The following is a 215,822-nucleotide window of genomic DNA, read 5'->3' on the forward strand; positions in this document are numbered from 1 at the left end:
ATCACCATACAATTTAAAAAAGAGAAACTCCTGAGGTAGATATATATTTGGGGTGATTTTTTTCTACAGAGGTCAGGAGGGTATGCTTGCTGGAAGAGATAGGTTTTCAGCCCTTCTTAAAGTGTCCAGGGTGGGAATGAGGCGAATCTCTTCTGGGAGGTTATTCCAAGCTTGTTATTGCAAGGAAGGAGGAAGGCAGGAGATAGGAGCCATGGCAATGGTGTCCATCTGCAAGCATGTGGATTTTAACATGTGTTAACTTGTAAGCATGTGTACTTCTAAGCACTGTCAACTGTAACATCTGCTCTAAGGATGACAGGGGTAGTTTAGAGCAAAGCAAGTGTGTCCCTCTAGATTGGATTGCAATTCCCTGTCCTCCCCATTGGCTAGAATAATGGGAGTTGCAGTCCAACAACAGTCAAAATCGTGACTTAGAAATTGTTTGAGACACCTGTGGTGTTTCATCTGTTTGTGAATTCTGTCAACCCTAGCAAGCATGGCCCATGTGAAGTCATCAATCCCTCTCCATCTTTATTTATGTACTGCTGTTTGCAAGACTGAGATTCAAGATGGCATACAAAATGACAGAAGACAATAAAACACATAGTTCAAAACAGACCAATCAAGATGAAATAGTATTAAATAACATCAGAATAAAAAAAAAACAATTAATGTCTTTAAAACAGATTAAAACTTTATTTATCATTCACTTTTTAATTTGTGTACCTTCTAGAATTTGTTCAGGATCAGTGTGTGGAAGGGTTCCCTCAAACATTAGAGAATCCACGGACCAAAGGGGGAAAATGAATCTGTTCCAGGGTGGGCCACACCCCCATGCTAGTCCAACTAAAATAGAGCTATGAATTAATGCGAATGTGAAACCAGCTTTATATAAACACCATGGTTTACATGGATCTACTCCGTTGGATTCATAATTGGATTTAGGCATCAGCAACTTCTTCCTCCCCAGATGTTCTGCTCTACAACCTCACAGGACCCTATGATGTGGAAAGATGCATGTGTACTCTGCTGCCCCATGGAGGGTGCTGCAGTGGCCACCCTTTTAGTGGCCATCACCGGATCATGAAGGCACTGCCACCCAGCAACCATCACTACTGAGTGGGGTGGCATTGCAGCCTCCAAAGGATCCATTTAGGGTCTGGTGCAGCTGCTGGGTGAATGGGAAAGGGATGTGACACCCCTTCTCACTCATTCAGTAGCTGTGCCAGTCCCTCCAGGTGTACTGACCCACTAGGTGTCAGCCCCTTTGTAGTGTCACCCAGTGTGGTCCATACCCCCTGCACCCCACTAGTGATGTCCCTGGCTGTAAGTGTGCAGCAGGTCCTATTCTGTGAGGGGGGGGGGGATGCTACCCATAAAGGGCTGGCTTTCTCATTAGGAAGAAAAGTGGCTGACCTAGACAGTAGCTCTTGGGTGTCATGAAAGGATAGCAAGCAAATGGTTAGTTATTTACATCATTGTTAATTTAGCTGGGAGATGGGTTTTTTGTTTTGTTTTGCTTGTTACCACGCAAGCCCTACTCTTGCAGCAATCATGTTTTAAAAATGCAAAGCCTACCACTTCCTGAGCATCCATCATCACACATATTCTCAATCACACAACTGGGCTTCTGCTCCCATCATGCTCTTTTCCTGACTCTCCCTTAACCCCACCTCCCTGCCTTATTTTGTTTTACTCACCTTTTCATGCAATTCTGGAGCACTGCTGCTGTAAGTTAAGTTTTAAAAAAGAAAGAAACATAAAAAATAAGGGCATCATACTGCTTGGGGGAGAGCCAGTGTGGTGTAGTGGTTTGATCATTAGACTATGACTCTGGAGGCTAGGGTTCAAATACTCACTCATCCATGGAACCCAAGTGGGTGATCCTGGGCAAGTCACTCTCTCAGCCTCAGAGGAAGATAATGGCAAAGCCCCTCTGAAAAAACTTGCCAAGAAAACCTGTGATAAGGTCGCCTTAGGGTTGCCATATGTCAGAAATGACTTGAAAGCACAACAAACACAACAAGTCTGTTTGGGGGAGAGGGGGGGGACACTGACACTATGTGACTGCTGTTATTGTAAGTGTCCCAGCAGCAATATTTTGCACCTGGGGACTTGAGCAATTGGGAGGTCATTGACAGGTTTCCCCTATCAATGAAATGGGTCACTGCTGCTACGAATCGAGGACAGAGAAGCTACACGTTGGAGGCATTTTGTCTTGTGATAAGCATTAGCAAAGCTGCTTTTTCTTCCTGGTCAAATCATGGTTTAAAGACTGTGTGTATGAATCTCCCATGAAGCAAAATAATTCATCTCACTTTGGTAGCTAAACACTTTGACTTGGATGTGTGAGAGGCACCATTTGCTGCTCTACCTCAGACAGCAAAAGCTCTTGGGATGGCCCTCTAGCTATGAAAATTTTCAGACTTTACTTGCCCTTCAATAATATCAGGATTCTTAACTAACACTGTGTCGTATGTTTCTTGCCATATTTCTGAAATACTTCTCACCTACTTATATTTGGGAAGCAGAATTAGGTAACCTCTAGGTCTTTTGCAGGCTTATAGCTTTAAGATTTTCTAGTCTCCATGGAGAAAAGAATTGGTAAAGGGCCCTTTCTAAAATATAGTTGGTATCGCCCTGCATTCATTAGAACTGCAGGCCATGTGCAGGGGCAAAGAAAAAGCGGGACTTGAGTGCCTGCAGCAAAATCAAATCTCAGATATGGTCTTTTAAATGGAATCCATTTTTCATAACTGAATCACTTCTCAGCACAAAGCTGGGCCCATCCCTCAAGCCAATGATGAATAAGCCTGAATCAGAATTAAACTATAAATCTCTATCTTCAGATAGGTATACCCTTGGCTCTGCTTCTGAATTGTCTTCTTATTAAAATACTGTCTCCTTATTAAAATACTGTTATGCTCGCAAATATATATATATATATATATATATATATATATATATATATATATATATATATTGGCAATCAGGACTACGCTCCCTCTCCTCTCCCTTTCTCCCCACCACTGTGTGTCTTTCTGGGTGTGTTTACACATGCCTGCATGCATGCTGGCTGGTTTTTTAAAATAAGATTTCTGTTGCTGGTTCTATGGAAGAAAACCATATTATGTATATTGAAAATGATAATAAAATTGGAAAAGTGTAAAACATTTGTAACAGTATAACAGGCAAGGATTTTTACATAGGCCTTTTCATTGTCTCTGCTCTGCCCTGCTGCATCCTATAACTGCCTATGTACCTACCAACCAGTTCACACACTGTGAGTGTGCATCATGCTTTACAGAGTAGCAAAAAAACAACTGGTCTCCTGTGGCTCTTAACAGTTTTAACCAGGTACAGTATTGGATTTGTACAACTCTCCAGTTGTTACTGGACTGCAAGGCCTATCAGTTTTAGCTCCAGCCACCATAGCCAATGATGGGAGTTGTAGTTCAGCAACATCTGGAAGGCAGCAAAATCCCCATTTGTGATTCAAACAATGGAAATTAGCATTCCATGTACTCACACATATTCAGGCTTAGTTTCATTAAGAGGATAGAGCCAAAGTGGCATAGTGGTTTGAGTGTTGGACTACGACTCTCTGGAGACCACGATTTGATTCCCGCTCAGCCATGAAACCCACTGGGTGATCCTGGGCAAGTAACATCTTCTCAGCCTCAGAGGAAGGCAATGGTAAATCTCCTCTGAACAAACCTTGCCAAAAAAAAAAACCCTGCCTGAGCAAATAGCAAGTGATGTCTCACCCCAAGCAAGGTAGACAGTATTCAAAGCCAGACAAGTTGTTTTAGGACATGAGGTTAAAAAAAAATCCCACAAGTGTCTCTCCCCAACACTGACAGTAAATACAGAATAACAGAATAGATTACTAAAAACTTGCTGTCCTTTTATGACATCCACAGTCTACTACCTGAAGTAGCTGCTTGGTTTGGCTGGCCCTGGAGCACTCCTCTTGCTCTTGCTGAAATATTTCAAATCCTGAAAATGTTCAGACTTACATGATTTGTTCCATTGTTGTTTTGTTCTTACAGTTTGGAAGTGTTTCTTGCCATCTACACCAAATCTACTTTGTTGTTCTTTAAGCCCACTGCTTCTCGGGTGCACTAAAACAGGAGTGGACAGATTCCAAGACTGTAGAGCCTACTCTGCTTTACTACTAGATCTGCAAGCTCCACCAATTAAAGCCTGGTACAAAAGACATTAGGGGATGCAGTAATTTAATGGTTAAGAAGCCAGTTCAGACAATCAGAAGATCAGAAGGTTGGCAGTTCAAAGTCCAAATGCTGCATGATGGGGTGACCTCCTATCACTAATCCCAGCTTCTGCCAACCTAGCAGTTCAAAAGCATGCAAATGCAAGTAGATAATTTGAGACCATTTTGGTGTGAACGTAACAGCATTTGGTGCAGTCATGCTGGCTACTTGATCACTGGAGTAGTCTATGGACAGCACTGGTTTTTCGGCTTAGTAACGGAGATGAGCACCACCCCCTACAGTCAGTTATGATGAGACATTCATGGCAAGGGACTACCTTTACCTTTTTACCTACAAAAGACATATACTCAAGAGCCAAGATCTAGTCCATGTCTCTGCGTTGTGCCTGCTGGGGAGTGTCACTGTCTGTCTCAACCACTGACATGTCCCCTTGTCCTTATGTTTGCCTGCCTGTATAATAGTCTAAAGAAGGCATGTCCTCCACTCCTTCTCCTTCACTGTCTGTTTCAGAGTCTGAACCTGGGTTCTGGGAACAAGCCATGACAGGTGCATTGCCCACGGATGTACATTGCCCATGGGTATGTGTTTGTTTGGTGTCTTGGTTCAGTGGCACAACCTTGCCATTCAAGGCAAGTGTGGTGTAGCACAATTAATGTGCAACTCTGCATGTGTAGATTGATGCTATGCAATTCTGATGTAGGAACTCATCAATATTAAATAGCTGACAACTAGCTGCCATGTTATGGCACCCCAACTCTAGTTGCATTTGGCTAATGCAACCTAAAATGACATTTATCTTTAGTACTGCCTTGCCTTGCTAGCTCATGGCCCTAAATCCAACTGCTAATTCCACTGACTAAAATGGTGAAGGGTCTGGAAACTGTGACCTATGGGCAATGGCTTAGGGAGCTGGGTATGTTTAGTCCAGAAAAGAGAAGGTTAAGAGGTGATATGATAGTCCTGTTTAAATATTTGAAGGGATATCATCTTGAGGAGGGAGCAAGCTTGTTTTCTGCTGCTCCAGAGAACAGGACCCAGAACAATGGATGCAAACTACAGGAAAAGAGATTCCACCTCAACATTAGGAGGAACTTCCTGACAGTAAGGGCTGTTTAACAGTGGAACACACTCCCCCGACAATTGGTGGAGTTTCCTTCCCTAGAGGTCTTTAAACAGAGGCTAAATGGCCATCTGTCGGGGATGCTTTGATTGAGAGTTCCTGCATGGCAGGGGGTTGGACTGAATGGGCCTAGTGGTCTCTTCCAACTCTATGATTCTGTGACTCTATGGATCCAGGGGATTTGCAGCATGTGATTCAATGGTTCCACTCTAGTTGAATCCAGACTTAGGCCATGTTTAGTGCTTCTCTTCCCCCCTCCCTCCCCATTATCTTTGGATGCTAGCATGTGTATTGGAATGGAAAATGTTGTCTCAGACTCAGAAGCACTGGGATAGGGAAGGCTGTGCTACCTGATCCTTTTCCTCCATTGGAGATGGCAGGAATTTAACCTGGGATCTTTGGCATGAGAGGCACACACACTTCACTTGGTAACTGTCCTTCCAAATTTTTATAGTGCTGGAATGATTAGTTCTAATGTCTAGGTGTGGTTTATAATTTTACAACTTGCTTTGTTTTGTTTTGTTTTGTTTCTCAGGTAGAGCTAAGGACACCATTAATTCTGTGTGCCAAAAGAACAACACGCACAACAAGTGATAAAATAAATTAACAATTTAATCAAGTTTAATTCTTCCCATCTCCCCTCTCTGATCTTTGGCTCCCCTGAGCTACAGTACAGAGACCATGTGTCAGTTTAATCGAAATGTTCTGTCATTTTGATTACCAAATACATAAAGCTTGATTCTTCACTCTCTTGCTTCAGAGCAGTAGAAAGCTGCAACCTCCCCAAAGACTTTAACGACAAATTGGAGTTAAACATTAGCTGTTGTTGATTGCAGAAGCATGCCTATCCCATTACATCACACATTTCTAACAAACAGAGCAACAAAACTGGATGTGTTTTTTTCTTAATGCAGATGAACTCAGGGTGACCAGACATCCCCCTTTTCCAGGACATGTCCTACATCTCAACCTTCTGTCCAAGAGGAATTCCAAAATGTCCTCTATTTTGAACATAATGAAAAAGTGGGAATATATATTTATATTAGTGTTCATAGCTTTTATTTGGTAATAGCCTATATGTTCCCTGAATGTCCTACATTTTGCAGTGCCTTTGCAGTTAGGACATCTGGTCACCCTGATTGAAATGAATGCCACAGAAGGAGGAAGTGTGGTGTGGTGATTTGAGCATTGGACTATGACTCTGGAGAACAGGGTTTGATTCTCTACTCAGCCATGGAAACCCACTGGGTGATCTTGGGCAAGTCACACACTTTCAGTCCCAGAAAACCGTGATGTTTATCACATGGAGATTTTTAGAGTTTTTGCAGGTCAGTTCCGACGTGACTGCGCTTCCAACAATGCGAATTCAGGTCACAATGTGAATGTGTTATCAGATGCCATTCCTTTCTATGGCAGCTCCTTCCTTGGCACTTCCGCAGTGATTCCAAAGTGACTTGTCATTTTGATGAATTAAGAAAAAAAGTGAATTCACAGAATTCACATTCAAGCTCACTTCGATTTCACTTCAAATTGGTCTGGTGTGGAAAACCACTCTGATGTCACCCCCCTTGGCCCCCTGCATCCTGCTCCGTCATCCCCCTCCTCCTCCTTCATGCCATCTTGCCCCCTCTGCCACCCTACCACCCATCCCATCATCCCCTGCCTTCTCCTGCATCCCGATCCTGGCCCCAGCAACCCCCAGCAACCTATCCCATCATCCCCTGCCTGCATCCCGATCCTGGCCCCTGCAACCCCCCAGAGACCTATCCCATTATCCCCTGCCTTCTCCTGTATCCAAATCCTGGCCCCAGCAACCTATTCCATCATCCTCTGCCTTCTCCTGCATCCCAATCCTGGCCCCAGTGAGCCCCAGCGACCTATCCCATCATCCCCTGACTGCTCTTGCATCCCCATCTCATCCTCTCTGCCAACCTGTCACCTATCCCATCATCCCCTGACTGCTTCTTCACTCCGAAGAAGGATGACAGCTAAGGAGGGGGCAGGGAAGGACGATAGCATCCAGAGCCCCACTGAGCAAATACAAGGGTGCCGATTCCAATCATTGAACCCTCCAGTGTGGTAATACAGTGCGCCCGCGCCATACGCGGGCACGCCATACGCGGCCTTGAGCATACGCGCTCAAGCCGTGGGGCGCATGCAGGGCGGAAGGGGCGGCGCGTCCCATTCAATTGATGGGCGTGTGAGCCCATTGTGCCCCGTGTGCGCCCACGCCGCCGCGCCGCCGCGCACGAGCCCCATTGTTTCCAATGGGGCTCGAGCATAGGCGGAATTCGCCTTACGCAGCGGGATCCGGAACGGATCCCCCGCGTAAGGCGAGGACGCACTGTACAATGTGCACTCACTCCGCTTTGCTGGAATCCGCATCACGTGACTTGCTTCGAACAGAACTGACTTCACTTTCCCCTCAATTCAGAAGGGCAATACAAAGGCAACCAGGTGTGGTAAAACATCACATTTTAACCTTAATTTGCATTGCTAGACAGGAGTGACTCTGGATCTGGTGTGAAAAAACATCACGCTTCGCATTGCTAAAACAGGAGTGACTGCGGATCTGAGCTGCAAACACCCACCCACCCACCCCCCGCGTGTGATAAGGTCCCATATGATAGAGTCTCCTTAGGGTCGACATAAGTCAGAAATCAGTTGAAAGCATGACTTGAAAACAACAACAAAACTATTCTAAACTGAAATTGTTCTATTTCTTCCTATCTAGGTGGATACAATGGCCTGAAGGATGGACCAACCTTATCAACACCCAGATATAAGTGGCAGACCTCTGGTGGCTCACTGTGAGAAGTAGCTGTAGACATAACAAAAGTTTTTCAGCTTTAGCTCCAAGGTCCCTAGGAGAATGGAGTGACCAGTGGAGAGTAATACCAATATTTCTCAGCCAAATTGTCTGATGGAAAATAAAAGAATGATCAGAGGGAAAAGAAGCACAATCAGTGTAGGAGGAGAATCCTTTTTGCACTACAACTCCGAGAATGCCCAGTCAGCATGAGAAGATTTGACACCCCAAAAGGAATCTTTCACACTTTGCAGATGAGCTTGCTTCCATAAAACATACTTTTGGTCATTATGAAATAGGAGTTTTGAACTCCACTCAGAGCAGTTCTTTTGTAACACCAGTAGATTTTAATTGGCATTCATATACATTGTTTATTGGTTATGTTTGTTGCTGTAAACATTTAAATTACAGTATTACTTTTAGAAAAACGATGCATCCCAAAATACTTTGCTTTAGAACAGGGAGTGTTCAAAGAACAATATACAGTATTTTGATGGAAAAATCCACTCCACCAAACACACACACATACACACACACCATTACTGTAAACATTTTGTTGTTGTGGTGGTTAACTGCCCTCAAGTTGATGTCGATCCATGGCAACCCTATGGATGAGACAACTCCGAGATTTCCTGTCCTCCACTGTTCTGCTTAGTTCCTATAAATTCATACCTGTGATCTTTTTAACAGAGTCCACCCATCTAGCATGTGACCTTCCTCTTTTTCCACTTCCACCTTTTTATTTCAAAGATTTATATCCTGGTTTTCTCTCACAATGGGATTTTTCTAGCATTATTGTTTTTTCTGCTCCCAATTTATGGAATGGCCTGCCGGACGAGATCCGTCAAATTACCAATCTAGAGAGCTTCAAAAAAGCCATTAAGACAGATCTCTTCTGGCAGGCCTTCCAGGCATAAAATACTTGGCCACAAATAAGACTTCCCTATTTATTGAACTCTGCCCATGGTTATTGTTTGGATTTTAAAATATTAGTTTTAATTTTATACTGTTTAATCTTGTTTTAAGGGGGGTACTGTGTATATATGGATATATTTTAGTCTGTTGTACACCGCTTTGATTGCTTGGTAAAAAGTGGGATAAAAATTAAAAAAAAATTCCAATGAGTCATGCCTTCTCATGATGTGACCAAAGTACAACAGCTTCAGTTTAGTCATCTTGGCTTCTAGGTGTATTTCAGGCTTGATAAGTTCAAGGACCAATTTGTTTGTCTTTTTGGCTGTCCACAGTATTCTCAGCACTCTTCTTCAGCACCACATCTCAGATGCATTGATTTTCTTCCTATCCACTTTCTTAACTATCCAGCTCTCACATCCATACAAGGTGATGGGAATACAGTGGCTTTCAATTTTTGTCCCAGTTGTATATTTTTATATTTTAGGATATTTTATAGTTCTTTCATAGCTGCATTCCCCATTCTTAGTCTTCTTGTGAACATTAAAAGGGTAAAAAAACCATTGAACATTGCAGGTAAATAAATCTGAACAAGGAAGGCTGACAGGAGTGGCAGATCACGTCATCTTCCCTGCTAATGAAAAGTCCCAGTGCTTCTCTGACCCTGAGAACTCTGGCTCTTCTACAAGACAGGGCATGCACAACCCACAGTGTGCACACTCTACAAATGTCAGCAATTATGTTCCCATGCTTCAAATCTAAATGCCTGAAAAGCCCTCCAAAAGACAAGATGTTCAGAGACTGCAGTGCCAATAAAGCAAGATGGTGATCTATGGGACTTGGGGGCTAATCCTGCCCCATTTTGCTCTTCAGGAGTTTTGCTGCTGACTTTGCAGTTACAGTAGCAGAATGAGCAGCTTTGCTGAATTCATTGAGAGATTTGGTTCTGTTTGCAATCATTCTCCCACACTGCAGAGTACTACTAATGACTGCTGAATCTGGGAGCCACGCTGGCATCCTCCAAGGCCTGGAATAAATATTTAACATCCTCCAGCTGGATGTGTAAATGCAGAACAACGTTGTTTTCTTCTCTCTCTTTCTTAAGAAATTGGGAGTTCAGTGCTGCTTTTTCAAGGTCAGGATTTTCCCCCCCAAGAAGAATACATAGGATGCTTAGGTTGCCTTTATTTTATTTTAAAAAATCTATATATTACTACAGTTACAGGTATGAATGGACTAAATCCTATTATTAGTCCCCCTCACTAGGGTAGGCCCATTGAATCAATGAACTATAACTGTGATACCCTCCAACTGTCCAGATTTGGTAGGAACAGTCCTACTTAATTCCTGCTATCCCACTTTTTCAGATGCTTTTTAAATGTTCTTGTTTCACTCTCTTTTTCCCACTTTCTCTCTTTGCTCTCAGCTTACATCAATTGCTGCAAATTGAAAAGATGGTTGCACCCAATCAACTCACAGAGAGGAGAGAAGAGGAGAGGGCAGAGTATTGCCCTTTCCCAGCAGGCTCAGGCAAATACAAACTGCTGTAGCCTCTCTTAGCATGTGTCTTCTTCCTCATTAAAAACTTTTGCTGTCTTGACCATTTTGGCCACACTATGATGTTGCTTGACCACACGTGTCCTTGTTTCCATCTGTGAAATGTTGGAGAGTATGAAGTGTCAAGTTCCCAGTTGATTCTAGGGTGTGGCCTAGTTGGGACTAATAGGTGTCTTTAGATTGGGATAAATGCCTGTTAACAAGCAGAAATCTTGCACCAGAAATCAAACAAATTCAGAGAAGACCACTACCATCTACCAATGTGGCACCCCCTGAAAGTGTTGGATTACAATCCTCATCATACCTTTAGTCAGGTCATTAGCCATACTGACTAGAAATGTTGGGAGATGTAGTCTAACACTCCTGGGCATTCAGGGAAAGCTGGTCTAAGCGAAAGGTAACCCCCCTCCCAATGATGGACTATCTCACAACTGAGAAAAGTTTCTTTTTTGGATTACAACTCCCACTCACCTTCAGCAAGCATGGTCAAAGACTGTGTTGATCAGGCAGTTCTGGAAGCCAGAAAAATAAACTTTTACGGGCTTAGATTTCAATGCCACCAATGAAATTCCATATTAATAATACTGGATAAGAAATTTCAGTGGTTTACCATTGAAAGCAGACCCAAGACAGCAAATAACACTGTCACTACTGCTGCCTCGTATCGTTCCCAAAGCTGGTCAAGTTAGTTTAACACTGGATGCAGAAAATCCCACAACTACTCCCTGTCTGTAAAACACAATAATAACAAAATAACAAAATAAACAATATCCTATCCTTTCATGACATCAAAGTAATTAAGCTGTTTTCCCAAATACAGAAATCACTCTAAACAGAACTTTGCAGGGAAGAGCAAGTAATCTCTCCCCTCCTACCCAAAAAAATTTTTTGCCTCACTTCCCCTCCAATTATTTTCAGAATAAAACAGACAATTTCATGGTGGGCAAAAAAGCTGAGAACAGGTTCCTGTGAGAAATGAACTGTAATATCTTTGAAATCTTCCCTAGATATTGCTATGATATTCCCATAATTCTGTGCAGTTACAGGAAAGGTGGTGGAGGGCTGTGCTCCCTTTTACAAAACACATTTATAGATCTTTTAACAGGTATGGCAACATCCTATAGATTCCTGGGATCTGCAGTTTAAGGAGGAGTGTTCAGAATTCTCAGCCAGAGAGATCTAGTATCTCATCAAACTGCAAATCCCAGGATTGCATGAGATGTTCCCATGCGAGTTAAAGCAAAATCATAATCCTATAACTGTGCCATGTAAAAGAACTCTTGACTCTGACAACTTCCCATTGTTGGTGTCATGCTTTGAAATAATGTCTGACTTAGGCTGACCCTAAGGGATTTTCTTGGCAAGTTTCTTCAGAGGGGGGTTGCCATTGCCATCCCCTGAGGCTGACAGAGTGTGACTTGCCCAAAGCCATCCAGTGGGTTTATGGCCAAGCAGGAATTTGAGCCCTGTTCTCCAGAGTCATAATCCAACACTCAAACCACTCTGCAAAATAAAAAAAACCCTTGCATTATTAGGACCAGCCCACACGGTGTCTCTCTCACTCTGTTATTGACTTATATAAGCATTGGTTAAGGAGGAGGGAGTATAATAAAGTTTGGGCAAAAACAGTACTGGCCGAACTATTTACATTTTTGCCTTTTAAGGAAAGGCTAGATATTCATGAAATTCCAAATCTCAAAAAAAGAAGAAATTATGCTGCATGCTGCCTTCAGTCTCTGGCAGTATCCAAATTCCAGGCCAACAGTGCCCTCTGCTGTTCAAATCAGCAGTTTTCATCCAGTGTTCTGAGTACCCCTTCCTTAGGATCTGCAAGCATGCTATAGCATGGTCCAATTACTAATTAGTACAATTTTTTGCCCTGACAGGTTGTGATTTTAAATAAATGACTTATTTCCACTTTTTTAAAAACAAATTCTTGGCAGGAAGCAGTATGGACAGGCAGCTGCAGAGAACCAAAAAGGAATGGCAATCACCAAGTTCTCCCCTTAACCTCCTCAAGAAAGGCAACCTAGACCTAATATGGGAAATCCATCAATAGGATGTCTTGCAGTTGTTGTTTTTTCAAAGGGGGCAGTACCACATGGTGGATGGATGGGAACAGATGGAGACAAATCCATTCAGCATTCCTCCATGCTGTTGTTTGCCCAATGGCAATCACATGCCACTTTTCAAAACTGCCAAGATTCCATGGCGAGTTGAGAAGACATTAATGTCAGGGACAGCCCTGCTATTAAGCAAAGTAAGGTAGCCATCTGTGGTGCTGGGTTCTATGGAAGTGAAGCAAATGGTTGCTGTAGTTATTTAATTTGCTGTTGTAGTGTTTTTATTGGAAAGGCAGGGGAAGATATGCTTGAGAGAATTTCTGCCTCATGTCCCAAAATGTGTCTGTCTTTAGATTGCACAAAAAGCTTGGATGAGTTCTGTTGTTGTTGTTGTTGTTGTTGTTGTTGTTGTTGTTCCTACAGTGTTGCCACTGGCTGGGATATTCGGGGAGGTCTTATTTTTTAAAAAAATATTCTTGTTATTCTTAAAGTACCTAAAAATTTCTAAGAACTATAAAGATACTGAAAGATAGTGCCTGGCAGCAGGTTCATAATCTTAATAAACATCATACAAAAGGAAGGCGAATGAGTCCAGGAGAGGAAAGCAAGCACTGGAGAAACAGCTTTTCCTCTGGCTGATGGATGGGGTCAAGGAGTGTGTTCAATATAGCAACAGTTATTAATGGGGAGGGGGGAGGGCACAAGCAAGCAGAGGCTGCAGCAGTTTGCCTTTGCCTGAACCTATTGGGAAGGGAAAGAGTGTGCACTCTCCTCTCCTCTCTTCTCCCCACTTCTGAGTTAATGGAGTGCCAACTAGTTGGACTTTAATTCTGGCTCCATACAAACAAGCCAAAATAAAGCTGCTTCATGTCACTTTGGAGGTATGCTGTTTAAATGATGCATAAGAGTTCGGAAGCCATGCCAAGGTAACGCTCCAGTCCTCATTTAAACAGCATACCTCCAAAGTGACTCGAAGCAGCTTTATTTTGGCCTGTCTGTACAGGCCCTCTGCAGCAACTGAAGTATGCTGAGGACAAAGGGGGAAAGTGGAAGGAGGAGAGAGAAATTGGACATTTTAAAAGTAACTGAAAAAGACGGATGTCAGATGATTAATTGTTCCATCCTTGCCAAACTGTGCCAGTTGGAGGCTATGGTACTTATGTTTTGCCCTTTCTGTTGCTAGTAGTAATGGGGAGAAATGGTGTTGCATTAAAGAGAGGGCGGGATGATGGCCTACATTTGAATTCTAGTTATAAGTTCATTTGAGTGACCTTGGGCCTCTCAGTAAATAAATCAGGGAGTACTTCTTCCTCATCTTCAGCTACTTTACAAGGTCATTTTGAAGTCAAAATAGAGAAAGGGGTGTAACAACAGCTCACGGCTCACAGCACAGATAATAGGAGACAACTGAGTTCAGCTCCATGCAATGCAAAAGTTCCCATGTTGATTTCAGCACTTTAAGTAGGAGTTAAAGTCACACACACAAAAAGGCCCTCCTTTAGTTAGTACCACCCTCTTTCTGTAGATAGAGAGTTCCATAGACAGAATGGCCCATTCTTCTTGGGCCATAAATTACATTTTGTATGGCTTATACTCCAGCATCAACAAGCAGCCACAATACTGTACTCTTTTTTTGTTTCTTACTCCAAAGTAGAGCTTGTATGCCCCGCTTCTCCAGCTTGGTGTTCTCCAGATGTGTTAGACTACAACTCCCATTATTTCCAGCCAGTATAATCATGTAGTTCATACCATACCCACCTAGACATACTAGTGTTGGTAGTGGCAGCTATTCCTCTCCTGTGTTGCAGTTGTTTCTCAGTTCTCCACTTGTCTTCAGAAGCAGAATAGGTCTGTAAACTGACCATAACAATTTGCTGTTGAAAAGATTTTCTTTCATGATGGATCTGACTGTACATCTTCACAGAATACCAATCATTTCAAAAACATTCAGTTCACATTAACTATTGGAAGAGTTGATTTTCATAGAAAAGTTCGTTTTTGTAGATTTGGAAGGGAACACATGGGCCATCTACTCCAACTTCTTGCCATGCAAGAACAGACAACTAAAGCATTCCCAAGAGATGGCCATCCAAATTCTAAAGACGAATGGCTGAACAGTTTTTTGTGGAGATTGCTATGGCACTCCCTTGTGAAAACAATCCAAAACATCCCACTCTTTCAATACCTATTTCTGTGCTCAGTGACAACTTTAATTCATGTTAATATATAACCCACACACAGCCATGGAAATCTACTAGGTAATCTTAAGTGTATCACATACTATCAGCACCCCAAAACCCCATGATAGAATAGTCAACATATGTCAAAAACAACTTGAAGGCACACTTCAGCAAGAACAACAACAATATATCACAAGAGCCAATGTGTTGTAATGGTTGGGGTATTCAACTAGGACCCTGGAGACCAGGGTTCCAATCCTCACTCAGGTATGGAAACCCACTTGGTGACATTGGGCAAGTCACACTCTCTCAGCCTCAGAGGAAAGCAAAGACAAACTCCCTCTGAACAAATCTTGCCAAGAAACTCTGTGACAGTGTTGCCATAAGTTAGAAATAACTTGAAGGTACCAATAACAACAATACAGTCGCTCCTCCAAGTCCACGGACTTGATATGCGCAGACTTCAAAATCCATGGAGGGGTGACTGCCATTAACGCCAATGGGCCACATGTCCTATTCAAACCTTTGGGGCTTGAATATGTGCAGGTTTTGGAACTTGCAGGGGGTCCAGAATGGACCCCCTGTGAATTCCAAGGGCCAGATGTATATCCTGACAATATATAAATATATATTAAGTTATATAGAGACAGTTTTCTATTTGAAGGCATTCTCTTCTGTCTGAACTAGTATTGATGCAAGATCCAGTTGCAAGATAAAGAACCACTAGAAGAGAGGGCCCACAAGGACCTCAAACCTATCCATCAACAGTTATTACTTGGAAAGCAAAGTGAGATTACCTGGACACAATCTTCTCTACTTTCATGTGATGAATTCTTTTTCTGTTTCAGTAATTCTAGATTTGCATCTTGACAGATAAATTAGCATATGCAATCTTTATATGAAATGCTGTCCTCTTCTGCCCTCCTGTTTTGTTGATGTATAACTGGACACATGAGGAAGTAACTACAAGCTCACATGTTAGAAAAAACGAATAGTGGTTATTCAGACAGGTCCTAAGACCTCATTGTTCACTGGGTGGTATTTATGCCCTTCTAATTTCTCCACTACACTACATTCCTGACTATTCTCAGGGCTTCTTATTTTGACGTCCCAAGCCAAACTATTCTCCTCGCTCCCCCACCCTTCTGCAGGCCATCACACACAGATACTAACAGCAGCCAAGGACAGAGACAAGATCACATTCACAAACCAAGACAAACAAAGAAAATCTAGAGACGAAACTAGCTCCAGGCTTATTATTGCAACACCATTTTGCACAGGAACCCTGGAGAGTAAACATCCATTTTATTCACCTCAAGAAGATCTGCATTTATCCCTTGAGATTCTGATCCAGGTTTTGATTTATTTATTTTTTTAGATTTAATAAATAGTAGGATTTGCTTGAGGAAATAAAAAGTCACACAGGTGCATCACGAATCTATGTGACAGCCATTGGTACTCTAGGTGATCTGGCAACTTGCTGAGCGGTGGAATACACATCTCTAAATAAGTGAGGTCAAACTGTCACTCTGAAGGTACCGGTTTCCATCTGATTTTGGAAGGGAAGCAGGATCAGTTCTGGTTAGTACTTGGAAGGGCATATTTCAGAGGAAGAAATTGGCAAAATAACCTCTGAGTATTCCCTGCCAAAGAAAACCCTATGAAATTCATGGGGTTGCCATAAGTTGACAGGGAACTGGAAGGCACATACAGTTGACTCTTCATATCCACTGATTCTTGATCCACAGATTCAAGCATCCATGGGTTGAAATACACACAAGAAAATCTTGATTTTACCATTTTATTTAAGGGACACCATTTTACTATGCCATTGTATCTAATAGGACTCGAACTTCCATGGATTTTGGTATCCTTGGGGAGTCCTGGAACCAAACCCCAATGGATACCAAGGGACCATTGTACACACCTCAGTCCAAGTCCCTGGTTAGTACTTGGATGTGGAACCACCAACAAATACCAGGTGCTATAGGCTATATTTCAGAGAAAGGAACTGCCAAAATCACCTTTGAGGATTCCTTGCCTAAGAAACCTTTATAAAATGTTTGGGGTTTCAATAGGTGAACAGGCAACTTGAAGGCACACAGACACAAGATGCCTTAAATTTCCAGTCTACACAAGTACATTTCTATACTGCTTATCAGTGCATTTAAGCACTCCCTAATCAGTTTACAAAGTGTAAGCTAATTGCCCCCAACAATCTGGGTACTCATTTTAGTGACCTCAAAAAGATGCAAGCCTGAGTTGAGCTTGAGCCCCTGGGCTGGTACTGAACTCGCAACCTTATGATTTGTAAGCAAGTGGTTGCAGTACAGGCATTTAGCCACTGCACCACCAGGGCTCTGAGCATATACAAACTTCTGGTGATTTTTTGGAATATATTTGGGAGGGATAAATTTCTTCCTTTTTCTGTGATTCCCTAACTGCCCTGCCTGTAGACAATAGGAACTTTCGTTGATGTTATCTCCGTTTCTAAGCTGAAGAGCCAGCGTTGTCCAAGAACTACTCTGGTGGTCATGTGACCAGCATGACTGCACTGAATGCTGTTACCTTCCCACTGAGAAGTGGTACCTAACTATCTACTTGCATTTGCATGCTCTCAAACTGCTAGGTTGGCAGAAGCTGGAACTGATGACAGGAGCTCACCCTATCATGTGGCACTCGGGCCTCGAACTGCCAATCTTCCCATCTTCCGATCATCAGAATTGGTGTCTTAGCCACTAGGACTACCCTAGGTAAAAGGGAGAAAGAGAGGACATACGGTATAAAATATGCACATTAAGGAAGTTCCAGCTTGTGTCTTTGGTCCCAGCAACACATTGTGGGGATGATGTAGATTTCCAGAGCCTCTCTGCTGGCCTGAGCCAGGCTGCCATGCTGTCAAAGCAAAATGGATACACACACACACACACACACACACACACACGGCAGCTATTATAACTCTTGGTTAAAAAAACGGGCACCCCCTCCCTCTCCATTCTTGGGGTCTGTGTGTCGCATAAACAGGAAATGCCTGGTCCTCTCCCTCCTCCTTCAATGTTAAAACAAGTCCCTGTGTTCTGTGTGCAGGCAGCCCCCCCAAGGGAGAGACTGCTGGCTGGCCCCTGACCTCCCTGCATTTCCTGTAGCAGTTAAAAAGGCAGCCAAAGACAGATGCTGTAAGCCCCTTTACTCCAGCCAGTGAGAGGGAGAAGTGGAAAAAAATACACAAAAACCCAAATGCATTAAGAACAATACATAAAAATATGGACAGTCTGGGATGGTTGTGTCTGCGATAAGAGACATTCATTATGTTTCATGGCACCAGGATGTTCTGAAACAAGGGCCAGTGCCTTACAATGAGGAACATCCCTTCAAATCCCATTTTAAAAAGCAGCTGAATGAGGGGAAAGGCGTTTGACATACACAGATCCAGAATGGAAGGTGCTTTGCAGCTACGTGTGTGATGACCATCGCCAAGCCTCCCTTTTGTGCAGAGTTTCTCCCTTCCTTGTAAAGAGACAGGGCTGGCTCTTCCATTTAGTGAGGTGAAGCAGCCATCTTGGGCAGCAGCTTAGAGATGCTACTGTACTGTTATACTTTTAGTGTCACAGATGGGAACATCTCAGTATAGAATTTTCTATCACATGTGATCAAATGACCAGATTTGGTTATTAAGCTGCTTGGCTTGGAAAAGATGTGCCATTGGTACTTTGCCTCAGGCAACGATGTGTCCTGGGCTACCCTGCCTGGAAAACAAACAAACAAACAAAAAAAGACAGGATAGGCTCTGAGGCTATCAAACCCATAGAAGCATACTTCAAACTGTCCTGATTTGGCTGGGACAATCTGATCAATCCCCTGAGATCAATCTCATTTTTTCAGCTGCTTTTAAAATATCCCAGATTCTCTCTCCTCCTCCCACTTTCGAACTTTGTCCTCAACTTACTTCTCACTTCGTTAAAAGTGCCAAAGTGGTTTGCACTCCATTCACCAAGCATGGGGGGGACAAGAGATGAGGAGGTCAAATCTTTGACTTCCCAGTGGGCTCAGGCAAAAGCAAACTGTCACAGACTGTCCTAGCTCATGTGTTTTTCCCTGTTGTTAACATTTGCCATCCTGATCACACCGATGTCCCTTGGCCACATGTGTCCCAGTTTTCATCTGTGAAATGTTGGAGGCTATGTGGATGGGGTATTCCAGGAGTGGGCTGCTGTAGAGAGAGTGGGGGAGGGCAATTTTTGCTGCTCACACCCCTGTCCTGGGGTTTCTGGAAAATATGGGGCTCTCCAGGAGCAACACGTCAGGGACCCAAGTGTGGCATGTGGCCCACAACTAACACCTGGGATCTATCCATAATGTATCATTGGAGTTTATCACATTAGGGCTGATTTCAGATTTAAAGAGAGAATAAAGCGCATTTAAAGCATCTCACCAATGAAGCAGAAATGACGAGTAATTGCGTGAATGATTATCATACGCAATTGCACAAATAAAGTGATATCAGAAATGCATTGTCACTAAAATCCCAAAAATAAAAAGCTGTGCATTAATACTTCTTTGTTACCACTTTAATGGTGGGTTTTGTGTGACGTTATGTGAGATTGTTACGCAATTTTTCCGGGATATTCACAGGATAAATTCCCGATTTCCTTCATGTGATAAACTCTATTGAAGGAGAACCAGGTAAATGTTTCATTCGCTTTCCATTGCCCACTCTGATCCATTTTCAAGGCACCTTTAGCAGGAGCAAAGTTTACTTCTATTTTTGCTTGCTTAGAAAATATATATAAATAATTCTGTGGTGTTATGGACACAAACCAAAAGCATACCCTCTTGCTGTCTGGAAGGAGCTATTGCCCTGAAGGGTGTGGTTTTGCAAAGCCTCCAAGTTAAAAAAAAAAACCACCAAAGTGCCCACAAGGGAGGGGCCCACTTCCTTCTCCTGCAAGTCTGGATTGACTGCTTTCACTCCTTCCATCTGTCAAAGGCTAACATATTTTAACCCTTCACTCCTTGTGGAAATATGAAAGAAACAGAGAAGAGAGCCGAAAGCAGAGAGTGAATTTTCTGCAAAGCAAGCTGGCAAAAGCACATTCCCAGGATTTAAAAAGTCCTGCTACTTCTCTCAGCAGCTACCAACCACATTGCTAAAGAGTGAATGACTAAAACAAAGGGAAGAACAGAGGCAAGCTTTCAGTAAAATGATGCAAGGACTGCTAAGAAAGTGGAAATTAAGGAATATTCATCTTTCTGTCCCTTTCCCAGAAAGGCAGATCTGTCTGCTCAAATATAGTTCCCAAAACATGCAGTTATGTTCATCTCAGTGTGTACCTACATCTGTGTGATGATATATTATGAAGCACAGGATCCTCACAGCCATGTGCCAAGCCAGGACACAAGTTTTTCAGCTAATGCATCAACTGCTGCCGCACTGCAGAATTAATGCAGTTTGACACCACTTTAACTGTCATGGCTCCATCCTACAGAATCCTGGAATTTGTATTTGGTATGGCACCAAAGCTCTCTGACAGAGAAGGCTAAATGTCTCATAAAACTGCAGATCTCAGAATTCCATCACATTGAGCCATGGTCGTTAAAGCAGTGTCAAACTGCATTAATTCTGCAGTGCAGATGCAGCCCTAAACCAGATTACTGTTCCTGGTCATAATACGCAGCTGACTGAAGAAGAATAACAACCAGTATTTTGGGAGTGGGAGGGGAGGCCCAAAATGTCTGGCAGAGAGAATGTTCCTTGACCCCCATCAGTCCACCACAGAGTACTCTGAAATCATCATTACACAGAAATGCCATCAGCTAACACAGAATATTTTAATTACATTAAAGCCAAAGAAAATTAAATTGAATAGACCCAGCGTTGTGCTGACATCTGAGGAAGTGATGCAAATCCCAAATGTTTCTTCCAAATTCTGCCCCATATTGGTGCCTTCTGTTTCTCCCACAGTGCCTGACAACCCTGAGGCCTTCTGAGCGTGTCTCATAAACAGGCAGTTCACAACAGGAGCAACATTTGAACCAAGCTTTTCTGTCTCTTACTTGGGACTTCCAGGATCACAGCTGAATCAGCCAGACAGCCTTAGCTTCTGGCTCTTTCAGACTACATAATTATAACATTTTGATTCCACTTTCATTGCCATGATTCTATGTTGTGGACTCCTGGGATATTAAGTTTATAGTACTGTAGAGTAGTTAGAATTCCCTGTTAGAAATTCTAGTGCCTTCTGAAGTGCTGTACTTCAAAAACAACAACAACCCAGATGTTCAGCCAGCATGCCTATTGCTTGTGTTGGCTAGGGCTGATTGGATGTGTAGTTCAACATATCTGTAGATGTGTGTTCAACATATCTGAAATTCAACATATTTGAATATGGGTGCCATAGGAATGGCATCAACACAGCACCAGCTGTTCCTGATTTATGAAACCCCAGCTTCAGCCATTCCTCTTGCTGTGTCAAAAACTGTGACAGCTACACCTAGACAGTTGGCCTGATCTTGTCATGTGCTAGATTGGTGTTGTTGCCCGCTACAGATGCAGAGCCCCCAGAAGGGATATACAAAATAGGTTTCTGTGTGAATAGCCTCATGGGAAATTATTCCGGGAGCAGAGAGTAATCTTTAAAGGAAACTGTGGATCATATCTAAGAAGGCTGTTTTGGCCAAGAGGAATAGATGCAATTACAGTGTAAAAGTCAGGCTGGGTTCAGTTCCAAGAGGATAATGCCAATGGGCAAGGCAAAAGCAAAAGCAAAAAGAAAGCCAAGAAAGTAGGAAATACTCCAGGCTGAAATGGAAGTCTTGGCAGAAAGCAGGAAACAGTTGGTCCAAAATGGAGATCAAATTGTCATGTTGTAACCCAGAGATTCCCTCTGTACTTTTAAGTCTGTCACGGACTTGAAAGTCCAAACAGCAGTTGGCACTTTATGAAGTAGTAACCATATAATGCTAGAATCCATGATCATGGGATAGGCCAAAGAAGGACCCTGGATTTCAGGAAAACTGATTTTATCAAATTCGGGGAAATACTGGGTATAATCCCATGGCTAGAGATGCTAAAGGAGAAGACACCCAGCATGGTTGAGAGTTCATGAAGAAGAAGTTGTTAAAAACACAAACACAATTCCATGGGAAAAAGAAAAATGGGAAGTGTCTGAAAATGTCAATGTGTCTGCACAATAAACTTAAGGAGGAAGTGAGAAGAAAGGAAAAACAGCATGTATAAAGAATGGAAAGAAGGACAAATACCCAAGGAAGAGTACAGATGTGTATCCCAAGTTTGCAGGAACAGTGTAAGGAAAGCTGAAGCTCCAAATGAGCTGGGAAAGACTAGGATAGACTAGGGAAGAAAGAACAAAAAAGAGGTTTTCCAAATATTTTAGAAGCAAGAGAATGATCAAGGAAATGGTGAGGCTACTGCTTAGCAAGGATGATAAACATAACAGATCCCAACAAAAATCATAACTGCTCAACACCTATCTTGTTTCAGTTCCCCACCTCCAAATAGAATGGTGTGCTTCCATGGTGTGGAGAACAAAATATGTGAAGAAAAGTTGAAGGAGCTTGGAATGTTCAGCTTGGGGAAGAGAAGACTGAGAGGTGACGTAATATACACACACACACACACACACGTATAGGTCTAGAAATTTTAGTCAAAAAAATTGACTAAGCTTCTGAGTCAAGAAGCTTCTTAATAGTGAGAGTGTTTCAGTAATGGAACTAATTGCCAAGAGAGGTGGTGCAGTCTCCTTATCTGGATGTCTTCAAAAAAAGACTGCATAGTTACATGCTGAGGTTGCTCTAGCTGGAGAGCCTGCCTGGGACCATTTCCAAACATATGATTCTATGATTCCTCTTTCATTCTTTTTTCCACACTCCAAAAGACCCAGTCAGAATGTTGCATTCAACAGGAACTGCAGCTAGAACATCCCAGCAGGTAGCTGTCCAGCATCTTTTTCAAGATGTCCAGAGAGAGACCTCACCACCTCTCTAGGCAATGGATTCCATGGCCTAACTGCTCTTACCATCAAGAGGTTCCTTGTAATGTTCAGTGAAAATCCACTTTCCTGCAACTTAAAACTATTAGACTTGATCCAACCCTCTGGGGTAGCAAGGAACATACCTCTGCCATTTTCTGTGTGTTGTTGTTGTTGTGTGCCTTCAAGTAGTTTCCAACTTATGCCAACCCTAAAGTGAACCTATCATAGTGTGTTCTTGGCAAGATTTGTTCAGAGGAGGTTTGCCATCGCCTTCCCATGAGGCTGAGAGACTGTGACTTGCCCAAGATCACCCTGTGGGCTTCATGGCCAATGTGAGAATCGAACTCTGGTCTCCAGAGTCATAGTTCAACACTCAGATCACTAAGCCATGCTGGCTCTCTTCTGTAAGACAGCCCTTTCAATATTTAAAGAGTTTAATTATGTAACCCCTCAATCTTTTCTTCAGCAGGTTGAACATAACCAACTTCCTCAACCTCTCCTCATACATTTTGTTCTCCATATCTCTTCTAATTCTGTTTGCTCTTCTCTGAACCTGCTCCAGTTTGTCTATATCCTACTTAAAATGAGGTGCCCATAACTGAACACAGTACTCTAGATGAGCCATACTAGTACAGGATATAGTGGTACTATTACTTCCCTTGACTCAGACAAAGATAACAGCAATGACAACTCTATTCTCCGCACCCAAGCCCCATTATAATGGTGGCACTTAGTCTGGACCCCCCCCCCTTCCTAAAATCCTGGCTACGTCCCTGTCTCCAGGCTGAGATATAGCCACTGTAGATGGAATAAAGCAGCACAAGGAGCATGCTTTGCTTAACAGAGGCTACAGATAGGAAAAGAAAATCGAAATGGGGTATGGGCAACTTTTCACCAGTCCCACAGAAGATGTAAAGGGATAAGTTCAATGATCGGTCACATTGCTTAGCGAATTAGGAGGTCACAGTTTCAGTCCCTGGCATCACCATTTGAAAGGACCAGGTAGGGGGTTAGAGCTTGGAAAAGTTAATCTCCCAGAATCACTCAGTCAGCACAGCCAATAGGCAAGCTAGCAAAAAAATTCTGAGAGTTGCAGTCTAAAAAATATTTTTTCCAACTCTTGAATGATGCACAAGGCCTCTGCCAGAGACTTTAGAGAGCTGTTGTCAAAGGGGACAATACTGGGCTAGCTGGAGATGTAGTTTGATCTGATATGAAATTCAGTGTTCCTGTAGGAAACAGAGAAAGCATACACAATGGAGGATGAGTGAGCAGCTCTCTCCCTTAAAGGTTGATTTAAGACTTCCTTCTGCTTAACAAGAAGTTTTATCAGTCACAGCAACTGATGTAAGCATAACAATGTGTTCAATAAACCTACCATAACAGCTTGCAAATACTTCCAGTGACTGGCTGACACGTAGGTCAGTCTGACCTGTGAAAAGCACTCTCTGTGTTAAACATAAAGGCTTAACAGTAAGGGACTTGACAAATAATAAGCTTTTCATCTGCAGTGCTAACTTTACTGTGGATTTCCAGGTTTATTTCTGGGATGGCAGCAGGGGTAGTCATGTTAGGCTGTTGCAACAAAAACATCCAAAAGTCTTCTGGCACCCAAAAGACTTAATACAGTTATTTGGAAGACACTTTCATGGACTATAACCTACTTCCTCAGATGTATAATGTAAATGATTTTATGGAGATAAAAATGGGCATTTGTGGATATATAATACTCCATAGAGATTAGACTGTGGTTAAAACCACACTACACAGTTGTAGCAATTTGATAGCACTTTAATTCACATGATTCCATCATCTTATGGAATCCCAGGTTTTGTAGTTTGGTCAGTGAGGTACTACCTTTAGTGGATACTAAAGTTAGGATAGTGTATACAGTTGGCCCTCCATATTAATGGGGGTTCAGTTCTAGACACACATACAGAGAGAGATACTAAAAAGCAAGGGACCTCAAGTCCCATTATTGTCAGTGGATGTGTGATGTGAGCATGACCACAATGGCACAGCCATATGCACACACCACTATTGATGATAATGGGGCAGGGCCACCTGCAGATGCTCCAATCCATGGATGGCTAGCCCACCAATATGGAGAGCCAACTGTACCATCATATTTCCCATCACTATGCGTGGGTGTGAGAGCAAGACAGTGAAGAAAGGAGATAAAAAAAAATCTGTGGTGCAAGAGAAGAGTTCTACAGATAGTGTGGGTGGCTAAAAAGATAAATAAATGGGTCCTAGAACCAATCAGGCCTTAACTCTCCCTAGAAACCAAGATGACTAATGGCCAAAACAGACAGCCCTGAAGGGGCAGCTTCAAGCCACCCCACTTGCAGATCAAGGCTGCAGCAACCGCACACTGGAGCCTCGATCCAGCTTTTTGCTGGCCCAAAAAGAGATAGCAAAATGCTGCTCCTTTTTGAGTTAGCAAAAAGCCAGCTTTTCCACTGCTACTGCAGCTTTGCAGCGCTCCTGCAGCATGAGGCGTATCAGCAGAGTTTATCGCACAGCGCCTTGGGACGTGATTGGGGCATGATGAAAGGGAATGGGATGGAAACACAATGGGTGTTATCACACATTTTATCACGCGCCAAAACACTGTGCTTCTGAACAGTTCCTGAAAATTGCCTCCTGTGGGATGGATTGGGAATGGAATGGGAACTTCCGGTGGTGTCGGCGGTGTTCTGGCGTGTGATAAAATGCATGATAGCCCCCATTTTGTTCCCATCCTGCTCCCTTTCATTCTGTGCCGGGAGTGTCCCAAGGGCTGTGTGATAAACTCCAGTGCCACACCAATAGAGCGCTGCAAAGCTGCTCACCGCGTGGTCAGGTGGGTGGAAGCCACATCATGAGATGGCATGATTCACTAGAAAATATAATAATGCTTGGTAAGGTAGAATGTAGTAGGAAAAGAGGAGGCCCACATTGCAAGTGGATAGACTCAGTCAAGGAAGCCATGGCCTGGCACCTACAAGACCTGAGCAAAGCTGATGATGACAGGGTGTCTTGGAGATGTCTTATTTATGAGGTTGCCATGGGTCAAACTCAACTTGATGGCAGCTAGAAACAACAAATCAGTGAGAAACTTAGAATTCTCTGCTGGAGAGCTCTTGCCCTGTAGTTCAGAGAAGTGGACTAGAACTTTCTAGCAAATAATTCTAAGTGTCTCAGCAAGCCACAAATCCTAGGATTTCATGGGACAGAGCCATGGCAATTGAGTGGAATCATACTAGTATAATTTGTTCAGTGTAGACACACCCACAAGCATATGGGAGAAGATAAATATACAACTTATGCTCCTTTACATAAGTTGCTTCATCCCAATCAAATGCTCATTTCCTAGTACAAAGAGTAAGTGGGAGGGGAACTGAGGATTTTTAGAAGTATGATGGGACCAGTTTAAAATTGAACAAGACTGAGAGAACAGAGACAGCCCCTCCCACACAACACAGAAGCCGCTGTTGCCCAAGAATATCATTTGTTGGCCTCCTCTTAGCTATGGAACAGTTTCTCTGAATTCAGCCCCCACAACACTGCTTGTGTGTCATGTGCCCTCCATTTCAGCAGTCTGGTGTAGGATGGATGCAGAATGCCACAGGATGCCTTGACAGAAGCCCCCTCACATTCTTGGCCTCCACTGTGTCCCCTCCACCCAGGAATGCAGTTAACTAGCTGCGTGTGGGAAAGTGGAATCGGCAGAGACCTTGAATGTGTCAGCTCCCGGTTGAGTAAACAAGGCGCTCTCTGGCAGGAATTCAGCCTTATGCTCTGGAGACCTTGAGAGGAGGCTTAGAAAGAGGTCCCCTTGGTGCAAAGTCTAACAACCCTCTCTCTTCCCCACCCCCACTTGCTCTTTGTGGTCAATGGCCAGCAAGTCATCCTTTCAAAGCCATAAAAATGTTGGGTGGCAAAATTCTGTTTGCTCTGTCTCATCAGTCACTGACCGCTTTAGGAGATTGCAGTTGTTTCTGTTTCTTTATTTTTACATTTTTATTCTTTTTTTTAAAAGGCCTCCCAAAATAGGAATGAAAAGAGAGACGTAGTAAACAGATTTTTCCTAAATCTGGAAAAACTTGAATACCAGAAAAGGAGATGCTCTCACACTCTGGAGCAAAACTGGCTGCAAATGCAGCGGTTAACGTCACTCCCCCAAGTCCCCCCACTCCCCAAAAGTCAGCCAAAGATCAGCCAAATTGAAATCCAAAAGTGATGGAAGATCATCAACATGCCAAAATATGACAGTACACTCCTCCAGGGGGTATGGGGGTATTGCTCTAGCCCTCCACAGTTGTCCACCTCTCATTTAACTTATGGTGTGGACTGAACCTGGAGCCTTCCTTCTACATGCAAATTATATGATCTTCCAGTGAGCTGTGACCTATCCCAGTTCCCCCACTTATAGTCAGAGTCATCCTGTGTAATTTTATCTACTTCTTTTAAAGCTACAAGTGATTTCTGCTCTCTCTGTCCCATCTCTGCTCCATCATTGTTTTGTCCTCAATTCCTTGTATAATGTCAGTCAAAACTACAAGCTCCTGAGTTGAATTTTAAAGGGAATAACCAAATGTTACAGGGCTTTAGTGAATTTTTAAAAAAAAATCTGAAGAAGGACGATAGTGGTAAAATCATGTTCTTTTCCCCTTGACTGGATGCAAAGCCTTCTTACTGCAGTTGGAAAGGACTAAAAAGCTTTTGAAGACCAAATTAGATGAAACACCACTCATGCAATTAAACATTATGTGAATGGCTTTTAAAAAGTAAATATTAGGCAAAGAGAGCCCAATCTAGATTCCATGCTCTCTGATGTGGACTTTTGAACTGGCTATTCATTTTTAAAAAGCCATTCACACAAAACATACATCCTAGTTGGTATGTAAGAAGGACGATGCTCTCTGCTATGGGTGTGTGTGGGGGGGGGGGAAGGTTGTGACACAAAAGGCAAGAATAACTATTCTTCCCTTCGCTCTCTGGTACAGCCATGGGGAGGAATGGAGGGAGTTTGAGACCCAATGCCAGCAGACTGGCCACTTGCCCACTTCCCTATCACTGAGCACCAGGCATTGACTCCAGCAGAATAAGGCATTGTTTCTCAGCCTCCAGGCCTTTTCCTGTCCTCATAAGAGTTGGGACACAAACAAAGGCAACGCCAGACAGCTCAGGGTGGAGACCAGTCTTGGTCCCCTCAGCACCACACCCTCCCCATATCACCCCCACAAAACAGATGGATGGACAGTCACTTTGGGGCAGGACGGTGGGGGGGTCCTATTTTTAGCTGCCTTGCGTCTCTGCTTCCGCCAGCCAAAAATACACAAGGAGTGTGGAGAGCCAAAGTACTTAAGATAAAATAATTTGCCAGAAACACCAACCCTTACATTTCTCCACCCTCTCTTTTTTGTCACCCTCTTGTTTATAATTTCAGGGTTTCATATCTATCTGGTAGTGTGGCTGTGTGCCCTGTTTTACAGATGACAGCCTTCTAGTAGAAAATACCTTCCTGTATTTGATCCCAAGTCTGATTTAAAGAAATAAGAATCATAATAAGAACAAGAGTCTTGAAGTTGACCATCAACAATTAGCACCAAGACAACAGACACCCAACAGGTACACAGGTCATCTGCTCACAGTTTTCCCTACTATGGTAATATATACTGTATATATGTGTAAATCAGCCAGCATGGTATAATGGTTTGAGTGTTGGACTAGGCCTCTGGAGACCAGGGTTAGATTCTCAGCTTGGCTGTGAAACCCATGGAGTGACCTTGGGCAAGTCACATACTTTCACCCTCAGAGGAAGGCAATGGCAAACTCCTCTGAACAAACTTTGCCAAGAAACCCCCATGATAGGTTTGCATTAGGGTCACCATAAGTTGGAAACCATTCAAAGGCACACAACAGTACAGTCAGCCCTTCTTATACACTGATTTTTTTATACACAGATTCAAACATCCACGGTTTGAAAATATTCAAAAAAGTATAAATTTCAAATATCAAACCTTGATTTTCCATTTTTTATAAGAGACACCATTTTGCTATGTCATTATATTTAATGGGACTTGACCATACATGGATTTTGTTATACACAGGGGATCTTGGAACCAAACCCCAGCGTATAACAAGGGTCCACTGTAGTAACAATAACAATGTAAATCATATACTCTAACTATGAGAGCAAGTGTGGTGGGGTAGTTTGAGTGTAGGACTAGGACTCTGGAAACAAGTTTGAATTCATTGTAGGCCATGGAAACCAACTGGATGATCTTGGGCAAGTCACACTCTCTTAGGAATGCAAAGGCAAGCCCCCTCTTAAGAAATCTTGCTAAGAAAACATCATGATAGCTTCATCTTAGTGTCACCATATGTCGGAAATAACTTGAAGGCACACAACAACAACTCTAACTTTGCAGCTACAATTATTTCTAAAATCTCATTGTCTGTCTACCACTGAACTATATATGTAACTTTAGATAAATTAATGCACCTGGGACTTTCTAGCTCTTCTCACATTTATATGTCTTCATGTCATATAATCCCATTTCAATTACTGTAACGTTTATATAGAGTTCTACTTAGTTTTGTGGTATTTTGAGATGGCCCACGGGCTAATAAATAAATATTGAATTCAATAAATATTGAATTACTGTAACATTACTTTTGAAAAGTATTTGGAAACTTTCACTAGTCCAAAGAGCTGAAGCCAGTTTGTTAACTGAGGCTGGGTACAGAGAACAGACAACTCCCTGGTTGCAACAGCTCCACTGGCTGCCCATCTGTTTTCAATACAATTCAAAGTGGTTATAAAGATCTAAATAGTCCTATGCAGTTCAGGTCTAGGATATCTGAATGGCTTTCCCATGTGACCCTCCCTGTGTCTTGAGATTTTCAGAGAAGGCCCTAGTCTCTGTTCAGCCACTCTCACAGGAAGATTAGAAAGAACTTCCTGATGGAAAGAGCTGTTCGAAGGTGGAACACTCTACTTTACATTGTGGTGGAGTCTTCTTCTGTAGAGGTTTCAAAACGGAGGCTGGTTAGCCATCTCTCAAGAGTGATTTGATTGTGTATCCCTGCATGGCAGTGGGCTGGAGATCATGTGGCCTCTTCCAACTCTGTGATTCTGTTATTCTAAGTGCTCCAATCTCCAGCACCTCAAAGACATTTCAATTGGGGCACTGCCAGGCTGCAACAGTAGGTGGGGCAGAGAATGTCATCAGTCATTATTAAGGGGTTATTCACACTGTGAAAATAATCCAGGATGAATCTTGGTTGAATCTCCATTGTTCACACACATCCCAAACACACCCAATTAAGATGGGGGGGCTGCCAATAAAGTCACTTAGTCCCAGATAATTGATATCGGGGTTTTCCCCATTTTTTTTTAATCCACATTGTCAGTACTGTGAATAACCAATGTGAATAGACCCAAATAAGACGCATGATGAAATGCTGTATGCCAAAAAAAGGGGTTCCAAATGCATTCATATTGTCAGCTCAATCTTTATTTGAATGCACTGGTCTGTGATCCTCTTTCTTTCTTGTTTGTTTGTTTAGAAATTACATCCTATAACCTCTCTTACTTGTAAAAAAAAATAAGTTTGGTCTGACAGGCCTGCTTGTCCATGCCTTTTGCTACATATGCATTTCCTCCCTCTCTTTCATCCTCCCCCCCGCATATATTTTAAATACAGCTGTACTATTCACACCACACAGAAGTCACATGGACATCTTCTTAATGAACATAAGCCATGGAGAAACAAGAGTAAAGAGACTAAGATGTGCCATCCAGCAGGTATTCCATTGCTGTCACCAAGATTCCTGCAAGAATGAAATCCAATATCTGAAACTCATGTTTCTCAGTATTCCAGGGGTTTATAATCTTGAGAATTAAAAGGGATTTGGGGAAATTAGTCCCAGTGTCTGGAATTCAACTCACATTTCTTTCTCCCTTCCAGCTGTTCTCATTCACATGGAGTACCTCTACTTTACTGTGACCTCAATGTAACACACATATTGCTTTCATTCTTTCCCTTCCTTCTGATGTATCTCAGTTCTGAAAAAAAATCCCAGGCTAAATCCCTTGGAAGAAGAGGTAGAGGTTAGATAATTCCAAATTCTTTCTTTATCAGATCTGTATCTCACTTTTCCTTCGACAAGTTAAGAGCAGTGTTGTAGCTCCAGAACAACAACCTAGTAAAGTTGGTCAGTTGAAAGGCAGTAACTGTACCAAGACTACCCTCTGAGCTTTGTAAGTGAGCTGACATTATAAACTTTGTTGTTGCTGTTTTAGTGTGCCTTTGAGTTGCTTCTGATTTATGGCAAACCTTTAATGGGGTTTTCTTGGCAAGATCTGTTCAGAGGAGGCTTGCCATTGCTTTCCCCTGAGGCTGAGAGCATGTGACTTGCCCAAGGTAACCCAGTGAGTTTCATGGCATAGCTGGGAAGTGGACCCTGGTCTCCAGACTTGTAGTCCAACACTCAAACCACTACATCACACTGGCTCATCCATCTTCCTTAACTGAACACGGAAGTAGCATAGTGGTTAAGAGTTTCATGCCAGGGAGTTCTCATATCATCTCAGCAATGATGTACAAGTTCCCTTAAATGCTTTGCTTGTCTCTTAACACACAAACCACTGTGCCATACTAGTGAAGTGGATTTTACAGAAAACTAGCAAATTAAATTACCAACCTACATGTCATCACTCTTGGTAGAATTCTACTGTAACGTGGTGACCTCACAGTGAGTGTCTCTCTGCCTATCATTAGGTGTTTGTGGCAGGGAAATGTGCCATATGATAGCCTCAGATGGAGCACTATTTGAATTAGATGTTCCATTTGATGGTATATTCTTGGGCTGCTTCTGCAAGCTGCACAAATAGGCTTAACCAATGCCAACTCCATTCTGCACTAAGCATACAAGCTAGAAACCATACAGCTGCACAGACTTTTCCCCTTCTTCCCACTGGGCTTGATGCCCAGCAATCGGGGAACTTTTTGCCTAGAGCCTCAGCTCAAAGTGGTGACGGCAACAGATAATTAAAGTGAAAGGCAGCACTCTTTTAAATCCTTGTTTTGTGGCCAAGAATGAACCTAGGAAAACTGAGTGAGCATCTGCCATTGTCTAGCCCCCAAGTCCTAGCCTGTGATCATTACTTTCTGAGAGGCTGCAACAACCAAATGGATGGAATGATTTCTGAGAAAGGTCTTGGACTAGTGATGTGGGATGAAAGTGAGTGGGGAAAATGGAGCAGGCTCAAGCCAGCCCATGATATCTTGTTGTCCAAGGCAAATAACAATATGGCACACATTCTGAGTCCAAGAGTACTCTTTAGACTCAACTAGACTCCTTGAAAATGACTAGCAGTAGAATTTCTCTTCTATACTGGTGATGGAACAACATCTTCCACCAGTCTAGGGTTGACAGGTCAGGACTATCCCAGGCCCTACCTGAGACTTGGAGATTAATTTTATTAATGAATATAAAAATAACCCTTTGTCCCCTTCTACTCTATATAAGAAAACTGATTGGGCTAGCAGTTTAATTTTACTTCAATAATAACTACATAGTAGTGTACCCCTAGAGCTAGTGTGGTATGGTGGTTTGAGTGTTGAACTATGACTCCAAAGATCAGGGTTCAAATTCCCACTCAGCCATAGAAAACCCACTGAGTGATCTTGGGTAAGTCACATACTCTCAGCCTCAGAAAAACACCACAAGATAGGGTCACCTTAGGGGTGCCATAAGTCAGAATCTACTCCAAGGTACACAATAACAAAGTAATGTCTAACAGTTTTTAATGAAATATTTGATTATTTTTATTTTTCATTCTTTTTTAAAGGACATTGTAGCCAGACAGTTATTTGGGGAGCTTTTAAATTTTTCTATAGCTTTTAAATAAAACAATTTTTATATTAATTTTAAAATATTACACTGCTAAAACATTACTAAGATATCACTCCAACAATGACAACTATAGTATGTGACAGGTAATGGCCACTTTTAATATGTTATTTTTTTAAGAAGGAGGAGGAGGAGAAATAGCAAATGGTGATGTGCTAACAATGGCACGGTACAGACCGCAGAAAAGGGGTGGTCTGCAGCCGCCCCTTTCTGCACCAGCAGCCCAGAGGCCCCAACCCAGCACTTTCCCAGGCCACAGAGAAGCAGCCAAATGCCGTTTCTCCGTGGCCTGGAAAGAGGTGTCCATGGGGCTTCATGCCCCCGGACACCCTGACAGGCGTGGCAAAGAGGAGAAAGGGGCTGCCCAGCCCCCTTCTCCTTTGCATCGCTGGTGCAGCCATGTAGAGGTCACGCAAGCGATGCGCATGTGCAAAAGGAGCTACGTTTCAGAGCTCCTTCCCACAATGGTGAAAGGGCGTCCCAAGCGCCCTGCAGCGTCGTGGTGACATCACACATGCACCGGTCTATGTGGAAGTGGCACATGCATGCATGATGCCATCATTGCACTTGGTGTATGGATGGAGCACCTTCAAAATGGTGCCATCCATACAAACTAGGGCTGGGAAGCGTGCAGTTGCTACGTGCTCCCCAGCCGTAGTTTTGGCCCAAGTTCTGCACTTGCGCACCGTCTGTATCAGGCCAATGTTATTTTCAGTCATCTTTCTAGGCTCCCAACTTGAGTTAGCCGAATATTTTCAGGTCCAAAGCCTGCAACACAGGGCTCACTTGAAATGTTTTACTACTGGCTGGGTTAGGGTTGGAGCTTCTAGGAAACACTTTTTTTTCTTTTCTTTTTACTAGAACCCTAAAATCCACCAACTGAAGGCAGGTACAGAATACTGGCTGGGAGAAGAACAGAACCCAATCCGAAATGGTAAATCAGGAAACAGTTTAATTATCTACTGCTTATGCTGTATGGGGATGCCCTCCATTTATAAATACAAACCTGCACTTGAGAGTCACTACAGAATACAGATTCTTACACAAGTGTGTGGGCATCTTATGGCCTTCTAGATATTTTTTGATTGCAGCTCCTATCAGATTCACCCAATTGTAAGGGATTGTGGGAGCTGTAGTCCAACATGTAGAGGAACCAACATTGCCCACCCATTCCTACAACCTAGTTTAAAAGAAGGTCACCCTTTGCTGTTATTGTTAAGCAGTTCCAAGTCAGAAACTCTTACTGATCTATCAGTAATCCCTGACCTACCTTCTGTATTGTGTTTCACTCTTTATAGCTATCATCACCCTCCACACCTTACCAGTCTTTCTTCCCCTTGCTTCCATTTTTCCTTCTCTCTGTCTTGACCTATCTTTCTCCTTCTCAAAAACAGACAAAAAAGCACCCTTAAATAACAGCATTTTAAAATGTTCAAAATGTCAAGGTGGCTGACAATAATACAAAGAAAACAAAACAGTAAACAATAATGAAAATAACAAAAATATACCCATACAATAGAAAAGACAGAAAGAGAGGAAAAGAGCAAGGATTTGCAAAAATGCAATGACATAAAAAAAAATAAGCAATGAAGGGAGTCGGCATATTTGGGGGGATTTACATTCATATTTATTTCCATCTATTTATTTTTCAGCTCCATAACTGCTCCTTATGGCTTAACTAGGGCCCCTAAGGCAGTTTATAATAACCTCTCCTATTACAAACATAAAACCATCCAGAAGCATAAAAACAAGCACCTAAGTGTCTCTAATATTAAAATGTTTTTAAAAATTACTTATAACAGCAGCACAACAGAGATAAGGAATCATCTGTCGTTCCTTCAGGGGTCTCAACTGTTAGAATTAGAGCAAACCTATTGAATCAATGCAATTTACATAAATACTAACTTTTGCAGTTGGTTCAATGGATCTACTCTAGTTGAAAGTTTTAACCTGCTTTGTGCCTTTCTGTTCCAGATAGGTATGGGAATAAAATGGCCCTCCAGATGTTGATTAACTTCAGCTCCCAGCAGCCCTAGCTAGCACTGTTAATGGTGAGGAATCCTGGGAGTTGCTGTTCAACCACATCTGGCAAAATGAATTATTCCCACCTTTGCTTGAAGGCAGTGGTTCGCAGTCTTTGGTCCTCCAGATGTTTTGGACTTCAGCTCCCATAATTCCTAACTCTTGCCCAAGTTGGCTGGGGGTTCTGGGATCTGAAATCCAGAACAAATGGAAAACCAAAAGTTGAGTACAACTGCTCTAAGGTGACAAAACTTGGTCAGAAGAATACATGAGTGGTCAGTAAGGACTGAGAAAAGTACTTAATACCTGATGCATTGTTTTCTTGAGTAGTAGTTTGTCTTATTTTAGCTTCTACACAAAAAACAATACAGTATGCACAGACATGTATGAACAATAAACTTGTGGAACTCCAGATCATAGAATCATAGTTTATCCTCTTTCTTGGTAATTGTTTGGCCAAATGTAAGCAGACAGCCTAAAGCTGCCTGAAGTTAGATACCGTATATAATCAACTATAAGTTGACCTCATATATAAGTCGAGGGCAAGTTTTGGGGCCAAAATTATGGATTTTGCTATGACCCATAGCTAGGTCGAGGGTAAAACTTAGGGGCATTTAGCAAAGGATCTAAAAGATTAAGCAAAGCAAAACAATGTCAAAGAACTTACAAAATTCCAACAGACATAACTCTTTATGCTTACTCTTAAGGCTAGATGGATGAAAAAGTAGAGGGGGTCAGTGCTTCCACGAGAGATTATACTCTTGCTTTTCACCAGGGGATGATTCCTTCTTTTAAATAAGAGTTAAGATACAGTACTAACATTGACTCATGAATAAGTCTCAAGTTTTTTGGGTCAATTTTTCGACCAAAATTTCTAGACTTATACGTGAGTATATACAGTTTTCCTGTCTCTGAGGTAAGTATGTATAGTGGACCCTTGTTATACGCTGGGGTTTGGTTCCAAGATCCCCCGTGTATAACAAAATCTGTGTATGCTCAAGTCCCATTAAATATAATGACATAGCAAAATGGTGTCCCTAATAAAAAAATGGAACATCAAGGTAAATTTATACTTTTTTGGAACATTTTCAAACCGTGTATGCTTGAATCCGTGTATAAAAAATCAGTGTATAAGAAGGACCGACTGTATTGCATGAGCAAAAAAGGAGTTCTAAAATCTCTGGGTTTACTAAAAAGAAAATGTAAAGTTAAATGAACAGCCTCCTTTGAAATGGAACAACAGGGGCCTAAAATTATGAGCACTGTTGACCGAGAAAAATAATCTTGCCCCCTTATTCACTTCCTAATACCAATGCTGACTACACAATAGCCTAATCCATGGTAGTCTTCTTTTTAAGAAGTGAACAAAACTATGCCTTCGTAACTAAGAAGAAGATAAGGATAGAATCATGAACTCGGGTGGTCTGGTTGAGGAATTGCAAGGGAGACCTCTAGCCAATTGCCTGGAAAAATGAGAGAACGTTTGCTGCCCTGGAGTTCAGAGATGCTGAGTGTGGTGGGCAGGAAAAGGGGGGAGTGAAAAGGGCCTGCAGCCCCTCATAGAAGAGAATCTGATGTCTCCTCCCACACCAGACCCCAATCTGGAAAAGATTTGTTCTGCATTCCCCAAGCTGGGTTGATTACAACTCCTTTGGAATCAGCAATTCCAACCTCCTTCCCCAAAAAACGAGAGAGCTGTCCCCCATAATCCTCCCAGGGATAGAAATAGTCATCTGGCTAAAAACTTAACTTCTGTTGAGTGCTGCCAGCTCAAGCAAAAGATGGATTGAAAATGATGTTCCATGACAGGGGATGGGTTACTCGGCACCCCCTAGGTATGAGGATAATCAAATGAATGAGAGGGTTGGTTCTGTTTTCCTCAAGCCCAAGGGAATGAGCAGCTGCTTTGAGCTAGGAGTAGCTCAAACATCACGCCCTGGTGCACCCAGATCCATGGGTTTTTGGCAGAAAGCACCACCTTCTCAATAAAGGCCAAAAGAATGTAGCACTCCTGCGTGTTAATAATAAATTGGTCTGGCAAGTCGAGCTTCAGAAAGCCCCGCTGTGGGGTAAGTAATTGTTAACCCTGTTTCATAGGCCTCCAAGTCCTCCAGTGTTCCACAGACACCATACTGAGCAAGAGTTAAAAGCAATGTGCTTTACTGAGCATGGAAACCTCATCTTTGTTAATGTTGTTAATGTGTTTTTTTCCTGAAGTGGCCAGCAGTGTGCCTGGCATTATAAAAACAGAGAATTTAAAGCAAAAGCTCGTAGTGTAAACTGGAGTGCCAGTGCTGTTTAGCGGCCAGCAGGTTGGATTAAGTTCTAAAACTTTTGAAATGTAAGAGTCCCAGAATTGTCCCCAAAAATGATGATGCCTACTGGGTGGTTTTAAAGATGTCACTACCTGTGGTCAAGCCATAGTCACTGGCAAGGAGTAAACTGTAGCAACCAGTGGAAATTCCAGATGAGAATGCACATTACATCAGAAGATGTGACCCAAATAGTTTAAGAGCATCACAAAGCTCATCCATTCACAAGAAGAACATGGCTTGAAGTCTGATCATGTCCACAAGTCTTTCTGTTTAGTTGATGTTGGGCATTATTCTAATGTGTGGCTGGACACATGTTGTGCAGTAGGAAAAGCAGACAGTAGGAAATAGTTTTATGTGCAGTTGGCAGTGTGGGCTTTAATTGGGAACAAGGTTATTTCTAGAAGTAAATTGATGAAGAAAAGATAAAGAAATTAAAAATTAAAATAACCATTACTACTTTTCAGTCTTCATATGCTTATATTAAGAGCATATTACTGTGTTGGAATGATAGTGTGGGTGCATTGTACGTGACCTTTCAAAATATCCCATGGTGCCAAGTGGATCAGAGCAAAGCATCTCCTCAATACCAGTCCTCAGACCTCTTGTGAAATAGAGAAAAAAGCTTAGAAAAAAATCTGGTTGCTGTGATTATTGCTCAGCTGAGTCTACCTCTGGGGTTCTTATGGAGATATTATTAGATGATTTCATCTCTCTCATACACACTCTCTTTCTCACTCACACACATGCTGATCTAGAATGGGATTCCCCCCCCCCCCCGTCTCTGGTAGTATACTGAGAGAGAGAGCATGAACAGCAAAGAAGAAAGGAAATGGAGGAAGACTTTTCTATCATGTTTCTCATAATATCAGGGTGCTTGCGTCCATATTTGGCATTAACTCCAGACCTATCACTTATCACCCATTGTTTACATGGCACTTACATGAGGTGGGCAGAAGGTAGATTAGAATCTCTGGTAAATGTTCTCTGCAATAGTTTGACAAGGATTTCTAACTCTCAGTTATTTAACAACAAAAAAAATACATTCCCTCGTTCTAAATTAAGCTGTTGAGGTGGAAGTAAACTCAAGTGTGGGAGAGACCAGGAATGGATTTTTGTAATAAGAAGATTGTGATCTTGGTCCTGAGACTGAAACTAATATATTCCTGGACTGGATATACAGGTGCATAGGAAGCTGTCTTCTCCATCCAATTGCCAAGGTTCCTCAAGGTTTCAAGGCAGGATTCTTTCCCAGACCTACCTAGCAGTGATGGTCTCCCTTTCAAGAAATATTCCCTGGTGGCCTCCCTTCCAATTAATAACAAAGCTCAACTCTCAATAGTTTCCAAAATCTGATGACACTGGAGGTGTTCACGATGGTATGGTGGTCATATCACATGGTTAGAGGCTGCCATGCTCCTTCATTTTAGAACATCAGCCCACTTCTATGTTACATTCTTCATCTTATTCTGGTTGTTGGATTTGAGGACATTACTACATGAGCCCCATTCTTGCTACAATCAGGTTAGTTAATACAAACACAACACATAAACATGATTTGAGAGTAGCCATTATAACACATCTCCACAATAGCACAACTGAGGCTGTTTCTGCCATTGCACTTTCTTCCACATTCCCCCTTAACCCTGCTTCCCTGCCCTATGACCTTAATATACCTTTCAGGAATTTTTAATTTAATTTTTTATTTTTAATGGTAATTCCGGGGTTATGCTAATGCAATTTAAGTTTAAAAGAAAAGAAAATGAATAGGTAAAAAATTAAGGAATTCAGACTGCTCAGGAATAGTGAGGGGGAGGAAGAATGAGGGAGAGGAGAAGACACTGAAACACGTGACTGTTGCTATCAGAACTGCCATGACAGCAACATGTCACTCCTGAAGAGATTAATTGGGAGCTTATTGACAGGTTTCTCCACCAATGAAAAGGGACACCCTAACCACATTTTGCAAACACAGCAGCTGTGGGTCAGAGATGATGTCATGGGATAAGTATCGCCAAAGGGGCTATTTTCCAAATTAAATCATGGTTTAAAAGCTTCATGTGATAATCTCCTTGGAGTAATACAGTGGTACCCCGGGTTACGAATTTAATTCGTTCCGCGGCGCCCTTCGTAACCCGAAAGATTTCGCAACCCGAAAAAGCCATAGCCGCTAGCGCTGAAAGCCGCGATTTCGTGCGAAAAAGCGCCGAAAAGCACCAAAAAAAATTTCGTAAGCCGAAAAAAAAACGTAACCCGAAACAGTTTTTTCCTATTTAATTTTTTTGTATCCCGGAAATTTCGTAACGCGGTGATTTCGTATCCCGGGGTACCACTGTACTAAAAACAAGGCAGATCTTGCAAATTTGGATTCTGTTCACCCTGTCATAGATGATGTTGTCATTAAGTATGGGAAAATCCTTAAAAGCCAGTTCTTTGCACTTGGAATATGAAAGGAATTGGTACATTTCAATACATTCTTAACTAACAACCTAAAAAGAAATAAACCCCCGTTTGGGCAAATTAACTTTAACAGGTTATATATCTGCTTCCAGAATGAAAAGGACTACATTGTATCTCTCTGCTGTACTGAGGTGGCAACTCTGATTTAGCACTAACATAGTTGAATGCACCAGGATTTGAAAACAGACTTGTAAACTCTCTAAAGCCTGGAGTCTTGATGGCTAAACTGGGTTTCTTCCACATACAATTTTTTAAACAGAAACCCCTTGTTCATTCTGTCTTGAATATGAAGAATTGTCAGTATAATACAGTCAGCCCCCCGTGACCAGAGATTCCATATGCACAGATATAACCATCCATGGGTTGAAAATATATTTTAAAAAATATAAATTCCAAAAAGGAAATCTTGATTTTTTGCCATTTAATATAAGGGACACTATTTTACTACCCCATTGTATTTAATAAGACTTGAGCATTCACAGATTTTGGTATCCATGGGGGAATCCTAAAACCAAACTCCATCAGATACCAAGGGCCCACTCTACTTAGAAAAATGAACTGAAAGAAAATTCTCACTAGTTAACCTCACACTGTTGTACTCCCATGTTCCCCCTGTGTCCCATGGCATCTCTGTCCTTAGCTGTTTTTAAATAGGCCCTACTTCTCTTCCTGGGGGAGGAGACCACTGAATGGCCTTGAGGATTTGGCCGCATAGTTCTGTGTGCCCCTTGCATTCCATAATGTCCCATGATCTCTTGCTGCTGCAAATTAGAGCAAGAGGTCAAGCTATGAGCATTCTATACAAATTTATTCCAAAGGCAGAAATGTGAGATTTCTGTCTGCTTCCTTGTCATGGTGTCCATGGGAACAGGAACTTATGTCATTGCTGGCAGAAGGTTGTAGGGCAACCTCATGCAATCCAGACTGCAAGTGCTAACCTCAAGGATGTATGCTCCCTGTTTCTTTCCTAACTACACCAAGGATTCAACTTGTGATACAGCCAAGTATCCCATTTCTCATTAAAACCCTACCAGGAGCCACTCCTCATGTGTGTTTGCATTGGCACTTTATCACAAGGCTTAGCAAACTTTTCCAGCACAGAGAACCTTCTCATACCATGGTAGAAGCTGCATACATTCCAGATAACTATGTTTTTGTGCCAGCCTCTGGGAGATATAGATCTACCTACTCAAAGTGGTGGTCTATGAACAGTGCTGGTCCACAGGGCTTCTAGAAAAGAAAGAAAGAATTGTAGTCCGTGAGCACAAACATGGTGCCTGTCCCTGGCACATCAGGACCCCATTCTCACTGGGGAATTTGCCCTGGGTGGAACTGGGTGGAATTCAGTAAGCTGGTACCGAATCTCCCCGGAAAGAAGTTCCCACTACCCTTTACCTTGATCGATGCAATTTATCTCTCGTAAGTTCACATTTGCAGTAGTAATAATAATAATATAATAATAAATATTTATTTATATCCCGTCTCTTCTAATTAAGGAACAAGGCGGGTAACAACAAAGAAAACACAATATACAACAATAAAAACAACAAGCCTCACAAAACCCCGACCCAGCCCTCCCTCCCAACTATAAAATTAAACAGTTTTTTAAAAATGTTTAAAAAGTACTTAACAATACATCAAAGTTAAAAACAAATCACAAATAAGAAAAATAAGAAAAGGGGGATTGAATTGGTTCTGGACATTATCAATCGGGGAAGGCCTGCCGGAAGAGAAAGTTTTTTTGTCGCCTTTTTAAAAGCCTCGAGTGAGGATAACTGGTGGATCTCTTCCAGCAGATCATTCCAAGTTTTTGGAGAGGTGACAGAGAAGGACCTCCGGGAGGTCACTGCCAGTCTGGTCTTTCTAGATTGTAAAAGGTTTTTCCCAGAGGTTTGGAGAGTACGGGAAGGATTGTATGGGAGGAGTCGTTCCTTCAAGTAGACTGGACCCAGGCCATGTAGGGCTTTATAGGTGATAACCAACACCTTGTACTGTGCCCAGAAGCTAATAGGCAGCCAATGTAGTGATTTTACAATAGGTGTAATATGGTTGAACTTGGATTTTCCGGCGACCAGTCTGGCTGCCATGCTTTGTATCAATTGGAGCTTCCGGACGTGGCACAAAGGTTGCCCCATGTAGAGCGCATTGCAGAAATCAAGGCGAGAGGTTACTAAAGCATGTGCAACCGTTTCTTGGTCCCACTGCTCCAGGTAGGGGCGCAACTGACGTATCAGCCGAAGCTGATAACAGGCACTCCTGGCTGTCGCATCAATCTGAGAAGACAGTTGAAGCGACAAATCCAGGAGCACCCTTAAGCTGCAGACGCAGTCTTTCAGGGGAAGTGTAATCCCCTCTAGAACTGGCGAATTTATCTCCATACCCAGATTAGGGTTACCTATCACGAGTACCTCTGTTTTATTTGAATTCATCTTAAGTCTATTTTCCCTCATCCAATCCATTACCGACTTCAGGCAGTCATTCAGGGGGGAGATGCTCTCCTTGGTCACTGAAACAGCCCAAGACATAGAGAAATAAATTTCAGTGTCATCAGTGTACTGATAACACCCTGCCCCATGTCTCCAGATGATCTCACCCAACGGCTTCATGTAAATGTTAAACAGCATGGGGGACAGAATGGCGCCCTGAGGGACACCAGATATCAGCTCTCTCGTAGAGGAGCAGCTGTCCCCAGCATTACCATCTGGAATCTGCCGGAGAGGTAGGAACGTAGCCACTGCAAGGCAGAGCCAGCGATTCCAAACTCTCTCAGGCGTTCCAGAAGGATACCATGGTCTATGGGTATTGAAGGCTGCTGAGATGTCCAAGAGTACCAACAGGGCCAAACTTCTCCTGTCAACGCTCAGACGGAGATCATCAACCAAGGCGACCAGGGCAGTCTCCACTCCATATCACGACCTGAAGCCAGTTTGAAATGGATCGAGATAATCGGTGTCATCCTAGACTGCTTGGAGCTGGTTTGCAACCACCCTTAAAATGGAGGTAGTGCTTTAAAATGGAGCCTCTCTGCATCCTCTTTCTTTGCTTTCCCTCCGATTGCCACCCCAGAATGCCATCTCTCCTTACATATACATATGTAGCAAAAGCATTCACACATTGTATCAATTTGCCAAATTTAAAAAAGAAACATATGTAGCACAAGCATTCGCATATTCTGTCACACACACACAAAAAATAATTTTTTAAAAATGCCACTTGCAAAGTGACCGGTGCAAGAGGGGAAGCATGTTCTGCCCACTGCCCACCCTCTGACCTTTATCCCTCCCCCTGAACTTGACCCAAACATGACCGAGGCCAAGTTCACATTTGCAGGTACCCTGGAAGAAGCGGGTTTTCTCAAAAGAAACGGGGGGGAAAACCACTTTCAGAAAAACCACTTTGAGGGGGATTTGCCCCAGATCTGGTGTGCAAAACCCCAATCCTGATGTGTAAAAACCAGCGCCATTGGGAACTTCTCACTTTTAATCTGGTTTGGGATTTGGGCTAAAAGGTAGTCTGAATGGCCCCTGGCTAAACAGAATTATCAGTTCCCCACACCAGATATTTTTTAAAAAGCACTGGTCTGGATGAAAGCACCAGTACAGGACTCCAACATAAGGATTAGTGCAAATTAAAACAAGACCATGGAGATCCATGACAGAATTGAACTGAAACCAGAAAGGAATTGAAAAGAAAAGTAACAGGTAAAGAGTGACTACAATTTGCTATCCCATTGTGACAGCTGCATTCTGAAAGGCAACCTCATGACCCTCTGTAGCTCAATATAGTACTTATCTTGAAAGTGAGTAGATTGAGCATTCATGACTGACATCAGGTCTAGTTTCACCAGAAAAGGACAATGCAAGTGAACAAGATAAAAATGGGAAAAGGTTCTCTTAGCCAACACCAACACCGAGGCATCTTAAGACAGGGATGGACCCAATGATATCACCAGACTGTGAATCTCCTCCTTCCGGATGAGGATAATCACCATCCAAGGCACGCTGTACAATTACTCCTACAGTTTGTAACCAGAATTCCAACCAACAGTAGCTCAATTTCAGTTCATTTTCCCATCGATAAAGATAGGGTTATGGGAGCAGGAATAGATTTTCTCTGATTCAAACTGATTTTGGTCCCAGTGAAGAGATGCGCGAATGCTAGCGATGGTCTTTCCATGAGTAAAGCGACGTTATTTAATTTTATGAAACTGAACATATTGAAAGATGGATAATCATATATTGGTTACAAGTTCACTAAGCAGTTAAGAATACTTAATTGATTGACAGTCTGAAGGGGAGAAAGTTAGGAAACTGAGAAAAAGAGGTGCAAAATGGGGAAAGAAGGAAGAAAGGAAGGGGGTCAGTCATACAAACTTAAATATATTTATTAAATATATTGATATTAAGGATTCCAAAAAGGAGGCAGGTAAGGAAGAAATCTGGGGCTCTTTCAGATGGATGTCATGCACACATATGTCTGATAATCCTAATGACTTTTTGTATATTTTATCATTTATTGTGATTTTTCTCAATGTATTTGATATCATGTCTCAGTAATATATGATATATTTGGTCATACACATACAAAACACACATAGATTTGTGTCTGAAAATGAGACACAAACAAACCATGCTAAATAAATTAAAAAATGAATACCTGATGCACAAACATACACTTGCAAACAATACTGATACTACAGTCAGCCCTCTATATACACAGATTCTTTGTCTATGGATTCAAGCATCCATGGCACGAAAATATTTTGATAACTATGTAAATAACAACAAGCAAACTTTGGTTTTGTCATTTTATCTATGGGACACCATTTTAGTGTCTACTGTATTTGATGGGACTTCAACATCCCAGCATTTTGGTATCCAGAGGGGGTCCTGGAAGCAAACCCCAGCAGATGCCAAGAGCTCATTTTATAGGCAATCATACACTTGCAAAATATATCGATACCATGTTGCCTGTTTATTGGTTTTATCTGTTGCATGCTCTCAGCCTCAGGGGAAGGCAATGACAAACCTCCTCTAAACAAATCTTGCCAAGAAAACTCCATGATGGATCACCATAAGTAGGAAACGACTTGAAGGCACACAATGGTGGTTCTCAACCTTTGGGCCTCCGAATAGTTTGGACTTCAATTCCCAGAAGTCCCAGTCAGTATGTTCATTGTTCAGGAATTCTGGAAATTGACGTCTCAAATCTAAAGGACCAAAGGTTGAGAACTGACCCTCATTGGTGCCAATGTAACCAGGGTCCCATTCTCACTACAGAATTAGGATCCTATTATTCCACTTTCATTGCGATGGTTTCATAGTATGGAATCCTGGGACTGGGAGTTTAGGGAAAGGCCTTAGAATTCTCAGCTAGGGTGCTCCAGTGCCTTGCCAGACTACAAGTTCCAGGACGCCATATGACAGACCCAATGGCAATTACAGTGGAGCAATAGTCGGTCAACAACGACAACAATGGTGCTATTACTAGAGCAATAGTAATAGTGCAAAGGGCTTAAACCAGGCTGCATTTTATTGAACTTGTATACAGAAAATACCATATGAAAAGCAGGTTTAGACTCAGAAGAAGGAGTGAAGATAGGAGGAAGGCACATCTACAATCTAAGATATGCAAATGACAGCATAGTACTAGCAGAAAGCATCACAGACTTTGCTCTGGTGCCACAACAAAATTGCAATTCCCAGAATTCCAGAGCCATGAGCCATGGCAGTGCAAGTGATGTCAAACTGGATCATTTCTGACGTGTGGATGCAATCTTTTTGAAATCGATCCTGTCTTCTGAGCACTTCATACCCAGCCGGCTGAGGATTGGTCCCTGAAGTCTGAAAACCTCGCCCCTTTTTCCTTGTGTCCTGCTTTCTGCCTGAGCTGGAAAGGGCTGCCAGAGGAAAGGGACTGACTGGAGGAGAGGCTCTCCAGGGGAACCTCCTTGCCCCGCTTCCTCCTTTGCCTAGACTTAAGAAGGAGCCTTGCAAACAATCCAGAGCCACCTCTTGCTCTTCTCTGCATGCAGCTCCTTCCAGTCCAGCCCTTCTGCCCCGGAGGGAAAAGCCCCAGGCAGACTTCTCAGGAAAGAGGTGCCTTCTCCTCCCCAAAAGGTAAAGAAAGAAAAAAAAAAGGGGGGGGGGAGTCTCCAAAGTTTTCATTTCAGTTCCCTTGGCCTAAATCCAGCTGTTTCGTCCCGATGAGAGGAGACCCACTGACTCCATGGGACTTTTTTCAGGAGGGCTGACTCCTCTCCTCTGTTTGGGGTCAAGATTTGGGAGTTTCTAGCCTGGATGGAAGGCGATCAGGAGAAGGGGGAGACTTTGGGGGGGGGGCACGTGTGGGGAAAGGACCGGAGGGGAGGATGAAGGGCAGGAAAGAGCATTATTAAAGCTATTGATGATGATGATGAGAATCAGGGAATGGAGGCAAAGCTGTTAGAGAGAATTCTTCTTATTGGCCTGTTACAGACTGCCAAAATAAAGCTGCTTCGGGTCTCTTTGGAGGTATGCTATTTAAAAGATGCATGCATCCTGAGAATCCAGAAGCTGCACCAAAGCTGCACCCCAGTGCTTAGGAATGGAGTGTGGCTTTGGCACGACCTCCGGACTCTTAGGACCCATGTATCATTTAAACAGCATACCTCCAAAGAGACCCAAAGCAGCTTTATTTTGGCAGTCTGTAACAGGCCATTATTTTTATTATCAGAATCAGTATGGAGAGGAAGTTATGTGAGGGAATTCATGTTGCTGTTCTTGTTAGAGTCAGGTAATGGAGATGAAGCTATATGGGGAAATTCATATTATTGTTATTATTAGAATCAGGGAATGAAGGTAAAGCTATTGGGGAGAATTCATATTATTATTATTACTAGAATCAGGGAATGGAGGTGAAGCTATTAGGAAGAATTCATATTATTAGACTCAGGGAATGGAGGAAAAACTATTGAGGGAATTCATATTATTATTATTATTATTATTATTATGTATGGGATGAGAATGGAAGTGAAGCTATTAAGGGGAATATATTATTATTATTATTATTATTATTATTATTATTAGAATCAGAGAATGGAAGTGAAGCTATTAGGAATTATTATTATTATTATTATTATTATTATTAGACTCAGGGAATGGAGGCAAAGCTATTGAGGGAATTCATGTTGTTATCATCATCATCATCATCATCATCATTCTTATTATTAGAATCAGGGAATGGAGGTGAAGGTATTAGGGGGAATTCAAAGACAGCCTTGTTAGTCTGGAAAATCAGTACGCATTTAGTTTCAAAGTTGCTACAAGATCCATTTAGGGGGAAGAAGAAATAGAAATAAAGGAAGAATGAAGTGGTGGTATTGCTGGACTTGGGTGCTTTAGTATCCTTGAAAAAGGAGATGTGAAAAGACATAGGGAAGAAAACTAATAAATGGAGGGGTGGGGAGTTAGAAGAAAGAGTCACAGCTGGAAGGGATGAGTAGACGGAGAAGAAGAGACAGGAGCATGAGCTACTCATGACCCAAGAGAAGGGAGAAGAGGGTGCTCAGAAGGGAAGAGGGAGAATAAAGTTTGTTGGGATCTTCTACTGTGCTTTCAAGGGCCAGGGTGGCATAGGGGTTTAGTTTTGTGTGTGTGTTTTCCTTATAAGAGGGAATTACTTTTAGGAAAGGAAAACATGGTATATGGAAGGAAATAAAAAGTATTTTGCCATTAAAAATTCACACCGAGGGAGGAACACCCAATCTGCTGCATGTATCTATATGTATGACTCATTTTTTCTTCTGAGGCTTTCTAACCATGGCAGAGGATAGAGATCGGGGAGGGGGGGTCTGAGGAGGTCCCATCTAGTCTATATTCCACCTTGGGTAAGAGGACTGTGCTGAACATGGGGAGGGACAGGATTGTGTCAAGTATTTGCGTCTTCTGGTTCCAGATGGCACTACTGGCAGAGTTTTAACTACTGACTCGCTAGTAAAAATGGGTAAGGAAAGGACTCTCCAATAAATCACCCAGATTTCCACTCCGAGGTGTGTCTCAACAGTGCTAGAATTCAAAGATATAGTTGTGTTAGTCTGTAGAATCAGTATGTAGATATATCTTGTGGCACTTTTGAGAGTAACTATACTTTTTCTTTCAGTCCCAAAGGTGCTAAGAGATCTCTCTACAACGGTGCTAGATTGTGTTTAGAGATTCCACAGCACTCAGGGCTTTCTCTTTCTCATTTTAGTGTCCTATGGTTTGTTTCAAGCCATTTCACTAACAAAGGAGACTTCTTGATCCTTTCCTTCTATTTCTAGCCATAACTCCTCTTTCAAAGAGAGTAAATTTTAGGCTGCATCAATAGAAGTATAGTGTCTAGATCAAGGGAAGTAATAGTGTCTCTCTATTCTGCTTTGGTCAGCCCCCACCTGGAATATTGTGTCCAGTTCTGGGCACCACAATTTAAAAAGAATATTGAAAAACTGGAGCGTGTCCAAAGGAGGGCGACTAAAATGGTGAGGGGTCTGGAAACCATGCCCTATGAAGAAAGGCTCAGGGAGCTGGGAATGTTTAGCCTGGAGAAGAGACAGTTAAGAGGTGATATGATAGCCCTGTTTAAATATTTGAAGGGATGTCATATTGAGGAGGGAGCAAGCTTGTTTTCTGCTGCTCCAGAGAACAGGACCCGGAACAATGGATGCAAACTACAGGAAAATAGATTCCGCCTCAACATTACGAGGAACTTCCTGACAGTAAGGGCTGTTCAACAGTGGAACAAACTCCCTCAAAGTGTAGCAGAGTCTCCGTCTCTGGAGGTCTTTAAACAGAGGCTGGATGGCCATCTGTCGGGGATGCTTTAATTGAGATTTCCTGCATGGCAGGGGGTTGGACTGGATCTTGCAGTCTCTTCCAGCTCTACAATTCTATGATTTTATGATTATAAGTTGTTTCTCTGTTCAGCAGCCTTTTTGAATTAGTTGTGCCCCAGCCATTTTGGAACCTATGTTAGAATAGGTTCGGGCCTGGATCACTACAAGCCATAAGATTAGTGTAGTGGGCTGGGCTACAATAAGCCAATAGTCTCTGTAGTTAACTACAAAGTTCAGTACAGTAGTTAAATACTGTCCAGCAGTTATATTCATAGTTAACTACAAAGTTAATTACGAGCAATTAAATATGGGCAGCTGAAGCTTGTGGACTGATTGTATAGGTGAGCTATCCCTGAAATGGTCAGGGGAGACATCCCCATTCCACTCAGTCCATGAGTTATCAGTAAATAAATGGCATCATATAATCCGAAAATTGAGGGACAGAAGAAAGTAACGAATGTTGGTTGCTGTCTTCTTTGTTTGAGAGGTGAGGTTTGCTGTAACACAAGCAGGACTGAGGAGCTAGAAAGAAGGCTTTTGGGGGGGGGGGGGATAACATTATACCTTGCATAGAATGGAAGTTATTGTATGTTATGTATTTGTGTTTGTTTTTTAATAAATTAAAAAAAAAGAAGGCATGTTCAAGAGATGCTAGAGAAGTAGGAGAAAGTACCCTCACAGCCTTTTACTAGTCTGGTGGCCTTCCAGATGTGCTGGACTGCAACTCCTATTTTCCCCCAGCTAGCAAAGCTATATTTAATGGAGGCAATGGGAGTTGCAGTCCAAGTACATGCGGAAGGAATTAGTTTGGAGAGTGCTAGTCCAGGCAGATAGCTGTGGTGATAGAAGGGATAAAAAATTACGGGTGCAATCCTATGCACATGTATTTGGGAGTAGGCACAATTAAATTCAGTACCCAATAGACATGCTTAGGATTCCACAGGCATGTGACAGATGAATAGAAAGCAGGCTAGATGCAGGATCAGAATAAACACCATTGTTCATTTGTTGACCAGATAGTCACAGCAGCTTTCCTTAAACAAAGGAATAACTGGACTTGACCTATGAATTCAAGTGAGTGGGAAGGATTTTGTAGTTGTTGTTCCTGGGCAGCACATTTTGGTAGAGCCTTAGTCTCAGCAATAGTGGCTTAAGTTAGTTGGCAAGGGGATGATGGAAAAAAGGAACAGAGCCAAAGATAGAAGATAAGGAGCCTCATGAAGCCTGTGGGCACAATGTGGCTTTGGCAGAAGCTGAAGGCCTACCCCCTGTAAATGAAGGGCAGAGCTTGCTGCTAGCACTAAGGTTTGCAAATACTGAAGAAGTTAACAATGTTGATTTTGAGTGCATTGCATTGTTTAGAGATTTCAGCCACAGAGGGAATTAGTTCCTCTGCAGTGAGTGTACAAAGGGCTCTTGTAGCACCTTTGAGACTGAGTGTAAGGTTTTGTAGACTAGGTTGCATCTGAGGAAGTAGATCACGTCTATGAAAGCTAATGCAACAGTGTCTTTCACTCAGTTCCAAAGGTGCTCCAGGATCCCCTTGCATATTGATATTCCAGACTAAGGACTTTATCACACAGGGGAAATTGGGGGGAAAATTGGGGCTTTAAACAATGATTATCCCATAACAATTGCACAATTGTGATTAAGATTTTTATACACACAATTAAAGAGCTATTATCCTGGGACTAAACAGGCAATAAACAGCAACAAATCATTCATGGGATTTCCCCATGATAGATTTGTTGCTGTTTATTCCTGGGATAATCGCTGTTTAATAATGACATCATGTGAAAATCTTAATTGCAATTGCGTGAATTTCACGGAATAATCATTGTTTAAAGCCCTGATTTTCCCTGTGTGATAAAGTCCTAACACAGCCCTGTCTCTGAATTCTTCAAAGAGTGGTCCAACACAGTGATTGGAAGGAGTATTATTTTTTTCTAACTACGACATCTAGAATCTCTCAACCAAGCATGCTGACCTGGACTTCTGGGAGCTGTGACTCCCTCGAAACTTTGCAAACTCTGGCCAAGCCAAGGAGCAGATCTCAATTCCAGGAATCAGGCTGCATCTACACTGCAGAGTCCACTTTGTCTGCCATGGCTCAATGCTATGGAATTCTGAGATTTGCAGTTCTGTGAGAGATTTAATCTTCTCTTTCAAATATCTCTGGCGCCACAACAAAATACAAATCCTATGATTCCATAGGATGGTGCCATGACAGTTAATACAGTATCAAAGTGCATTAATTCTGCAGTGTGGCAATAGGCTACATCAATTTATTTACTACTATCTTTTCTGTTCTGCTACCTTTCCCTTCTCCTCCGCCTTCCCTCTGTCTTCCTTGGAGGTGTCTGTAAGCCTAGGGCTGGCCCAAGCCATTTTGCTGCCTGAGGTGAAAGACAAGATGGTACGCTTCCTGTACTGTTCTCCATACTAGTAGTTGGATAATTCTTAAGGACTGGTAATGGAACATCATCTTCCAACACACTTGAGGCAGCAGGAGAGTTTAGGGGGCATACAACAGGTTGTGTGGCATACACAGTTCTGGCCTAAAACAGAGAAGAATTTAGGAGAAAAAGCTGTCCTCCTCTCCATCTGCCACGTGAAGCAGTTGCCTTCACAATAGAAGGATCAGCTCTTTACTAACCACCTCAGTGAGAGAAGCTTTGGCAGCTGAATAAAGTAGCTAAGGGGAGAAAGTGGAGAGGAAAACAGTAATTATTGCCTTGCATTGTTTATAAAAGTACCTAAAATATACTGACTATTGTACAAAAATAAATGTAAGTAGTCACCATATTCAAGTTCATAATTTGAAACAAATGAAACAAGCTTATGAGGGAGCTGGAGAGAAAAGAAAGAGGGATATTCATGCTTTTACTTTCTCCTTGATTTTGCAGCTGTAGAAATGCCACACTAATGTGTGTATCTTAGGGTACAAGAAATGACAATCTTTTTCTCAGCCTCCAGCAAAAACTGTTGTGTTGGCAAAAATATTATAAAATGCAACATGTGCAAAATTATATGCTTTCTCCCCTTGAAAACAGCATAAAGAAACAGCTAAATGGGAAGCTCTAGGTACACTATGTCTGGATGTAAGAGAGAACAAGTCTTCTGTACTTAGTAATAGCCTGTGCAAAACTGGATTTCAACAGGTGCTGCTTTTCTCAGTCTTGCCAAATCATGACAGAATAACCCTGGAAATGTGCAGCCCTTCAGAAGTTGTTGGACTGCATCCCTCCACCAACAACTGTGCTAGGAGTTGCAGTCCAAAAACATCTGGAACACAATATCTTCCTTATCCCTGCTGCAAAAACTACCTGTTCTACAAGGTTATCTACATAATGGGTTCTTTGTTCCCTTTTGTGTTTGATCATCCTAGGTATCTATCTTAACCAGAATATCTTTTGCTCTCTCGCTCTCTCTCTCTCTCTTTTAATGGAGTATATGCCAATCCTGCTTCCCAAGAAAGCTCAGCTGCTGAGGGAAGAATCCAAATGAGCCTAGGCTTAAAAAATATATTCCCTTCCTTTCTTTTCAGGCAGTGTGAGCTTCTGGAAACTCCAAACCAAGTGTGGGCAAACTACAGCCTAAGACTATATGCTGCCCTTGGACCAGTTTAAAAAAAAACTTTCTGCAAATGATCACATTTCTTGTGAGAGTGATTTTTTTTTCCCTTGTCCAGCAGCCTGCTGATCAGGGAGGAAATTGAAAAGTATGGGAAAATGAGGTGTCAGAGAGAGGGTGGGGAGAAAAATGTATGCTGACCCTTTTCTTCTGATCAAACCCAGCACTTCCTTCTGCCCCACTCACCAATAGCATAAGGCTTCCAACGGATTCCAAGCAGAGTTCAAGAGGGAAATACTTTTTTTGGACCTACAGTTCTCAAAAAATCCCAACCAATTAGACTCCCTAATATTAAGGTCCTAACTTTGCAAACAATCACATTTGTGCTTATTTTATCCACCATTTCCTTGCAGGTATCACAAAGAAGGGGAAATAATTTCAGACCAGACTTACTAGGATCTGTGACATAGTTAGTTGGCAAGAGACACAAGTCACTCCCCTGATCTTAGTCATTTTACAATAGATCTATTTTCTTTCTCCCGAGAAGTATTTACTTTTCCACACAAAAAGCGTTCCTCAGTTATATCACCTAACTGCACTGAGCTACATGACCCATGGGGTATCTTCCAGCCCTGTCTCTCTCAAGCAAAGAATAGCAAAAGCAGGGGTGGAAAACCAGCAGGTCCTTCTGCTCCTCACAGCTCATGAAGGATTCTTCACTCTGAAATGTTGAACCAATGATCACCCATTAGTGTTTCTAGTTAAAGGTAATCAAGATCTTTTCAGTACAGATGCCACACCATAACTTAGTGGTGGTATATATGCTCACATAAGGATTCCAACTCCATTCTTGATAGCAGAGCTTCCAAAGAGCTTCCAAGTGACCTCAGAAGACCACTGGGCAGAGTGAGGCAGTTGCCTCATGTGGCAGATGCTCAGTGACAGCTGTGACAGTTCCTTGGCTATTCCTCTCAAATCCTGTCCAACACTTCATGGGTAGACAGAACTATGTGTTTTCCACAAAGCCCAGTTTGATTCCTTAAAAACAGGTGTGTTAATCTCAGGTGTAGTGGAGGAGCAGTATAAACGTAAGCTTCAACTCGGAGTCTGATCTGCTTCTCCATATAGAATGGGAAAGAGGGGCGCCATCTCATTATTTGTCTCAGGCATGTCTTCAGTTATCACAGGGGCAGGGAACATGTGGATATCCAGATATCTGTGGACTCCAACTCCCATCACTCTCATTCACCTGGCTGACCTGGGCTGATGGGAATTGGAGTCCAATAACATTGGGATGGTTCCTTAGATTTGTTCTCTGTAGATTCTATGAATGGTTTGTTGCTGGACCATTCCTGATTCTTCCTGGCATAAGTCCTGGATCAGCGCAACATCATCCAAAACTCTTCAGCGCAATCACATGACTTTGCCGGGACTATGTCGTTTACTCCCAGCTTTTTTCCCCCATATGAAAATCTCCATAGATTTGTGATGCCCTTGTATGATTAAGGCAAGGAATAATCAGAGGTAGCTTTTCCAGTTCCTTATTCTGAAATATAGCCTATAGCACTTGGTATTCCTTGACAGTCTCCCATCCAAGTACTAACCAGGGCTGACCCTGCTTAGCTTCCAAGATCAGATGGAATCTGGTGTCTTTGTGGTATTTAGATATACCTATACATACTAGACTAGGGCCAGCATGACATAGTGGTTTGAGTGTTGGACTATAACTCTGGAAGCAACTCCCAGCTTGTCCATGAAACCCACTGGTGGATCTTGGGCAAGTCACACACTCTCAGCCTCAGGGAAGGCAATGTCAAACCTCCTCTGAACCAGTCTTGCCAAGAAAACCCCTTGATAGAGTCACCTTAGGGTCATGATAAATCGGAAATGATTTGAAGGCACATAACAACAACAACAACAACAACAACAACCATCTATAGTTAGATGTAATGGGCCCCGAGGGAGCAAACATAACCAGGACTGGCAGTGGTGAGGTAGGAAAGAGACATATGGCACTGGTAGAGAACACACAGTGACTAAGGGCTAGTCTTATAGAGCCATTCTAGTTTGCCCTGGCAGCAGCTCTGTCCAAGATAGTGCTTGATGGAGAATAAACCCAGAGAAGAATATGAAAAGGTTCCTTTTTACAGTACAGAACCCAGAACCATGATGGCTGGACCCAGTGGATTCTGGAAATTGTAATGAAATGCTAAAGAAATTTTTGAAGACTGGCTGAAAAGATAGGAGTAGATCTCTTGAGATCCTGAGCGAGGCATCAGAGCAGTGTCTGGGTGAGGAAAAAATGTGTTCAAGACAGTTTCTCGGGGCCAGTTCACCAAAACGACATTTTGTACTGAAATCTGACAACACTTCAAATCTTTTGCTTTTTGTCATTTGAAATATTGAGCAAACTAGAAGTATATTTGTAAAACCTGCACATTGTTGGATAGAGCAGGAATAGACAGAGTGCAGCCCTCCAGATATGATTGGACTACAACTAATCTGAACCCTACACAGCCTAAGCAATGAAGAAGAATGCTGGGAGTTGCAGTCCAACATCATCTGAATTGCTGTAGCTCAACCAATCTAATATAGAGCTTCCACCACAGAAACACAATTCAGATAGGACTTTGTCATGTTTGAAAGGTCGGCTTAGGCATTTCCCAAATGGTGCTCTCCAGATGCTAGGGATAACAACTCCTATCATCCTTTATCATTCTGGCTGGGGAAAGTGGACACTGTAGTATCAGAAAAGTGCCAGACTAGGGAAAGGCTGCTATAGATCATCCTGGTAATGCAGGTAAACCATAAAGCCCTGCTTCAACTTTCATTTTTCATGGAGGTGTATTTTGAATTGAATAAGAGTTGTAGGAACCACTGACACCGCCAGACCCATGCAAGCTGAAACAAAGTGGAAAAGTTCTGTAATCTTTCTCCTCATTGTCAGCCTTGCCTCTCCTTTAATAGAGATCTCTCCCTTTACCTTATTTAGCTATTCCTTTCCCTTGATCTTTGTCTGGCATCATGTATGTCATGGGTCAAGAAAATGAGTGGTTAAAAAAAAGAGAGGAATGGAAACCCTTGCAAGAGGTATTGTCCTGTTTCGACTCTCATTGGTTTAGCTCTACTGCGGGACATGTCAACTGTAGAGTCTGGTATATACATGAGTCTGGTATAGCGGTTAGAATACTGGCCAATTCAGGTGCTACACCTCTTTGAAGACTCACTGGTTAATTTTTGGCCAGTCACACTTTCTCACCCTGAGCTACCTCACAAAGTTGTTGTGAAGATAAAACTGGCAAAAAGGAAAGCCATGTAAACCTTGTGCTCATTGGAGGAAAGGCAGGATATAAATGTAACTAATTAATTGTGCAGGTACAAAGAAATAAAACAGATTGATAGTTTTTTGTGGGTTTTTCGGGCTATGTGGCCATATTCTAGCAGAGTTTCTTTCTGACATTTCGCCAGCATTTGTCTCTGAAGATGCCAGCCACAGATGCTGGCAAAACGTCAGGAAGAAACTCTGCTAGAACATGGCCACATAGCCCGAAAAACCCACAAAAAACTATGGATGCCGACCATGAAAGCCTTCGACTTTACATTAAAATACTGTAGATTCAAATTACAAGAATTAGGAAGAACTCCCTAATGGTAACAGCTGCTTTACAGTGGAACAGACTGCTTCAGAACATGGTGGACTTGTCTTCAGCTGGAGATTTTTAAACAAAGGTTGGGTGGCCTTCTCTCAGGGGTTTTTTAGCTGTGAATTTCTACACTGCTAGATACTTTCAAGTTCTACTAACCTATAGTTTTTTGTGGGTTTTTCAGGCTATGAGGCTGTGTTCTAGAAGAGTTTATTCCTGATGTTTCGCCAGCCACAGCTGCTTGCGAAACGTCAGGAATAAACTCTTCTAGAATACAGCCTCATAACCCAAAAAAATCACAAAAAAACTATAGGTTAGCAGAACTTGAAAGCCTTCAACCTCACACTAGGCTAACCTGTCTGCCTTTAAATTGTCTCTCGTTTTATCTGTTCCTGTCCTTACACAAGAGGTGGAAAGTGGGAGAAAGTAATGGAAGGGCGTAAAGTCGAAGGCTTTCGTGGCTGGCATCCATAGTTTTTTTGGGGGGGGGGGGTTGAGCTATGTGGAAGGGCTTTTATTTTTTCCAGAGCACAGCTTGACTCTCAGACATGCACCCCCAATCAGTGTGACAAGTAGTCTTGGTGGCCTGGGGGATTTGGGAAGTTGCAGTCCAAAAATGCACTGCAAGCTCTGCTGCAGAGCTAGTTGGCCAATAGCTTTGCATCAAATATAAATCAGAATGGCATCTATAATACAAAAGAAATCCTCATGCTCCTCTCTGCCACCTGATGTGGGGACCCAAGGTTAAGCAGTGTGTGTGTGTGTGCGTGCATGTGCGTGTGCCTTCAAGTTACTTGTCAGCTTATACTAAAGGGTCTTCTTAGGCACGGAATACTCAAGATAGTTTTGCTAGTCCCTTCCTTTGAAATATAGCCTACAGTACCTGATATTCATTGGCAGTCTCCCATCCACGTAATAACCAGGGCTCACCCTGTCTAGCATCCAAGATTGGATGACATCTGGTGCCTTTAGGGTATACTGTATAGGCAGATCAGAAGAAGTCCAGACCTAGCAATTTGTAGCTTTGCTTGAGTATATAGCAAGAGATTCATTGTGCTTTTTCCTACAGGTTGACAACAAACAGAACTTGTTAGCAGCTGTCTCACTACTGAAGTCTCAGTAGCTTTCAGACTGTCTCAGCTTCAAAGCCTCACATTTTCTCCTCTCTGTCTTTTCCAGCGTATCTTATGGCAGGAATCCAGGATCAAGGTGTTTGACCTGAGTTTCCCACTCTGGCTCCTGTGACCTGCTGCCCCATCTGTTAGCCAGCTCCCACACTTGTGGGAGGTAGAACAAGAGAGAGGGAAAGAAAGAGAGAGAGGGACAGGCGGAAGAAGAGTCAGTGGGATTAACATTAATCCTACAGCTTTGCTCACTTCCAGCCAGACAAGAACAGCTACCGGTTTAGCAACAGACTCCTTGGTCACTCCTTTAACCTCTACCTAGAAGGGAGACTGGGATCCCCATCTACATCTTTCTTTTTTTCCCTGGGAGACCAGACAGCTAAGAACCAAATCAGCTTGTTGGCTTCATGAAAGCTACAGAAGGGAAATACCAAGGAGTATCAGGAAGACAGATGAAAATTAAGAGTCCCCCTCTCTTCAGGAAACCCAGAAGTTTCTTGACAGGTGAGTCTTGATTCTTAGTAACCCAGAAGATAAAGGGCCAAAGAGAAAGACCAGCAATGGGGACATTCTGGAGCACAACCACTCACTGACATCTGTACATACAGGAAGACAAATCCAGAGAGGAGTTCCCTTCTTCAGAAAGACATATTGTTAAATTTCTGTGACGGGTTTCCACAAAGGGGCCAGAAGATGAGTCTTGGGAAGCTACCAGTGATAGGTTGGGTGTCAGGCTCCCACAGCAAGCGCCGCCTCAAAACAGAGCTGACGCCAGACATGATCAGCCCACCACTGGGGGACTTCCGCCACACCATGCATGTGGGCCGTGGCGGGGATGCCTTTGGGGACACTTCCTTCCTGAGGAATCATGGTGGTGAGGATGCCAAGCCCAACAACTTCTTTGCTCGGACCCTGCGACATGTGCGGAGGAGCCCACTAAGGAACCGGGGAAACCAAAGCAAGGATGAGGCCTCTTCTATGCCTCCTGCCATCTCACCCATCATCAAAAATGCTGTGTCATTGCCTCAGCTCAATGAGGGGAGCTACCACAGTGATGGTCTCGGGGTAAAGTTTGCCTTCAAGAGCACCCCCAACAGCTTTTCTGACTATGGTAGGTGGCTTCTGGGTGTGGAGATTGGGGCCAGATGGGGTACCTTGCTTCAGACTCTGTATGAGATTTAGTTTTCTTTGGTAGAAACACTCACAGACAGTCATCCACAATTGCCTCTTTGCTGTATTTTTTTTATTTTATTTTATTTTTATTTTTTTGTATATTTAAGACTGACAAGAGCTGTGAATATTTAAAGGTAGCACTCTGAGCTTGACCTCCTCCAACCCTCAACTGCATTAATTCTGCGGATTAATGCTCGACTAATCCCTTTCTCTTGATATTCACTTATTTTACCCATATGACACAGTCCTACAACCTGTTATGATACCAAACTGGTACTTTAAAATAGGAAGGACAGGCTATTGAGTCACTGCAGTGTCCTATTAAACCAGGATTGGGTTGAAAGTAGAGCTGGATCTCTAGCCCTTAGAGCTCTGGGAGATTTGCAGTCGGTCAGAAAGGATTTCTGACTCCCAGGTCATTTGACAATAACAAAAGCCAGCTGCAACAAAGTCACTCCTCTCTGAAGATCAGTTATGTTGCTGAAATGAGAAAGGGGTGGGATAACCAGGAGTGGATTTTTGTGGGGAAGGATTGTGAGCTTGGTTCAATCTTGACATTCAGAAAAAAAAACCCAGGCTCAGAATTCTTTCATTGTCCCTTGTGCCAGGATCTGGTTGGTGGGTCATGGGATTCTAGTGTTTAAAAATAAAAGGCAATCCCACAAGTCTAAAATCTGTCCACACCCTTGCTATATAACCAATGTCAAATTACAGCCTTGCAAAGTTATTCCAGGAGCATCGCAGGCAAATATGAGTTTGCAAGTGTTTAGATCTAAAACTCCTTTAAGAGAAGGAAACAAAAGACTGCATAGAATGAGAATTTATTCCCAGGACGGAACTCTCCTGGAGAGCCAGCATGGTGTAGTGGTTGAGTATTGACCTAGGACTCTGGGGCCTCATTCCCACTTACAGATAAATCGGTGTGCGATCCAAATCGATGAATGGATTCAACATTGGATCATGGTTTACACTATACTTGCCCTGTCATTTTCGTGCATCAAAATAACTCACTTGTGGTTCGCATTCATGAATGAATCGATTCAAAATGATTCGGCTCCAGCCAGCCAAAAAGTAAATTTGAATCAATTCCTATTCTGGTTCACACTTGCATTGAATCGATTTGGTGAAAAGGACACAGAAAAAAATAGTGTTAAAAAGACGTGGGTTAAACGGGTCTGGTGCATGGCCCTCCTCACTGAATCACTTCAGCGAATTGATTTAAGTGGTAGCCAGGGTTCAAACCGAATTGTGATCTGGTTTAAAAGATAGTGGGAATGAGGCCTGGGAGATCAGGATTCAAATCCCTGCTCAGCCAAGAAAGCCCACTGAGGGACTTTGGGTATGTCACACACTCTCAGCCTTAAGCCAATCTTGCAGAGCAAAAAAACATTTTAGGTTCATTTTAGGATTACAATAAACTGAAAATGACTTGAAGGTGCACAATTGTAGTAACAGAACTCTCCAAGGCTTTCAGATAAACAGTTTGGGAGTCCCAGAATCCCCCAGCCAGCATGGAAGTGGCAAACTATCTGCATGATTCTAGGAGTTGTAGTCCAAGCATAGTAACTATTCCAGGCTCTGCTCAGATACCTTTTCTTTGTCTCTTAGCCAAGTGGTAGTGAAAAATATAAGGGCACTCTGTGGATCTCATCCACTTCTTTGTGATTGTTCTTCCACTAGCCTTCTCTGGTTTACAACAAAATGATGTTTCTTCCAAGGCATAAAAGTCCAAAATGTACTTGGCATTCTCCTGCTAATCTCTAAAAAAACCAAAAGAGGTCAGAAATAGCTACATCCATTTTCTGGTCCACCCAATTCTCCACAGAAGGTTTGAAAGATGGGTAATGGGAAGCATGATTTGAAAAGGCAGAGAGAGGGAGAGGAAGGGGCAGGGTAAATCGTCCTTTGCTAAATATGTTTGTTATTGGTGAGTACAACTGGATGGAAGAAAGTCTTGTAAAGAAAAGAGATATTTCAAAAATCAATATAATACCAGAGACATCTTCCCTTCTGTAGATCAAGCATGGTGTTAGTCAGGGACGTCACTAGAGGGATGCAGGGTGTGCAGCTGCATCAGGTGACACCCAAAGGTGGTGGTGGGGGAGGTGACACCACTACTATACAAACATTTGCCATTTGGCAGAAATGGGCTGTGGCGTTTGCCCGCATCCCTTTAAAATGCTGAAGAGATTACGTGAGTGAGACAAGGCTCAGTGGAAAAATTAATTGAAATTTGTTTTATTTTTAAAAATTTAAAATTTAAATATTCTATTCTTTTAAAACTTTCTTTAAAGACATCACATCTTACCAAATTTTCACGTTAACCACATGAAATAATGTACGTGAAAATACATTGAGGCTGTGCGTATGATATTGTATTATTATTATTATTATTATTATATTTTCTTATATCCCGCCTTTCTCCCAACATAGGGACTCAAAATGGGACTCAATATAGAGGTATAATTTTAATTTTGCTATGTGGAGAGATCTTGTAGCACCTTTGAGATTAACTGAAAGAAAAAAATTGGCAGCGTGAGCTTTCGTAGACTTCAGCCTACTTCCTCAGATGCATTTTCCTAGTTGTTCATGTCACAACTATTGCCATTACATTCAGTGATATATGGGAATTATAATTTATAAATAACATTTATAAGGATTCTGTATGGTGTGGGAAGGGGTCAATGAGAGGCGGGGGGATATTCATAAGTTATCGCACTGGGTGATGCCAACCTTAGTAATGCCACTGGTGTCAGTGCATCATATAGAGTCTCATATATGACCCTTACAGGTTCTCTTTCATTACATAGTATAAATCCAGTGACCTAGCTTGGCCAGTTGCCTAGTTTCCCCCTTATCTATTGCCTAATTCTTTGCTTTAGAACATAGTGCTACCATTTGTTGTTCTGCACTGGAATCTCTTAAGCCATGTTACTGGGGGAAAGCAAGATAAGCTTTGCAAGAGGCAGAAATGAGAGCAAAACAAAGAGCATCAAGATGAGCCTTGCAAAGCCTTGAGCAAATGAGATAAGATTAATGTTTAAAATCAGAGCCTGACAAAGAAAAAGGGGGAGGGGGGAATAATAAGCCTGCTGCTTAACTTGACATAAGAATGGGCAGACTGCAGTTCTGGTAGTTGGACTGCTACTCTGAGCATTCCTCATCATTGACTCTGCCACCTAGGGTTGCTGAGAGTTGTAGTCCAGCAGCATTTGTAGAGCCATAGTTTCTCTATCCTTGCTTTATATGTTAGAGATACACTCTGTCCCATCTAGCCAGCCTCACTTTAAACAGAGAATATGAGTAAACAGCAAAAGAGGATCATACCACTGCTGTCATGTCCTTGTTCTCAGTAACATGGTGAAAAACTTACAGATGTGCAAAGTTAGGACCCAGGATAGGACAGAGTTCCTCTGTTAACATGCTGTATACTCACACAGTTTATGCGCCTCATAGCCTGTTCACATTATGCTGAACGCAAGTAGAGATTGGGAAGAAGAGCAGTGGATATGATCACACTCCCTCCATCAGAGCTCATTGTCTATGAAGAGGGCCCTTGGGTGTTTGCTTCCACAAGGTGTTTCATTTGACTAAAGATCTCAAACAAGATGTCTTGTTTGTTACTAAGTAATGCAAGGGTTTGTTACTAATTAATGCAATTAGCTTGTTACTACAGTAGTTAATGAAATGGTAATCCTCCAGACGTTTTGGATTGCAGCTCCCATCATCCTTCACCACTGGCTGTGTTGGCTAAGGATGCTGGAAGGTGAAGGGACATCTGGAGGACTACATGTCCCTCTATCTTATAATCACTCTGGGAGATTTTCAGTCTGAGAAAAACAGTAAGTATGACTTAAATAAATACATAATGCCCTGGATCCAGATGTACGCAACATACTTAGGATGGGCCGTCCTGTGCTGTCCTTCTGACAGCAGGCAAAAAAAATTTCTATTCACACAAGCCTTCAGCAATTCACTGCCTGTTACGGTCAGAAGTTTTTAAATGGACATGCTGGATTTCTTCAAATTTCATTGTATCTTTATTAATAATGTGTTTTAAAACGGTTTTGACAAGTTTTTTGACATATTTTAATATGTATTATTTGTTGTTGTTTTTCTTGGAACCTTTTTGTTTATTTGTTTTATTTATATCCCACCTTGCTCTCTCAGCAATGGACCCAAGGTGACTTACAAGATATATTGAGTGCTGCCTTGCATCCCAGTTCTGGGAGAAAGGCAGAATATAAATCAAACAAGTAAAGAAACTGGATAACTAAATCTGGATCCAGCTCAATATGTACAATCAAAAGCAGCCCAGATTTTATGGGCATTTCTTTCTAGATGGATTAGTTATTGCAAAGTGCAGCAAGAGAGGAATTATAGGACTGAACAGGAGGTCTAAGGGTAGAGTCCTAGTCATACTGGCAACAGCCAGAATTATTTCTGAGGTTTTGGGTGGTTTATTTTTGGATTTGCTTGTTTTTTAAAGACTCAGTAGGATCAGTTGGTAAATCTATCTGCTGGTTTGTCAAAGTTCAATAGCTATGCATGCATGCAAACAGTGAAATTTAATAGTTTAGGAGCAGTCTTTCCAAAGGTATTACAAATGTCTGTTTCTGCAGAGCTGGGATGTATGCCTGGGGTACCGAATGCCAAAAAAGCAGCTGTTGGGGAAGAGGATTATTTTTATTGCTCATGGAATTTTGAGCATGTCAGAGAGGAAAGGAGGCAAGGGTAATGTGGGTGTAACTTGGGGGAAAGGGTGATAGTAATGTGGGCTGTTGAGTAAAAGGTGGACCTATGGATGAAGATGCAGGAGACCAACCTGCTGCAGGATGTATGTAGGCTTAAACCTAGCAACCAGTTGAGTATATCACTTGATCTTCCTCAAGTGGGTAGTTGAGACTGTCCTTTCTACTTCCCACAATCAATACAATAGGAGAGTCCAGACCAGGACCATCTCAAAATACTTTGTAGCCTGAGGCAGAGATGGCAAAACAACCACCTTTCAATTCTATGTACAGTCAGTCCTCTGTATCCAAGGATTTTTGATCCATGGATTCAAGCATCCATGGCTTGAAAATATTATATATATATTTTCATTCATTCTAAAACCAAACCTTAATTTTGCTATTTTATATATGGGACACCATTTTACTATGCCATTATATTTAATGGGACTTGAGCATCCATGGAGTTTGATATCCAATGGAGGGTGGGGGTGGGGCGTGATTTCCTGGAACCAAACTCTAGTAGATTCCAAGGGCCCACTGTATTATATTTACAACTGAATACAATTGTCCAGAGGAGGGTGACCAAAAATGGTGAAAGGCCTGGAAACCATGCCCTATGAGGAGTGACTTAGGGAGCTGGTTACATTTAGCCTGGAGAAGAGGTTAAGAGGTGATATGATAGCCCTGTTTAAATATTTGAAGGGGTGTCATTGATGATGGAGCAAGGTTGTCTTTTGCTGCTCCAGAGACTAGGAGACAGGGCAATGGATTCAAACTACAGGAAAAGATATTCCAACTCAACATTAGGAAGATCTTCCTGACAGTTTTGAGCTGTCTGACAGAGAAACATGCTTTCTCGGCATGAGATGGAGTCTCCTTCTTTGGAGGGTTTTAAACAGAGGCTGGATGGCCATCTCTCAGGGGTGCTTTGACTGTGTGTTCCTGCATGGCAGGAGGTTGGACTGGATGGCTCTTGGGGTCTCTTCCAACTCTATGATTCCATTAATCTTGCTTCAGTGTTTCTGACAGTGACAGCAAGTTAGTTTAGAGGATGCAGGAAAAGCCCAGACGAGGAAGGTAGCTTAGTAGGAATGCCTAGGAGGGTGCCACCATTGCCCCATTCCCAGCACTGGCTGCCAGAGGCAATTGCTTCATTCTGCCTTTTTGGTGGGATCAGCCAATTCTGATTCAAGTTCCAAATTTTGGAGAGCGTTCTGGCTTTGATTGCACAGAGTCTGCTTTCTTTACTACTTACAGAGCCTGCATCTGCAATGTAAAATGTCCACACTGCAGCATTTGCAGTGTGAGGTGGGGGGCTAGGAGGGAGGTGAATAAGGGCCTCTGTTCTGAGCTCCTGTTGCTGCAAAAGTGTTTCTTTCCCAGCTGGGAAGCCTGTTTAGCATTGCCAATGCCAACCTGCAAGATAGACGTGGGGCAATGCTGCCCTCTGTTGAGCATTGGCACTCATGCAGCAGTTGCACTAGACACAATTCAACCGCTCCTCTGTGCTTTTATAATTCCTTATCTTTCCTTGTTCCTCCCCCCGTGCCACCCCCAGGAGGATTCTAATATCATGAGCTAAGCCTAGAGAATGATAAGGTTGACCGTTCTTTTAAATATAAACCTAGTTCCCTATTCTATCAATTTTGTACAGTCAGTATTGCAGTGTAATCAAGCCTGCAGTCCCATCACTCACTATATATTTGCAGTCTAACCAACCCTATTATTTAATTGTTCAGAGCAGGTGTCTGGTGCTTAATTCATTTCATTCTAAGTGTAATGGGCACTGCAAAGAACCAGAGGATAGTCAGAGGGACAGATGGCTAAGGTACCCTTTCCTAGCATTTTAACTGTGGATGGGTTGGACTGCACCTCCCATAATTCCTGGACAGCATGACAATACTGGCTGGGAGGAAGTTCAGAGAGGCTGTTAGCTAAAGAGAATATAATATTGTTGAAAAAATGTAACTTACCTCTCCCTTTTTGTAGTCTCATTTGGGATGCAGACAGGTATTATTGCATGGACTTTGCTGCCATTGCCACCTCCCGACTGCATCCAGGCAAAGATCCTGCTAAAATCCGCTCTCAGCTGGCCAATCTGCAAGGCTGGGAAGCTCCCAAAAGTGAAAAGAGGCCAGCTGAGGGTGGATTTTAGCTGGAATTTTGACTGAATGCAGTCAGGAGGCAGCAACGGCAGCAAAGTCCATGCAATAATACCTGTCTGCATCCCAAATGAGACTACAAAATGGGAGAGGTAAGTCGCATTTTATAACAATGCGATAATCTCCTAAAACAGCATCCCCTAAACTGAGACCCTCAGCATGGTTTGCACTGCAACTTCCATCAGTTACATGCTGGATGGGAATGATGGGAGCTGCAGTTCAACCCACCCAGCAAGCATCAACTCAGGGAACGCCGGCCGGGACCTAGCCAGGATTTTGGAAAGGGGGGGGGGTCCAGAGTAAGGAGCCCTGGTGGCGCAGTGGTTAAATGCCTGTACTGCAGCCATTCACTCAAAACCACAAGGTTGCGAGTTCAAGACCAGCAAAAGGGCCCAAGCTCGATTCAGGCTTGCATCCTTCCGAGGTCGCTAAAATGAGTACCCAGACTGTTGGGGGCAAATTAGCTTACTTGCTAATTAGCTTACTTGCTGTTCACCGCTATGATCTTTGGAATAGCGGTATATAAATAAAACTAATTATTATTAATTATTATTATTAATTAAGTGCCACCATTATAATGGGGCTTGGGTGCGGCGGTGCGGCAGCATGAACCATTCATTTTATCTAACGGAAGGGGGGGTCCGGACCTCAAGAAACCCCCCCCCCGGCTACGTCCCTGCGCCGGCCATGATTAAAGTGATTAATATTTTCATGAAAATATCCTTAAATTAATTATTCCCAAACTGCAGACCAATGATTCCTTTAACAAAATAACAAAACAATCCTTTTGGTTTATCCATCATTTGCTGCCTAATGAAGCAAGCATTCAGCATCAACCACCTTCTTTCTGCCATTATGTGGACAGTGGCATTATGCTATTAGATGGAATAAGGAGGATACACAGGGATACCCTGGTTTACCTTGTGCTATAGCTGATAGGGGTGAGAAGCATTTCCATTGCTCAAGAATTATGTTGGCCCCATCCTGCCTGGGAAAAGCAGGAGGTGGAATGTCAGGGGAGGCCATCTATGTACCCTGTGGTTCATAGGGAAGAGAGTCTATGAACATCCCTTGGATAGATCCAAGGGATATCAGGCTAATTTCACGGGTGCTGACTGAGGAAATAAATGCCCCCACTCTTGACTATTAGGATATTTTAGGAGCCAAGATTCAATTTGACAGAAGGAAATCAGCAAAGACTTACATATAAGATTAATTTCTGGGTGTTTCCAGGCTGAACATAAGAGTTCATGACAGCAAACATCTAGGGCAGAAACAAGGAACATATGGACCTCCAGATGTTGTTGTACTGTAACTCCCAATATTACTTAGAATCATAGAATCATAGAGTTGGAAGAGACCACAAGGCCCATCCAGTCCAACCCACTGCCATACAGGAAATCCATATCATAAGCATCTCCGACAGATGGCCATCCAGCCTCTGTTTAAAGACCTCCAAGGAAGGAGATTCCACTTCACTCCTAGGGAGTTTGTTCCACTGTCGGACAGCCCTTACTGTCAGGAAGTTCTTCCTAATGTTGAGGTGGAATCTCTTTTGCTGTAGCTTGCATCCATTGTTCCGGGTCCTGTTCTCTGGAGCAGCAGAAAACAAGCTTGCTCCCTCTTCAATATGACATCCCTTCAAATATTTAAACAGGGCTATCATATCACCTCTTAACTTTCTCTTCTCCAGGCTAAACATCCCCAGCTCCCTGAGTCGTTCCTCATAGGGCAAGGTTTCCAGACCTTTCACCATTTTAGTCGCCCTCCTTTGGACACGCTCCAGTTTCTCCACATCCTTTTTAAACTGTGGTGCCCAGAACTGGACACAATATTCCAGGTGGGGCCTGACCAGAGCAGAATACAGTGGCACTATTACTTCTCTTGATCTAGACACTATACTTTTATTGATGCAGCCTAGAATTGCATTGGCCTTTTTAGCTGCCGCATCATACTGTTGACTCATGTTCAACTTATGGTCTACTTGGACTCCTAGATCTCTTTCACATGTACTTTCATTCAGCAATGTGTCTCCCATCCTATACCTGTGCATTTCATTTTTCTGCCCTAAGTGCAGTACCTTACATTTCTCTGTGTTGAATTTCATTTTGTTAGCTTTGGCCCAGCTTTCTAGTCTATTCAGATCATTTTGAATGTTGGTCCTGTCCTCTGGAGTATTAACTATTTCTCCTAATTTGGTGTCATCTGCAAATTTGATAAGTGTGCTCCCAATTCTGTCATCCAGGTCATTGATAAAGATGTTGAATAACACTGGGCCCAGGACAGAGCCCTGTGGGACCCCACTGGTCACTTCCCTCCTGCTGCGTCACACTGTTGACTCATGTTCAACATGTGGTCTACTTGGACTCCCAGATCCCTTTCACATGTAGTTTCATTCAGCCAGGTGTCACCCATCCTATATCTGTGCATTTCATTTTTCCGCCCTAAGTGCAGTACCTTTCATTTCTCCTTACTGTGGACTGTGCTGCCTAGGGCTGCTGGGAGTTTCAGTCTAACATGTTCTTGAGAGTCACACATTTCCCAGTTCTGGTTTAGGGGAAGCCATTGTTGTATACAGAGAGCAAAGCTATTTCACTGCATCCTTTTTGTATCCAGTTCATAGTATACATGGAATACATAGAATAGTACACATGGAGACCTCACACACCTCTCCCCTTTTTCTAGGGCGAAGAAGCAAAAATGAGTAAGTTGAGTCATCTCTGTTCATTACAGATGCCTTCTTGTGTTAGTTAAGCTCCTATTGAAGCATATTAGCAGAACATTACAGACCATTTGCCATCAGGTCCTAAGAAGAGTCAATTCTATATGGATAGTTATATATTAATGTAATCTTAGTCAAGAATTAGATAATTGGGAGAGATCCTGTGGTGTCATTTGGGCTCACCCATATCAGTATTTTTCTGAGTTTAGAATACAGTACTCAGAAAAAATGCTTCTGGTATTAATTTGGAGGGAGCAGCATATCTGAGTTATCAGGTGCTAATTCTGCTGATATGTCTTATTGCAAAAAATAAATAAATGGGAAAGTCAGACAACAAATGCAGTATACCATGATCTTACTCAGATTGTGTACATTTCCCCTACTGCATCTGGTACTCATACTGTTGGACGAAGGATGGGCACTAGGTTAGCTCAGGGATGAAAAATGTGCTCTCAGCACTGAGAACTGCTCATTGGAAATCACTCATAAGCCACTGAGCTGTGGCTGATTTGCATATTTTAGTTGCATGCCATTAACATAACGTGCATCAGCATGGCAAATGTGAATCAACATTAGCTTGACATAATGCCCTCAATCTACAATAGCTTCATCGTGAAATTGTTATCCTCTGATGCAGGGAATTCTTGACTAAGCACTTGGAAAACTTTGAAATCTTGCAGGAGAAATTGCATCACTTGTCAGATATAATCAATTTATTCTACATTGTTTCCTTGTTTAACATTTTGCTATCGCAGCTATCAACATCTCTCCGACCACGAGGTTGTAAGGTTGGAAATAACTATCCATGCGATTTCTTAATGGAAAGAATTTTCCTAATGTCCAGTCTTAGGGAAGCAGATAACAAAGTAGTATAACTAAGCAGAAAGTAATTATGAAGAAGTCTTTCTCCCTCTCTGATATTGCTGGAATTCAAGGTTAAAAAATTCTACTAAATATTGAGAGATCCAGGACACAGTTGCACTATGAAATTTGCTATTAGAAGATATAGTGATGGCTGCCAACTTGGATAGCTTTGAAACTTTATTGGGCTAATTTATGAAGGACAAGAACATTGGTATCTACTAATCATGATGGCTATAGGTATTTTCTCCAGTACCAGAGGTGGCATGCCTTTGTATAGCCGTTGCTCAGAAATATGAGTAGGAAGGTATGTCTTGCTCAGGGGTGACTGGGTGGCTTCTGTGTGAGCAGCATACAGTACTGAGGTAGAAGGACATTTAATTTGATCCGGTATGGCTCTTCTGATGTTCTTAATTCAATAGGCATACAAATATCCATTTCCCCTTTGACCCCACTGTAGATAACATGTGAAGTCAAATAGGTGATCTTTCATGCTGAGGTGAAAAATTAGAATGCGGATAGAAAGAGAACTGTCCTCCACAGTGCAAAGGCTTTTTTTTTTAATTGCCAGAATCAGGTTAGTTCCTGTTTATCCCCAAGTGAGCCCAGCTTAGTGTGGGCTATGTGCAGCCAAATCTCAAAAGGAATAGTAAAGCTTTGTGTTTCTATCAGCTTATTGACCACCCAGATCTGAGGAATCCTTTTTTCTCAGGATTTTTTTGCTGAGAAAGAGTAGACGCAGGAGCTTATCGCATGAACTTTAAAACCAACTCAAGCCTCCCAGGCTGCAGCCGGGACACGGGATGGAGGCAGGGATTATTGCATGCTAAATCACCACCTAATCACCGGTGGCCATCAGCCCGGGTCCAAGCTGGGTCCCAGGCATGCTCCACCAGCACTTTTTTGTACTCAGAAGCTTTCCAGCTTCTAGAAAGTGCTGGCAGAATACGGCTTGGACCCAGGCTGATGGCACCCGGCAATTAGGCAGCGGTTTAGCATGCGATAATCCCTGCCTCCATCCTGTGTCCTGGCTGCAGCCCTGGAAGCTTGAGCCGGTTTTAAAATTCATGCAATAATCTCCACAGACTAACTTTACTGATTCCTGAGACAGGTAGCAGCTAATGTAGATCCATTTACATGGTGTGCATCATAGAAATATAGGAGGATGTTCGTGCTCTGCCTGGTACAGAAAAAGTGCATCCCTCCAGGCTGTTATTTGACCAGCCTTCCTCCCCACTAGTTCTTCTACTTAGGGCTAATGAAAGATGCAGGCTAGGAGGGACAAATTTTCCTCACTCCTCTTGTGCTCTTACACTCACCTGAATGGGTTGGTTCTACCACAGTGACACATACTTTTAACTCTCTATTGATTTTATGGCCTTTTCAGGATTGGAATCCGGATTTTGTACCATCCCTCGTGTCCCTCGCTCAGAGAAGTGTCAGGAGAGTTCCCACCTGGCTGAATCAGCATTGACGCGTTCAGACTCTCTGCTGTCTTTTCGCCTCGACCTCGGTCCATCCCTCATGAGTGAGCTCCTCCACGTCATCAGTTCCACAGGTGACAGCAACCAGGCCAACAGGGAGGATGAGGAAAAAGATGGAAGCCAAACGTCAACCAGCAGTGGCACTGTCTCTCCTCTTCCTCTCAAGAGTACCTGGGTGGAAGACTCTGTGTCTTGGAGATCAGGGTCTCTGCGTGCTAACTGTGAAGAAAGCAGAGCTGGATCGAGTTTGTGGGGTCAGTCCGGAGCCAGTTCTCCACTGGGCCGTTCACTGTGTACTAATGGAGATTCTCAATCCATAGAGCTTTCTCAGGAAGGATCACCCTGTTCTAGAGGGAAGATCCTAAACTCTGAACTGGGAGCAATGCCAAAAACGACCCCTTGGCAAGAATGCCAGGATGACTGCAACTTGGAAGCAAGAGAATTCAAGCAGACTTCACAGGCCTTAGCTTGCCATTATGGCATAACAAGCACCTACCAGGTTGGCCAGCAAGAGCAAGAAGAGTCAAGGAGCCAAGCCTCATGGGAAAGCCCAGATGCCAACACATGGCACATTAAGGAAAGGGTAGCAGAGTGGCAGGAGCACAAAGCTGGGTGGCACCAGAGAAAAGAAGAAGAGGAGGAAGAAGAAGAGGAGGAGGAATTCTACAGACATGGGGCAACTGTTGATAGAGAGGGACTTAGTGATTCCTTTGAATATGTTGATGAGGAAGAAGAAGATGAAATTAAGGTCTGAAAAGCCATGTGTAACCTCTTGTGTAACCACCCATGACACTCCCAGTTTTAAAGGGAATGGTGCAGCTTGCAGACATTTTGATGGCTGTGTAAACTTAGAGGGTTCACCTTTTTTGGAAATGATAAAGATGGTAGTAGGCAGGTGAATGAAGGAGCTATTTTCTCCCGTTTGCTCCCCCTACCCCTCCTTGTGTTGGGGGTTAAAAGAATCAGCTGGAAGAAAAAGAGACCCCATACAAAGCAGCCATCCAAGGTTCTGGAGATTCTTTGCAATACAGCCAGCTCTTATTGCTTCCTCCTATACCCCCCATTGGTTGACTGAGATTGTCCCTGCAGGTAGTCCCATGTGTTCCCTAAAAAGCCCATGAAACTGTCCACATCTCTATCAAACAGTTCTAGGAAGGAAAGTACTATTTTTATTTTTAAAGGCAGAGCTGGAAGTCTAGGGAGTACAGGAAAAATAATTAAAGTATGAGAAGTGTGTTACTTTCCTAAAGTGACATTATCCAGTCAGTTTCCAGGGTGTAATTCTGTCTTCTGCTTAATGTTCAGATCACTAGGGCCATTCTTTCAGTCAGATGTCCTTTCACCAAATGATCCAAGATGTACTCTCTCCTCTGCTTACAAGGAATAGGGGATTAGGGTTGGATCTGGCACTGATCTTTAGGTGCTCCATCTTTTTTCTCCATTTGCTGAAATTATGAGTTAGGCCAAGATTGTTCCTTCAGTTTGCACTGCAGTGAAGGAATTAAATCTTGATCTGTTCAAGGGGAGTCTGTTCTGGTCATTTGGAGATAATTCTGGGAAAACTGTCTGCAGAATTTAGAAAACTGACTATGTGGTCAACAACTCCCCAAATCTTCTCACCAGTACATCCAGCAGCTGTGCTGGCTGGCGTATTCTGGGAGCTGTAGTCAACAACAAGAACATTCAAAGTGTTGAGGCTATTTTGTCTTTCAATGTGCTTCCAGGAAGCACTCCAGTCACAATCCTCCCTCTTATCTTGAAAGTATAGGAATCCAGTTCATTAAAATAGGAGGCAGAGGGGACTTTTTTCCACTCTTCCCTCTGGAGTTCAAGAGTTGGTAACACAAGCCATAAGATGGTCCTCATATTCTTGTGTTATTTCCAGCATTCACAGCCTTATGCTACCACTATGGTACTCATCCATTGCCTGCTTGTTCTGGAAGGAAAATGAGAGGAAAGTTTTTGTTTTTAGGGTAAAGCACGTTATATTCCAAGGGCTTGTCTTTCTTGTCCTAACACCTACCTACATGGGCACTCAGCAGACTTCCACATGGCTCTTACAGGTGCCAAAACCACTGCCAACTTGACGGCTACCATTAAATCCATTACCCACTTGTGTGGGGAACTTTATGGAATACAAGCATAAAGGGGGAGGGACATGTGGAGCTTACTCTCCCTATGTGCTACCTTCTCCTTTATACACACAACCTGCCAAAAAAGATCAAAATAGGAAGGCTGGTACTTGGAGAGAACCATCTTCATCTGCCTCCCCCTCCCCAGAATTTAAGTACTACTTTTCTTAACCAGAATGCCTCAGCCATGCTGGGGATTGTATTACAGTCGGCCCTCCTTATTCATGGATTTTTTATTCACAAATTCAAACATCCACGGCTTGAAAATATTCAAAAAAAGTATAAATTCCAAATAGCAAACCTTAATTTCCCATTTTATATAAGGGACATCATTTTGCTCTGCCATTATATTTAATAGGACATGAGCATCCATGGTTTTTGTCATCCATGAGGAATCCTGGACCCAAATCCCAGCGGATAACAAGATCCCACTGTACAAGTTTTACAATTCTGTTCCTCTCTTACACATGACGTAACTTTCTAACCCGCTGCCATGCTGAGGAGTGGATAGAAATGTGAACAGACCTCAGTGCAGAGAGAGGTGAGGTTTAAACCTATCCCTTTCCCTGCACAGGGGGGAAAGGAGAGTGTCTGTGTAGGTGTAGTACCAACTCTTTGCCCTTGGAGAGAAAACCTTTGTCCACCCTCTGTTCTAAAGGATATTGGTCATGGAAACAAATGTATGAAGTGTTGTAGGCTATATTTCAGAGTAAGGACCCCCTCTGAGTATTTCCTGCCTAAGAAAATCCTATGAAAGTCATGGGGTCACCATAAGTCAACAGGCAACTTGAAGGCACATACTGTCTATACTGTACATATGGAGTCCTGACAGAAATCCAGTTCCCCTTAGGTTTTCTTCCTATTGGAAGGAGAGGGAAGAACTTCTTTTGAAAATGCCACTATGAGTCTTATCACACTAGATTAATCCTGCTCAGAAATAGAATTTTAAAAGTAGAAAAAAACGGCAAATGCAGGAAGTTTTGCAGATGCTTTTGCACCAAACACCAATAACGTGAAAATAAAGCAAATGGAAAGTGGACAAAAATGACACCTTTTTACTTTTGGAAAGTTCCTGAAAGTAAAAAGGTGTCAATTTTGTCCACTTTCTGTTTGCTTTATTTTCATGTTATTGCTGTTTGGAAGAAATGTCTGAAAAACCTCCCTCATTTATGGGGGTTTTCTACTTTTAAATCCTGTTTCTGAGCAGGATTCATCTAGTGTGATAAAATCCTATGCAAAATGTGCTCCCACAGCAACAATGTACAACCAGTTTGGACAGCAAGGAGAGCCAGGTCATCTCTTCTCCTTGAGGTGGTCAAATTACTGTTCTCTGTTTTCACATAGTGGATGCTTTCAAAGAAATGCTGTGTGAAGCATGATGTAGATCAGGTCTAAATCACTACATTACTGTACACACATTTTTGAAGAGGTCTTCAAACAAAGGAAGGATTGGTGTGGAAGGGGCAGTCACGTTCTCCTAGCACAGCAAAAACATGAGACTCAGGCTCCTAATCCAGCTTCCTTCCCACCAACCCATGCCCCTGCATACTTTGGGAGATACTCATACATAACCTTCTTCTAACCTCCTGTCTGCATTTTTCTGTGGTCAAATCATTTTGTTCTCAAGAAACTATTTATACAAGAAACAAAAGGGATGAGGTGGAAGCCAGACAGCCAATTCTTGGTATTCAGAGGGCATACCAGGCATAAGGAAGAAATAATTTCCCATCTAATATGGCTGCCAGTAAGAATCAGAATACGATCATTCTGTAGGAATCACATTTTGAAGGGCCAGAAGTATGCATTTTGTCCATTCTCCATGTTGCTGCAAAATGGTTCCCTACAGTTGATTCACTTGGGCCTCTGTGTCTAGCACCACTTACCAAATCAATCCCTTCCCATGTACTCTGTAATAAATAGATTCACAGAACTTTGGGGGGGGGGTATCTCGTTTGTGAACAGCTCTCCCAGTTCTTCCAGCTAGTGATCATGCTGGATGTGGATTCTGGGAGTTTTTGTCTTAAAAAGGAGCTTTTTCCAGATCTGTATATAGATCTCTGGGAGCTCCTCTCACCACTCTTTTGTCCAGTATGGTGCAATATGTATAACTTTCCGATTATTGCCATATGTGTTTGCAAATATTAATGAATAAAGAGCACATTCACATACACATTTATACTGGAAGGCTCAGAAAGCAGGGGAGCCCTTGCCTGGCTTCCCTTTTCTTCCTGGTGTCGTGGATCACAGTGCTTTGAGTGTCCCCACATTGGATGCCTTTGGGCACTGCGGTCTCTCTGGAATGAGCCAGTTCTCCCCAAAGCTCACACAGAGAGGGTTTTGTGACAAGGCAGAGATTGTTGGGAGATGAGGTCACAGAGATGTTCCACACAGCACTCTGATTGTTCACAGTCTGGCAGCGGCTGGAGCACGCCAGTTGCTACCAGTGAGAGCTATGTGGCAGGAATGGGAAGAGGAAACCAAGAAATAAGAGGAGGAATATAATAAAGAAGCACTATGGAGGAAGGCCTAGCCATCTGCTGTTCTCTGTGTCTTGGGTTATTATAATTCACTGACCTCAACTCACTGCCTGAACTGCAGATACCTTTAAATGACACATCTTGGAAAACTGTCGTGATCACAGAAATGCTAGGTTAAGGGCCCAACTAAACATGGCACTTCTTGCATATTTCCATTTAACATCCATACTGTTTAAAATAGGAAGCTTCTTTAAAGCCAGGTTAGACTATTAGTTTATCTAAACTTGAGTATGAAACCAATGCCTTTCAGATTCTTTTCCCACCTCCCAGCAGTGCCAATAATCCTTCACCACTAGCTATGATAGCAAGAGCTAATGGAGTTACAAAACCCCAAACATCTGAAGCATTCCAGTTGTCTGCCTTAGTCTATCTCAATATTGAGCAAGAAGTGATCTGGCTTCCATATGTTGTGGGACTGCAGTTCCCATCTTCATTTACCATCAATTATGTTTATTAGAGCAGATGGAAGTGTGGCCAATATCTGAAGAGCCACATTGTCATCCCCCTGCCCTCTCCCACACATGCACACACACGCATGCGCCCACACACACACACACACACTCTATAAACTAAACATCAGTGGTTCTCCAGGGTTTCAAACAGGAGTTTCTTCTCACCTCTGTCTAAAAGTAGATGGGACCTTTTGTATACAAAGTTAGTGCTTGCCATAGAACTATGGCTCTTGGCACCAGTGGGAGCTTTTGTTCCAAATACAAATATCTATTTAGAGAAGTAATTTTTGCCATGAGAGCAACACAAGGGAAAAGAAGTAAACTACTTTCTTTCCTTGCTGCGTCCTATAAATGGATATTTGCATTTTTAATAGGTGCACGAAATGAAAAGGCACACATAGCAGCATGTCTAGTTTGTACCCCCCAAATCTGAAAGATTGATCATCTGAAAAACTGGACTCTCATCGCTGGCTCTACACAACTTGTCTTCAATTTCTCTGTAGATTTAAGAAGAAGAAGAGGGATCTTCTTGACAAACAGCTCTGCCACCTCTTTCTGGATTGTCGGATAAACTTCAAAACAAAGACCCCACATTTCTGTGTAACCCTTGCACTTATTACTATTCTCATTATTGCAATTTTTGTACATATCTATATCTCTATATATACTCATGGGTGATGTGGTCATTCTTTTCTGTGGATTTCAGCCTTCTCGACACACATTTCAATGATACCTCTGGCTTGTTATGTTTCCTCCTCCCCACCCACCTAATGTGCCCATATATTAGGCCATTTCCCAGTTGCCTAGCAACTCAATTTCCTTTTTTCCTAAGTGAGTAAAATGGTGTTTGGGATGAGGATGAAAGCATGATTAATCTCTCTACCACGCTGTCTAGCAAGAGGCCCATCTGACTGGGCAGCAGTGCTTTTGTTCTGACTAATCGTTGGTACACCAGAGGTTAGCCCAAATCATCAAATCAAAAGAAAGCAAAGCATTTTTGCAGTCCGTCAGCAACAAAGGTTGAAGAGTTCCACCTTTCTCTTTTCTAGCCAATCTAGTTTCCAAATGTTAATATCCCCCTGAAAACCATTCCGCTCTTTCTGATTCTCAGCCTTTGCACTTGTTACCTAGAGTTGCTGCATACATAAGTTACAAACAGAAGCTGTGCATTAAAAAATAACGATCTGGAAGTTCGCAAGATTCATTATCCCCCTCTCAAGTACACCACTGTTTGGGCCCATCTGTATTGTTCAGGGGCACACATTTTCTTTTGCTTTTATGAGATGAAGAAAAACAGGAATAATGGCAAGTGTTTCAGAGGAACAAGTATGTTAACATGCACTGATACACGAAGAGGAAAATGAAAATGAATAAATCGAGGAGGCACACTGTAATACAGAGCATGAAAATGTTACTTTTTGACTAGTTCCTACTAGCTGGCTAGAGATGTCAAGTAGCTGTACTCTTTAAAAAGTAATGTGCCACGCTCTTTCTAGTAGTGAGGCTCTTGAAACCCAATGCAGTTCTCTTGTGAGTAGTCATAAAGGGGCTGAAGGTGCCACTATATAGCAGTATATGATATAGCTGGCAATGTGCTGAGAATGTATTTATTATATTAGAGCTCAGAGGAGGTCTTTTGGGATGGGGACTAATGTTCTCACAATTTCACAAGTGTCCATGCTGGCCAAGGGATTTGGGGAGTTATGGTTCAAAAAAGTAATTTTTCTCCCTCCTGTAAGTTCTAACTATGCATTATGCTTGAGTGCTGAGAAATCCTCTCAGGTTTGGTTCATCAGATGCTAATTAAATGATTGTGGCAAAAAAAAGTGAGCAAAGTGAGGACCCTGAATGTGTGGTTGGATTGCAGCCACCAGCACTCCTCACCATTGCCATGGCTGACTAAGACTGCTGGGAGCTGCTGTCCAAGAACATGTGGCAGGCTGCACTTTGCCCACTCTTCTTGTGGCAGACAGATGATTGTGTGAAGGACACAATCTCTCAGAGGTTTTACTTTGTAGCAATTCCACTGCTTTCCCCTAAGTTTGAGTAAGATAAGATATGGCAAGGTCTAGTTAATGGCTAACTTGGCTGGAATTTCCCTGGAGATAAAGGGAAGCCAAAGAAAAATGTAAAAAGAAGATTCCTTCCCTTGATGTGTTGCAAAGCACTTAACACCTGGCTGATTATTTCCCCAGACTGTAGCGCTTGGTACCAAGATGAGGTTGCTGTTGCACCAAACAACCAGACATACAATGACTGATGAAAAATATGGTAGGATGTCATCTGCTGGCAGCAGGCTGAACTGTTGCTCTGTAAAACAGTCTTCCCTAATATGGCTCCTTCCAAATGAGTTCTACTATAGCCTCCATCATTGTCAGCCACTGGGGGTGATGAAGATTGTAGTCCGACACATCTGGAAGGCACAAGTTTAGGGAAGCCACATGGACCACCAATGGCAACCCACCAGTGCTTATTTCCTGGGGTTGCCTTCTGCTCTGGTGCTTTCCAGATATATTAGAATATTCATAATTTCCTTATGTATACTGGCTGAAGATGATAGGAGCTGTAACCAAATACTTTTGTTAAGGACCAGGCTGGGGAATGGTGCTCCATTACAAACAGCATGTGTGCTACTCTCATGACCTCACTTGTCATTATACACAGTGAGAGAATCTCTTCTTCTCATGTCACAGGATGCAGACCCAATTTATACAAGCAATGGACTGCAGTGATAGAATAAACTGTTAGCATTCTAGCAGCAGGTAGAGTTACACTTTATGAATGGACCCACCCATGATGGGGAAGAATCAATGCAATGCAGGCACCTACAAACAGGCAAAAATCAGAATTTGGAAAGGTTATTTTTTGGCCTAAAAGCCCTAAAAATCCCTCTGCCAAAACAGGCACTACCCATGCTGGGCGGGAAATTCTGGGACTTGTAGTCCAAAGGAAAAAATAATTTTCTTCACCTCTGCAGAAAATATCACTTTTGAGAAGAAAATTGCACTCATTTTCTCCTTGTGAGAAGGGTGTTTGGTTGATTTATATAGGCAAGACTTTGAAAACACAGTGATTTCATCTGTAGTTTGCAATGGTGTATTCCATTCTACCAACATCCCATTCCCTAAGATCTGAGATAAAAAGCAAGCTTGTTTTCTGCTGCTCCAGAGACTAGAACACAGAACAATGGATGTGAACTCCAGGAACAGAGATTCCACCTCAACATTAGGAGGAACTTTTTGACAGTAAGTGTTGTTCAACAGTGGAATACACTCCCTCAGAGCGTGGTGGAATCTCCTTCTTTGGAGGTCTTTAAACAGAGGCTGGATGGCTACCTGTCAGGGATGCTTTGATTGTGATTTCTGCATGGCAGTGGATTGGACTGGTTGGCCCTTGTGGTCTCTTCCAACAATACAATTCTATAATCCTATGAAAGCTACACAGAACTGGGGTGGGGGAGCATACTTTGGCTGGCAGGCAGGCAAGCAACAAAATGTGCCCAGTAGCTGCAGCAGTTGCAGTCATTTCCACCATGGCTAGTATCACATGTGGCACTCATGATACGTTGCGAGTTTTTCAAGGCTCTCTTCAATTTTCAGTTTTCAACACCATACTTTGTTGGTCCCTGCTCCCTCTGCCACACTGCTTGAGCTCATCCAACACAAAGACTCACAAGTGAAAACACTGGCACTCTATTATTCACCTGGTTCAAAATGCCATCATTTCCCCCAACCCTCTCCCTATAATCCTGACATTTTAGTGCATTAATGCTGCACAGTTACAACACACATACTTCTTTGCACAAAGCCTGAAAGCCCTGACCCTGCTGAGAATGGATGAAGAAAGGTATCCAAACTTTAAAACCACCTCACATACAAAGATCAAATAACTTCTTTCCTCAGTGCAGTGCTTTGCCTTGAGATTGGCTTGGAGACCCAGTACTACAATTCCCTGAAAGCAGGGAATTCCACTCTTTTTGCCCTATGTTTCTCCCCCACTACCACCATGATCCCAACAGACAGACACACAGTGCAACTTGCTTGCTTCTGACAAAATGAGCCAGATAAATGAATGGCAAAAGAACATGGCAAAGAGAAACTCTGGCCAGTTATTAGAGCTGAATGAGCTTGCACTACAGACAGAAAACAGATGTCTGCATCAAAGTAATTCAGATTCTCTCCCTGCTATGAAAATGTTATCACTAGAAATCCTGCTCAGTTTCTTCTTGGCCTCTTGAGATTTCATCTTACATGACCCACATATTAAAATACTTCTTTGTAGCTGTATAGCACTTTTAATATGTGCATGTTGAAATGAAAGTTAAAATCAGAGTTCAGTCACAACTCAGACTTTGTGCATAGAATACGCAAAACCTAGATCATTTCCACAGCTGGCATGCAGCCTAGAGTTGTGATATTTCATTTTCTCACTTTTTACAGGGCTTTTTACAGGGCTTCCACACAATGACATCAATTAATGTTTTCACTTTGGATCTTGGGTGCTTCCAGGTGGAGGGCCCCTACCACTACCTATTGAGATGTTGCCATGTTAGCACTAACACAAATGTTTGCAGGTCCTGCCTCAACCTTCCCCATCTGCCACCTGAGACAACTGTTCCACTCTGTCTAATGAGAAATAGGGGTTTGGGTTGGAAAACTGGGAAAGGCTTTAATGGTCATGTATAAGAGGAAAATTCAGCAAGTGTTGCTTCTATTGCAATCAAGTAACAACACCCGCTGGAATTCCCTTTTCTATGGTGGCCTGCACCCACCCCTTTCCCCAACGGATCGGGGCCTCAGCTGCCACAGCAGCAGCCCCAGAGGCCCCGATCCGCTGCTTTTTCTGGCCTTGGGGAAGCGGCAAAATGCCACTTCCCCGCAGCCTGGAAAGGGGTATCCTTGGGGCTTCATGCCCCAAGGACACCCCGACAGCGGTGGGGAAAGGGAGAAAGGGGCCGCTCAGGTCCTTTCTCTTTGTATTACTGGTGCAGCCATTTAAAGGCTGCACTAGCGATACGCACAGCCGAAGGAACTCCGAAACTGAGCTCCTTCTGGCGCCACTGAAAGGGTGCCACAAGCGCCCTCCAGTGGTGCCAGGACGTCATGTCCGCACCACGCTGTTTGGCTGCAGCACGGCCATGATGTCATAATGGCGGTGCCCATGTAGAAAGGGCGTTCCCATTACAACAACATCTCTTTCTTAAACTACAGCTTCTAGAATTTCCCCAGAGATCATGGTCATCGCCTAGGAGTTGTAGTCCTAAAAGGTAACTTTTCTAGTCAGGTTGTCCGCCATAATTTGTTCTCCAGTCTTCACAATGTTTTTTTAACTTTGCAGCCAAGTTGAAGATGTTCAGTGTCTCTTGTGGGGATGGGGGAGGAAGAAATGTAATATATTTATCAGAGAATAACTGTCATGGAACATATAAAAATAGCCTCCTTTAAGTTAAGTTTGGGGAATAAAATGAATGAATCCATTCTCCATTGGGAAGCAGTATGGAAACCCCACTGGGAGCAAAAAGAAAAAGCTTGACATTCAGAGAAGCAGAAGAAAGAACTACCAGTTATTTCATGTTTTTCAGAAACAGAAGTAAGTACTTTGGCAGAATTGCCAGCATTCATGTCTCAAAAAGAGTCTAGCGCTGGGGTGGGCAACTTTTTGTACTGAAAAACTGCATGGGGTGATAGGTTAATGGGTCAGTCTCTGTTTCATGGTGGCCAGCATGACCAAAGGTAGTGGTGACGGCCAGGTCTTGGGTTGGTGATGACTATAGCGAAGTCTACTTTTATGGATGTTGTTGGACTCCAACTCTGAGCATCCTTCACTTCTTCTGGCTAGAGATAATGTGAATTGTAGTACAACAGCCATTAGAGGGTTGCACCTTATTTACCCTTGGTAATGTCTCTCCATTCATTCTTTTCCGCTCACACAAATACATTAAATAAAAAACATTTTTAATTATATTAGAAAGTTATGTAAGAAAAAACATGTTAAAAAAGAGATATGGCCCAGACATTTTGAAAAATGGAAATCGGGTATTATATATTAACAGTGACTCTGTTTATTTAGAAAAGGATGTACTGTACATATCATTTTATTTTTTCCATTTTATTGATTTTCTGTTTAACTTTTGTCAAACAACTTCATTGTCTTCTTATATGACCTATATATACTCAATAAAAATATAAATAAAGTAATAAAGTAATGTCAGAAAAAAGACATTTCATCAAAATGCTTGAAACTAAAGCACGCCTCACAACTGCCCAGACATCAGAATAAGATAGAGCTGAAAGCCACTTTACATTTAAGGAAACCATGTTACTTTGGCTGAATTCCCACTATGATTTAAAGTGAATTGCTGATCAGGTTATATGACCATTATTCTCATTTGAAACCAGCTCATAGTGAGGCAAGTAGTTGCAATGCCAGTGAATCAAATCTTCTATCAATTTATGATATATATATATATATATATATATATATGTTCCCAAGCAGAGCTGCCCAGGCTGTCGCTTATGTCACTGATGACACACAGATGATTTACATGCATTTGAAGGAGTGCAAATTAGTGGGGACGACAATCATGCCAAAAAAGAAGTGATTACAAGGAGCTAATGAAAAGATCCGCTTTCATAGTGGGAACGACAGACCTTTGGGAATCGATTTACCAACACAGAACAAAAGTGAATCGCAAACTGGTTTAAATGTAAGTGGGAACGAGCTCTTCAACGCTCTTCTTTATCAGGACACCAATAAAACCACAAGGGGTTAGAGTGCACTGAGTGTTAAATTCAATTTTCCCTCCCCTCTAATATTCACAGGAAAGAAGTCCACAACTAGTCAACATGACTATCTGGGGAAACCTTCCTTCACATAACTCTGCTCAATAATGATCCATTTCTAATTCTCAATTTGCATCTGTTAGAGAAGTCCAGATTGAACCTCAGAACTGGGAAGCTGGTATGGTACAATTCACCAGAGCTGTGAAGGTTACTTTTAAAAAATAACTAGTAAGAGTTGAAAGACAGAGCTAGACCCTGTTTCCATTCAAAGGAGATTTTAAAAAGTAACAGTTTACTGTACTCATTGTTCAAAAGTAACTAAAGGCACACAACAACAACAAAAAGTAACTAAAGACTCTGCTTAGCTTCCAAGGTCAGAGGGGATCTGGTGCTTGATATGGTCCCTTAATTTTGCCCTATGAGAAGTTAAAAACTCAATGCTTTATATAAATTCCACATACAGCACTGAGCTTTTAGCTTCTCATTGAGCAATTAAGAGAGCCAATGTGGTATAGTGGGGGACTCTCTACTGCTAACACAAAGAACACATTTCCCATGCAAGAATTCATAAAGGAAAGGTACGGTCCTCCCTTTGAACTGCAGGTGGCATACATGGCTCTTTTCCTTTCCATAAGAAGGTAAAGGAGTTTAATATGTTTTAGCAAACATTTTATTCAAAACTAGCAGTATTTACCAGTAAAATGAAACAAGCAGATCAGGTAAGCCTCACATAAGTAGACAAAATCATGTTGAACCTTCTAAAGATATTTTGGAGGCTTCTTCCAAAATGTATCCAGGAAGGACTTTTTCCCCCACCAGCTTTCACTTGTTAATGTGGCCAAAATGGAATCTAGTTTTTTTATTTAAAAAACATGCAAATGATTTTTTTAAAAAAACATGCAGAGTGAGGGGCCTTATCTGCTGTTCCTTTTTCTCTTTGTTTTGGAGTTCATCCATCAAAATGATCTAGTAGGATCATCTAGAGTAGAATCCCATGTGTCCCCAGCATGAGTTTTTATTGCATTGTTTACTGAAGGTAAACTGCTGCAATCTGAAGCTGAAAGGTTGTGTTTTTCTCATCTTCAGACACTTCCCCCAATGATGCTGCTGCTAAAAAACATCCAGCTAAGCAGAAGTCAAGGAATAAATGAGGTCTGGGCAGAGATATAAAAAGGATTTGTCAAAAGGTGCTTCTCTGTTAGACACTTTGTTAACTCAGGTATGCCTGTAAATTTATCTGTGACACTGAACATTGCAATAAGCAGAAACTGAGCTATTTGCAACTGTGTACAACAAAACTCTGGGGATATCTTATTGAAGAACACTGAAATGTTTCCAGTTAGAAATAATACATTTAGAAGAACCAGAAGAGTTTGCCCAGTGGGAGCAAAAGGGAGCAAGGTGAAAGAAAAAGAACAAGGAGTAGAGAAAATATATTTGTCCCTGTTTCATCCTACATCTGTGTTCAAGGGCTAGGTCTTTTGAGGTGCTGCAAATCTCTGGAAACGACCATGGATCTCTAACCTCCAGTCACTTCAGTGAAAGTGTGCAGCACTCAGCACCACACAAGATCAAAGCCTTAAAATAATGGCGTCACCTGCATGATGAAACATCAAGCTGAAATCCATACATTGCTATGAAATTAAACAGAACAGATTCTCTTTGATTGTCTTCAAAATGAAACGGGGAAAGCTGGAGTTAGATGGCAGAGACTGAAATGAAAAAGCTGTTAAGGGGCGGAGGTGGAGGAAGAGAATCCACTGGAAAAAGAAAAATTGAAATTCCCAAATGAATGGCTTGCTGCAGGGAAATGGGCTTCTAAAAAGGGACCTACATACAGCTGAGGGAGAACTAAGAAAAGCCTGAGAGAACAAAATGAAATCAGCCAGTGGGGCACGCTAAAAATAAATGAATGGATGGACTCAGATGGGGGCGAGAACTAAATCTAGGTTATGCAATGAGTATGGGGGAACAGAAAAATAAATCCTGCCCAGTTATAAATGTGGTCTTTAATTTTCTGAGTTAACTGCAAACTAGCCTACTATATTTTGCATCTAGGAAAATTATGCTTCTCTGATGATTCATTACTCAATTTTTCTTTGTCTTAGATGTTAGTAGTAGACAGTCCCCCAGCCAAGCACAGTTGCATAAGAAAAGCAGTCAAACTACCAGGGTGCCAATCTCCTTTCATTACCAGAAAGTAGCGTAATATGCAATAATACCTCTACAGGTCAAATTAGATGATATGTTAATCACCTCTTTCTTTTTCCCCCCTTTCTTTTTGGCAGAGGTACTCCCCAAGTGGTGAAAGATATCTGTTTGTCATAGCATTGGATCTTTCTCATGTATACATTTTGCATTTAATGTGCTTTACTTTGTAACTGGTCATTTGAAGGTAAATATGGATTTAAATACAAGACTGACTGCTGAGGAATATATATTTGAGAAAATCCCATTCTGGGAGGAAGATACCACATCCTGAGTCAGACTATTTGTCTATCCAGTACAGAACCAGTTCAGACAACACTTACTATGGATGGAAACAGAGGATACAGTCATGTGTCATTCCATAATCACTGTCAGCACAGAATGATGCACCTAAGGGAGTTTATTTCCCGCACAAAGAAGCCATGATGGCACAATGGTTAAATGCCAGTATTGCTATCACAGCGTTGTGAGTTTGATCCCAGAGCTCCAAATTTGGCTCAGCCTTCCATCCTTTTGTAGGTCAGTAAAATGAGTACCCAGCTTGTTGGGGGCAATTGGCTTACAAACTGTAAACTGCTTAGAGAGTGATGAGTTCAGTGATAAGCTGTATAGAAATGTAATTTCTATAGAAGTAGAAATGCTACTATTTTCCTATTGCTAAGAGTAGGCCCTGCACACCACCCCTCCGATTTGGATTGGTACTGTGGCAATCCAAAGAGAAGTCACAGTCTTGATCTGATTTGCCTCCCTCTCGTGCCCATTATTTATTAAGAGAACAGCTACCACATTTCAGTCTTAAATGTTACATACAAAAAATAGACTTCTCCACTCCCAGTCAACCCAATCTAGTATAATTAGCTGATAAGTCATCCCTAGAAATAGCATGATACATTTTTCACTGTGCACTCCCTTACTTCACCACAGAGAATTATAAAAATATACTGTCATGGAAAGTTTTTTGTGGGTTTGTCAGACTATGTGGCCATGTTCTAGAAGACTTTCTTCCTGACGTTTCACCAGCATCTGTGGCTGGCATCTTCAGGGAAGTACTTCCATGTCATGGAAAGTATTATCATACAGAGAAGAACAAATTGTGTTTTCAGTTTCCGCAGTTGGTGAGGTGACTTTTCATAATTATTTTTGTTTAAGTCAGGAGGGGCCAAAGTGTAGGCCATGCACAGGACTGTTTTTGTTGCCTTCGAGGACCAACACTACCTTGAGTTCTAAAATTGCCCTCAAATACCCACCAAGGAGCATAGGGGGCATTTGCCCATCCAGACTATTTTAAGATACAGAGAGTGCTTTTTTAAAAAAAAATACCAAGAAATTCTGTTGTTGACAACAGCCTTTCTTCCGCCTAAAATGATCCACAAGAGGGACATGGTAAAATGTCCCCCTAGAGAGGAGGATTTGGTGGTATTTGGAAATAAGTTTTTTGCTGTGGATGGCCTTCCAACATCTGTTGGGGGCTACAGTTGCCCACTTCTGGTTTAACTGATGGGATAAAACTAGAAAGCACAGCCAGGGACAGCATGATCCTGAGACATCACATACTCAGAGTTACATTTTTGGACTACAGTGTTCCAGAATTAGTAGCCTAAGTAGCCAACTGGCATGCTGATTGGGACTCTGGTAGTCCAAAAAATTTATTTTCCTAAGCTTTTCCATGCAGACAGCAAATGTAATCTTCTAAATGAAAATATCCATATTCTGAACCAATATCACACTCAAGACTGCTTGAGTGGGAATTTCTCTCTTGTTCCACCTTTGCCATAAGGAGGTTAAAGTAATTCAAAATCAACCCAAACATGTTTCATTGCATTCTTCAGCAGTATAAAATATTTCACAATCTACTCAGACACATAGATTCACAACTAGGTAGACAGAGATTTGATTTTAAAAAAAACATCAGAAAGCTGGCAAGATTAGCTACAAGACAGTTCTCATCAGAAAAAGATAGTTTTATCTCCAGCATTGTCACAATGGAGCATGTGCTGTGATTAAAGACAGTAGAGCTGGTGGGTGCAGACAATGATGGATTCTTCTCTGTTCCAGCCTGTGCCTGCAAAACTAAATGTTACCAGAGCAGCATGGAGGCCTAACAATCATTTCAGCTTTTTAATGCTAATGTGGGAGAGCAAGAGCAAAAGATCCACCTTGCAAATAAATTCAGAAATCGACCAACCCACAAAATATGTTACCATGCTTGGATATAGCTCTGAGGTGACAAAATGGTAATTCTGCAGAGTAATTTTTTTATTTATTTATTTAGGTATTTATATCCCGCCCTTCAGCCCTAATGGCGCTCAGGGCGGCTTACAATATTATTTTTAATCAGACAGTTTCCTGCCCTCAGGCTTACAATCTAAAAGACACGAAACAAAAGGAGAAGGGAATGATGGAGGGAAAGGGGATGAGGTCCAGTGGTTCTTCTCTCCCTCTAAGGCCTGGACCAAGGCAGATGGATTGGAGGGAGGGCTCTTCCTTCTTCCAGGCTGGCCCTGATGGAGCTGGACTTGCCTGGTGAACTCCCTCTCAGGCCGGCAGATGGCAGTTGTGGAGGGCACAACTTGTCAGGATTGTTTTCATGGCTATGTTACCAAGGTAAGTGCACAAATGTACACAGCTGTGTGCATTTGTGTCAACAAGCCACTTCTAACCATTTTAATCTCTATCAGGGGCAATAGCATCCTCTTGCTCAGCTTCTCCAGCAATTAACATAAAAAGGCATGATGCTTCTGGTAAAGGAGGGTATCCATCATAATTACTAGCCAATTCTGTAATAGTTTTATTCCTCTTGAAATTCTTCAACCTCCTTTTAAAACTCTCCAAGCTGGCAGTCATCAGTGAGTCTTATGGTAGCAAAATTTAGCTACTAGGGCCAACTCATTGCATGTGATGTATATGCAACCATTCCAAAAGCCTCATTTTTCATTTTGGGATATTTGTCACATCTACTGCAATTTAGCAGAGAGTCCCTTTTACCAGAAATCCAGAAAGTAAGTTTCCCAAATTCTAAGTTCTTTGCTAGCACAAACATTTTGGGGGCTTTCCTTACATTTTGGCGGTCCAAAAGAAATATATGACCTGGATCTGAAAAAGTGAATTAATATCCACAAAAGCTCATGCTGGAAAAAAAACCCAGTTAGAATGCATCTACACTGTAGAAAAAATTCAGTTTGACACTAATAGCCATGGCTTTATCCTACAGAATCCTGTGATTTGTAATTTTGTGAGGAACCAGCACTCTTTGGCAGAGAAGACCTTGTAAAACTACAAATCCCAGGATCCCATAGGATGCAGCTACAGCACTTAGAGTGGTGTCAAACTGCATTACAGTAGGCCCTTGGTATCTGCTGGAGTTTGGTTCCAGGAAACCCCCATCCCATCCCATGGATGCCAAAATCCGTGGATGCTCAAGTCCAGTTAAACACCATGGCATAGTGATATGATGTCCCATATATAAAATGGCAAAATCATGGTTTGCTTTTGGAATTTACATTATTTTTGAATATTTTCAAGCCATGGATGACTGAATCTGTGGATAAAAAAATCTGTGGATACAGAGGGCCAACTGTATTTGTACCATGTCTCAAAGATCATAGATCCTTCCTCCCACCAACCACATTTCTTTTTTTATGATGTGACAGACTAAGACAGCTCTCTCTTTAAAAACAGTACAAGGAAGGGCAGACTGAGGCAAGGACCAATTCCATTATGACAATGGCTTTTTGATTTGCACCACTTATGCCACTAGATTGGCAACCAGGAAGCCAAGCATCACACTTGGTCCACCTACCTGCTGTTGCTAATCCCTGCCTACATGTTCAGATTTGTAAATACAACACTGAAATAAATATATTTCTGTGTTTTGCTGCTGTACCAGAGAGGATTTTTTCTGCCTCTGTTACAACTGTAAATCTTTTGTTTAATATATATATATCAAGAAAGACTGGGAATGTTAGATAATGTTACATTTCTATCTGGCCTTTCCCCTAGGGATCTCAAGGTCACATACACAGATACGTCCAGCCAGGCATTGACCAAATGCAGATTTGCATAACTTCAGTGAGTTTGCTACATCATGTGCATTCAAACCAAAAACCATTGTCTCAGATGAACGTGAATGGATTATTGCTTTGTGACTGAAGAGGCCTTAGAGATGTCAATGCTTTGGTCCCAGATCTGCATTCTGCTCCATTGCATCTAAATAATGAGATACTGTCAGCCCTCCTCGACACATTAGAATGTGTCAGTCCTCAAGCAGAGGACTCTGCGGCTGTCAGACTGGCACATTTTCCAAGCATTAAATTAAAAAGCAACACACAGAGTTAACTTGCAGTGTTCCTCCAAGACTGCTAGAGCAGAGAAAAGGCAAGCAATTATTATCAAGGGTAATAATTACAGCCAGAGTAGATTATTGATGCAGCAAGGAGAAAAAGGACAAATGATATTTAAATATCTAAAAGACTTGTTTCATCCTACCAGGACAGCTCAGTTCATCCTACTTCCAATAAGGAGGAGCAAGAATGCCAAAATGGAAGATCATAAGTAATGCTGACAGCCATATATATGAGCCAGAAATTAGGGAAACAACACATTTCAGGATGTAAATGGCAGAAACACACATCCTGTTATCAAGATGGGACTCTACTGAGCTAGTAAAATATAAGAAAACCAATATCAGTATCTGGCAAGCTACATATAATTTTAGTTATTAGAAAAGCTGGATAGAAAAATGCTTGTTTAATACTAAGGGATGTTGAATAAAATCAGTATTCACAGTTAATATTGTTACCTGCAACCCAGGTAATAGGTTTTGTGGGTTCATCACTTCCCTAGATTGGGTTTCTTTTAGAAGGGAGTCACTACAGGTTGTGGAGTTTTGTATCTACAAATATATACGATGAGCATTAAACACTGAGGCAAGTCCCAAAGTTCATCATTTCCCCCATCAGATTGAAATTTGGGGGGGAAAACACTCAGACAATATCAAAAAGTTACAAAATTGTAGGACTCTTAATCTGGGTGTTAAGCAAAATTAGTAAATACGGTAGTGTTTCAGGTAGGTAGAATATTTATTTGTTATTTCAGAAGTAAATCAAATGTTTCCATGGCTCATGAGAATATATGTATGGGAAAAGGGATTCTGGTATCCGAGTAGGGAAAAGGCCCATACACTGTATATTCCAAGTTTATATCAGTTGTTGTTAGCTGCCTTTGAGTCGCTTTCTACTCATGGCGACCTGTGAATGATCAGGTGCCCCCAAAATGATACGTGAGTCTGCTTATAGCACAGTGCAGCATGCCTAAACTAAAGAATCCAGTAAGTTCTGAACACGTTTAATGAGGAGAAGGACCATAGATAATTCATAGGGCATACACTTTGTATGCAGAAAGCTCCAAATTCAATTCCTGGTGCCTCTAGATTTTAAAATACAAGAAAGGGGAGCAGAAAATTGGTACTGTAAAAGACCTCAGCTTGGAAAATTTCTGCTAGGCAGAGTAGATAACACTTAGATAGACCAGAAGTCCAGTTCAGAATACAACAGCTTATTAAGTTTCTAATGGTTACAGCTTTCAACAAGAAATTAGAAACTGGAAATAGCTTCAGTTTCTGTGAAGGCTTTTGGGAGATGCAAAATTTCAGTTCACTGAAAAATTGCTTAGATTCATATTCTCTCTCCCTCTTTACTCCCCACTCTACGCACAATTGCTTCACTTACAATAGATTGGTCATCAGTACTTATGCCATGCTTTTTTCTTTCCTTCATTTTAACCTTGTGATGGCACTCTCTTCTACACTGAACAAGAAAGTGCCCATTTTGAAAAGCAGGCAAACTTCTTAAAAGCAATTTCCTGGGGAGTGGGGACAAGCTCAGTGCCTGAAACTGTTATAGACTCATTTGGCTCAACTGATAGGGTCAGCATCCCTTTAAGTCTGCACCAGCATCTGTGACACCGTCCTCTGCACTTCTATTACAGGAGGCGTCATTTTATAGCCTTGCAGCAGATAGTTTGAATGTTTCAATGCATAAACTCCAAGTAGCCAAACTGGCACAGCTGCCACACTAACTTTCCTATTTCCACCTTCTGGTTCATTTAAGGTCTTAGCCACATCATTTTCAATTACTGCAATAAATAACACCAGCAGCATCACTGTACTCAAAAGGAAAAGAGATGCATTAGATATAATCTTGGCTGCTTGAGCTCTCAGATACAGAACAGTGAAGAAAGCTATGTAATTATAGTACAGAATCAGACCTTTACAACCCCTGCATTCCTCCATCAAGGTAGTATACAGTATTTCAGCAAGAGGTATTGCATCCTGGAGCTGGAATTGCTTCATAATCCTAATTAAACCCAGTTGATAAGACGCAAACAAAAAATGACAAAGAACCATCATAACATATGTGTATATACGTGTGTGTGTGTGTGTGTGTATGCATATGTATATGTGTGTGTGTGTGTGTGTATATATATATATATATATATATATGCATATGTGTGTGTGTGTGTGTGTGTGTATATATACATACATACATACATACATACAGTGGGCCCTTGCCTTACGTGGGGGATCTGTTCTGGACCCCCCCCCCCACATAAGGCGAATTCCGCCTATGCTCAAGCCCATTTATTTGAATGGGGCTGGTGTGCAGCAGCACGGCGGCAGCGTGGCGCAGGAGCGTGCTGGGTGCCATGGGTGCGCGCCCCATTCATTTGAATGGAACGCACCACCCCTTGCGCCCCACGCACTCAGCGGGGCTTGAGCATGTACACTCAAGTCCGCATAAAGCGCGCCTGCGCATAACGCAGGCACACTGTATATCCAGCTTTTCTGTTAAATAGGCCCTAAACCATGATGGCATAGAGTTAAAGCTGCAGGTAAAGGATCTTAGCTTGGTAAGATACTAAGGCCCAGTACAGATGGGACTATTGGATGCCCTCGTCATGTGTTAGGGGTTGGCCGAGGGCGCTCCGCCCACACGTGCCTCAACCCTAGCACGTGATAAAGGCGTAACAATGACGGTGCTCTGTACAGATGGATGCCGCCATTGTTACATGCAGGACGCCTAGCATTCACACGTCGTGGTGCCATTATGACATCGCGAGTGCGCCATTGGCACACTGCGGCGTCATAATCGCGCCGCAAGAAGAACCCGCTTTTTGCAGGTTCTTTTTGCTCCGCAGGGAAGTCCCGTGGTCTGGAGGCTGCAGATTCCCCACGGAGCAAAACTAGGCACTGGTAGACCTCTCTTTTTGTGCGGTCTGACTGTGCCGGGCCCAAGTAAGTGAGAAAAAACTGAAGTATGGGAGCAAATACAATTCTGGAATTTACTTGCAAGAGGGAGATTTATTTGCTTGCAGTTCAGCTACCTTTTACTTTAGATTACGTGGGTTCCCAGAAGGCATGCTTCCTTGTTTTTGTGGGACACTTGCTTATTTACTCATTAGTCTTTTCCAGAATTAAGAATCCAAAGCTGCATCCATTTCCCTCATGTCTAGTAAAAGATAAAATACAGTACCCTCTCCTTTTACCCTAGCATTAAGCAGTGCTCTTTGTTTTTAACAGAAATGAAGTTTAAAAGACACAAATTTGATAACTATGCAGTTGCATTCAACTTTTCTGCACTTTATTTGAGCTACAAGAAGCGTGAAAGCATTTCACCCCTAATTTCCCTTATAAGAGACTGGAGCCCAAAATATTTATTATAGGTCCAAAACGCAATGGACAAATGATTCACTTTGAGACCACTTTAACTGCCCTGGCTCGGTGCTAGGGAATCCTGGGAATTGTAGTTTAACTGCCCTGGCTCAATGCTATGGAAGTGTAGTTTTCTGAGACATTTGGCCTTCTCTGGTGCCACAATAAACCACACTTCCCAGGATTCCCTAGCACTGAGCCAGGGCAATTAAAGCAATCTCAAAGTGGATTATTTTTGCAGCGCATCTTATACCTAAGGGAGATTAGTCCAATATTCCTCTTACCAACGTTACCATACTTTGATGTCTCACAGTATTGACAAGATTTGTAGCAAAATTTTATCATATTAACATTTTATCCATTAAGGACTTGAGTTCAAGGGCAAAAAAACCCTTCTGTTTGGTGAGTGGCTTGGCTGGTGAAATCAAGAAGTCAGGGTAAACCCTGGCAAGTGGCTAAACTCAAACAACCCACCCACCCCATGTTATTTTGCCCACCCAGCAATTTCTTTTAGGGAGCCTTGGTGACATAGTAGTTGAATGCTGGTACTGAAGCCACAATGTTGTGAGTTCAAACCCGCAGGGCTCCACGTTGACTCAGCCTTCCATCCTTTCGTAGGTTGGTAAAATGAGTACCCAGCTTGTTGAGGGCAATTGGCTTATAGGTTGTAAACTGCTTAGAGTGCTAAGTTCACTATGAAGTGGTATAGAAATGTAATGTGCTAAAGTGCTATGGCTTTTGTAATGAACTGTAGTGGGCCCCTATGGCATCTACATGACAAATGGACAAGAGGCTTCTTAATGGCACCATCCAGACACGCCTCTGATTCTTGCATGCATTTCTCTTGGGAAAGGCTCTTGCCTTTGCTCACCCTCAGAATAAGGATAACAAACCCACCACTGAGGAATTATGTGCATGAGTCAGGATTCGAACCCTGGGCTGCATCCACATTGCAGAAATAATCCAGTCTGACACCACTTTAACTGCCTTGGCTCAATGCCAGCGAATTATGGGAACTGTAGTTTTGTGAGACATTTGGCCTTCTCTGTCAGAGAGAGCGAGCTCTGGTGCCACAACAATTCCCAGGATTCCCTAGCACTGAGTCAGGGCAGTAAAAGCGGTCTCAAACTGGAATTACTTCTTCAGTGTGGATGCAGCCCTGGCCTCCGGTTATAGTTCTATGTTCAAACCACTAGAGCACACTGGCCCTGTCAACAATAATGGTTAAGACAAATGGGATCTGGCACCTAGAAGAAAATCTGGGTCCAAAAACATCCAATGGTGTAAATGTGTGTTTTATATGTAACCAATGGAATGTGATTTCACTGCCTGGTTCAGTGCTAGGGAACCCTGGGAAATGTAGTTTTATCGTGGCACCAGAGCTTTCTCTGACAGAGAACGCTCAATGCTTCACAAAACTACAATTCCTAGAATTCCCTAGCATTGAGCCAGGGCAATTAAAGCGTCTCAAACTGGATTATTTCTGCAGTATGTTTCGGCCACCCCATAATAATAATCCTTGCATTTGAAAAGAAGAAACGGCCCGTTGGCAACCGCCCACCAAGCGCCGTCATAGGTTTCAGCAGCCAATGAGGCCGCAGTTCCCAGAATGCACCGCCCAAAGCTCCGCCCCCTTTCAATGGCCAATGGCAACCGGGCGCCCTTCCTCAGTTTTCAAACAAGGACGCGGCACCCGAAGCGGAAGTCGTTCTACAAGAGTGAGACCGTCTAGCGCATTTGGAGTCTATTCTCTATGATATTCCGTCAACCCTCCCCTTGGCATTGAGCTTCCTGGTTTTTCCATGACGTCACTTCCGTCATGGACCCAGGAAGGCGTTTCTTGACTAACACTAAGGCCCACAGCGCCCAGCAAGTCCTCCTAGGACAGTGATTACCAACCATTGTGGGCTTTAGCTCCTAGAAGCCCTAACCAGTTTAGCCAACAGCCAGGAATTCTGGGAGTAGAAGTCTAAAACATGCGGAGGATATAAAGCCCAACCAACAAGCGCGCTTTGGCGACGCTCTAGGCACACAAATGCCCAACAAGTCAGCCTTGGCGACGCTCTAGGCAGCCTCAGTAACAAGGAAGAGGAAGCTACAGATAAGTTTCTGTGCCGCTCTAGCCGTAAAGTCCAATACTCTATTGCCGCTCCTTCAGGGTGCTCTAGCCGTAACTCCCGCACCTCTATCGCCGCTCTGGACGTTCTAGCCGTAACTGCCGCGACTCTATCGCCGCTCCTTCGGGGCGCTCTAGCCGTGACTTCCGCGCCTCTATCGCCGCTCCTTTGGGACGCTCTAGCCGTAACTTCCGCGACTCTATCGTTTCCCGAGCGGCCTCCTTCGGGACGTTCTAGCCGTAACTTCCGCGCCTCTATCGCCGCTCCTTCGGGACGCTCCTAGCCGTAACTTCCGCGCCTCTATCGCCGCTCCTTCTGACGCTGCTACCGTGACTTCCGCGCTCTATCGCCGCTCCTTCGGGACGCTCTAGCCGTAACTTCCGCGACTCTATCGTTACCCGACGGCCTGCTGAGAACGGTGTGTTCCCGGGGCTCCTGCCTATGGCTTCTTAGCGCCGGGACCTGGAAGGCGGCAGGGAGGCTGGGCGCTTAGACTGCGAGGCCGTGGGCGAAGGGAGAGCGGATGGAGCCCGCGATGGAGACGGAGACCTTGGAGTCGAGGATCAGTGAGTGGCGGGGGCTCTCCCGGGAAGGGTCCTACTTTTCCAGGACTTGCCCTCCATTTCAGCCAGGAGGAATCCCCAAAGGTTTTCCATTTTGATGCAGGGGGACCAGCCATAATCCAGGTTGACCCCACTTTAACTGCCGTGGCTCAAGGTTACAGAGCTCTGGGATTTGTTGTTATGCGAGGTGTTTAGCCTTCGCTGTCAAAAAGCTTTGGGGGGGGGAGAACAAACCCCAGTTCCCAGGATTCCATAGCATTGAGCCATGGCAGTTAAAGCGTACTGCGCCATGGCAGCCGCACAAGACGCAGTGCGAAGCCAAAGGCTTTCATGGCCGGCATCCATAGGTTTTGGGGCTGTGTGGCCCTGTTCTAGAAGAGGTTCTTCCTGACGTTCTGCCGGCATCTGCGTCTGGCATCTGGGATGTCCTGTCCCTTGGGTCTGCATTGACCTCTGGGCGTCACCCCATGCGCCTGCACCCCCTGAGTGGAGTTACAGCTGTACCAAAAGCGGTTATTGCAAGGGGCGGAAACTCTGCAAGTGAACTGGCTGTAAGTGCTGCTTCCCCCTTTAAGGAGGCAAAAAACCCTCCTAGCATTTGTGAACTGATTCCTCTGGACTTTAAAGTGGGCTTATATTGAGGCTCTGCGCCTTGTGTTTCTACCAGAGTCCCATGCTGCTTTTATGATGTCTTACTCATAGGGAAATATTTCTTCCTTTTATTCCTTTTTGCCCTGATTCAGGTTTTCAGTTGATTCAGCCTAGGACAGAAGAAATGGAGTATGATGATGCACTTCCTACTTTTGTTTTTCTTGGCGTTAGTGAGCAAAGATATTGACTTGCTTTGGCATAGTTGGGGTAAAGACATTGCATGGTGTTCGCATAGTAGAGCATGGAGAGCAGGGGGTTTTCATTCTTTTATTTTTGTATTATCGTTTACATATCTTTAACACATACCTACATCTGCTACTCAGTAGTATAGAAAGGAGGGAATTAATACATCGTCTTCATATGGGATGAAGAACCAGACGGTCACTCCATTCTTTGACACTCCGTGTCCATTCTCCATCTCATTCATGTCCACAGGAAGATGTCTTATATTGAATCAGACCATTGATCCAGTTTGCTAAGTGCTAGTGATACTGGCTATCGATGACATACTTGGGTCTCAAGTGGAATTGTTTCACTCTACTTACATAACAGCTTTTAAAATTAGATGTTGAGGACTGAATCTGAGACCATCCATCATGCAAACACACATGCTCTGCTACTGAGCTATGACTCCTGGTTCTCTTTTCCTTCCCATTATGTGTCGTGGCATCCTTGCAAAAAAACCACGTTTCTTACTTCCTTTTCTGTGGGGTACAATTGGCAAAGGGCCTCTGGAGATGCAATGCCTGTTAGTCTTTAGTTCTGCATTCATGGAACATTTCCTTTTCTCTCTCTCCATTCAGACAGAGCTACAAATCCTCTGAACAAGGACCTGGAGTGGGACAGTATCAATGCTTTTTGTGACCAGCTTAATAAGGAACTTGAAGGGTTAGTATGCCTGCCTCTTTTCTTAAAGTAAAATTGTTCCTCTGTTTTCTCTGGGGATGGTGCTCAAAAAGTAGGCTAGGCCACTCCACATCTGAAAGAAGCACATGGCTGTACCAGCCTTCTTTGTTCCAGTTCATCTGATTGTTTTTTCACCTTTCATTTGTACCCTAATGTCTCAAGTAATCTTATTCAAATATGTCCTGTCCAGAACATGTTTCCTCCCATCTTGATGAGGAAGCTGCTCTTTTGTCAAGTTTAGAGATTTGTTAACCATTATAAAAATTACTCCTCATGATACCAATAGATTTGTTGGTGTGGAAAAGATTTTGGAAACAACAGAAAAGGAGAGAAGGAGAAACTGTGGCTGCATTAAATAAGTAAAAGTTCCATACTAATAACTAAGAAAACATAATTGTTCATTATACCAGATATTGTTGAATCTGTATGTTCAAAATCAGATCTAAAAGTCTAATAGTGCAGTGTGTGTGTGATGGGTTAGGTGGATACGCTGTGTAAATTTAATTCACACACAAGTAAGTTCTGGGTTTTATCTACTTGAATGAAACATTTAGGCCCAAACAGACAGGCCAAAATAAAGCTGCTTCAGGTCACTTTGAAGGTATGCTGTTTCAATGACACTTGCATCTTAAGAGGCCAGAAGCTGTGCCAGAGCTATGCTCCATTCCTTAGGACTGGAGCATGGCTTTGACGTGGCTTTTGGACTCTTAGGATGCATGTATCATTTAAAAGAATATCTCCAAAGTGACCCAAAGCAGCTTTATTTTGGCCTGTCTGTTCAGGCCCTTAATGTACTTTTAGGGTGGGCTAAAATGACCCAAAAGCCAGCATGGTGTGATGGCTTGGGTATTGAACTATGACTCCACGGACCAAAGATCCTTGCTTGGCCACAGAAACCTACTGGGTGACCTTAATCAAGTCACACTCTCTCAGCCTCAGAGGAAAACAAACACAAGCTCCCTCTGAACAATTCTTGCTAAGAAAACACCAGGATAGGGTGCCATAAGTCCAAAATGACTTAAAGCCACACAACAACAACATAATGACTAAAAGTAAGAAGGAAATGCTCTTTTCTTTTTCACTAGTGAGTCTGCCTCATCAGTGTGGCCTTTCCTAGATGACTATGGTGCTGGTCTTGATTTCTAAGAGTATAGTTGGCCCTTGCTATCAGCAGCAGGTCTGTTCCAGACCCCCCTCCCCCCTCCCACAGATACCAAAATTTGCAGATGTTTGAGTTTTATTGTCCCCAGTGGTGCTGCTGGTGCCGCATCACCATTAGGGACAACAAAACTTCAATGGTAGCTCATGCATGTGGCTGCAACACCATTAGGGACGGTCCCTGTTGTCCCCAGTGCACACAGCCTCGCCGGCACTAGAGACAATAGGACTCAGTGTTCCTAATGGCAGTGCCGCAACGTACACTACATGAGCCACCATTGGGAACAATGTGGGTTTGCCATCAGCGGTTGGTTGACTCCATGGATGGTAAGTCTGTGGATACCGAGGACTGACTTTAGTATTATGTCTGAAATTCTGTTGGCACCTTATGGTCTGCTATACAGGCGTAAGGTACTTTTTTTTAGCATAATGACAACAAGTGAGACATCTGAGAGAGAACCCTTTCCATCATTAGAGAAACTACGTTGCCAGGAGTTCAGGAGCTCCCTTTTTGTCATAGCCTCTGCAGTAATTTTATCCCTGCTGCCCTATCACTACACCTGAGCTAGTGTAGTTATGCCAGCCAATGGGATCATGTCCCACTAACTGGCATATACAAACTAGAAAGGGTGAAATTTATAGATAAGGGTGAATATTGTTATGAACCTATTGCATGACTTTTTTTCAACTTGATGTCTCTCATTTCCAGACAACCACTAATCAGAATACTCTGATTCATAATTTTGTCACAAAGAGAAATTAAATATCTTCAGTTAGATGTGGAAAAATATTTGTACAACTTTTAAGAATCTACAAGCAATTTTAGAGGGAGGAGAGAGAAAATGGAATATGTCCGGGGAAGGAGGAATCCTATTCTAACTGGTGCATGATTCTGGTCTCAGCTGTTCCTTCTTACCTATCCACAGTACTTAACTGAAATGTCAGGGCTTAGGCATATTATTAAATCATAGCCTCTGGCTTGAGAGCCCTTTCTCTGATGAGTGACTGCTGGCTGTCATGGTAATGATAGTAGTGAGGAAAAATTTTGTCTGTACAGTTGCAGGTATTCAGCATTACTACTCTTAATGCACCTCTTCCAGAGCCGAGGTCTCGGAATTAGGCTTTCACAAACTGTGGCCAGGATCTAACAATGTACTTCCAGAAGTAAAATTTGGACTTGCTTTCTTTCAACTTTGCAGCAGTGCCAAAAGCCTGGTCTAGAGTGCTTCCTAGTCCTTTTGTGCTATGATTTTTGGTGCTATGGAGGATGTAGTGGGCAGGAGAAGGATGTCTCAATGCATATTTCTATATATTATTGGATCTGGCCTGATAATTATAGCAATAGCAAGTACATTTCTATACCGCTTGTCAGTGCACTTAAGCACTCCCTAAGTGGTTTACAAAGTGTAAGCTAATTGCTCCCAACAAGCTGGTTACTCATTTTAGCAACCTCAGAAGGATGCAAGCCTGAGCCGAGCTTGAGTCCTTTTGCTTGAATTCACAACCTTATGGTTTGTGAGTGAGTGGCTGCAGTATAGGCATTTAACCACTGTGCCACCAGGGCCAACCCCCCCTGGCTCATGTCACACTTTCAAAACCATATTTAGTTATTTCTCAGCAGTAGTACCATTCCAGATAAGCAGGTAACCCAAGTTATTTCATATACAGTACTGGCATTTCCCAAGCTCTAGATGTCCACAATCACTGCTACTGGGGTTCAGCTGAACTAGAAGGAGCAGGCAGTCAATGAGTTTCTACTTCATCTTCTAGACTGGGGTAGCAAAGTGCAGCCCGTTGCCCACATGTGGCCTCCCAGAAGTCTTTTTTTCAAAGAAAGGGAGGTTGGCCCTAAAAAAACCTATTTATGTAGGGACATTTTTGTCATGGGCCATTTTAAGAGCGGCTTTTAAAAAAATGATCCCTGTACGCTTTCTTTTGGTGAAAAAAGAACTCTTCTGTAGCAAAAACATGGTAGGAATAATCCTCACCCTGGACGGTGTTTGATTTTTTTTTTCAGGGGGAAGAGGTGCAGGGTGGTACAGCCCTTCAAGGTCTTTTGGGGAATAATGTGCCCCCCTAACCTCCCACAGTTGCTACTGCTGTTCTAAATTAAGCATTGAAGTCATACAGCTCTCCAGATATTACTTGGCTGCAACTTCCAGTAGACCAACCCAGCATAGCCAGTAGTGAGGAATATTGAGAGTTGTAATCCAACAACATCTGGAAGGTTGCATGATTCTCAGTCCTGTTCTAGACCATCTCCACTACAGCTAGAGAGGATTGTCAGTCAAGTTCCATTGTGGCAGGTTTAAGGAAGTTTTGAGATCTCAGAAATTAACAATGAAATGCAAAAGGGAAGAGACGAGTCAGGGGCTATAAATGTCAGAGATAACATGAGTCCAGTTGTCCCCGTGTATAGCAGTAGTATGTTCCTACTCAGAATCATAGCAGTGGGTTCTTCAGTAACCATTCATGTGTTTTAACCATTCAGCCCACCACTTGCCACCCGGCTTTTGGCCCACAAGATCCAGTCGCCACAAGAATGGGAAGCCATTCAAGCCCTCACGGTAAGAAGAGCTCTCTCTGCTGGTTTGACTAAGGGCTATAGCTTTTATGAGAAGAGGCAAAGCTTGTGAGTGAAAATCTTAAATGTTTCAACCCTTCACTTTGAATGTAGCAAAGTGGGTTAAAATGTGTTGAAATGAGGTTAACAGCATTCTCTTGAGACTGAGAGAAATTGCTTTAGAAGGGTTGATGGCTTTCTTCAGCTAAAGAGAAAAGATGTTTCTTGCGTACTTTTATTTTTCATGCCATGCTTGGTATTTCGGAAAAGACAGCCTAGCTCCATTGTTCTTTGACACTTTTTCATGGCAGATTACCACACTATACTCTTATAGTGCTGCTATTCCACTTTTACTGCTCTGGCTGCCTCCTGTTGCAATCTGGGATTTGCACTTTAGAGAGAGGCATTTAGAATTCTCAGCCAGAGAGCTCTTAGGCCTCACTGAACTACAAACCCCAGAATGCAACAGGAGGCAGCCAGAGCAGTAAAAGTGGAATAGCAGCACTATAAGAGTATAGTGCAGTATTCTCCATGGTGATGCCTTTCCCATGTCAGAAGTGAGGGGAAAACTAACAATAATCTTTGAAAATTCATAGAAAACAGGAAAAGTCCCAGCAGACTGGAGGGCAAACATTGTCCCCATCTTCAAAAAGGGAAAAAAGAGGATCCCAACAACCACCGCCCAGTTAGCCTGCCATCACTATCAGGAAAGATTCTAGAGCTGATTATTAAACAGAGAGACTGACTATTTAGAAGGGAATGCCATAATCACGAATGGTCAACATTGGTTTCTGAGAAACAAGTCATGCCAGACTGATCTGATCTCTTTTTTTAATAAAATTACCAGCTTGGTAGATGAAGGGAATGCTGTAGATATAGCGTATCTTGATTTCATAAGGCCTTTGACAAGGTTCCCCATGGTATTATTGCAAACAAGCTAGTAATATGTGGGCTAGACAATGCAGCTGTTAAGTGGATTTGTAATTGGTTGATTGGCCTAACCCAAAGGGTGCTCAGCAATAGCTTCTCTTCATCTTGGAGATCAGTGACCAGTGGGGTGCCATAGGATTCTGCCTGGGTACAGTGCTATTCAATATCTTTATCAACGACTTGGATGAAAGAATAAAAGGCATGCTTATCAAATTTGCAGGTGACTCCAAATTAGGAAGAGTAGCTAATATCCCACAGGACAGGATCAAAATCCAAACTTTAGAAAGCTGGGCCAAAACTAGCAAAATGAATTTCAACAGGGAGAAATGTGCTTAGAAATGTGCTTATTGTGCTTAGGCAGAAAAAATGAAATGAATAGATATAGGACAGGGGGGCACATGGCTTAGCAAGACTTCATAAGTCAACAATGTGATATGGCAGCTAAAAAGGCTAATGCAGTTCTAGGCTGTATCAATAGAAGTATAGAATCTAGATCAGGGGAACTAATAGTGCCACTATATTCTGCTTTGGTCAGGCCTCACTTGGAATATTGTGTACAGTTCTGGACACCACAATTCAAAAAGGATGTTGACAAGCTGGAGCATGTCCAAAGGAGGGAGCCTTAAATGGTGAAGGGTCTGGAAACCATGCCTTCTGAGGAGAAACTGAGGCCCTATACAGACAGGCCAAAATAAAGCTGCTTCTGGTCACTTTGGAGGTATGCTGTTTAAATGACACATGCATCTTAAGAGGCCAGAAGCTTTGCCAAAGCTGTGCTCAGGTCCTTAGGACTGGAGCATGGCTTTGGTGAGGCTTCTGGACTCTTAGGACGTATGCACCATTTAAACAGCATACCTCCAAAGTGAACCAAAGCAGCTTTATTTGGCCTGTCTGTATGGGGCCTTAGGGAGCTGGGTATGTTTAGCCTGGAGTAAAGATGGTTAAGAGGTGATATGACAGCCCTGTTTAAACATTTGAAAGGATGGCACATTGAGGATGGGGCAAATTTGTTTTCTACTGCTCCAGGGAATAGGACCCGGGGGAATGGATGCAAACTACAGGAAAAGAGATTCCATCTAAACATTAGGAGGAACTTCCTGACAGAAAGAGCTGTTTGAAAATGGAACACACTCCCTTGGAGTGTGGTGGAATCTCCTTCTTTGGAGGTCTTTAAACAGGCTGGATGGCCATCTGTTGGGGGTGCTTTGATTGTGAGTTCCTGCATGGCAGGGGATTGGGCTGACTGAATGGCCCTTGTGGTCTTCTTCCATCTCTATGATTCTGTGATTCTATAAGAGAGCTAGTAAACTGCCTTTGTTTTTACAACTGTTGGTTAGTAAGGTTGTTTCTGGGTAGATATGGTCTTTTTTGCTGATAGTAACTTGATTATGGAATGCCCTTCCTGGTAAATTCACTTGGTGCCCACTTTGTCATCCTTTTAGTCACAAGCTATTTCTTTTGTGAGGCTCATGCCCCTTAGTCCAGTGCTTTCTCCACCAGATGTAAGGCTCTGCCTAAATGTCTGCTGTCTCCATATAGGAATGCTTCCACTGCCGCACTGCAATCAAAAGAATGAGGGTTTTACCTCATCCCCATGTCTGTGACTACTGTAAGGACCTCCTCCTGTCCCACTGCTTTGTCCACAAACTGTGGGGACCTACAAAAGCTCTGAGGGTTTCTGTACAGGATATTATGCAATTTCTGTCTCCACTGGACACCAGCTATCTCTGTTCACTGCTGCCACCACAAACACCATGCCTAAACCCTATCAGTGTCTGTCTATTCCTGGAGGCCAAAAGCATAGGATAAACAAAAACAATACTTCATTAACAGAAGTTGAACAAAACAAAATAGGTTAATAATTTAATACATTTAAAACAAATACTTCACTTTCACTTATATTCTTCTTTTAAAACTACTAACTTGGACTCTTAAACCCCAGTCATTAATTCCTAAACCCGATTCTCTTAATCCTAATTCTCTCTCATTCGCCTCAAACTCCACCCCAGTCTCTCAACTCCCAACTGCAAATCAGACTAACTGTCAACCACCATCCTTTCAAATCCCTTCAAATGTTCCACTGATCAACTCTCTCTCGCAACATTCCATTCTCTCCCACCAGCTTCTTACTCGATTACCTCTGTTACTCAGTACATACAAAACCAAATTATTTAATACATAAAACAACATTTTACAAAAAATCCATGATATCACATCAGCCTTTAGCTTTAAGATGTGGATTTTAAAGCTTTGTGCTGTTGTTGTCCTCTGCTATTGGCTTTCTCTTGGCTTTATTCTGAGATCTGTGGGGTTTTTTCTTCTGGTTTTTTCCCTTCTTATATGTCTTTTTTTGTATTATGTTTGGCAGTGGCTAAAACGCTAACCCTAAATAAAGTAACCAGACAAAAGCAAAGGATATTTGGAAATATATATATATTTTAAAAAGCCAAAAAACAAGCCTCTCCGCACTTGATCTTGTATCACAGGTTGAGCGGACTCTGACCACATAATCTGTGCATAACCACTTGGGAAAGAAAGGAAATATTCATTTGTCTATAGCCCTATTGACATTTGAGACTTTGGATCAGGTGTCTAATAAGGACACTCATACAGCACTCACTGCTTCTAATAAATTTGTCTCATCTATGCAGATAGTCAAGAAAGGGTGAGAGGTTTTGGAGTTTCTTGGAGTGGCTGATAGATTTTGAAGTATCTTGGAGTTTGTGCCATTTCTGATTTAATTGTAGAGTAGTGTGTTAGCGTCCATACACATAACACCTGCCGTTTCCAGCTATGTTCTTTTCTGTAGGTTAGCACAAGGAGAAGCAGCCCTGGTGGAGAAGTAGACCATAGTGGATAATCCTGTACAAAGCCCTAGTGGAATTACTTTTTATTAGTTCCAGCCTTGAGAAATGGGAAAGATAACTTGTGCAAGAAGCCATACGAGAGCCTAAAATAAGTGTGTGTGGAGTCTTATTAAAAGCAATTGTGTCAGGAGATTTACTAGTTTGCTTACAAGCCAAAAGCAAAACTAGAAATGGCTCACTATTAAGATAAACAAGTTGGAATTTACTGTGGGGCTGGGAACTTTGAGGACAAAAATGATCAGTGCTGTCATCTCCATTATTATTTATGTACTTTTCTGAAAAGGAACAGGGGAGTATCTTTCCCATTGCAAAAAGAAACATGGTTGATGTGTTCTGATATGCATGCTTTGCCAGATATTGTGACTGTGCTCTTCTAAATAGATTCCCCATCTTCTGTCACATACTGAAGCAGTGAATGGGATAATGTGGGCTTCTGTTGCTTAGACCTCTGTACTCACTCCTCTGCTCTATTACCCCTGTGCAGGTGCTGGAGTCCTGTATGAAAAATTGTGGCAAGCGCTTTCATGACGAAGTAGGCAAATTCCGCTTCCTCAACGAGCTTATCAAGGTGGTATCACCCAAGGTGTGTCCCATTGCTGACGTAGCAGGATGAAAGATGTCAGTGGTGTGACATTTACTAATGTGGTAAAACGGGAGTCATTTCTGCTATGTAGCTTCAGTGGATTGGAATACAGAGCAGGAGAAAGCAACTTGAGGATAAGTATCAGGTTTATGATGATAGAGGTGAGCAAACTCTGTGAGTTTTCCCATCACTACCACACTAGACCTTCCAGGTGAAATAGGGGGGGGAAAAGCAGGGGATGACCAAGTTGAATAGCATACCTTGCTGTAGAAGATAATTTGTCCCCTAAAGGTGTGAATCTCCCATTTTGAGGGAAAACACTTAAAAATTGTCAGCTGCTTTCTCCTTAAGGAGGTCACAGAAATGGCCATGGGGGCCAGGGGCCACATTTTTCTCATACCTGGCCTAACTTGATAGTTGTGTGAATAGGATTGTAGTACCTCCTGTCACCATACCTATGCTTGGGCTGGAGGAGTGAGTTGGATATAAATGTGGCTTTGCTTCATAATGCTGATAATGCCAGGATTGTGTGTGAATAGTTGTCATCATCCCCACCTTCCACCCACAATCAAGGATGTGAAGCATTACTCTGTTTCGTACAGAACCTACTCTCTTGGCCTGTCATTTTCTTCTTTTGAATCCATTCATGTTTGATGTGGGTGTGTGCTTATCTGTCCATCAGTACCTGGGAACCAGAACTCCAGAGAAAGTAAAATCCAAGATCCTGGAGCTGATGTATAGCTGGACATTGGGACTTCCCCATGAAGTGAAGATTACAGAGGCCTATCAAATGCTGAAAAAACAAGGTGAGAGATCCTTTCCTAACCCCTAGAATAATCATAGAATCATAGAATGATAGAGTTGGAAGATGCCGCAAGGGCCATCCAGTCCAACCCCCTGCCATGCAGGAAATCCAGATCAAAGCATCCCTGACAGATAGCCATCCAGCCTCCGTTTGAAGACCTCCAAGGAGGGAGACTCCACCACACTCCGAGGAAGTGTGTTCCACTGTCGAACAGCCCTTACTGTCAGGAAGTTCCTCCTAATGTTGAGGTGGAATCTCTTTTCCTGCAGCTTGGATCCATTGTTCCTGGTCCTGTTCTCTGGAGCAGCAGAAAACGAGCTTGCTCCTTCCTCAATATGACATCCCTTCAAATATTTAAACAGGGCTATCATATCACCTCTTAACCTTTTTTTCTCCAGGCTAAACATCCCCAGCTCCCTAAGGCGTTCCTCATAGGGCTTCATTTCTAGACCCTTCACCATTTTAGTCGCCCTCCTTTGGACACGCTCCACTTTCTCAATGTCCTTTCTGAATTGTGGCGCCCACAACTGGACACAATATTCCAGGTGGGGCCTGACCAGAGCAGAATATAGTGGCGCTATTACTTCCCTTGATCTAGACACTATACCTCTATTGATGCAGCCTAAAATCGCATTGGCCTTGTTAGCTGCTGCATCGCACTGTTGACTCATGTTCAACTTGTGGTCTACTTGGACTCCTAGATCCCTTTCGCATGTTGTCTCCTTAAGCCAGGTATCCCCCATCTTATATCTGTGCATTTCATTTTTTCGCCCTAAGTGCAGTACCTTACATTTCTCCCTGTTGAAGTTCATTTTGTTAGCTATGGCCCAGTTTTCTAGTCTATTCAGGTCATTTTGAATTTTGATCCTGTCCTGGCCTAGCCCCTGCATGTGTCTGCTGAAGCTGAAGGATGCTGTTTGCCAAGTTGGGCCAGCAGTTTAACCTTTCTTCTCATTGACTGCACCATACAAACACTGGAATACTAGCCCTTGAATTAGCTATGCAAATCTTGAAAGTGGAGGGCTGACCTCCATATTGGTACCTTTCTGTCAAAACTTGACTGGCCATTTACAGACAGATATTTTGAATTTAATTAATACTCTTTCTTATGAAACTGATACAAAACAATGTATAAAAGCATAAGAAAAATACACTCTAGAAAACCAAGATTTCTCCCTCATTCTTCTTTGTGTACAGTATGCTAATTAGCTTTTGATGGTGCCACTCCTAACACCTTACACTAGGCCAGGGATGGAGATACCAGGTTTTGTCTGACTGTAAGTCCTTCTCAGCACTGGCCAGCATTTCCAGTGGCTGTGGAATGTTGCAGTTCAACCACATCTGAAGGTACAGATGTTCCTTATGCCTTCTATAGACCTTGAACTGAAATTATCACAACTAGTTCAGGGCAGACAGAGAGGAGCACGTTCCAGGAAACTACTTTGAACAATATGTGAAAACCTGTGCTTTGTGGAGGGTGTACGCTAAGCTGTGAGTTACAAAAGGAAGCAAGATATTTAATAACTTCAGAGATTTGCACGGCAGATCATGGGGGAGGAGTGCTCTAAAGCTTGGCCTTTCCTTGCAGGGATTGTAAAATCTGACCCAAAGTTACCAGATGATGCACCCTTCCCATTGCCTCCTCCAAGGCCAAAGAATGTAATTTTTGATGATGAAGAGAAGTCCAAGGTAAGTTCTAACCAGATGGTAAAGCTTCCAGAAACTTTGCTTTATATCCAGGCTTTGCAACTTTCGGGTTCCTCAAGGCAGCTCATCAGCTGAAAGAAAAAAAGGTGGAAGGTGGAAATGTGAGTCATTTGATGTCTGTTAAGGGCAGTGAACACTAATTGCTTTCAGTAAAATTTGGACAGGGCTAAACTGTACTGGCTTGGAAATAATGGGAATGATAGCCTAACCCATCTGGAGAGCAACAGGTTAGAGAAGGGTAGGCTAAACAATGATCCTGTCCCTCATACATACTAATGGCCTGTCTAGTTTGACAATGTATTTGTGACACCAGTTAACATAAACCTCACCAATAAGTGGAAGATTCAGATATAACTATGATGTGGTTTAATCCCACTCTTACAACACTGTTGCATTATTAGTAGCCACTAATGTAGATCAAACCAGGGCCACTAGAAAAAACGTCTGCTAGTTAAGATAAATGGCTTAAGGTCTACAAGTGTCTACCTGAGTGTTAATTAAGATTAGAATATGCAGACAAAGAAACTTATTATTTTCTATTGCCATACATACAGCTATCTTACATCCCATCCTGAGAAACAGGATATAAATCCAATAAATAAATACATGCATGCATACCTACATATGCAGCGTGTCCATTGTGTTAAATTTTAGTGTGACTTTTTTAGTATCAGAGAAGTGAAGGCAAATATTAACATATTAATTAATTTCAATTAATTTTTCAACTTAACTCAATAAGTAGTAATTTGGAGAGTTGAAGTGCCATTTGCTGGTGGAGGTACTTCTGGGTGGATGAGGAGACCTCTGTCAGTCCCTTTGAATCTCCAAATGTTGGTATGTATATATTTGCTCTGTTCCCTATTTGCTCCCGATTCCTTCCCTAATGGCAACAAAGATGTCTGCAAGAATGATATTTCACTATATTCCTATCAAAGCATCTGACAGCCCTTCCAAGTTCCTGCAGCTTCTAGGATGTTGAAAGGTTGTAGCAGGCTTTTGAGTCTAGTGTAACCAGCCTATTGTTTATGGTGGTCCTTCAGGAGTTCACTTCATCTCTTGGGTTTTGATGGAGGCATGGGACTATAGAAAAGAACAATCATCTGGCAGGCCCTGATATATAGTATGTGGGTTTAATGAGCAACAAATACAGTAGTCCAGGCTTTCTCAGAAAGAATATAAGTCAAATCAAATTTGTTCCTAACTGTTTGCCATAAATACAGTGCTTCCCAGCCACGTGAAGCTGTGGTTTCCAAGAGGCTGGTAAGAATTGAGTTTTGTTGAAACTGATACCTGTTTCTGCTGCAGTTTCATGCTTGTGTCATACAGGCAAAGTCTTCCATTGCAAATCGATTCCCCTAAGCTTGACTTCCTTAGACCTATGTGTCTTTGCAGATGCTGGCTCGCCTGCTCAAAAGCTCTCACCCCGAGGATCTCCGGGCTGCCAACAAACTCATCAAAGAGATGGTACAGGAGGTGAGGTTTTGTTGCAAGAGGTATTTTCAGCATTGGCTGTCATCTGTGTTTGTGTCATGTGTATGTATGTATAGTTATGCAAAGTTGATATCTCGAAAGGATTTTAAATGGTTATGTACTTGGATTATTTTTTACCTGTTCCAAGTGGACTCTTTCCCACTGTATCTATGAGAGTGAGGAAGGTGGAGGTTCTTGACAACAAAAAATAAATATTTCTGCTAAAGTATAAGTAGATACACTAGTTTTTGTGATGTATTTGTGTGATATAACCCAATCTCACAAGCATTTAGGAAGTGATAGCTGCACATGACTAAACCCATCCAGTATTCACTTGCAAATTTTACTTTGTATTTCACAGTACACAGCAGTCCTGAAAGTCAATACTGATTGGTTTTAGTCATAGTATTCAAAGGGGGATGTGGTGGTGAGGCTCTCCAGATACCAGTCAAGAAAGCCAAGCTGTTTGTAGCATTCTAGATGTTGCAGTGTGCAGAGAGTATGAAGGAAACATAAGAGCTGTTCTCCCTCTTCCTGTTCTTTCAGGACCAAAAGCGGATGGAGAAGATTTCCAAGAGGGTAAATGCCATTGAGGAAGTCAACAACAATGTCAAGCTGCTGACAGAGATGGTGACTAACTACAGCAAGGGGGAGACAACCGAGAGCAGTGAGGACCTCATGAAAGTAAGGGAAGGGGCTGTGCTAATTGTGGGAGTTACTTGGTAATAGCAGGTCTTGCTAGAGTTTTCACATATATGAGAGTGTGTGTGCATGTATATCTTTCCCACATATATCTTTTGCTGCTTGGATTATAATTTCAACTCTTTAATGCAATGTACATTCACAGAGTAGTGTTTAAAAGCTTCTGGTGTGGATCTAAAGTTTCTGTGTTAATGAAGCCTCCTCCATAACCTTGGAATTCCATTTCTCTCCAATTCTATTCTGCCCTTTGGTGCTCAGCTGCCTAGATGTATCCTGCCTCCCCATCTCTAAATCAATGGCAGCTAAAGCCTTTCTGTTTCTCAGATATATTGTGCCCTAAGAGTAGACCAGCCACTACGTGCCAGATACCCTTGCAGACAGTGAGGCTGTTGTAGTAAAACATTTTCAAAGGATCTATTCAGTCATTTCACTGCTATTTAAAATGTAAAACTGCCTTTTGAATGGACTCTGGTACTACTGCTGCATTTACTACTTAGCTATGGAAGTTCCAATACTCGCTGTGCCTGAAACAACAAAGCATTTGCTGGGCCCTTAATATTAGCTTATTTGTTAATGTATATGTTTATACACGAGCTCAAGTGCCAAGTGGGCTCTTGCCCACAAAACCTTACTTCACAATAAATGTGTTAATTTTTGAGGAGCCACTGTAATTGACTGGCAGAACTATCCCTGTAGTCCTTAAAACTCATGCTCCCAACCCATCTCGCATGATGAAATTGCAGAAATTGCCATTTCTCTTGCAGCCCACAAGGTGGAACTAAAATAGTCTTTTGTTATCTCTTCCTATGCCTATAGATCAACCATAGTTGTCACTTAAAAGAAATACGACAAAACTGAAACTGGTGCTGCTTCTTTTAAGATTTCAGGAAGCACTACAGTACTTCAAAACAGGCCAGACAACTAGAAGCAATGCAGTACGCTTCCATACGGCCAAGTATGCAACCAGACAGATTTGAAGGTTTTGTAAAGGAACATTCAAATGCAGCCTGAAGCTTAATGGAACAGTTGATACTGGTGCTCTAATCCAGAAACACCATTCATTCCTTCATTCGTGACATTCCACAGATGGGAAGATAAAGCTAAAAGGCAGCAACAGGCCCAAATTCACATAGCCGTTATCTCATAGTGGCCCAAACAACAAGAAGTCTCCTTTTAGTACTGAAAAGGAGCCTGTCTATGTCATTATACATTTTGATTTTACTTTCTTTTCCCTATTGTTTTTTATGATGTGGACCAATCTGTTAATTCCTAATCACTTCATGTCATAAATATCATTAGGGAAAAAAAACAGCCCTATATTGAATAATATACTTCTGTGTCTAGTCATACATCAAGTTAATGAATCTCTCTAACCCAGGAGCTGTACCAGCGCTGCGAACGCATGAGGCCAATGCTTTTCCGGCTTGCCAGTGACACAGAGGACAATGATGAGGCACTAGGTAAATGCAGTCAATTTCCTTCTGTCAATGAGACCAGGCTGGTAATAGGCATCCATCTATGGTCCTGTGCAGACCAGCCATTAACACTGGGCTGGGGGCAGAGTCAGGGTGAGGCGTCCACATGAAGCATGCCCCGACTCCACCCCAGGGTGCCATGACACTGCGCACTGCTCCTCACAGCGTCATAGTGCTCCTCCGGTGCTGCATCCACATGACGCAGCCTCAAAGGAGCACCTTAAAGCCACAGCTGTTGTGCCCTTTCCTGGGCAAAAGCGGCTCCTTTTTGCACCCTGAAAAGTTCAGATTGGGTCCACAGCCCCAATTCAGCGCAGCTGAAGATGGCTGTAGGCCACTCCTTAGGGGCAGTCTGCACAACCCCTATATTTTAGTAAGCTTTTGGAACCAATCTAGAGGGGCTCCTTCACATTCTCTTTTGAGTCAATAGTGTCTGAGTTAATGTGTGGATAATTTTGACTAGGGTCTGCAGCTGTATTTCATATGACTTTAGCTTTCTTCCAGCTGCAACACACTTTAAAATTCCCGTGAACACCACCACCCCATCTTATTCTGGGGGAATAAGTCTATCAGAGGTAACTATTCATAATAGCTGTATACTGCTTGCAGAATCTAGGGCCATAAGGCTGAGGAACATCGACAAAAAGGTGGTGTGCATGTACTGTGTGGGCATCACAAAAATATGAAATCCACTGTAGTACTGAATACTAAATAAAGTAGATTTTGGTCTGACCCAGCATGCTTGCTCTGTTCTTATACTCAGTGTATCTACCACTCTTTTCAGAGCAAGTTACTTGGATGGGTAAAGCAGGATTTCTGCTAGAGTTTTCTTTGCAGCTTCACCACTCTTACACTGCCCTAGGTCTTTGACACTGGATAGCCCTTAACAAAAGATTCTGAGTTTCATCACAACATGAATAATTTCATTTGAAACATTTTCTGTTAATACTTTGATCTGTATGATACATTCTTGGAACAAAACAATAATAATATCAGAGCTCACCTTTGTTCATATTGGACATTTGGATATTCCCTGAAGCCTTGTTCTTTTTTTTTTTTCCCCTCTTGTAGCAGAAATTTTGCAAGCCAACGACAACTTAACACAAGTGATCAACCTGTACAAGCAGGTTGTGAAAGGCGAGGAAATAAATGGTGAAACTCTGGCTGGTCCACTCCGAGGTAAGGAAACTAAGGAATGGGGTTAGTTTCCCTAAGGAGAACATGCATTTATCCTTTTCCAAGTACAGTCAGCCCTCCATATTCACGAGGGTTAAGGGCAGAAGATCCCTGCGAATGTGGAAAAACCATGAATAACACACACCCTGACCAGAAGCCAGTTAAAGGCATGGGAGGGAGAAAGAGAAACAGGTGCACGCCTGCTCCGCTCCTTCCCCCATCATCCCGTGCCTTTAACCAGCTGCCCAGAGCCAGTTAAGTGGACAGGAGAGAGGGAAAAGTAACACAGTTGTTCCTCCTCTTCCTCCGCAGCTCAGGAAGGTGAGGAAAGCAGAAAAGCAGGCACACTCTGTTCTGGCAGTTATTTCCCTCCTGGCCTTTTTCCCCTGGTGGAGGGGGAGCCTGAAAGGGGAGGAGGACGAGGAGAGCCCACCTGCACAGGCTTAACATTCTCAAATAATCATAACCATGTATGTGGAGGGCCAACTGTAGATACCTGAGTGTGACATAGTACAGGATATTAATTGGTTGGGTATTCAGACTTAAAATTAAAAGAACTTAGGCCATGGTTGCTCTCTTATATTTCTGTGCAGTCATAAAACCTTAGGTTGAATTAGGCAAGCACTAATAAGGGACATGGGATTGTGGAACAAGTTACTGACTAACATAATGTACTGGTTGCAGTGGTCACGATTTCCTGCCCCTCAGTTTATCTTGTGGGCTGTGTTTCTTCCCAATAGGCAGCACATCAGCACTTCTGGATCTTTCAGGGCTGGAGATGGCAACCCCGAGTCCTTCCTATCCATCCATACCAACCTTCTCGGGTGGTGGCTCAGCAGCTTCTGTACCAGAGCCAAGCAGCTCTGTCTCTCTGCTAGATGATGAACTCATGTCTCTAGGTGAGTCCCAGAGATTCTATGAGGTTCCTGCAAAATGAAAGATGACTGATAAAAAAGCATTGTGTGGAGTGAAGCAAGTCAAGTGAAAATATGTTTATTGTGTTAATTAGAAAATCTGGCTAGTTTCTCAGTGTCTGGCTTTGTGTAAGAAAATAAATCCCTATCATCTCAGAAACATGTCTGGCTGGAGTATGTGGTTTACTCAAGTAGATGACTGGCCTTTCTGCATATCCCATTCCCTGCTCTGAACTCAGCCTCAGTACTGGCTGACAGCCTTGTGCTCCAAGTTTCTGAGCTGCATTGACTAGCTGTTTCCTTTTTAAGATCACCCCTCTTAATGTAACCATGTAAATGACAAAAGAATTCACCTGTATTTAAGACACTAAAAGTGTGCATAAAATATTAAATTAAATTAAATTATAAAATAATAAAACAGCACTAGCTACCAAGCCATAAACCTAAGTATACTGATCTCCCAGTCATCTCAAGATAGTTGAATTCAACCATGCTTTGTTTGGGAGATGTAGGAATTTTTTTTAAGTAGGGAAAAATGTACTGTGTATATTGGTAATGCGGAGATTTAAGCCAGAAATCTTTTGGTTATTTACACTGGTGTAACAAGGGGTTACACTGATGTAAATACTTTTAAAGACATTGTACAGAGTTATTCAGTATCTCTCAGCACATTGGCTTTCCTCCACGAGTGTAATGACAGCCAGAAGGCACCCAGGTACAACTTACTCGCACAGTCCAGCTTGCATTGTACAGCCAGGGAAGGGAATGGCCTTTGCCCTCCAGAACCTCTAGGGAGTATGTCCAGGAGGACAAAGGCTCCTCTCTTCCGTAGATGCACAAGGGAAGATAGAAAGTTCCCAGGTGCAGCTCTGCTCACCCTCCATAACTTATTAGCTTCAGGGATGTGCCCAGGACTCACCTGGATTACTCTACATAGCTGTGGCACTACAATAGAATCACTGCTTCAGTCTGCAATTATGAAGCTGTTCAGGAATACTAACTCAGATTTCTCTGTTACCAGTTCACAGAGATACTTTTCTTACAGTTGGAGGATAATTTCTGTATCTGAGAAAGTGATACTTAAATGTGCCCCTGCTGTGCTAAGAACTATTATTTAAAGTAGTAGTTTGCAAACTAAGGCCTGTTACAGACTGCCAAAATAAAGCTGCTTCGGGTCTCTTTGGAGGTATGCTGTTTAAATGATGCATGCATCCTAAGTATCCAGAAGCTGCACCAAAGCCACACTCCAGTGCTTAGGAATGGAGTGTGGCTTTGGTGTGACCTCCAGACTCTTAGGACCCATGCATCATTTAAATAGCATACCTCCAAAGAGACCCGAAGCAGCTTTATTTTGGCAGTCTGTAACAGGCCTAAGTAGATTCTATTCTCCAATTAAAGTGTGCTTCTGAATGTTAACTGTTTCATTGCTTTAAAAGTCAAACTGTTTGGACCTTAGCTGAATGGAAAGATGTTCCCTTAAGATGTTGAGATATTGAGTAGAAACCTGTCTTAACAGATATTTGTTAGTAAAGTGCTGAAACATAGTCTGTGTATACACACAGTGTATTTGAACGTTGGACTAGACTCTGGAGATGAGGGTTCAAATCCCTGCTTAGCCATGAAACCCACTGGGTGACCCTGGGCAAGTCACACACTCTCAGCCTCAGAGGATAACAATGGCAAACTCCCTCTGAAGAAACTTGCCAAGAAAATACCATAATAGGTACTCCCTAAGGTTTGCCATAAGTCGGAAACGACTTGAAGACACAGAACAACAACAGTAGAGTAAAACAACCTTTGGACCTCCAGCTAAAGACACATATAAAAGACTATTTAGTGTAGATAAACATACTTATGTTTATAAATATATAAACTGCCACAAATATATAAATATCCCACTGCCATTCCCTTCTCCTTTTGTGTCATGTCTTTTTTAGATTGTAAGGCTGAGGGCAACGAAATGTCTAACTATCTGTAAGCCACTCTGAGAGACTTTCTGGCTGTAGAGCAGGGTATAAAAACAGTAAATAAATAAATATGGGTTAGTTTCTTGTAGATATCTTTGAAGTATTCAAATTAGTATAATTGATTTTCCCCCTCATGCTTTTAGTATAGCATATATTTTTGTGGGAACAGACACTTGCACCCTACTCTGTATCTGACTTTAAAATTAGGATATTCTAGTTCCTCGGCTCTGGAATGTATGCATGTGAAGGCTATAGGCTTATTCCCCTTTTGTGGGTCTGAATTCCTCAGCAGAATATATAGAAACAGATCTTGATATAAACCTGGTGAGGGAATGTTGGGGGGGGGGTGTTTCTCTTGTTCATTTTTTATGATCTTTAGAACCTTGTAGATTTGCAAGTTGTAACATCTCCTTTATCTCTGGTGCAGTCAATGGCTGTGGATACCCCATACCTTTGTGGTTGATTGCTGCCCTTCAAGTCATTTCTGACTCATGGTGACCCTAAGATGAATCTATCACAGGGTTTTCTTGGCAAGATTTGTTCAGAGGGGTTTGACTTTGCCTTCCTCAGGCTAAGAGGGTGTGGCTTGCCCAAGGTCACCCAGTGGGTTCTCATGGCTGATTCGAACCCTGATCTCCTAGACTCCAAGTCCAACACTCAAGCCACACTGGCCCACACCTAGAATAATGGAATATCCTTTGTCATGTCTGCTCTTTCCATCCTCTCTAGGGCTTAATGACCCAGCAACTCCTTCAGCCCAGGGTACAGATAACAGCAGCTGGAACAGTTTTCAGGTAAGGGGCTTAGTCATGGAGAAGCTGGGTGAATACATTACACTGAGTAAACCTACACACTTTTTGGACTGTGACAGAAATGTTGAAACTGAGGCTGTGCATTTTCCAGCTTTGTTTGCGATAGTATTTTGTAATACCAAGAATTTCAGAAAGATCATTACTTGAAGAACCTCAGGCAAAACATACTCATTTTCTGTATTTATAGTTTCCACACACAAGTAGCTTCTGTGAAGGATATCTTGTACTCTGAGGTGCTTCTCAGCATCTGCATGAGTTCCAAGCTATTGAAAGAAGGGGAAGACTGATGCTCATGTCAAATTGGAGTAGGCATGGAGAAAGTGTTGTCTTCCAGATCATGGTGACTCCACTTCTCATTGACCCTTGAGGGTTTGATGGGAGTAATTTATCAATATCTGGAGAATCACAGATTCTCCTACCCCTGGATAAGAGAAAGCTTCATTGCAGGTGAAGCCTCGTAATTTCAGCCAGTGACTAGAAGAAAGAAAGACCCTACTCTCGTGGTGTGGAAAACAAATCTTTCTTTTTCCATAAAAATATCTGTGTGAGAAAGTTAAGTCTCTTCTGATTGATGCTGTCCATCTTTCTCAAAGACTTAGACAGAAATGGAGCTTTACTGTGAAGAGTAAGAAATGGAAAGCCCCCATTATTTTGGAATGCATATTGATTTTTTGACTGATATGATGTCAGTATAGCCATGTTTTGGGCCCATGCTTTAGTGCTAAACCCTGCTGTTTAGGAGATGTGTTAAAATCCATCTCACCCCTTAGGTTGTGCAGAACAATAGCCCTCATATAAGTCTGTTTGTTAATGTCGAATTCTGTGTTATGATTGGCAGACTGGAGTGATTTGCAGGATGGGTGGGTGTTTAAGAAAAATTGGCATGAATTTTCCTGCATTCTTTGGGTGGTAATATCTCCCTGATAGATAGGGGAAGATTGCCTGATTTGGCTTGGTTTGGTATGGCTTTGGCTGGCTAGCTGGTTTAGTAGCTCTTTTTATCATTCTTTTTTTCTTTCGTTATTTGTTGCAGTCATCTGACAGCCCTGAACTTAGTGTCCCTTCAGTGCCAGCAGCCTCAGTGGGGAAAGCTGATGCTGGACTGCCTGCACCAGCATCTTCTGTAGTTTCAAGTGGCATGGATGACCTGGATCTTCTGGGGAAAACTCTGTTGCAACAGTCTCTGCCCCCAGAATCTCTGCAAGTCAGATGGTAGGAGGGAACGTGGGGAAGGACAGGGAATGAATCCAAGGAGGGTGTAGCTCCTGGATATGGTGGGGCTGAGTCTTCTTGCTCCCTTCTTTTGACACCACATGTCTCTTGTCTGTCTTGCAGGGAGAAGCAGCCTCCACCCCGGTTAACACTGCGTGATCTCCAAAACAAGAGCACTCCTAGCCCCCCCAACAAGAACACTTCCAGCCCTTCTGTGAGCACCAACAGCACCACACCTCTCTTCTCAAGCTTGTCTCCAAACCCTCCTACCACTCTGCCCTTGGAGCAGCCAGCACCCATTGTTGTCCCTCGAGGGCTGCCAACACCTTCTGGAGCCACCATTCTCACAACGGGTATCCCTGCTTCCACATCCCCACTGGAATTCTCACTTACGAATGTCACTGTGCCTCTGGAATCTATCAAACCAAGTGAGTTTGGGCAAAGGCTTGTTTATTTGTTCCTTTTGTATCTTTTCCAATGAGATAAAGGATCATACACAGCAGTCTTCCCACTCCCACTTTATTTTCACATCTACTCTGTGAGTTAGATAAGGGTGAGAGAGAGTGACTAGCCCAATATGACTCAAGAAGTTTCATGGATCAGCCAGGAGTACAACATGGATCTTCCAAATCCCAGTCCAAAATTTTGACTACTGTATCAGTATTTCACTTCTTGGCTGGATGACAATGATGATGTTACCTTGAAACATTTGATTTGGCTCAGCTGCCCAAGTCAATTTGAGGCAGAGTAGAGAAACAGCATAAATGTGTATGTCCCTCCCAGCCCTCTGAGCTTACTGGTTCTGAACTGAAGTGCCACTTGAAGGTTTTTAAGCTGGTGCTTCTACCATTTGTTCTTGTTATACAAAGAAGGTAAAGCGAATATGAAGCCAAACAATTCTGTGCCTTCCTCTGCCCCAGCTGCAAAAACAATCAGGACAGTGGAAATCTCTTGTTTTATTTCTGATCGCTGATAACATGTGATACCATTTGCCTTGCTCCACTCTTCTTCCCAGTTAGGAAACTAACATGGCATGGAGAATCCCCATCAACGTAGTCTTTCTCCTTCCTAGCTCTATAAGCACTGTCTATCTGATTTATGAAAGGAATTGATCTTGGACAGGAATGCGGCAGCCTTAGTGGATTGATAGTTCTCCCTCACACCTCTATTTATGCTATGGGCCAGTACTGAAGAACCCATACCAGGGGAGGTTTGCCACGTGTCCCATCACAATCGATAATAACAGCTAAGAGAGCTTTCTCTAGTACCATCCGTGTCCAAATTCAAATAGCAAAAATATATATAAAATATAGATAAAGAAGAGTAGCAGTTTTATAGCTGCCTTACCTAGATTGTGTTCCCTTTCCTTGCAAAGAGGTCAGAATCCAAGTGTCTCTCATTTTGCATCAAGGTTAAGCTGGGAGATTAATTGCTTTCCACTGTTTCAATCACACATTTTTATATCTTCTTAAAAATTATTACTGCCAGCCTTGAGCATCTCAGATGGAGTAGTTTACTGGTTTTAGATGGCATTAAATGTGTGGATGATCTTCTAAGGAATTTTTGAACTTGCTTGTGGTCTAACGTGGGATGGATAGAATAAACCACTATGCTGGCTTTAAACAGTGAATGATTAGCTGCCTCGGTGGAATGAACCAATCCTTTCTCTCTCCTGTTTTATGTTCTTACTGGTATTCACTCCAGGTAACATCCTTCCTGTGACTGTGTATGACCATCATGGCTTCCGTGTCCTCTTTCACTTTGCCAAGGACTCTCTGCCTGATCGGCCTGATGTCCTGGTGGTAGTGATCTCCATGATCAGTACAGCCCCCTTGCCCATCAAGAACATCATCTTTCAGTCTGCTGTACCCAAGGTAATATCTTCATGCATATTGGGACAAACGAGAATAACCGTTTCTCTCCCTCCCCTCCACAGAGACAATTGGCTCCCATTGATTATCAGTGTTTTTCCCACTCATTAAGTACTTTCTCACAAAATAACTCTGGTATTTAGCTGATTTGAGAAAATAGCAACCCAGCTGCCAGTCTCAGAAGAGACTCATCACTGCTCCTGCTCTCTTCTTTGAGTTCTCATGGCTTCATGGACAGCCTGAGCCATAATTTCATGGAAGAGAAGATGGTTTGCATACAGAAGGTGCCAGGTCAATTTTCTAGTATTTCCACTTAAAAGGAGAAGACCTCTGCCTGAGATCCTGGAAATTCACTGCCAGTCAGAGTATGTCCAGTTAGAACAATCTCAGACAAAAAGGTGATGGTGGAGAGGAGACGTCTGTTAGAGAACTTGGAGAACCATTGAAGTTGGAGTGAATAGCATGGGGATAAGTTCACCAGTGGTCTGACTCACCTTTATGTATTGATCCAATAGTCACTTGTACAGTATGTGTGTGTGTCCCTTCAAGTCACATGTGGACTTAGGGCAACCCCATGAATGTCATAGGGTTTGCTTGCACAAGAAATACACAAAGATGGTTTGATGAGCTTCTTCCTCTGAAATATAACCTACAGCTCCTGGTATTTGTTGGAAGTCTCCCATCCAAGTATTAATCAGAACTGACCCTGCTTAGTATGGGATATGATTCCTTTAGAATATTTGCTGAGCTCTAAATAGACATTTGTTACATTTCAACATTTGTGCTGTGAAAGCCAGCTGTTTCATAGCACACTCACTAAACTCATTCTGATTAACTTGTCAAAGATCAGGGAAGGTATTGTTTGGCTTCACATTTCCTACAGTCCACGTTTTGAGGGAGAGAAAATAAAAATACCTATAAGAGGTTGCATAAGATGCAGTGTTCTTAGAATAATGAACTAAAACATTCCCAACCAGATTATGTTAATCAAAATCCTGACTTCAGGCAGTGCTGTTTCAAAGCAGCATTGAACATGATTTCAGCAATTCAGAGTTACTGGTTTGTCAGATTCAGAAGGGGAAAAGAGCCTGGAAGGTTTTCTAACCAGGTGATTTCACTGGCTGCTTGGAGATAGTATCAGGAGATTATCAGTCTGTGAACTTAACAGTCAACTCCCTGAATCATTCTAATGTGTTGTAATTTCTGCAGGTGATGAAGGTGAAGCTGCAGCCTCCCTCTGGGACAGAGCTCCCAGCATTCAATCCAATTGTGCCCCCCACAGCGATCACTCAAGTCCTCCTGCTTGCTAATCCTCAGAAGGTAACAGCACCTTTCTAGAGGGCAGGGTGAGCTGTTTCCTCCTCTATTTTTGTGTCTCGTATTACTGCCCCACAAGCCGGTGGAGTCACATTCCTTGGAATGGGAATGCAGAACCTTTGACTCTCCAGATATTTTAGACTACATTTCCCACACGCTTTTAACATTCACCATGCTGGTCGTGGGTTCTGGAAGTTAATGTCTGATACATTTAGAACAGGAAGAATCATACACACATGGTCCCCTGGCTGTTTTTATGGTCTCTGGAGATCCCATCATCCCTTAGTATATTTTGCTTAAACAACAAAATCATGCCTCTAGGAGATGTGATTTTCCACTAAATGAAGATGTGAGACAACTTTCCCCCACACAAGCGTACGCCTCTTATTTTAGCACAAAAAACTTACGAGGATTTTAAAACCTAGAAATGACCTTCTAGCTACTTTTAGTTTCATTGGGTGCAGCCCACAACAGGCATTGATGGGTGGCAATGGTCCCTGGATCCTCCAGAATTACCCACCAGAGGTTCTTTATTTCTGCTTTAGAAGGAAGTCTCAACCACTACCACAGATTCTTCTGTTTTTTTAACTTGTTTTGTATCTTTCCTCTGACCAGGAAAAAGTGAGGCTACGATACAAGCTGACCTTCACCATGGCAGATCAAACCTACAATGAAATGGGAGATGTTGAGCAGTTTCCCCCTCCAGAATCATGGGGAAACCTATAGTGCTGCAGCTGGCATGCGATGTCAGACTTATAAGGATTCTGGCTTCCCAGGGCTGGCTAGTACTTCGGACTCTGCTCTCAGACTGGAATGATGACAGTCAGCAATATACTGATTGTGGAGGATAGCAGGCAGAGGGGAGAGAAAGGAGATGCCTGTCTTGGGGGCTGATGGGGCAAGAATGATTGAGTTGTTCTCTATTCTTCTAACTTGGTTTCTGGGGGCCCTGCCCTTATCTTGATCTTCCAGCTATATTTTCCCTTCCATGGAGTTGATCAGTTGAAGCTGGCTTTGAGAAACCCAGCTCCAGGGCCCCATTCTTCCACCTCCTGAGGAAGTTATATGGGGTCTTACATCTTCAGCTCTTTCACACTTGAGGACAGCAGGTTGATAGTAGAGTGAGGTCCCTTGCTCTTTTTCTGTTTCTTTCAAAACAAGCCTTGATGGCATGAGGCAAAAAATACTTTGCAACAGGAGGCCTGGTTGGCCCATTCAGGTTCCATACACAAAACTGCCTTGGGGCTACCAGAAGTTGGGCCTTTATTCCCCCAGGGGTGCATAATGGGTGTGGACTCATGCTCATTGTACTTACTGAGCCACTGTATGTGATTGAGCTTATGAGAAGGGCGAGAAGGGATGGTGGGTAGTGTGCCTAGTCTAATATGCCTTACCTGCAAAGAGTTTGTGTAGCATCTATATTGTACAATTGTAAGAAGGCTGGTTGTTTGGAAACGGTTCAGTTCCACACTTTCCTCTGCTTGGGAAAATACTGATGATACAAAGAGGCTGTGTTCAGGGAAATGAATTCTACTTGTGCTGTGGATTCCAGGATTCCTGTGTGGCCCGCCAGAAAGCAACACTGGGAGAAAAGGGAGTTGCCAGAACCATATCCACTACCCCCACAGATTATGGCTGCCCCCTTCTGTTCCCCACAAACACATGCTCCCAAGATGTTGGGCCATCTGTATAACTGGCATCCTCCCATCATGAGCAAAGTATTCATGGAAATGCCCTGGAATGAGACTTGGGAGTACACATGAGTGTATTTTTGTGGGTAAAATGCAAGAGGGATTGTAGTAGAGAATGTTCTGCACTCACATCTAACAGTGGTAGGCCATTTTTGGTAGGAAGGCCTTTCTGAAGTGGGATTCTGCTGTGACTGGATACCTTTACATTCTAGTCATCTTTGCCCTCTTTTTTCTCTTTCAATTTGGTTTAGTTTGGTTCTTGAAACAGACTGTACATATATATATTTTGGTGCACATTCTGCACATGGAAAATGACTTTAAAATAGACTGTGTGAAATCTGCTGTATTAATGGGAAATAAAAACTATTCTTCCCAAAAATGCATCTTAATTTTTGGAGCCAATTGAAGTCACAGCATGAGGAAACTAATGCTGAATTGTACTTTTGTGCCCCATGTCTTTGACTTATAAGCCTCTGTTTGTCTTCCACTTTCAAGGTTCTCTTGCAACTTGGATGGTTCAGTGATCTTAGTCTGGAGCCAGGAAGGCTTGGTAGCATGGTTCAAATGCCGTATCTTGGTCACAATACTATATATAATCTGTGCTTTAAAAAAAACCTATGCTGAAATAAGCTGAATTTTATGATATACAGATATAATGCAAATGTGCTCTGTATTTTTCCCCCCTAATATGTACTGTCTCTTATTGATTGTGGACAGAACAATGAAATTTTGACCCTGTGCTTCAGTAGCATTAGCTGCACAGTCCTAAGTATGCTATTTTAAGGGAAGGGGTGGGAGAGTGTTGACCTTCCAGATGTCTGGGATTAGAAATTGCCATTGACTAAACAGTGTGGGGCTGTTAGGAGTTGTAGGCCAAAATGTCTGGAGGGTAAAACATGTCCTAGTCTTGTTTAAACTGGAGCAGGGGCAAGATTTTCAAGATGCTGAAATCTACACCTGCCCATTTGAATAGTCTGCTTGTGGACTATAACCAGCTCTGACCATAGTTGCATGCACATAAATGGCTTATTTCAAAAGCTATGCAGGAGGCAGAGTGCATATGTGCAGCATTTGATACTCCCATCCCCCACAAAATAGAAACTATCCTCCATTGTTTTCGCCAGCCCACCTTCTAGTATAGTGGTGGAACAAGACCAGCAGCCACCATTACCAGTCCTCTGTGCTTCTGTTCCCCTCTCTTGATTCCTGTTTCAGGTCCAGGAACTCCCTGTATGACATTAAGATATGCCTTTGCCACCTACAGTTGGGCCCCAACCTACAGTTGCTCAGCTGAGGGTAGTAATGGTGGGATGCTCTCTTTAGTAGCTAGAACCAAGTATTTCTGAACTATTGGAGGCATGAGGCTGCTACAAGTGCTAACCAAACCAACGTATTAACCCTGGAAACTGTCACCTTCCTCTTGTGTTGCAGGCAGGCTGGGTCTGAGCCCAAACTGCGGTCTGCTCTGTACATGTTAATAGCCCACACTTCCTTTTCTCCCTGCTTCCCGCTCCTTTTTGCAGGGGCCTCTGCAGTAGTAACTGCTGCTGTGTGCTGCAGAGCTGAATAGAGCAGTGACTGGGCGGGGGGGGGGGGGGTATAGCTGCTGGGGATGGAGTATAACAGCAGCAGGAGGCCAAATACTTTCCCCCAAGATTTCATCCCTCTATAAATTCTTGCTCAAAGGTATAGAGATGAGACTAGAGACCCAGAAGGGCACCTTGATATGAACTTAGTATGAATTTCATAGGGCTTTGGGGAAGCAAATAGACTTCAACTATTAAAGCCAGGAGCCAAGGTCGGTGTAATCCTTGAGTAATAAATCAGTAATGGCCATCAATCAACATGACTATTCGTCTTGGCTGTGATAAATAAATCAACTCATGCTGTATGTGTCCTAATACTGACTCTTTAAAATTTGGAGCCCCAGCTACTAGACAGGTGCTTTTCTGTTCTTGCATGGCTGGGCAGATGGCAGATCTCCATTTAAGCCTTGATAATTGGTCACAGTGCTGGGGGATCAATGAGAACTGAAGTCTAAAAACCTGGAATTGTCTCTTGTGCTCACTCTTGACAAGGTCCTCCATGTTATTTTTGCAGGCCAGCTGGTGAACTGTGGGCTAGACAGTTCTACAGCCACCTAAATCCCATTGTGGGAGAAATGCAGGATATAAATCCCTTAAATAAATAAATAAATAAAACCATAGTCAAGTGGATCTGTAATTGGTTGACCAAGTGAACCCAAAAAGGACTCACCAATGACCTTGCTCTTCATCCTGGGCAGAAGCGACTAGTGAGGTGCCTCAGGTCTCTGACCTGGGACTGGTGTTGTTTAACATCTTTATAAGTTACTTAGATGATGGAATAGAAAGCATGTTTATCAAATGAGGGGGGAGCATAGGATCAGAATTCAAAATGATCTGGATTGCTGGGCCAAAACTAACCAAGTGAATTTCAACAGGAATAAACATAGGGTACTACATCTAGTCAGGAAAAATGAGATGCACAAATATAGTGAGTGACACTGGCTTTAATGCAGTATATATGAAAAAGACCTAGGGGTCTTAGTAAAGCTAAATATGAGTCAGAAGTGTGATGCAGTGATCCAAAAAGTCAATGCACTTCTAAACTACTTCAACAAGAGTATATTGTTCAGATTGAAAGAATCTCTATTCTACTTTAGTCAGACCTCATCTGGAATACAGTGGACGCTGGGGTTTGGTTCCAAGATCTCCCGTATATAACAAAATCCGTGTATGCTCAAGTCTCATTAAATATAATGACATAGCAAATTGGTATTCCTTATAAAAAATGGAAAATCAAGGTTTGATATTTGAAATTTGTACTTTTGGGGAACATTTTCAAACCGTGTATGCTTGAATCTGTGTAGAAAAAATCCATTTATAAGACTGTACTATGTTCTGGGCATGACAGCTCAAGATAGAGACAAGCTGTAATATGCCCAGAGAAGGGCACCGAAGATGATCAAAAGTCTGGAAACCAAACCTCATGAAGAACAATTTAAGGAGTTGGATATGTTTAGCTTGGAGAAGACTGAAGAGGTATCTTTAAATATCTGAAGGGATAAGAGTGCTGCTCCAGAGACTAGAGCACAAATCAATGGATTCAAATTACAAGAAAAAATTCCACCTAAACATGAAGAACTTCTTAACTTTAAGAGCTGTTCAAAAGTGGATGGATTGCTTCAGGGGGTGATGGACTCTTAGGAGATCTTTAAACTGAGATTGGATGGACTTCAGGAGTGGTTTAGCTGTATTCCTTCATTGTAGGGAATTGGAGTAGATGTCCCATATGGTCCCTTTCCAACTCATACTCTATTGTTCGTGTACTGTATCAGCAATAGACAGTATAGGCAATGGTGAAACATGATGGGAGTTCCAACCCAAAGACATTCTCCATCCCTGTTGTGGAACATCAAGCACTAGGAGCCAAAGTTGTTTCTACTCAGGCTGTCTTACATTGGGAGGAATCATAACTTGCCAGTCCTTCCTTACACAGTTTCTGATACCACACAGCCCTTATTGCTTCCACAAAGCTGTCCTCATCACGATGTCTGGATTAAGTCATGCCAAAAGAATTAATGTTGCTTCAGAACAGACAATGCAATCTCTTTAGTTAGAAGAATACAAATTAATACATCTTGAATAATGTATTAATGTGTACAATCTGGTTCAAGAATTTAGAGTATGGAATTGGAAGGCAACCAGTTATTGAGCAGATTGATACCCTACTCTCTTGCACTTACAGTGCAATTCTAAATACTGAAATAGGACTAAGACTGGTTTTATTAAATTCTGATTATTCATGCAACTTGATCCTGTGCTTGCTTTCTGAATCTGATATCCTAATGAAAAGAAAGGTTTCTGAGTAGCCTAGACTGTTTGGCAGAAACACATTGTAGCTAACACTCAGACCATCACTTATATAGTTAGCATTCATTATATTTTTAAAATACACATTTCTACTTAATCTTACTCATTGTCTTTTCATTGTGCATACTCAGTAGTTTTAAATCTAATGGTCTTTTCACATATGAGGTTTAAACTAGAGCCTAGCCATGCAGCTGAAATTAAAATTCAGAATTTGTTGGTAAATCAGCGCGCTCATTTGCATTACAAATACATATGCTTTCTGTGGAGAGAAATAATACCCAAAGAAATAGAAGACAGAAAATCTTGGAAGGGAAAGCCTTTGGCCTTCCACATATTTTGGGTTGCAGTTCCCTTTAGTCCCTTGGCAATATGGCCAATGATAAAGGATTATAGGACCCTTAGGCTGCATCTGCACTGCAGAAATAATCCAGTTTGACAGCACTTTAACTTTCATGGCTCTATCCTATGGAATCCTGGGACTTGTGGCTTGCTGTGGCACCAGAGCTTTCTGAGAGACAAGGCTAAATGTCTGACAAAACTATAAATCCCAGAATTCCATGGCATTGATACATGGCAGTTAAAGTGGTGTCAAACTAGATTATTTCTGCATTGCAGATATAGCCATAATCCAGACTACCTCAGAAGAATCAAAGTCATAATGTTGATGTGTTTTCTGCATAAAGACCTGTAAGTAATATCAAAGCTTGCACAGTCCCTTTACAGATAGTTTAAGCCAGATAGAAAGCAGCAGAGAGCAGACAGAAAGTAGCAGAGCTTCCAATATTTCACAAGTAAAAACCAGGCCATATTTAAGGATTACTCCAAGAAGACTTGCCCAAGCGGTGCTGTATCCACTCCTTCACCTCTGACTTCCTTTTTTTCTCCTCTTTGGACTGCTTTTATTCCTTGGCCACTACTTCTACATAATTTAAGTTGATGCCTAGTGAACACAATAAAGAGTACTGCCGCACTTCTTTAAAAATCCATTTCTTGTAGCATAAACCTTAATGGTCAGAGTCCACTTAAATATACAAGAAAGAAGGCAATAAGAACGTCTATTATAATATAAAGAAATCTTGGAGTTCAGCACTTACATGTTCACTGAAAGTAATGCATGTTTACTGAAAGTAAACTCCAGTGTATCCATTGGGTCTTACTCCCAAGTAAAAATGTACAGGATTATAACCTTAGAATAGACATAGAATTCAAGATATAAAACTGTAAAATCAGCATGTGGAAAGATCTTGTAGCACCTTTGAGACTGCAGGAAAGAAGCTGGCAGCATAAACTTTCATAGATTTAAGTCTACTTCCTCAGATGCATTTGGTGGAAATCTCACTCCACCAAATGCATCTGAGGAAGTACACTTAAGTCTATGAAAGTTTATGCTGCCAGCTTCTTTCTTCCATTTTGTCTCAAAGGTACTACAAGATCACTTTACACAACTGATTTTACAGCCTAATAGGGCTATATTTTTGAATTCTATGTGTACTCTAAGGTTATAATCCAGTATGTACTTACTTGGAGTAAGACCCAATGGATACAGTGGAGTTTATTTCCAGTAAACAAGCATAATAAGGCAAAGAAGGTCTTGCCACAGTTGTGGATTCTTGGGAGCACAAAGCTACACAAATCATTTCATTCAATATTTAGATTGTAAAATTCATTGAATTCATTTACAAGAATTGTAGATCTTCAGAAGTTTTGACAATATAAACAGTTATCACTGATTATGAAAGCTGTAGTCTGGAGTATGGGAGTTGAAGTACCTTCTGCCAAGGATGGCCCTACGATTAGGCAGAGTGGTACAGCTGAACTAGGCTACAGACTTGCGGTGCTTATTTCTCAGTTCATTTTTTATTGTATTCTTATTGCGGTGCTTATTTCTCAGTTCATTTTAATTGTATTCTTACCCCAGGAAGAAGTGTTATATGGGCGTCTTCTTCTCGCATCTGCCAAAATAACTTGGCTGGTGTTAGGTATTGCATGTACCTTAGGATGGCATCATTTGCTGCTCAGATGCCAAAGTATCATGGGTCAGAACAGCCTTCTATTCACCCATGCAACCAATGCACATATCTTTTAGGTATTGTATTTTTTGGCATCAGTTAACATCTATGCACATTCTCAGTACAAGATAACATGTGGTGGTTGCAACTTTGCCCCTCAAATGGATAGATTTAGCAGACATGAGGGTTTGCCATTTCATTGTTTTAAACACAGCTGGCCCAAGGCAGATCTTTCCTCCCTCTTTTTTATGTTTACAATTATAGAATGTTTCTTTTCATGTCTGCTTACTCTGACCACTTCCTTACCTTGGTTTTGCTTTAATTTCCCCACTTCTCGATACTGCGTACCGTTTATCCCCATCATTCTTTTGCTTGTGTGGTTTCTCAGCAGGAAGAGAACTGCAAATGGCTTCTAACTGAGAGACTGCCTACAGTAGACTAGGAAAATGGGGGAACAGGGAGGGAAACATATCATTTTGCTTTCTCCAGGGTGTACATCCACCACCTAAGAAGGTAAAGGCAGCATTTTAGATGAATAACACAGCAGGTTGATTTCGGGAAACATGTGCATATTACTTTGTATCTTCCCACACAATGACATTTGTATTGGCACCAGAACTCTCTGGTACAGAAGGTGAAATATCTCACAAAACGACAAATCCCAGAAATCCATAGCATTGAGCCATGGTAGTTCGAGCAGTGTCAAACTGCATTATTTCTGCAGTGAAGATGCAGCCTTGAACCTGGATTCCTCCAAATCCTACTCCAACACTCTAATGCAAGGCTGGACAACTGGGGAGGAGACCCTGATACTACAGTACTTCTAGTTTCATTTTTGGCTGATTTGTTTTCAGTGTTGGGGACAAGTTAAGGTGTTTCAAGGGGTTGTGAGGACAAGGTTCCTGCTTTCTATAATTTTTTTTTAAGCCTTTCTGGGAGGTGGGAGGGAAGAATCACTTACAATTTTTCTTAATTTGGGGAGTCTAGATGCATTGGGAGTCTTCCGGGGGCACCCAGGCCACACTTTCCTCACCTTTACTCTAACCATTATATCTTCAACATCCATCATATAAATGGATACTGTTCAAAGAGATATCGGCAATGACTATATTGTCACACTTGGAAGTGCTCATTGTGCTGGGAAGTTTCGGAACTACTATCCAGGGGCATCCTAACCTCTTCTGCTGCCACCATACTCCACACAAGTCAAGGTGCATTCATCCCTGAGGCTAGAAAAGTAATTTTGGCACCTGAGGCTGAAAACCAGATGAATAACTCTCTATGGCAGTGAAAACAAAATAACCAAAATACAAAATTTCTTGCACTTTCATGACACCTCTGATTGGCTGCCTGATGCAGTTGCCTCACTATCCAATGGCAGAGCTGGTCTTGCTGCTATCATTCAAACAAAAATTGCTTCGCTGCATCAACTCTCCTAATCCAGTAACACTGGACTTAGACAAAGGTGGCCATCCACTCTTCCCAATGCACTTCCCTGGAGCCTTAAGTCCTATTTGAATACCATGGAGAAGTGGCGGTCAGTAGACCTATCATCCACAAATGGCGTGAGTCCTCTTTAAAGATCACCTAAACATTACATCTTGCATCTGTGTATTTCCTGTTAATCTTGCATTGTGTGATGAAGCTTGTTTGTTTCCTTTTTGTGTTGTGACTCTTTATCAGAGCTTTGAAAAGTTACTTTTTTTGTACTACAACACCCAGAATTCCCCAGCCAACATGGCTGGCACTGCAGGAATCAGGGAGCTATAGTTCAAATAGGAACTTTTCCCAGCTCTTTTTTTGTTGTTGTTGCTAATCAGATTTTTTATTAGATGATCCCAAAGGGTTGAAGGTGAATCTTTCAGCACCTGTTTATAATTTCACACATTGAACAGAACACTTGGGAGATGGAAAAGAGGGCTTTTGGATACAGTATTGTTTAGCAAAGCAAGCATGGAATTATGCACAGTATTCTAAATTCAGTATTTGGTGCTCAGCATGGTATTCCAAGCTCGATAAAGCGTTTTTTTTCCCAAACAAGAAAAAAGAAGCAAGTTTCTTGTCCTCATGACCGCAAGGATGGGACTGAAAGTATAACAGAAAGTGTACTGTGAAAACTCTAAAGACACAGTTGAGGCTGAGCAAGATAAACCAGTGGTCAGATAAGGCAGATTTTAGTTGTTGTGTGCCTTCAAGTCATTTCTGATCTAAGGCAACCCTTAAGCAAACCGATCATGGGGATTTCTTGGCAGGTTTCTTCAAAGGGGAGATTGCCATTGTCATCATCTGTGGCTAAGAGAGTGTGACTTACTCAAGGTCACCCAGTGGGTTTCAATGGCCCAGCTGGGATTCGAACTCTGACCTCCAGAGTCACAATCCAACACTGAAATCTCTGTACCACTCTGGCTCTCAGTACTTAATCCTTATCACATACAGTATCTATATTTCCCCTGATGTAGAATTTTGTTTTGATGTGATACGTATTTTGTTTTGTTTTTAAAGCAGAAGATTAACAGGCTTAGAGGCTGCGTGGGCAGCAGGAAGCAAAGAGAGATCTTGGGAGAGCACAGGACGAGTTTTTATAACTACATGTTGTGTTGTTTGCTGGTCAGAATTGTATAATTTGTCACATGCCACAACATTTGCACCAGAAGGAGGCCCAACTAGCTGAAAACATCGTATCCCTCCACCTAGTAACAATCTCTGGCCAAGATCACTAGACATCCTCCTTTTCCAGGACATGTCCTACATTTTAACCTTCTGTGCAGGAAGAATGCTAAAATGTCCTCCAGTTTGAGTGAGACTAAGAAGCATGAATTTATCTTTATTTGAGTGCTTTCAGTTTATATTTTGTAAAGTCCTATGTTTTTCTTGTATACTCTCCGTTTCGCAGTGTCAGTGAGGACATCTGGCCACTCTGTCTCTAGCTCAGATCAGGGCTGGTGACAGCTACGATTTGGACTGCAGCTCCCAGAATCCTGTTATCTGTTTGGCCACAGCCCTAAGCCTCTCTTTTGTGACTCTCTTGAACTAAAACTCCCTAGCAAAGGTGGGGCGAAGTTGTCTTTGGGATTCTCACCAAAGATCTGGAAGGGATCCATTTGCCCCAACTCTGTTCTGCATCCCTCCAACTCTCTTCCTGACCTAGGATGCATCCGCAAAGCAGAAAAAACGCACCTTGGCCTCAATTTAACAGTCATGACTCAATGCTATGGAATTCTGGGATTTATAGTTTTGTGAAACATTTCGCCTTCTCTCTCAGAGTGCTCTGGTGCTGCAACAAACTGCAAGGGCCAGGATTCCATTGGATTAGAGCCATGGCAGCTAAAAGTGGTGTTAAACTGCATTAATTCTGCAGTGCAGACACAGCCTAGGGTTCAAAACACACTGCAGAAATAATCCAGTTTGAGACTGCTTTAATTGCCCTGGCTCAATGCTAGGGAATCTTGGGAACTGTAGTTTTGAGAGACATCGAGCTTTTTCTGCCAGAGTGTTCTGGTAACACAATAAGCTACCATTCCCAGGATTCCCTAGCACTGAGCCAGGGCAGTTAAAGCGGTCTCAAATAAGATGATTTCTGCAGTGTATTTTGGATCTAAGGCTCCTATAGTCCCAAAGCTCTGGTGCCTCTAACAAACTACCATTCCCAGAATTCCATAGCCTGGAGCCACAGCAGTTACAGTGGGATCAAACCGGGTTAATTCTGCAGTGCGGCTTAGACCTCAAGCTGCTTTTTCAGTGTGACCCAAGATGTGTCAACCTATAAGTTCAGCTGAGAAAGAGAAAGAAAGAAATCAAAAGTAGGAAGTCTTCTAGACACACAGCTCTTGCAGAAGCAGCTTTTGCTGCCTGTTTGCTGTAATAATATTTTCCCTTCAAGGCTAGGCTGAAGTTATTTATACTTGATTTCTGTTCTTTTCTTTCTTTTAATGGGAGGGTGACAGGAAGGGAGAGAGAACCAGAGGGCAGATCATACCTGATAAATGAAAGGTAGTGAAGGAAAGAAAGAAAGAAAGAAAGAAGAAAATAAAAGAAAGGGGGGGAGGAAAGGAGGAGGAGAGGAGGAGGGGAAAAGCTGGGGAGAGGCTGTAAACTTAGAAAAAAGAGAGAGAACCAGAGGGCAGATCTTACCTGATCAAGGAAAGGTAGTGGAGGAAAGAAGGGAAGGAAGGAAGGAAAGGTAGTGGAGGAAAGAAAGAAAGAAAGAAAGAAAGAAAGAGAGAGAGAAAGGAGAGGAGAGAAGAGGAGAGGAGGAGGGGGAAAGCTGGGTAGAGGCTGTAAACTTATTAGAAAAAAGGGGGGAGTAGTAGAAGAAACCTGAGCAAAGGGGAACTAGAAGAAGTGCAAGAGAAGGAAGTGGGTGAGGGAGGAGAAGGGGAGGGGAAGGAGTCACAGCAAAGGAGGCAAGAAGGAGGGAAAGCCAAGGAGAGAAGGAGAAGAGGAAGGCAGAAAATGGCCAGGAGAAGGCAGGGGGGCCCAGGCTGCTGTTGAGGAGGAAGAGGAGGCAAAAGAGGAAGGATGCTGCTTGCCAGGGCAGCTGGCTGGCTTTAAAAGGGGGCTGAGCTGCTGGCTCCTGCTGGCTCTGGTCCTTTCTGGCTGGGACTCTTGTCACCTTTCCCCCCCCCAAAAGATGATGAAAAGGCAATTCAATCGGATGCGGCAGCAGCTCACTCACCCGGGCATCGGAGGAGGAGGAGGAGGACGGTAAGAGAGAACTTGTATCATGCCCAGGCTTCCCTGGCTTCTGTGCCAGGGCAGTTAAAGTCGGATCAAACCGGATCATTTCTGCAGTGCGGATGCCGCCTGTGGTGGGAGCCTGGGGAAACCACTGGATCCAGAGCAGAGCTGGGGGAGATGGGGTCCCTTCCAGGTGTTTTAGTGGGAGTCCCAAGGCTTCCTCATTAAGGCTGGGGAGCTAATCCGGGTTGAGCCCGCTTTAAATGCCATGGCTCCAGGCGATGGGATTTCTAGGGTGCTAACTCTAGGGTGCATCTTCTACACTCCAGAGAGAATGCACTTTGGCATCACTTTTGGGTGCTTTAACTTCAGCCTATTATGGGAGCCTGGGATTGGTAGTTTTGTGAGGCACCAGAACTCTTTGACAGAGGAGGGAAAAGACCTTGTGGAACTAGACATCCCAGGATCCCATATGATGGAATTATAGCACTTAAAAGTGGTGTCAAGATGCATTGTTTGTACAGTGTGCTTTAACTTCAGCCTATGGGAGCCTGGGATTGGTAGTTTTGTGAGGCACCGCCAGCAATCTTTGGCAGAGAAGGCGAAAGGCCTTGTGGAACTAGACATCCCAGGATGCCATAGGATCAGGGTGACCAGATGCCCCAGTTGCAAAGGAGGAGAAGGCACTGCAAAATGATGCACCTTCAAGAGGGGGACAAAATGTAGGACATTCCAAAATAAAAGATAGAAACACACATATATAAATATAAACCCACACTTGTTAAGTCAGGCTTCAAATGGAGGACATTATGGAATTCCTCCTGGGCAGAAGGTTGAAATGGAGGACACGTTCTGGAAAAGGAGGGGATCTGGTCACCTTGCATAGGATGGAGCTATGGCACTGAAAGTGGTGTCAAGCTGCATTATTTTGACAGTGTAGATGCACCCTGTGCTGTAGCTTCAGCCTATGGGACCCTGGGATTGGTGTGGAGCACCACCAGCAATCTTGGCAGAGAAGGCAAAAGACCTTGTGAAACTACACATCCCAGGATACCATAAGATAGCGTTAACAGCATTTTAAAGTGGTGTCAAGCTGCATTATAATAATAATAATAATAATAATAATAATAATAATATTTTATTTATATACTGCCTTTCCAAGGATCAAGGCGGTTTAACAACATAGTTAAAAACATCCACATACAGTTAAAATCGACAACAAGATAAAACACAATTACATCGTCACCCAAAAAATCTCAAGCCAGCAGTGCATGCTGGCTATATCTGCAATGCATGCAAGGCCTAGACATTTTAGTCCAAAAACATTACTTTTCCAATACATCTTTATCCACCATTATTGATTCCACTTGACCACCACTGTAACTGAGTAAAGAGGTCTCTTAAAAAGGCATGATGTCTGTGGGTGCCAAAACCTGATTATCGGGGTACAGATTTGGGGGTGGAGTGGGAGAATATATGATTCTAAACTAGGGGTGGGCAATTGCACCAGGACCAGATTTTATCTCTATACCCTTTTGACACGCCATAGGAATAGATCTTAACCAATTCAGAAGTGATGTGATGTCACTTTTGGTTTCAGTTTTATCTGAAAACCAGCTTTTGTGTGTCAGAATTTGCATGTGTGTGTATGTGCATGTCTGTATATGTCAGGGGCATCACTAGGGATGTGGGGGTGTAGGCAGCACCAGGTGACACCCTAATAGGGAGTGACACTACTTCTCCCCTTTTGGCAGAAATGGCCTGTGGCGTTTGCCTCCATCCCTTTAAAATGCTGAAGAGATAGAAGGTCTGAATGGGGGGAGGCTCAGAGGGAGAAGAAAGGAGAGGCCTCAGGTTGCTTTTGTCACACCATTTGCCATTGCATTCTGTGATATACAGGAATTACGATTTATAAGTAATATTAATACAAAAACATTATTAAGGATTCAGTACTTTGTGGTATGGGAGGAGGTCAATGGGGGTGGCACCATGTGTTACTGTACTGAGTGACGCCACCCCTAGTGTGACGCCACTAGTTTGTGTTTAAATCTGCCTACATTGCTATGGCCATTTTTTCAGCACCAATTTTAAACATTCAGAATTGGGGGCTCGGAGGATCTTGTAACCTGCTTTTCATGTTTGAGCCAAAAAAAATAGGGAAGAGAGTACTTGGAGATAACAGGCTATGTTTTCTCCAACTCAACTGTCCAAATATTTGGTAGCCCAGAATCGTTGACCAAGTGGCCTTCCAGGTGTTGTGAGTCTGCAATTCCCCTGATGTCAAGCCAGCTTAACCAATGGTAAGGGATGATGGGAGTTGCGGTCCGACATCATCTGAAGACCCAATTATTTATGAGGTAGATCATAGAACTTTACCACACCGGGGGGAAATATGTAGTTTAAACGGTGATTATCCCGTGAAAATTACACAATTGCGATTAAAATGTGATTAACATTTCACACACATAAAAGAGCCATTATCCTGGGAATAACCAGGGAATAACTAGACAATAAACAGCAACAAATCATTCATGGGATTTTCCTGTGAATGATTTGTTGCTGTTTATTGCCTGGTTATTCCTGGGATAATGGCGCTTTAATTGCTTTCCATCACAACATCGTGTGAAAACCTTTATCGCAATTGCACGATTTTCATAGGATATTCCCAGGATAAAGGCACTTTAATTGCGAGGTCATGTGAAAATCTTAATTGTGAATGCACAATTTGCACAGGGTAATCACCGTTTATACTTCCAATTGTCCCTGTGTGATAAAGCCCATAGTGTTTTAAAGTTCTAACTACTTTGTAGCTGGAATGAGCACTGTGCCCCTATAATCATAAGTTTGGATTCTCTCTGTGGCATTGTTTCATCAAGAAATCACAATTCTGCAATTTTACTATCATTCAGTTTAATTCTACTTCTTTAAATGAGGGTAAGAAAGGCATGCACCCCCCCCCCCCACTGTCCCAGGGACAGTACAGACCATACTGATTTATCTGTCATTACACTTTTCCAGCTGTTTTCAAAATGTCCTGGTTTCTTTCTTCTCCCACGTTTTTCAACTTTCTTCAGTTGTTGCAAAAAGGGTTCAAAGTGCAAAAGTAGCCTGCATTCAATTAATTCAGCAGGGGGGAAGGAAAAGGAAAGGAAGAGGCAGGATTTGGCCCTTCCCAGTAGGCTTAGCTAAAAGCACATTGCTGCAGATCCTCCTACCCTGTATGTGCTTCCTCATTAATTTTTGCCGTCTTAACCACATTCTGGTATTATCATCTGTTGAAAAGTAGGAGGGCATGGGTATGCGGTTGAGTACTCACACCCTTCACCAGTCCAGTGTCATGACTGGTTAGTGTTCAGTTTCAGCTGGAGAGAGCTGACTCCATTCTTGCTTCGCTATGATGATGCACTGGATAACTTTAGGTTTTACACGGTCAGCCTAAACCACTTTGCAGGAATGTTGTAAAAATAAGGTGATAGCTCACCATCTAGTATTCCACAGGGAAGGGATGGGATACAAATATGAATAGTTAAAAGACTAAATTCAGCTAACCTTCCATTTTGTTTTGAGATGGTCCATAACTTTTACAGTACAATGATAAGAGACAGAAAGATACTCTTTCCTTTAGTTGAAAGTTAAACTACAGTGGGATCTTGCTGTCTGCTGGGGTTTGGTTCCCTGTGGACACCAAAATCCATGGATGATCAATTCCCATTAAATACAATGGCATAGTAAAATTGTGTCCCTTACATAAAATGGCAAAATCAAAGTTTTTTTTTTTAATTTATATATTTAAAAAATATTTTCAAGCCATGGATGGTTTAATCCGTGGATATGGAGGACCAACTGTACTCAGATAGGTGCTGTGTTCAGTACCACATTCTGTGCTTGTGTTGGGCTGCAGCTATTCATGCCTGTGCAGTTGTGTCTCACACAACCTTGGTTCAATGTTTAATAACTCCTCTGGGCCATTAAGGAACTGATATCAGTGGGATGGGAATACTACACATATTGCTTTCTTGGAATGGTGGAAATCACATATATTCCAACCTGAGATAAAATCTGAACATGCTCAAGCCTCTAAATTGGGTTCAAGATCTGGCATCAATTAATAATGTGGATGTTTTTAGGTTAATAAGAAATGGATTGAGTGTTGTATTTCATTTTTGTCAAGTAGTTCAAATGGAGAATGGGGGGAAATCTGCAAAACAGGTTATAATCAGAACCAAAGATGGGTAGGTGCTTATTAAAGAGACATACAGTGATATTCTGTTGCACTTTTCATATTGATTGTTTTAGATGGTTTAAAAGTGTTTCCCAATAGATTTATTTGTTACTTTTTATAACAGAAAGATCCTTTTAATCTGTATTGTCTTGGAATTTTACTCTCTCCTCTTGCCATATTGGGTTGATTCCAGACAACACAGCAAGCCCATAGCTTGCTGTGAACTCTGGTTTTCTACTGGTATAAAAAAAATCTAGAGTTTGCTAGATCCAGTTGTGCCCATTCAGCTGAAAATACAAAGCTTGGAAATACTGCTTGTAGACTACAACCCCCAGAATCCTACAGGCAGTTCTGGGAGCTATAGTCCAAAAAGTAACTTTTTAATTTTCTACACAAATCATCCTGGGTGTGATACATCATGCACATATTTATCTCACCCATCCTCTTTCTTTGCTGGGAGGGAGTGGAGAGCCTCCCCCCGCTGTATCAGTGATCTGTATGAAATCAGTTGTCCATATAGCAAAATACAATAACATCCCAAATCCACAAAATGTTGGCTGATACCCTATGGGACCAACCAAAATGTTCAAAATACATGTTCCAAGCTTTCGAAGCTCCACTGGCTTCCTCATCAGAAAAAGATGTTAATAATAATACAAGAGAAGAAAAATATGATGATGTTAGTCAAAGTCCTGCATATTGTCAATATGTTGCTGCTGTTTTTATTACTATTATTATAATATTACTATTATTACTATTATAATAGTAACAATTGCTATTATTATTAAGATAGTAGGGAGGGATATCCAGGAAGGCAGGCCATTCCTCCCTCTGGCCATGTTGGTTCTGGGACACAAAGTGTCAAAAAGTCCAGGAAATAGAATTTAAATTTCATTAGCAATGCAAAAAGATGCTTCTTTTGAGACCCAGGTTGTTTCCTTCCTTTTTGAGGCTACTAGCCCCTTTGCTAAGCAAAGAATGTGCAGGTGGGGGCAGCCATCCATAGGGGAGATACTTAAGGCCTTAAACCATAAAAAACACTCATCCCTCAGATTGTTCCATATCCCTGAATGTGGCCCCCAGCCCAGTCCCACCATACTTGCTCACCCCTGTCTTAAGGGACCACTTCTCAAACATCGCTGCACAAAAGGGTCCAAACCAGGGTTTAGCAGGGGTTTGGAATCTCTCCTTGAGTTGTCCAGTGGGCCATTGGTATCCACTGGAGTTTGGTTCCTGAATCCCTTGTTGGTACCAAAATCCATGGATGCTCAAATCCCATTAAATACAGTGACATAGCAAAATGGTCTCCCTGATATAAAATGGCAAAATTCAAGATTTGCTTTTTGGAATTTATACCTTTTTGGAATATTTTCAAACTGTGGATAGTTGAATCCATGGATAAAGAATCCATGGATACCAAGGGCAGATATATTTAGTATTTTTACTCCTCAGCACTACTGCTTTCATCCTTGTTGGGTCTTCTCTAGGGAGACAGACATTTGGCCCTCTAAATATTTTGCCTACAATGCCCATCAACTATGGGTGTCTTGTGGATCAATCAGAGGAATATTTCATCTTTAAATTATGTGGGGGATAGCGTCTGATTTTCTCCACCCATCAACTGCCCATGCCCTCAGCCCTACCCAGTGTGGACAAGAACATTGGCCTTCTGGAGGGCCCTGACCTACTCTCTGCCTCTTTTCTGACATTCTTCTGGACACCTGGGAATGACATGAGCAGAAATAGGGCAGGGCTCTCTGCTGAGATGTCCCAGAGTTGTTTTTCCCGTCTTCCCTGTCTGGTGGTTGCTGTGGATGTGTCAAGAGGCTGTTAACTCATTTCACACCAGGACAGGCAAGGAGGAACTTTCACAGAAAGTGCAGTACTCACCTAGGTCATTTTTGCCGGTGATTTTTCAAATAGGTCACTGTGAAGGAAGCTGCACTATGTGATTTGCTTTCAGTATTAACATACCTTGCAATATTTCACTGCAGAAATCTGGTAAACATGTGGCCAGCCAGTATCAAAATGTGGTCAAGATAGCAAAAGTTATTAATGAGGAAGGACAGACAAGCTAAGGGAGAGTACAGCAGTTTGCTTTTGTCTGAGCCTACTGGGAAGGGCAAGATTCTGCCCCTTCATCTTTTCTCCCCATTGATGAGCCAAGTGCAAATTACGTTCACACTTTGAACTCACTTTAGTACAATTGAAGCAATCAGAGGATGAAGGGGAAAGTGGAAGGAAGAGAGAGAAACTGGGACATTTTAACTGGGACAGACAGAGAGTATGTTTTAAATCTACTGAGAACAACACAAGAGTAATAATAATCCCCCAAGTGAACATGATAGACTGGATATAGGCTTATTGGTTCTTAATTCCAAGGCAAGTCATAACTATCATACTGATTTCAATGAAGGTTAAGTGCAACTAAATTAATCTGGATCCACCGCAGTTTGTAAAAACTTCCCCGCAGAACTTTGTTGCTTCCAACCCCGAATAATGAGATGCCGGAGCTAGTGTGCTCATTTTATTTGTTATTGAAAAATTTACCCCCCATTGCTAGTGTTGATGCTGATGACTTTGCTTCTGGTTTGAAGGAAACACAAGTAGAAGCACCTACAACCCTTAAAGTCTGTTTCATGTAAAGTTCTACACATAATCGACCAAACCCAGCATTTTTTTTTTACAATTTTGCACAAAAGCTTTGGGATGTCAAGCTATGCTTAAATATTGAGTTTAGTCATGATCAATTCATAAATGTGAGTTGGAGAGCAAAAAATGAGAAATCTGAAGTTATTGCTCAGACTTTGGTCCTCTGGTTATTTCTCCCTTCCAGAAATTACAGGTAAGGAATTTGGGAGCTGAAGTCTAGTACTGTATACCCGGAGGACCAAAGACTTGGGAACCACCGGTTTAGAAGGTACCCAAAGTAGTTTACTGATGAGATCCAAAATATGCTATGGTCTTCATTTTGGTCTCATTAGGTAAGTCTGATGATTGGATGACGGAGCAGGTGGATTTGTGTAGCATGAACAACAGACAGAGAAACACTTTAAATTATAATGGAGATTATTTGGATTGGGACTCATTTAAAAACCATTTAATATACATAGATACCTAAAACATCTCATATACAAAATATGATTGGGGTGTGTGTAATTATTATAGTTTTAGACCTAATTACAAAAATGATCTCGGTAATATATGTTAAAAATTGTATATATATATAGTCCTCCCTCCATTCTTGCCGTCTTTGAACTCATGTCCCTCGCTTATGCATGAGGGATGAACGAAGGGGGAAAGAATGGTGCATGCACCTGCAGTGCCCTCCCGTGCCTATATTCAAGCCAATGGGGCTTGAATATAAGCGAAATTCCATTTTTGCAAGGGGGTCCGGAATGGATCCCCCGTGAAAAAGGAGGGGCAACTGTGTGTGTGTGTGTGTGTGTGTGTGTGTGTGTGTGTGTGTAGAGAGATTAGACACAGTATATGGTAAAACCAGCAGAATAAAAACATCTGGCACATGAAGGAGAATAAAATGAGCAACAAGGTAAAAGAGTGCTAGATCTGAATAGTACTAATAAAATTATTCTGTTGTGAAAACACCTAGGAATACAATAGCTTGTCTCTGATGTAAGAGTAGTTAAGCAGAACAATAATTACCATTTCAATGTGCATATTCAAGGCTCAGAAGTAACATTACAAATAAAGATACAAATACAAATAAATGAATTACTCGTAATTCATTCCTTTGTGCAGTAACGAAGTCACGACTAGGATACAGTATAATTACAACATAATGAGAGAATAATTTCATTTCTTTTTTATTACATGTTCTCAGGTTAGTAGATGTAGGATTGCATTTCAGCATAATAAATCTGCAGCTGGGATATCGTCTTGCATAGTTGTATCCCTTATATAACAATTCTCAGAAAATTTCAGGGTCACCTAACCTTATTAAAAGTTATTTTGTTTTAGGATGTAAACCAGTTTTGTTGTTGTTGTGTGCTTTCAAGTCGTTTCTGACTTATGGCAACCCTAAGACCATTGCCATCCTCTGAGGCTCAGAGAGTATGGGGTTCAGTGGAGTTGTTCAGTGGGGTTCCATAGCTGAGTGGGGATTTGAACATTGGCCCCCAGAGTCACAGTCCAATGCTCAAACTACTACACCTTACTGGCTAGCCTATCCACTTTTTAATGTTTCTCCTCTGCTTTCTAGCCTCTTGAACAACATTCATAAGTAATCAATTCCAAATTAAGAGTGATTCTAAGGATCACACGCAACTTTTAAACAACAATTAAAGTTGGAACATAGCATCTTTGGCAATATGTATCACACAACATTGCCTCTGACCCATTGCAGCTGTGCCACTGAAGAGTGATTAGAGAGCACCCTTTCATTTATAAGGAAACCCATCAATAAATTCCCAGTCACATTGCTATGCCATTAGTCCCCAAGTGCCATAAGTTCCTACCATGGCAATCAGTAATGCAGTAATAAATGAGTAATAATCATGAATGATTTTTTTCAGCTTCATTCTAGTAAGGCTTTGGGGGGGGGTTTCCTCTGTTGGAGTTGTTGTTGCTGTTAACTGTCCTTGAGGCTACCTTGATTCATGGCAACCCCGTGGATGAGACATCTCCAAGACCCTATGTCCTCCACTGCTCTGCTCAAGTCTTGTAAATTTGGCCTCCCTAATTGAGTGTTGCCATCTGGCCTGCGATCTTCCTCTCTTTCTACTACCCTCAACTTCTCCCAGCATTATTGCCTTTTCCAGTGATTCATGCCTTCCCATGATGTGGTCAGCATCAAAATATGACAGCCTCAGTTTGATCATCTTGGCTTCTAGGACTGTTTCAGGCTTGATATGTCAGAGGCAGGATGATTATTCATACACACACACACACACCCTTGTATGAAACCCAAAATGAAACCAATATGAGATTACTTCTAGTTTCATTTTTGGCTAATTTGCCCTTTTGGAGAGTTAGGGGAGCGGTGAGGAGCAAAACTGCTGCACTTTTCAGCAGCTTTACATGCTTTTCTGGGCATGGTGGGAGGAAAATCACCCAGATAAAGTGCCAAGCCATGACAGATTGAGCTCTCTGATAAGTCACAAACCATGTCCAAACCCACAACCCATATAAAAGATGTAAGATAGTAGCACTGGAATGGACAGAACATAACTGGATATTCACCTAGAAAATTCACAGTATGCTGTGATAGTATGAAAAATCCATTGCAATTCCACATGGGAAAAGGAATAGGAGTGTTAGCAGTTAATGAATTCCATATTAGTAGGGTAGTGATTCTGTTCTGGGTTTCCGTGCAGTAAAGGAGTTATGGTGGCTACTGAATCCTGTTGTCAGAAAAGGGGCAGCACCCGGGAAAGATTATGTAATTTTCAGAGTAAAAGCCAAAGATTTCACTAATGGTGGGTTCTGTTTATCTTGATGCCCTAGGTTGGAATGTCAGAGCCTCTGGCATGACACTTTTGGGGTTTTATGGTTATTACATCGACGCTTCCATGGCATTATAAAAGTATAATTTCTGGTCAGGAGTTTTAGTCAAATGCTGCCATTTTTGTTTGGATTATTTTCTTTTGTTGTAAGGACATAATAATAGTGAGCCACCATATCCTTTCATCTTTTTAAAGAACTAAATAAACAATAGTGAAAATGCTCTAGTGGGAAGTGGGCTCCTTTTTATGAGAAAGGTAGGTATATAACATTATACACACACACACACACATTTTGTTATGAAACCCATAACACCACACCCTTTCTATATCAGAGCTGTAAAAAGCTTGTTCTGGACTATAGATTCCAGAATTGCTAGCCAGTATGTCTATTTGTACTCCAGAATTAACACTCCCAAGTTGTGATCTATTTGTTATTGTTCTGTGTTATCAAGTCAGCGTTGACATATGAATAAGATAACTCCAAGAGGTCCTATATCTAGCAGCCCTGCTTAAGCCTTGCAAATTTATGGCCACAGCTTTCTGAACAGAGTCAATCCATCTTCCTTTTCTTCTACTGCCTCCATCTTTTTTCCAGCATTATTATCTTTACCAATGACTCATGTCTTCCTGTGATATGCCGAAAATACATAATCTAAGTTTAGTAATTTTGGTTTCTACTGGGAATTCAGGCTTAATTTGTTTGAGGACCCATTTATTTGTCATTTCTGAAGTTCATGGCATCTATAAAACTTTCCTCTAGCACCACATTTTACACCGATGCTCTTCCTGTCAGGTTTCTTCATTTTCCAGCATTCACAACCATACACAGAAACTGAAAATATCATGGTATGGATGATCCTACTTCGGTACTGAGTCATCTATCTGTAACACTTGAGGAACTTATCTAATTCTTTTACAGCTGCCCTTCCAAGTATTCTGATTTTTTCACTATATATATACATGTAAAAATAATATCTAGGTACCAAATATTGGATTTGGAAAGGAAAATGTTAGGTACAAATCTGCACATAAACATGAAGCTTGCATGAGCTGAGTGAATGATTTCATTTTTTTTTCTTCCCAAAGATTTCCCAAGGGTGAAACAGGAGATCCTGCATGTATATTTCCCTCAGGTTCTCAGAAGGAATACAGGTTACAGATCTGATAAATAATTTGCACAAACGGACAGACATACATTCTTCAAACTCTTTCATGATGATGCATTTAAAAATGTAAAAACATAAAATAACAATACAATCTAGCACATCTTTTTATCATAGTTACATCCAATGAAACAAAACAGAGGGCAGGTAAAATAAATGATGCTTTATATCAAGGATATGAAGAATACAATATATACCCGTGTATAAGTTGATCACATGTATAAGTCAAGGGTAGGTGTTCAGGCTAAAATTATGGATTTTCCTATGACCCTTAGATAAGTCTAGGGTAAAATGTAGAGGCATGTAATAAAGGAAGTAAAAGATTAAGCAAAGAAAAACAATGTCAAAGAACTAACAAAATTCTGTAGGCATTTGTGCTCACCCTAAAGGCTGGATAGATAAGGAATGACTTACAGTGGCCCTGTTATTCACTGGGACTTGGTCCAGGCCCCCTTGAAGATACCAAAATCCATGGATGTTCAGTCCCCATAAATATATGTGGGTTGCCCTATCCCGCCTGGGGCGGGGACTTTCCTGGTTTGGGGCGGGTCCGCACGGTCCAGCCCCGGGATTCCCCCCCCCAGCGAGGCTCTGGAGGTGGCTCCGCGATCGCGGAGTCCTCCAGGCCTGGCTGGGGCTTGGGAGACGCTGTCTCCCAGGCCCCAGCCAGGCCCTGGAAGCGGCTCGCAATTGCGAAGTCCTCCGAGGCCACACTGGGGCTTGGAAGACGCTGTCTCCCAGGCCCCAGCCAGGCCTTGGACAAGGTTTAAAAAGTAAGACCTTTTTTTTTTTTAATTTCCTGGCCAGGATTTAAAAAAAAAAAAGTCTAACTTTACTTGTCCTACATTTTCCCCGGTTTGGAGGTCCTCAGGGATGGCAACCCTAATATAATGGCATAATAAAACGGTGTCCCTTATATCAAAGGGCAAAGTCAAGATTTGCCTATCGGAATTTGTATATTTTTAAAGTATTTTTAAGCCGTGGATGTAGGTGAGGCTAAGAAAATGAATCCATGTCAAAAAGGATGTAAAGGCAAGAGCTATGGTACAGTATTCAGTCATCAAAATAAATAAATAAATAAAAGGAACCATCCCTTTCTCTGAGTAACAGTGGCAAAAAGCAAGAGTTAGTATGTCTTGGGAGAACCTCAAAGAAGCATCTCTACTCTATTGGTGCTTCTTTGAGATCAAGCACCAAAGAATCATCGCTGCCATTTTTCTGCCTGGCATTTAAAAAGTCCAGCAGATAGAGTACAGGGGATCGGTATTTCTTTTAGGTTCTCCTGGGATATACATACTAAGCTCTTGCCTTTCAAGAGGATAGTTCCTTTTTTGGATAAGAGTTAAGATACTTATATTGACTGGTGGATAAGTCAACCCAGTTTTTTGAGGGTCCATTTTTTAAACTAACATTTCTATACTTATACATGAATATGTACAGTACTTGCAAATACTCAGATCCTCAGCAAAAAGAGTGTCTCAACATTCAAAACACAACATTGAGAAAAAAGGAGAACAACCATGCAAGTCTTCTCATTTCAGGACTTTATTAAGGAAAATTAATTTGTTCACATCTAGAAGTAGTTTCCTGTGCAGAAATGGTGGTTTCAGGCAAAAACAAATGTTTCTTGTGAAAAGGCAGTATGTTTGTATCTAAATAATGTATGTTGCACAAAGCACACTGCAAAGTGAGCAAAGACATTGCTTCTTATGCAGAAAGTATATTTGCTATCTCTTAAAATGTGTTTTCTGAACAAGGAAACTGCATGTAATTTTTCTGCACAAGAATCAGTGTATTTGCAGAAATTGCAGAAATTAATGCATGTTGTGCAAATTTTTGAAATTTTTGTGGAAAAAATTGTGAAAATGTGTATCATATGTAGTTTTCCTGTGCAGAAAACATGTTTTGTGTACAAACAGCAATATGTTTTGTGAAGGATACATGATATTTAAAAACAAACAAGATATTTCTTCTGTGCATTTTTTTTTTATTGAGCTCAGGAAAGCCATGTGTATTTTTTGCATAGACACATTTTCCCTAAGTAAGTCTGGAAGTATGAATAGGAGTCAGCCATTGCAAAAAACCTCTTGTATTCTTGTTGATATTTTCAGTGGAAATGTTTTTGCTTGCATATGGGAATGAAATAAGTTAAGATTTACATCCCTGTTTAATTGTACTTGTTATGTGATTTTTTTTTTGTTATGTAATGTTTATAATAACATTTATTTTTTTAAAAAAGATTCACATCCCTGTTATATTTCAAAGCAAATTTGCCAGGTTCAAGCATACGTGAAGCAACCAGTTTAGGTCCAAAACACACTCTAGAAATAATCCAATTTGAGACCACTTTAACTGCCCTGGCTCAGTGTTAGGGAATTCTGGGAATTGTAGTTTATTGTGGCATCTGAGAAGGCTAAATGTTTCACAAAACTACAGTTCCCAGAATTCCCTAGCATTGAGCCAGGGCAGTTTAAAGCAATCTCAAACTGGATTATTTCTGCAGTGTGTTTTGGACCATAGTTTATCTAATAAGCTTGCATGTAGCCAGTATCTGGATGGGAGATTGTCTTGCAACCTGACGAGTGTAACCCTACATTTAATGTCAGAAGAAAGGTGGGTGATATTTCCAAATAAATGCATTCAAATTTTCCCCTGCCATCTGCAGCTACAAATGAAATACTAAAAAGTAGCAGGCAAATATATATTGTGGATCTGTGACTCCTCTTTTTTCTTCTTCTGCTTTTTGCTCTTTCATTCTTAGAGTCCAAGAAACTGCTGAATACTTGACTGAAGACTTGCTGCAGGTGAGGCGTGGGTTTGATCTCTGGGCATGTGCTTACCTGTACCTGCAGTCACAGAGAGAAAGAGTCCCTTGTCTTTGGGTATAGTTTTTTTTCCTTTGCTTTACATCTGAGTCAGAGAACAATCTGGGAAAGGCTTCAACTCTCTAGAAAGATCCAGATGTTGTTGCAATAGCGAGAAATGTGTTTCTTACTTCATAGAGCAACAGACTTTATTGTAGTTGAAAGAGCAATCCTAGGAGATCTCAAGAATTAACAGAAGAATTTCAGTCTCACTGAATCTGTCTCACTGATTTTTGGATGTATCTTAATTTGTAGGTTTAATATTGACCTAAAATGGTAGTTCTGGGCTGGAACTCCAGGAGATCCTCACTTGACCATGGAAACCCACTGGGGACCTTAGGCAAGTCATATTCTCTCAGCCTCAGGGAAAGGCAAGGGCAAACTCCTCTCTGGACAAATCGTGCCAAGAAAACCTTATAATAGGTTCACCTTAGGGTTGACATAAGTTGGTCACACCACAATGACAACAATTGGTTTTAATATTTATAAACTTCCCTGAGTCCCAGTATTGGGAAAAACTCGGGACATACATAAATCACTGTTAACACCACTGCTACTTTTATTCTCAAAAATGGATTCTGTGTCTGAGACAATCTGCTTTATCACACTAGGGGGCAAACGGGATTTAAATGAGAGTTAAACAGGAAATGTTAAATCCTGTTTGCCCCCTAGTGTGATAAAGCAGTACATCATTCCCTTAACCAGACATCTGAAGAGAAGCTGAGTTATGAAAGGGGATTGACAGACCGCCCGAAAAGAGTGGGCTGGAGGCACCCATTTTTCCTCCTGAGGGATGTCACATCAGTCAAACCACTTGGCCTCCCTCTAAAAGTGGGTTCTTTTTGGTGCACATGGTGGACACTATGAGTGCGTCATTGGCACAATGTCACATGTCGATGCAAGCGTAGAGCCATGACGTGAGGATGCTGCGCTATGCTTGCGTCATCATGGCGGCCCCCATATGGATGGGACCACTCCATGATGGCGTTGCCACCACGCAGTGGGGCTCGGGAATATGCGGTTTCTCTGCAATCCTGAGCCCTAAAATTGGCTCCAGACTGCCGCTTTCTGGCAGTCTGTACCAGGCCAAAGGTTCCTTTTTTTGACTACAATTCCCAAAATTCCTCCAGCTGGGATGGCTAGTGCCCATGCTAGGTGGAGAATTCAGATAGTTGTCTAAACTACAGTAGAAGCATTTCCAGATTCTGGCCCAGCTATGGCATAGAATCCATCCTGCACTGCCTTTCCAGAACTCTGCTTCTCTTTGACTCTAGACTCAGCTCATCAATGTAAAGACCAAGCCCACATATAAAACTTTGAGATTAAATATCTGGGATAGCACCCATCACATCCCTTCAATTCGACATGTTGGACATATTCTCCAATGGCTGGCCGCCAATGCTTTATCTGAAAGTCATGTTTGGGCTTTTTTCTTCTAGAGTTCAGATTTCTTAAATGATGATTATTAGAAAAGGAGGATGAGTATAGACAGCTATGGAGCAGAAAGAGTTTGTGAGCAGGAAAAGAAGTTTTGTTTTGGGGAAAGTTTTGGTAACTATGAGGGGAGAGATGTACTTCCTTTCATTAGCACATCTCTCTGGGGCTGTTGACACTAGCAAATGTTAGGCCATGATCCATAGATCAAGTACATGGTTTTCTTGAATACTTAGGGCCCTATCACACAACACTGTTATAACGCTATTATTCCACTTTTACTGTCATAGCAACATCATATTTCTATTTGCAGATTTATATTCCCAGCTCTTGGGCTTCACTAAACTATAAATTCCACAGGATGTTGCCATGACAGTTAAAGTGGAATATAGCACTATAAAAACATAGTGGGATAGGGCCCTTACGGTTGCTCTTCATACTTTTAAAGATGTGGGCTGCACTCCACTAAAGTTTATGGTAAATGAAATTTGCTAGTCTCTACTTTAACATGCCACAAGATTACTCTTCAGGAAGTTTCAGCTTTTACTTTCTGTGAGGAATTGCATGTGTTCTGTTCATACATATTCTGCATACGCAGCCCAGGTGATATTTGTAGATGGGCATCTTGCACTAACCATTAAAAACAGGACCAGCTTTTCATTAGGTATGGTGAGGGGGTTCCCTCAGGCAGCAGATGCAGGCTATTAAAAAGGGGGAGCAGATTATTAATTATGCAAATTGCTATTCTTGTATTCTTATTCCCACTCCAGGATTTGGAGAGATAAATGTGAGTTTTTTCTGCCTGAGGTGCCAAATGACTTGACTGGCTTGAGACACTGTGCTTCTTAACACTGATATGTATGGAAGGGGCACATTTGCTGGCAAGAAAATATCTTGGGTCAACTCTAATCAGCAGGCATTGGAAGCTTTCCAGATTTTCCTCCTTAATGGAAGAAGCATTGGAAAAACATGGGAGGGTTCCAAGTGGAAGACAATGACATCAGTCCACACACCCTCTCCAGTAAAATTCCATGTATGAGGCAGGGAAACTGCAAGATTAAAAATTAATCTGAATGCACCTAGTGTCTAGGGTTTGCCAGAGTGAAAACTCGAGAAGGCTCTTGTTCCTTTAATGGCTATGTAACAGAGGGAATTTCAGGTGGTATTGCTTGTAGGTAGGTAACTAGCTGGAATTCACACAGCTAGGGAACAAGCAACATTTTTATATAATAATAATAATAATATATTTATTTATTTATTTGTATTCCCGCTTCTCCAAACGATCGAAGCGGCTTACACTAAAAATATCCATAAAATACAATAACAGCATGTTTTATTATATCCTAACCCTTAAGGGTACAGGAACCCTTTCTGGTTTTCACTCTGGCAACTCTAGACACTAGATGCTTTCAGATGAAGTTTTAAGCTTGCAGTTGCCCTGCCTCATTCATGGAATTTTACTGGAGAGGGTGTGTGGACTGATGTCATTGTCTTCCACTTGGAACCCTCCCATGTACAAGAGTTTATATAACAGAACACACCTATAAGCAGAGTTTAGGTGAGTTACGTTTTTAGACTACAGCTCCCAGAACTTCCCCAACCAGCATTGGCTATGCCAGATGAGCATGTTCCAGGAAAGTGATTCCCATACTCTGGCAGGTTTTTTGGACATCAGCTCCCAGCATTCCAGATCATTGGCCAAGATGGCTGAGGCTTCAGGGAGCTGAAGTCCCAAATACCTAGAAGACAAGAGTTTGGGAATCAGTGTTCATATAGTTATCGTACGAGAAAGCAACTTTTCAAAGCCCTCCCTGTGAACAGTGTATAGTACCGTAGCCTACATGTCTTCACATATGGTGTTAAGTGCCTTGTTTAATTTTTAAAAGTGGACATTTCTGGTTCTGTTGCCAGATTTTTCAAAAGAATCTTATGGGAGGTGGGAATAGAAGTTAGACATTTCACTTTGCAACAGTACAGAAGTTCTTGGAAAGGAAAAAAACTACAAAAGAGGATTAATAGGATGTTGCTGTGATTTTTTTTTTTTTTAATGGTATGGCCCCGGAGCTGTTTTAAATGCAGGAAAGGCTTTATTTCTTTAAAAAACCCTTAGTAAAGCCCAAGATGAACACCAGTTTACCTCCTAGCTGGAAAAAAGACCTCTCTTGTGTCTAAGACACTGTTCCTCCAGGGTCAGGGTGACCAAATGTCCTCCTTTTCCAGGACATGTCCTACATTTCAGCCTTCTGTCCAGGAGGAATATCAAAATGTCCTCCATTTTGAGCATGACTAAGAAGCCCACTAATTAACACAAGCTGCTGTTCCCATTTGAGAAATGCATCTACTTGGCAATCTATCCTCACTGAAAAATAGGAAGATAGGCTGGATCCTTCCGAAGTTCTTTTTTCTTAGGAGAAGCAGCAGCAGAAGACAAACTTGCCCCCAGAGTTCAGGGTGCGTTTGTTTCCCAGATGGGAAAAGGACAGCAAACGTAGTACAGTGGGCCATTGTTATATTCTGGGGTTTGGTTCCAGGATCACCCATGGAAAACAAAATCTATGGATGCTCAAGTCCCATTAAATATAATGGCATAGCAAAATGGTGTCCCTTATATAAAATGGAAAAATCAAGGTTTGCTATTTGGAATTTATAATTTCTTTGAATATTTTCAATCCGTGGATGCTTAAATCTGTGGATAAAAATTCCATAGATAAGGAGGGCCAACTGTATTGGGCAATGGACCACTTGGGGACACAAGGCAAATGTTGAAAATTATTTCCCCTAATTTCAGCACAATGGACATATGAAAGGAATAATTTAATTGTAGATTCAGTCAAGTAAAGTACAGTTTTAAGCATTCATCTTGCTCAGTTCTATAAGTATATTGCAAGCCAACAAGGCATTTTAATGAAGCTAAGGTGCTTTACAGAGCGCCCAAAAAGGGCGCTCTGCCAGCACCCATGTTTGCTGCGCCAGGGAACCACAGTGGACAAACCGCACGATTCCCTGGCGCAGCAAAAAGAACTCGCAAAAAGTGGGTTCTTTTTGCGGCACAGTTATGACACCGCAAGGCACCAATGGTGCACTTGCAGCATCATTTCTGCACCGCAACATGCGGATGCTAAGTGTCTGCTACGTCAAAATGGCGGCACCCATGTAGAATGGGCACTGCCATTTTGTACGTGCTCAGCACGTACTAGAGTTGGGGGCGTCCGGAAAGGACACCCCTTCCTAACCCTAGTACGTGCCAAGCATGTACTTTTTGGTGGTGTGGAACCCGCCACTGTTCATCAAAAAAATACAGTTGAATAAATAATAAAATACAGTACATGTAATATAGCTGGAAATATACTATATGAAATTAATTTATAGTTATATTAGTGTTTTTAGCTTTTATTTTGTAATGTCCTACATTTTGTGGCGCCTTCTCTTCCTTTGCAGTTAAGGCCTCTGGTCACCCTGACCAGGGTCCACTTTCTTCTACATACAAAAAAAACCCAAACATATAAAGCTAAAAGAAATTCCTGTTTTCTTGTACTCAACTGTTTCTTGTCATCCCATCCATCCCTGGTCTTCGATAGATTGAACAGAGAATTGAGCCAGCCAAGCGTGCAGCACACAATGTGCACAAGAGACTTGTGGCTTGCCTCCAGGGTCAATACGGGGCAGACATGGACAAACGGGTGGTAAGTAGCAGTGCTTATGTCTTTTCATTCTAAAGATTAACACAATAAAATTATACACTGTAAGGGTTTTCCTAGTCTGATATTCCATACCAGAGATGGTGGGAATGGCATCTTCTTGTTGTTGTTTGCCTTCAAGTTATTTTCAACTTATGGCAACCCTAAGACATTTGGACTCATGGAGTTTTCTGGGGCTGAGTATGTGACTTGCCTGATATTGCCCAGTGGGTTTCCATGGCTGAGCCGGGAATTGAACCCTGGTCTCCAGAGTTGTAGTCCAACACTCAAGACACTGCCTCGTGCTGGCTCTCAGGAATGACATACTCTCCAACATTTAATGGATGAAACTCAAGACACATGTGGCCTAGAAACCTCAGAGTGTGGTCAAGATGGCAACAGTTATTAATGAAGAAGGCCACACAAGCAAAGGGATGCAGCAGCAGTTTACTTTTACCTGAGCGTATTGGGAAAGGCAAGATGGAGGTCCTCTCTCTTCTCCCATTAAGTTAATAAAGTACAGACTACTTTTGCATTTTGAACTCAGTTTTCAGCAAGTGAAGTAAGCTGAGGCCTAACAGGCAAAATGGGAGGAGGAGAGGGAAAATGGAACATTTTAGAAATAACTGAAAAAATGGGACAACAGAGGATTAATAATCAGGATTGTCCCTGCCAAATCAGAATGGTTGGAGGGTATGGAATGGAGGCAGTGCCCTCAATAAGAATTCTGGAAAAATTGTGATGTTGGTGTTGTTGGTTTTTTTTCAGGGGAGGGGAAAACTATAGCTCCCAGAATCTCACAGGCTAAGGAATTTTGCAAATTATAATCCAAAAATAGCTGGGGGAGGAGTAATCCAAAATGCTGATTGGGGGATTCTGTGAGTTGTAGCCCAGAATGACTGGTGAATTTAGGTTGTGGTCCAAAATGCTGGCTGGGAGATTTACCCAACGTCACTTTTGTAAGATCTCATTACTAGCTGTATTGAACTCTGAGTCAGGAAATTACTTTGTGTGCTCATTGTATATTCTCATTTTCTACAGAAAAAGTTGCCCTTGATGGCATTATCCATGACCATGGCTGAAAGCTTCAAGGAGCTTGACACCGATTCCAGCCTTGGGTAAGAATCCCTGCATTTAATGGATTAAGACATATATAAAGTGATCAACTGTACAACATAAACAGGCAAAATATATTACAGGTTGCTGGTTCTTATGGTCACATGAAGGTAACCATCTCTGTCCTTAATCTGCCACAATCATTTGCAAAACCACCATTGAATTCTAAATCAGGAACCACTTTTGCAGCAGTTAGCCTGATTAAATTGTTTTGTATTGGACTGGGATAATAAGATACCCTTTTAAAGATCCCTTTCATAATACACAGTAATAGCTCTGTGATTCCTTGTTAATTACCATGGCTACATCTTATGGAATCCTGGGATTTGCAGGATTTGGAGAGGAATATTTGGAATTTTCAGCCAGAGACCTCTAGTGCCCCACCAGATTATAAAGCCCAAGATTCCATAGGATGTTGCCATGGCTATTAAACTGAAATCATAGTATTGTAATAGTGTAGTGTAAAAAAAAGATGGTATCTTCCTATTTCATGAAGTGGCTACCACTGATCCTTATACAAAAGAAAAGAAGCAAACTGAATTTCCTTTATTTTTGGTTCATAGGCTCTCTTTACATTATCTGCTTTGGCTTTGTGTTTTATCTGGAAAGGAAATCTTAAGGATAAAATCTACGGTGCGGTACAGATGGCCGGCTCCATGCTGCCCGTCTTTCCCTCTTGTTGGTGCCACAGCAGCCGCACTGCATGGCACCAACACACTGCCAAAAAGAAGCCACTCTAAGCGGTGCTGTAAAGGGGAAAGAGTGCTGCTGTGACATCACTTCCTGGAAGTGACATCCGGACACTGCACAGCGGCGACATCATCATGTTGGCCGCCGTGTGGACAGGAGGCCGCCATGATGATTGAGTCCATACGGACTAGGGTTCTGGAGCGTGTGGTTGGTGCATGCTCTGGAACCCTAGAATCGGCACAGACATGCCACTCCCTGCCGGTCTATACTGGGCCTACATTACACATAGGAATCTGCCTCATATGGAGTCACACCATAGCTCCATTTAGGCCAAACCATTTAGGCTCCATTTAGATCCTTAAGGCATTTTGGACTTCAGCTCCCAGAATCGCAGACTATTGGCCAATATGGCTGAGGCTTTTGGGAGCTGAAGTCCAAAATCTCTTAAAGGGCACAGTTTGGGGACCACTGATCTAGACCAGTAGTTCCCAAACTTTGGTTCTCTAAATGTTTTGGATTTCAGCTCCCAGAATACCAGACCATTGACCAAGATGATTTTGGGAGCTGAAGTCCAAAACACCTGGAAGACCAGAGTTAGGGAATCACTTATCCAGACCAGTATTGTCAAATCTGACTGGCAGTGGTTTTCTGGGGTTTCCCACAGGATTCCTTCCTAGCCAAATCTAGAAATCCCTGGTGGTCTCTCATCCTAACAGGGATCAGGCACAACCCTGCTTAGCTTTGAAATTGGATGACACCGGGTGTGTAAAGGGTGGCATGCTGACACATCCTTTCCCTCATTTTGTTTGCATAGCAATAGGGGACCAGATGTGGTCTGTAACAAAAGAAACGTTGGATGCTTCTTTCAGAGGGGTGTGTGTCATGCTGGCAACTGTGTGCTGTGTGCACTCAATCCATCCTGTTTCTTTTCATGGATTATTTCTGGTATGGAGAAAGATGGTAGTTGTGGAGAGAAAATGCGGAAGGGCTGCAAACCTGAATGCACAATTCTATGAGCAAAACAGTGAGATTGCACAATAAAAACCTCATTTGGAAGCAGCCATACATCACTGACCTCTGACTGTCACGTTATTGCTTCTGTTTAAGAGGCTGCTTCTTGTTAAGCTACCATATAGCCTTCTACACCTGGGCATCTCTACAGAAAAGTATGACAACTTTTTTTCAAGAACAAGAGTTTCAAGTAACAGAAGCCCATTTAGGGAGAGGTGCCAGATTGGAAATGTTATTTTTTTGAACCACATTGGTCAGAATCCCTTGTCAGTAATCCCTCTGACCATACTGGCTGGGAATTCTAGTAATCCATCAAATAATGTTTTCAAACTCTGCTGAACCCACACTTAATCACAAATAGAGAAAAGGGTCTACACACAGAACATATACCAAGCAGCATAAGGATTTTGGGTCACAGTCACTATTCCTAGAATTCCCAGCATGTATGTTCAGGGGGATTACTGACAAGAGGATTCTATGCACTGTGGTTCAAAAAAGTAATATTTCCAAGCTGGCACCTCTCCCTAAGTGAGTTTCAGTTACTTGAAACTCTAATTCTTGAGGGAAGTTGTATAGCTTTTTGTGTAGTCAATAGTGGCTAGTCTGGGTTTGCAGAGCATATTCTTGGCAAAAGGAAGAGGAATATACCCTTTGACCTTTGCTGCAGCTTGCCCATGCCCCCAAAGACTGAGAGTTTACTGCAAATGTATGCCCTTCCAGTGTTAGCTGACAGCTCTCATGCCAGTGGAGTGGTTAATTGCTCTGGGATTTAAACTGAACTGCCCATGGTGCAGAACCCTATCTCTAAAATAGATTCAACAGCTTGGATTATGTGTTCAAAGTAAATCCAGATTTGCCACCCCACCAGTTGCCATTACACTCCCCATTTCCCACAATAGCAGAGAGAAATTAGCTCAGATTTTGCACATGACCATAATGCTGTCTTCCTATCTTACTCACAGGAAGGCTCTAGAAATGAGCTGCTTTATCCAGAGTATGCTAGCCAGGATACTTGCTGAGTTTGAAATGGCCCTTGAACGAGATGTTCTACAACCTTTGAATAAATTGAGTGAGGTATCTTTCAATCTGCTCCTCTCTACCTCTTTTTTAGCTTCCTCTTCTGACTACTCCCGCTTTCTTCTTTTGCTTCCCTACCTTTATCTCTTAATGTTGCCTCTAACAGGAATGTGGCCCTTCCTAACAAATGGACATAAGCTCCCGTGACAAGGGGGTCTGCCCACACAGAAATCCCTGTTGCTTCTGAGGCACTGCTGTATCATTGCTTGTTAATGGGAAAATTGCCATTCTGTTTCCACACAGCAGTACTTAAAAAGAATAGGACATAAAGGTTTGTAGGAGGATCTTGATTGCATCCTCCCCTGCCCCACTTTTCAAGTTGATGAAATTGTACCTGCATAGATTGTTCCCTGTACAGAACATTGCATTTTATGGATCTTCTTGGGACAGTAATTTACCAGACAGAAATAGGGATGGTTTATAGTAACCATCTCACATCATGAGAAAGCACGATTCATTAGGAAAGGTAGAGAGTAGCAGAAAGGGAGGAAAACCACATGCCAGATGGATACGACTCAGTCAAGGAGGACATGGGCCTGAGTTTGCAGGACCTAACCAGAGCAGTGGAGGATAGGGGGTCTTGGAGATGTCTCATCCACGGGGTCACCATGAGTCAGGATCGACTTGAGGGCAGTTAACAAGAACAACAACATTAACAACAATAGTATGGTGTTAGAGTAATCATGCAAGATAGATAGGTGCCTGTGTCTCTTTGTGGTTGTGGTTCACAAATGCTGGTCTTCCACCCATCTACACTTTGTTTTACAGCAGGGATGGGCAACCTATAATTCTGCATATTGGTAGACTGTAAGTCCCATCCCCTTTGACTCACTGAGGTTGTCTGACCCTGCCTGAGGTTAGTGGGAGCTAGAATACAACTGCATCTGAATGCCAGGTTCACTTTTCTCATATTAGAATGACACTCCACTTTTTTTGACAATGCCACAATCTATGATCTTGGAAGAGGGGGTTATTATTTATTATTAAGCTTTATTTATAAAGTGCTGTAAATTTACACAGCGCTGTACAGTGCATACAATCAATTAAAATAGATAAATTAAACCTGCCTATGGCATACATTCTATGAAGATAATTAAACATAATACATATTAATACATCTTAACATTTAAACAATAAAATATAGCAGACAACAAATTAAAATAACATTGGATAGCAATCACGTATTATTGTTATTATTAAACAATCACGAGGTGGTGTTAAGCTGAGCAATATATAGTTGTTCTGTTATCTTCTGTACCACCCAAATGTCCAAACAATGCAAAATCTTCTGGCGCTTCCATTACACATGTTAGCCTTTTGCTATGTGTGCTTACAAGAAATATTTATTTGAAAGTATTAAATACTAATCTAAAAAGCCTACTCAAATTTGAGCATGTATGCATAGGCACATTTGTCAGCTCTGTTGTTTACAACTATGTTACTATGTAGTTGCATGTTGTTAACAATTTTTTTAAAAGCTGACTTTCTGAGCTGTCAGAAGGGTTAAGATAGAGAACAGAAGTCACTTATTTTCTTCTCAGAGCCATTTAGCCCACTATCAGTGGAGTGGAACAGTAAATAAACTGTTTCTGCATAGGCTAAAGCTACTCCAACTATTATATAGTGAGTGTCTCACTTGTCCATAGTGTCACAATATCTGTACAAGAGGGGGAAAAAAGCCATCACAAATCAGGAATAAAAAAAATCAGGAATCCAAGAAGCACAACAGAATGAGAGTGAAATTTCATGGACTATGAAGGGACACGACATTCCAGTAATGGAAAAAACAGCCAGTAGGTATAGTAAAGATAAGGCAATGCTGAATTTTTAAAAATCTTTGTATTTGGTTTCCTAAGATAATATTAGCTACCTCACACAGGAAGCCTTTTTTTTTTAAGGAAAGAATGGGTTAAAAATTGGAGATGGCTACAAAGTTTTACTCAACAGAGATTATTTATAAGAAAGGCAAATGTCTTAATTGGTTTGCTTATATGCAATTTAAGGACAAATTTAATCAAGACAAGAGAAATGTAGCCATAGGGGTTAGAGAAAATGAGTTTTATTTAGAGTTAAGTAAAGATGAATACCATATAATTAAAAAGGTGTATAAATGGCTTCTGTAACAAGAGGCAGAAGATAAGCTTGTAAAAGTGTACATGCTAAAGTGAACCCAAAATTCGAGGCATAATGTTTCATAAGGATGTATGGGGAAGATGTGGCCCAAAGATGTAAAACTTCCTTTTTTTGCAGTAATTTAAAAGAAAACCTATACTGTAAGATGATGTATGATGATGTCCAGATTCAAAACAGAGTTGAAGACCATCCTGTTCAGAGAAGCGTTCCCAGGCATTGCATAATTGTCACTTGCTATTTGATGTGTCTTTTGATGCCTGTTTTATCGAACCATTTCCTATATTGCTATGTACTTTATATGTATTAACCTACTAGCCCCACCACCTTTCCCTTCTCCTTTTATGTCATGTCTTTTTAGATTGTAAGCCTGAGGGCAGGGAACTGTCCAATTAAAAAGATTGTATGTACAGCGCTGTGTAAATTTACAGCGCTTTATAAATAAAGGTTAATAATAATAATAATAATGTATAGATGGTATCTAACCCCATCTGTTCCAACCCCAGCTGTTGGAAATGACACAGAATGTTTTAAATCAATGTTGAGGATGTTAAGATAAGGAGGAGGATTTTTTTTTTCCATATGTGGTGGACTTTTAAGAAAGTGGAACATTACTGCTCTAAGATTTATATGTTAACCTAAAAGAATTTTAAAGCTAGATTTTGTAATGTTACCAGAAATATTTTTCTTGGTCATTAGGGATAAAGAACTGTATAGTAAGTATGGACCATTTCTTCTATATATAACAGCAGCAAACTTGAAAATGGACTGAAGCACTAACAATAGAAAATGGATTGTTAAGATTGCTAAAATTGTTAAGATGGTTGAGTTAGCCCAAACAGCCAAATAAATGTGAGTTTTGAGGAATAAACCCATTGAAGGCTTTTTCAAAATTTGGAAACTGTTTATGGGCTTTTTAAGCAATAAGGAATCTATTAATATAATCTGTGGCTATGATTATTAGTGATTTTATTAGGATTATTTAGTTGGATCTGCAATGGTAGGATAATATTTTTTTTCTCTTTTTTATTTTTATTTTCATTATACTTAGGACTAGGGCCCAGAGCTCTACTTTGTATTAATTGTTTGTCTTATTTTTCTTTCTTTTTCTATTTTTCTCTCTCTTTCTTTTCATCTTCTTCCTTCCCCACCCCTCCAGTTTCTTAATCTTTGAATATATATTATTTTGATTGTGAATTAGAATTTTAGGTTAAAAAATAACTTTAAAAGAAATTTAAAAAATAAACTATTAGGAATTGGATCTAACTCTTTCATCTCAATCTCTTCCAGGAGGAGCTGCCCATAATTCTGAAACACAAAAAAAATCTTCAGAAGCACATTTTGGATTGGAATACCATCAAGAGCCGGTACTGAGAGAGGGAGGGGAGGGGAGGGGTGGAGTGGAGTAGACATGGGACTGGCCATGAAATAGTTGAAAGAAATAGAGAATCAGTTGATAGAGAGCCAGTATGGTATAGTGGTTTGGGTGCTGAACTCTGGAGACCAGGGTTTGAATGCCTTTGTGGACTTGGAAACTGACTGGGTAACCTTGGGGAAATCATACATTCTCAGATTCAGAGGATAGCAATGGCAAATCCTCTGAACAAATCTTACCAAGAAAAAAAACAAACCACAATATGTTCACCCTAGGGTTGTCATAAGCCAGAAATTACTTGAAGGCACACAGCAACAAAGAGCTGGTAGCTTTGACCTGGCAGAGGAAAAATGTTTTTAGAGTTCTTAAAATGCAGTCACATTCAGTGAGGAGGTTCATCATATGTTTAAGAAGCCCTTTTCTGTTACATCATCTCCATGTTAAACCCGCTGCTGTTCAAAGCACTGAAATGTACAGTAAGTGTGTTTGTATGGGGGACTGTAGGCTGATGCAGATGGTTTTGCCCAGGGCCAGCTGGTGAAGCTTGTGACTTTGTTTTAGTAATCATATCTCTAAAACAAGCAAAGCCCAAGATAAAAAGGTCACGGTAAGCCAAGTTCTGTTTAGCGAAGGTGGAGGAAGAGAAACTTTTGCTCTTTCAGCACTCGGTCAACACAAAGATTGAACTGAAATACACTTGATCAAGGCAGAGGTTTTCTCCACTAACCTGCCTGTTTACCTATGCTGTCAAGTAATAATCTTATTTTGCAAGCATGTCAGCACCACAACATACACCATTCTGTCTTATTCTGTATTTTCACTACTGGTTGATGTAAAAATACAAACAGACTTAGGGTGCATCCACACTGTAGAAATAATGTAGTTTGCCACCACTTTAAAAGCCATGGCTCCATCCTACAGAATTCTAGAATTTGTTGGTTTGTGAGGCACCAGCACTCTACCAGAGAAAGCTGAAGACCTTGCAAAACTACAAATCCCAGGATTTTTTAGGCTCGAGCAACAGCACTTAAAGTGCATTATTTCTACAATGTAGATGCACCCGAAGGCTCTTATCAAAGCACTGATGCCTACCATTTCAGTTTGTAATCTTTGTTTTATACTAAATATAACTAATCTAATCTATAATTATAATAATGATGATACAGTTTAGAAAAGCAGAACGTCACATTCTATGTTTTTAACAGGTTTAAAATTTTTGATAGTTTAAGTACTTTTTAACTTTTGTATGATTTTTTAGGTATGTTTTAAGTGGTGTAAGCCACTGAGTGAATTTTTGGTCAAGTCGCATGCTGTCAGCCTGAGAGGAAGGCAATGGCAAGCTCCCTCTGAAGAAACTTGCCAAGAAAACCCCATGATAGGTTCACCTTAGGGTTGACATAAGTAAAAAATGACTTGAAGGCACACAACAACAAACAACAAGCCACCTTGAGTCCCACACTGGAAGAAAGGCAGGATACAAATAAATATGACAATAAGAAGCATAATGCAATGCCTCACTGTGACACTGGCAGAGATTAAACTACTGCTCCCCCTTGCTGAGAACAGAAACCATTGATAAACCATATTATATTGTATTGCAAAAGGACTTAATGGAGGCTGTCACTGAGAAGTACAACTTCATACAGACGCTTTGGTTGCAGTAAGCCAGAATAAATTATTTATCTATTATTATTTACTTTACACTGATCTGAAGTGAGAAGTAAGGTAGAAGTTATAGGTGATCACATCCGATCTAGGCTGAGATCCAGTAGATACACTGGCAGAGCACAAGTCTCATGCTGTTATATGGGGATGGAAGTTGCTCCATCTTCCTTTCTTCCTCAGACCTAGAGGCCTTAGGCACAGCTCCATCACTCCTAGATGAATGGCTGTTCGGGACATGTGTGTCAGGGTTTGTTCTGGTTGCCCTTGGCACTTGGGGAAGGAGCATTATCTTCCTCCATTATATGGCTGCTCCTTCTTCCCCAGGTATATAAAGGCTAAAAATAGCTGGACACCCTGTCTTCTGCCAATCAGCAGCCAATGGATGGAGCTGCACCTGGAACATTATGCACTGTGCGAGGTATAAGATACCTCCTACAGCTTCCCCAGAATACATACCCTTCCCCAAAATACCTACATCACCCATAACATTGTATTGCAGGTTTCTAGAAATCACTTGCAGCATTCTTTTGCTAGTATACAAAATGAAAGGCAGTCTGCAAATGGAAAGTCTCTGAAATAAAGGGGAAAGGCATAGGTCATTGGGAAGGGAGATTGAAAAATCTGTGGCTATCCTTGAGGTGGTCCTGTCACTAGTGCATGTTAGCCTTATTAACAAAGGACACTTCAGTAATGTTCTCCAAAAGTAGAATTTAATATACATGCAGAATTATATGGGCAATGTTGCACTTTTCTTTAGAACAGTCTATACTATCTCTTTCCTATATCACAAGTTAGAGCAATAAAATAACTCTGGAATTTCAAGCAGTAAACTGCCATGCAAGAGAAGGAGGAGGGTGAGAGATCGTGTGTGTTAAAGAGAGAGAGAGAGAGAGAGATTGTAGGATTACTGACACCTTGCTTTTTGAGGTTTCAGTTACATTATGATTTTCACACAGAATCATAAGATTTTTTTGTCTGTCTCCAAATGCCACTCTGATTCTGTGCAATCAACTGGTTAAAATAGGCAATATATTTGTGTGCATATGAAGATATATAGATAAAGAAGAGAAATGAATAACTGATATTCCTTTACCCTATAATTATCTACCAAAATCCTTGGAATGGGATGAACAAGAAATGCAGATAAATAACTTGAAACCAAACACTATTAATGGTTATAAATAAAGAAAACAAGTCAGTTTTACCCTTCCATGGACAGGTGTAACTCAATTTCAGATACCTAGAACCACTACCAAGCTAACTAGGGTAATCTAGTGGCCAGATCATAACAAAACTTAAAGCAAAAGACATGTATCTCCACAATGCTCAACAAGACAGCTTGATTATGGAAAATCTGTTTTATTTGTACGTGAAAAGGAAATGCTTAACTTGGCCTGTATGAGAAAATTTTTGGGGTCTCACCAGTTCTAGTACTATATTTTTCTTGAAGTAGAGGCATCCTGGTGCTTTCCAGATGTTCTTAACTCTAGCTCCTATAATGCCCAGCCACCGTGGCTGATGGCCAAGGATAACAGGACCATGGGATTTGTATAGGGTTGCCATAATTCTCTACTAAAAACAGGCACAAAATGTAGGACAAAATTTAGACCAAAATATAGGACAATTGTAGGATAAAATTTAGCCCAAAATGTAGGACATTTAAGAAAAATGGAGGACCTTAAATGTCCTACATTTTGGGCTAAATTTTATCCTACAATTGTCCTATATTTTGGTCTAAATTTTGTTCTACATTTTGTCCCAGTTTTTAGTAGAGAATTATGGCAACCCTAGATTTGTAATTTAAAAAATCTGAAAGGCACCAGCTTGCTAACCTTTTTCCTAATTCCTGCTTTGGCTATACAAGTCACTACTGTTCAAAAATGCACTTTTGACTCAAAAGGAGCAATAGGGAAGGACAGACTCCTTCTTGCCTTCTTGTAATTTCCAAAAGTGTGGTTCTCAGGGGATTTGTCCATTATCTTCTGGGGAAAAAAGTATATTATGAAGGGAGACATAAGAATGGCCTTTTAGGCCATATGTGACTTACAAGCCACAACTGGCTTATGCATAATCATCCCCAGCTTTCTTATTATCAAGAATTCAGCTGTCCTACTGTATCAAATATGTAATCAGTCTCTATGTCTCACACACTGCTACTTGTCATCAAATCAATATTCACCTCTGGTGCTTCCTTGAAAATCTGAAGTCTGAACCAAGTTGCCAAGACCTCTGGTAACAGCACCAGTGTTGGTGCTGGTCCAGCAGCATCAGGAGCTGCTCTCAAGTTGGAGAATCTGAAGGAGGAGGAAGAAGAGATGAAGAGGAAGGTTGAGCAGAGTAAGGTAAGGGTAAACCAACACTTTTCTGTGTCATTTTTTAAAAAAAGATTTCGGCTCCAATGTAGCTTATAAACAATATGGCTCCCTAAAAAAAATCCACACACACTTTTAAAAAAATTGAATTTGTTAACTCTCAAAAGCCCTTAAGATACTGATTGGGATTGGGATTAGTGTTGCCACCAGAAGGGTGTGACTCATCAAGGGTCCCTGGGAGCCCAATGTGGTCGTCTCACTCCATAAGTTTCCCCAAGGTCCCAGGTGGTAGGTCTTGAAACAAGGCTATTGGTAAAGATTATAAATTATTCATATAACAGAAAGGAATGAAATGTTTCTGTGCTTGGCCCTTTATGAAATACAATCCTCCAACACTTCTTTGTTTAGGATGAGTACATGGCAGACCTGTATCACTTTTCAACCAAGGAAGACAGCTACGCCAAGTATTTTATCAAAGTAAGTCAACTCCCTTATCTCTCTCTACCTTTCCCCTCATTTCATCCTATCACATAAGACTGTTATTACACCTCTGTCTTCTTTTCAGAATTTTTTTAGCTATTATGTAAGAGATCTACAATTGACTCTTTTAATGTAATTTAATGTAATAATGTAAATGCAATCTTTTTTATTCTTCCTTGTTTGTGTATCATGGCTGGCTGTGCATGCAATTATGTTTTCCCCCATGTTCTATAGTCCTGGGCCCCAAACTGGGACCTTCTGCAGATATACTTTTAGAAAAAGAAAATATATTTTAGGAAGTATAGTCATTTATCTTCCATTAATAGCATTTCCACATGAGACTTTCAAGCAACTGTCTTGTCAGACTGTATCTTCCATGTACCCCTCCCATGATTTCCAACAGCATTTTCCATCTTACTAATAAGGAGGGAAACATGACATTGTAGCGCAATTTTTGGTTGGTAGAAGTAGCAGTCTTCTTACCTATAAGCATCCATAATATCTAGTTTGCTCTTCTCTAAAGGTATTTCTCCCTTCAGCTATATCTACCTGGAGAAAAGATCCATCATCACAGCCACCCATCTCATCTTTTTATGTTGTAATTCCAACATCTCTTCAACAGATGCTACTCTCTGGAGCAAGGGTGGGAAATTGCAGCAGGTTTTGAGGCCAGCCTTCAGCCCCTGGGACTCTCTAGGGGCCCTACAAATTCCCTTAAAATGAAAACAACAAATGGAAGTGGTCAAAGATGCACTCATGATTTTTAAGAGCAGGGGTTTCTTTATATTAAAACTGCAAAGGGACCATGTAACTTATTTTAACAGTGAATTGCTGCTCCTGTATGCTTCCAGGACAGGCGGTTCACCTTCTTTTGCTAGATACTTGAACAAGGAATAGAAATGTTGTTCACCCATTGGTCCTATGTAGAAAAGCCTGATAGTAGTCGCTTGGGTAATTGGAATGAAAGAACAGTCTGAAGTGCTGAGAAATCATTATGCTTTCAATTCTCTTCCTTGCATGCATTCATTCAAACTCTTAGACTGAAGTCCTATGCAGGTTTCCTTGAGAGTATGTTGTCCTGAACTTACTGTTGAACAGATACACATAGGATTGCTTTAGACGAAACCTAAAACATCTGTGTAAGCTTAGACACCATTTTGAGATAGCAAACAACTTTCATTTACGTCTCCCCCCCCCCCTTTTAATGGACAATACAGTTGTTTGATAGAAAAGCAGATATTGTGGAAAATTATCTAGGAGTTGTATTGAAACAAGAAATGTAATGATTTGTTTATTTTAAAGAAGAGAAGGTTAAGAGATGATATGATAGCCCTGTTTAAATATTGAGGAGGGAGCAAGCTTGTTTTCTGCTGCTCCAGAGACTAGGACCCAATGGAGCAATGGATGCAAGCTACAGGAAAAGAGATTCCACCTCAACATTAGGAGGAACTTCCTGACAGTAAGGGCTGTTTGACAGTGGAACAAACTCCCTCAGAGTGTAGTGGAGTCTCCTTCCTTGGAGGTTTTTAAATAGAGGCTGGATGACCATCTATCGGGGATGCTTTGAGTGAGATTTCCTGCATGGCAGGGGGTTGGACTGGATGGCCCTTGTGGTCTCTTCCAACTCTACGATTCTATTATTCTATGATTCTTTTATTAACCATAAAAGGGGAGACTTTTGGGACTGGAGTGGTTGAGGGCCCCAAAAAACAGCCCTAGGAGAGACACTTGGGCCCCAGGGATGGTGCCTTTTTTCCACTCTTTGACAGAACATACAGAGGGGCTTGGAGAGATTACTGGCCAAAATGAAACTATAAATGTCTAGGTTTGTTTTGGTTTTCTTCCTCTTCTGTTTGGCAGTTGCTAGAAATTCAAGCAGAGTATCACCGGAAGTCTCTGGGATCACTAGATACTACATTAGCAGAGCTGAAGGAGACACACTGCCAACCAGGTATGAACCAAGTTGTATTCTTCTGAAATAAAATCTTGTCTCCTGTTGCATACACAAGGGCAAAGCTGGAGGACCAGTGGTCTTGCAAATGTTGCAAGTTTCCAATAGTCCTTGGCAGGCTGGCTGATGATGGATAACGGGAGTCACAATTTATCAACATCAGGAAGACCACAGCTTTCTCACCCTCAGGCTGTGATTTTAGAATGCGAGTGGAAGAAATGATTTATCTGATCAATGATCAGGTAGCTGTTCCATTGTTGGGTGGTACTCTTGGTCTCCACCAGCCTATATGTAACACATTGGAGGGTGAGTGTTCATGTGATTTTTCATGCATTACACTGCGTGTATACAAGATAATAAATCAATCTAGATTGGCTGCAGTCCGCCAGTCTTTGGTTCATAATACCTGTATGTGGGTATTACAACTGGATTAAAAGCCTTGTCTTACACAGAAATGCTTTCTGTATAGAAATTTTTCAGGTATCTACACTGTCACACACTGGTTGTGTAGAGGTGAGATTTATCTGCCAATCCATTCAGCTTCTGTTCATGGAATGAGGGCCTTCCATTTTCTTCTCTCCCCCAAACAACCAAGCATCCTGGGCAGCACCCAGTAGTACAAAAATGAATTTATTCTGAAAATCTTCCCCTCCTTCCTCCTGTTTTGCAGACTCCCCATTCCTTACAGATCCAGGTGTGGCAAAGGTGTATGGGATGCCACTGGAAACTCACCTGAGGGCTTCTGGAAGGGAAATTGCGCTTCCCATAGAAGCTTGTGTAATGATGCTGCTGACATCAGGCATGAGGGAAGAGGTAGGTAGTGCCACTTGCTGACTATCCAGTATTGCCTTTGCTCCTGATCTTTTGGCTTCAGATTTGTTTTTGTCCTTCTGTTCTCTAGGGGCTCTTCCGGTTGGCAGCTGGAGCATCTGTACTGAGGAAACTCAAGTATGATCTTGATAGTGGCTCAAACATTCCAGATGAATTTTATGCAGACCCTCATGCCGTGGCAGGTAGATACTTTAAAATGTTTAGAGCAGGGATGAACAGGCTGTATGTGCCCTGTTCTCATACAGGTGACAGCCTAACTAAGAAAGCCATCCACTCAAGCAAAGTGAGAAGAGAGAAGGGAGTGGTGAAGGATAGACTCACATTTTTTGGCTTTAGCCCCCGTCCACTATTGTTTTCAATTTCCTATACAGTCTCAGTTTCCCTTGAGGAAGCCTACATGGATGTAGCTGTTGCAGCAAAAACAATGAAGAACACTTTAAAGATTAACACATATGACCATTAGGGCAGGCAATTCTCATTGTCTATAATATTTGAATTTCCATTTCTTGTGTGTCTTCTGATTACAATCCACACCCATAAGACTTCATTTCAAAGTTGAATTGTGTACTTGTAATTCGGATTGCATAAAGGCTTTCCAACAACATACAGGGTATCTCATCCCTGCCAGGATATCCCTTTCACATCCCGAGGACTGTTTGTTAAAGGACCACTGTTAAGATTATCATCAGTATTTGTATTCCCCACCTCAGACTCCCCTCCCTATAATGTGTAGAAATATCTGCCGACAGAGACAGTACTCCATGCAGCTGATGAAGTAGGCAATGGTCCACAAAAGCTTATGCCAGGAAGTGGGCAATTTGTTGCCCATGAGCTACATCTGTAACCCTGGCACCCTTTGATTTTCTTTGCTAAAAATGCGCTCTAAAGGGTATAGGGGGAAAATGCATTGTGTATTTGGCCCGTCAGTCTGTTTTAGGCCCAGAAGTGGCCTTTTAAAAAGCAGAAAGTAAAATGGAAGTAATTTTCATGTTTACTAGATGTGTGTGCGCGTGTGTGTGTGTGATTTAAACATTTTTTCTCTTTTTAAACTGTATTTGATATTTTAACATGCAATTTGTTTTAATACTGTAGTAATTTAATTCTGTTTTAAAGTTCTGTTTTTGTATGTTTTAATTGTACTGTGTTTTAAGTTGCCCTGAATCCTAATTTTGTATGTTTTAATACAAAGGGTGGGATATAAGTATAATAATAATGATAATAATAAGTTCTAAAAGGTGTCTCTCCTGGGCTTAAAACACCCAGAAGAGACAAAAATGTGGTGAAATTTTGTACCATGTTCCCTAGAGGGCATGAGTGTCCTTTTTCAGTCAGAAAAGTGGCAGTTTTTAAAAGTGGCTTGAGTGGACATGTCTGTAAGTCATTATGGTCCTAATGGTCCCCTGGCTTATTCCAAATAAATCTTGTTAGTTCTTTAATAAGGCCAGCCACAATACTTTTTGTTCTTGAGAGAATGCAGCTCTTGATAGAAAAACATGTCCCAGTCTGTCTCAGTTGAACACTAGGCATCTTGTGCCATGTCTGAAACCATGTCTTTTTATTTCCATCGTAGGTGCACTGAAGTGTTACCTGCGAGAATTGCCCCAGCCTTTGATGACTTCTGAACTCTACGATGATTGGCTCAAAGCTGCCAGGTAATTAGGAATAAGAAGACAAACATTATTTCCTAGAGCTTATGCACATTATTATTTCTCTTTGGAGATCAGATGACATTGCCTAAACTAGCGAAAGACCTGTGTTGTTGTCTGCAACGGAAAACAACTAAACACTTGACAAGTGAACAAGTCAGGCTATACAGCACTTATGTTGCCCTTAACATCATCTGACCAAACACCAAGAATTAAAAAAGAGGTCCTCCTTAGCTAGAATCTTGATCTTCAATTGGGGAGACCTGTATTCAGATTCATACTCAGGCTGTGTATGAAACTGTGTATCTGAATTTGGGTTAGATTGCACGTTGTTTCAACTATGCCAGCTCATCATCCTGTTTGAGAATTTTAAAAAATAGACTCATCCATATATGCTAAAGGTGAGGAATCTGAAGCACTAGGCTCAAATGTGACCCTCTTGCAGGAGTCCTAATAGGCACAGTGGTTAAATGCCTATACTGCAGCCACAAAGTTGTGAGTTCGATCCCACGCAGGGCTCCAAGATCCACTCAGCCTTGCATTCTTCCATAGGTTGCTAAAGTGAGTACCCAAGTTTGTTGGGGGCAATTAGTTTACACATTGTAAACCGCTTAGGGAGTGCTTAGTTCACTGATAAGCAGTATAGAAATGTATTTGCTATTGCTAATTTTGACCTCTGAGACTCCCTTCCCCATGACACTGATGTTTTATCCATTTTTGTATTTTTTTTCCTGATTATAAAAGGTTGAAAGTCCTTCTCCAAAGGCTCAGCAGTAAGAGCTTTAAAGCTGAACAAGTCTTTAGCTTTAGTTTGGTATTTTTGGTCCCATCCTTTTACTTTTGGATACTCCACCCCCCCCAACAATGTGTCCCCCCCCCAAAAGAAAGAGAGAGAGGCCTTCTTCAGAATGGAATTCAGCCCTAGGGAGACACCACATTTTCTGTCTTTACAAAATTAAGGTACCAATTATGATAGATAATTATGATAAAAACAGCTTTCTCCAACTTGAAGCCCTGTAGATGCACTGCTAAGAGTAATGATAGTCCATCCATGCATCTGGAGAATGCTGGATTGAGGAAGGCTATCCTTGTAGATGAGACTCCTTTCTTTATGGAATTGCATTTTATCTTCCTTTCTCCTCTGTCTCTGTCTCCAATGTGCCTTTTTCTTCCTCCTCATGTTTCACGCTCTTTTTCTTTTCAGCATCAAAGAACCAGAAACTCGACTGGAATACCTCAAGGAAGTTTGCAGCCATCTACCAAAGCACAACTACAATAACATGAGGTATGGCACCTTTGCCAGTATTCATCACTTCAAAAATAATTTTTAATGTTCAAGTTTTATTATGCTCTTATAACAGCACTATATTGTTAGGTTTTTCTCTTTAAATATAGCATTTTCTTCACCACCTTGGTCTAGAGCAAAATATGTAAAGAGAAGAAGAGGTTTATGCTTATTCAATTACTACCTTTCCGTGGTGGCAAATGTTCTGCCTTTTTATTTCCTGCTCAGCATGCAGCAGATAAACCCAAGTGCCATGTGAGAAAATTATTTTACTAATCACTTTTTCAGGTACTTGATCCGTTTTTTGGCCAAGCTCGCTGAACAGCAGGAAGTAAATAAAATGACCCCAAGCAACATTGCCATTGTCCTAGGGCCCAACCTTTTGTGGCCTCAAGAAACTGAAGGGTAATGTATAGATCTCACTGGAAGAAAATTTCTGTTTGTTTTGTATGTATTCAGTAACTGAACTCTTTGGACATTTGTATGTACATCACTTACTTCTCTCAAAAGAGAATAGTTTAGTATAACCTTTAGAGCAGGGCCAGTGAACCTGTGACTCTCTAGGAGGATGTTGGTGGGTGGACTCCTGTTCCCATCAGGCTTAGACTATTTGGCTAATGGTGACTCATAATGGAGTGAAATACTGTTCATCAACATTTAAAGGGCCAAAATCCTGCACTAGAGATATATCACACAAAGATTTTCATAATACATTTCTTTTCCACCATGTCTCCCTCCAGATATTTTGACAACTCCCATTTGCCACACTAACTGGATTATGGAAGGTATAATGTAACATGTTTGGAGGCTACCAGGTTAGGGAAGGTACCATATACTATTCAAAACAACTTCTCTCTTAACTGAGAAATTAGAAGATTCTAGAACAGCAATAGCAAGTACATTTCTATACCACTTATCAGTGCACTTAAGCACTCCCTAAGTGGTTTACAAAGTGTAAGCTAATTGCCCCCAACAAGCTGGGTACCTATGGGAAAAGCCTACCCACAGGACATGCGAATGAAAGCACCCTCCCAGGCATACTGCCCCAAAAGTGATATTGAGAGGCATACTAAATAGGCCCTTAGTGTGATATAGCAGCGACATCTCCTTATGTTATCATTTAATTAATACTTTACATGTTGGCTTCTTTCTCCCAGGTGCCCAGTACAGCTAGACATGGCTTCTGTATCCTCCATTCAAGTCGTGGGAATTGTGGAACCATTAATACAAAATGCTGAGATCCTCTTTCCAGGAGGTAGCCAGTCCTTTGTTGGCCTGAATTATTTTTACCATGCCTAGTAGAACTGGGAGCAGCTTATTTTATATTTATGCTAGTCCAACAAGGAATATGAAAACCTTTTGTTGTTAACTGCCCTCGAGTTGATCCTGACCCTTATAATTACTATGGGAAATCCCTTTTGTACTGCATCTTTTCCCGAGCTGGTGCCTTCTATTTCTGCTGTACAACAGTTCTTATCATTCTTAACTATCATACCCATCTGATGAGAGTTGTAGTCCAATGCTTCTGGACCTCTGTAGGTCCCTGTGTTTTGGAAATCTGGTATATTTTGAGAACTAACAATGCACTACAAGGAGCATTGGGTATATTTTGCTTTCTCTAGCAAGTTTCCTTTGCAAGTTTTCTGTTGAAAATAGGACATACCAAGGGAATAGAGATTACACTCACTCCATTGGTAAAGGAAAATAGTCAACAGGTCCACAGGTAGGATAAAACCATAAAAAGAAAAGAAAGGAAACTGGAAGGTGGAACTTTCAGGTTGAGAATCTTTGGTCTTCCAGATGTTTTGATCCCTGTGGGCTAGGCTGGTATTGGATAGAGCCAGTGGTAAGGGATTGTGAGAGTTGTACTCTAAAAAATGTGGAGAGCCAACAGTTCCTCAGTCCTGCTTAAATATGTGATCACTTTGACACAAATGGGACTTACAAGTGTGTTGATGATATTAACTGTGTAGAACCTGAAAATGAGGTTGCTATACAGATATTTTAAAAATACATCACATTTTCAGAGTGGTAGGATTCTAAATCAGAATAATTTTGAAGAACTCTACTTGTTTGTGGAATAGAACGTCTGTCAGAGGTATTGCAAAGACTTGCAAAAGAATACTAAATGGTGTTTACTTTTCATGCCACTTTTGTTAAGTTCCCTTTAGTAGTTTTGGTTGACACTTCTTTCAAAGATGTAATGTGTGCCATTATAGCATTTAATACAAATTATCTTTTCTCTTTCTTGGGATTAGCTTGAGGATAGGAGGATATTTTTGCAGATTTGCAATTTAAGCATGCAATGAATGTATTCCTCACATCCCTACTGCAATTTTGCATCTTAAAAAGAGTTTCTGGAATTCTTGTCTTTAGTTACTAAGGAGATAAATAAATAAATGGACAATTTTTGAGGCACTTTCAGGGATCAGACCTAAATTGTTAGTCTCCTCTTAGAGGTGGCACATTGTATCATTGGCTGAATAGTAAGTTAACTCATAGCAATGGATGATACCAAAACCTGAATCTCCTGCTGCATGAGAGTAATGCAAAATCTCAAAATGGTTGTTTTTAGCCCTTCAGATTGTCTCATTCATTTTTGTTCTTTTTAAAAGATATTGACTTCAATGTCTCTGGCCTGTTCACTCCTCCATTGGACATCAAACAAAGAGAGATCCCCACAACAGAGGAACACACATCTTCAGTCCTCCCTCCTGAACCTGTCTCACCATCACCTGGAGAAAGGTATAAATAACTACATAATCCTTCATTTAGAATAGTGAGATAAATTTTTCATTATTAGCCTGCAAGGGATCTTGTAGCATCTTTGAGACTATAACTAGCTGTGATGTTGTAGCATAACCTTTCATAGACTTTCTTCTCTTTACTTATGGCCAAAGCTTCTGTTTTAGCATCCTGTCGCTTCATAGCCTAGATCAGTTTTCTCACCACTTCTTTCAGTTCCCTAGTCTCAGATTTCCAATCTTTCAAGCCTTGTTTCAGATCTCTAAATTCATTTTTCAAATGTCTCATCTGTGCCATCAACATCTGTAAAGTTCCTGTAGAAAGCCCCATCTCTCACAAATCCAGCAATTATAGGGGTAAAAATAAAGCCAAGACTGCAGTTTTACATGGTAATGCTACCATCTAGTTGTTCTCATCTTTTGAAAAGGAAAAACATTCCACCTTCCCACACCCAGAGAAACTCTTTTTAAAGACATATTCAGTGGTAAAATACAGAGCTTTATGTCTTTCAGACTGCTGTCCCCTCTGTAAATTCTTCAACCAGATACTAATTTTTTACTATTTCTTCTTTTTTATTTTTAAACTTGAATCTTGTAAACAGGCATTTTTCCTCAATGCTTGTATATAGAAAGAAGAAAACTCACTGAAGTTTTGTTTCACTGCCAGAAGGAAGAACTCTCTCCAGTTGTAAATGAAATAATTTAAAGTGATTAAGAAAATGGGGGTAGTCTGGATTCTGTGTCCTTTTAAAGGCTCGCATAAGCAGCCTGAGCCAACTAGTTATTTCCAGGGCTCCTCATTAATCCAAGTCTGCTTCCAACTGCTGCCAATTCAGTGGTCTCCTTATGAGGAGAGTGATCCTAGAGAGTTCTGCTGGCTAATTAGTTGCTACTTAGCTGGCTGATCTGTTGCTTAGCTTTCTCTGCCATGGAACACAAAACAGAGATGTCTAATCTGGCATAGTCTCCACCTGGGAGTCCACCTGCCTCCATTCTTAATTTTAATATATATCAGACATTAGCTTTTTAAAATAACATTGTTGTTCCTACCAATACAAGCATCTATATAAGTACTACAGATAAATACATAATAAATATTCTTTCTAGGAGTGCAAGGAGCAGAGTATAGGAAAGCCCAGCATTTTGTATATTCTTTGAATATTAATTGACAGTGTGTGTCTTTCTGAAGGCAAAAAGTGGCCAGAGTAACACATACCTTGAGTATTCCCTGGTTGGATTACCATAATGCATTCTACTTGGAGCTGCTTTTCAAAACTGTTCAGAAACCTCTGTGGGTTTAAAATGCTGCAGCTAGACTGTTGACTGCATCTGGTTATAGGAAGCATATAACTGGCATCTGGTGCTTTTTTGGGCACAATTCAAAGTGTTGGTTTTCACCTATAAAGCCCTATAATGCCTAGGTCCTGTCAGGGATTTGAAAACACAGCACACAGGGAAATGCTTGATGAGTGTGTGTTTGACCATGAGCATTTCAGCAGAAGGACAAGGTTGATCAGCACAGCTGATGCTCATTGGCTCAAGGACACTTTAGTGTCTAGGTGCACGTAGCCATGGATGATGAAACCACCTGGCTGGATTGCACAGGGGACACATGACATGGTTACACACAGGAACTCACTGGGTTTGGGAGACCACATGGTCTGGAGTCTATATAAACCTAGGGGTTGCAAGTGATAGCTTGTGGGTTTGTAGAAGGAGTTGGTTTGGAATTTTGGAGATCTGTATTTGTATTATAGCACTGTGAATAAAGAGCACTTCAGGAGAATTTGCTTCTCTGGTGGTTTATCAGTAAAAGTCTTGCATCGCTTTGCTGAGTGTCCCCGGAGGTTCCTGCATTGCTTCAGTTCCTGGAAGACATCCAGTTGCTGTTATCTCAACTGCTTTTGGAGCCACGCTTCAGCTTCTAAAATTGCTAGCTCTGCTCAAAAGGTCTGATTTAACCACAGGACTCGTTTGAGTTGCTGACAGTGGTTGTTGGACCCCAGCAGTTGCGCTGACAGGTCCATACTATGTGAAAGCCTGTATCAACCCATATGGGCATGTTTGAGTCTAATGATCTTTAGTGTAGGGCTTTTTCTCCATCCCACCACCCTCCTAGGCTCAATTGGTGGGGAACAGGAGAGAGCCTTCTTGGGGGGCTTGCTCCCAAGCCTTGAAACTCTGTCCTCAATTTAAGCAAAAATATTTTTGTTAAAACAGGCCTTCAGCCTTGGATGACCAGGGTGGAGGGATGTGTAACAGGATGTGCTGTTTTAATCTGCATTGCCTTGATAGATTCGCCTTAAGTTGCCATAAGTCAGAAATGACTTGAAGGCACACAACAAGAAGAAACTATTTGATGCTTTTTAATTTTTGTACTTCATATTGTTTTAATTGCTCTGTTTTAATGTATACTGTAAGCAGCTTTCAATCCCATTCAAGAGATATAAAATAAATAAATAAATAATTCAGAAAGTAAATAGCTTACAAGCTTTAAATGTCTTTCTTCCCACTGGCAGGAAAAATCCTGATGTAAGGCCAGGTCCAACCCCAAAAGTGAACCAAGTTAGCACTGAAACAGCCATCTCCTCAGCTGTCTCTGTTCCTGCTGATGAAGCCTCGCGGAAAAGTAAGTATGATGCCTACGGGTGCTTTTGCATTAAAGAATTTCTCTGGAATTGATATAATTTGCTGTCTCAGCTCTTTATCCTTGGGGAGAGAGTGTCCCCCTGCTGTCTTCTGTTTACCCACAACCAACCTTCATTTGTGGCAATTTTGGAGGTTTCATTCATGGTTACAGCACAATCCTCTCTTGTGCATACTTGCTCTCTGAAGAAATGTACTTTTTAAAAAAGTGACAATATATTGAATTGTGTTGAACCACAGTTATAATTCTATTTCCAGATAAATGAAGAGTCACAATTGGTTTGCTTGTTCTATTTAGTACCAAAAGGTGTTTGCCTAAGCAAAGCACTTCATGCATCTCAATGTATATAGGCTGTACAAGTGGCTCTATTGCTTGGCGCATGCATTATAAAACTGGTAGAAAAGGAAAGGGCTAAGCATTAAAAAAAAGGGGGGGTTCAGAAATTATTCTAAGCCCCAAGCATTTGGAAGTTTATACTTCTTGGACTATAACTCCCAGTATCTCCAATATATATTTTTAAATTCCCAGAATCCCCCTTGTATATTTTCCAGAAACTGGGAAAAATATTTTTGGGCTACAATTCCTAAAATCTCCTGGACTGTTCTGGAAAATGCCCCTGGAGATTCGCATTGGAAAGGGAAAAGCCAGCATAATACTAAACAGCTATATAGGGAACGATACACACACACTATATATATATATATGTATATAGTTCCCTATATATACATACACACTGTGTGTGTGAGTGTGTGTGTACAGTTGTCCCTCCATATTCACTAGGGTTAGGGGAACAAGACCCCCGTGAATATGGAAAAAGCACAAATAACAAAAACACTGGTTTTACCTGAGGGGACACCTCTCTAGGAATCTCAAGGTCCTCCAGTGCAACTCTGTAGTCAATGTCCAACATACACTGACCATAGAATGGCACTGGAGTAGCTACTAATGGTCTTTCAGTGCAACTTTTAGTTAAAGTTGACCACAGAGTTGCACTGGAGGACCTAGACAGTCCTAGAGAGAACATATTAATGAAATCCGTGAATAATCAAATCCGCAAATATGGAGGGATGACTGTATATATAATAGTATATAGCATATATACATATACAAGAGTGATGTCCACAAAGAGAAATATTTCAAAACCTACATTTTTTGATTGTTTTACTTTGCAGCAAAGCGTGTGGCTCCATCCAGACCCACAGTTCCTCCTCCACCTCTAGTTCAGCCTCGGACCCCACCTCCTGTGCCCCTTCAAAGCCTGCCTCCTGCACCAGAGTCTCCCTCCATCCCCAAAGCCCTGCCTCGGAGAACGGTAGGAGGATCCGTGCGTGCTCCCTCTGTGCCACCGCCACTTCCACCCCAACCGGCCAGGCGTCAAAGCCGCAGCGCTGTGCCATCCCCAAAGCTTCCTCCAGAACTTACAAACAGTGAGGCAGCTGAAGCCAAAGAGCCTCCTTCAGATGAAACCAGTACAGAAACGTCCAAAGATTCCACTCCTGTGGCAGCAGAGCCTGATGAGCCATTCAATGTGGGGAAAAGCAGCTCTCCATCTCCATCGGATGCACTGGGCTGAGACACTGCTGAGTGATTGAGACCAAGGAGGAGCTCTGGTGACTATTGTTTCTGCTTGCCAGTTTTAAGAGTGGTATAAGATCTGGTGCAGTGCTGGGTACTGTGGCCATCAGCTCTTGTTGGGACATCAATAGATCCATATTGACTTCTGCCACTACCCTGCTTCAAAGCCAGCATGCAAGCCTGCAACCTCCAAATGAACTTTCTCCCTTTCCATGTGCCTCTGCTTTTTATCAGCCCTTTTCCAGAGCTTGGAAGAGTTATTTTTTGACCATGAGCCTTGTCAGCTGGGGGATTCTGAAAGCTATAATAAAAAAGTAACTTTTCCAAACTCTGCCTTTTTCCTCTGCTCATGAATAACCTCTCCCCTGTGTTTGTTCTGTCCTTCTCTTCTCACAGGCACTTTTTTCTCCAACATTTGCCAACAAGCATCCAGAGACAGAGCCAAATCTACACTTTACACAAAATGAACTGACAGAATTCCAAGCAGGTGGCTGGTCATTTCTTTTTAAATTCTCCCCACATTAAAACAAAAATAAGTAACGTCCTGCATGTGACTGGCATAGCATAGCTGCAGTACCCTCGAGGCACGGTGGGCTACAGTTCTTATGCTGTCTAGGGATGATGCAGTTCAGCCTATCTGGAGGGGATCAGGTCGAAGAAGCCTTTCCTTAATGCAAAAGTTCACTTGGCTAGGAACATACAAAGTTAAGAGACCTCTACACATGCTGCCACCCTGATTTCTGATGTTTAGTTTACCTCCCCATGCTGTAAAATACGCAGAGGATTTTTTTCCCCTTGCTAGTGTTCCTATTTTGTTTTTTCTGTCAAATTAAATTGAACATGCTTCTGAAATTTAGGGTCTATTGAAAACCCATATGGTAGAAAGTAAGATAATCACCTTGTAGTATTCTCTTTATTCCAGTTGTGCCCTAGAATCATGTGCTCTGTGGATATGTATGTGTGTGTTTGTGTGCACACATGCCTTCAAGATGTTTTGGACTTATAGTAACCCTAGGGTGAACCTATCATGGGGCTTTCTTGTCAAGGTTTGTTCAGAGGGGATTTGGCAATGTTTCTCTCTGGGGCTGAGAGAGCGTGACTTGCCCAAATAAGTTTCCATGGCCAAACCAGGATTCAAACCGTGGTCTCCAAAGTCATAGTCCAACAGCCAAACTACTACCCCACACTGGCTCTCCCTAGAAACGTACATTAGCCCATTTCAATCTTTGGGATAATTTTATCCTTTTAAAAGGCAAAAAGAGTTAACAGTCAGTGGAGATGGTATTCCATTTGCAAATCAGTCCAGCATATCCAGGTTATGCTAGATCTTTAAAGTTTTGTTTAAGGCATAAAAAGAAGTACAGTACAGTAAAAAACATGGACTTTCCAGCTATAGAACCTGGGATGTGGAATAACTGAAGAAGTTCATAGAAGGGGAAAATCTACTGGTGAAGCTTTGCACATCATTATCACTCTAGTGATAAAAGTCCCTAAAGGTACAGGAATCCTCTGCAGCTCCAAGCTTAGTTACAACACATACATTACTACTACATTCAACCAATAGACATGGGGTTTGTTGAAATATCTATATACTGTACATCACTTTGCTTTTGACTTTTTTGCAGCTGAATGTGTACGCAGATAACATGTCATTTGAGATGATATGAAAATGTTATCCGGACCTCTCACTTACAACATGCGACAGCAGCCAGCAACTTTGCTGATTAGAACATTCTGGAAACTCATTGTCCAAAAAGCTCTGGTTTGAAGTCAGATGAGAGCTGCTCTAGTGGAGTTTTAATTTCTAATTTCAGTGAATGTAAAGCAATATTCCTTTCTTTTTGCATGATTTTTTCCCCTGTTGTAGGCAAACAGACTCTGCAAACCATCACTCAGTCATGACATCCTCAAAAACACATACAGTGCTGTAGGAATACCTTGAAAGAGAGGTGTAGTAGTCTATGCAAAGAAGAACAGTTCTCAGGATTACCAGGCAATGGAAGACTGTTGAACCTCACTTACATTTGTGGTGCAGACTTGCACTAATAATCCCTTCCTCTTTGGTAGCCTTATGATTGCAAGGATGTCATCAGCTTATTGTTACACATAATTGCTAAATTATTGGGTTTTTTTACAGGTAGGGTCATATTTATGGCTAATGTGAAAAGGAATATGTTCCTTCGTTATTATTATCTGTAATGAATGGATCTGCTTGCATCAGTTTGTCTCCAGTTCTTGAGAAAACGCTGCAAAATGGGCACGGAGGGTTTTGTGGCATCTTAAAGCCCAATATAAATATTGCAGCATGTTGTCAAGAACCAGACTCCTCTTCATCAAACGCAGCCTTAGATGCTGATGGCTTTTTCTTGACCTTCTTGCAGTACAGTATGACCCTCGACCCGAGGTTTCATTTACCCATTTTAAAGCCAGGAAACACTTGCAGATAGCCCAGGATACAAGGGTTTTATTGCATATGCAAGACACAGCTCCAGGATGTTTCAGAGAACTGTGCAAAGAGTTACACAGGAAAAGAGTGCTCTCTCCTGCCATTAGCCCCCTCCTCAGAATGTCATGTCCATCCCATGGAAAGGTGCCTGTCATCAGGGAAGGTCCCAGAGGGTAGAGAAGAGGGACCCAGCTCCTCAGGGGTTTCTATATGTGAAACTTAATTGTTATAGCAAAGGATGCAGAAGCCTTTGCCCGATTCAGCAAAAGTTGAGATCTGACCCTTGTCTGACCTTCTGTAGAAATTGGTTCATCATTTTATGCCAGCCCAAAATCATGGCTTGTAATACATTTATTCAGCTCTTATCTAGGTAATAGAAGTGTCCTCTATGTCCTACTTCCCCTTTGGTGGCTTCCCTTGAGGGATGACGGGGATCATCGCTCTAGGAAGCTCTGGGTCCTCCAAAAGTCATTCAGTTCACGAGGGTTTGCTGTTATTATCTAGTTCCACGTCTCCACTGTAAATCCTGGGACATCTCCCCCATGGATCCACGCAGGGGCCATACATGTCTCTATTAAACGGTGGCCCAGGCCTATTATCATAAGGGGGGGGGGTTTGAGGCTAATCTGTAGATGATGCTTCTGAAGATCCATGGGATTTGCTGCTGTTGCCTGACTTGGTCTCTTCCAGTTCATGGCAGCCCTGAGAACGAAGCCTGGGAGTCCAGTTGCAGCCGCCACTGCTGAGCCCTGGTTGGGTGCTGCGGTGCCTTAGCCCCGCCTATTTCTACAGAGACGAAAGGACGCCTCTCCCAGCCGTGATTGGCTGATCGGCAGCGGGTTTTCTTCGTCCAGTTGCCGGGGCTGCCAACATGGCTACTCCAGTTGTCATGGCAACATAGTCCTGCCTTCCGTCACGTTCCCTCCGAGCTGCCAACCACGCCATTACTGAGACCTGGTTGGGCGCTGTGGGTAATGACCCCGCCTATTTCTAGAGAGGCGAAGGGACGCCCCCATCGGCCCTTGTGCCTCTCTTCCGGCGAATGGCTGCTCAGTATGGCTACTCCATGGCAAGGTAACGGGTTGCCATGGCAACACAGTCCAGCCTCCCGTTAACCATAGGCGGAGAAAAATGTCTCCCAGGTGCCAATCACCGCCACCTCTGAGTCCTGGTTGGGTGCTGTAGAGGTAGACGCGGGGGATGCCGGGCGCTTTCCGTGGGCCACGCCCCTTATCTCTCTCGCGCCGCGGCGTGCCCGTTGATTGGCTGCTGAGCAGGGGGTGTCAGCACGGCTACTCCAGGGCATGGTAACAGGTTGTCACGGCAACGCAGTCCAGCCTCCCTCCAACCATAGGCGGGGAACATGCCTCCGAGCTGCCAATCATCGCCACCTCTGACTTATAATTGGGTGCCTTAGTGTCCTCTCCCCGCCCATTTGTAGGGACGCCGTGGGCCACGCCCCTTACGCCTCTCTGGCGCCGCGGCGTGCGCGCTGATTGGCTGCGCGGCGGGGAGCGTCGCCGCCGTCGCCGTCTCAGTCCATGGCGGCTTCCAGCATGGCGGGCTGCCGTCGCCTGAGCGGCGCTTGCCTCCGTGAGGTGCTGGGCGGCGCCGAGGGGCTGCTCTTCGACTGCGACGGCGTCCTCTGGACCGGAGAGAAGGCGGTGCCCGGCGCCCCGGAGCTGCTGGAGCGCCTCAGCCTCAACGGCAAGGCCTCCCTCTTCGTCTCCAACAACAGCAGGCGCTCCGTGGCCGAGCTGGAACGACGCTTCGCCCGGCTGGGCTTCCGAGGGGTCCGCGGGGAGCAGGTCTTCAGCTCCGCCCTCTGCTCCGCTCTGTACCTCCGGCAGAGGCTCTTGCTCAGCGGCGGAGAGGGAGCCGGGGACTCCCAGTCCGCCTCCGACGCCTCCTCAGACTCCGCCGGCGCCGTCTTCGTCCTGGGCGGGGAAGGGCTGCGCGGGGAGCTCAGGGACGCCGGACTCAGGCTGGCTGGGGAAGGAGCCTCGGAGCCCGGGAAGGAGGAAGAGCAGCAACAGCCTCAGCCGCTCCCGGTCCGCGCCGTCGTCGTGGGCTACGACGACCAGTTCACCTTCGCCAAGCTCTCCGAGGCCTGCGCCTACCTGCGCGACCCTCAGTGCCTCCTGGTGGCCACCGACCCGGACCCCTGGCACCCGCTCAGCAACGGACAGCGCACCCCCGGTGAGAAACATCACACTTGAATGCCGCTTTCACTCTTTGTCTGGCTCTCTGCTATGGAATTCTGGGAGTTGTAGTTTGTTGTGGGCCCAGAGCGGAGCTCTGCTCCCCTCTGGGCCCCACAACAAACTACAACTCCCAGAATTCCATAGCAGAGAGCCAGACAGGGAGAAGAATCCCCCTAACAGGCATTCCTTACCTTTGGCTCTACTGGCTTATATGGACTGCCCCACTGCATTCCCCACATTAAGTTGCTTATCTGACGGAAGACTAGCCTTCTGACTTGTCCGTTTTTCCCCTCTTCCCTCAGGGACCGGAAGTCTCACTGCTGCAGTCGAAACGGCGTCTGGGCGCAAAGCAACAGTAATCGGGAAGCCCAACACATACATGTTCGAATGCATCGTGGAGCGCTTTGGCGTGGATCCATCCCGCATGCTCATGGTCGGCGACCGGCTGGAGACAGACATCCTCTTTGGCAAGAACTGCGGCCTCGATACAGTCTTGACCCTGACAGGGGTCTCACTCCTAGAGGAGGCACAGGCTTACATGGCCAGCGACAGCCCTGCCGCAAAGGACCTGGTGCCCCACTACTATGTGGACAGTATTGCAGACTTGATACCAGGCCTTGATGAGTAAGAGGGAGGTTTAGTTGGGCAGAGATCCTAGCTCATTCCAAACTGCCACCCTGCCCTACTTCTTTCTCCCTCTCTTCTTGATTCTGGGTTCATCACATTCCAGTGTTTGGTCAAGAATGAAGAAAGGGATATTAATTCCCTACTCATTATTAAGGATCATTTTTTATTATTATTATTTCAGGCAGCAGTAGGAGAACAAGGAATCTAATGTGAAAGTGTGGGATAATTACAGACCAGACCACTATTTATTTATTTATTTATTTATTCGGCCATTCATTTCCTTGGCATGATGTAGTGATTTATTTAAATGATTTTTGTTTTACCGTTGCCAGGAGTGGCCTTTTTACTCTTGTCCTCTGCTTTAATTTGAAGCACACTGATGTGCTTATTGTTGTGTTTGTCCCAAAGCTTAAAGGAGGCAACGTTTGTGCCGGTGTTTTTTGTCTCCCTTCTACAACCACTGCCATTCCATGCCAGTGTTAGGGATTCTTGTCCCAGAGGAAAGGGAACATCAGAAGTAAATTAAGAAATAACATTTAGGGCCTTTGCAAAATGCCTCTTCAGGATACTTCCTGCGGGTGTGTATGTAAGCAGAAGCTTATCAGAAAAGTACAGCTTACCCTAAACTGACAACTGCTGAGGCTGGGTTTTTGATGCAGACTTCATGTAGGATCCTCGCTGATACTGCTTGAGATACTCATCCACTGCAATTATTCCAAAGGGCTGTGCTGGAGAGAAAGTGGTCAAGTGGCTCAGACAGAAGGTACTGATTAAATTGGTAAGCCTGGAATACACACTATTCTAACTATGAATGAAATATGAAGGGTTTTTTTTAGTGGTAGTCTGTCTTTGAGTGTCTTCTCGGGCAACAGAATTTTTATCAGTCCCGTTTAATTTTAGTACATGTGATTGCTGCTGCTGCAACAACAAAATTGCACGGGACTATTTTTGTGCCATGATGTTCTGAATAGACTGTCACTTCATTTTACTCCTCCAGCGCTAACAGCTTCCCTTCAAACATTCTTGTCTACAGTGTATAGTGGCAGGAACACAATGTTGTTCCCTCTTCCCTTTCTTTGGCTGGGTGAACCAATGAAACACATTACTAAATTACTTAGTTCCTGTCTGTGCCTGATGGGATGCACCGCCACAAGGGGAAGATGGAGTCTGAACCTTGTACCCCCCCCCCCCCAATTCATGTGTGCTTGATGGATGGGATAATAATGGCATTTATAGTGCTGTCAATGTGCCACAGCATCCCAAAGTCAATCCTAGCTGCTTGTCTTTTTCTGGTTTATGTATTTATTAAAGTGTTTGTATAAATTATGCTGATCAGTTGTGCCAAGATGGGTATGTAGCCTCTGGGCCCACTCACTACCTGTACCTTCCATGTTGTTGTGGTTTTCTGACATTCACTGTCATTCTGCATATAATAAAGTGCAGATGCAAGTTGGAATCTGACTCTTATTCACTAACTCATTAAGATTACTGTTGTTATTTGTTGTTGTGTGCCTTCAAGTTGTTTCTGGCATATGGTGACCCTAAGGCGAGAACCTATCATGGGGTTTTCTTAACAAGATTTGTTCAGAAGCTTAGAGAATGTGACTAGGCCAAGGTCACCCAGTGGGTTTCATGGCTGAAAGAGTCATAGTCCGACGCTCAAATCACTACGCCACTCTGACTTTTAGGATTCCTGTACATGTATTAATTACCTAACGCAATAAATATCTCATCACTAAGTAAAACACTTGATCATCCTAATACACTCAATCCTGTTGAATTCGGAATGTGGCAAAAGAAGCCAAAGTGAATCATGATGGAGTTGAGATGCATAGTAGCCAAGGATGACCATGGGTAAGTTGCTGGTGATCTTTGATGTCATCATGATAATAATTTGATGGATAAAACAATAGTAGAGAAGGGCTTGAGGCTAGTATGAGACATGGAAGTACTAGAATATTTCCTTTCATAACTAACTGAATGCATGTGGTTCTGTTAAGCTTCTTAACATCAGATTTTGGAATCATGGTCTTCCAGATGAAGTTCTGCAATTCCTAGCATTCTCCATTAGCTGTGGCAGGTAGGGCTCTTGGATCCTGCAGATCACCAACAGCTGGAGGACCACATGATTCCCATTTCTGCTTTACATTCTAATTCTTACCTCACTGTAGTTGTTCCTTTCTATTAAGTATCTTGAAATATAGTAACTGGATACTCAGAAATTAATCCTGGTTCATGTGACCATGTAGCACCACATGAGCAGAAAAATGAGTTCTGTGCTACTTAAAAGTATCCTGCTTGGAGAGGAACACCAAAGAACTGAATTTCTTTGAGGAGAGATTATAACATCAGTAGAAATTTCTCACCAGTCGGTGGAACAAGGAGGCTGTTTTAGTGGATATTAGAATTCTACAGCCTCTCCACCATCTGTAATCATATTGTGACACTATACTCTTGTTTCTGCAAACCTGTTCTGCTGCAGCTGCTTTCTATAATGGAGGTTTTATAGAAAGCCTGTTTTACTGGCAGTCATGAACAAAACAGTGGCATATTTATTGAACGGCAGGTACAAGGAGCACTGAAGCATGTAGTTACACTAATGATTTGGATGCCCTGGGAAAATTGTATTTTTCTGTCTGGAATGCTTCCACCAGAGCAGTCAAAGTGTTGGGGGGGGGGACTTTTGTCTCAGTTTCAGTGCAGGAAAGTATGCTAAGCAATATATGGTCAAACATCAATGACATTAGTACTGAAATGCCATCAGATATACTCACGGAACGGGACAATGTATTGAGCAGTGGTCTGCAGCAGGTCTTCAAACTAGATTTAATATAAATATGTGCATTAATATGGAATTTATAAAATCCCATCTGGCATGTTCAGAATTTATTGTTATAAAATTTGGAAGGCTTATTAAAGCTTCCAAAGTTGGACCAAATCCTGAAGTAGACCACTGATCAGATGACACTAAAAGCATATCGCTCATGAGCCATGTTAAATATTACGGACACATGCAGAATGTACAGAAGGGTTGCACATTACTCTGTAGCCCCGTCTTTCCTTCATTTATGTCACTAGACACCATCCTCTCATTAAGGTTGTTAGTGTGGTCTCTTCTGTGAATAACTAAAGTGTTGATGAGGAAGTATCTTTTAATTAAATTTATAACCTGCTTTTCCCCCAAAATTGGGATAGAAAGCAGCTTACAAATTAAAAAGTGATACTGTTAAATACATACAAACTGGTCAGGCCAAGAGAAAGCACAGTCTTGATCTCCAGAGGCAAATGCCTAGCTTCCAGAGTCCAGCTGCCCAAAATAGCTTGGAAGCTAAGCAGAGTCAGTCCTTGTTAGTACTTGGGTGGTGGGAGGTCAACAATGAATACCAAGTGCTGCAGGCTATACTTTAGAAGAAGGATCTGGCAAAACCATCTCAGTATTCCTAGCCTAAGAAAATCCTTTGAAATTCATGGGCTTGCCGTAAGTCATTAGGCAACTTGAAGGCACGTACACACACATTTTGTGCTGAGAAACAATTGACAATTTGTGCTGCTCTACAGTGTACAGCAGTTCTTAAGATATCCCTTAATAGCTTTATGTGAAAGCTGCCTGTTTCCTTCTTACATCTGTACCCCAAACATGACTATTCATTTTCTTTGCACAAAATCCAGTGGTACATCTTTTCACCTCAAATCTAAATATCACCAGGCAATTGAAATGGCTCATTTCCTCATATTAAATTGATAGGCTTTATTGTGTCAGGAAACAGATCACAGACCTGACCTTTAATTCAGGATTTATTTCAAAGTCTTTTGTGAAAATAACTTTGTTAGAACTGAACATCCTGACTTCAAGTGGGAGCCTAGGGCAAGTAAGTAAGCTAACTCATGTCTGGTTTATTCATGCTAGTAATGTCTCGGAGGAAGTCACAGCAGTGGACATCCTTTCACCCATTGCAGCTTTTATAAATGATGAACACATAAGAACAGAATATCATGGAGGTGATTGATTATTCTCTGCACTGATGCAGGAAGAAGAGTCAGCCTCAAATATAGTGAGCATCCTGTGCAATGGAGGTTGGGAACATTTTTACAAGGGATATGCTCCATTTGGGGTAACCTCTTGAGAATTCAAGCCAGCCGTGGGTGAAGCCAAAGCCATATAAATTTTCCACTTATTCTGATATATAATCTCTCTTTTTTCTACAGTCACCATAGAGGCCCTCTCAGACCCAGCTGCAGTGGGAGAATGGTGCTAAGGCCCTTGGACTGGAGGCCCACAATTTCCTACCTTGCCCTCTAAGAATAATGTGGACATAATAGCCGGCAAGGAATTTATTAAGAAAATCATAGAGTTGAAAGAGACCACAAAGGCCATCCAGTCCAACCCCCTGCCATGCAGGAACTCACAATCAAAGCACGCCAGACAGATGGCCATCCAGTCTCTGTTTGAAAACCTCAAAGAAGGAGACTCCATCACACTCTTGAGAGACTATCAAACAACTCTTACCATCAGGAAATTCTTCCTAATGTTTAGGTGGAATCCAGTACTTTCAATCCAAATTGGATGTCATTTTTGTGCCACCTGCAATACACACACACACACACACATATAAGAGTCTCTCCAACCTTTTTTAGAGACTATTCAACTTGCTTAAGAGAGGCATGACATTACAAAGATACAAGTGATAAAATGCAAAGGTTCCATTGTCCTGTTTCTGGATAAGTGCAGGGTGTTGTTAAGGAGAAAGGAAAGAATTACAAGCTTATTCAGGGGTTCAGCTAAAGGTACCGATCTCCACATTTTAATATGTTCTGGGAATTGTTCTGACATAAAGAACACAAGTATGGTTTATCTCAAAGGAACAGCCTGACAGACAGTCTTATGATTTTCTGGAGGATATGCAGTTTTAGATCTCACCTTCCCTCAGTCCTTGTTTTACAAGATTGGGTCAATGTTGGTGGATTCCAACTAGCCTTTGAGAGGAGGAGCATTATTATTATTAACCTCCCGACACTGTGAAAGAAGTAGCATTTTCGCGCTTATTTGCAAAGAAATGGTTAACCTCTCCAAAATAAGAAAGTGTTCATCATACTTTTAAAATGTGTCAGCTCTGAAAATTGATGCTAAGTACCAAACTTGGAAAGAAGGAGTTTTATCCAGTAGAGGTCACCCTAATGTAGAAGCTGGCTGACAAAGTGAAAATGAGTCCTAAGGCCTCTAAGAATGTTTTTTTGTGTGAGAGAAAGAAATACCCAAAGAATTTTCAGATGTGGAGATTCATTATGTGTAAAGCAAGTGTTTTTACTCAACAGGGAACAGTAGAACCTAAAGTACAGTACAGTCATACATACCAGCAATTGCTGGTCACTTGAGAGTTGATACTTAAACCCTTCTTACAGTGTCCTTCCATTCATTCTGTGCAAGCATGTATGTGTGTACATGCCAATGTACACAAAAACACAATCTGAAAGTAGTGGCTGGGATGCCACTTCTGATTGCCCCCCACTAAGTGATAAGATGATTTACCCAGTAGAATCTGAGGAAAATAAAATGCTGTTGTGATTACTGGAATGAAAGCGCAGATGTGTAGATCTATAAATATTTGTAAAGCTGAAAAATATGCAAAATGTTTGGGTAAAGGGAAATACCAAGCAAAGAGAATGGCAGAAAATTAACCACAGAAAGAAGAGATGGGAAAAAATAAGCCTGGCTCCAAGTCTGAACTACAAAGAAGCAAAAGGAAGAAGTAAGAGTCCCAAATTCTACTTGACTGACTCAACTCATAGTTATTACTAAGTTTTAGGTACTTGTTAGCTACAAATTACTGTTATTAATTCTTTCCACTGAGTAACTTTCTCCATAATTAGAATATGGCCTTCCAAGTGCTTCCAAGTGAATAAAAAATTTATTCCCTGCCCTTACTTGTTTAGCATGTGTATGTTTTTTCTGGTTCACATTATACATGTGTGTGTACATGCCTTCAAGTTGCCTGTTGACTTACAGTATAGCTACCTCATGTATTACACATGCAAAACCTTCATATCAGAATTGACTCATATACAAAGCAATAAACATATTACATTCAAAGACATATTAAGTTTGCATGTCCATACTTTTTAAAGGTGTTACTTATGTCTTGTGGCGCCTAAAGCTATTACTTAGTACTTCACCCTCCTGTAGAGAAATCAAGCAGCCTTGAACTCTCTCACATTGTTTATTTCCATTGCTACCATGGGATACTTTGACCAGGATCCAGAGCTTGGAAACTCACATTTTATATGTATAGTTAAGACTTGCAACCCCCAAGTAAGTAGATCATTACATAAAATCATGGGGTTCAAAATAATCACGTTAAGAAAGCCGATTTCAGTAAGTTACAGTTTCAGGCAGTTAGGTTTAGTTAGCTTTTAAAGAGGAGCTCTTGCCGTTTCTTGTTTCTCCAAAGTAATTAAATCTTTTACTTTTGTGTTATTTTTCTAAAAGCTGATTGAAACATGCTAATGGCTTGTGGTACAAAATATTGTTCTCATATCTATCTATCTTGGCAGTAACCCCGATAATACAATACAAAACATCACTTGGACCATGTGCTATTCACCACCATTTAGTGAGGCTGCATCCCTGTAACTATAAAGGTTATTAGAAGTTTCTGCAAATGGAATGAAGTTATCCTTTGATAGAATACAGTTGTAATGGTAGTTCATTGCTGGAAATGAGAACTCATTACAAGTAATTTGTTACCTAATCATTAGTTACATTTGAGCTCTTCCAGCAGCTGATAACCTATGTTCACACAGCCATTTATGCTCCTTTATAATTGCTTTTAAATATTAAAAATATTGGGCCAGCAGCACAAGAGAAGTTGTGTATCTTTCACTTGCCATTATCTTTGCATAAACTAAGCAGGTACTTGATTTTTGAAATTTCAATTGGTAGAACAGGTATCAGCAAATTTTGATCCTACTGGACACACTTAATAGCTGAAAGGTCATAGCTGTTCATTGTATTAGAAATGGGAATGTATGTTCCAAGAGTTGTTGGACCACTACTCCCATTATTAACTATGCTGGTTAGAATTGGTGGCAATTGTTGCCCAACAACAGCTGGAGGGTCCTGAATTCTCAATAGCTGGTCTTTAGCTTTAATGGAAAGTGACTGTAGCTTGGAAAGTAGAGCACATGGATTGCATGTGCTTCCTGTACTCTCACCAGTTTATTGGCATTGAATGAATCATCAAGCAGAGGTTCCTACTCTTTCCTCTGCCTTTGCTCTTCTAATAGACAGCTTGTGCACCATATTCTTTTCTTGAGTTGTAAGAAGCCCCTATATCAGCTGCACCCATTTGTTGAGACGTCAGATTTGGCTATGGGAACACATGCCTTGCTTATATCCCACTTGGACTTTTGTAATGCACTCTACATGGGCCTGCCTTTGGCAACTATTTGGAAACATCAACAGATTAAAAATACTGTACTGCAGCCAGAATGCTGACCGGGTCAGTCATAAGGAGTATGTAACTTCACTGGCTATTGGTTTGTTTTCGGATACAATTGAAAGGGCTATAAAGCCCTGTAGGTCCAGACTATCTGAAAGACCACACTTCCTCACATGAAACCTGCCAGAGTTTTAAGATCTACAGGGGAAGGCTTTCTCTCAATCTTGCTACCATCCCAGGCTCACTTGGTGAGGACATGAGAGATAGCCTTCTGGTGGCTGCTTCCAACATCTGGAACTCCTTTCTAAGGGATGATCGGCTGGCTCCTTCCCTGCTTTCCATTCACCAGCAAGCAAAGAGCTTTTTGTTTAAGCAAGCTTTTAATGTGTAAGCAGGGGAGCTTCTTATTGGAATGTTGTATTTATCTTTTTTGTATGCCATTCAAATGGTTGTATACTGTTTTTATGTGGTGATTTTAATTGTTTTTTGAATTTTATTGTGACGGTTTTTTAATTGAATCTGGGAGCCAACTTGGGTCCCACACTGGAGAAAGGCAACTTACAAACAAATAAATATCAATTTCCACAGACTTCCTGGCTTTGGTGAACTTTCTTAAGGACCTCTCAATGAACTTGTTGCCCCTCTTTCTGTTGATCAACCTCTCCTCCTCTCATGATGAGAGCATTATCCACATTTCCTTTTTTTACTGAAGCCTTCCCTTGTGGCTCAGGGTCCACAAGAGATTTTCATTCACATCATTTTAACAGGGTGTAGGATCCAAAGGTTGCATTTCAATGGTATGTTCACCCTTCAACCTGTGCCTTTCCCCTGCTATTTCCTTGTTTGTTCTCGCCCTCCCCAAAAATCCATTAAGAAGGGGAAGATGGAATTGTTGGCTGCACAATCTATTTTGCTTGGTAGCATTAATAGAGTTCCATTTGAAAATGCTCTAAGTGGGAGTCAGTATTTAAACATTCTTGCCCTCTACATCTGTAATATCTGCAATTGAAGAGAATAAAGAGAGAAATACCACCCACAGTTCTTTTTGTTAGTATAAATTAGGGGCCATGAACTATTTTTGGTTGACCAGCTGGATCCTTACGCCTCTAACCCTGACCAGGCCAGATGATGCCAGGGGATCACACCCTTTGCTCTATCATCACCTTCTTTCTGTGTGTGGTGAAGGAGAGTGAGGAGCAAAGCCACACACAAATCTAAGTGCCGGCTGCAGTAATATTCCTCAGACAGTGCTTGAATTAGGAAAGCTTGACCCAACCTGTGCTTTCCTTCATCAGATAGGACATGATTTGTCACTGCTATCTCTGGTGAGAGATCAGATATACTGTAACATGTGCATTTCCCATTTCTGCTCTGGTTTCAGCTGAGCTGAATGTGGAATTTCAAGAAGTGGGCCTTTGGGGCACAGGATATTCTCCAAAGGCTGAATTAGGCCCTTGGACTGGAGGTGCCCTTCAATGGTATGTGTGTGTATTAATTGTAACCAACAACACGAAACAGTGACAGCTTAAAGTGCAACCTGTCACTGTAAATGCTAGGAAAGCTATGCATATTATGCAGTGTAGTGTGTCCTTCTTTTATTATCTCTTTCTTTGCATACCATTTCCCAATAAAACGTGAAGCAACGGGGTGCATCTGAGGACCCCTAAAGAACACAAATATGACAGTGTTAGTTTTTGTTAACAAAAATATGCAACTAGACACTAAAGGCAGCTTTCCAGCACAGAACTGGCATCAACTCAATGCTTTACAATGGATGCCACAAAATCCTAATGCCTTCGGTTTGATTGCCATCCCAAATAAATTGGTAGAAAGCATTACTGAGGTTGTGAGTTTTAAATACATGGAAGAAGCCTTGCTCATGAAGAATCAGCACAGCTTCTATAGTGAGAAGTTCTGTCCATCAGTCCTTTAAGATCTTTTTAGAAGGTGAACAAGCATTTAGCCATTTCAAGTGATTTCCCTGGCAAAAACTGCTAGAAAAATTTATAGCAAACAAGAAAAAGAGATTACATCCCTCCCCCAAAAATCCAGTACCTGAAATTATTGAAAAGATTGGTTAGCTATTCAAAATTTAAAGATCTATCTAGAACCAGTTAACTTGAAATAACTTGTTAATGCTATACCCTAGGTAGAAAATAAACCTTCAAACATCCTTAAGTTTACCAGTTAGTTCCTTTATAATAAAATTGAGCCCATCAACTTAATCCAAATACTCAAAACTTTTTTGAAAAATTATGTTATCTATTTGAAAATCCTGGCTTTAAAAAAGCATCCTATAATTCACCAATACAACCAATACTAAATATCCAAATGTTATTTACAAACTCTTTAGCATTCAGAGTAAAAACAGAATGACTCAGATCTTGGAGATGTCTCATTCACAGGTCGACTCAAGAGCAGTTAGCAACAAAGAATAAAATATCCCTTTATAAAGGGTACAGTTGTGAGTGTGCGGAAACACTACACAGAAAATATACTAGTTCCAGAAACTTCAATTTTTAAACATTTTGCACAGTATATATTTTTTAGACTCAAGGCCTCCCCCATTTGATCACACAATTTGAATTATTCTGTCTCTCTTCAGATTTAAATGCTAAGGAGATTCCATCACAAATAAATTACTGGCTAATGTAAATTACCTATACTCTAAATACATCCCTAAAACAAACATGGGGAAATGATATCAAATTATCTGTTTTTGATCATATGTGGCATAAGCTGCAATCTGCAGTTCTTTAAAAAGAGGTATATCAGCAAAGATAAAAGAGGCTACATTGAAAATTATCTACAAATAGCATTGAACACCTGTAAAACTCTTAAGAATGAGCAGTAATATGTTGTTGATTGTTGGGTGTATTTTGATGGATATTTCTGCGATTATGAATTGTTATACCTGTATGCTTTATTCTTGTTTAGAATAAACTAGACCAATCCCAGCCTCAGACTCAAACTCAAGCATCTAGGTAACATTTAGCATTTACATTTCTATACTGCTTATCAGTGAACTCAGCACTCTCTGCAGTCAGTAGTCATTTTGCACTCTCTGCAGTCAATAGCTGCAATCAATAGACATTTTATATTTCCCAGCTTGTGTTTTAAAAGAAGTCCTTCAGAAAAAGCTTTGGTATAAATTTAGCAGTCATGGGATAAAAGGGTGGGTCCTCATAATAAGCATTAGTAACTGGCTAAAGAATGAGAAAGAAAGTGTATGACTAGACAGACAACTCTTGCAATGAAGTGAAATTAACAGTGGAGTTCCTCAAGAATCTGTAATAGGAACAGAGCTGTTCAACTTGTACACAGCTTGGAATAAAGGATTGACAGTATAGTAGCCACTAGTGGCCTTTTTGGATTGTACTCAAGTCCACTGTCATCAAGCCAGCTGTTTCTGAGAAGATCTGTGAAGAAAGAGAGTAACTCTGATGTCCTGTGGCAGACATTATAGCCTCTTTCACTTATGTGCCAAAGGCTGTGCATCGTCCAAGTTGCCTTCAAGGAACAAGACAGACCTTTTTATGCCAAGAGGGATAGTTGTGAAGAACCATGCAAGGAGTAGACTGAAAGTGAGCCAGCTTGGGTCTCATCCTGGGAGAAAGGCATTATAGTGTGTGTGTGTGTGTGTGTGTGTGTGTGTGTGTGTGTGTGTGTGTGTGTGTTATAAAGAACAACTTTGCCACAGCCGGGTCCTTAAGACCCCACTGCTCAAATATACATCGCCAAGTGTGTCAATGATGTGATTTCTCAGGGGTACCTGAGTGGCAGGATTTCAGAAATCATGTTTTGTGTGTTCTGGCAAACTGGATAGTCAGATACGGGGTTTTTTGAGGCTGCCTTGAAAACAGAAGAGAAGGTCTGTGCTCTCATGTATCAGAACTGTTCACTTTGGTAAAGGGCATTACCTGCCATAAAGGAGGCGTTTGTCTCTGAAGAGGCTGAGGTGATGGTGCAATCCTTAGCAATAAAACTTGGGCGTAGACTTATTTTATTCTTGCTCCATTTGAACTGTGCAGAGCTTTGCTTTCTGGTTGTGGAATGACAAACAATCTAATATAGGCTGGTAGGGGTGGTTGCCTCCCTCCCCTGATTTTCTTGCCCCCAAAATAAGAATGAGATTCTTGTGTGTGACAAAAAAAAGCAGGTGAATCAAGAAATAATTCCCACACTTTTCCACTAGCATCCTACCAGAGTCTTGCAGCAGCAGGAACCACCTTTGAGGGGGAAAGAGAACTTGTGATTCCTGTTGTTTGACATTTGTAATGAGAGGGCTGCTGATATGAACCAACAGACATTGGTCTCACTAGTTTTAATGGACCAAATCCAGAAACTCCTTTGATATCTAAAAATGGGGGAATCACCTATCCCCAAATCTGCAGACATTGCAGAAGGAAGCACATGAGCAGCACTTCCCCATGATTATGACCATGCAACTTTAAAAAAACATTAGCATAAACTGAATTGGCATGTGGTTCAGTATTACAAAAAGTAAACCAGACTTTGCCAGGGCTTAGTCTTCAAGTTCATTTTCATGGGTGAGCAGGCCATCACATGCTCCAAAATTAAGTAATACCAGATAGGATCCAAAGAGCTATATCAGTCATGTTCAAGGGCCTGGCGCCTAGGCATGTTTAATGGGATTTTTTAAAATGTTTGCTTCATTCAGCAGACTCTCAAGTCATAGCACAAGCTACTGTGGGAAGTCCCCCTTGGTTTTAAGGGCTTGCTGTGTAGTATGTGGTGCTGATATTTCAGAATGACACACAGCCATGAAGTACTAACCAATGTTCACTTCAGTATAAAATGGATATGTTGCCATATAGACCATATGATAGCATCCATACACATGCACAGCACAAACAGTATAATTTGCAGAACAGTATAATGGTTAAAATATTCTACAACAGGAGCATAATGCAAAGACTTCATACAGTAGAAATACAATAAAAGCACAGCAGGCATCCTGGTAATAATTCATTTCATAAACCCTATGAAATGTTCCTTTTTTGGTACCATTCCACATATAAACTTTTTCAAATCCTTGTAATGGTGCTCTAATTCTTACACTGCCCTTTTTGTTTGCTGCCTTGGGTCAAAAGATTTTACTGCTCACACAAATTCCTGAACTGCAACTCCTGTATTCTGAAGGGGACTATGGTCCCTGGGAAGAAAGCAACATGTGGTCAATCAAGCACATCTGGAGGCTCCTGTGTTATGGAAAGATGACATTAAAAAGTTTGAATCTCAGCCACTGAGTGGTCTCATATCCAAACAATCTGGATTCTTTTGCTTGCTCTGGGGTGCCTCTACAATGTAGAAATGATGCCGTTTGACACCACTTTAGCTGCCACAGCTACATCCTACAGAATCCTGGGATTTGTAGTTTTGTGAGGCACCAGAAATCTTTGGCAGAGAAGGCTAATGACCTTGCAAAACTACAAATTCCAGGATTCTATCAAAAGATGCTACATTGCTTAAAGTGGTGTCAAATTGCATTATACCTACAGTGTAAATGCATCTTTAAGGAGCTGAAATGTGGCATTTATGTAATAAAAAACCTAGATTTTTTTTTAAACCCTCAAGTTAGAGTATAGCTGCTACTGAGTTTTTGGTCTCTGTTTTGTGTTTTTCTTTGAACTTTGATTATTTTAGGATGTATGATGCCTTGGGCATTTCAGTTTGAAATGGAAACTAAGTATTGGCATGTTTTAACAAACACAACCAAGCAATTTTATCCAGAACGGTAGTTATGTTTCCCTGTTGCTAACAACAAAGAGCCTTGAGGCACCTTTAAATTTATTGCAACTTATGTTTTTGTGGAATTTTGTGGATCCAACCCCATTTATTCTTCTTCTATACATTTCTAGCTTTATTGCATCCTCTTTGAGAAGCAGAAACAGGAATCATATGTGGTATTCCAAATCCAGCCGTACAGTAATAATATGTTGCTCTCTTTTTTAGAATTAGAATCATAGAATAATAGAGTTGGAAGAGACTGCAAGGGCATTATCTGTTAATCCCTAACATGAAATCTGAATGTTTCAGTACTGTTGTGCTCATTCTCATGGATGGCCCATATAATCTGTCCTACCTTTCCTACCCAACCCCACTGCAAGGGTGGGTTATTGAATTATTTCTCCTAGTTGATACAAGCTGTTTGTGGATAGGTTGCTCCTATGTGACTGAAAGTATTTCTAGACTAGCTATCTCCAATGAGGCAGACCTCCAAGAAGTTATTTATATAGTGAAAATAATTCCCATAGAATGTGGTTGAATCTTTGTTGTTCACATACTTTTCAAATAGATCTGATTAAGTTTGGGCAGAGAGCTGCCAAAAATTCCCCATTTAACCTGGGATACTCAATCATGAGTTTCCCCCCTCGAGTTTTTCTAAAGGATTCGCATTGTTGGCTATGTGAATTACCAAATGCAAATAGACCTGAGATAAACTACATCCACACCATCAATTCACATTTTTAATTGAGTGCTGACATATGAGAGAGATGCGGTTCTGTTTTTTTTTTAATTGTGTAAACAACAAAACTGGAATGCTTTAGTGAGATCATTCAGATAGTTGCGCTAAAAACCCAACAGCATCTGAATAGAACCCAAATCTGTTGGCCTCTAAACTCTCTTCCTTGGGCACACTGATTGGTGGGTCTGCCAGGTGGGTGTTTTCTTGGATGAAGTTTGGCAAGAGGGCACCAGAATATGTTGTATGAGCTGGACACACACTCAGAACGTATAAAGACTGAATTCTGTGATATATTCAAACAACTGAGGGAGAGATCACTTTAGGACAGGAATGAGGAATCATTGCATACCCTCCAAAACTTCACAGATGAAAACTGGGGACACATGTGGCCAAGCAAAATGAGAATGAGGCCAGAGAGGAGACTCCCCCCCCCTCCCAGGAATCCCTGGGGCTGGAGTTCTGTGACGGAAGAAAGATAAATCATAAATGCATGAGAGAGCATGCCTCTGACACTTAAAGTTTAGTGATGAAAGAAACTTTGGCTGTTCTGGATGTTTTTGACCTCAGCTACCATATTTCATCCTCATTGGCCATGCTGGGAGACTAAATCTAAAACATGTAGGGTGGTCAAAGTTCCCAGCACAGGGAAATAGTACTTTTTAGATTATATAGTTGGCCCGCAGTATCCACGGGGGATCCGTTCCAGACCCACACGCCCCATGGATACCAACATCCGCAGATGATCAAGTGTGCATCATCCCCAATGGTGGCATGTGAACACAGCTGCACTGCCATTGGGACTGCAGTTGTGGTCCCACCTGTGGGAAGAGCCTGTGGGAGGATGAGGATGAGGACCAACAGGCCTCCCTCTCCCATGCCCCACAGAGTGGGTGGCGCCTGCCTTGCTCCTACTAGCCAGGGGAAGGGTGCCCAGGGAACAGAAGGGGGCATAGGACAGCTGGTAGGGCAGTGGGCAGAGCAGGGGAGACCAAGGCGGATGCTACCCTCTCACTCTGTGAGGGAGAGCGTGTTGTAACATGAGAACTATTTTTTTAAAAAAACCTTTTTTATCATCAGTTTTTTTTTAAATTACAGGTTGAGTTTCCTTTATCTAGAATTCCAAAATTCAAAATACTCCAACAACCAAAAGTTTTTTCACAGGTGGCTGAGATGGTGACACCTTTGTTTTTTGATGGTTCAGAGTACACAAACTTTGTTTCATTCACAAAATTATTAAAAATATTGTATAAAATACCTTCAGACTACGTGTATAAGGTATATACTGTATGAAACATAAATGAATTTAGACTTGGCTCCCATCTTCAAGTCATTTCCCCTAAGGCGAACCTATCATGGGGTTTTCTTGGTAGTTTTCTTCAAAGGGGGTTTGCCATTGCCATCCTCTGAGGCTGAGACAGTGCGACTTGCACAAGGTCACCTAATGGGTTTACATAGCTGAACCGGAATTCAAACCTTTGTCTCCAGAGTTGTAGTCCAATGTTCAAACCACTACACCAAGCAAATACAGGTATTCCAACATCAAACAATAAAATAAAATCTGAGACTTCTCATCCTAAGCATATCAGATAAGGGAGGCTCAATCTGTGATCTTATTTGAACGTTGTTGAAAGATATCTTGAGTCTCTTGTTGGGACAAAAGTAGAATATAAACAAAACAAACAGAAAGTGGCCAGAAGTCCCATACTTTCCAGCATTTCACAGATAAGAATTGGGATACCATCCCCTCCAACCATCCCAATTTGGCATGGAAGGTCCTGATTTATCCTCTGTCACTGTACTTTTCCAGCTGCTTTTAAAATGCTCCAGTAGAGTTTGAAGTCCACTTCTGGCTTGGAAAATTAATATTATGCAAGGGCACCCTGTAACCTGTTTTAAGGATGAATTACCATTCCTGATGACGTCTGGAAGATAGAAAAAAAGGTAGTCTGGAGGAGTTGGCAAGAGATTGGTCCAGAGAAAAAGGCCTGGAAGACATGCTTTGCCTTCAGTAAAGCATACGCCTCAGGGAGCACATTAGAGTGTCATGAAAGGGTGGTAAATGATTAGCTGTTTAATTTGTTGTGGTGTTTTTGCCAGCATGGATGGAAAGAGGCACTTGTGGGATTGGTTTCCCCCCACCACCACGTGAACCAAAATAATGTAGGTCCAAAGCACACTGCAGAAATAATCCATTCTTTACGCTGCTTTAACTGCCATGGCTCAGTGCTAGGGAATTCTGGAAACTGTAGTTTTGGGACACATTTAGCCTTCTCTGTCAGGGAGTTCTGCTGCCAAAACAAACTACAATTCCCAGGATTGCCTAGCACCAAGCCAGAGCAGTTAAAATGGTCTCAAACTGGATTATTTGTACAGTGTGTTTTGGACCTTAGTTGACTTTAGACAGTATGCACCTTGATCTTGTTGGGTGTATATCATTGTGCTATTTTCTACTCTGCCTCAGGCAGCAAAAAGTCTTAGGCTGGCCTGGGTTCCTTCTGATAATCAGAACAACAGGGAAAGACTGGGCAGTAGAGTTGTTGCTTTTTAATCCTTTAGCATGTGAATCTGCTATGAGTTAAATAAAGAAATAAAGAAAGTTGGCTCTTGGGCTTGGAAAAGTTAGCACAGATGGCTGAGGGGTTCTGGGAGCTGTAGTTCAAAAAAATTATTGTTTTTTGTGTTTGTATAACCTGTCAAGGCAAAGCTACAATCTCATTGTCAAATGACCAACTTCAGTGGCCTTTGAATTATTTATTTTTACAAAGCACATCTGGTGTGGCCAAATCATTTTGTCCATGGTCCCTGAGTGCCTGAGAACCTGAGCTGAAACCGCCCTGGAGGTGGGAGGGAAGAGGGCCAAAATAAAGATAACGTTTCCAAGCACTGATGGCCCTCTTGTAAACTGATGAGAGCCCCCACTAGACGCTCCTGACATGCCATGAATCTCAAGCCATCCAGAGCTCAGGGAAATGCACCGAGGGTGGAGGACAGCATGTGTGGGATGTTTACATAGTTACAACTTGTCCTGTACACACAAACAGGTGGCTAGACATCAGGCTTGGCAGGCACCTCCGTTTCACAACCTCGGAGAGCTCACTTTAGAAGCTTGAGAAAGTAGAGTTTGTGTGGGTTTGTCAAGCTGCAGGTAAGAGCAGCTGTGGGCAGATCAGCAAGGGAGTGGCTGTGGACTCTTCACGCAGATGGGATGGCACCCATCTCCTCAACAATGAGGTTGAAACAAAAGAAAGGTCTCCCAGCCAGAGATACTGAGAAGAATTTTCTTTGCTGAAAGCAGAAAAAGGAAACCCATGTTATGCTCCTAACATGGTTGGGTGTTGTTGTTTTTAACCTTTACATATCTGAGTGGTTGGTTTTGAAAGATGCTAAAGAGTGGACTGAAAAGCATGTTTATATACAACAACAATAGAAAGCTCCACGTGCTGTTAGATGGTCAGCTCTTTATTCTTTGCTGAAAACCCCCTGTGCCTTTTGGCTTGCTAATGCTCAATGGTCCAGCAACCCTTTGTAGAGTGTTTTTGACAACTCCATTAAATTTTGTTGAATGCCCTTGAAGAAGGCCTGCTTCTATATAAGTTGAAATGCATACGGATTTTTAAATATTGTATATACTCATGTATAAGGCTAGAAATTTAGGTCCAAAAATTGACCCAAAAAAACTGAGTCGACTTATCCACAGATCTATGTAAGTACTGTATCTGAACTCTTATTTAAAAGAGTTAGTTCCTTACATTCTTACTATCCCCTGGTGAAAAGCAAGAGTATAATCTGTCCTGGAAGTACTAACCCCCTCTACTATCTCATCCATCCAGCCTTAAGAGTGAGCACAAAGAGTTATGTCTGCTGGAATTTTGTAAGTTCTTTGACATTGTTTTACTTTGCTTCATCCTTTAGATCCTTTGCTATATGCCCCTAAGTTTTACCCTTGACTTATCTATGGGTCATAGCAAAATCCATAATTTTGGCCCTAAAACCTGCCCTCGACTTATATATGAGGTTGACTTATAGTCAAATATATGCAGTAAACAGTTGACCAACTAATGGCATGTGGAGCTTGGGGTGAAATACTAAAAAGGGTCATTTTAATATATCTTTTAATGCATAGAGGCTGATACCACAACAGTACTCCATCAGAGTGCTCCTCTTGGATTGCCTCAAGGAAACCAAGTTCACAGTGCTTTCAAAAACAGCAACACCATGTGGCCCCAGGATAGTTCTTTGTGATGGAAGCCCTTCTGCCAACACCAATGACCACCATTTCATGACTTCAACATGGAAGGCTACCTGACTTGCATGTTTGAATGGGTCATAGCAGACCAGATTGCATAGGCTGAAAAGTATTCAGTATACTTGATATACTTGTCAACTATCTTTCTGTAAACCATTCATTATATTTGACATTTATCTGGGAGACATGGCAAGAGCCTGGTTTTGCTAGATGCTTTTTTAGGGCCAATGTTTAGAGAGGATGAGTCACACAAGGGTGTGTCAACCTAGCTGTCCCTGAATTCCAGTATATGGGTCTGATGCAAGTCAGACAAGGCAAGGGCATCAGTGGAAAGGAGACCACTACTGAATGAGGACGTGAACAGAATTGCCTCTTTTGAGGAGCAAAGAGTGGCTCTCAGTCTATTTTGGCTCTCTTTGTTTCATTTCTGTGTGGATGTATCCACACTATAGAATTAGAATACTGTAGTTTGACACCACATTAACTGCCATTACTCTGTCCTACAGAATCCTGAGATTTGTAGTTTGGTGAGGCTAGAGCTCTCTGACAGACCATGCTGAATACCTCACCAAACTACAAATCCCAGGATTCTATAGGATAGAGTCATAGCAGTTAATGTGGTATAAAACTGTTTTAATTCTGCAGTGTGGGCAAACTTTGTATTTAAAACATCAGTGGACATACACTTTCCTTCTGTTCCATGGCCTTCTCTGCCAAATTCTAGAAAGCTGCAAATGGGAACATTCATTCAATCAATCAATCTATATGTTGCATTTCTCCTAGAGTGAGATGCAAGGTAGCTCCAAAGGGAATAAATTTAAAAGCCTTAATAATAAAGATTTTAAAACAATTAAAAATTCCTAATAAGTCATGATCAGCACTTTGAATTTTGCCTGGAAATGAACCAGTAGCCAGTGAAGCTGTTTTAAGAAGGGAGTTATATGCTTCCTATAACTGGCCCAGTGAGCATTCTGGTCACAGCATTTTGGATCTGTTGAATTTTCCAGATAGTTGCCAAAGGTGTTAGAGTATGTTACAGTAGTCCAAGCAGGATGAAATCAAGGTATGAGTCCTCATAGCCAGTTCTGATGTCTCAAGGAATGGGTAAAGGTAACACATTACTTTTAGCTATGCATATGTAGTCTTGGCCACTGCTGAAACCTGGGCATCCAGCGTCAGAGTTGAATCCAGAACACCCAAGCTGTGAGCCTGAGATTTCAGGGGGATTGTAATTCTATCCAGCACAAACAGAATTCCTGTTCCCTGATCACCTTTTTAACTGACCAGAAGCACTTCTGTCTTGTCTGGATTAAGTTTCAGTTTATTTGACCTCATCCAGTCCTTTCAATGGTTCAGTACTAAGGACCTTTCCACACAGGGCACAGAAGTAGGGTCAGTTTACATTGGTCGATGCGTATTCACGTTATATTACATTGGTGTTCCACACCTGTGAGCTCAGAATACATATTGACCAATGCGATATAACGTGAATACACTTTGGCCAATGCGTATTCACGGCTGGGTTTCGAACTGAAGGCAGCCAGCTCCTCCATTTTGCGAGTCTGCAAAAATAGTGGATTCACGGGATCCGTATTGATGGCCAGTGCGAAACCTCTGCTGCTTTGGCTGGTGTGTACATCCAATCCGCTGGTTCCCCTAAAGACCAATGGGTTACAAATTTCCCATGATGCTGCGCTGGAATTTCCCCCATCTCCTTCCGTTGGCCCTTTCCCCTTTCAGGACAACCGCCGGGGCTGGGGGGGATGTATATGTATGTGTGTATATATATATAAACACTCATACAGACAAATGTGTGTGTACACATAAAAAAGGCATCTCACTTTTGGCTGTACCACTATGTGTATATATATAAGTATGTATATATGTATTTATGTGTGTGTATGTGTATACACACACACATATGCACACACACACACATATACAGATGGTGCATACCCCTTTCGTAAGTAGCTAAAGGCAGCAATTCTCGCGATATTATGTGCTAAACAGTGACCTCATTTTTCACCCCGGAAGTTAAAAATGTTGCCCCCATTCAGAGCCCCACAGAGCATGCGCAAGGCTGCCGATGCGCATCGGCCAATACACATTGTATTGGGCTGGTGTGGTAATCCAATCTGCACTTGCCTCACTTTGCCTGAATACGCATTGGCCGATTCGCAAAACCTCGATTCGGAAGGCTGCCCAGGTGTGAATGAACGATGTGATATGATGCGAATACGAATCGGCAAAGCATATTCAGAGAGCACGGGTGTGAATGAACGATGCGATATGACGCGAATACACATCGGCCAATGCAAACTGATCCTACTTCTGTGCCCTGTGTGGTAAGGTCCTAAGACAGCTTCATTGGAAATCAAATGAAAAGGAGAGGCAGAGTTAGGAGTTATCAGCATATTGGTGACACTGAAGTCCAAAACTCTGGATGACCTCTCGCATTGGTTTCACATACATGTTAAATAGCATGGGGGACAAAGCAGAACCCTTAGGGATCCCACAAGTCAGGGCATCAGCCTGGATTCCCCCAGTGCCACTTTCGAAGTTCCATCTCAGTATACCATCAGCAAGCAGGACTGACCCAAGATGTTATACTGCCTCAGATCCAAAACAAGATGTTGCCTTCCTCTGTTCCATATTATATGCCAACTAGCTCAGCAGTTGTATCTTATTTCATCACTGGTGATGGGACAATGATCAAGCGGCCCATGGTGTAAAGAGAGGAATATCTCACCATGGAATAATTGGGTGAGATAATCCTCTCTTGCTTGGACCATGAACTTCCAGGCGCACAGCTTCCTCCACCAGATTGGAAGTCAGCAGGCTACTCAGCTCACATCGTGGTCCCCAGGATCTGCTGCCTGAGGTACATAATAAAGACTCATTTGGAAGACCTCAGGTCACAAGTTGCCAAGACCAGCCAGCAACATGGTGACCTAAAAGCATTTGTCAGGGAGTAATACCAGACCTGCTCAGCTGTACGATGTAGCAAAGGTTGTTGGCTTCTGTATCAGTGGAAATGAGCTGTTTTTGGATTTATCCAACTTAGACATTTTTCTAATATGTAACTGGACACATTTTGTGCAGTAGGATAAACAAAATGTGCAGCAGGAATGAGGCAATTGGCTTTTGGGCAATAGGTTTTAATTCACACACAATTTTTTTTTCTTAAAACAAATAAATGGAGGAAAGGTTAAAGAAATAAAAAATAAAATTTACAGTATACCCTTGATATCCACTGAGGTTTGATTTCAGGACCCCCTCCCCCTGCAGATACCAAAATCCATGGAGGTCTTTAAGCAGAGGCTGGATGGCCATCTGTTGGGGATGCTTTGATTGAGAGTTCCTGCATGGCAGAATGGGGTTGGACTGGATGGCCCTTGCGGTCTCTTCCAACTCTACGATTCTGTGATTCTATAAGTCTATGATGCTCAAGTCCCATTGTATACAGTGGCATAGTAAAATGGTGTCCCTCATATAAAATGGCAAAATCAAGGTTTGCTTTCTGGAATTTTTAATATATATATATATTTTCAAGCCATGGATGTATCAGAACCAATGAATTCTTATCCCAATGCACAGTCAATCAATTTTAGTGAAGTGAGAACAAAAGACTTTTATTGCAGACATCAGAAACAGAAGCCATCAGTAACAACTTTAAGTCAGTTCTAAAGATTAAAGAAAATCCCCAGGAATACATCCATGCTGTGAAATGTTGTTACTACCAAACAAAATAACACAAACATCTGCAAGCCTTTGAGTGCTCCAGAGCTCTTATGAGCTGAGGTGCAACAAAAAGTAAGGAACAAGGGAAGGAGATATCAGCCAGTCTTAGGATAAGTTGCATTATCATCCTACCCACCCCACAACTATTTCAATTTACTAGTTTTAAAAAACCCATTTGGACAATATATCTGAAAGTGGACTCTAAGCAAAGGTCAGCTTGCAGTCATGGTAGAGATGTGCCCTCAGCCTGTTATAATTCCCCAGTATCTAGATCCTAACAGAAAGGCCTTTTCCAGAATGTCTTCAACTAAAGTGCACCATTTAGCAGGGGTGCTCTTTATTGCTAGTTTTATTTGGCATTGTGCTCTTTGGAGTAACTTTGAGGATTAAAGAAATGTTCATGGGATAAAATCAAAGCTCGCTAAACATATGGTGTCTGAGGGGTTTCCCCCCCATTATCAGCAGATGAGCCATTAGAATACCCTAAGAAATTTGTGCTTAAGTTGATGGAATGGGTTATGAAATCTGGCTACATTCCATGCTGTGCAAATAGAGGGGGTTTGGAATAATGGCACACGAAGAAAGTATCCTACAAAGCCAACTCTCAGTAGCAGCAGGAGTTTAAATGGAAGCCCATGGTTTAAATAAATAAATAAATCAGTACATAGGCATGCTAAGGAATCAGCTATTACATCATGAAACAATTCAGAGAAAGTTATTGGTTCAGAGACTATCGTGATAAACGAAATTGAGAATCATAGAATCATAGAATCGTAAACAACATACTAATTTTATATAATAGATGCACTGAAGGAAAATTAATGCAGTTAAAGTAAGGTGGTTCTCTGTTTCACTTAGAGAACAGGCCTAGGCAATAGTACAACAACATAAGCACTGTTTGAATCTAGTGGAGCTTGATTGGAGAAATGTGTCTGGCTGGGCTGGGGAACCTGTAGCTCTCCAGATATGGCTGCATCCTTGCTCTCATCAACCTTAGTCACTGTTGCTAATGGTCAGAGACAACTGGAGATAATTGGAGATAAAGTATGACCATATCTTGAGAACCACAAGTTCTCCACCCTTGCTGGACCTTTACAGATTTAAAGCCTAGCCGCTGTTTAAATATTTCTGAGTTCCATGGTCATATTTAGGCTTGTTTGACACTACCATAATATATCTATGCTAGAGGGCAAAAGCTGCTCAATTTTTCCGAATAATGGCAATGGGATGGTGAAGGAGATGAACTTTCTTAGCCAGGCAGTGGCCATGAAGAGGCAGAGCTGTGACCAGATACTGTCCAGCTGCTGTTGCACACCTGGGAGACAGGTGCACAATAGCAGCTACAAAACAGTTCCACACTTTGCTCTTCACTGTCTGGTTGCAAAGAGATCAATCAGGGGTTAGCTCACCTTCCTTTTAGCTCTGGTCTAGTTTCAGCCTTGCCTACTGCTTGCATGCAGGCCTAAAGATTGAAAGAGTATTCAAAATACTCTAAACGTGGTGGAAAAATGAATTTCTTGAGTGATGGGAAGCCCTGACAAGGAGGATTCTACATAGGTGCAAAGCTTTGTAGTTTCTTTTGGGGGGGATGGGGGGTGGGGGTGGGGGGGTTGTTGTTGTGAGCCTCCAAGCATTTTTTTAACTTGTGTGACCTAAGTTGAAGCCACATAGGGTTTTCTTTGCAAATTTCTTCAGAAGGAGTTTGCCATTACCATCCTCTGAGGCTGAGAGCATGTGACTTGCCCCAGTCATCCAGGGGATTTTATGTTGGAACAAGGAATCAAACCCTGAATCCTCTCGAGTTGTAGTTCAGTGCTCAAACCACTACACCATGCTGGCTCAGATTATTTTGCACAGAAAACACAATTTTTTCCTGCCTCAAAAACCAAGTGCCGTTCTTTTGCACAGGATAAAGCCGGACTGCAAATAGTCCCAGAAGGCAAAAATGGTGTGCAATTTCCAATGGCTTTCTCTCCGTCATGGTTGTGTTAGTATATCCTTGCTTGTGAGAACAAAATTGATAAAGATGCAATTCTTAGTGGGGGGGAAAATTGTCCTCCCACACGAGTTTGGGGTGAGGACTTATTGGCCATACCGATTAGAACTTGTAGGATTTGCAATCAAAAGCAGTGCTTCTTCCAATATGTTATGCCCTTCTCTGAATATACCATTAAGGTTATGCATGTCCAATCTAGCTACAGGGCTAATACAAAAATGTGACCATTGCTGTTTTTTCCCTAAGCATGTAGTAGCTAACATGGCTGAGGAAGGAGGAGAGAGAGAGACTGAGAGAGAGACAAAGAGCAGTTTGTTCTGAAGTTTTGGAAAGAGTTCAGCATTCTTGTGATGTATATTAAAAAAAATGAACGCCACGCAAACCCACAAACCACAAGAGCAGACATGTGTCCTGCAGCCAGGTTTTTTTTAATGCTCTACAGATTTGATTATACAGAGCAATGCTGCTTCTGCAGAAAGGAACATCTCCTTTCCTCCCCTCTTCCCCAGAAAAAAAGTGCTTTTCCTCTGTAGTGAGTCATACATTTGGCCAAATAACCCAATATGGGTACATGTCAAGATGCAAAGAATATACTTAAGAGAAACCTATCTCAGGAAGGCCTCTGCCCCTGCATTTGTTAACAAGCTTTTCTGGTTGAATTTGGAAAAAGTGGGTTTGGAAAATTTGACCACAAACTGGAAAGAGTATCCCAAACCTGCCTTGTGCCACCTGCCTTCCCTTTAGGCAGTGTTGTGCCATAAGTGAATCATCATCAAGTCACTTAAGTGCAGGAACAAATTAACCACAAGGCTCAACAGAGACCCCATGACTACACCCCAACACACAGCAGGAACACTACCTACAAAACACTTCCACACTTTGTTCTTCAGTGCTTGCAGAAGAACTAGTATGATTTCACTTCTTTCTCTTGTATCTGTCCTTGGTTCTTCTTTAGTTCTGGACTTTGTTTTTCTCTCCCACAAAAAGAGCGTTGACAATAATAGTTGTATACCAAAAGCTGCATATCCTTTGTACATTTTAATGTATGAATTTCCCCCCTTGACTAATGCATGTTTTTTATTTTCCCATGTTACACATTTTTAGCTGTTTGCCTTGTTCCAATCCATTCATGGTTTTGTTTGTAAATTTATATTTCCAAAATGCACCAGGGGATTCACAAATGTGGGCATCAGAAGCAAGCGGTGATTTGTCTTGTACTGTCTCAGGTGCATTAAAAGGGATATATTTATGAGAGTTTCAGACCCAGTGAGGTTCTTTCCATTCCTGTGATGCATACAGTAGTCTCACAGCAACGATGCTTTTTTTTCTTCTGTGTTGCTGGCATAGTCCCCATTTGCAGAGCAAAAGATAACTCCAGCCCAAAGGTATTCTATACTATCAGGCACTGGTCTTCAGTTGTAGTGGAGTGAAAAAAAATGCCAGAATTCAGTATCCAGACTGAATATAGTCAGCCCTCTGCATCTGTGCATTTAGCATCCATGAATTCAACCATTCACAGCTTTTAATTTTTTATTTAAATCCAAAAAGCAAGCCTTGATTTTGCTGTTTTATATACACCATTTTACTATGCCATATATATCATGGGACATGAGCATCCACAGATTTTGGTATTCGTGTGGACTCCTGGAACCCAAACCCCAGTGGATACTAAGGGGCCACTGTACTTCCCTGCCATAACATTTGAGAAGACTCCACTCTGTTAAGGAACATCAGACATATCTTCATTATCTGGCAGGGTGGTATAATACCAGTGAAGATAAACCACATTGAGGTTGGTTCCCTTTGCATTCTCAGGAATACGCACTGTTTCTCGCAAACATGAAATGAAGGCAGTACTTTCACTTATGATTGGCCAATGTGTTATCACGTCCGTGGTGCACTCTGAGTTTTAGTCCAGACTTTAAGGAGACACCAAAAGTACTAAGCTAATGCCCCCAAATACATTCAGCACCATGGATATTTCCTTTAAAATCCAAAGTGGATTCAATCCTGACTTACAAAGCCTCCAGCCACCTTCCTCTTCCAGACTTCTGAAGAGTTTGGTAGAGACTACTGATATTACTAGGCTGCATCTGCATTGCAGAAATCATGCACTTTGACCCAGCATTAACTGCCATTGCTCAATGCTATGGAATTCTGGGGATTTATAGTTTGGTATGGCATCAGAGCTCTGGACAGAGAAGGCTAAATATCTCACAAAACTACAAATCCCAAAATTCCATAGCATTGAGCTGTGGAGTATAAGCCAGTGTCAAACTGCTTTATTTCTGCAATGCAGACAAGGGTTAAGTTTTAATTACCAGTCTACCACGCTTGCCAGTCAAACTGTAGCTATGTGGCGGCAGGGACATTTCTCCAAGGAAAATGAGCTTTGGCCATTTTTTGCTGGCATGTATTCAGTTTGAAATGCTCATCTTGAATATATTATGGTGGGTTCTGCTACATATTGGGAAGGTTTTGCTACTCTGGTTTGCTTGGCATCTATCTAGTTAACTCGGTGAGGCTGATTGTGAGGCTTCATTGATCTGCGTGAGCGTGAGACATGGAGCTTTGGTTTGTGGCCATGAAATAGCTGCTCCAGATTAACTGATTTGGAGTTATACATGGGTGTGATCAGTGGCTGTGTATGTGGCATGAGAAAGCAGCTCTCAGTGGTTGCTTTTCAAATCAGAGTAGAAGAGGCCATGGAGAGCCTGGGACAAGTGCCCTAAGCAATGAGGTTGTGGCAGATTTAAGGGCAAGCAGTCATCCACATTACTTCTCAAAGAAAAAAAGGTTGTGGAATCCTTTGCCAAGGCACTGGACATATTCTGAAGAGTCTGATTTATTCTACAACCTTCAAAGTACAACCTGATGCAAAACTTCACAGACCCTTTTGGAAGGTGAGGGTTTAGATGGTCATTGGGAAGAAATGAGGCTTAAAAGCTGTTGTTTTGACACCCTTTGATGATATCGGGATGAAAAATCACCACACATACTTATTTTTAAAAATTGGGAGAGCTTTGGAATCTCACAAGGCTGTAGGAAGCAAAATATATGGTGGGAGTTACATTCTCTTGCAGGTCACATTTTTGCCATCCTGTTTGCGATCATCATCTGCTTTCTTCATCTTGGGATTTAGTCCAGCTACAGCTCTAACAGTTGCATATTTGCGCTGATTTTTCCACCTCCTTCTCCTATCGTCTCTTAAATAAAAAAAATACACACACATCTACCACACTATATATCTTGCCTATGGAAAAGTTCTGGGAAACTCAAAAACTCACATACCTTATGCCTATTTGTCTGGACCTAGTAAAGGTATTAGCCAACTCTGGATTATGATTAGTACGTAGAGAGATCCTGTAACACCTTAATACTAACTGAAAGAAAGAAATTAGCAGCATGAGTTTTGTAGACTTCAGTCTACTTCTGATGCATTTGAGGAAGTAGACTGGCCTACGAAGTTCATGCTGCCAATTTCTTTCTTTCAGTTAGTCTCAAAAGTGCTACAAGATCCTCTTCGTACTGATTCTACATACTAACAGGCTATATCTCTGGATTATGATTTTATTCATAGCCCAACGAGCTATTCATGGGATTTTTTTTTGTTCCCTTACCCAGAAAAAAATCAGTAGAACTCCCTCTCACTGCAGTCATTGCATTATGGTTCCACTTAACTCTCCTGTTCCATCTGTTAGAATCCCAGGATTTACAGTTTGGGAGGGATACTTAGATCTCAGCAGAGGTTCCTCAGTTGGCACCACTGCAGGGTGCGGATTGCATCAGGTGACACCCCTCAAAGAGGGGTGACACCCAGTCAGGCCTTCCCCCTATGTTGTCCTGTCCTTCTCCTCCCAAGAAGAAGGACGGGTGGCCCAACAGAGACACCAAGCACACTTGCTCTCTGCCATCCCATCCTTCTTCTGGTGAGGAGAGGACAGGGTGGCCTGACAGAGGCCGAGTACACCGCCTTGCTCCCTGCAGTGGGTGATTACCAGGGTCTCAGAGTGCCCTCAGCTCCTCTAATGCCTCACCAAACTAAAACCCCCGGATTCCATAGGTTGATCCATGAAATATTAATTGTGGGTCCTCTACTTATTTTGGGTTTTGCTACTCTGGTTTGCTTAGTCTAGTAAAATCTGGTGGGGGTGACTGTGGGCTCATGATCCTGCATGCTGTTAAAGTGAAGTCCTAATACTATAATTATAAATGTGTAAGGATCCAGAGAGAGGTAGTTCCTCCTTCTCCTCACTTTTCATGGTGCCTTCACTTGGAGATGGCAAAAGAATAAGCGCGGGACATTATGGAATAAGAGCAACCCAGACCAGAATGCTGTAGGGACTGGATGGGCTGGCTTCATAGTTCAAAATAGTAACTTTCCAGCTCTGGCAGTGGCTTCTCTCTTTGATTATGGGTTTTGACAGATGCCCAACAATGCCAAAGCTTCATTGGCTGCCTATTATGGATTTGGAGACACACTTGTGATAATTGCTTTCTCTGTTGAGAATCTATGGAGACCATGGTTTCAATCAGTTGCTGGAGAATACATCCAAGTGCAGCAGTTCTGGCTGTCCCCCCTCCCTTCCTTTTATGAAAGCCATTTCCCAAGTTTCATGGCCATCTTCTTGGCTTGGTACATCTACCTTTATTGCTCCAGGCTTTCTCAACAAAGGGGGCCTCAGATTACGCTCCCAAGTGTCCACACGTTTAATTTTTTAAACAACTCTTGTGACAATCAAGCCCTCTCATTGTTAAACTATTTCCACTGGCTTCGTCATTGCCACAAGGAGCTGGATGGGCTCCTTCCAGCACTGATCTGAAGGCGGACCAAAGGCTGCTTCAGCATCAAGGAAGCTACCCTCTGCCACCCCTTCCACCCACCACCTAATGCTGCGTTTTGATTGGTTGGTGGGCATGTCATTCTTCAGCTGGAGAGCTATATAAAGGCCAAGGAGTGGCAGCTTAGTTCTCCACATCTGTCTGCAGAACCAGATCTGTGCATTATCTGCAGTAAAGCAAGCTTCAAGCATCAGCAGCTATCATGTCTGTGAGTTAGGCAAAGCAACAGGTTTGGGTGTTTGAGAATAGAAAGCCTGGCTGCTGTAGCCCCTGGGGCAGACTTTCAGATGCAAAAATAATAGCACATTTCCGAAGGAGATGATTGTGCAATTGAGCTTAGAGCAGATGCATGATTTATCATGGACTGACAGTTCAGTACAGTAATGGGGTTCTTGGGTTGTAAAGTTACAAGACATGGCATGTTCTGTTGTCAAGTTCCAGTCCACACTGGTGTGTATGTTTTGGGGGTGGGGGGGGTTGGCGTTTGAATACCAGCAAAGTTTAAATGATTAATCTCTTTTTCTGCAGAAAAAAATATTCTATATGTATTGTATTAGAGGGTTTTAGGGTACTTCTGCTTATACGTCTGTTTCAACTGTAACTTTAACAGTTCGGTCCTCCTTATCCATGGGTTTTTTTTTATTCAAGGATTCAAGTATCCATGGCTTGAAAATATTTTTAAAAAGTGTAAATTCCAAATTGCAAAACGTGATTTTCCATTTGATATAAGGGACACCATTTTGCTATGTCATTGTATTTAATGGGATTTGTGCATACACTGATTTTGTTATCCTTGAGAGGTCCTGGAACCAAACCCATCAGATAACAAGGACCGACTGTACCTTTACTCAGATCTTGGGGAAATTATGTTTGTGGGGATTACAACCTTTTCTCCTTTTCTAAATCTTCTCCTACCCACACAGCCAGGAAAGAAAGCCAAAACAGCTTCTGGAGGCATCTCATAATATCATGGGTTTTTTTTTTTTTTATATATATATATATATATATATATATATATATATATATATATCATGGTTTGAAACTTGCCTAAAGCCCAGAGCAATCATAAATCCCTAGATCTGAAGCAAGTGAAGACATCTGTTGGGTGTGAGCAATGGGATGTTCAAAGTGCTGTGGCAACTGGGTGTGGCTCAGAAACATGGCATGTGCCAGCGTTGCTGTTGGATCCAGCTTTTTCCTCCTTCTTGGAAAAAGTCATGTTAATTATTACTTTCCCTCCCTTATGGGAAAAGAAAGTTCTGAAACTCAGACAAGCCCCCCTAACTTCTTTTTATTGGTTTTCCCCCTAAAACAGGAAGCAGATGAATCTTTTCTCTCTATGGCAGGGGGAGAGGTCTCACTTTAAAAAGAATATAATTCCAATTTCTATATATTTCTTTTCCCCATATAACATGTCTTGCAAATCTTAATCAGCAGAACAAAGAAAGAGATTTTTGTACCCATTTTGCAGATTGGAGAACTGAAGTCAGGAGTGGCTTGCCCATCATGAGCCACACTGAAGCATCAAGAATCAATGCGGCAGATGTCTGAATTGATGTTTTCCATTAAGACTTTGTTTTGGGTGGGAGGTGGGCGTGAGAGAAGTTGGCAATGTTTTGCCACTGAGGCATTCACAAGTTTAAAGTAAATTTATGTCTCAGTTGCAAGAAGCAATCTTGACTGTGGCTCAGAAGCCTGCCTTAGTTTAGGCCCATGAGCAAAGCCTCAGTTCCCTTCTTGGAGTTTGGCTATTAAGCCTACAGACACTGTCTCTGAGCCAAAGATTGGGAAATGTTCCTTTTGGACTACAGCTCCCTAAATCCCCCAGCCAGCATGTCCACTGGAGAATTCTGGGAGTTTTGTCTAAGGAAATATAAATTTCCCAAGCTCTGCTCTGAACTAGCAGTCCTTCCAAGTGAGTAAAACAAATACTGTACCCTTGGTTCTGGCATCCCTTGGATCCCTGCAGGAGGTTTTGGCAATGGGATGGGAGAAAAGATGTACTAAATTCCATCCCTTCAGCTACTCATGAACATTCTACTCATGAACATCTACTCGAGAACATTCCCTACTTTTCCCAGTGTCACCGTCCCCTGTTACAAAATGGCTTTGAGACTGCAGGGGTAGAGACTTTGATTTTCTGAATGGCAGAACGGGGAGTTTAAAAGCCCTAGACTGCCCTCGGGTTTGTTGCCTCTTCACATACGGGAAAAAATAAACCCTTCTTGCCATCTGCTGTTTCAAAAGTGAGACGGGACAACTGGAAAAAGCAGAAGTGGCAATGCATAAGCAAGGTGGCACTCAGCCATGGTGGCTGTTTGCTGCAATGCCAGTGAGCAGGGGCGTCACAGGAATGTGTGATGGGTGCAGGCCACACTGGGTGACATCCCAGAGGTGGAGTGACACCCTGTTGTGCCCTCCTCCCACTTCAGTGCAGGAGGCCCTTCCCAAGTAACACCCTCCACACTGGGTAACACCCTAGCTAGTGATGCCACTGCCAATGGAGTGGTGAATCTACTCTCTATTTCAGTCTGAAATTTAAATGAGGTATCTGAGGTTCTGAATCTAGTTTGGGATAGGTCTCTGAATCTTGGACAATTTGAAAACCCAGGGCAGATCCACTGCCCAACTGAGATGAATCAAAGCCACTGGTGAAGGAGGCTGGGAATTCTGGTCTAACAACATCTGGCAGGCCACATGTTCTCCATTCTTGTTTAAATATTAGCCCACTCTAAAGCTTGGGGATTCAATGTGACTAATGCACATATTTTGGTTTGTCTCCATGGTTAATTAAGTGGCTTATGCTTTCATTAGAACAAGAGGATAGTGGTGAACTATCCAAAGACTATCCATAGTATGAGACCCCAGTTTCCTGTTGCTTAGCAAAAGAGTACAAACAGTAACTTCTCTCTGGATTCTTTATCTAGGGAATTGTTTGCACCAGCCTCCGTATTGCACCAGGCCAGCGCATTTCTGTAAAAGGTGACGTTCCATCAGGAGCCAAGAGGTAGGTTTTGAACTCATGGGAGAAATTATCATTGGCCATATCTAGAATCTTTTACACAGCAATCTTACACTGATTTCATCAGTTTAAATTGTGTCATTACTTCCTCCAAAACAGAGTTTTGGAACATATGTGTCAGTACTAACACGCTAGCATTAAATCTCTAAAGGAGTTTCATTTGTTAGTGTTAAAACATTAAGGGAGAAATCTGAAAAGTTGAATGTGTTAATTCACTAGTTAATTCATGTGTTAATTAGATTGAATTGTTAAATTTTAAGAATTAATAAATTGACCGGTAATGAATCACAAATAGAAAATAATGAAATTTGCTTTTAATGATTAAAATAATGAATTTTAACTTTGTCACCTAATAACAAATTAGGGCAACAATTTATCTTTATTTATTTTTTAATTTTTTCCAAGCTCTTCTCCAAAGGGTACTGGGAAGTGGTATGTGATCACAGAAAATTCCCAGGAATGCCTGTTGAACTAATGGAAGCCTGTAGTTATGTCCTTGGTGGTATAGGGATGGGATTTATAGGTACAACCAGGGTTCAAATCCCTGCTTGGCCATGGAAACCTTGGGAAAGTCGCATGCTCTCAGCCACAAAAAATCCCTTGATAGGATTGCCTTAGGGCTGGCATAAATCGGAAACGAAGACACATAAGAAGAAGAACAGTTCCTATCAAACTAAAGAGAAGAACCTCAGTTTTTAACTTCCTCCCTTGCAGAATAAGGACTTAATGACTACGTGGCTTTGGGGGCTTCAGCATCCTAGATCCTCCAACCAACATGAATATTGGAGGGTTCTGGGTTTTGGAGTCCAAAATAACTTTTCCAGTATTTGTTAATGACCACCCACAGAAGCATTTTCCAGTGAATCCTGTCCAAAACACAGACTAGCTAATGACCTCCCTCCTCCCTCCTTACTCTGTTCCTCCTGCCAAGAGAATAAGCAGAACCAGCTGTTGAATGCAGAGGTTCTTCTCCCTCAGTCTCCTCTTGTAATGTCTTTTTTCCTCTGAACACAGTAAACTGATTCCTATTTGGTACAATGCCAGGAAGAATAAACAGAATTAGATGAGAATAGCACACTCCAGCTCTTTCTTCTGGCTATGAGATTTCCTCTTTTCATTCTTTCCACAATCCTAGTTGCTGTCTGTATGAGCCAAATAAACCAGCCATCCTCTGTCCATTAAATGGGGAGTCTAGATGATTCAGGGCCCCATTCATCACAAACCTTGGGGTGTACATGTCTTAATATGGAGTTTAAAAAACCCTCCCTGTTTGCTCCAGATCTTCCTTGAAGATCTTCATTGAAGATGCAGAGCCCTCCATTCCAGCACCAGGCATATGCGTCCCGCCTGGCATGTCCACCACTGCTACAGGTCACTCACTCTGAGGTTAGAATAAGGCATCCAGCCATGTGATCGAGGCTGGACATCTCATTCCAGCTTCAGAGAATTCCTGACATTGGAACAGAGCACCAGGTAATGGGGGAGGTTGGGCATCTCTGGGGCTAGGATACTCCAGGCTGCTCCCAGACTACCCTGGCCAAAACAGACAGGACCCTAGATTTATAAAGCCTGTAATAAAATGGTGCAGTTGCTCCAAAGTCAGCCTTTCCCCACAAACTGCCAGCCTCCAGATGGGTTGGATCACTCCCAGCCAGTCTGAACTTGTTGGAAAAGGCTGTAGCAGTTAACTAGAAGCACAGAAGTTTGCCTCTCTTTATAGGGACATTATCAGACAAGAGAAATTGGAAGTATAATCCAATGGCAATCCAAACGCAATCATGGGGTTTACGTTATTGTGTGAGAGGTGATTGCACGCAATTTCGGGTAATGGCAAGCTATTTTCGGGCAATGGGAAGTCAGTTCGAATGCAATTTGAATTCACATAAGTTCGCTGAACTAGAGAATTCACATGAATGCATTCTGGCCCCACTTTCTTTTCATTCGAAATTAAGAGAAATTCCTCCCATGTGATAAACTCCTAGGTGGAGCTTTCATTCAGTTGTACCCTTAAGGTCAAACTAGGTATCGTTTAATTGTTTCAGTACAGGATTGTTGGGGAAATGGAGATTTTCTTTGCAAGGCAAGAGAGAAGAACAGAGCAAACAAGTTTTACTTCCCCTCCATAAACCCCACCCTCAACAGTCCTGAGGTTATTCAGAGTGGGGGGGTAGGATTTGGTGACTACTATTTATATCATCCAAAACTTGCATGATAATTGCACTGATGTAATTATCACCATGTCATGTCTCTGTCTTACTCTCAATTTATGCCTGCACATGTCGGAAGCACCAGATTTAATCCCTGGCTGTCACCTCTGGATACAATGGGTCACAGCAGTTAACTTGAAGCTGCTTCCAATCATAACTCAATAAACCAATGGTCTGACTTTGTTGAAGACAGCTTTGTAGGTTCATAACCAAGTCCAAACTCAGGTATCTGTCTAGCTTCTATAGAAACAGAGCAGGCTTTTCCAGCCTGGTTTAGAGATCCCATCAACTGAGTAGTGTGGCCAGTACAGTAGTTGGGGGATAATTTCAAAACATCTGGAAGGCTGCAGCTTGGGGAAATCAAGTTGAAATCAAGGATGTTGGACTACATATACCTCTGAAATTCTTCAGATTTTCCCAACTTGGTGCTCTCCAGAAGAACTAGACTACAGCACCCATCATACTATTCAAGGCAGTGGGAGTTACTGTTCAAAATCTATGGAGGGCACTAGGTAAGGAAGGCTTATTGTGCTGTTTCTAGATCTCATTGTCTAATGCAGAGAAAGTAGGGCTGGGAAGAAGAGGTACTACCTTGATGCCCAATTTTGGGAGGGAAGGGAGTGTTTGTTTAGGAAGAGAGCCTAAGACAAAAGCCTGATGGTGCTTTTTATAACTTCTGCTCAGAACCATCTTGAAGGGTTCTCCCCAAATGCCCATCTCATTGCACGGTTGCTATATCACTTCTTTGATGCTGCCTCAGTAAAATGTAACAGTACCTCTTTGCACGTTACCCCTTTGTTATCTGGGAAGAAAACTCAGATAAATGGAAGGATTCCCATTTATCACCACCACCACCACCACCCCGACACAATCTTAATCAGTTTGGGGACAGCTGGGAATTGGAATCAAACCAGCTGTGATTTCATCCTGTAGCCTAGGGGGAAAAAGAAAATAAAAAGACATGCATTATTACGGGCACACTATAAATAGATTACATCCCTTACCTACTCACCCATTTACCCAAACCTGTGTAGAATAGTTTGCCAAATGAAGTGACATGCCATGCAACTGAAGATGGGAGCTGCAGCCCCTCAAATCTTTTGCTAAAGAAAATATTTTAGACTAGAATCCTGCAGATGGTTTTGTTTTTATATGCCATCATATCAGCTTGGACTTTTTACAACCCTATTTATGAGAGGCTTCCAACAGACTGCCTTATTTACAGCCCTGCTCAAGTCTTACACACTCAGATCTTACAGTTCATAGAATCTTGGGAGTTTATCAAACGAGAGGAATTTCTCTTAAATTAGAATTAAAAGAAAGTGGGGCCAAAACACATTCACTTGCTAGTTTTGTGCAATTACATGAATAGCAATGCATTCAAACTGGCTCCCCACTGCCCGAAAATAGCATGCCATTGCCCGAATTTGCATGTGGCAGTGTATCACGCAATAAC

At 42.0% G+C, this 215,822-nt stretch overlaps 4 protein-coding genes across 5 annotated transcripts in view; all 4 read left to right on the forward strand.

The window, feature by feature from the left end:
- Positions 1–45,399: 45,399 nt before the first annotated feature.
- On the forward strand, positions 45,400–71,699 carry CDC42EP1 (CDC42 effector protein 1). 2 transcript variants are annotated; one of them, XM_042467368.1, is made up of 4 exons: positions 45,400–45,689; positions 56,818–57,266; positions 57,371–57,873; positions 69,801–71,699. In XM_042467368.1, the coding sequence occupies exons 3-4, from the start codon at positions 57,456–57,458 to the stop codon at positions 70,649–70,651; spliced, it is 1,269 nt and encodes a 422-aa protein (XP_042323302.1). In that variant the 5' UTR covers positions 45,400–45,689; positions 56,818–57,266; positions 57,371–57,455; the 3' UTR covers positions 70,652–71,699. The 2 variants fall into 2 exon arrangements, with proteins under 2 accessions (XP_042323302.1, XP_042323301.1); XM_042467367.1 differs by having other exon boundaries at positions 45,401–45,689; positions 56,818–57,873.
- Positions 71,700–94,197: 22,498 nt separating this feature from the next.
- Positions 94,198–121,552, forward strand: GGA1 (golgi associated, gamma adaptin ear containing, ARF binding protein 1). Its single transcript, XM_042469321.1, has 17 exons — positions 94,198–94,399; positions 95,851–95,935; positions 99,603–99,678; positions 103,956–104,054; positions 104,737–104,860; positions 106,448–106,548; positions 107,959–108,039; positions 108,583–108,720; positions 110,117–110,198; positions 111,285–111,392; positions 112,130–112,288; positions 115,000–115,064; positions 116,116–116,294; positions 116,418–116,722; positions 117,999–118,168; positions 119,375–119,485; positions 120,098–121,552. The coding sequence occupies exons 1-17, from the start codon at positions 94,357–94,359 to the stop codon at positions 120,206–120,208; spliced, it is 2,037 nt and encodes a 678-aa protein (XP_042325255.1). The 5' UTR covers positions 94,198–94,356; the 3' UTR covers positions 120,209–121,552.
- Positions 121,553–130,927: 9,375 nt separating this feature from the next.
- On the forward strand, positions 130,928–181,842 carry SH3BP1 (SH3 domain binding protein 1). The gene is made up of 21 exons (XM_042467922.1): positions 130,928–131,779; positions 145,361–145,403; positions 150,476–150,580; positions 151,616–151,692; positions 154,354–154,465; positions 157,889–157,965; positions 161,845–161,980; positions 162,359–162,427; positions 164,291–164,381; positions 165,052–165,194; positions 165,283–165,394; positions 166,783–166,864; positions 168,063–168,143; positions 168,432–168,548; positions 169,301–169,398; positions 170,759–170,888; positions 173,407–173,516; positions 174,707–175,095; positions 178,550–178,629; positions 179,051–179,754; positions 180,062–181,842. The coding sequence occupies exons 1-21, from the start codon at positions 131,706–131,708 to the stop codon at positions 180,385–180,387; spliced, it is 3,156 nt and encodes a 1,051-aa protein (XP_042323856.1). The 5' UTR covers positions 130,928–131,705; the 3' UTR covers positions 180,388–181,842.
- Positions 181,843–209,293: 27,451 nt separating this feature from the next.
- LGALS1 (galectin 1) overlaps positions 209,294–215,822 on the forward strand; it is a 13,140-nt gene continuing 6,611 nt past the window's right edge. The window contains exons 1-2 of the mRNA XM_042469170.1: positions 209,294–209,345; positions 212,065–212,144. Coding sequence (XP_042325104.1) covers positions 209,340–209,345; positions 212,065–212,144 — 86 coding nt within the window. The 5' untranslated portion in view covers positions 209,294–209,339. The remainder of the gene's footprint in view (positions 209,346–212,064; positions 212,145–215,822) is intronic.

This window comes from Sceloporus undulatus, chromosome 5 (assembly GCF_019175285.1).
Source record: "Sceloporus undulatus isolate JIND9_A2432 ecotype Alabama chromosome 5, SceUnd_v1.1, whole genome shotgun sequence".
Lineage (NCBI taxonomy): Eukaryota > Metazoa > Chordata > Lepidosauria > Squamata > Phrynosomatidae > Sceloporus > Sceloporus undulatus.

What these genes read in the sequence shown, in the direction of transcription:
- SH3BP1 (XM_042467922.1), top strand. Translation starts at nt 131,706, where the DNA reads ATGATGAAAAGGCAATTCAATCGGATGCGGCAGCAGCTCACTCACCCG. An exon ending in TGACTGAAGACTTGCTGCAG is followed by an intron (nt 145,404 to 150,475) that starts GTGAGGCGTGGG and finishes GGTCTTCGATAG; the next exon opens with ATTGAACAGAGAATTGAGCC. An exon ending in ACGCCAAGTATTTTATCAAA is followed by an intron (nt 162,428 to 164,290) that starts GTAAGTCAACTC and finishes TCTGTTTGGCAG; the next exon opens with TTGCTAGAAATTCAAGCAGA.
- GGA1 (XM_042469321.1), top strand. Translation starts at nt 94,357, where the DNA reads ATGGAGCCCGCGATGGAGACGGAGACCTTGGAGTCGAGGATCA. An exon ending in GGACAATGATGAGGCACTAG is followed by an intron (nt 110,199 to 111,284) that starts GTAAATGCAGTC and finishes CCCCTCTTGTAG; the next exon opens with CAGAAATTTTGCAAGCCAAC. An exon ending in GAATCTCTGCAAGTCAGATG is followed by an intron (nt 116,295 to 116,417) that starts GTAGGAGGGAAC and finishes TCTGTCTTGCAG; the next exon opens with GGAGAAGCAGCCTCCACCCC.
- CDC42EP1 (XM_042467368.1), top strand. Translation starts at nt 57,456, where the DNA reads ATGAGTCTTGGGAAGCTACCAGTGATAGGTTGGGTGTCAGGCTCCCAC. An exon ending in CAACAGCTTTTCTGACTATG is followed by an intron (nt 57,874 to 69,800) that starts GTAGGTGGCTTC and finishes TGGCCTTTTCAG; the next exon opens with GATTGGAATCCGGATTTTGT.